This window comes from Leptosomus discolor, chromosome 9 (assembly GCF_034619465.1).
Source record: "Leptosomus discolor isolate bLepDis1 chromosome 9, bLepDis1.hap2, whole genome shotgun sequence".
NCBI classification, from domain to species: Eukaryota; Metazoa; Chordata; class Aves; order Leptosomiformes; family Leptosomidae; genus Leptosomus; species Leptosomus discolor.
In genome coordinates this window covers 35,721,480-35,992,444 of record NC_141399.1, presented here as the reverse complement: position 1 = coordinate 35,992,444, position 270,965 = coordinate 35,721,480, and the positions used below count along the sequence as shown (strand labels likewise).

General features: G+C 36.9%; 2 protein-coding genes across 3 annotated transcripts; both read left to right on the top strand.

The window, feature by feature from the left end:
• The first annotated feature begins 78,984 nt into the window (after positions 1–78,984).
• Positions 78,985–229,666, top strand: LOC147414909 (connector enhancer of kinase suppressor of ras 2-like). The gene is made up of 18 exons (XM_086470675.1): positions 78,985–79,105; positions 97,003–97,166; positions 119,308–119,510; positions 120,831–120,918; positions 132,424–132,543; positions 161,963–162,109; positions 170,487–170,620; positions 171,209–171,414; positions 176,103–176,189; positions 204,496–204,544; positions 205,901–206,108; positions 207,597–207,670; positions 214,606–214,677; positions 225,685–225,755; positions 226,508–226,608; positions 228,016–228,523; positions 228,866–229,065; positions 229,451–229,666. The coding sequence occupies exons 1-18, from the start codon at positions 78,985–78,987 to the stop codon at positions 229,664–229,666; spliced, it is 2,769 nt and encodes a 922-aa protein (XP_086326801.1).
• A 9,747-nt stretch (positions 229,667–239,413) lies between these two features.
• Positions 239,414–255,815, top strand: APOOL (apolipoprotein O like). Of its 2 annotated transcripts, none has more exons than XM_086470264.1 (9): positions 239,414–239,437; positions 245,655–245,759; positions 246,375–246,494; positions 248,013–248,067; positions 248,973–249,071; positions 250,181–250,272; positions 251,959–252,045; positions 253,652–253,808; positions 255,571–255,815. In XM_086470264.1, the coding sequence occupies exons 1-9, from the start codon at positions 239,426–239,428 to the stop codon at positions 255,666–255,668; spliced, it is 825 nt and encodes a 274-aa protein (XP_086326390.1). In that variant the 5' UTR covers positions 239,414–239,425; the 3' UTR covers positions 255,669–255,815. The 2 variants fall into 2 exon arrangements, with proteins under 2 accessions (XP_086326390.1, XP_086326391.1); XM_086470265.1 differs by lacking the exon at positions 239,414–239,437 and adding an exon at positions 241,502–241,531.
• Positions 255,816–270,965: the final 15,150 nt, after the last annotated feature.

Below are 270,965 nucleotides of genomic sequence, written 5' to 3'. Positions count from 1 at the left end.
CTGCGCGCTCGAGGTGGGTCTGCGAGCGCCCGCCCGCCCGGCCGCCCTCCCCCACCGCCAGGCCGCCGGCCCAGGGGCATCCTCCTCCTCCTCCTCCTCCTCCTCCTCTTCTTCCTCCTCCTCCTCCTGCTGCCGGTGCCGCCGCCCGCCCGCCGCGCCCCTCCCGGGCGGGGGCCGGCTGCCCCCCCGGGACTCACTCGCTCCCGCCCACCGCCCCTGCGCAGCGCGCCGGGCTTACCGTGCTGCGCGGGGCTGGTCCGGGGGGCTCGGGGCTCCGGATTCAGCCGGTTTCGGCTGGGTCGGTCCCGGCGTCACACAATGAAATCAGCGCCTCCGATCATTAATTCTCATCATGATCGTGACGTCAGCGCAGACAGCGGCCAATGGGAGCGTAAGATCAGCGCCGGCCGGGACAGTGCTCGCCCCCGCCCCTCGCCCGGGGGGGCGCGCGGTGCAGCCTCCGCCGGGCCCGGGGGCCGCTGCGGGGAGCGGCGGCCGCAGCGCCCCGGGCCGCGCCGGGAGGCCCCGCCGCGCTGCGGAGGGCGCCGCGCCCGCCGCTCCCTCGGCGCACAGCCCCGTCGTTCCTCACGGCACCCGGCCTGTCCCGCGGCGCCGGGCACGGCCGCGCCGCGCCCTTGGCCCGAGGCAGCTCTGCCCCTCCGGAGGTGCCCTCCCGCCCACCTGCCCGGAGGCCTGGGGCGCCGCCGAGGTCGGTCGGCCCGGCCAGCAGCCCCGCCTGCGGGCAGGTAGCAGTGGGCGCCATGGAAAGGCCGACGGCGCGCGTGTAAAGCGGTGCCGGCACTTTCAGAGAGAAATAAATAGTGAATTTATTTTAATATAAAGAAATATAAAGAAATAATATAAAGAAAATATACTGTGTTCTACAGCCTTCCTGTTCTGCTGCTCTGGCCAGGCGAGTAGATGTGGCTGGTAAAACCTGAAAAGCTCCATGAAGGAGCAGGATTTCAATTACATGAACCTGACGGCAGTCAAGAAACAAACTTTTTATTGCTTGGGGTGAATAACGTTTGGCCTGGGAAAAAACAAAAGGTCACTGCCTTCAGGTGGGCAGCACAGGGCCAGTACCCTCATAGAGGCTGGAGGCTTGCCTGTGTCCAGTTCAGGGTTGTTGGTGGTGCGAGCGCCATGGCACAAACCACATGCTCATACCTCTGTGTTATTGTGAGAGTCCACAGCACAACCAGGTGCACCGATGCCAGCCCTCCTTTGGGCTCGGCTTCCCATCCGAAAGGAAACCTACTCAACAAACAAGTGGGAATTCCAACACTGCTCATCCATACTGCCTGATTATGTGATAGAAGTCACGTAAAGTCATTATTTATTGGCTCAGCTGCAGGAGCACTAAGAAGTCTGAATTAGATTTGAGGCCTTATTGTGTTAATTACAAAGCCTCTAGACAGGCCGTGTCCCATCCTGAATAGTTTACCCTGCAAGTCACAATGCTAAAAATACTAGAACAGGCAATTAATTTTGTGCGCTACCTTTAATGAGAACTATTCATAGACATTTCTGAAGGATTGAGATAAAAGAATTGTTACTGGCTATTTGTAGACAGGGGGAAGAAAAGCGGTCAATGTGTATGTTTATTTTAAAATTACAGTAAGTTATTGTTTAAAAATTTTAACACTGACTCCTGACATAAAGTTTGCCTGTGGTTTTCCGTGCAGCAGCAAGATGTGCTGACTGTTTGGTCATCCACAAATAAAATACGTCCTTCTAGAGCACCCTGTAGTAGTTGAATAGGAGTTCATGTTGTGTCCACATTGCAAGTACAATTCCTTCACCACTCTGGAAAGTCAATCAATGAGTTAATAAAGCTTAATCTCAGCTAAAGATCTCAGATTACTTGGGTTGTTTCGGTCAAGTGCCAGTCTTTAGCTTCCCTGCTTTATCAAGCAGAAGACGGACCAAGCCAGCTTTCCTTGGTAACGCACATCTCTCCTGGTGTAGCTGATGGTGAGAGCTACACACATCCAACACATCAGGACAATATACCAGGTATATTGATACGATATTTCCTTTGCGTCACACCCGGTGATTGCGTGGTGCAGGGGGAATTGGATGAATGAGGTGGCCGACGGAAAAGATGGTGTTTTTCTGGGTGGGATCGGTTACCTACTGGCTCAGCTGGTCAATATGACTCGCCTGCTGCAGTGCAGTTGCTCAATCCACCACAGAAATCCAGCATGAGGAAGCAGCTGAGGGGAGGAGAAGGGGGACGGTATCCATTTGGATAGCAGCCCCCAGTTGAATTGGATTAGACACAGTAGTAAACACCCTGAATTTAATAACAGGATCTTGTGGATAGTTCATGTATTTAAAAAACTCAGTCTTGTATTATGCTGCTTCTTACCCTGGATACATTCCCTTCCTCTGTGTGCCATCAACACTCACCTTGTGAAAATTAAATAGAACAACCATAAAAACCCTACACCACTATTACAGAAAATATTGGTTTGGAATTTGCTATGAAATGATTCCAGAGAAATTTGTTATGTTTTCTTCTCACATTATCTGGGGCTTGGGAAACAAAACGGTGAGACAGTCTCTCTAAAATCCTGTGAAAGAGATATGGTGGTGTTTGATAAAATACGGCTTATTGAACTCTTTTAAAATGTCGAATAATAGAAAGTAATATTTCAAGGGCTCTTATCTGACTAACAAAGGGCTCACCGGTGCTTTTGCTATAGTTTATATCAAAAAGACATAGAATCATTCCTAAAGGAGACATCAGCTGTGTATTGAAGTTATCAAAGAAACTAATATGCAGACTTGTTACCGCATTAAAGATTTATGGATCACAGTAACAGAAATTTGTCTCGGTATAAAAGGTAAGACTAAAAGCTTGAGCAGAAAAGTCTATATCCAGCAAGCAAAATATGAAAAGAAAAAAGAGGTGAAGAAAATGTGAAAAAATGTATTTGTGCTAGTGGAAGGAGCGGGGTAGAAGAGGCGCACTCAACGATACATACTTTACAATATAGAAGAGTAAACTGAGCGTGTAGGTTGGAAACGCTGCTGCTGCTGTTTGCAGCAGCGGAGCGACAAGCTCCAGAAAGAACATCATACTCTTTACTTCCTTCCCTGGTATTGCCTCTCACTGAGACAAACCTTGAGGGGAAAACTATGGCAGGATGAAATAAAAGAAATATTCTTCTGCTGCAACCAGATCCACATGCTTTCTCATTCATTAATAACAGATTTAAATTAACAGGGGCTGGCAAATTGGTCCGGTGGTTTAAACAGTAGCCCGGGACATGAAAGGACTTCTTACATGAGGGAATTAGCATCAAAGCGAGACTTTCTGGTGTAGCTACTTTGTATTAGCTCATTAAAGTAATTAGCTCAGCTTACTATTCGTTACTTAGCTCAGTATGGGTTACTGCTTCTACGTGTCAGAGAAGGCATTTCTCAGGAATACGTGTGCTGGTTTCTGAGCGCTGTATGTAGGTATTCCCTGTGTTAGTGGCAGCCGTGGGATGCGGCTGTCCCATTGCTCCCACAGGGGATGTAGAATAGGTCAAAAGCCCTGTTTCATATTCCACAGTCAGGAACCCAACTGTAAAATCACACAGTTCTTCTCTTGCCCTGTCCCAAGACCTTCTGCCTTTTCCAGCAGTTGATGCCATTTTCAGACTTTCAGCAGATCGAGCAGGTAAGAGAAGTCTCTGTAACGATGCCCCAGGAGCATCTCAGAGAGAGGAGCTGGTGTGGGACCCCTGGGCGATGAACCTGAACAATTTGGGCCATACAGTTTAGAGCAACGGCTGCTACTTCCATGTCTTGGCATTCTGTTGAATCTGGAAAACACTAAGGAAGCCAAGGAGGCAAAACCGTCCCACTTAGCAGAAGCTTTTCTTAGGACAGCTTCACTCAATTCATTATGCCACTATTCTGGTGATAACTTAAGGGACATATTCTCTAAGCCAGAGCTGAGGGTGACCTGATAGAATCAGCGGCCTCTCAGGAAGGGGTGAAAGCAAGGTGGGAAGGAGCACAAGAATGTTTCACCAGCAATTCATGTTGCAATTTGGTGTGGTGCTTTGTGATCTCGAATGCATAATTTGCCTGCTACATTCCTGTAAGGCATTAAGTCATGTAGTTATGCAGCATCAGCCAAAAAGGGACCTCATCTTGTTGTTGAATCTGTCCCCTTGGCCCCAAAAAGAACAGTGTTGAACTTGTGCTTGGGGAAATGTATAGGAGAATCCAATATTGAAAAGCCTGCATAGTTAGTCTAGTGCTCGACCATCCTCCCACTAGGAAATTCCTGCTAACATTCATCCTGAATCTTCGATAAGTTAAACCCTCAGAAGAGATTTATTAAACCACAGGCTCAAGACTGACCACAGCAAAACCCTACTTCCTCATTTGATTTTGTCAGAAAACTAGTAACAACAGTTTTCTCAGCAGTTCCTCAACCAGTTCTGAGGCGTTGTTTCCCCAGCTTTGCTACAAGAATGCTGCATCTGACCGTGCCAAAAGCCTTGCTGAACTCAAGATACATAGCATTTACTGCTTCATGTCTCCACAAGACTCATTATTCTGTCACAGAGGAAAGTTAGATTGGTTTGACATGATTTATTCTTGCAAAATCCAAGTTACTTGTTATTCATTTACATTTTTCGATCTAAATGTGTATGCCTTCTTTCCATACCATGCTATTGGCTTTGCACAGGAGTAAGTTGCTCCGAAAAGCAAACCCTTTGGTTTAGTTGCCTGCTCTTTCACAGGTTTCCTGCTTGATGAACACTTGAAATAGCAGCACTGGTGTTTGTCTGCTTTACAGAAAGATTGAAAAGACACGCTGAAGATGGGGAGGCACAAGGGTTTAATTAAAGATCTGCTAAATCGGAAGGTTCCTTGTGAAATAGTGATGGAAAAAGGCTTAACAGTGTGTAACCCTTAGTAAAAATGTTAATATGGAAAATTCTGTGCAGCACCTTTTCTGCATCTGAGAACACAGCCTTTACAAATTAATCCCATATTCTTCTGGATTGTGATGCCTGTTGTACAGAATCCACTAGTCTGCTTTTTCAGGCTTCATTATTACAGACTTCCTGAAAGGAGGGGCATTTATTTTCTAAAGTAGTAAAAGCTTATACCCCACAACCAGCAAATCTTTCTGAAGCCATTTGATTTCGTTTGGATGCCTCTATTTCTTGGCTATACAGGCCAGGATGCCTCTGTATGCTTTTAGTTTGAGTGAACTTTTCAGTTTTACTGCTTTTCAGAACGTTACAGAAACTTGCTCCATTCCAGTTTTCCTACATTATCATTCTCACAATTTTCCTTCTACTACTGGAAGTATCGTAAGTCCAATCTAGAGATGCATGGAACAAAATGAGATGGGTACGGCTCTCATCTTGCTCATGCAGAGGTTTATTTGTGATAGCCCCTCTCTTGGTAATTTAACATCTCACTACAAGCCCCAATTCAATTGCTAAGGTCGTTCACCCAAAGGTGATGCACAAGCAATTCTTATTTCCTATGAATTTTTGGAAAAGTGACTGAGAAAATCTTGAGTTAGAATCTTCAAAGCACTTGTTAGGTTAGGCAGAACTTTCTTTTTATTTGACTTATATTTCTCCAGATTTTAAGAAGGTTTTCCCATTTGCTCAGGTTTCCACACCTTCCTCTGCTCCTTCTTTTCTAACTGTGGGTCCAGACTTTTATGGTGTGTCCACTGAAGCACTGGCCTGTCTGTCTGAACACTGAAAAGTGGGTTTTTTCCCTCTAAAAATAGAATAAGCACAATGGTTGTCCTGAGTCCTTAGGAATAAAGGAAATAGCCATCATCCGCCAGTTTCTTCAAGTGTTTCTCCCTGGTTCTGTTATCTTGTTCGATTCACTCAAGCTAACTTTTCTCCCCAGTCACAGCATGCCAAAGGGAAAGTAATGAAATGATAGCATTGAGTGTAGATTTAATTCTAAAAGATACACTACGATAAAAACAAAGATGAAGACAAAATCTGTGAAACCAAGTATACAAATAACATAGCAGTACAAAGCATCTCACACTCCTCAATAGCTTCACATTCATGTTGAAGAAGAAGGGTGAAATCTGAAGGATTCAGAAGGAATTCTTCTAAGTGGGAGAGCAAATGGTGCACCTGTTTACCATAAGCAGTTCCTGAAAGGAACTAAAACATTATAAACCAAATTATGAGCCCTTTATAAATCCATAGCCTTCACATGACCTTCATCACTTTCCAAAACTACAAGATCAGATAAAAGTGCCGGTTCTGGCACTACCAGATCTAAGAAGTTAAGGAAATGCATGGGACAGTTTCCATCCATGCTCGACTGAGCTGTCTGTCAGTTTGCAGGTGAGAGTTCAAGAAAAGGCAAAGAGTTGCAGCCTTTACTGCATGATCCTGTAATTTGTAATGCAGTTGCACCACAACTGTCCTACAAAGAACACATTCCACACTACGAAAGAGAGCTACTGTCTTCAGACTTTTAGGCTGCAAAATCAAAGTGTTTAAATTCTTCCTCACCTTTTATTCAGTATCACAATTAACTCCACCATCTGCCGTCTTCAGAAGGCTGGCTGGATGTCACACTGATGTGCCTCTTGACATTTTTGGAAGTGGAAAATCAGCTGCATTCCTGAACTGTCAGTTCCTCAGTTTACTATTATATTTTTAATGTGAGAGTAGCAAGAGTTTGGGGTTTGGTTTTTTTTTCTTGTCCACAGTAAAACACATTTTCATCCTTAACTATTTCACAAAAATTATTTTCTTGTGAATATTTCTAAAAGCATAGCATGATTCCTGAGGTTTGGTCAGACCAAGTATATCAGGTGAAGTGTTCTCCTTGGGAAACAGACATTGTCTTTTGTAGATAAAGTATCCTACTTTGTTCGATCCCATAGCATCACGTATATTTTGCAAAAAGACTGTATAAGATTAAATCTTATCACAAATTGCTATCGCTCATTAGAAAATTATCCTATTAAGAAATATGTTTACAGAGTAATCTTCCATCTCTGTCTTTGAGATAACAATAAAATTGAATATTGATGGTTTGATGCCAAGTAATTTTCCTTCTATACTAACCCTGTCATTTTATTTTATCTACATACGGAGGAATTTGTTTAAATGCAAATTACTTGTTTCATGAAAGAAGAGGGTAGTTTCAAAGCTTTGCAGGCACTTTTGTGCTAATCACTATTTGTTTAAACAATTTCTTTAAATGAAGGCCTACTTGTGGTAGGACTACGTTATTGTTTCCAACCTGTTTTACTTCCTCTATGCATACAATCTTGTTTAATCTCAATCCAGATAAAGGTGAATGATGTAACGTTAAAGAGAAGATTTTCTAAGAGGAGGGAAAGGTTATATACTTCTTCCAATCGCTGCATCTATCTACTGGCAATATGGTTTCTGCTGTTGGGCTCCTAATAGATGCTTCTTCTTGAACAACCATATCTAGAAAAAGCCCTTTTATCTCCTTTGAGACAGGATGCCAAATCTTTTTTAGATACAGGCCTAGCCGCTGTCACCCATGCTTGTTATCATAAGGCAGTGCTGCTGTGGTGATGCGCTTGGAAAGCAGCATTCGGTGCAGAAATAGTTGTCTCTTTTTTAAAACAAGATAAGAATACAGGAACACAGGACAAATGTGATGGATTGTATCAGAAGCCTTTTTAGCCTAATATCATGCCCCAACAATGGCTGGCGATAGAAGTTTTGTTTTAAATTACCAATAGAGTAATTTGTAATTCAAGCAATCAGTACTTTAGATAATGGAAATACTGTGTTTATCATGTTTTAATGCACCAGAGATGACCTGTGTGAATTTGAGTTTCCTGACAGTGTCAGTGTGTTGCTGATCAGGGATATTCCAGCTATGAAACCTTAATTAATGTTAATCGTCAGGGTTCATCAGTATTAATAACTAATTTTGATCTCTGTATTTTCCAATGAAAAAATCTGTGTTTCATTATGTATTTGATACATTTAATTATAAAATAATAATATATTTTACACTCATCTGGACATTTTGATTCATTTTGTCCCCAAAGTCTTCTGTGTTAGGAGTCCTGTTGCTTCATCCAATACAGTTCATCACTCATTCTCATTCCGGATTGTTTTTTTTCCATATAGTAAATAGAATTAAAGATCAGCACCGGTAAACTTTAAAACAAGTCCCTATTTAAGGCTTCGTGTTTCAATAATTTCATTAATATGTCTTTTTTATTATCAGATATATTTAGGAGAATATTTTATACTATTTGAAATTACTATAATTAAAAGCAAGCAGTATTACTTTAGTGGATATGTCAGTGTCAGCAACAGTGTGAGTTGTGCTTTTATTCTGCAGTGGATAAACCCAGGGCAACTCTACATTGCAATAAAGAGACTGTTATTTACTATCTTTGTTCAGAAACCTGACTTTTCCTGAATAAATCCAAAACAGCAGAAAACGCTCTAGCACATACAGATGGTAATATATGGAGAATGATGTGTAAACTGCTTCCTCTCCAGTGACATACACAGTGACACGTCTCTCTTACATGCAACTGAGACCTGTAGTTTGGAGTATGTTGCCCTTCCAGGATGTGTTCAAACACAACAGCTTTGAGTCAGAGCAAGGTCTGCACCACTGACATATATGATCTCCTGCTGTCACCTGATTTCCTCTAAAAGTACCAACAGAAAACTCAAACAACTGCGTATTTGTAATTAAGCACCCAACAACTTGGGTTATTTGAGTACATACAGGGATAGATGGATAGCACTGGTTTATAAGAGTGCCTTAGCTCACCTGGAATGACTCAAAAAATCATTTAAATTGACAATTCAAATCAGAAAAGGTGCAGCAGCATCTGAAAAGAGCAGATGGACTTACATACTGCCATCTTGTCTTTCTGATGTCTTTCTTCTCCCAACCCCATTGCCCAGGACCTCCTGCCAGCCCCCCTGGGGCACCTCGGTCCTTGCTGCTAGACCGTGCCCTGTGGGGAGCACCCAATACTCCTGGCCCCCAGGGAGCAGCTGCCTCCTCTGTGCCCTAACACATCATATTGGGAATAAAACAAGCGTTTTAATATAATATGGGGGAAAAAAATAGTAGCTGTTAGATCCAAAAGCAAAAGCAGCAGCAACCTGTCATGCTACGTAGCTGATGGGTTTGCTTAACGGACCTAAATCACTGTGTTTATCTTGGATTCACAGCTAATGAAAGGGTGCTGCGTGCTGCAGGCCGTGGAGCTTAAGCTCCATTAACTAATCAATTTCTAAGTCTGGGGATTAAAAAAATGGAGAGTGAAGCAGCAGTCAACACAATATCATACTTGAACAATTTCAGAGGGAGCAATACTTCAAAGCACAGGTTTTTAACAGCAACGTGAAAACCGGACTACAAAGGAGATGCCAAATATCACTTTGTTAGCTAAGAGAAAACAGGGCAATGAAACTGGGCAATGAATGTCTTGAAGAACTAACATGGTTTGGAAGAATAAAGCATGGAAATAAATTAGTAATTGTTGTCATAAATCGGATGTTGTAGATACAGCCCAGCAAACAGCATGTCTGATGCTTTGCAGCAGGAGAGATATCCTTTATGTGTCTTAAAAAAGGGGAGAGAAAGGTGGCTTTGTGCTGTACCACATATTTTTCCCTGAGCTGCTTGATATATCTACAGTTCAATACTGTGCAGGTATGTCATTGTGGTTGGCAAAAGCAATAGTGTAGCACCGTTCCCAGGTTAATTAGCTATGCCCTTCAGTGGGGATTAGAAAAGATTTGAAAGCATCTAAAGCCAGGGAGAATTCAAGAAAAGCAAATAGCCCAACTTCTGTGGCAGACTTTATTGCCAGGGATTCTACTTAATGTGTCAGCTGCATTGATAGGCCTTTGTGTAAGTCGTTTTATTTTAGGTAAACGTTTGCAAATGAACTTTTTGTGTTTGTAGCGTCACTTGGGAAAGGGAAAAAAAAAGGAATACCTTACCAGCAATATTGTTATCTGAACTCTACAGAAACATTTAGACCTTTCAAACTAAATGTCAAGTTCTTCCTATTGAGTCAAATTCTTACAAATTTAAGCTAATTAGCGTAACCACTTTCCAAGTCAAACCAGGCCCTTATGCTTTACTTAAGTGGTATTAATACGTGAATATGTTCTGATTGACACAGCCCATCATTTTTATGCCTGTAGGAAGAAAAGGGGAAGTTACGATCCCAAAGGATTTTTTACTCCAGGCAACAAAATTCTACATGGACATAAATTTAACTTTATTGTGATAGTTTTTAATACAGAATTACATTATTTTCCTTAGCCAACTATGAAACGTGTTCCAGCTGAGATGCTATAAGAGAAGGGAAGCGACTTACTAGGAAGGAACACTCAAATAGTAGTTATTGGTTTTTAACTACAAGACTGGCATAACAGGCCCATAAAAGGTGAAGACCTGAGTTCTAGAAAATAGCAGTTTAATTCTATATAGTTTTCTAATGTCAATCTCCACCTGTCATATCTTTATGGTGCAGAGAATGCCCCCTTAAATGTTGAGCCTTGTGCTCTGGTTAAAACCCTTTTCTCTCGGTTACTGAAGTGGCAGACTTACTAAACTCAGGTACTGGGTAAGTTCGTGTGAGACCATGAAAGCTTGCCCTGTTTTTGGATCACTTTCTAGGTGCTACACTGGCAAAGCGGTGCAAGGAAATTGAGATTAAAATCAGGTCATATTTTAGATCTATTAACTTGATACAGCTAAAATTGTACAACGGGGAATGCTTATTTTCAGCATGAAAAATTTATTTGCCTGGGGAACATTTTACTGTCAAAGACATACATTTGTGATAAGTGTAAGAATTTGAAAATGCTGTCTCAACAAACAGGGTCACAGCCTGTGCAAGCTATGACCCATCCAAATCTAATCAGCAACACAAATCTGGATTTGGTATAAAAAGGCAAAATTCTTCTCTCAGTTAACAATATGATGGGATCACTGCTGGTTGTCAGCAGACTCCTTCAGTTTAGGGAAGATATCACACGACTGTTCTTCTGAGCCACACTACTTGTGCATACAAGTACTTACAATCTCATTTTGTACTTACAAAATGTATTCATGTTGAAATATATGCATTGAAAAGTTTCAAATTAATCTTAAATGAAGGAGGTGAACAAATGCCTTACTCATTTAAATAACAGGAGAATGTCGCTTAATCGTGCTGGCATAGTAAGAGCGGAGATGAGCAAGTCTTTGGAAAATAAGCTTGGTTTGATATTTTTAGAAAATGTCATTTAACCAGGATACGGTACTCTATTTTTGAAGTCTTTTCTGTGACATATCTTGGCAAAACACTAGATTAAAGTCAGATCATATGCCTGGAAAACTAGGCACCAGCTGGGTGGCCAGCCAGTGGCCTTTTTAGATTCTTCAAGGAAGACACTGTGTCCCACAGCACTGTGCCAGCTGGATAGATGTCCTAAGCCAAAGTATTCAAACATCTTCATGTAGCTGTCCTTGTTGAAAATGTCCTCAGTATCCAGTCACACTTGTATCCATGGCTTACAACAAAAGTTTAACAAATTTAAATAAGAAACCATCCTCCCAGCTCCCAAATTATCTATTTAAAATACTTGGACAGCATTTAGATAAAATACATAGATAATATACAGTGCAGTTACAAAAATATTTGCACTGACAAAATTAATTGCCATGTAAAGTTTTCCTTTTCATTAGGCAACTCCAACTACTTGCTCTCAAAGACTTTTTTTTTTTTCTCTTTTTATGACAGGATGACTTCAGCTATTGAGACCATGGAGTGAAATATTGCCAAGGAGCCTCTCAGAAAAACACCTAACTTCTGCATGTCCAGTGATTTGAAATTAAATTTTTAGTCTGAAGTGTTCTTTTTGGACATTTTAATTGTGTTTTATTTGGAGATTTGGAGTTGAAACAAAGGATTTATATTATATTTCAAAAAGCTGTCCCTGATAACTCTGTCCACAAATTTACTTGAGGATTTGAATGAATGTGAAAGAAGCCCAGGACAAATGTCCTCCAGTTAACTCGAGTAAAGCACTTGAGTAAAGCAAGGTTTTCAAAGAAATTCTGAGCCTATGGAGACAAAAGTGTAGCAAATAGGAAACTAGGAAGCTGTAAAATCACCAAAGGAGCCCCTTTTTCTTGAGGTCCAAACTGGAAATACAGATAAACGTGAATCACAATTCCTAAAAAGTTTTGTTGCCAGTGGTATTTGAACAGCAAAAGAATTAACTTTCACATTCTAGTATGTATATTAGATTTCTAACCAGGACAATGTCCTGCCAGAACAGTTCATCAAAGATGCACTAGCAACCAGTTTACATGGCTATATGCAATAAGTTAATATATTTCAAAATTAATCTTTTTTTCTGTTACTTTTTCACAGCTCAGTATGATACATATTTTTAAGTGTGAAATCATGTAATTTAGAATTTTAGGGGGAAAAGCTTTCAACAAAGTTTTCAGACAAAACTATTTTTAATCCTAGCATTTTCTCTGAATAAATAGAAACATGAAAATGAATTGTACTGTGAAAAACCCCTAAAACAGCTTTTCCCCTAGGAGATTATAAATATCTGTGTATATATAGGCAGAACATTCAATTAACATGAAAAATGTTCTGCTAAATTTCATGATGATGTAGTGTGAGAAAGCAGCGATACAACAAAATTGGTGAGCTATACAAAAGATGTATGAATTTTCTTAGAAAGATACATAATTGTAGAAGCGTAGACATTTATTAAAAAGATATAACGCAGAAATGCAGCAAATGTGGCACTTCATCAGTGAAATGTGCAGGCAGCATTAAATATAAGTAACAGTGTGTGTTTTAGTTTGGAATGTAAAATCAATTTAGAAATAATAGATGGAGCTAGTATTAATAGTTTACAGATAGATGAATGAAATAAATATTTTTTCTAACTCTTTCAAATTAATTTAAGACAGCTGCACAGTTACTCCTCTTCACCAAAGAGTTAAGAAAATGCTACATCGGTAGCTTATATGATGAAAAGTTATTATCCTGAGATTAGCCTTGAAGGAACTATGATGAAGAGGGAAATAACATTGGAATATAGGGCTTAGACTTTTATTTAAAGTTGAGCTTGGTTCTGTAGGTGTGAGTGATGATGCCTTCAGCCAGCACCTCTTACTCCTCTCTGCTGCTGCGGCTGCTCGCACAGTGCAGCTCCGTCCCCGGATTCACATCACCAAATAAAAGACGAAATTGGCACCGAGTTCAAAGTAGGCGAGGAGGTGGCATATGACTTGAGTCAAGCAGCGGGAGCCCTGGTCTCGGCTAAACCTAGGGAGAAGGTTTTGAGCTACATTTATGATGTTTTATTTTAATCTCCCTAATAATAAATAGCAGACCCAGGAAGGCATGAGGGCTGGAAGCTCTGAAAATAGAGTGAAATAGTTGCTAAAATCATCGAGCTTTTCCAGACTGAAGGCACAGGGCCTTGTCTACAGGGACCGTGATATAAAGGTCAAGTTCTTAACAGGTTTCCTGTCTGTCTCACCTTTTCACAGCACTGGCTCACAGTGCTAACCACCTACCGAGATGTTTTGTAGCCAAAAATTGCTGCTGCTGCTACTGCACTGAACTTAAAAAATAAAAACACAACAACTCAAACTACAGGAGACGTTTTTCTTCAGAGAAAGCCTTTGTCCTGCAGCTGGTGCACTGAATTCGACTGGGAAACTGACAGAAGCTTGAGGAACAAAAATAGTAAAACTCAGTGACATGGGGAAATGCTGATGGATGTGCAGCGAGACTCCAAGGGCAAAGCTTGGTCATGGTCATATCTTTGTTAGAAGAGCCTTGGCTCCATTTTTAGGATCAGGTATTTTGATACCTGCAACCGTTAGGAACCATTTCTAATCATTCTCATTGGCAAAACAAGCCCCACTAAGAGAAGAGCTAAAAATGCAGGTTTCTCTTACTCTGAAGAGCCTGCAAAAGAGAAGACAGGCTCCCCGTGGAGACCTGAAAAGAAAATTGCTGTTATAAGGACTTGGAGGACACAAGTCCTAAGGAAACGCTCAGTAGTTTCGCTATCATCAGAAATTAGAGAGCATTTAAAGAATTGCTGTGACTGTTTGTGGTGGGTTGACCCTGGCTAAAATGCCAGGTTCCCACCAAAGCCACTCTATCACTCCCCCTCCTTAACTGAACAGGAGAGAGGAGAGAAAAAAAACCAAGAGGCTTGTGGGGTTGAGATAAGGACAGGGAGATCACTCAGCATTCACCGTCACGGGCAAAACAGACTCAATTAAAGGAAAAATGTAATTTATTGCCAATTAACTCAGAGACGAGTAATGAGAAATAAAACCAAATCTTAAAACACCTCCCCCCGCCCCCCCCCTTTCCCGGGCTTAACTTTGATCCCGATTTTCCTCCCTCCTCCCCGCCAGCGGCACAGGGGGAAAACAGGGAATGGGGGTTGGGGTCAGTTCATCACACTGTTGTTTTCTGCCACTTCTTCCTCCTCAGGGGGAGGACTCCTCACACGTTTCCCCTGCTCCAATGTGGGGTCCCCCTCACAGGAGAAGGTCCTCCATGACTTCTCCAGCGTGAGTCTTCCCACAGGTTCAGTTCTTCATGAATTGCTCCAGCGTGGGTCTCCTTCATGGGGTGCAGTCCTTCAGGAACCGAGTGCTCCAGCGTGAGCCGCCCTCACGGGGTCACCAGCAGCAAACCTGCTCCAGCGTGGGCTTCTCTCTCTCCACGGGCCACAGGTCCTGCCAGGAGCCTGCTCCGGTGCAGGCTTCCCACGGGGTCACAGCTTCCTTCAGGTATCCACCTACTCCGGCGTGGGGGCCCTCCACGGGGTGTAGGCAGTCATCTGCTCCACCGCCCATGGGCTGCAGGGGCACAGCCTGCCTCACCATGGTCTTCACCATGGGCTGCAGGGGAATCGCTGCTCCGGCGCCTGGAGCATCTCCTCCCCCTCCTTCTTCACTGACCTCGGTGTCTGCGGGATGTTTCTCTCACACATTCTCACCCCTCTCACTCGCTGCAATTACTGCTGCACAACAACTTTTTCACTCTCTTAAATACGTTATCACAGAGGCAAAAAACGCTGTCGCTGCTTGGCTCGGCCTTGGCCAGCGGCGGGTCCGTCTTAAAGCTGGCTGGCATTGGCTATATCCGACATAGGGGAAACTTAGCAACTTCATACAGAAGCCACCCCTGTAACCCCCCTGCTACCAAAACCTTGCCACACAGACCCATTACACTGTTGAAGACCCCTGAAAAAGGAAAGATGAAAAGATTATTCCCTGATTTCAATGGCAGGGCACGAACGTACCATTGAGACTGTTCTCTCACAGGGAACAAAAGGTCTCCGCCTGGCTGCAGAGCTGGCGAGACATCCGGCAGAAGAGAGGAGGAAGGCAAGGAGGAGCTGCAGATGGCAAGGGGTTTCTGATAGCTGTTGCTAGAAACAAGGTTTCTGGACAGCAGGTCTTTATCTTGGAGCTGAGCTCATGCAATTTGTGACTACAGGAGAATGAGAGAGAAATGAAAGCTGACCCTGAAACAGCTACAGAGCTTTCCAGTTCTTGGTAATTAGTTTATACTTACCTCTGCTTGATCAGAGTGTGTATTGTCACCACCTAAGGTGGCTTCAGGTTGTCCAAGTGCATTTTTAAGAGAAAAAGGAAAACATGATGTTGTTTGCTTCCCAAGCTGTTTAAAAATAAAGCTACCATTGCATGTAAGAGAGAGCAGAGCTGTGTGGAATAGAAAAAAGAAAGGAAGAGTCCTGACAAGTGAATTACAGGAGGAAAACTGGTTGCTAATGCAAAGGCTCCTGGTTAAGAGCAAAGAGCATGCTGCTGGGATGTAGTGGAAAACACGACAGGACGTATCACCATCATCTTCTTGGTGTCTTTAAATGTCAAAGCAAGTTAATTTGGGGAGAAAGGCTGAAGGGAAGAGACCTTTTTATTCTGCATCCTTCTTTTGTATTACTGTTTTACTTGTGTCAGAGTATTACTACAGAGAGGATGAAACACTTCCAGCTCTGCATTTAAACCCGATGTTTCATCTACCAGTCCTTCACAGTCTTATCAAGGGCAGTATAGGAAGCTTCATGTATTAAATTCTCTGAAGTAAACATGGTGAAGGCTGCAGTGAATGTTTTGATGTTAGGTTAGTCTGGCAGGTATTAGCAGCCTACATGAATTTTCTTTTTCTAGCTTTCAGATTATTATATCTCTTTTACTGTTCACAATATTAAGGCAACAAAAAATTTGGCTCTAGTCACGCGCTGGGAATATCTCTGTAGTCACTGCACAGCCAGTCCTCCAAGCAAATATTTAGTCTAACTAAACATCATGAATGAAGAGGCTATTGGAGTATAAAGTAGAAGCATAATCTCTGAGGTTTTATCCAAGGCATTAGAAAGACCTAATAATAGCAGGGCTTTGCAGAGATGCTAAGATAAAGAAAAAGCCATCTTGAGAATGCCTTCAAGAAAAGCTTTGCCTGTCACCAGTCACTTGGCAACATGAAAGGCAAGCTTGGACTGAAAATCACACAGGAAAAATGAAGATGGCATAATAATAATTGTTATATTTTTATGAATCTGACATTCTCCTTGCCAGCATATCGTGAGTGACCCCATCAGACATCTCTGCAAGGCAAAATGACTCTTTTAATATTTAAGTCCGTGTTCAAATATTTCTCTAAGGTAAATTTTACCATGGGATGATGGAGAAGATGATGATGATGAAGCACAAAAGAATAAAAAGTCTTTCCTTAGTGGAATACTTCTCCCCATCGTTGCCTAGCTTGTACCCCAGTACTCTCCTGTACACTAGAACTTGAGCTTGTCTCTACCACCAGGGTGAGTGTCCCTCAATGGCAAAACAAGTCCATTTGCAACGTTGCTGGACTGTTTTCTTCAACCAATAAATGTTACACAGAATATACAGACCAAATTCCATGATTACATTAGGAAAATCAACAGGCAATTTTTTTTCAAAGCCTACTTTCCAACTAGCAAATAATGAATAACAAGGGAATCTGGTATCAATAGTTTGGAAATTTTATTACTGTTGTCAAGTTTCCCATTATTACTGTTTTTTTTCCAAAGTAATCTGGTTCACCTAATGTAGTGAGAAGCAGATGGTTTATTGCTTATAAACGGTTATATGATTCTTGCAGAGGAAGCATATTGAACACTTTTTTATCAAAGAAATGTTTTTCATTTACTTACTAGAAGAAGGGGAAAGACAACTGTAAATTATATTGTATAAAAATGAATATGGATATGTTGACAGGAAATGAAACATATCGTAGTAATAAATAGTCTAATATTTTGGGGTTTTAAAAGAAAAGAAGCTAGAGTTAACAGCCGTTCAAATTTTAAAATGCATAAATGCATAGATGTTAGAGCCAAAAAGAAGAGTTGTGAAAATATAGTCTGAGCCACATAATACCTACTTAATCCAGGCCATTGATCTGCATGTAATAATTTTGGCATCACACTGTCAATTACTGTTAAGCTGGAACGTATTTTGGAAAAAGATTGTCCAGTTTTGCCTTCAGAAATTCTCACGTTGACCCTGTGGCTGTTGATACTATAAACCCTATGTTTTGGAAAACTGAATTAAGAGAGTGAATCCATTCTGAGCACAGAATTGTCTGCCCAACGCAACAGGATCCTCTCTAAAGGTTACAAGTTGCATGTGAGACTCAAGTAGACTTGGGGCAAGATGTTTTCCCATTTCTCCTTAATTTAGTTACACTATCCAGTCCATTCTGAATTTAGCAGAACTTTATAGTTATTTCCAGAGGAATTCTGTGCAGAAAAATTATAACAACGGATCTTTTTGCACTTTTTTCCTGTTTACCAAGCTGATGACGGCAAACTGAAAAGGTAAATTGTGCAGACGAGGCACCTGTATGACCGACCAATCCTCTCTGTTTTCCAGCAGCTAACAGTTAAGCCTTATCGAAACTAGCTGTGACTAGTTCTGGTGGCACTAGTTTCTGTATGAAAGCACCCTTTTCCCTGGCTAGGTAGGAGTGTAGTTGACAGGCACTTCTTCAAGGTACTTTCTTCTTGTATCTGTGCTTTGAAGATTGTCAGAGTGATTCACAGGTTTGAGTGTGCCCTCGTATTTGGAGCTGTTTGGAAGACTGCAAACATGTTGGCGATATTAGCAAGCAGACTAAACCCAGATGATCCTGTTTCCATTAATATGAAAACATTTCAGTATTCTCTGCTTGGAAAAAAACTTGCAGTCCCAGTCAAAGCAACACATAGTTCATCTTCTTTGGGAAAATTTTATTCCTGTTGTAACTTCACAGTGTCCTCACTGAAGTCAATGCATGCATATTAGAGAAGAACTGTATTCTTTGTGTTAATTTTTTTGTATGTTTTTAGACACCTTTGATGTTAACACACATAGGGTACATTTAAATCTCTGAGCATGGCTTCAGAAAGTGATCATTTTTTCCTAGAGGTATGTAATCTAGAGGATCCATCTTATATAAACCACTATTGATGTTGAGGAATTGTAACATACCTAAAGGGCAATTTGTGAAAAAAATAGATGATATTGTGATAAAAGTGATGACAAGACAGGATGAAATTTGCACTGCCTCTATCCACACTACACGTTTTGTGGCTAAATAGAGGACTTCAATCTCAAGAGGTGTCAGAACAGCAGCTTTTGTGAACACTAAAATACACGAAGAAAAAAGCACTACACAAAAACGTCTCAGCAGTGGCAAATCGTATTTTTTAGCAAGCGTTTATGAAATAATTTCTCTGTTGTCCTGAAAAACTGAATATTTCTTGCATTTTTGCAGTGTTAGCACTGATTTCTGAACCATATGTTAAGGGTGTAATTAATGTAAGGTATCATACATTATCACTAGCACACATTAATAAAACAGTTGTATCACCTAATGGAGCATGAATAATCTGAATTTCTAATGAAGCTCCATGTAAAAGCTGGAATATTAATACAATACCTCTGACTGAATAGCAGAGACTACAGGGGGTTCCTATGAAAAAAATACTGTAAAATGTTGTAACAATAAGCATCAGCAGTAAAAATTAACTGCTTGCTTCCTGTTCTGTAAGGAAAAAAATTCTTGCCTTCGAAGTTCAAAATTGTCATGAACTTCACCGTGCTGAGAGTCGCCGCAGGGGAATTCCCACAGGGATGCTTCCACCCGTCGTTACAGCTTAACCAAGGGAGGAACAGCAGCGGGTGCCTCCGAAGGGGGCGGTGGTGCCGGTCCCGCGGAAGCCCGGCTCCCCCGCGGCGCGCCCGGCTCCCCGGCCGCGGCGGAGCGCGGTGCCGGCAGATGGCACTCCAGAACGGGCGACATCTCGCCGGGGCTCTGCGGGCGGCTGGGGGCTGGAAGTGTTCCCCGCGGGCTGCCCCGGGCCGCCGGGTCCGAGCCGGGGTACCCGGAGAAAGGAAAATAAGGGCTGGTGCCTGAAAACAGCCCGCCGCCCCAGCTGGTGCGGGCGTTGGGGAAGGTCTTTTGTATACTAGGCCTATTTCAGAAGTTAATTCCAGAGCCGTGGGACGGATCTATCACATAGCACTTGTTGCCACTTGCTGGGAGTTGGGAGTGGGCTTACCCTTTCCTTATAGTCCTTGTGTGGGCTGCTCAAAGCACGGAGATCCTCCTCCGGCTCTTCTGAACTTAGGCAAGGACAGCCAAAATCCAGTCCCTCAGCTTGTAACCTCAGGGTTAGGTAAGGCAAAGGTTTATAATTAAATAGGAGTATCTGTCGACCTCTATCACAAATGTAAGCTGGGGGTTTTGTTCCTCATAGCATAAGCTTTATTGATATCATACAAATTCACCAGAGGCAGTTTTCTTGACCCCCATCTTTGAAACCCAAGAGTCTTGAGAATTACTATGCAAAGAAGAGATTGCGTGAAAGCAGCATCAGGCATAACCTGGCTTAGAACAACACTGAACAAAACTAGCAATTCAGCTACATTCCATTTTTTGAAAAAGTTCTTTTCCACAAAAAGCAGCTGTATAATACTTGAATATTACATGATAAAAGACTTTAATGATAACCAAGAGTTCAAGAGTCATTTCCTTAGAGATTTTGCTTATAGTTCCATTAATAATATAAATTATAAATGTCTTAAGTTAAAACATTACATGCCACTTTTTCAGGGGATTCATTACTTATTTAACCTGAAACTGCATGCTTGTGGTTTCCATAATGGGTATCAAATGCAATGTCAAGGTTTTCTTAAACTAACTTGCTTGTAAAGAACTTAGTACACAACATACAGTTATTTCTTCATCAAAGAATATTAGAATAGTTGTTGCCAAATGAAAACTGCAAGAAATGTACGGTTGCCCTATGTGTTATACTAACTTTGTTACCAGGTTTGAGCATAATCATTAATTGGAAAGTTATCACTAGCTATGGAATACACAAGAACATTTAACTGCCTCCAACAGTGGCTGTGAAAATACAGAGAATGATGGTTTAATTAGTAATCCCAGGCATACCAGGCAATGCTCAAAAGCTGAAGAACTACCAGCATTTTTGCTGTGAAGAAGGAGGGACTTGAAACCTTTCAACCAGTCTGTGCAGCCTTAGGCCTTTGCTGTCAAAGATGATAGCAGTGATCATGGCCTGAAATTACCGGATTATTTTATATAGGCCTTTGACAGCAACGCTGCATCGTATAGTGAAAGGTCTGTTTCCTTTCTGTTGCAAATGCCTTACTTTGCTCCAATGCCTATGCAGACTTCAGTCAGAAAGTATTTCTCATTTACATGACCTAGATAGAATAATAGCGAGAAAGATGTTCCTTGATCTTTTTTTCTGTTGGGTTGCTATATTCAGCCTGGAAGAAAAACATAATCATGGGAATGCATTGTTTCTTTTATGTCGGTATTAGGAAGCAATGCAAGGTAGATTGTGGGTTAGATCTAGGCAGAAGCCTTGCAATAAATGCACAGAAAAACACATGGAATAGCTTTAGGGATTACGCAGTTTTGCTTATTTTTTAAAAAAGTTCCTTGTTTAGTGACTTTTCAAACTTGATTTTATTATAGTGACCTATAGGTGAAAATAACTGGAAGCCAGGTGATTTAACTCTAGCACAGCTATGTTTAGAACCATGTCAGTGGTAAGGACAATAGCTCAGTGCAATGGGTGGCTTACTCCATGATTACTCATTTCAGAGTCATTACCTCAGCTGGCATACAGGACAGCCTATATTAAAAAGTGCTGTGAACTGACTTGAACTGTGGTTACGGAAGTAGTCTGAACGCATCTTGGCTCCCTATTGCTCGGTTGTATCCATTATGGAGATCTGCAGTCGGTTGCAGCCTCCTTTTCTGATCTGGACAAAGCTTCCCATGTTTCTGTGACATTCTCATATGACAGGGTGTAAGAAGTAAATCTTTCTTGAAATAACAAAGCAAGAATCAGAGGAAATTCCCAGGTATGATCTTCCATGGAACGCTATGGTGAACCTATCCGTGAGATAAGTTAAAGGAGTATTTGTCTGGGTTTAGAATGATTCGTGACAAACTAGGGCTATGCACACCGATCTGTGCAATGGACAATGAAGCTGAGTAAATCATCTGCTCAGGAAGGAGAGAAACAGTGTTGCTCTTTTTAACAACTTTAAATATTTCATTCCAAGAAGTATTACAAAAAGTAGACAGTTGTCCAGAAGGTTGGAGAAACCCAAAATACAGACAAACTATGACTAGTATTAACAAAGAAAATTAGGAGATTATCTAACAGTCAAGATCTTTCAGACAAATTGTAGCCACTGCCTGAAATAGCACCACAGTGGTGAATAACAGTATGAGTAAATGAAGATGCAAACCATCTTTGTGGTGAGGAGCCTCAGTAACAGGATGTGAAAAAGTTTTTAAAAGTTTGTGTTCTGAAAATGGAAGTACTGATTCCAAAATAGTAGTTTTAGGCTTCTATCATCCAAGGACAATTCAAATGAATGGAAGTATGCCCACTGACATTGACAGGCTTTGAACTCAGGCTCCATCCCCTTTCAAAAATATGTCAAAATATACAAAAAAAGTATGCCCAGTCAAGCACAGGTAGGAAATGTGAGTCAAAAGGACATTGACAGAATGTCTGTCAAATTACAGGAATTAGGGTAATAATCCAAACAATCATGAATGAAGATTATTTCATGTAGTCGTGACCAAATGCTAAATTCATACACAACATAGCTTATCTCAAATTCTTCCATGCTTGTACTGAACTTAAAAGAATTTAAGAGGTGATCATTTTGTGAAAATAATTTTAAGAAAGCATAGCCCCAAAACAAACAGCTTGTGGAGTTTCCCATAGCTACAGAAATATTTATTCTCCATTCTCAATTCTAGTCTACTGTTGCCTAAAAAGAGAAGTATTGTGTATTTGAAATCTTTGTCATGATTATGTCCATTGTAAACAGCTATTTGGACATTATTAAGGCTGCTGAAAGTGGTCTCCCAAAGCTCAGAGAGGAAGCTGACATGCTGTTCAGCTGGAAAGAGCCTTCTTGAAGGAGAATTGATGTGAATCCTTTTGTAAAGGAGATCTGTGCTCTGAGCACTCAAAATACATCATAGAATACCAATCACACCGCTTCCCAAAGCAAAAGGAAAAAAAAAAAAAGATAGAGTGCATCACTGAACTGAGAATGGTACATCTCTTTGGAGACATTTGGGGCAGGGAAAGGATACCTGTCTGCATCCTTATCTGTATAGCCTTAAAGAAGAACCCTGAAACAGTATAGCGTAAATATTCCAGATGTATTTTATGTTCCCACATATAAGAAAGAGAGGAAAGATCTCAGCCTGGGTAAATGAACACAGCTCTGGTAGAGTGAGGCAGACATGGTAACAATATCATCTTCTTTACCTGAATGTGCTGGTGGAACTTGCAGCAGTGCAGGAAGAGAAGGCACAGGTGAAATATTACTGAAAAGAAAGGTGGAACTGCTTTGTTCTGTCTTTTTTTCTGGTATTTGAATTTCTCCCCCTAAGATAAAATAGTGAGGCTGCATATCCCAGACAATGGATCAAAGAGAAAGCATGCACCTCTTCAACCATGTGATGCAGAACTTGTGCTGCATGAGGTGCAGAGTCACAAGTGGGTCCAAAAAGCGCTGTCTGGCACATTTCATTAAAATGTTTCACCTTTGTCTTATGGAAGGGTAGTAAGCTTCATTATTAGGAATGTTTAAAACCTTTTTTTTTTCTCCCTAACAAAAAGGACAGATTGACTAATGATCCCAGTGCCTTGAATCAAAATACTTGCTATGCTTGCCTGTATTAAAGTGCTGTAGTAGTAAAAATTCTCTTTGATGCTGTCATTCTTTCACTATAAAATGAGCAGCTCATAGGAGGAAATATATTGGCTCTGAATGTGGCCAGAAAAAAGAGTTTTCTTCCAATAGTTTTTTTCTTGGGTAAGACTTTTTATACTGTGTTTGACATTCTGAATTACATGATTATATAGTATAAGACTCCAGCAACATTTTGTATTGTAAAGATGGAGAGGCTCAGCATTTTGCCAGATGCCAAGTGATATTCTGATATTTCTATCTTCTCTTTAAACTGAGTGACAGTCAGCATATTCACAATGAAGGCAAGACAATCTGCTATCAAGTTACAGTAGTGATATTTTCCCTGATGAAGATCCCAGAGCTTGTTGGAATAAAGCTTCTTAAAACTCAGTGTCTGGAATAGCTCCAGCTTGAATTGCTCTCTGTGTAATATAATTTTATATTTGTGCCAGTCTAATAAGTAGATCACTGGGTAGAGGCTTTTGTAAGTAAGTCTATACGTACTGCACCATTTCCTGGCTCTGTGCTCCAGCGTGTTGCAGGCTGTGTGCAGTGGGGGAGGTGCCAGAGCTGATCAAGCAGTGTAATTTTATACATTACTGAATCAGTGCAGGAGAAACCTGGAGGGACAAAGCATCATCTTCTCTTTGGACTGCACTGTAAAATCCTACAGCTCTCTTAGCCCAGCCATGCTCTGATACATATTTTTTCTCTTCTTTTTCTGATTTTGGTGTGAATGATAAAGTGATCTGATGATGGCTCTCGTTATGGAACCTATTAGCAAGTGGACGCCCAAGCAAGTAGTGGATTGGATGAAAGGTATGATCATTTATTACCATGTATTTTCTGTACTTTGGATCCTTGCAATTTACATATCTGCTCTTGTGTTCTTTGTTTTGGGAAGACTTTATTCAGTTTTCATATTCTGTATGCTCCTTTGCACAGTAGTTTTTAAAGACACGACTGAGGAGAGAGGCTGTTTAAGCTGTGCAGCATGTTGTTGGGATTTCTGCCTAGACCTGAGTAGGGATCAAATGCGTTTGTTGGTAAATGCAGACATAAAGTGTTTGTGTCTCATGGCTCCATTATGCATTGCACAGTGTAACGTTATTATGTTTGGTTGCTTTAAATTTGCCCTGATTAGATCTGTTTTGCTCATATCAGGTGATCTGATGCAGTAGCTGTGCAGCACTTGTGTGTAGTTTAGGGTACCACAAGGAGCATGAGGTGCCGGTGGCTGGACTGAGGAATTGTGCTCCTTTAGTGACACGTCCTGATGTGCTCAGGCTTCCCAGCTGCTCTTGCTCGTGCTACTGTTGTGTATCACGCACCCGCGTCCCCGTCCGTGCGGGTACCGTGGACAGGGCAGCCGGAGCCGTGCGTGGGGGCAACGCGTGGGGGGAACGCATGGGGCTGAGCACAGCTTCACTGGGGGAACTCTGCCTGATAACTTGACAGGAATGATGATTTCCCTGCACATTCGCAGTTTCACAACACAGCCATAAGCTGTGACATGTTTTGCCTTATAATGCTCAGCTGTGCTGCAAACAGGCTGTGCTGGATGGGAGAGTGAAGGATTGTTCGTGATGATAAGTGTTTTACATGTGGGGAAAAATGTATTTCCACAGTAGGATGCATTAGTGTTGTTATACATTGCTTCTGATGAGCTGCCTGTCTTAGAGACACATAATTTCTGCTACAAGGGATCTCCATTATATAAGGACAAGAGGTGCAAATTTTGTTTGTACATTACTCATGGAAATAATTTCTGTAATGTGATTCCTGAACTTATTGGAGGGTTGAATTGGATGCTCACTATAATAACCTTAAAGCTGTCAAAGTATTATCAATAATAAGGCAATGGCTTTGATTTCATTTTGCTGAGATGCGTCTCCATATTTAACTGAAATTGTGCTTTATAGATGCTCATCAAACACATTACAGTTATGATCAAACTATTCTTTTACAAGCTCACAGTACCATGAAGCTAATGGTATCTAAGGGAATGGATGTAGTTTGTTTCTCAGGTGTTTGTGAACTCAGGTTAATTGGGAGGTCTTAAGCAGGTCATTGGGAGGGATCCTGAAACCATTAGGTACAGGATTGATTCCCATACTCCAATGTCATTACTTGAAATCAATTCCTAATGTGCGTGCAGAGGAGACTTTTCTGATCCACACCTTTATTTTCAGGATGTAAAAGATTTTAAAAGTGATTGTTATGCTATTTTAACTCATTACTTGAATTATAATGTAAATTAAATGTCAAAGTGTGTATAATACTTGTTGCTAAATTTAAGAATACTTCCTGCTACTTTTTTACCCTTTTTAATGTAAACTAGTTACCTCTTGGGTAAAATCTATAACGTGTATAGCGCATACCATGGGAAGTAAGAAGGTCATACAAACAAAAGGTTTTTAAATGTATGGAGTTGCCTGACAATTAAATTTCTATACGAAGTCTGCATACTGCATCCATAGGGACGTCTGGAGTAGACAATATTGTCAGTTGTGTGCCCCTGGGCTTAAGCATAAATAAGTATAAAGCAATGAACATTGAATTATTCGCAAGATAGGCATTTTCCTTGATAACATGAGTGCTACAGATCCACAAACAGTAAAGCTGCATTTTTGTCCATTTTTACCATGCTAATATTACAAGCCCCTTTTTTTTTATCCCGGTGTTTACGCTTCTAAATGCAGCCTTCAATTGTAGCCAAAGAAAAGACCTGACACACATAAATGGAAGCATACCAGAATTAGTTTAAAACTACTTGTAAATCCTTCACTTTACAAAAATTACCCTACTGTGGCCACTGTTTACCTGTAATTTACATATTTTTTGTATGTCAGCTCCTTTAGCTGTAGTCACTCTGCTAAATAGCTATTAGTGCATTACAGAGGTCGAAGGTCTGCACGGGTATAATATTCAAGTGATAAGGTAGCTTTTACACAGCTTTCTTCTGTACTGAAAGGTACACTTTGACAGCATTAAAAGATGTAGTAAAGACATTTTAGAAAAATTACCACACTATGAATGTGGAATATTATCTTTGCTATAGAAAGCAAGATGTTAATAAACAACGTAACAAATATTGCGAGTTTCATGTACATTTTTTTTGGCTTAAAAGTATGTAGTTAATAAGCTCAGGGTTGTAATTCAGAACATATTACATAGGGAAAGGATAGTAATATGTCTTTTTAACTTGAACTTATCATAATTATTTAAGCTATTGTAACTTACTTTTAAAAACTGTTAGCGAAGTACATGTTTTGAAATTAACTAGCGATAAGTACCAGCAACATTAAATAATTGAAGAGAAAATGGAAGAAAGCCACAAAAGTGATGTTAATAGTTTGAGACCTGGCTACCCAGAATGTGTCCTGGTTACAGTGTGCTATTATCAGAAGCAGCTGTAGCCTAAGCCCCAACCAAGAGGAGACACCCTTCTGTTCTTTTCCTTAAGGAAATGTTACTTGCCAAAAAAGTAAAAATTGGTAGGCTTTAAGGAACATTATTATGACAAGTTGGCATCTTGTATTTATCCACAGTTCCTTTCTTGGGAACGCATTCAACCGGAATTCAACTTGGGAACTGCATCTGATGGCGTGGACAACCTGAAAAGGCCGTGCGAGTCTAGAAATTGATACTTGAGGCTTATAGAGGATCTAGAAGTTAAGACTCTAGATACCTTTGTGTTAAAGAAATTGTCTTTATACAAAAATATTTTGTGAAGTTTAGCAAATACACAGCAGAAGGCACTGTGGTTAAAAAGAAAGTTTTAAAAGGAGCAGAAAACGTTAATTGTGGAGGTATTTTTAAGAACAGTTTTCAATCATTGCTTTTTTTTTTTTCAAATTTTCCAAAATTTTATATTTCTCTAAATGGTTTTCTCTTCAGAATATGAGCCAGGATTTCTCCTGGTATGTACGAATTTCTTACATAATTTAAACATTTTCCTGAGGGTATGTACTATGGATCCAAATGGTACTTTACGTGAAAGAACTTTGCCTTGCTTAAATTCCATTTTGGCACTGTTGGGAAAACAAATATTGCCCATAAAGCTTGCAAGTACTTTAAGAATCAGAGTAGTTTTCTAACTTGGTCGGTTTTTCCTTTGGTTAAGTTTAACATATTAACGAGAGTAAATGACAAACTTCAATATTTACTTCTGTAATGCTTCTGTCTGGAGGCTTTGATTGCTTTTTGGCCTATGAACTTACTGTGAAACTCAATGATGCTTTGCAGTTACAAACAGGTTATCGGAGTGAGCGCTTCTGAACCAGAGGCCATCAATTTTAATATGCATGCATGCACTGTGGAAGGTAATCCTGTACAGAATTTCGTGGGTTTGGACCGCAAAGGGGACATATGATGTCTAACTGCTGGCTCTTATTTGCACTTAGAACTAATAAAAACGTGATAGTTTGTGTTCTCGTTGTAAGTAGAATTTGAAAGGTATCCTCTGTACTTTTACAAATAACAGCATTTAAGATTTTGTACTTCCAAAGTGAAGCAGTTTACAAGTAGGTCATTTGAAATGTAAACTCATTTACAGTGAAGTGACACCTCTGTCCGAATAAATACTAACCTTTCAAAACAATCCAGTGAAATGAAATTAAATACATTGCGAAGAAATCCAGCTGTGACTTTCAGAGAATGGAATGTTATTAAACAGCTGAAAAATAAAATAGGAAACCAGTTATTTCTTAAGTACCTGTAAGTCATAACTCCACATGGAGTCACTTATTCAGCATCTTGGGGACTGACAGTAAGTTTTGTCTGCGAAAACAGCCTGCAGTGGAGGTTTCTTTCCTAATGAATGCTCAGCTTTAGATACTCATTTCACGACTGCAAGCCATTTTTTCCCCTTTAAACCTAGAATTTCTCCACTGTCAACAGGAGATGCAGACATGAAAAAATAAAAATTAATTCAGTTGGTAAACTGATTAACTGTGCTGCACTGATCCTGTGCAGAATAATTATATGTTTAGCTGAAGGGTTTTCCTTAGCATGTAATTCCCTGATTTCAAGCTGGCTCATAAAAGAGAAAGGAAGGGAGGGGGGAGCTGAGAGCAGGGAAGCTGATGACGTGAGTGGACTTGTTAGCATTCATATCACGCAGGGCTCCGGCAAACCCCTTCTTGGTCCTCGTTTGCTTTTCAATAGATCACTACCTGTTCTGTAGCAATATGTCATAACCAGGGAGTCTCCTCTATTTACAGAATGCAATATATAAAATGTTAGATCATGCTGGAGACATAGCTAAATATTATGATCTACTGCAAAAGCAGCCTTATAGGTACTGAGCTGGATGATACTTAGCTTTCTTGATCCCCCTTCATGACCTTAGAATCCCATAATGCAAGAACTTGACTTCACAAGATACAATTTGAAACTTGAGTAGATAACCCAGGTCATATCTTATTTAGGAAAATGTAGGTTTTATAGCATCTTTTCAGTTCTTTCTGAAGACAAATAGGTTTCGAAGAGACCTGAGAGCCACAAATAGAGACACCCTCAGAATCAGCATTGAATTTTCAAGCAGTTCTAAAGCAAAGGTTTCACTATTTTCCTTCTACTCTCACCATTTTCAAGACTGAAACAAACAATTGTTGTGGCTCCCCCATGGATGACTGTGTTCCACTAGTACCACATTTCCCGTTGTCGCTATAAAGTCACTGAATCAGAATTGTCTGCAATTCCTCTCCGATTCCTCTTAAACGTTTCAGACCATAACACTTTTTTAGTGATAAACTTTGGCAACAACTACTCTGTTGAATGTTGTAAACTATTGGTTTTAAAAGGGTCAGCAGAGCACACCTCAAAATTGATTAAGCAATATAAGTGGCTAAAGTCAGATTTCAAAGAACATGTTCGAAATATTAGGTACGGTTAAGTGTTGGAATAAGCTGTCTAGGCAGGTTTGGCCATTTCCTTTGTAGGAGCTTTTGAGCACAACTAAGAAGAGCTCAGACAAACGTCCCTCTGGCAGCATTTATGTACCCAGCCTGGCTGCAGCAGAATGGCCTAACGTCTTCTCAAGGCTTCTGCCAGTTCAGACAAGATCTTGGGATGGTTTCTTGCATATGACCCTCATCTTTGAAACGTGTGAAATGGTCCCAAAGAGATTGTAGCTCTAGTTTCCTTCCGGGTATTTCATGGTTTATAATTTCCAGAATACCTGCACGAGAAGATTATCCTAGCTGCAGACATAGGTGCATGCCTGGGATGAATCTGCATTTCAAATATTCTGAGAATAGGAAAATTGGATTAGGGGGGTGACTACAACTTATTTAGGAGAGAATATGAAAAAATCATACACAAGCTGTAATCTAAAAGTTCAGGATCTCAGCTCACTCTCTCTTGGAAAGGAAGTCTAGCACAGGTGAGTTGCTCTCATGATGAGTAAATATGATATGCGGATACACTGGATTTTTGTTTATTGTCTTTCATTTTTTACTTTCCCTTTAATTTTTTTATTTATCTTCCATTGTCTTGATTTTCCTTAAATTATTTTTAATTCTCATTTTCTTCTAAAATATTTCTATATCACTAAGAATTAGTATCTATAAAAGTCACTGGCCAAGAGACCTGGCAAGCATATCATGTTTTTGTTATCACTGTACACATGGAAAATGAAAGGAGATTTAGTCAATATTGACAATAAATTGTAAGTACTAAAGGTATATGTAAAATGTTTAGACATAGCAGGAAAAATATTTAACTCTAGTGAAAGCCTGGCAAAACCAAGTTGGAGACAAAGTATTCAAGATCAAATCAATACTCTGTTCCAAATGTCTAAAGTTCAAAAATCTTAACATTGTATTTCATAAGAAGCTAACAGTATAGCCTCCTGAGAGCAGAAGACATGGTACTCATCAGAGTTTCAGCACTAGAAGCAAGTATATACCCATCTCACTTCTACTAACACTTTACAAAAACCGCATTCCTTTCAACCTAAGAGGTTAAAATATCATACAGAGCTCAGAAGACTGGCAAGCTAACTAAGACCCAGTATTCTCAAGGCTTTATCTGTCACCATTTTTAATTCAACCTGTGTACCACTGTCAGCCTGGATGGACAATGAAATACTTTGCTGAGTCCATTAATCCATTTCCTGCCTTCCCAGTAACCATGAAGCCATATTTAGTGTCATGGCAAGCTGATCTACAAGTGGAGTAGAGTATTGTACAAAGACCTCCATATAGCAAGTCTAGCTGTAATATTCTGTGGAAGTTATTTGGCCCAGGTATTTCTGCATCCCTATCACTATTACCCCATTTTTACTAGCACCTTTTTGAGGACCAGTTAGAAACTAGTCTCTATATCTTCCAAGAACCAACTGGATTAGCACTATCTCCATAAAATATTTCAGTAACATTTGGCAATTGAATGGTCTATATTTATTAACTGGAGTTTTAGGAATATATTCTAAAATTTCCTTATCTCTAAAGCAGATACATTCAGACTTTTTAAAGAAATGTAATTCTGCTTGCCGAGAAAAGTCTGAGCTGAATGAATGTCTCTCAAGTCATATTTATCAAGTGTAACTAATCTTCCAGGTCTTCATGTAAAGAATTTTACTTTATTGTCTTGAACCTTAATCTAGGCAGGCAGACACAACTGTCATGCATTGCTGTGTCTTGTAACCTTACTATAAGTTCTTAAGACACGTGCAAAATCCCCGCCTTCAAATTCTGACCACTATGGGGAGAACAGACTGCTAATACAGATTCAGAGGAGATCAACCTTCTCCAGTTCTCCGTTACTTCACGATATATCATATTAGGAAGCAAACTTCAGAATAAATTGGATCCTGTGGATGACACTTTCAGATCACATTAAATGAGGCACCGTATGTCAAGAAACTGCAGCTATACTGGATCCTGCTAAGCAATAATATACTTTCATGGTTTCTTCCCAGACATAATCCTGACACTTTCTTGCCCTCCTAATTCCTGATTCTAAATTTTTCCTTACTTTGGCAGGAATGACACGAACACATGTACCATAACATTGAGAACTCTGTGCGTAACACCTCAGAGTTACATTTACAAGTTTATAAAATGTGTATTTCTTACAAAAATAGCAGAGCATCTTAGTGTTGCGTTTTTTCTGGCTACCTCAGTTGGAAAGCAGTTTTAGAAACATTTCAGTTTTTGCAAAAAAAATTTAATGTATTCCAGAAAAACACTGCTTAGAGGGTGGAGTGTCAGGCGAAGTTCCATTCCAATTCCTGTGTCTCAAAACCAGTGAGAAGACAGTTGCCTGCTTTCTGAGTCTGTCCTCAAGGAAGTCTCCTAAATGTACACTATGGGCCAAATGGACAGTTCACATGCTTGAGTAAAGAAATATTCCTACCTAATGAAATTTCCATACATCTGTTTCTGACAGGTTTAATGTCTTGCATTTCCGTACGTAATGAAGCAAAAAACATATGAGGCACAATAAATATTAGAATGCTTGCATATGCCAGGAAAGTAAAAAGTATGTTACAATTTTCCCTGCGGTGATTTGCACGATTGTTTTAACAACTACAAAGGTTTAAAAGCTAAAAAGGAAAGAACTTAATCCTTTTAATGCCATTTTTTTCTGAGAACAGCTGTCCTGCCATGCTGATAGAAATGGAGGTTGTAGCTCTGCTGGAGAAATTAGTGACACTGTTGATATTAAATGAACTTAATAACCTACAACAGTATAGAATATTGCTGAGCAATAATATAAATTTATTCTCTCCCCTAGAATGCTACTTTTGTAGTTTAGTTTTTCTACTAAACATGAAACTTTCCCCTGTTTTCTGATGCTGTTGCAGTGATGACAAGAGTTGGAAAGAACAGGCTTCTTGAGTTACTATTTTAGCACTCAGAGAGACAAAAAAATTATAAGGTTGTATTTGTGAAGAGCTCTAGCAACAAATCAAAATGAAATTATTTCTGATTAACTAATACTCAAACAGCTCCCAACAAGTATCCTTGTTGACCTATAGTGATGCACTCAGAAGAATTCAAGGCCAATGTAATGTTTATTTTTTCCCACACAAATTCTCCACCAACTGTTTTCCAGTAAAATGAATTATAAAAAGACTGTGGTGCATTTTAGTTATAACATAGGTGATATGTTTAAAATAAAAATGTAACACTGATTTTACAAAATACATTCAGCTTTATTCCCTACAAACATGTCCACCTTTTTCATTCTAGATATCATATAAAGCCTAGAAAAACTATGGATTTCAGGGGGTCTTGAGGCAGAAACTGTGTCTTCTATAACTGTACTGAAACTACTACAACTATAGAAAGGATTAATTTGACACATCTGCTTTTTAGTTTACATGGAATACTACCTCTGTTTGAGTTAAGACAGACAGTAATGTCATCAGCCTGACAACTCAGACATAGCAATTATCACTTGAATGAAAAGCATGTTATAGCTTGCTCACTCTCTCCATCAGCTTCCCCTGTTCTCTTTTCGTCTCTCTCCTCTTGTTTCTTCATATTATTCTCTAGCAGTATATTTCTTGACTTTTTTGTAATCACATGGAGAGTAAGGATCAGCTTATGAAGTAATTCATTCATTTAATGTTAAAAGTTGTGGCTCTGGCCTTATATATCTCAGAGAGGGTTGCAGTGATTTGGAAGTGAACTGCATTCAAAATCCAAGAGAAGGTAACAAAGGGAGAGCAATGGGAGAAAAGAGTGGAAGGAACAATGTGGGGCTGATAAATTCCTTTTTCCGCCTCTCCTCAGTATTCTCTGATCGGTGTCTGGTCCTGCGTGGGAGTTTTTCCTGTCCTGCAGAACAGAGTTCAGTGGTATGCTAAACAACAGAGAGCTCAGCTGCTGTGCCATGCTGCCTGTCCTGAAATGCAAATATGTCTACTTTTTCAAAATAACAAAGACGTGGCCATACTAAGCATTACAGAAAACTGAAACCGTGGCATATATCTGCAAATTTTGATCTCAAGCTTGGCAAACCAGAATTGCTTCTGTATGTTGCAAATGTGCGCAATTCCATCAAAATATTCTTTTACAAATGAAGGGTTACCATTTTGAAAGCCTCAGACTAGTTTGAGCAAGTTGAAAACCACCTGCCTAAAGAACCCTAGAACAGCTTCTGGCAGCTTTAAGATGCAGCTGGAAGAGGGCATATATTGATGTTTCATTGATTCTGCATTAAAATTGACTGTGAATATCAAGGATGCTTCCAACTTCTCTTTGAGACTGAAATGTTGCTTCCATGGAAGACATGGGGGAGGTAGTTCTACAACGGTATCTGTTTATGAAATTCTGTGCAATGGATAAGAACGTATCTTATACTAGATGGGAATGTGCTGCAGTGGGCACATTCCTAAAACCAGCAAAGACATATGTAGGCATCTGTTATTGATCACTCAGCATGAACAATGAGCTTGTAATGAAAATGTCCTAAATTACAGAACACTAAGGAGAGATTTTAATTTCCCATTGTCAAGAGATTTTAATTGTTCATTGCCAAGCCACGCTGAGATTTTTCCTTAGTTATACAGAAAACAATTTATGGTTTACAGAGGAAAAAGTCATTCAAAGCAGAGAAAAAACACTTTGAAACTTGCATTTGAATCATGTAGTTGGGGGGGAACAGGTAGAGTAATGTAAGAGAAGTCCAGAACTAATAGAGAAGTTGAGAATATTCACTACTTGAATGTCATATAAAAAGAAATGGATCCACTTAGTGCAGTAGCTCAGAGATGCTGTTTTTCCAGAAATAAATTTTGGAGAATGAAGAGAGCTAGTGAATAATCCATCAAAACCACAACAAATAATTATCTAAAATAAAGAAATTATAACAATAAATAGAGAGACAGGAAATTTTCACATAGGAGATAAAAGGGCAGATAAAGTTAAATAATTACAATTCCCTTAGGAAAATGGAGGAAAACACTTCTCAAGACTTTCAACAGTGGACTTAAAAAAACTAGGATATGTGCTAAGGAAACCATCACACACTGAAAGAAAGATACACTGGGGAATCTTACTAACTTTTTCTTGTTTCTCTGATAATTCTCAGGACAAATTATAAATGGCTGTTGTGGTAGCAGCAGAAATTATTACTTGCATATCAGCAATGAGGAAATACTTTGACTGGAAACCAAATTGCTCAAATGATCATTCAATGAAAGTGTTTTAATTCAATCTCTGTATCATTCCAAAAGCCATCAATATCACTTAGAATGTGAAAAAAAAAGCTTTCTTATTCCCCGCTTATCGTGGGCTGCTCTTTGCATACTGTCTCCACTGTTAAATTCCATAAATTTAACGTATCTAAAGATAATTCTGAAGTTATTTCATTAATAAGGTCTCCTTTATGAGGTCCTCTAGTGTCAAAATAGCATGCTTTATTCTTAAAATATTTTCTATATTTCCATTTTCTTTTCTGAACAACTTTTTCAATAAAAGGATGTTGATATATGAGGAATCCTGACATTTGGGATGAATTAATTCCACATAACCTTTGGCATTTTTTCAAAGGCACTGGTTTTTGAAGATATTTAGGTAGCCCATTAAAGTCTTTGATAGGCCTTCAGCTTCCATGTCGTATGTCCAGGCAGAAATTCCACGCGAACCAAAGCTGTCTAGTTCTTCTGTGTAATGTCAGACTGGCCTGCTCATTGCAGGGCATATAAAATGATTCACCCCAGTGCTTTTTTTTTTTTTTATTTTACCATCTAATGTCATACTTGATTTGAATTGCTGAAATTCTCATAAAATTTATTCTTTCAAGTCTCATTAATATCCCATCTTTTGAGGGGAAATGATAGACAGTATTTCAATTTTTGCTTGCAAACTGGTAAGCTGTCACATAAAAGGACAATGTCAGCAGCAAAATTAAACCTTATAGCATGCTGTTAAGCTATGTTAAAGCCATCCTGGAACAGTCTGTATTTGTTCTCATAATGAAGCAAACAGCAATGGTGAAAGACCAGATGCAAATAAATTGCATCAATGCTTAACCATAGTAGGCATTCATACAAGCTTGAGTTAATGTTACCTGTGCAAGCCACACCTTGCACTACTGTCTTCATGCTGTTAAGAAAGTTTAATGAAGATGATTAAGAGAAGGCCACAATTATATAGAAAGCATATGGTCTTCCTTAAGGTACATCCCACAATCTCTTTATCTATAATACTCTTAGGAAAGGGGCATTGTCTGAGATTTTTACTGAAAAATTAGAATTTCAATAGTATTTATACACTATGGATGCATTATCGTCTGTGTTGCTTTCAATCCAAATGGCTGTCAATACCACTTGTACAGTAAAGCAGAACAAGAGCATGTTTTGTTATTAAGTTTTCTGCAATAGGTACCCTAAATCTGACTGAAGTTGAGCTTATATTAGTGAGTCTCACAAAAATCTGGTCCACAGGTCAGTCTAGTAAATGAGAGACAACTATGTAAAAGTAAATCCATTTTTACAGTGTAGCATTCTTTATACAGAAGTGTCAGTGTATCTTGCAGACTGGCTGTTCTGGGTAAGGTAATAAAACTGATCAAGCAGTATAATTAGGAAATATACTTGAGGGACATTTTAGATCATAGTACAGTCATGCTCTGGTATATTCTTGGTTTTTTATTTAAAATTTATAGTCATCTACCAAGAGTTCTCTTGATACAACCAACTAGCAAAGAAGCACTGTTTATTAAAGCCATGCTTATTTTCAATGGTCATTATCTTCCATTTTGTCTCTCTACAATTTCTGTTTCCCACTCCCGTGCTTTAACTCATTGGTTTGACTCTAAAAATCAATAAATGCTTACAGACAAGGAGGATATGAACAGAAGTCAAAAAAACCCTACCTAGAAATCCATTGAAAGAAGACATAATAGTCCAGTGCAGTTATGGGCAAATGCAGGTATGACTTCTATAAAAAATGCATAGGCCATTACACAGCTGAAAATGAAATGAAAGTGAAAAGTACTGCTTGTATACAGATGCACTGGCACTATACACTGGCAGTGGTTTGCAGATACATCAGATTGGAAATGCATACACTAATATGAAGGTAAATGTGATATTTATGATTCAGAAAATGATTATTTTTCTTAATCCATATTAAACCAAGTCATCATGGTAGCATTTCCCTTTTTATCCCGATGAAAATACATGCAATTGTGATCTAAACAAGATTCCAACAGACTGAGGTGATAGAAAGCAGTCAAAAGGCTTTGAAAAACAGTGTTAATACTGGTACCCTCATCCACTCCAGTTGAAAGTGGAAGGTAGATTGCTCTGGCTGGGCTTCTGTTTTACACAACAATCACATTTCAGTCCACAGCTGACATTTCAGTTAAGGATAACATTGTCCTTGTGCAGCTTTTACAACAGAGTTTAAAACTCAGATGAGAGGCACTATGATAACGCAAGATCATTATCAGCACCCTGCTGATAGTTAGGTTCTTTGCTTTTTCTCATCAGGTAACCCAGGACAAAGCATTATTTACTATCAAAGAGTAATGGCAACCTTATATATAAAGTAGCCTATTAACTTTTGGTTTAGGCTCTGGTGTCTGACCTATAGCAGTATACCAACAGAAAACTGCTGTTGCATTGTTTGGGGAATTTTCGGATTGCTAAAGAGATTGCCCACAGTGACAGGCAGAGTTGGTAGGGACTGAAAGAGCTATGAGAAGTTCAAACCAAGTATGATGCAGATAAAAGTTCTGAGCTTACAGGTAATAAGTATTTCAAAAGCAACAACTCCTAATAGTGTCAGGCAGACACAGTGTAATGCAGAGAAATGGCAGTTATTACCGTTAGCATCTGTAGCACATGAAAGTTTCATTTTGGGTGCTTGCACTTTAGAATCACAATCATTGTTCCACAGTGCAGAGAAATGCTCCAGGAAAGAAGATCTGGCTAGCAATGGCTTCACTGGGGAAATCACATCTTCAAGATTGAAGCATTTTTCTGCACACATATAGCCCATTAATCAAGGGAAAAATTTGAAGCATATTATTCATCATATTTGCTGTGTTTGCATTTGAAGTGATGAGAATTGAAATAATTATCTGGACTATTATTATTAAGTAATATGAAATGGTTCATCTGAAGGAATAAAGACAATTTGGCCTGTGAAGGTTCAGACATCTGGTACAAGCATATGGGTTGGGAATCATTAGCTAATTGTTACAAAAATACAACAAAAATGTCTTTTTAATGATAGGTTTGAAGTCTTCAGGAGGACTGCTCCGTGTGCTCTCTTGAATGAGAGCTCCTTACTGTCCTTGCTATGCCTCGCAGCTCTCCGAAAGCATATGCAATGCTTGTCAAGTTACTGAGTCTACTTATTTTGAAACATGTTCAAAGTAGAAAATAACTTACATGTCTATTGTCAAAACTGATTTTCAGAAAATGTTTTATGTTGCACTGATTTTTGTGTGGTAAATTGTCCTCTCTTCTAGATGTGTGTATGTTGCGGATTCATACTGCACTGCAATGTCAAGACTCAGTACTACAGATTTACTTAGTACGAGTGTACTGATGTAAGATTCGGTGCAAATGCTCACATGTGTGCTTAGAAGATGCTAATGGGTATGTGACATAATGTGAGCTGGGGGAAGAACAACAGCTGTATTTCATATGGTCCAGCAAGAAGTCCAGTGGACTGGGAAAAAGACAAATGAGCTGATAATTCTGGTGAGGTCAATGAGCTTCCCTGCTAAGTTGAAAGTCACCCCTGTGGCCATCCTTCCCACTCCTTGGGCACTTGGAGAGGAACCTGCTTTGCCAAAGGGACTACCTCTTATTCCGAGTATGTGCAACATGAACATAATGAATCTTGATTCAGGAATATGATGATTTTTCACCTAATGATACCATGTTGAGTTGTCCCCAAGCCATGATGGAGAATGTTTTTCTTATCTAAAGAAACAAACAACCCTTACAGATGTCTTTGATGGGTCACATACTAATTCCTGCCCAAGTATTAACCGGGACTGATTTACGGAAACAAAATCACGTAGTCTGGTCATTGTAAGCCAAGCTTTATGAACCAGAGCCTACAGGAAAATATAATATTAATTCTCTTTTTCTTTTTTTTGTGTATTTTGATTTCATCTTTGATTCTGTTAAGCTAAAACATCTTCACAATTTATTCAACAAATATGACTTGCTGCAATCTTCTTTATGCTAGTAATTTAAGAAAAAAAGCCTTGGGCTGCATAACATTATTAACATTGAGAATGCCTGCTGTTTCTCAGGTAGCTGTCAGTTCAGCATAAGGAAAAAGCTAATTATTTTAAGCAGGTCAGTCAGGAAGAAATCTGAAATTCTACACAGCAGTTAGAAATCAGTGTCCATTCCAGGGGATGGACGGCCTTTCAGTACCTAAAGGGGGCCTACAAGGAAGCTGGAGAGGGTCATTTTACAAGGGCATGTAGTGATAGGATGGGGTAATGGCTTTAAACTGAAAGAGGGTAGATTTAGATTAGATATTGGGAAGAAACTCTTTAATGTGAGGATGGTAAGACCCTGCAACAGGTTTCCCAGAGAAGTTGTGGCTGCCCCCTCCCTGGCAGTGTTCAAGACCACGTTGGATGGGGCTTCGAGCAATCTGGTCTAGTGGAACGTGCCCCTGCCGTGGCAGGGGGGTTGAAACTAGATGATCTTTAAGGTCCCTTCCAACCCAAACCATTCTATGATTGACTTTAGCTGAAATTTGCCATTGCAGAAATATGTGGCTGAAAAAGAATCTACTGGTAAAAATACATACTGCCAATATTTAACAATGTAATTTTACCAGGCTTGAAATTGAAGTACTGCATGCAACGTAGTTCCTTGATTTGCTGGATGAGGCTGAGAAGGATGGTGAGGAAAACAAGAAGATGTGAATAAGAGAAAATAAATCAGAAGTATGTGGGTAGATATCCTCTTTCTTGACATAACAAAGTTTTTCTATGACAAAAGTGGATAAGATTATAGAAAACTTCTCACTCGGAAGACATCCTAATTAATTATACTATGATATGTTCTGTATTTTTATAAAATATTTATTAATTTTAAAAGGCTTAAATTACACTTGGGAGTGTCAAATCCCTTGGAATTCAAAGCCATTTAAATACTACAGTCTATTTACTTATGTTAAATAACCACTGCTAGACTAAAAACTCAGAAAATTCTATAAAAGCATTAATTTCCTATACCATGTGGTGTCAAAACAGATTTTAATAAAGTGAAATATTTTACTATCCAGTCTCTTTTTACGATGTTAAATGCTTAGCTGTGATATTTCATTTATTTTGAAGGATGCAACAGGTTAGACAACTTTACTTTGCAGCAGTTATAATGGACTTTTTAGCAATGACAGTACATACATAGGGAAAAACCCCACTTATAGGGGTATGATGGCAAAAGCACTTGTTATCTTTTTGAAAAAGAATTAAGGTAAAATTTGCAGACTTGCTGAGCCAAAACCCGTGTTGGCTCTGTGAACCTAAAAAGCTCTTGTGGTGATCGTTGTCTGTTCCTGTGTACCTCCAGACACCTATAGCCTTAACTTGGCTGTAATCCCATAACTGATCCAAGCAGAAATCCCTTGACTCCAGAAAACTGTCATTTAACAGGGATTTTACAGTTTTAGTAATTTTTTTTTTCAGCTGCATTATTTCACATTTTCACTGCTTTAAGAGTCAGATCCTCAGAGCTAAACTTACATGTTAAACTATGCATTAGACAGATCCTTTTGCTATATAAATATATACTACTTGAACATTCCTCTTAGAAAGAATAACATTGTTTTTTCTTTTGAGTGTATAAATGGAGTTTCCAAAAAGTAACTACATTCTAAATGTCTTACAAGATCCAGCCTCAAAAGAGATGCATATACAGCAAAAAAAAAAAAAAGCTAATTCAGTTAATAAAAATGATTAACTATGCTGCATTGAGTGTGGCTAGACTGATTACACATTTAGTTTAAGGTTTTCCTTAGCACGCAGTACCTTGTATTCAAGCTGGCTTGAAAAAGGAGGGAGAATAGAAAGTACAGCAGGGAAGCTGGTGACGTGAATGGGCTTCTTAACATTCACATCACACAGGGCTCCGGCAAACCCCTTTCAATCTTTGTGCTTTTCATTAAATCACTACCTGCTTTGTAGCAGCTTTTCTCAAACAGCGATTCTCTTACATTTACATAACATAAACGCTGGCAATGTGCTGAGTATCACTGTGGGATTGACATGCATACAGGCTTCTTTGATATTATCCTTAAAAACAATTTTACATCAGAATGAAATTCAAAAGGAGGAGGAGCAGGCTGAGGAAGACATCAAATAAGACAGAAGGACGATTCTGGACCATTGTTTTTGAACAGCCAACTCTTTTGGAAAGGTATAGCTGGATCTTTGCAATATACTTTGTTACCCTGTAGACAGCATTGGCCTAGGATGTTGATCCTTTTCCAAAATAGAAGATGCAAAGATCAAACAAACCAAAAAATCTTTCTTCAACCAGCATGGTTGAAGATAGGCACCAGAAAGAAGTACAGCAAAATGAAGAATGTTCTGCCATATAACGCCCTGGACCATACAAAAGCTCTAACTGTCATCACCTGTGTCAAAACTCTTTAGTCTTCCTTTTTAATAAATACGCCTTTTATACAAGGGAATACTGAAATTTTAGGCAGAAAATTATTCTAAGAAGACAGCATATCTCAGCCAAACTTGTAGTATTGCTTTCTACATTGAGAATCTAACACTTTGTCACAAATTCCAACCTTGAATTCTGAAACCTACCTAGGTATTTAATTATGGACTTTCATACATTTTGCCTGGGGTGCCACCCTTGAGATGACAGCAGTAGCTGAAGCCCCCAGGCTACATGGGTGTGGGAGAGGAGGCACATGCAGGATCTGCACACTTTTTCTGAAGTGACACAGTGACCTGGTGGTAAAACAGAACCAGGAAATTTTGTTCTCAGGGCAAGGATATCAGACTATTTTTATATTTTTATCACCATTGAGAAGGTGAGAATAATGGTTTCTTTGTGCATTAATTAAAGGTGTGGAAATTCCAGAACTAAAGCCATGAGTAATGTCCAAAACCGTGATGATTTTAGGGGTACGTTGCTTAATATTGCTAAGAAATTTGCCACTTCTCTCATTCTTTTATTTCCCATCTTATAACATGGAAGTGTCTCTTCATAACCAGTCCTACAATCAAAAATATATTTAAACAATTTAATAGAGGAAAAATCCTATGCTTAATTTCTTTTCAGTTCTGCACTCCATAGACCTTTAAGACAAAAAAAAAATACACTCAATGTTAGGCATTAACCGAATATGTAAAGTTTGCTCATTTCTCTCTTGGTACTCTGCATTATTGATTTTAATTAGTTCATGAATCTAGAGAAGGCACAAGTTTTTTGTGTTTCTGTTCAAAACAGGCTACCCAGGCTCTCTCTTAACTGAAGAAAGGCATATAATATTTTTTTCCTTTTGCTGTAATAAATGTATTGGAAAACACTGCTGTTTCACAAAGGCTACAGCTGTCTGCCCTGCCATGTGATGACGCCTCTGAGTCATAAAAAAACTCCAGGCAATCCCCTGTGTTCCTTCATACGCTTTATGATACCTCTAATCACAGAATAGCTTTTATAGGAATTTCCATCACATCTCTCCCTCTTGATTCTATTTTTTCATGGCTGATGTAAGCTCACATGCTTCCTTGCTCTGTTCAGGTAGCAGGGGAAAAGAAAAAGAAGAGCAAGAAAGTATTCTGTCACTTTTTTCCAGGTTTCTGCCATTTGTCAGCCCTTCCATTAATGGTTGTTACAAAATTAAAAGGCATGGTTAGAATGTCGAACACTAACAGATTACATCTGAGTTACACAATCTTCACTTCAGCTTTGAATTTCTAACCAAATGCTCTATTTTAAGTGTTCCATCAGGAGAAAATGAAAGTAAGTAATTAAGATGCAGAAAAAAGGAATAAAGCTATAGCAAATTTGATTCCATAAGATGTTCTTTTTGTTTATTTTACACAGAGATGCAAGGGCTTGCTCTTCAGGACGTTTTGTCTCAGAAGACAGACTGCTTCAAATACAGGAAACTGCGTCCCAGAATACTGTCTAAATGCAGACTGATATTCATGTTCTCTTCCTAAAATGTCTGATCTTGCTCATCCTGAATTCAGTAGCTGAATTCAGTCTTCTTTGGAGTTCAGCTGAAGCAACTCTTGTAATCACCAGATCATAAAGGTCTTCAGAAATGCACAAAAGTTCAAAGTCACACAATCTTTCCATTTTCTTGGACCAAGGCAAGAATGTCATCAAAGCAAAGTTTGAAGGAGAACAGATATAATATATATACAATATTCAGAACTAATAAAAACATGTGGTTGCTCTAATAGGTAAATACATAAATTATAAATGGGATCTCCACTTTGCAAAAGAGGATTGCTATTAGAAGTGTCATAAAAGTGGTAACACAAAGCTCTAGGGAGCAACTACAGCAGAAATCAATACATGCAGCAAGTGGGCTTTTATGAGCAAAGCTGCTAAAAGAAATGACAGAAGGTTCATGAGGGGAGGCACAGATAAACAACCGATATGCAAGTTATCTGTGCTGAGAATCAGAAAAAAGTGGATTTCAAATATCAGAGAAGAACACCTCTTAGAAATCTACAGTATCTGGCATATCAGAGTTGGACTTCTCTGGTGGTTCTTTCGGACACTTGTGGTTGTCCCTTTTGATAGATGTCAACCACATGGAAGGTCGGTTCAGAAAAAATGATAGAATGCACTTTTCTGTATAGGTTTTACAGATGCACCTTTTCCTAAATCTTAAAGGCTCCCAACTGACCATATCATTTATCAGTTCCAGAAGAATTCCAAAAGATTTAAAGATAACCTTCAGTACAATCACAATCCAGTTGTGTGCTTTTCTGTGAAACGCTGGCTGGAAAACCAGTATTGTTTACTTCAGATACATCTGGTGCACTGTTCCTGTCAGTAGCTCTTACTGTGTATCTAAAGCATCTTCACTGTGCTGCTAATTCTTGAATTAATTTGGCTAGATTAGGAACATTTACAATTCAGAAGTACTCGCGTGGCACAGAAGACCTGTGGTACCACAGCCCAGTAGCTCAGTCCCCACTGCACTACAAATGTGACTGTCAGCCACACTGGAGTGTCAAACCTACACAGACTGGCTTGCTAGCTTGGGTTTGGAGCATCTGGTTAGCACCATACTTTCAGTAGTTGTGGAATGAGCATGGTTATTATTTAGCAATACATTTACTACAGAATATGAATGGTGACATCCTCAAAAGAGGACTATCTAAGAGAAGTACACTCCAGAAGCTTTTATGACTGTGGTCTTAATGTAAACTCTATCTTTAATTGTGTCATGTTTTGATACAGTCAATGTTACGCAATGTATGTGGTCAAGAATGATACCAGAATTTGCATAAGTATCTCTGTCAAATCGCCCCGTAACTAACAATAATCACCAAAACCTTTTCTCCCTAACGGCTAACTTCAGCATTTTACAGCCCCCCAACATTTCGTATTCACATTTAATTTCACAAGTATGATTTAGTCAATTTTCGGAATATAGACTATATCTTTTTCTGTGAGAAATTACCTTTCTCACCAAAAGGACTTCACACTAAACAAATACTGGTGATTTAATACTCTCTTGTGGCATTTGGCTCATCTGCCTGGAGAATTAAGATTAGTTTTCCTTACAAATTAAATTCCCAGTCATCACGTTACCAGTTTGGCAGTTATGATAACTTTTACTGAATTAATTTCCATCTCAAAAAAAGTCTTTTTTCCTGACTTTTTAAGCTCATTCTGGCTGCTGGCAAGAATTCAGTAATGCTTCAGACAGTACTGTTTATTTTTTAAATAAGTTTGTCCTTTGGGAAACAAATTTGAAGGTACAACTCATTCCTTAAACACCGTAGGTCCAAATGTTAAGTACGTCAGCTGAGAGACCTCTTTTTTTAGTTTTACACTATTTAAAGTTGAACTTGCTTAGATGGCTCTTGACCAGTTAATTTGTCTTGACAGCTCTCAGGGTCACATTTAGGTTATCCCCATAGGTGCCTTGTTCTCTAGGAGAATAAACTGTGTTTTTCTCATACACTTGCCTTTGATTTTCATATTTGTGTGAATAACTTCACAAAAATCATAAGAAATAGATTAAATAAAACGTCTGCACTTCCCTAAATTGTTGCCTGAAAGACCCCTTGATGGACAAAATGACCATTGAGTATACCAAATGCTGAAAACTGATGTTACTGCACCCTTAAAGAAGGAACATATCTTCCTTTACTTTATAACTTGCCTCAAATATTTGCATAGGAATGCTTACACTATGGTTATTGAAACATCTATATGGGAGGGAGGGGGTTCAATTTGCCTAAAATTATTATATCCCAGCATTGGAGGACATCAAGTTACTGCAAAGGAAAAAAATCAGAAACCACATGGAATAATAGCAGTTCAATTTAAATTTGTGTAAGCAGAATGTGTTACGCTTGCTTTCTTAAAAAAACATTGAAACTAAACTAAGCTATAAGGTCATAGAAGATCGTTGCAAAAGAGGTGCATGAAGATAGCATCTTCTAATATCAAAGCTGTTTGTAAAATAAAAGCAAATAATAAGTAATGTTAATTGAGCGCATGTAGCTTGTGACAACAGAAAAAGGGTGGCTAGAATGGACTGAGTCCACACAGTAACTTTGTAAAAATATATCCATATATTGATTAAAACCAAAACAAACTGAAGTTGATTTACCATTCAAAATGGCAGGGGATTTTTCATACCATGTATATGGAAGTTGTTCAGCCGCTGTGTGCTGCACCCTTGGCTATTGCTTTCAGCTGTGTTCTTCCATGTACGAAGAAGTATCATTCCCTGTGACAGGAAACTGCACATCAGCACATGCTATGTAAATAGCATCCACTTGAAAACTTCTCTCTACGTATAGGAATATTTAGCACATCATCTCTCTAACAACAGGTGTCTACAGCTGCCAAAGAGGTCTATTATCGTACAACACTTAAAAGACTTTATAGTGTCTGCAAGGAAGGACCCCACGAGTTTGCACATGAGTGTCAGTGACATTGGGAAATACAGTCAGGGTAGAACATAAATTTGAATTGCAAGGCAAAAAAGGCTTTAGCTCATAGCCCTTCCAACAGGTTTTTTTTTAAAACTATTCTACTCCAAGAACGCAGACAGCTAGACAGTGTTCCCATCTGTAGATAAGAAAAGCTGTAAATAGGTTTAAGATGTAAGTCCCCTGAAACTTAGTGGAGTTAAGGATCTTGCTTACACAGAAAACATGAACTTCAACTCAGGTTCCCACCAGCCTGAAATACACAGAAAGTGAACACCTTTCACTTTGAAGCTGGAAGCAAGAGTGAGTGTACTTAATGAAGGACAATCAGTTCATATCAAGATCACCACAGCAAGCAAACTGTCCAGACTGAATGCCTGCATGTTTTAAGGGGGAAAAAAAAAAAGAGACACTACAGAGGACAGATGTATCTGGCATTTTTCCAGAATAAAGAAGTTTGTAAAAACAGTAACATTTGCCAAAAAAAGAGAGAACATTAGGTAAGCATTAAGAATATTAAAAGCAAGAGAAGCAGATGCATAATGCATGTCTGTAAAAGTGGCAGACTTAAACAGTGGAACAGTAATCAATAAGATACTGAAAGAGTTGGCTGTAAAGGACAAAAAAGGCAAGATTACATCATGAGGGCAAGATCTCAGCAGTGCACTTAGGGGATTCTAACAGGATCATATCTGCAACTGGAAAAGAACCAACGTAAGGTTATGCAGTTAATGCCTAAAATTATACCGCTGCATTATCAGCCTCTGAATTGAGAAAAGAATGATATGCATAATACTGAAGGCAGTCAAAGAGAAAACTATATTTAATAGCGCAATAATAATAGCTGACAATATCTGCCTACATAGATTGTTAACTTTTATCAAGACAGAATTTAAGTAAATAACTTTCCAGCATTTCAGTCCACTGTTTCTCAGAGTCACGAGGAAAAGCTGTCCTAACTCAGAAACAGTTAACACTCAGGAATTAACTGAAGAATTAAAGTTAACTCACTAAGGAAAAACGTTCTTGATATATTTTATTTCCAGCAGGCACAGTGGTTAACATAAACACTTTAAAATGAGAGGCAGCATGCTAAAAACCACATTAATACTTCAGGGATTTACATGCCACCAACTGTAAATACATGCTGATTTACACCAGCTAAAGAGGACTACCATTTTCACAAGCAGCCACATATCTTCAGGATCAGTTCCTTATGGAAAGTCAATTCTGAAAATTATCTGGATTAGTTTAAACACTCTTAATGTTAGGGGGTTTAATCTGGAGTATTTTGACACTCTAGTTAGGAAAAAAACACGCATATGCTTCTACCTGAGATCTGATGGGGGAAAGGGTGAATAACCTCTGAAAAAGGGCAAAGAAACATGATGAAAACATGATGACCCACCTCCTAATATGCCGTTGAAACACCCACAATTACACATCTAACTGGACTCAGATCATAGCTTATTTAGATGGGTTTGGAATTTTACTTTGTTCTAGTAAATCTCCAGGCTTGAAGGCTGTTTACAAGTGTTCTGCTATTGATACTAACACTGAGGGTGCCTGATATTGTTGATGGAAGCTTGAAATCTAGCAAGGATAGTTCCTAGGAAATAACACGATCTTTTGGTTTGTTCGTCTAGTACGTTAGTGGAGATGGGGAATTTTTGCAAGCACTGACACAAAAGTGAGAGCTATTACAGGCGACTGTAATATTTACATAAAATATCAAAGGGAGGAGTGGAAACCCACAAAAGGAGGAAGAGAGGAGGTGGAGCTGATGGATTCTACGCTGATTGTTTTGTCAGCTTTCCAGGTAGAGTGAATGAATGAATTCTGAACGGTCTCCGGCCCAGCAGAGAAATGACTCATTATGCTGTCTTCCCTTGAGATTACAGAAAGAAAAGCATTCAGGCTGGCTTTTCAAACATATTTCCCTGAGAGATGCTATGCACGAATTACATGAAGACGTACTTACTAAACTTCATTTGGATCCTTCAGCCTGACTTGATAAAGCGCATCTGTTTAGATAGCTTTCACAGGTTATTTAAATTCAGTCCAATGGGTTACACATGAAAATTTCTTGCAACAGCCCTGTCACATCATAGTGGCTCAGCAGCCAGTCTCAAAATGAGGCAGTGGCTAGCCATCAGTAACTTGATCAGGGCTAAGTGCCTCAAATAGGTTATACTAACATTATTATTCATTTATACCAAAAGATCTTCATGACTTATCAAATTACCAGGTTATTAAAATTAAGTCTACTGGAAATAAATGGGTCAATTATTTTCTTTCATACTTTGTTGGCTTTGACCATGTTTCTCTCAGTTTTTAAGGCAAGGAATGAAGAGAGTAGTGTAGGTGCTACGAAATGCAAATTCACATGCATATGTGGGCAATTTTACACAGACTGTTTTTGCAAAGCTGAGGTGAAAGCTAATGAAAGAACAATTTGGTTTCATAAAGATGTCGTCACAAAAGTAAGGGACAGCTAGTTACTTGTTTCATAATTTCAAAAGCCATTGTCTTCTACACCTATGAAACCCAGAAATATTCTACAATATAGCCAAATAACTTGTAAAATAAATACTGTTTGACAAAACACAGTTTTCAAAAGAAATATTTTTTTTTCCTTTTGTAGCAATAAAATGACCCGCAGGCTTTAACAGTAAATTTTTACATGTTTACATTAACCTAGGGCCTAAATCCCCAATACTGCCTTTGAACGAGTCTTTTTTAGTTGACAGAGTTTAAGGTGGCATAACTTGCAAGGTCTTAGTTATTACAGGTAATAAGGACAGTATTATCTTCCATACCCTAATGGATAACAACATAAAAAGTTAGGAATAAATGATGATCAGCATGTGCAACAGAGACAGAGGACTTGATGAAAACAGAGAACTAGAGCTGAGAAGAGTAAAGCAAAATAAAATACTGAATTAATGGAAAAATTTTTATAATTGTTTTGTAAACAATTTAATACTTAATCTCATAAAAAAAAAATGCTGCAACATGATTATAAGATCATTGTCCTTTAGTCAATAATTGCTTAAATTTACAATTACATATCAACAACTCCCTTGAATAATGCCAAAGTTAGAAAGACCTTCTCTGGGATAAATAATCTTTATGGAACAGGGTAGAGAAAACAATGAAAATTATGACTATAATTCATCATTCTGAGTCAAACAATGTTTGCATCTGCTAAATGCAGAAAAAAAGTTTGGTGAAAAAGTAGTGCTTTTGCTTTGATATACATGCAAATAGCTAGATCACATTGATAAAAAAAGAAGTTAAAGATTTGTGGTTTTAACATCAGACTAACACTACACAGCAGCAATGAAAGCACAAACTATTAGAGGTTGGTTTACAGACAGTGGACATACTTTCTTCAGTTGCAAATAACTGAAGGAATAAAATTATACATATAATTATATTTGACCACAAAAAATGAGACTAAGTTAGGGGCAGCACGAAACTCTGGCCCACTGATAATTCTATAATTTGCAGTTCTGGTATATGGATAAATGAAACTTGATAAGGGAAATTAGTCCTAAAGAGTTATATTAAATTTAAACATAATAACATAGTTGATAGTTCTCTAACATGACATTCCAGTTTATTATTTCTTTACAACTAGCTCTTTATTCCTACAGTGCACTCATTTGGGTGCCCAAGGTAGAAATGTAAAGCAAAGCAAGAACATCATTCAAATAATGTGTCTGTATTTAAAACCATGTATATAAAATCCAGTCCTGAGCATCTTTTTCTGATAAACCAAACTTATATAAAATATTTCATTTAGTTGTATATATACTTATGTCTCTACCCCATAAGCAGTTTATATTTCCGTCAGAGTTCATAAAACTTGTTTCTTCAAGAAGTATGACATTTTCTACCAGAAAGTTGTTTTCAAATTTAAGTAGGGAAACACAAATTCCATTGTAGACATACTGTTAATGAAATAATTTAATATTTGGTACTTAAAAGCTAAAGATCAAACCAGTTATTTACATTTTACACATGTACTGTATACAACAATATGTCATTCATTGTTCTCTGCAATAAAAAAGTCAGAGATGAGCATCACTTCTGTGGATGGTCATTTAAACACTGCATTCAGTCAAGACAAGTATAGTATTGATAGTGTAGTTTAAAATCAGACAGGCTTTTTAAAATTAAATTTTCTTCTTCAAACTTAATTTTTTTTATATATATAATAGTCTAATTTAGAGTAACACATTTTGGTAAACAGGCGGAGTCATTTTCAGTGGCAAATCAGCACAAAATGTATTCGAAAAACAATGTCATTACTGTTTAGTAGAAAGATTGTTTCTATTTTACCAGGCTCCAAACATGTGCACTTCAAATTTTAGGTCATCAGTTATGACCTCAGGAGTGTGCCAGTAAGAACACATATGGATGATATGGCAGTGACTATGTGGAGTGCTTCACAGAAAAACAAATCAGTAATTGTGAAATTGTCTTGCTCATTCAAAGATACTGTTATCCTGAACTTCAACTCTTTCTGCAAAGTCCTTGTCCATGGAAAAACTATCAAAATTGTTTAGCAGATGATGTCTTTTTTCATAAAACTAGTGGAGAAGTAAGATTAAATATGTCTTTACTGGTTTTGCTAATGTCAGTTACTATTCCATCTTATTACTCCTGACAGCATAGAAATGTTTAATAGCACTCAAAAGGCAAGTTGTCTGGAAAGAAGGACCAACAGAAATAGATAAGAGAGAGTTGAGTACTAAGCTACCCAGTCTTTGGAAAAAGTCTTACAATAAACGTAATTCAGTCTGATAATGCAGTCATGCCTTATTGATACCTTGCATAGACATATCAATATTGGAAACTGAATTATTATCCTTACATTTGCACAACAAAAGAACATATTTCTTAGATTCCTATGAAGATACATATATATGTGTGTGTGTGTTCTTATATCTCAATAGTGCCATACATATTTGTGTTGACAGAGATTAATAAAAATATTCCTGTGATTTGATAATGTCAAATGTTCTATCTTCTTGCTTTTAAATTAGGCAGATTCGATTATAGACATGCTAGCACAATCTGAACTGATCCAAAGGCAAACATGTTTGTATTTGTCTAAGTTTCCCACCATCACCTTTAGCGTGCAGCAGCAACGAAGATTCGCAGTTTTTACCTCTCTCTTTCCAGTACGATTCTTCCACAGAGGAGAGATGGGATGCTTCTGTCTTTTCCTTTTCTATTTGATAAATGCCTTTCTCCTGAACTTACTTCTCCCAAAATAATCTGAAATGAAATTAAAGCCAGTGAAACATGAAAACAGTGTGTAGGTCTCTATCTTATTTGCCTAGCACCATTTTCTATCTGTCTTGTAAATTTTTAAGTTTTTAAGCATTATTTAAAAAATCCAAGGAAAAGAAAGTCCATGTCAAGAGTCTGATAGTGTTTCTGCATCACGCTGAAGTAGGTTGCTGAATGGTACTCACATATCAGCCACTACATTTCCATAAACCTATCCATAATATCTACCCAGCATGTGGCAAATGTTAACATTGGACAAATTCTAATTTAAAAGATGCTTATTTATTTGCTGTTTATTTTCTTTTCAAAAATAGATTTTGTTTTGATACTCTCAGGCTTTTGAAAAGGATACATCTATGTGCAAATAGTACTATTTTAGATATACAATCAAAATTGCTTTTCTCCAAGAAACCATATTTTAATTATTATGTTGCACAATAGGTCCCAGACTAACACTGAGCTGCACTCAGGAAATATGAGCAATCTGCTGTTGAGGTATATTGCCTTGAAGATCCAGTATCCTGAACATACAGAAACATTTCAGGGCAGAAGAGAGCCTAAAGGTTACGAACCAGTTCTCCCTGCAGCCTCCAGAAAGCTTGTCTGAAAAAGACACCAAAGTCTCTTTGATCTCCAATACAAGAAGCAACCTGTGAGGAGACGGTTCTGTAAAACTGTTTCTTCACTACCACCTCCAGTTCTTTTTGCAAAAGCAGCAGCACTCATCACTGATTGAATAACACACTTGGACATTTAGTCAATTGTCTAGGTCTCCAAGATAAACAAAATCTTTTGAGTAAAATTTGCTCATGATTTTTATATGGATGTCAGGTATATGATAGTAATTTTTTTTTATGTATATAAAACATAATTTTCACTAAGTAATTGGATTTTTTAAAAGAAACTATAGTATTGCACGCTAAATAATGCAATTTATGCTTATAGCAACAAGATGATGGCAAGAAAAGACACTTTAATTATATAAATCTAATATGAATCCCTATGGCCTCAACATGCGTTTCCATATGATTTCTGTTCCTAAATATCCTAGTAATGTGAACGACCTCTTACTCATTTTACTGGGCTAAAATATATTGTATAGGATATGGAAAATACGACAGAGTGTATACATAAGAAAACATAATGCTGTTTAGAAACATTAGGGATGTACTTAGTAGAGTAGGGTTGATGGTTGGACTTGATGATCTCAAAGGTCTTTTCCAACCTGAATGATTCTATGATTCTATGATTCTATAAAGCAAATCCTGCCTTCTACAGTTAATTTCGTGTTCCTACTTGGAGAGAAGAGATGAATGAAGCAATTCTCCGAGGCCAAACGCATGCCTGCCTTTGAAATGCAGCAGTATTTCTCTGCCATGTCCCTCCTGGGACGTGGGAAGATGGAGGCCTGCAATTTTACTAGCCGGACTGCTCGCAGACAGAGACAGAGGTGAAATTTGGGGCTCCCTTACCTCTCGGCCTGCTTCAAAGATGCGATATAGATGGGCCCAGTCACTGAGGCACTACAGGGACTTGGAGAGGAGCGTCGCAGCCGCGCTTCCCTGCCTCAAGGGGCGTGTTTTGGACAGGAGCTCTGCCCTCTGTGAGGAAGAAGGTGGGTGAGGAGGGGATTCCCCTCAGGGTGGCCTGTGGGACCCCCACACTGGGGACCACCACCCATTCCTCAGAAAATGGCTGCTCCGTTGAAGGAGCAAACCTGCTACCAAAGGTAGGCCCAGGAGGGCATGGGGCTGCCCTGGAGGCCAAGGCGGGGCGATGAGAGGACAGGGGGATGGGGAAGCGCAGCTGTGCCTTGGGAGGGGAGGGCTGGTGTGGGACAGGGAAGGTGAAAGGCTCTGAATGGCGGAGTGGAAACACAGGACCGATGGTCTGGGAGGAGTGCATGTTTCTGGCGATGGCATAGGCCCCCTGGGCCATGCAGCTTGGACAGAGGGAGGCGGAGAACAGAAACATGGGCAAAAACAGGCTGGCAGGGCCCAGGGGCAAGTGAGCTGCTCTTCCTGAGCTTCCCTGAGGCTTCCTCCCTGTGTTCTGGGGTTGGGGTTTGAGGGAGGAAATTCAGGTTTGTGTCTGAGGAGGAGGATGTACATATATACATTAGCAGAAAGAACACCAACAAAGTGTAAGAGCCCAAACTGTGCACAAAATGAGTGGAGAGAGCAGTGTAATGAACGGCTGTGTCGAGAAGGCTTGGGTGTGGAACAGGAGGACAAGCCACTGCTGCGAGTCATGTATACATATGTGCTTATCTGTTCGCATACTGTGCTAAATAGAGCTATGACGGAGCCTGCTTAGGATGAAATAATTCCAGAAAGAGTTTACATGGGATGAATGCTGGCTGACGTGAGTGGGTGTCAGTAGGACAAACAGATTCAATGTGGTGAGACTGAACCCGTATTTGTGCAAATATGTGTGAATGAGATACTGCTGTTGTTTTCCAAATATTGATGAGGAGCTGCTAAAATCATAGTAGTCAGTCGCATCGTTTTGTCTGTTTAGTTTCTTAAATTGAGCACAGATTGAGTAAGTACCGGCTGTTAAACAAAAACAAAACCCACACTCACTTCTAACCTCATCTGCACCTTGATTTCCTACTATAAGCTTCTTCCCAATGGTTTTATATGCTTTCTGCCAAAAGGAGCAGCTCACTGAAATACTTGCAGTTTCTCCCTCGGATATTATTGACTTAAAAAATACCTATATTCAGCCCTGGTATATTTGGCATGTGTCTGTCAGTTCACATATCAAGTATGAATAACTCTACTTAATGTCCTAAGAGAATGTAATGCAATAAAATTCCAAATCAAGTCTTAAATTCCACATTTGTTGTAACTTTTTGTGTATATAATTTTCTAGAAAATGATGAGGTATTTTCAAGTTAAAATCATATTATTTTTAGCTGTTGAGGGAAGCACTAGTCCATTATTTTCCATTCCTTTTCTAGTTCCTTACAATCTATATGCACTGCAGTTAGGCTTTTGTGATAAATAGCTCTGCAGAGGCTAAAAGCTTGCTCATTTTCTTTGATTTCATCTGCAATCACCTCACAGTTATTCAGGCTGCAGGTGCAGAAACATGGAGCTGGTTCCCCTTGAGCTGCGTGGGCGTGAAAGTGGAGTAGCTGTACTTGATGCAATGCTGTGATACATGGCTTTCCTGACTTAGGTCAGTGCTTACTGTGGGATCTTTGCCTTCACAGTCCGCGGCGTTCCTGATTCTTCAATGCTCTCTGCAGTTTAATATACACCTGTTTGCGTAACTACAGATTTTTTGCTTCATTTGTGTTACCAGAACTCTCAATTACTTTGGGTAATTGAAAGGTGATTGTGTTTGGTGTTCTGGCAACTTGGTATGATTTTGGAACAGATTTTACAGTCATATTCCCCTGGAAAACTAATGACAGTTCTTGCAAATATAGGAGCTCTTATAGAAGATTTGAGGGAATTGGGCTAGAACCTGTGTCAGAAACAGGTTGGCAGCTCCGTTTCAACCTGTATTTCAATTTCACTGTTTAGCTCACATAAATTTGAATCAAGTTCAGTCAATGCACACTACCATTTTTCCTTCATAAATAGGTTCTTGCTTCCAAGACAGTATTTTCTTCTTAAGAAGAAATTAAATACACTTTAAACATCAGAATTTAGGAAACAGTCATGTAGAAAAACAAATATTTTAAAAAGTGATTTGGGTATTAATAGTGAGACCTAAATCTCTTTTTAGCTGTAACAAGTAGCATAAATGTTCCAGGACTGACTCATACTTTGTATGCTTGCCAAGAATGACGTGAGTAAATATATCCCAAAGCCAGCTCTTTTTCAGTAGGCTATTGTTAACTGGCATTTGATATATTATAACAGCATTCATCACAACTCTTCAGTTAAGGTTTGGTCAGGAGTCCAGTTATATCTGTTATTTTTCTTTTTTTTCCTCCATTTTTTTTCAGACTGCTTCGTTTAGCTTTGTTTATAAATTGACCACTTGACATGAAATAAAATAATGACACAAAATTTCAGGAAAATATTGTTGTTATAGACAACCCCCTAAAGTGTATATGTTGTAGCATTTTTTCAGTCTCTATACCTCAGTAGTAGTGAGGTTTTAAAGCTGTGAATGCTATAGATTGAAAATAAGTTTACTTCATATTTTGGATCCAGAAGAAAATTCAGGAGCACTTATATGACTATTCTTAGATGTAATAGGTTTCCAGGAGTTAATCTCGGGTGGGATTTAGAACAAGGTCTGGGTAAGAACCTAGGCTACTACCTCACAGAGGCTTTTGGGGCAAAGTAAATGAAGTTGCATGTTTTAAATTCTGTTCATTGTGTGGAAGTAAAACCAAAGCCACACACTTGAAAGCTTCTATTGTTACGGAATTTCTAAAAGATTTTCTAAATTCAGAATTTCTAAAAGACTTCAGTTACAGCTTTAGTATTCCTAGGATATTGCAAGCAATACTACGCTCTAGTAATTTTTTAGGTGAATTATTAGTACAATATCACTAAAAAGTATTTGTTAACAAAATGAAAGCAAGGCCTTTGTAATTTTGGTTTGGGATTATAATATACATATTTTGTGTAATTGGAAAACAAGTGGCATTCTTATTTTATAATTTCATTAAGCAGTTATTAAACGTAACAAAATTGGCAACAGAGTGCCAGCATGTGAAAAGAAAGTGTTTGAATCTTACATGTACTTCTTCTAAAATTCTGTTGTTATTTAATAAGATAATGAGATGGTAAATCCTACAGAACGCTGCAAACCATGATGTCAGTTTCTGACTCCCACAGTTACTACAGCAGGTCTTCAGATCTCTGGGCACCAGACGAGGAGCTCTTCTTTGAATCTCAAAAGAGATAGCTTTACAGCAGAGATGTGCCTTGAAGCTGGAACATTTATTCATGGATCAATGGGTGGCATTGCTTGAGAGAAGCTAGCAGCCTTGCAGTCTTATTCCTGTCAGTATGTTTTGATGTTAGACTGGAGGAGATTTGTCTAACACTTGAAAGGAGTCTTGGGATGAGAAAAAAAGGGAAATGAGATCAAACAAAGGCCTGATTATATAGAGTTTAAATAGGAGCTTCCGGGGCATATATGTAGTGGGTTTTAAATATTAATCTTATACCCATTATTTTTCCATGTAAGTAAAAAGATTATACGTCTATAAGTAAACAAACAAGTAATGGTCAAAATGTGCAAGGTGGGGACCTGATAGGCAAGCTATTATTTTGATATTCATGTGGGGGGAAAAAAGGGTTATTTTACTGTAAGCCTTGGAATTTCACAGGAACACAGCACTTTGTCCCAGTTTACATCCTTGTTAGAGCTATAAGGCATTCCTTTTTATAGGGACAACATTATCTGGAAGTAATCTTTTTGTTATTCTGCTACAGAAAGAGGAATATGGAACTCAAGTGTGAGCACTTCTATAAGAAAATAACCTACACAAGGGCTTACACCAGCAGAAGTGCTTCCAGTATAAAATCATGCTCTTTGCTGAATTTGGTACATTAGGGCAAAAGCTGTGTCTGTCTCGGAGTACATGCCAGCAGTCCTGCCAAGAATTTATATTGGGATATTTTTTATTGGAGAAAGTGTAAGAAATAGCTGGTAAGATTTTGTCTGTGGATATTCAGTGATAATAGGTCTGAATGGGGGTTATATAGGATTTAAATGTTGCTCAAAAAGTACTTCCAGATTTTGCTGTGGTGAAAATCTTCCAAATGCAACATAAGACAGTACTTTTACTGAATCTCTAACTATGCTGCTCAGAGAAAGAGCTCTTACAAATCAATCTTAAATGGCACACAAACTGTAAAGCTAAAATAAACAAATTTAATTTAAAATGCTATAGAGAGTGTCGTTGACTATATCTACTTCTGATAATTTCAGCTTGAACTGTTTTTCTAAGACTGGTCTTGGCATTAGGGATTGCTTTCGTCTTTTTTTAGTTATTTTTAAAAATGTTCTTGTTTTGGTTTTCAAAGTCTCAAAGTGTAATGTAAATAAATGAAATGTCTGTACGGAAAACTGCAGCATAGTACATACAAATCCAAAATAACTTCAGATAAATTGGCAGCCAGCAAAGTTAACTGACCCACACCAATTAAGTTGGTTCTGTTGCTCTAGACAGTTTTGAAGCTCATGCATTTTATTTCTGGGCTACATTGCAGACATCAATGCAACAATTTCCAGAAATACATTAATTATGAAGATGAGGATGTAGGGAATTAAAACGGCAGCCTTGATTTCTTTAGTCCTGAAGTACAGTTCTCTACCACTTGAAACAAGGAAAGTTTTATTAGCTCACGGTGGTAGTGATTTTACGTCTTCCTTATGGATTGATCTCTTGGGAATAATTTTACTTTTTATAATCAGAAAGTCACTGCGTTCCTCCATGGCCACTTTTTGCCTCATCCCCAAAGAATGACTACCAGATCATAGAGGCCTAGCAATAATGTTGTTCCAGTCTTGCCAGTGTGAGAAAAGAAGGTATATGGTCTGTCACATGGAATGAACAATTAGTTTGAACAGCATGATGGTAATAACTTTCTCTTCCTTATTTGCTTGGCATCTTATTCTTACATTTTTGCATCCATATATAAGAGTACAAAAACCATTTTAATTATTCAAGGAGTTAAGTGAATGCTTCAAGACTCAACCAATTCTAGGTTTGGAAGCCTAACCCTTTATTTTTTTTTTTAATATTAAGATCCAAATGCATCCAATGATTAGCACTCAGTGATCAGAGCTTTGTAAAACTTCCTAGTTTTATAGCATAAGCAGTTTCATCCAATTTATTCCTTCACAGTAAATAAGGATCACCATTTTGGCTCAGAAATTAAATACATAAAGCTGAGCAAAACTCATTCCCAAACAGCAAACAAACTGTATTCCTGCTGATTTTTTTTTTTTTTTTTTTTTTGTAGGGGATTTTTGGGGGAAGAAGGGGAATACTCTGCAATGTACTCAGTGGAGGATGATTTAGCTGAATGTAAATGTATACTTTGTGCTGCTTGATACATACAGCAACAGTCCCACATGACAAACCTGTTTTAAAACACTAACTGATAGAAGCTTTGTCACGTAGGACTCTGAATGACAGATGCTGACCTATATATTTTCTGAAAGATCTCTAAAACTTGCTTCCAGTTAGTAGATGGTGGTGATGCCTTAATGGCTTTGTGATTCTAGGAGTTATTCATGCTCCAGTTTTTTCCTCTGTGTTCATGCCAGCAGTGTAGCACTAGTATTCTCTGAAGGGGTTTTGAATAACAAAATTTGTATAAACGTAGGTGTATTTGAAGCAAAGCTCTATTACAAGACCTTAAACAGGATGAAATATGTAAGCTTTATATAGTTTTTTTAGTTTCTCAATAGCTATAAACACAGTGAACACAAAATTTTACTTCTGTTTTCATGGATCATTGTATTTTCTGTATATATTAAAGTAACAAGGGAAAGGGTTGAGTTTTGAGTAGTTATGCAATTGTTCCAGTTGGTCTTTTTATAGAGATAATTCCAGAGAAATTCTAAATTAAATGTAAATTTCCCTAATCTCTTTTTTACTTTTAGCTTCTTGTTTGAGCAAGTTTTCAGGCTGTTAAAGTAGCTTGAAACCAAACCAAAAATTGTAAATGTTAAAGCACACAGCAAACCATTTCAGATATGTGTTAGCTTGAATCTAAAAGGCTAGAAAGCAGAATGAGCACAAATATGCTCATTTTAATGCATTTTCTGTAAGTGGACTTATCCAGAACATAAAGGATTAATTAAAAAATTTACTAAGATATGCAGAATATAAAGTAGAATAGTTCTACTTCTCCATGTTTTTTTTAATTCAAGCTATTTCTGGCAAAGCTGTAGAAAACTGCTGAGTTTTGTTAAGGAAAGCAAATTACTTGGGCAGTCGTTGAAGGAAAAACAAATACTCTTTAAAAGCATTTTTGATTGTTTTAAAACTAAAAAATCAGTTTTGCTGAAAGAATTGTTGGCTGAATAAGACTCTTGTATTTTCATTATGGTCCAAGTTCTCAAATAATATGTGGAATGAGAATAAAGAAAAATAAACCTAGCACCATTATATGGTTTTGCCCCCAAAGGAGAAAATATTTCCGAACCACATTTATTTGCTACATTTTTTCTATACACCTGTAACATATTTTAACCAATATGAACTAGTATTTGTGCTACACATTGTTTGTTTCTCCTGCCTGCTGATACGGCACTTAATTTTTTCAGATAGTTTGTCTGTAAAACATGTAGTGTGGGTCATGTTTGTCAGGCTGAATGTAGGATTATGTATTTATTCCTGCTGGAAACAACCATATATTTCTTTTGTTGATAACGCTTTTAATTGTAGCCATCGGGCAGTCTGTTCCCCATTTGGAAGTGTTGCTAGTTAAAAATGCATGTTTAAAGATGCCTTGACTGCTTCTACTTTAGAAGCTGGCATAGAAACCTCTCTCTGAAACCACAGCTGCCTTTGAGTTGCATGTAAACTCATTTACAATAAAATTTTAGGATATTAAATTTATCTTTGCACATTTTTTATTGTTGGACTGATAAACGTAAATTATGAAGTACCCCGTGGAAAAAGAAAAATTAAGTGTTTTAATTTTGTTGTTGTGAATTATCTGCTTTGACTTAAAAGCAGAATAAAATGGTTGGTAAATAATGAATTACCATAAGGAAAATTTCTTCTAGCTTCTTGTAGTGTGTAAGTGATACAATGCTATATTTTCACACAACAAAATAGTTGAATGAATTAATTATGAATTAATACATATCAGTGCATGGCATTTATAGTCCATACATTCCCTTGTTTCTGGTCAAGAAGTTAGAACTGGAAAGGTGAATAATCTTGAAAGAAATATCATTCCTAACATATAAGAGGTGGTGCATGCATTTATATTTAATTTTTCATAAATGCAGCAAATTGTAATCACTAATGTTCGTAGTTGGCCCCCTTGTGTATAGGAAGGCACTCCAACTGTGTTCAGGTCCCTTTTTGAAGAAAAACAAGCCTGTCATCAATATGCTTAAGTTTACCATGCAGCTTTGGAATTTTTTTAGAATGTAGATAGGAAATTGAGATCACTGCGATAGTGTGAAGACCCTGGGCAATTTGATAATTTCAGAAGGTCTGTGGGATCTACACAAAGAATTAGATGAAGGTAGAAGTGGGGTATTGGAGTCAGAAATAATGGAAGAATTTAGGAAGAAATAGCATTTATGAGGCTAAAGGGAAGTTATGAGTGAAAATAATAAAACAGCATAAGGAACTTTGGCATCTTTCCAATAACAGAGAAAGACAGGGGTCCTGTGTAATTGATTTTTCATGGCTGCATTAAATGCCATTTTGGTTCTGACTTGCTGCCTGATTGCATGGCCAGCAGACATCTGCAGACAATTTTTGGCAAATTCTACTGACATTTGTGTCCCATATCTGAGGAATTCTGCTGGACATTAGTTTTAATGCACAAGCTGCAAAGCATTATACTTTGGAGAATTCTATGTTTATGTTTATGCAACATTTCCCTCCAAAAGAAGGAGCAGTATGTATAATTTACCGAGTGCCTCATTAGATATTATATTACTCTTTTCTGTGCTTATTCAGACATGGAACTGAGCCTTGATTTGTTTTGAATACAGTAAACTCTCATTTTCCTGCTGAGCTATTGACTACTTATTTTTCGTTTGTTTGTTTGCTTTTTTCAGAAAAGCTGGCATGAAGTTAGCTTTAGGGATGTGGCTATGAGTATTTCAGATGAATGCAATAAGCCAGTTTTAGATCTCTCTGTTAATAAGAAAATTTATTCAGGAAGTATAAATAATGAGCTTGCTAATAATATAACGGGAAGCTGACTCTCAGGTTGATGTACCCACCTCTATTAAAAGTTTGAATATAATTTTTGAAATCATGTGTAATTATCAAAGATGACATGCTGATGATAAAATGCTCCTATGAGACTGGCTGGAGAAATCTCAGCTGTAATAGAAATGAAGGACTGACCTTTCTCAGGTGCAAACTTTTGTCTCCATTATGTGATTCTGCCTGATTTCCCTTTTTGAAAGAATAAATTCAGGCAGCCCTTCTCCAGAGGTGTGAGAAGTGTGGTCATTCTTTGCTCATTGTTGGGGTTGCTTGGGTGTTATGGCCCTGACTGCTAAGTGGCTGCTTTGCTAGGCTTAGACTGCAGTATTTAGGGGTTTGGAATACCAAGTTTGAAGCCTTTGCATTATAGAAATTTTTTCTTTTTAGTCTGCTTTGAGTACAAAGCTATATTTGGTGCTAAAATGAATACTTTGTAAAGCAATTCCAGTTTTTTTTTTTAGTGCGTTTTATTTCTGGTAGAGCACTACATTTATGTGACCATAAAGGTTGCACTGGTTAGCTTGAGACCGCTGAGGAATGCATTTTGTTTTCAGTGAATGCTCAGATGAGTTTGTAACCAGCAGCCCTGTGCTACATGTTCTCATAGGAGAATTGCATATAGTTTTTGTGATGCTTAAAGAAGAAAACAGGTATGTCATGTTAAGTCTTATATGTGATATTCACTAGAATTTTCCATCTCAAATGCTTTCAGTTATGTTTGATAATCCCAGCTGATGAATAGGGTAAAGTAATTCTAAGAAATTTTAGAAAAACCATGAAAATGCCTGTTTATTTTTGATTAATCACAACATTGGAGTTGAGGACTTCTACAGAGTCTGGATGGATTTTGATCATCTTAATGCTTACAAATAATATGTAATTTATTTTTTACAATTATTTTGTATTTCTTCAGTTTTAAAAGTGCTTTTTCTCCAATGTACATAATTTCATAGATTTGTGCCATAATAAATGCTATTATAGAAAAATCTGTTCTGTAATTTTTGAGGTGTGAAATGGATCAATGTTCCTGATCACTCTGTTCTAGACATGCCTATGTTAGTTGTATATGCATTATCTAGTGGTATCTCTAAGTAAGAAACTAACCTTAATAATTCATAAAATCATCTTCCATTGCAACTCAAAAAAATCTCCTAAACTTTCAGTTCTCTGTCTAAATAAAGTTCTCTGCTGCTTTGTGCTTCAGTGACAGTATGGCACATTAATTAACTTCTACTCATCACTGTGAAGTGTGGGTTTCTGAGATCTGTTCGTTTGATCATATGTGGGAACTCTTTGATATTACTGAAACTTCAGTGTTTGTAGAGAAGATACTTTAAATAACAACTTAGAAACATGTTTCATTGAAAATGCCAGTTTTCAAACCAGTGATTTAATTAGAAATAGAGACTTCATTTTACCCTGGGCTATATATCACTTGCATCAGAATGCCCTTGCTAGCCCTTACTAGCTCAATAACCTGTTCAGCATCCAATTCTGTGTAGGAACATTTTACTTGGGGGTTTTTTGGGACTTTGTTTTTCCTTTAAGAACATGACTGTTCCTTACAGTTAATCACTTACTGTGGAAGTTTTCTGGTCCGTGTTACAGGTAGTAGCAAGAAAGGGGTTAGTAAAATTCAGTTAAAATATGAAATATTTCAGCTACTGCCCTTCTTGGATATGTGCTGTTACTGTTTTAGATTGCATGATATAATTTTTATTGTAACTTTGTTTTAAAATTTTGGATTAAGCTTGGGGGTTTTGTGTGTGGATGAAAGGGGATTAAAGCTCTGATTCATTACTGTGCTGCTCGGTGCTTATGAAAGGTCAATTCTAAATATCTCAGTAATCTATTGCAGTCTTCTAGCTATATATGGTCTCTCTAGAACATCATAGTTTTTTAACGCATTTCATTATTTGGGGAAATTCCTTCTGAAGATCTGGAACTCAATACACTGTAACATGTGCTGAATATCCTTGTCCATGTACACATTTTGCTGGAGCCTTAGGCATCTGACTGTGATATTGTGTGCAACTGGTCTTATTGGTTCTGTTGCTATTTCATAAAGCCTTAGTCTTTACCTACTATTAGCCTCCTGAGAAAAATACCTGAAAGTCTCAGCTACTTTACAGCAGAAAAACTGTCATTCATTATTCACTGGTTGGTTTTGGGTGGGATTTTTTTGGTAACCAGTTCATTACCTCAGAACGTAATTGTTAATTATATCAAAGGCAAAACAGGATGGTAAACAGAATATAAACCCGAGGAGGAATAATCAGTGTGTGATAATAGAAAGTACAAATACAAAAAATCCTTTTTTATGGACAGTATGCCTACATTTTGGAATTTCATAGCTATGTATGATTTCTGAAATGTCACATGGCTTCCTTTTGGGTAGTTTTAGGACTTGATGTTATGCTTCTTTTAGCTGGTGGCAGTTTTTCCTTCTAACCTCAGTGGGGCCAAATACAGCATATAGAAATATTAGACACTGTATTTGATCCCAAACAAAACTGCCTGCAAATGTGTACTTTGGTTCTTTTGTATAGGGTTTTCCCATTTATGATTGCATTTTAATCTTGTTGGCAAATATGAACAATTCATGTTTTTAGCACCAAGGCTATGCAGTTGAAACTAAGTGGGTGAACAAAGAAGGTATAGCAATGAGACTTTGAGGAGATTCGGCTTATAACTGGGGACAGTGAGAGAATTCAGGTAAAGGGAATGAGCAAGCACTCTTTCCAGCTTTTTGTCTTTTGTTTAGAGAGTTTGGATTTATTTTAAGTAATATCTACCAATGAAGTTTGGTTTTGTATTTTTTTGGTATTACAGCCTAAAAAATGCTAGCGCTGCTTGTTTTTTATATACTTTTCTGCATCTCAGTTATGACATAATGGTGACTTTTACAGATGATGATATATCAGGTGGAGATTATGATTATTAATGTTTTAATTAAGGAGCTTGGATAGTAAATTATATTCTCACGTACAAAGATTTAGTCACTTTTTCACACAATATTAAACTTAATAGGTAATATTTAATTAAATAGAATGATTAGTTCCATAATTCAAAACTCAAAATTTAGCTGTTTAACAAAAATCATCATCCTTTTTAGCAACAGAAGTGTAGCTATATTCCATTTTTGTCGTATTTAGTACTTATTGTAACACATAGCTTTTCAGCATATGTATGAACAAATATCTGCTGAAAAGCAAAGATCGTCATTTTACCACTCAATGAACACACAACATAGTTTCATATATGTTTAGATAAATCTAATTTAAGTGAGACTAATTAAATTCAGATTAATCCAATTCAATAGGTCTCCATCTCCCTAATTGTGCTAGTAACAACCGTATGTAGGGTTTGTTGTGAAAGGAATCGCTGTGCTAAAAATACCTCTCTCATCCTTTTCATTCCAGGGTCAATTTTAAGCTAGATCGTGTCATTAACCCTGTTTACAACATGGTTCTATGCATACTCTTACTGGCTTGAAAGATGGGTCACGAGTCCTGCAAAGAGGTCAGGGATCTTTTTGAGTGGTTTTGCTGATGGAAGGGAAAAAGTTGCATAGAATTTCTTGGAGGAAATATCTCTCAGGGCATTTAAATTCGTGGTATGACAATACCAGTGGGGAAAAAAAAAAAAGTTTTTTATTCTGTATGTGAATTGTGAGACTACAGATAGCTGTGTTCAACTCGGGCTTTGTAAATCACCAACTGTTGGGGCAAGTGGTTGGTACAACGTAAACCTGTAAGAAAGGCAAGAGAACTGACTCAAGTAATAAAATATTTAACAGCTTTTTTTAATATTAAATTTCTTGTCTGGACAGATTGGTATGGTCTGTATATCTGCCTGAATTTTTTTAAAGTACAGCAGACTTTGCTTTGATCTCATACCACTGTAATGTTTGCTGCTTTTTGCCGATGCTGTGAATTGCCTTGCATAGTTCTGCTTGTCAGCTTGATTTCTGCAGAATACCTGCAGCCTTAATTAGAGCAAAGTCAACATGTTTTTAAGAACTCTGAATTCTGTAAAATTTTGTGCTTTGTCAGCAAATGAAAATTCAAGTCACAGTCTGTTTTTTAAAAGTGAAGCTCCAGTCCTAACCTGATAGAAAAACTCTTTCAAAGTGCCCTAACCTGCATCACTCTAAGCAAATACTGAATTTACAGTGATGTCTACTTGATTAAAAAAAAAAAACAAAACCTAAACCAAAACCAACTCACTCTCCCTAAAAAAAAAAAAAAAAAACAAAAACAACCAAACAAAAAAACCCCACAACAACAAAAAACCCAAAACAAAAAAAAAGTTTTCCCCATTCTGGATTCTTGAAAAAGTTGTTCATCATTTCAGTCTCAAGGGAGTCTTTGTTAAATGGGAGAAAAAAACATTTCAAAGATCTTAGAATAAATCCAGATTATGGTGGAAAGCAATGAAGCGATTTTTATTATTGTAATACAAAGAGAATCTTGACTCCACATATATGCTTTAACAATATGATGATTTATAAAACCTCATTCTCTTATTGTTATTTTTCCTTTCCTCTCCCCTTTCATTTGTTTCTTCAGAAATAAATCACAGAGTATATCGACCAGAAGACACATTTTTCAGATTCTTTATCCATATAACCTTATAAAATACACTAAATGGGAACACATCTACATGGATGCTAAAAACCCGTTAGTCGTATGTAAACAGCATAAGCACATGGCTTGGGGTCCAAATACTTGCACTGTCCCTTTAAAATTATCTCAACTGGTAGTGATAAATATGGTGCAGTAATACTGTCCCTCTAATGTTCCCCTTTTCAAGCCAGAAAGCTGCTTTTTGACGTTTAAGACTCCTGCGGGATTTAACTACCTTAGTGTGCTGTGTGTTTTGCACAGTTCAGAGCCTACTACCCAAGGCAAGGTTTTATTTACATGGAATAATATTGCTGAAAGTGTAGATTAGGATCAACAAAAAGATTGAGTCTTAATTCAGGGAAGAAAAGTGAAGATTCTTGATTGAGCAAGGTAACGTTCATAAAGATAAAATCGGAACCCCACAGCACCTATAGCGCACAGCAATTGCAGTTTGGCTCCTTTCTTATATGTGTGATATATTCTCCATCACCTTTTGTTGTTTCCCACTCTTGGCTTTCTAAATTTTCTTTCCTAAGGCTTGCACCAGTGGCTTTTATCTTCTTGCAGGTGTGCAGTGAGGAAAAACTAAAACTGGTGCCTACATGTGGTATTTAAAAACAGTAATAGTGGTAGTAAAATAATTGTGATCAATAAATTATAAAAAGTACAACTTGTGGAATAACAACTCTGGTACCCATCTTCTGAGATGACCGGTAAGGGTCATATACTACATAAAACCTGGTACCTACTTGCAAAGTACTGCGCCTAGTAGCTTGTTTTACTAAAGCAGAATTTTCCAGAGAAAACTTCTTAATATTTGAAAATATTAAGAAACAAAATATCCATCACTTCTCCAGGGTGCTCTGTTTAATAAGATTCACTGATGGGGTTTCAGTGTTCTGTTGTTTGTTTTTTAAAGCAGCTAATTTCCATCTTTTTGTCTGGCTCTAACTTTCAACAAGTCTTTCACTGCTAAAATTAAAATGCTTCAGTTCCTGATATATTTTTTTGAACTTGTACTAATAAATTGTAGCTGTATCACTTAAGTCTTATTTTTGATTAGTTAAATGAACTGAGGAGATTACCTCATGATGTTCCTCTAAATCCCATATTACTTTTATGCATTTGCTCTGATTTTTTTTTTTCATTTTAATATCCAAAATTTGTAGGCATCAAAATTGGGTGCTGTAATTAAGTACTACTTCATCCATAGTACATCTGGAGGTAAAATCACTCCCCTATTTCTGTCAGTACATTCTTACACATTTATCTAAGGATCAAGTTATCTCCTTCACCATAGCATTATATCCTGGGGCTCACATTAAGTTACTGGACCATCTCAAGTCTTTTTCAGAGTATCTGATTTCCCTGATGTGTGCCCCCATTCTGAAAGTATGCCCTGCAGTCTTCATTCCTGAATGTGTAAAATGTATTTGGCCAGTTAAAAAAATGCACTTCTTTGAATAGGTAAAACTTATTAAATGATCCATATTGCGCTGTACAATTGACCACGTCATCATTATTTACATTTTTACTGATCTTTCTGTAATCTTTCCATTTCATTTGCAGTGATCTTATATTTAATACCAGCAGAAATTTTTAATGAAGGACAGAAATAAATTGTGGTAATTGCATATCAAAAATTGATCACCTGCCAATGAATGTGAATAATGAAGACATACAAAAACTTGGTTCAAAGGAAAACCAGAAGATTGATAAGATTATAATAATACGAGAAAGGAATTAAATTGTGTTCAAGAATGGCTTGCAATGTGAAAATGAGTTTTTTACTCTTATAGAAGCGGGCAAGGTGTCGATACAGGATGTTGGAACTGGATAGAAAAGGGGAAAGGGAAAAGGGACTGTATGTAGTTAAGAAAGAAAAAAAAATAAGACTACTAACTGAAATTAGACTTCCTTTGTCCTGCTTTTATTTTTAAAGATTAATTTCCATGTCGCATTAGTATATTTTCTTAATAAATTTAAAATACATTGAAAAAAAGACAAAACACTCTTCAGGGATCATAGTTTGGGGACCTTTAGGTTGTTTTTTTCAGTCATACTATTTCCATGATGTTGTGTAAGTTATGTAAGATTTCTTCCCGCGCGCCCCCCACTCTCTCAGTGGAAGAAGGCTGTTGGTGATGGCAGCCTCAGCAAGGATAGGTATTAGAAGCTTGGAGTGTGAACTCCCTAGCTTCCTATTTTGATACCATATAATGTATGGCATAGGTTCAAAGCATATAATACAGTATCCAGTTTTACCTATGGTATTTTCTGAATAGTAATTTTTCTGGATATGCTTTCATTTTAAAAGGAAAAAAAATCTTCCCTCACTTTTGCTAACAGATTATATTCTCTTCACGATCAGATTAGAAAGCTTTCTGCATTGTTGTTGAGATGCAATCACGGTTAGACAAGATAGTTTCCTAGAGGTGAAGTTTTGCATAATGTCTCAATAGCATTATTACTCGAACAGGAATCCCCTGGCTTTCCTTTGGAAGTTAATTAGAGTCTGTTCAGGGAATGAGTCAGACTGAATTGTGTGGCTGAGAGTGTGTGTTGATTACAGAAATGAAATCATACTAATGGCTTCTCTTGGTAAAAGCAATTACTGACTGATATTTTTACAATAAATTTAAAACTGTGAAATGTCATTTTAAGAAACACTTTGCTTAAAATAACATTATGAAAATAATATACACAAAGAAGTGGTGGCCTTTACACTCTTCCATATTTTTGGCTGCACATTTTTTGGAGACAATGAGTTTGGGACCTGTGCTTAAGAGAATTTTTGTGAAGGTTTAAAAATTTCTTCACTGAATTGAACGGGCTGTGGAGTCGTAAATGCTTTCTAATGTTATAGAGCACAGAAATTGGTTCAAGATATTTGTAAAAGAGGAGGACATACCTTTTAAAGGTATGCACATGAAGTTTTTTTGCCCTCACTTGCTGAGGCAAGCATTGCATGTTGACTTATGTATTTTGACTCTCATAAAAATGAGCATGTTCAGGATTAAAGTGAACAAGGAATGAAAAGAAAGACTTCTGCTATTTCCTTTCTTTCCATCTGAGAAAGCCCAAGTGAGAGTCTTTTTAACAACCTGGGTGACTCTGACTTGCAGAAATTATCAATAGGAGATTGTGATGAAAAGGTGAACATAGAAGAGTTTGGAGCCTTGTATTTTACAGGAAGATGAGGATAATCTTCCTACGAAGATTTCAGTCACATTAATAATACTTTGAATAATGGTGTGATGGCTGCAGGGCTTTTGCAGATGGTATCAGAGGATTTATTATCCTACTGATACCTGTATATTTTACTTTCCACTATGTGGTGATTCTCTTCCAATTTATCAGTTCCTGCCTTTTATATATCAGCTATCAGTTGGAGTTCAACAAAGTGATATTTATATCTATTAGTATATTATCAGAAATTCTTTTTATATATGCATGTATTTTCAAAGGAGGAGAGCATTTCTCATTATGATAGCATGAATTTGCACATTACTAGTTTGTTTTTATACTTTGCTAGTTGCCTGGCAAATTAAAAGTTTCTGTTCCCAGCTCAGACACTGTGCTGCTTTCAGTGCTAAATTTACTCTATACTGCAGACAGATAGTGTTCCTTCTTTCCCAGACAACATGTAACTTTGGGTTAATTAATTAAATTAGTATTAGATGAGAACTCTGATTTAGCCTTCCCGTTTTAAAGAAGCCATACCCAACACAACCAAACACAACCAGCAGTGTCAGCCTTGACCATTTCCTCCTAATGTCAGGGCCCAGAGGGTGCTGATAAGCTTTAATTGCTCTGACCAGCCTCGCCTAGGGCTTCCACCCGCCCACTGCCCAGGAGCCTGGTGGAAGGCCAGTCTTGGGCATTTGATCCCTGCTATGCTGTAGGTGTGCTGGTCTCCAGCCCTGCTCTCTGGACGGGCCTTGGACCTCTGCTGTAGGTAGCTTGTTTCCTGGCTGGACCCCTTGGATGATGTACATCATAATGTTGTCTCTCATCCTGTCTACTTTTGCTCTCAACTGGCCTCCCAGGACCCATTTCATGACTTGCCTTGTCTGTGACTGTTGATGGATCCTGTTACCAACACCTGGTTCTGCCCATTGTGTTCAGGGCCTGGCCCCTGCACCCTGTTGGTGCTGGGGTCACCCTTGGCTTTAGCTCAACTTCCCTTAGGGAGCAGTCAGCTCTCACTGCTCCCTGACACCGGGAAAAAATAAAAATCACACTGAAGTACAGATCTGAGTCAGGAAGAAGCTACAGTTTTGTAGCACTTATGTAGTTACAGTTTAAATACTTGAAGATGACAGAATGACTGATACTTCAGATGAGCCATTTAAAGTCATCACAGCATAGCAGAAAAATAATGAATATAACTGACAAACTCATGTTGTCTTCACAGTGCTGTGATTCATATAAATGCCAGTCAAGAAGTTAAAGGGCATTTTAGGTGCTGTCTCCTTTTTAGAAAAGCATAGTTTTTTTTAAACCAACATTTTAAGGATTATCCCAGGTTCATATCAACAGCAGACTGTTCTCTCTGACATTTCACTTTGCTGTATTGCTCCCTGCACTGTATGAAGTTGCTTCTGTCTGATCTTCCTATTTGCTTTACAGAAGAAAGGATTCTGGGGTGGGGATTCCTCTTACCCTCTTCCCAAGCACCAGACACTACTACAATGTCTTAGCATCTGCTGTAGTTCTTCTATCACACAATATCTCATGCAAGGTTATATAGTCAGCATACAACCCACTACCTATGCCACCCATTCCTGTTTTGCTTGCTGTGTCATGCAGATATGGAATCCATCTCAGAAAAGCTGAATATCCTGTATAGGAAATCATAGTAGGAAATCATATAAAATCTCTATAGGAGACTTAATTTTAAATTTTATTTGTGATTCTGCGATGATTGCATCTTCATACATATGCAGAGCTTTGAAGTGTTTCCTCATCTGCACAGACTGTTACTTCTCATGTGTTAAGTGGGCAAAGAGCAAAGTAAAGTCACAAACCTCTGAAGCCTGTATGCTATGAATGTGTCCCATGTTTTACCCTTCGACTCAGTTTCCACATTCTGTTACATTTCATATTACTTCAGAATGTCCACTGTAAAACCTCTGAGAGCTAGTGAGCAAAAAAAAAGCTCAATACTTTGGTTTGCAAAACTTCTGTTTAAACATAGGATTCTCTCCTTGCTTGCTGGAAAACTCAAATTTCAAGTCCCTCTGTCTCCTTCCCCTTTCTTAGTTCTGTCATTAGAACAAAGAATTACAAAATAAGCTCAGCATAGAGGTGGAAATGACTTGACTGAATTTTAGGCTTGCCTTCTTTCCTTGTCTTTTCATGTTCAAACCTTGAAAGTACCCATCATGATTTTCCAAGAAAGTTCCCAGCTTCCCTCTTCCCCCTTTCTTTTTCTTCAGCCTATTGCTCTGATAACACATTCACTAAAACAACTAGTGCAGGAATTAAGTTGCATAGCTGAACCCTGAAATTGCTTTAGAGATATAAAAGTACAAGCAGGTACAAAATAATTGGTGAGTATATGTTACTACGAATTAAGTGCTTTGGCAGGAGATGGCAGGTCACAGATGAGCTGTTATTAGATTTTCCTGCTGCAGTCATTTGATCCACTCATTTTTCATCTGTTAACAATAGAGTTGCATTTTGATAACAAGTTTAATTTGTCTGCTAATGATTCATTTCAGTACTTGAATATCTACATCCATTTAGGAAGCTGTGGCCTGTACATAGTACAGGAAAAATATTGAAAAAGAGCGTGATTGAGTTTAAGTGCAGTATTCATCACAACTGTTTTGCAAGTAATTGCCTAATTTGAGCATTATATGCTCCTGTGTTGAACTGTATTATACATAACATCATTTGTCTTTTGTCTGTTGAGTTGAAAATATAATGTAAAAGAACTCCTTACTAGAGAATATCAGGAAGATATTCTTTACAGAAACATGCCTGGAGCACTGAAATGGAAGTGTTAGCAGACAATTTATGTAATAAATTGATGGACGACAAGAAACTTTTACAAGCTGTGTTATTAAAATAATTCTGAAAGTCCTAAAACCAAAACCAACAAAACACCCACAGATCATACCAAAACATCAAAAGTGAGAACTGATATATAAACTTTTATTCAAATAAATCCTAGTGCCAGAGGGATAGAAGATTGCAAATGAGGCGATAATTCCTTTTAAATATAAATATGTAGCAGAAATAAATCTGATTTCCCTGCTAGACAAATTTGGTAGAAACTAGTGTTAAGAATTAAAAGTTACATGAATAAATACAATACCTTGGGAAGAAATAATATGGCTTTTATAAATGGACTCATGCCTCCTAAATTTATCAGGATTCTTTGTGGGAGTTGGTGAGCATGCAGACAAAGGCATCTTTGATCTAATTGAAAGTATTGCACATATATTTTCAGAATGCTTCTATCAAGACTTCAGAAGATATCAAAGTGTTGGTGGGGAGGGGGGGAAGAAATCTTTTTGTGGATGAGTACTCACTAAAAATAGGAAATAAAAGCTAGAAATAAGTGATGAGGCTTCAGATTTCGGGACTACAATCAGCATGATTATCTGAGTTCTGTGCTATGATGTCTGACATCTGCTGCTGGCTACCAGGAGAGGGAGACTACCAGCCTAAGATGCTAAATCTGATGTAATAGGTAGTTCTGCCCTTCTTAGGTCAGTAAGATTATAGTCTGAGTTTAACTGCAGCTGAATGTTGTTAGAATTCACTAAGTAAGGACATAAATTTGTTGCCCTGCCTCATTAAGGAGGAATGCAAAAGGAGAGACTATCCTTTGCAAATGGAATCTGAAATTTTAATTTTGTTCTTCCCATCTTTTACTATTTTCAGGTGGAGGAGTTGTAAACCTTACATAAAACCTTATATTCAAACTTCACTTTTTGTATGTTTGAAATTTTTAATGTGTAACTTGTCATGATTTAGATGGGTGAAAAATGTCTGTGTTGATGGAAATTGTTTAGACTGTATTGGTAGATTTACACAATAATGCCAATGCTAGATTTGATAACATTGGTGACTCCTGCAGTTGCAGAGGTCATGCTGTGGAGCAGTTTCTGGGAGTCAACTGGGCTTTAAAAATACTTAAAATGAAAATATCTTTGCTGCTTTTACACCTTCTAAAATCTCCAATTTGTTTTGTTGTTATTTGATTTTTTTTTTTTTTTCCTGCTGCCTATGAATGGCTTTGGTAGGTTTTAGAAGAAAATGAAAGAATTCAGGATGTGTATAATAAAAGAACATTTCAGCTGCTTTGACACATCTGATAGGAGATTGCTATGAAGACAGTATTGCAGATGAAATTAATCTGACATGACTGCCACAACAACAGATGAGTGTTAACGAACACTCTCTCTTTGTAACAGTGGAATGTCTTTGATGCATAATGCTTGGGTGTCTGCAAACAGTGCTTCGTAATCTTCTCCACAATATAGTCCTTTGATTCACTCTTTTCAAAACTCCTCTAGGCATTCTGTCTTAATGTTACAGTTACAAATATCAATATGACTTTAATTCATCATGTATAGGGGGCAAAAAACCCACAAGCAACCAGAGTTAATTAAATAATCCAGCAGTAAAATCTACAAGTGGTGTTTGTAATATAACTTTTTTGGTGTGTAAGACCTGAGGATCAACAAGGTTTTGAAAAAAAAAAACAAAAAACAAAACTATTTATACTAAATTTTGGAATCACTTTTGCATAGCCCCTAACTTTTTTAAACAGCAGGAAAACCCAAACAAACCACCTTCTAATTATTGGTTGCTTCCTCCAATTCTTGTTCTTCACCCTCTGAAACCTTGCTGTGTTTTTCCTTCCATGACAAAACTGTGCACTTGAGCAATCAGTTTTGCACTTTAGGGTCTACTTTTGTTAATGCATTTGTGATATTTATAGTCTTATAGTATTTATTATTATTTATAGTCTTATACTATAATAGCTGTGCACAAAGTTTCACTGGCCTGAAAAAAAATAAAATTAAACTTAAATAAAATCTGAGGTAATAGCAGATAGTTTTCTTATATAACAAGCACTGCAAACTTGCTAGGAAAATGTGATAACTTGGTAATCTGACAAATGTGACAATAGGCAACTTTACATTGTGTTAATATAATGTGATTTGAAAAGTGCCTGGTTAACCCAGAAATTATGCTAGCAACTTACACTGGTAGTTGCATATATGCTAAATTCAGTGGCAGTGAATTAAATCTCTCCTAAGGCACTCGAAACTTGACAAGGCAAGGGATAATTCTTATGAAAGCTTGTATGAGCAGATGTAGCCAGAAAAGAGAACTGTCCCTACGGGACACCTTGCTTGTTATATACAACTCCACTTTATTGTTTTCTTGTGTGTAGGTCTGTCGTAAAGAAAAAAACCTGTTGATCAGTAACACTTGAGATTCTGTCGTCACGTCCTCAGTGCTGCTATTCCTCCTCTTCAATGTTTTTCCAAAGAAGTTTCTCGGATGTAAACCCAGCAATTTCTGATAAATCTTGAACTGAAACCAGAATTGCAGTGAATTGAGCAGAAAATGGGAGCACCCTCAATGTGATCATCTAAATCTTTTTTTATTTTTTATTTTTTTGAAAATGAGAGTGAAAAATCCCAATGGAGCAGGATGTACTGCATAAAACACCTAGAAGCAGTGACTAATTTTTCTGAGTGCTGCTGTGATAAAGTAGTTCTACTGGTTTGATTTTGAACTTTAAGATCTTATTTGTCAAAGAATTAAATTTTTCATTCTTTTAGGAAAATTAATTAAACAATATGTTTCTGCAGTTAACTGTTCCATCAGTGGATGGGAGAGTAAGATGCATCTCTGTCTTGGCCACTCAAGATGCTAGTATTGTTTAAGGAAAAAGGTAAAGAATGTGCAAACAAAATGTGGATAGGTGACACATCTTGTAGGCTCTGGATTTAAAGAGAATCCAATATGGCATTTCAGGTTTTTAAAATTAAGAAGAAAAAAAGGCAAATATAAAATAACTAAGACAATCAGCTTACGGAGTGCACTTCAAGTCATTTAGATTTGTGTGCAAAATCTAACCAACATGGCTTTGCTTAGCAGTAATAAAGTTGATTCATAAGTAAACTTTGACAAATTTGTGATTGAAAAGGAGGAAATCATCACAGATCTTTGACTAGCTTTAATGTAAGTCAAAACACTGAAATTCTATTTCCCAGTTCACTTGAGATTTGTATTTCCCTTCCTCACAGCCTCATCCTATGACTGTCAGGAAGTCATCTCTCGGTCCCTAGAGTATTTGGGTTCTGCCCTTTTCCACTTCTCTCTTCTTTTTATTTCTTTTTTTTTTTTTTTTTTTATCTAACTGATGACTCTCTACACAGTAGCAGTAATCTGTTAATAGTTCCCAGATGGCATGACCTGTTGTATTACTGTATTTCATTCAATTTCCAGTGGTCTAGTTCTCAGTCACACAGTTCTGTTCAGACAGTATTTCAGTCTTTTTATTGACAGAGCCTTTTAAGTTTATTGTTAATGTCTCTGCCTGCTACGACTATGAAAATGAAAGGGAGCAGTTTTGATGGAATGTGAAAGAAGCCAATTTTAAAAAGCCAGCAGAAAGGAAATGTGTGCAGGAGGAAGAGAAAATATGCCACAAGACTTGGAAGATAGAGTGGTGGAGCAGCTATAAAGAGTTTGGAGGTGGATTCCCAGAGAGACTTGATGTTTTACAAGAGAGAGGGAAGCAAAGAGTGCACAAGATCAAAAAGGACAGAGTAGTTAGAGGTTAATGAGAGTAAGAATGAAAGAGAAAAGGTATTTGTGTGTGTGTGAGATAACTAGACTTCACAAATTGGAACTGAAACTGGGAGATAAGGGTAACTTTGAGGGAACTTTTAATCAGTTTCTACCTTTAAGGTCAAGTTTAGCAGCAAATCCAGCAGCATACAAATAAAATTAGTTTTAGAAGTTCTGAGCAGCCCTTGCTAACGTTTTTGCCATTCTGTGCCTGTGAGGTAAGCAGAGTGAAATCCTGCAAATTTTTCTGGAAGATGAACGTGGAATGAAGAGACTTTCAGCTGAGGTCTGACGCTCTTAACACATTACAGTAATATTTCACATCAGCAGTCATATTCTTGCTTATACTTCTGAAAAGACAGAAGTTGCACTAGACGTTGGTGTAGGAATTTCAAAATGAGCTGTCTCTCATCAAGGTGCATGGTTAAGAAGCACAGTAAGTGAAGAAGCAGTTAATATCTGTTCTGCTTACTGAAATGAGACAAACTAGAGCTTGCCCACATTGTAGTCCATGATGGTTTTCAGTTATGGAAACAATGGTGAAATGCTTCATATATTTTTGAGAGGTCATAGTTGTACTTCCTCCTGAAATTTCTCAAAGATTTTTTCCTGCAGTTGGAAGTTGACTCTTCTGTTGACCTGTCTAGTGATCAGAGATTGAAACTATGCAGAAATAAGGAGTCCTGCAGGTTTACTGCAGTAAGAGAACTGGTTGTAGGAGAATTATAATGCTTTGCATTAAAACAATTGAAAACCAAAGCCTGAGAAAGTTCTGCCCTAGCATAAAAACCAAATTTAGGAGGATTATAGAATAGAACTTATTGTTTTCATTTTGTTAACTTGTTAATAAAACTTTCGAAAGGGATGAATTTTGACGTAGCATTGGTGTGCTCTTTTGGGGGAGAAAAATGTGAATGCCATACTTGCACAGTGGAATCAATTGTTTAGAAGGGAGTAGAGTGGACTGAAAAAAAGGGATGGACTACAAATTTTAACGTCTGCATCATTATTGTGTACTCAGCTGCACATTAGAAATGGTAACAGAAATTGCAGGTTAAAAAATGGGAGTTACGATCTAAATGGAATAAACAGAAGGATAGTCAGAGTACTGGGATTAAGAAATGGGAGTACAGAAGACTAAACCAAAAAAGACAAGGATGTTAAGATAGTGTTTGCAAAATGAACAAGAAATGTGTGGGAAAACAAGTAGAGTTAAAGAGCAAGCAACAGAATGTGTGAATACATAATACATAGTAATTTGAATTTTTTTGGCATGAAGAATATGATAAAGATGTGGTAGACCAAGTGGATGTAACTTTCAATGCCTCATTTACAATACTTGGTGGAATTTATTATTGTGAACGGAAATGCATTAGAGGAAAATGTGGCTTGAACAGCACTTATCACAAATATTTAAAAAATATTTAAAAAATAAAAAGGCAAAGTGTGTAATAAATTTTGCTTTATTCTCTGAGACGACAAATATTTTGGTACAAAATTAAGTAGTGTGTGTGCTCCCTTTCACTTCTGCTCGGAGAAGATTCTAATTTTTCCCAGTTAATTAAGCCCATGCATGAAAACTGTGAACAGACACGGGGCCTATTTCTAGTTCTCCCATTGCTCTTCAGTGTGATTTCATGAAAATTGCTTTACATCTCTTTGGTTCAGCTTTCCTACCTGTGAAACAGGGAGTTATAATGAGCTCTGAGCTTTGCTAACAAAAAGAGTGCTACATAAAGGATAAGATATTAATAATAATACATATAATAATATGTAGAGTAGTAATATATATGTTAAGTTTATATATCTGTGTTCCTTGAGGATTTGTATGCTAAGAAGCCAGAGCTAACCTAGGAGTATCTCTGGAAAGTAGATTACAAACTTAGCAGCTTTGCGTCAGGCACCCAGTGGTGCAAGTTCCCCATCAGTTTAAGCTGATCTAACACGGTGCTGTCACGGATAGCAGTGGTTCTGTCATCATCACGGCAATATGCTGCACTATAACAGGGTTAAAAAACTTATTCTCACTTGTGCCAGTGTGATCTTACAACTCACTGCACAGCTTAGCAATTGTGAATGTTGATGCAAGAGAGGGGATCAGAACGTGCAGGCAAGAGCTGGAGGATCAGCACAACCACCCTTTTCAGCAGGAAGGTGATTGTAAGTGTGGAAGTGCTTTCCAGTTTAGAAAGTTTTGCTTTCTTTTTTTTTTCTTTAGGCTCTCCTATTACATTTTGTCTGTTGGACAGGCTTCAAAGAAGAGAGTTGTCATTTCTGCTAGGTTTAAAAAGATTAACAAAAGAGCTATCCATTCAGAGTGCTTCTGTCTGTCACTGACTTACCAGAAGAGTTTTGTCAGAACTGTCTTGAAATGATGAAGTGTTGGGAATATTTTGATCAATATTCAACTTTGAACAGAAAGAGTTTTTGGAGAAGATTGTGGAGGTACATATTTAGTTGGTCGGAAGTTCATGTCACGTACGTATTCATTGTGAGGGGTGAGATCCTTAACAAGGGGTGAGCTTTGAATTCTGACCATGCTCCTACCTAGCTTGGTTCATCTTCATAAATTTTTAACTAAAATTCTAAGATTCTCTCTAAAATAAATTTCTGTATTCTCAAAGGGAATTTACTTCAGTCTGAAAACACTCCTCAAACTGGCATGCTTAGATTTCGCCGTGCAGCAGTAACTGATGGTTTGCAGTAGATTTGAAACATGTGCATAACCACAGGTGCCAATCTCCCTGCTCAGGAAAACGCAGGGGAAAGACAGAGAGAATGGGAGGTATCACCTTCCTGCTGTCACCTCTGTTTCTAGTCCTTGGAAATGGAATGACTGTTCTCCAGTTGATATAGCTATACAGTGCAGTTTCACACAGATCTTTAGCTGACATTGAGACAAATTCAGCTGTTTTATGTACAAGAGCAGTTTCACTGTCTTCTTTTTTTCTTCATAAGCAATTCTTAAATTCAGTTCTTTGGGTTAAAAATGAATGCGAGAACATGGCATATGGCTGTTTGCCTAAGAAACTGTGGCTTGTGTTTACTGAAAGAAATTGTAATGTGTTGGCATTCATTGTAATTCAGCTTAACTGGGAGCCTGCCAGAATCAAATAAAAATGTGTTCACAGTATATCCAAAATACAGCACAACTGCCAACTTTGTAGTAGCGAGATGTAACAACCTGTTTCAGAATGAAACATGAAAATTCCCCAACATGTGAAATAAACTCATTACATATTGTTTTCGGCCTAGTATCACACGCTTTTAAAAATATTTTTAATAGAACTTAAGTGGTATAGAGATAGTCCTTACAAGACCATTTCAACAAAATTTATGGTTTGGTTAGGCATTTATATCTGGAAAGAGTGTGGGGAAAGATATGCCTTAACTTACCCTCTGATAAGCTATACCACTGAATTGCTTGTTCAAACGTGTGGTTGATGACTTCAACGGGTCTAGCAGATTGAAAGGAGCTACTGAAAATGTATCAGTATTGTGGGACACCTTTTCTGCCGGCACAGTGAACAGATACTATGTTTTTCTGTCATTGAGTGAGTATCATGAGCAAGAGTTCATGTCTGTTATGATTTGGATACCTATGTGTCACAGAAAACCAGAAATGGGTCATCTTCTTGCCCTGACAATATCAATACAGCATGTTCAATCCCTATCTAAAACATCAGTACATAGCTCAATGTTCTCTGTATCTCAGCTTATACACAAAACACTGGTGACCTTGAGGTCATGACATTTACTGATGCTCTAAGACTGAAGTTAGAAGATTGCTTTTGTGCACTGTGTGTACATTTCTGTCAGTTTTGTGTTAGAACTTCATGTTCTAAACTCCTATAGTGCTACTTATACAGCTGTTTGGTGGCAATGACCACCAGCACTTATAGTGTCCTTCCGGCTCTAAAAGGAGAGGTGGATGTAGCTGAGTACCTGCTTTTTGAAGGACTGAATGTGCTTAATAAAACTGATGAAGAGAACATTCACTTAAGTACCATCAGTTATCACTTTTGTCTCCAAGGATTTTTCCTTCAGTCCTTGAAAAAGCAGCTTTGTTTTGACCTTTTGTCTTTCAGTATGTAGAGCAAAATCTCATTGGTTTCGATACAGACTCAGTGTACATACCAAACTGACCTTGCAAAAAGAGACTTGTCTAGGGAAAACGGAAATAGTAATTTCTTTCAGCTCTGTATCTCATGCTCATGTCCTTTTGTAAAGCACTGAAAAGTGCAAAACAACCCCCTCCACTTCTCGGCTCCTCACTGGCTGTAGTTCTTCAGAACTGACCCAACCCATCAGTTGTGGTCTGGGGGAATTTTTTCTCCTCATCTTCTCATGATCAGTAGCTTTACTTTGAATGTGAGCCATATCTTCATATTTCCTGTCCTGATTTTTTTCTAAGTCAACTGAAAAGCCATGATTTCAAGTCTCTAAAAGATTATATCGTATTTTCTTGATTAATATTTACATATAATTTTAAAGGGTTTTATAATAAATTTCTCAAAGTGTTATTAAAAGGTTATGACAGAGGAAGACAACATATAGATGAAAGAGAATGAGAAAATTTTTGTAGCAGTTATATATTTTTCTGGAACAAACAACCCACTACTATTGAAAGGAATATAATCCCTTTGCAAATAGGTGTTAAGTCATGTCACTGTTTATCCTAGAAGAGACATCAAGAGTGGTGCAATTGTAAATACTGGAAAATGTAAATGTGCTGCCAAAATGCACCTCTACTTAGGAAATTAGCACACATGTATACCAGTAAGTATCACAGGAGATATTAATTCTTATAGAGGATTTTTCAAAATGGAGGAAGCTTTAAGTGAGGTATAAATTTTCTGTGTGATGTCCTTCCACAGAGGTGTGAATTTCGATCTGTGAAATTGAATGGGACCATCTCCAAACCTGTGGCTGTCGTGGGCTCAGTCATGCAATGTTCAGTGCACTCTGGCTCTGCTCCAGCAATGCACTTAAGTTTGATTTGAACCATGTGAATATTCCTTGCAAATCAATTGGAGGATTAGCAATACACAGGGAAGTGAGGCAGGCACTTAATTTCTTTGTTGGATCAAGGCCACGCTCACATAAATCATCACTGTAGTGCTTGCTATATTAAATAATGACTGGTACCAAGAATAGGACCCTCCAGCATCAGACCAGAATTTTTCAAATAGCTGTGTGCCCAGTAACCTTTTTTTTGGAAGGGGGAATCTTCTAGTGGGAACTTCAGTACTACGACTTCCACAGACTGCGATTATCTGACAAACATCAAACTGGAGATAAGTCTAATCAGATTTCTACTTTATGAGCAAATGCCCTTGATTTGGCCAGTTATACAGTCTGGCTGCTGTTTCAGTTACAAAATCAAACGTAAGATACATCTTAAGAAGATCTCCTGTAATTGTCTAGGATTTAACTGATGATTTCTTAATTCCTAGTGCAACATACTAAAATTAACTTTCTACCATCTTACAGTTTCATTGACATAGTCTTTGGTTTCTTTCTCCTTTCCTTCACCACATTCATACAAAAAAGGACCACCAGTCCCACCAGAGAGACTTGGGACTAAAACAATTTGTGCCTGTTGGAAAATAACTCATTTGTTGCCCTCCGTATTTTTGCTGTAGTAAGTTGTAGCAGTCTTGTACATATGTACAGGATCATCTTTCCTTTCCAAGCTTTTTTATCTGGATGTAGTCAATCAAACGGCTCTCTTTATGGCAGTCCTGGTTTAAATGGTTGTTGCTCCATCCACTTGCTTCCACCTCCACGCTTCTTGTGGCACTGCCACTCCTCCTTACCCTTTCTCCAGGGAAGGATAGCTATGGTTTCTATGCCTGTATTGCAAACAGGATTGGAGAATATTCACCTGCCAAGCAATAACCTTTTTTCTTTTATTGTTTTCTGGGCTATTGTTCAGATGGATCAGTTCCCCAGTTCAGCTCAGCATGCAGTCACAAAGGCATTTGGAGATAGCAGCAAGTGGCAAGAGGCAGAGAAGAGCAGAAAATGACTGCTTTAGCTGATGAATTCAAACCAAAGCTGTTTCACAAGCTGTTGACAAAAAAGGTTGAGCTTCCCTTCATCTTCTGCATGCTTCACCTTCAGTTTGCTGAAATGGGCTGATCCAATTCACTGTGCTGCCATAAAATTACTAATGCCAGTATAAGAGGAGGGAGGAAGAAACGTTGTTGCCTCTTTTGGCAGCAGCATGGTCTGAAATTGGCTTAAGCCCATTATGGAACTGCGCCTTTAATGACCTTTTTTATATCTGAAAAGAAATGCATCATCTTTAGAAGTACAGTTGGCATGTCAGATACTTGAAAAGTAAGAGCTGCTGAGAGGCAGTGAATAACATAGCGGCTCAGTAGTGAGGTAGACATATAAAGTACAGTTCTGCAAAAGAATAGAGGAAGAAACAAAGAATATTGCGCAAAACTATCTTGGATGGTCAGGCCTAGGGTTTCTGGTGGCAGACATGGAAACATTGAGACAGTAAGGTGATTAACTTTGAAGTCCCAAACTTTAGTTAGATTTTCACTAGTGTGTAGGTTTTTTGAAAAAGGAACTAGGTTAGCGAGATTATCACAATACAGACTTAAAGAAAAATTAAAATAATAGTTTATTTAGTATTTGAGTTTTATATATGCATCACTTTAGAGTGTCTTGTTAAATACTAAATTAATGTTGTTGTCGTATTAAAATAAACTTTAAAGAAAGGACTAGTTCTACATAGGGAGGAATATTCCAAGAAAACATGAAGTGAAAATTGATTAACTTCAGCATTTGTAGTAAAAATAATCATGTAACCAGTCTCCATCTCATTTTTTGCTTTCTTATAGTTGTATTGGAAAGTGAGACACTAGCCAAGGTAGGATCATCAGAATGTTATCTCTATATCTCTACACTTAACCAATAGTGATTTTATTTTTTTTCCAAAATAGGAGCAATCAGAATAGCAATGAGCCTTTCTGACCCTTAGTAGTGTAGTTACTTAGTGCAATATAACTCAGATGACTTGTGAAATAATATAGACCCTGAAGCCCTCTAGAGGAAATATTAATTTTTAATCCTGTCACTGAAAATGGCTACATTAAAGACATTCAATTTTTGTAAATAATTTTTAGCATGCTTGCAGGTACCTGATTTGTTTTTTAAGTTAGGATTTGAAAATTGATCACAGTGACCAAATAGCATCATTAGATGTGTATTAAAGGTTGTCATAAATTGATTTTTTTTTCCTGACCATTTATACATTTTTAGGGAGAGGAAACACTGTGAATAATACTGTCAATTAATTTACATTTTCAAGTTACTTAAAGTACGCATCAGAACGTAGTTTATCTGACAAAAGGATGGTAAAGGAAAAATCCAAATTCCATCTTAAACAGCTACTGAGTTTGAGATCAGAATAACACCTTTTTGTTTCTGGAGCTCTTTAAATTCTTAATTACAGAGATTGTGAACTAGGGAGGGGTATGATGATAAAGACGTCTTGTCTAAAAAGTAGATAACTTTAAAGCATTTAAAAGAAAGAATCATAATATGCCTTATATGTAAAATACATAAAACAATTACATGCATTTTCAAATTGAAAATTATCAATAGTTTATACTTGTCTCATGGAAATAATACACTTAATTTTTATCTTTTAAAAATGAAATGCTAAGATTGTAGGCTTTTTCTGAAGGTAGTGCACTGTGAATAATGCAACCTGAAATGATGTCACACAACTGAATCCATTTCCATAATTGTTTTCATGTACTTGTTTTGCTTTTTGGACTGAAGTTCAAAAAGCCTGGACTTAAGGTTCAGCTGGTGAGAATGGTTTCTGCTGGTATCAGGGTTTTTGGGGAGGGGGGCTGTCTGTGTGTATATGTGGGTGGTTTGGTTTTTTTGTGATCCACACTGAGCCGAAGTTGTGCATCATCTGGACAAGCACACGATTACAGCACAACAGTAACTAAAACTACTAATGAAATCCTCTTATGCCATAAAAATGCACCTATGCTTCCGGCTAAAGTGAAGATGCAAGTTGCCACCCTTTACCTGTACAATCCTCTTAACGCAGGTGTACTTGGCTTCCATTTCCAGATAGTGAAGAAGTAAACTGTAGCTCACTGTTTGCTAAATCCTCTTAGTGATGAAGCAGCCTGAAATTTTGCTGTGGTCTGTAGAATTAGGAACCAAGTTACACTTGCTCTTTGCCTGCTCTTTTGATTGAATATGCCACGGGCCAGTTGTGTAACAAATTCCTCCAAGAAGCCCTGCTCATCCAGCACTTTTCTGAGTCTGAAACCCCTCTGCTATAGCTTATTTGAAAGCACTTAATCATTAGTTGTGGGCTGAAACACTTTGTTATATATGGGAACAGTTCCTTTATAAATTAGGTATGATAACACTCACGTAAAAGCTCTTCAAGTTTTATTTTTGCCTTTATTAATAAATGAAAGTTGGAAAGAGAAAATCTCTTGGATACAGGATGCAATGAGCTTTTTCTATATTTGCTGAGAGAGATTGGAGAAGCCAGATTTACCTATTAATTTACCAAATGATATCACAAGAACAAAACAACTTCAATGATAGGTGACACAATGGATTTTCACTGAGGATTAGTAATGTCCTAAGAAATGAAGTTGTCTGTTTCATGTCATACTTCTAGAAATTCAGAAAAATGTAAATTTAGAAAAAGCTACGCACATAATGATTTAAAGACAAAATATTTCATAAACATGAAAGTCACATCTTGTTCACTCTTCTGGTCTTTTTGGATTGTCTCAGTCTTACTTCCCTGCTCTTTTCTTATCAAAACTACTTTATTTTATACAGAAACCTGAAATTCCTTATAATCACTTTTCCTAGTAACTTACTGTTTCTGTGTTGCTCTTTGCCTAACTTGGCCCTGCCTGAGGTTCCCAGCCATGCTATCCAGGTTATGCTCAAGGACCAGAAGAGGACATCTAAAGCCTGTCTGTCTGCTGCAGCCTCCTGCCCGTAACTGTGGTATCAGGTGTAGTAAGAAAGTGTGGCGACAGGAGCAAACTACTTCCTAAGCGTGACTTAAGGAGCTGACTAACCTCTAATGTCTTTCCATATTTAGTTTTCTGGTATATATGAAAAATAAAACAAAGTAAACTAGAAGAGACTTTTCTTTTTTGAGACTTTACTGGGAGTGACCGCTAGAATACGCAGCCATGTGCTCCCTGAGAAGCCGTGGGGAACGTCCCCAAAACATTTCATTTGTGCTACTTTTGCTGACATAGAATTAATTTGTCCTGCTCAGTTAAATCAGTGCATTGCTCTGGGTTGTTTGGTCTCTACTGTTAGTGAGTTAATACACTTACTTTTTCACCAGCAGCTCTATGTAGAGGTTTTATGGACAGCTCTTATTACTGGCACATTACTATGACGTGTCTCTTACTCCTTGTCTGATGTCTTGAGAAAAAAGCTTCAACTGTTCACTCATGAACAGAAAAATAACTAGGAATGGGCTAAGAAATATGTTATAGTTCTCCCATGTGATACTTTGGCAGTAGTGGGCTCTATAGCTGCAACAGTGTTTAGGTCTAGATGGGAACTCTGTAGTACTTCCAGTCTGATGCTTCCTTGTTGAAGAGATTTAAATTTCAGGTGCTATCCCTGACCTGCATGCTGCCATGCAAAAGATTTAATCACCCTAAGCATATTAAAAAGTAATATTTCAAACAGAAGTGAGGGATATCCTATGGCTTTGAAATGTTTTGTAATCACTTGACTTTGCTTTTTTCTACTGGATTACCAATAACTTTATAGCTTTGGGCTGATTAAAATTTTCTTATACATTGGGCTGTAATAATATTTTATTCATGGACTTTTGGCTATATATTTCTTTAGATATGACAAAATTCTTTCTTGTTTCATGTTACCTCATAGAATTATTTAATCTTGGATAAGCTATGCCCAGATCAAATAAAACATTTAGAATTCAGAATTAAAATACAAAATAATATTTTTCATCATGTAGTTGAAGCCAGAGACTTAATCTATCTTAATCTTATACTGAATGAAAAGTTATCGGTGATAGCCTGACTGAGGAAGATTAAATTGGCCTCGACAGCATCCCAGTATACCAGTAAGAAGATGAAAGAAGTGGATGAAGAATGTTGTAAACAGGCTTGAGGAAATGATAAGAGACTGAGCAAGAAGAGACTAAACAAGTGAATACCACAGAGCAGAAATCTGGCAAGAGAACAGTAGATGAAGTGGGAAATACAGTTGGAGCTCCAGCCAATCAGTATGTGGATAGAGGTGAATGGACAGAGGTCCTGAGCGAATCGTTTTAGCAGCCTTAGTGCATGAACCGGTCGACAGATAAGAAAGGTCATAAAAGGGTATGTTTTTTCTGCTGCGCTCTCAGCCATCTTGGCTTTTGTAACTTAATAAAGACTGCCTTCTTACATATAGTCTTGTCGTGTCCCGTCCCAACCGTGACAAAAAGTGGTAGTGAATAAAAAATTCTAGCTCTCATTTTGTTCAATAACAACCATAATAAATTCATCAGACATCATCACGTAACATAAATACATAGAAAAAAAAAATGGGTAAATGTAAGGAAAGAGAAAAGCTTTTTTTCTGCAGTAGGATTTACAGTTTGATTTTCTTTTGTGATTTCTTCCTATTTGCCTACTTTTGCTACTTTCACATAGTTTGTATCAATAAAAATATAAATTCCTAGTTCAGGAATTCCCTGACAGTTAATTGACAATTCCTGACAACTACCTGACTTAACTGAGCTAACCACTGGTTGCTAGAGCTAATTCCTCCAAACTGCTTAAATAAAGAACGTAATTTAAGATCGTCCAGATTTATAGAGTCAACAGGACAACGTAAACAAGAGCTGCAGTGCTGTGCCTGTCCTCAGTGTTTCCTTGAAATAAGAGGAATGAAAGAGGTGTGCATGTGAAACAGCAGATCAACTGAGCCACAGCTTTTGAAGTAGTTGACCAACAGATGCTATCAAAAAAGCTTCTGAACGTTCCTGGAAAGAATTAAATCCTAGTTTTTCCTTTACTTCTTGCAGCAATCTGAAAGCAGCTTCCCAGTGATTTTTGGCAGCTGTGTGAAGACCTGTGTGAGGAATAGCCATGTTCTACTTCTAAAATTTGTGTCTTGAAGGTGTTTAAACTATTACTTGTGAATTAGGTCATAGACTGGTTGTCAAAGAATTTGGGTTATGCAGATATCTTATTCATTTGGGCTTTTTGCTATAAGTGCCAACACTGGATTTGGCTGTTCTTTTGATAGCTAGGATTTTTATTAAAACATGTCAGTGTAGTCAAACAAGAATTAATATATCTTGGCACAGAAACATCTGTAGCACTTTTTGTTTGATTCTTCCATGTCAGCTCTCTTATGACCACTCAGCTTTGCAAGTGTTAGCACTTCCTAACAGAGAACATGATCGGGGGGTTCTGGCTGCCCTGGCGTTTATGTTGTTGACAATATTTTGCAGCTGTAAATATGCCTCGGAAATTTTCAGTTTCTTTATATGTGTTTTGGCCGGGAAGCCACTGTTCTGAAGCATCTGTGACACTATGCCTGGATATTTTTGAATATGATTATGAACTGAATTTAATGTAGAGCCCTATTACAAGCGCATCAGAGATACTTTTAGGGCAGGATTCATTTCATATAACTTTAAATGTCTGCCTTATGGTTATATGAACTTGTCCAACAAGTTACTTTTTCTCTCTATTGATTAGCTCACAGTTGTTATCGCTCTCTTCAGCATATCTTTTCTTGACATTTAAAATGGGGACAAGGAGCGGGCATCTCTGTGTTGTACAAAAGCTCGTTTGGCATAACAGTTTTGTTTGGTTTTGTATTATATCAAACTAGTTTTTTGAAGGTCAGTCTGTGATTAAGACTTCCCATGGGGAGTGCAAGCTGTATAAATCCTTGGAAGCTGGAGAAAGGAGATTTCAGTTGTATTTATTTGTTCTAGTACTCCTTTTAAGATCAATCCTTGTACATGAGAGCATGGTTAATGCTGTTCCTTCCTTATTAGAATTGCTGACTTTTCTAAAATGGAGACAACAGGCATCTGAAATTCTCACCTGAATGTGCTTAGGATGTAGTGAAGGAAACAGTACTGAATTTCCTAATGTTTTTTTTCCACCTAAGAATAGTTCCTTTTTGGTGACAGATTTTGTTTTGTTTGTCTCTTTTTGGTTTTAAGTTGTGGGGTTTTTTCCTGTCATCTTTGGCAGCAGATTAACAGTTGCTGCAGAAACAGCATCTTGGAAACAGCACTAGAACAGACTCTGAATCACTTAGGTCACTAACACCCAATCTGGGGAGACAAGGAGACAACCTTTGGCACTTACTGCAAAAAGGAGGAATACGTAACCTGATCACGTCAATTCTCTACTTTTAAGCAACACTACCCTTCACGCTCACAGGGTAGATGTTATTTCTAACTGTTCATTCTGATCCTAGACGTGCTCAGTCATCACCAGAATTGTTATGATTGCTCTTTTGTAACTGGGTAAATTTGAGGATTTAATCATGCTGGTTCTGTGTTTTGGTCTGAGTATAACTCAAGAGTAGCTGAAAATTCTTCTAAATATGAATCTGTTTTTTGCCTTTTGAATTTATTTTATATTGTCTTTTTAGCTAATCCTAGAAGCTTTTTTAAAATGTTATATATGTTTCAGGATGGTGATCATAAGTTTACCATCTCAGCAAACGAAAGAGAAAATGAAGTAAAGAATTATTAAATGTGGCTTTCTTATGGTGTAGCTTGAAAAGCATGTACGTTGGCAGTGGTGCCAGCTTAAGCATCTGCTCTTTCATCCACTGGTGTATTCCACCTCGTTTGTGCCAGTTAAAAATAGCTGGTAACAAGGAGTGAAGTTAACATAGAGCAGTTTCTGACCCAATTCACTACATAGCCGCACACAGTCGTATGAAACACGAGGACCAGGATGTACAAGGGTACCGCTCTAGGTTGGAACCAGCACTTCTGCCAGAAGAGATTCTCGTCAAACTCCATCTTAAAAATGTAAAGCAATGTGTTGCATGAGTCCAGTGCAAGGACTAGACAGAAATACTTGCCTTGCATTTGGCCAAAACATTTCTCTTAAAATAAATGTGACAAGGCAGATTCAGCATACAAATATTCTCAGCTTAGTCACACTGGAATGTGGAAGTGTATAATCAAATAAATGGGATGTATGAATGTCCTGGCTTTTAGAGGCTTGCTAGCACTTCCAGGTCATTCTTCAGCCATGCTGCTTCAAAAGTGACTGGAGGTTGTTGTTATATCTTTATCAAGGAGAAAATTAATGAGGCTAAGGAAACACTTAAATTTCAATTAGCATGGAGATCTAACAAAGACACTTCCATTTTCTTTCACTTCTACGGGAAATTCATCAGTAGTATCATCAGTGATGTAGCTCAAGGTTAAAATTGTTGTGAAATGTGACAGCAAGGAGCATGCTCTTATGTCTAAAAATGTGATAAATTTGCAAGGCGTGACAGTTTTCTTCTAGAAACACCTTTAAGGTCAGGTCTAGTTCCAGCAAGCTTCTTCAAAATGCTGTTTATTACTTCTGTCATAATACCACAGCTCAACTACACCTGTCAATTTTTGAGTAAAAAGTTAGAATGTCTTCACTTCCTATTATTCAGTCATAGGTAATAAAGACAGAACTATATTAAGTCATTTACTTCATATATATGAATGTCAATTTAAGCATGATGGCATATCATTAAATCAAATTTAAGTGCAGAAGTTGTTCATTTGTTATTAATATTGCTTGACACATCCCCTTACAAAGCCTTCTCAGATGCTCTGAACTCTTAAAATATTAATAATTTCAGCATAGCTTTTGTCTTGATAATAGTTATCTTGGAAAATTGCTGCTAAAAAGAGCTGTAATTATAGACCCTGAAATTATGGGAAAGCCCATTGCTGTGGCCACGATAAAAAAATAAATGATATTAAGTAAAGTTACAGTGATGATATAGTATTTCCATTGGTTTTGCATATGGAATAGAATTTGGGAGGATGGTTTGTGTCTGACATACACTCTTGGTGAAGTGGCTGTGATGTTTGCCGTTATTCACAGAGAAGGACACAGAGTGGGGGAAAAAGAAAAAGGGGGGGGTATTCATATGCTTAGGAACTTGAAGCAGGTTTTTACATTTTTTTTAGTATTATGACTCTTTTACAAAAGGCACTTGTGGCTGAGGAGATCTGTTGTTGCAGATCTGTTCTGGAGAGAGAAGAGGAACTGAGGTTGGAAGCCTCCATCTCCCTTCAGCTTGTGCTCTCACAACACTGCTTCCCTGCTGGCACAGAGGAGACGGAGCTGCCTAATTCATGCATAGAAAATACAAGAATAGGGACAGAGTGGAAGGAGAAAAAATGTGGCATCTGGAAATGGAAGCTGGCAGTAAATGGAGAGAGGTGAAGATATACAGGATTTTGCTAGGGGAAAAAACTAAGAATTTTGGGGTAAGAATCACAGAGTCATTCATTGTAAACAACCTCTAACATCATAGAGTCCAATTAGGAGGAATTAAAAGGGCAAGAGGATACTTGTAACTGGGACTATAGAGCCAGTGATGTTTGCTGGCATGTGAGATGTAGCCACAGGATGCAGATGGGAGAGGCTGAAGAAAAGGGAGCCCTCCGTGAAAAGAGTGGGAGAACTAGTCTGGCTGGACAAAAGCCCATCAGTGCTGGCTGGATGCTGGTGCTTGAGTGTGTCTGTAGAGGGCTCTGATGGTCAGATGTGGAATCTGGAGCTCTCAGGAGAGAACAGGAGCAAAAGAAGTAGCTTGTGGATCTGCACAGTCTTAGCCAGTGGTCTGAGACAAGTGGAAGAGTTTGTCCGGTAAAGTTCAGTCCATTTTGAAGCCTGGAATGGAAGTCAACCTTTCTGGTGTTAGTTGGTGTCTGGGAAACATTCATTCAAAGCTCTTATCCCACTCTAGTTCCTGTTCATACAGATGATGGATCTGTAAATTCAAGTAGCAGAAGTCGGCCTGTATTTACATCTGAAACATCCATCTGTATCTGTGAATATTATAGTGACACAAAGGAAACTCATCCACGAAGCAACATTTAAACACGTTATACTTGCACGGTCAAGCATTTAAAGGTCAGATAATGCCAGAATTGAGGGATTTTTTTTTTTTAGAATAATCTTAATTCTTTCCTTTTCCTGTGTTTGTGCATTCATGCTATGACTTGCAATTCTTAATGTAGTTTTTGTATGAAATTTTGTAATCTAGCTACTATATTGCTACAAATGAGATTAGTAACAAATAGTCTTAAAGATGCAAAATACTGTATGAAACTCTAGTTTTTAGATAGACTCTAAAGTTTAGGAAAGTTTAGGTCTGAAATGCTCCATGCTTGGTGCTTTAGTGTTTCAAACACATTCCTTTTGTCTCTTTCTGAATTTTGGGGTATGAAATCCTTTTCTCCAGGCACTCTAAACAGTTTTTTTTTTTTTCTTCCTGAAAGGGCTTAAGAACAAATAGCTGATATTTGAGAGTCAGCTTAGAGTGAACATGGTCCTGAAGATTATGCCTTTTCTTTATTTGGACTGGATAATTCTTAAAAAGCTTTTAACATCATTGACAAAAAATACCCACCTGATGATTTTCATTATTCTGAGTTATATAAGAATTGGAAAAGATCCACTGTATCTAAGCCCAGTATAATAAATCAAAGGGGTTTTTGATCAAGAACACCCATGAATTGTGTATTCAACAAAATTACATTTCGGAAAAGACATACATTCTCCACCTACTTCTCTCTGTTAGCCAACCAGTCAATTTCTTCCACATCTTTCTAGATAGCTTTATATAGAAAATATCTTTAAAAAAAAAACAAAACCAAAACCAAAAACAAAACAAAACAAGAAACTAACCAAAAACCAAAACCTAACTCTTTTGCTTTCTGTAACAACTACTAGTTGGTCTGAGCCTGTAGGTGCTGTTAAACACTGGATATATTTAAGCAGATCTGTATATGTAAACTGAATGTTTTGACAGGAGCAGAAGTTTGTGCTGCCTTCCCCAATTAATTAGATAATTTCCATCACAGAAAAGAGTTTCCTTTTTTTTTTCTTTTCCAGTAGCAAATAGCTAATTTTCTGGACTTGCAATGTAAGTTTCTTTGCCGAGGAGGAGATCCATTGGTGGAATTAGGCAATCCTGTCTCTGGTGCAATCCTGTTTGTTTGGAAGGTCATGTGTGAGGTCACTTGCAAAAGCCAACAGGAATCAACATGTTTCTTTTCTTATGGTTCCAAACCTACTTCAGCAGCAGTCTTCTCCCTACCTTTTCTCAAAGCATACACAGTTTCTCGCTGTCTTCTACCTTTTCCGTTCCCTTCTTTGCAGTGTTTCTGTCCTTTTTTTTATCCTTATCACCCAGAGGTAGTTTCAGTATAATCAGTTTTCTTTCGAATTATTAGATGACCGTGGTGACTCACAACTTGGCTCACACTCCTGAGATGCATGTGCTGGTGTGGGCATGTTCCTGTTGTGCACTGGTGTCTTGGTTTGAAAGACAGGTGTCTGTGGAGGAAGACAGGAGCCTCCCTTGAAATGGAAAGTGCAACCCCCTTCCCTCCAAATTATTATAATTTTGAAATTAATGGGCCTTCAGGCAAAGATATGGGGAATAGAAAGAACAGTTCTTTACTAATATATATATATATAACACAAGGCAGGGAAAAAACAAACAACCCACTGGTTTACACTGACAGAGTCAGAAATACAACCTGCCACCCTGTTAGGGTGGCAGTAGCAGTCCGATAAGATGGTGGCTGCAGTCCTCCTGAAGTGATGGGTGTAGTTCTGTTGAAGCAGTGATCAGGTAAAAGGGTCTGGTCTTCCTCCGAAGGTCCAGTGGTAGGTAGGTAGCTCTTGTCCTCTGGAACTCCAGTGGGGGGAAAAGCTCCTCTGGGAATCCAGTGGAAGAAGGCTGCTAGGGTGTTCGAGATCTCAGGTTTTATTTGGCATGGACTGCTTGGCTCCTTCCCCCCACCCCCCCACCCCCCCCCCCCCCTCCTCGGGCGGAGCATCTCACAATGGGATGGGGAGTCGTGAGGCAGTTCCTTGATGGGCCATTAACAGGAGATAGTCCAGGAGGGAGTTACCGATGGGTCAGGCGATAAGGCATTGTTGTGCCCATTGACAGGAGATAGTCCAGAGGGGGGAGGCAGGGAGCACCGCCCCACCTGGTCTCAACAGCTCCTGAAGATGGTAATAGAATATTTTTTTTTCCTTTTGGCACACTTTACACTGTAACCCAGGACAACTAGGGGCACAGCATGCAAGGTATCTGCCTTTTCAAACATGCGCAGTCACCATTTGTTTATCGTCACTGAAGGGCACAGCAGTCTTAGTGGATTTACTCCAAGAGCTAACACAACATTTAAAAATTGAGCTTGTCCCCATTTTACTTTGATTTATTGATTCTTCACAAGTCACCATTCTGCAACACCTAAGATATGATAGTTGTATAACTTTTATTAGTCAAATGAGATACATTAATAGGAATATTAATATTAATTTGTTTTGACAGAACAAAGTGTAATCCTTCTGATCAAACTGAGATCATTCCATTGACTTTCAGGTTCCATCCTTTAGGCCCGAATTCCACACCTCAAATTTGCTGTTGTATTTGCCTTTGTGCAATTGTGATTTTAGTATTCTGCTGTGTGCTTTTCATTTTTAAAATTATTAGGAAAAATGTTAAATACTTTCTCAGACATTTAATCAAAGTGGTTTTCACTTCTTTGCCAAACTGGCTATAAGTGGCCACTAGCACTTCCTTGCATTAGTGCTAAACTGCAGGTGTCAGGAGTGGTAAATGTATTTCCACTGAGCTGTTTACCTTCTCTTTCATCCTAGAGCCTAAAAGCAGAATGAGCAACGTTGCATTTTTATGACAGAGCGTATCATTTTGTATGCCCTCTTTTACCAGGCAGATCACCTTGTGAGAGCAGTCATGTTTGTGACAAGCCAAACTAGCAAGGACCTTTCCTGTCTGCCCTCCCCATAACCTCTCCATTTCTCAGCCAGTGTTCTCTTGTTCTAGCCAGCTGCCATGTATTTTCTTCTGGGAATAATGATGTAGTATGAACAAAACCATCATTTGGTCAGGAATTTTTGGGGTAGGTTACAAATCCAGTGTAGTTTACAATAAGTAACAAAAACGCATTAAAATATATGAAAAATGAGAAGAGAATAAATGTAATTTGTTGAGACATTTATGAAAAATTGGAAATGAGAGACTTTTTAACTTAGAAATTTCTTTTCTTTTATGATGGATCGCTCTTGACAAAGTTATCGTCACATTTCTCCCCTGTGTGCCCATTTCTCCCCTGTGTGATCTTAGTATTCCTCTGTGTTACAAACTGAAAAAGTGAGAATGTGCAGAAACAGAACTGCAAGCCTCTGTGTTTCTTGCCTAACTCTGACTCTGTGTAACTAGTGTTAGTGGTCTGATTTTATTTACTTCTATATAAAACAGAGTTAATGCCCCTTACCTCTTTGTAGTTATGAATCTTAACTAATTTAAGTCTTATCTGTAAACAGAAAATGTATCAACAAAATTGCATAAAGAGCATCAATGAGGCCTAAGTGGCTTGAGGAAATAAGTATTCCATTTGGCTTTGAGTCAAAATGACCTCATTCTATACTCCTAATTGCATCTTTTATATTTTCACATGAAAATCAATTATGGCATGATAAGAAAGAGTGAAACTACTGATAGCTAAATTCTTGCTTTGTAACACCTCACACTTACCAAACACAACATTTTTCATCGCAAGAAGAGGAATGATGGCATACAGTACCCAGCTTCTAGATAGACAGAAAAGCAGAGAGCAATGACCAAAAGTTTCTTTTTGTGTATTTATTTGATGCTCTCATACTATGAGACAGCCTGGTCCTTTAATGACATATTTCTGTATTCTGTTGTCCACTGCCATACCGTTTGCACCATTAAGTAAACGCTTTCTAAAGATGCCCTGGGGAGCTATTACAGAGCAGTATGAATAATACAAATTTCATATTTTGCTCTTCTATCATACATTTTCTCTGGTACAAAGACACATTTAATCGTCTGGCTACACTGTTTTCATAGGATGTCACATTCATTTGGTACTTTCTAAATCTTTCTGAATACTACAAATGCTTATTTGTGGACACTGATACTAAATTTTTGGATTAATTTACTTCAATTTAATTTCTGACCCAAGTTTTGGTGACTTTCTGGTGAGTTTTAGGCAAACATTCACCAAAAGCAAGTCTGCAACCCATGGAATTGGCCCCGAAATTGTTTCTAAGAATTGTTTTTGTGCAAGCAGGGAATAGAAATGTGTAATGACTCTGAATTTAAAATGTTAAAAAATAATTGCAGAACTTGCAGTGACCAGTTTTCGACCAATCCAAGCTGAAATATACTTACATGAAATCGTTCATTAAATCATTTAAAACCTTCATTAAATCATTTAAAACCGTGAACAGATGCAGAGAAATAGCCTTCTGTTTACAGACCATTCTGGAACAGGAGAAGACTTGGGTATTATATATAAACAGAGTGCTCATGTGAGTTTTTTTAAAAAAAAGCCAAACAAAACCGAAAAAAAAACACCCTGAGCTACCTCCTACTTATCAATAACAATATAAAAAATGACATTTTATATCTCTAATCTAGTTTTATATAGGCTATATGTATAAGTGACTATAAAGCTGTGCATGTTACTTGGTAAATGATAAATAAACACTATGACATAACTTAGGACTATTAGTTTACAGAGTGAATATTTAATTCTAAAATATAAATTAGTTGAAGGAAACTGCAATATATCCCCTTATATTTATGGAACAGACAAATATAAGGAGTCAGATCTCTCTTTCTGAGATACTCTGTTCAAAAACCTGAGAATAGAAAAACAGGGACAGTATCAAATATTTTTTTCTACAGGATAGTTGTGATTTAGTCCTGTTCTCTGACTTCAACTTCCACAAGCTTTCACTGCCCCAGCAGGTCGCTTGGTTATTCTGATCAAGCTCTCCTACAACTTTTAGAAATTTATCTCTGCACACAAATCCTGGCATTCAGTCACACTGGGATGTTGCATGTTAGTAATGTGTATAGCTGGTATTTTCTGTTGCAATGAAATAGACAAATTTTATTAGAATGAATTAAATCACTTAATGTTATCTAAGAAGGAACGCTTATTAAGGGAGTAACAGCTAGTAACGCAGTTTTCTAATGCTTTTTCAGTGAGCTATCTTCGTCCTCTTGTTTAACTCATTTAGTGCCTCTGTACTAATTTATAGAAATATATTTCTGTTCATCATTGCCAAACTGCATCATCTTGTTACTTAAAATGACCTTTGTGGTTTAAAAAATGTTAAAATAACTTCAAATTTATCTTTAAAATGATACTATGATACATGGGACATGTACTTAGAGACATGGCTTAGTGATGTTGATAGAGCTAGGATTGGACTTGATGATCTTGAAGGTCTCTTCCCACTGAAACTGTTCTATGATAGAATTATCTGTTTCCTTACATTAACAATCCAGAAAATGAAGACAACAGAAACTATTTCTTTATTTCTCTTTATATTGCATATGTGAGAACTTATAAACAGACAAATGAGAATGCTTATTGCTTTCCTTTTCTTTATATACATTGTGTTTTCTGAGTACTTGCATACACATTTTCTCCTTAGTTTAGCCACACTTGTAATTTCATGTGTGTTTAATAGAAGACTGCATGCAGAAATTGTGATTTTCCAAAGCTGTATCTTTCTTAAACGCCCAAGCTTGTTCTTTCTGTAGTTTCTGGATATTTGTCCTCTTTATAGATCTCAGATTTACTTGCTTCACTGTAGGACAAATAATTGAGAATCAAAGCATTCTACTTACTCTTCTTAGCAGATGAAATTATTGAAGCTGAATTTTTGTAGGTCTCTAGAAAATCATACGTGTATCAGGTTTGCATTGAATCTAGTATGATTCTAGAGAGAGTCCTTGAGGAAACTGCATAACCTCATGGAGCTTTCAATGGTGTAGTGTCTTGTGTTCAAGTAATTATTCTAGCTGGAAACTTAAAGCACATGTGGTTCTGAAACAGATTTGGAGGAATGAAAAATACTTCAACTTATGTTAATCAGTCCCTTCACTGGTCTGAGAAATAGAATAATGTGGAGCTACCAAATCTGTTGTTCTTAACATATCAAGTTTAAGGGCGAAATAGAATAATTCTTTGTGCATGGGCAAAATTGTATTATTAATCAAAGATTTTGTAACAAAACCATTTGTATGTTAGTGAGTTTCAAAAAGTTGGATAGTTTGACTTTGAAAAATAAAATTGGCACTAGGTGTAGCAGAGTTAGTGTAGGTTGTTACTGAACCTGAAAAACACTCTTCCTAATCAGTGATAGCCACACTGTACGACTTTGGAGTCCTACAAGAGGAATACGAGGAAGAATATGCTCCTAATCATAAGCTAAACTTATATTTAGGCCTTCATGACGTTGTAAGAAAAAGATTTTCTCTAATGTCACTCTCTGTGCTTTGTTCTTCCCCTTCCCCATCTCCCTAGTAAATACCATGAAGGTGTAAAATTAGTATAAAATGTTTAAGGATGTTGAAAATAATGTCAGTAATATAAACTTTTCTTATCGTATGTGCTATACAATGTAAGTTAAATTATAATTTTGTTCCGCATTGTCCGTAATATATCAAACAAGGAATTATACTGATATTCTCAAGAAGCTTCTATATTTAAGAATTGCAGAACTATGATTGTTTGTCTCTGTTTTCTGAACACGTGTTGTTGGCTTTTTTCAATAGGCCTTGATGATTGCCTCCAACAATACATAAAAAATTTTGAAAGAGAGAAGATCAATGGTGAACAGCTGCTACACATCACTCATCAGGAGCTTGAGGAACTGGGAGTCACTCGCATTGGCCACCAGGAGCTGATACTGGAAGCAGTTGATCTGCTATGTGCATTGGTAAGTGATTTCTTGCATCACCCATCTTAATCCGAGTTTATAAATTTCCAAACCAAAACTGAAATAATGTAGACCGCACTCTACAGCTATATGCTTGTACAGACACAGTGGCTTGGCTTCATTAAAGGGCAGACTTGTACAGGCTTCTTTCAGCTGTAAAGAAACAATATATATCCATTTTAAGATTACGTATAATGGTCTTTTATTGCTCTTCCTCTAACTTTCTTGGTCTTGCATTCAAATAATATTGACTATCACTACTGGCATCCATATGGTTCTTAATTATATGCCATATGCCCTCGTATTTCACTGGCGTTTGCCACACTATACTAAACCAAGTAGACCTGAGTGCTTTAACCATGCCAGCATTCAAAAGGATGGTACTAAGGAGCCAGAAGGCAATGCTAATTAGAATGGAAGGTTCTTTAAAATTAGCTTTAAGACAAGATTGGCATGATAAAATTGACTTTATCTGAAGTACAGACACGTGCATCAATTTGAATGGGATTTTTTGGGTTTGTGGGGGTTTTTGGCAACCTGAAAGCATCCAAATTTGGAAGAACACTTTTCTTCATATAACAGGTTATTAATTCAGTTAGCTTCTTAACAAAGAATTTGATATCAGAAAATTCTTTTTTCCTCTGATATTTAATTCCTACCAGCTAATAAAATGCAATGTATCTACTTAATCCTGAAGAAAAAATAACTTTGTGTAGGTGAACAGGTGAAAGGATATTGAAAATACAGAAAAGTAAAATAGTAAAATTAGGTAGATAAATTATATACGACAGTCTTATTATTTTACTTCTTTATCAGGAGTTTTTCTTTTGCACAAACTAGATTGTCCTGTGTGATTTTGATAAGATAAATTGTCTCCAGCAAGGAAACTGGCACTTAGCAGTAAAATAGAAAACAAACAGGGAAAAATGCACTTGATCTAAGAAAAAAGCAATATGAAGTAATTTTTATTACGCACGTGCTTGTTGCAAGTACCTTTAATTACAAAATACACTTAATGTAGCTTGATATCTACTCTTACTAACTAAACAACATGTATGTCCTGTCAGGGAAATGTTTTTGGCCTTGATGCAACCATACCTGTACACCAGTGCATCCTGCATAACTCAACAAACTTCTGTGTTTTGGAAACATTTAAAATCAAGCTCATGAGTTTTTCCTCTGGAACATCGTTTGCCATGTGAAAGGAACCTAAGTACCCCATGAGGTTACATTATGGTATCTAAAGAACAATGCAGTGCTATGCCCTGACAGAAATAGCAAACCCAAGAAGTTTCCCCTGGAAAAAGAATACCCAATACCCTTCAGCCAAGTGTGACCATTAGGAGGACCCTTGCTGGTTTTTTTTAGGTGTTTTTTTTTTTTTAAACAAAGAAACCATACTTTTCAAATATTGGCCATGCTGCTGGTCAATAGTGCAGCTCTTCTCTTGCTGTGCCATCTCATGACCTTATTTTTTCTTTTAAAGCAGGATGGGGATTTTCCAGCTCCTGGTATCATTTATTTAGCCTCCTGCCTTTAAGCCCTTACCCTTCCTTTCTCACTCTGTCTCTAAAGGACTTGCTTTTTTTTTTCCTGCTTCTAAATTTTTATCTTACTGCCCATGCCATGTGCTTTCTGCTGAGTGAGTCTGCTGCCTGCAGCTCCGCTCTTGGGGGTATTCTCTTTATTCTCTTGCTGCTGACAGCTCTGCCTTGCTGCTACGCGCAACACGTTCTTCAATTCTTGCAGCTTCTTACTGAGCCAGTATCATAAGTAAAAGTTTCACAAGATTAAGTATAATATCTATTTTTAATCTGTAATAATTCATAAGAATTTTAATCTATGTAACCAAAAAGCATCATTAAGAATCTTAATTCTTTCAAGTAATGACAGTAATTAAACGGTAGGAGAACTGATGCTGCCTTTATTAAGAATTGAAATGTACTTCTAAGGTATTACAATTGTATTCTTGTTCTGTACTAAATCTTGAAACATTAATAGATTATTGCACTAAGATCTGACTGCTGGGTAAGTGGTCAGTGAAAATTGTGAGTTGGAGTTCATCACTGTAATGAATTTTTAGACTAGCTAGCCTACAAAAAAAAAAAAACAGAGGAAAGAACTTATTTAAATAGTAATTTTTAAAAAAAAGGGGAGGGGATATATAGTGGTATCTGTGTTTCGCTTGTGGCACTAAACAGGAACTAACATATAAGAAATTATTTGAATTGGAATGTCTTAAGGATCATGTCATTTTATCTCTGATTTCCTGAGTTACATTACAAGCAAATTTAATACAGTTTATGAGCAGCTAAAATACAGCCCCAGGCAGTAAGATGTCAATACATCAATGCATTGTCTGTATGTTTGTACATATGGACAGCGTGCCTGGAGTTCAAAGAAAGTGTATTTGTAGATTCACATATACATATTCTCAAAAAAATTTTTTTTTTAATCTTGTGAAAAAATTGAGAAGAAACATCAATTCAAACAATCTGGTCTAAAATCCCACATGTAGAGGGGTGGTAACAGCAGGAGCGATAGTTTGTTCTCTCCCTCTGTCCCTCCATTCGCTCCATTCAGCATTGTGGCAGAGCAGCCACAAAGCTATGCACACTGTGTTTTCCTCCTATCTGGATCACAGATAGCTGCATTCCTGTTTATATCAATATATGTCAGTACTACTTTGTACTCTGCACATCATCCACTCACTGGGCCATGTCAATGAGCATTGATTTTTATTTTTTTCCTGTACATGGATTTCTTAATTGATTTCTGTTTGGCAATTGGCAGCGTCCAAGTTACGTGACCTATTTCTTCCAGGCAGTATTAGCAGGATGTTCCGCTCCATCTTAGCTGGATGGTTTGTGTAATGCTTCAAACAGAAGCAGCTCCAATGTACTGTAGAAATCTCTCAGGTAAGCTTAGGCTCAGTGATGCATCAGGAATTCAGCTGCACATGGGTCATGAGTTTAGCTGCAGAACAGCTATGTTGCTTCAGGAAACCAAGAGACGTTTGACTCGCTTAGCTCAAGCTCTTGGAACACCCTGAAACTGCACGTTTTGAAGCAGTCTTTCCCATATGCACTCCCTAAGGGCCTGGCCATCAGCCCATGGGCTTTTAGGGGGGTGAGGAGTAGTTGTTTGGGGTTTCACATCAAAGAGCAATGCCTCTGCTTCTACCATAGTGATGCAAACCTTTGCATAGCATGTACATAACAAATGCTGATCCATAATTAGGATTAACCATAAGGGCAAAAGAAAACAAAAAATAATGGAGACATCTCCTGTGTTTTTTCTTCCCTGTCCTAAACCACCTATTAGCTGAACTCTCAAATGCAGATTATTAAAGGCAGGGAAGGTTTTCTATTATGCATTTGTCCTCAATACAATTTTAAATCCACTTTTTACAAAAAAAAAAAAAAAAAAGAAAGAAAGAAAAAAACCCACCTAATATTGTGTTTTTGTTAATTGATTCAAACCATGATATTATTTCTGAATAAAATCAGAAGAGATATTACTAATATGTACAATCACAGATCATAATTTTTGTTTTGAAAAATAGCTGAATTCAGAGCTTTCTTTAACTAGGCATCACATGTGAGAATCCTATGTAGATGCGATTCTACACTGGAAGAAGATGACTTGCAGTAGAAAAGAAGGACGTGTAAGAAATGTGAACAGGGAAAAATAGAAGTATGCGATACATCCATGCATAACAGAAGTGGCAATATGCTGTTATAGAAGTATATGTACTTTACCTTAAAAATTAAATAACTTGAGATGTTAGTTTAATCAGTTTTTGAACAGTAAAGTTGAAGTGCAAAATGTGAGAGTATCTCTCACTGTAGGAGAGAAAGTACTGTCACTACCTTGGGACTGCTCAGGGTTGATTTTATATGCTATGAAAGGAAAAGTCATAGGTGAGCCATACTTTCAGCTTCGATTCTTTGATTCTAGAAAGACATTTTTGAGTAGTGTTTTAATTATGAAGAAAATTGGGAATGATGGCTGTGGGGAAAAAAAATCTTTAAGATAATATCATCAAAGTCATTACTAGTGTGGTCACAAGCTGCTTTACAATTATTTATTTAAAGTAACCTCAAAAACATATATGAACCAAAGAGTGCAGGCCATTTAGAATTTGGACTGTAAATTTATTAAAGCTGAAAAGCTAATCTGCATATGTATTGGAGGACTAGTTGCACAAAGGCTGACTCTGAAGAAGTAGTGCAGCCTGGGGAAAATAATTCTTTGATAGACAGTAAAATATATTGGAAAGAAGAAAAAGGAGTACTTTTGAGGTCAACATGGGTTGGTGTTCAAATCTATGCAAGTAAATTTAATTTAATTAGGACAGTAGTTGAGTCAGTATATTGTTAATTCCTGCACAAATTAAAATATAAACAGTCTAGTGGGAAGAAAGACTGATAATGAATGGAAGAAAAATTAATGTAAAATGAAAAGCATGCTCAAATACAGATTGTATCTAAAGTAATTAAAAGTACTGTTAATTCACAGACATTCAGCTAGTGAAATCAGGCACTGTGCTGTGATAGCATTCAAGGAGAAATAAAGATTAGAAAATTACTCTCTCACAGTTACTGCAAAATCTAGCAACCCAAGCATGATACTTTTTCTGCTAGAAAGCGAAATAAAGTCAACTGTGGATCAACATGTTTATAACAACTGGTGTGAGTTTAATTTCCTTGCCTATTTACCACTTTTTTTAAACAACGAATCATAACTATCAAAGAAGTATACCTTTTTTTTTCCCCTAACATATTTCTTTATTAGGCATATCTTTAACAGGATTAGCACAGTAATAGTATTTTGTCGGTCAGATGGAAAGTTTGTAATAATTCATTCTGAGGTATGCCATGCTGAAGAGGAAGCAGCCAGGCTTCCATAGCAGTCTCTGTATCTACTGATAAGGCTGTTTCTTCTGAACTAAAATTATTCAAGATTTACTTAAATTAATACTACTTATTAATGACCATACCTACAATGATCTCTCTCTTGAGATCCTTTTCATCTTTCATTCTGCTGATACACTTCTTGGTTTGTCAATGCTGTGAGTATTTTCTGAAGTATTTTTTCCTTACTTTGTCTGACATGTAATTAAGTTTCATTTTTAACAAGTCATTTGATATGTCAGACACTTATTCCCCCCATATTTCAAAGGTTATTCAGAGGTAGTTGTTCAGGGCTGAAATCTTCACTTTATATATATATATTGATGCTTAAATAGATGGAAATAAATCTTCTTTCTTTGAAATGGGATGCCGTCTCTCAGTGAGAGATGTAGACATTCCATCTCCTCCGTATAATGAGGAACCTGGCACATACATTATTTTTGTCTATGCAAACATATATGCATCCAGAGAACTTTACTAATCTAAATTGGAAAAGTAGTTCAACTCCTGGCAGTCCAGCACTATCTCTTATGCTATGTCAAACCATTCAGTTAATACTATTGAATGGGTTAGTTAATTATTCCATATATTAGATAGGACGTGTCATCCTTTCCTTGGTCTAATTAGTTGTTTCATTCTTTTTTAGCCTTTCAAATCATGTAATTTGGAAAAATAAACTACTATTAGAATGGTCTGTTGTTTTTTCTCATTTTTAAGTCTGTTGTCAATTTCTGCATTTTAAAAAATATTTTAGGATCAGGACGTTGAAGGAAGATAATGAAGTTTGTACAAACAGTTCACAGTAGTCTAAAAGTATTTTTGTTCACAGGTATTTTACACATGTGCATGCATAATGATTTTGTCTTACTGGTAAGAAGTAAGGAATTCAAGGTCTTGCTAACCTGGTATGCTGAGAAAGGAGATCCCTGGATGCAATTACATACAATTTGTGTTGACTACCTAGCACAAACTGAACTCTCCAACTGTGCAATCAGCCAGTGTTCCTTTACCAGGTGTAAAGGCAGCTACGTGAGTTGATGTAAGTGATTACAAAGTAGGGGGTAAATTTCCTTGATGTCTTCTCAGTTTTCTTTTCAAGGACCACTACCTCTACACCAATTGTTCCATGGTAGGACACGGGTTCCAAGACTATTGTTTGCACAGTAAGAATATTTTGGAATACCGTAGCGGCACAACCAATAGTAATATAAAATCTTAATGTGTAAAATTTTCGGAGGTAACCAAGAACAGGATTGTTTTAAAGGTAATGTAGAACCTAAAGTGACTTACTAATTTGTGTTTCCTGTGTTAAGTTGCACTAGAAACTTAGGCTTGGGCTCTTCTGAAAACTTTATCCTATATGACTTAGTCGTTCTTCTACAGCAACCATGCCTTTAGCAGTCAAGGCCACACAACCTCTGATGAAGGCACAGAACCCTCTGTAGGATGTCTGCACATCATGTAGCCAAACACAGATTAGAAATTGTCCTATTCAGGTATTCCAATATGTATGTGGTCTATTGCCATAAGATGATATGCATATAGTAGAAATAGAAGAAGAGAGGTTGGCTGCATTTTACTCAAATATCAGCTACCTGCGTACAGTCCAAAAAGGGAAGAGAAAGCGGTGAGTGCACTGCAGGTCAGCTGAATTCCAGTAGACCACATCTAAATCTTTTCTACAAGTAATACATCCAATCTTTGTGGTATCAAGCTATCAAACTTCAGATAAATTACTTCAGGCTATAACTATTTCTGTATTCTTTCTACTTAAAGCTGGGTTTATGTTAAAAAAAAAAAATCAGGAAACATACAAATTTACTGTATTGACTCCTATTTTTATTCCTTGAACTTATGTACATCGGTTGTTTGTAGAGCTAGACAATCTTAACAGACTAATGAGAAAGACTGTTTTTCCTGCCTTTTGACATAGTTGAAAGATTTCCTCTTGTCACGCAATAATTATTTTTCACAAAATAAGGAGAAACATGTTCTATTCAAAGTGTTAAATCTATTCCAAAGCTTGTAATTTTCTTCTGAAAATGCATCTGTTTAAGTACCAATGAGAATGAAGATCCTAATCCATTGCAGGCTAGGCTGGTGAATAGGCTACTGCAGGAACTACTGCATGTTCTGAAAAATAAATGTACTTATTTCCATTTATAAATTTATAAAACAATCCATTATAATAATCCATTACAGTATTTTGTGTCTAGTTACATGTCAGCGGTATTCTGTCAATGAATGTGGTTTTTTTTCATATTACGAGTTACTGTCACTCACTGGTAGAGAACATTGTACACCACAGTATGTACAAAGAAATAGTACTGCTGCTTATGAGGCCAATGCAGTAGCAGAAATTTATGCAAATGAGTAGGTAGGCTAATGATACGGTGCTGAAGAACCACACGTGTCTGATGCTGTAGACCAGGAGGGAAAATACTGACCGAAATTCAGTCCAAATAGTGTTGGTATACATTACAATGTGTATATAGTCTTAAAGCCCTCGTTTAGGGGATGTTAAATGTACATTCATTTCTGACATCGTTTAGATTTCTTTTGAGATTTAGATCTGGAAGACAATGTTTTTGTTTGTAGTTTCAGCCCTTCTGGATGTTTGGTTTCTTCCAGGCTGATGATAGTGATAACAATTACTACCAGGGATGAAGGAATGGACATTTTCCCTGCACAGTGATAAAAGAAAAGCCTGTATAGTAACGCTGTTTCACTTCATGGTTGTTTCCATTGAAACCAGCTGCCGTAACATTGCATGTTACAGCGTTCAGTGAATGTTTATTGCTTCTTTTACTCTGATTTCTTTGCGTTGCAGAAGGCATCCTTTATTGCATAGTAATCTAGTTGGCCAAAACCAGTGGACAGCAAAAAGGAGGAAGGCCAGCTTTTGGTTTTTAACCTCATTCCCCTGCTGCCTTGCTCCAATATTCTGAATTGCTCTGTGTAAGCTCTCTTGTGTCCCAAGCCACAGACTAGCCAAGATTTGGATACTTGATTTGTCTGCAGCAACGTGGAGATACTCTGTGGTCTCCTAAGGACACTTACCTAGCCTTTGTGGACTAAGTAGAATTGACGTATCCAATCAATATATGTGAATTATTGCTTTCTCTAGAATTTCAATGTTGAAGTGTATGGAATAACCTGCTAGCGACACAGGAATAAATTGTGCAGCAGAGGACTCACATTTTCTTTTCTAGCTTTTTCTTTCTACACTAAAGGATTTAGAAAGATGTATGTTTGTATGTATCTGTGTCCTATGTCACCTCTTACCTCATGATAGAAATGTGTATCTACATTTCTACATTGCTTTTGATAACATTAGGGTGTATTTGAGTAAAGCTTTCCACAAAAAGAAATCTTGTGAGAGATTCTCATCAATGCTACCACAAACATTGATATCTAATAACAGTGCTTTTCACCTTTCTTTTTCCATTTATGGATGATATCTGGGGGGGTCTTTGAGCTAAGGATGCATTTATGTTATCACACAGCCTCGAGGAAAGTGGGCATTTAATATTTTGCAAAGCTGTAAATACAGGATTAAGAGCCAGGGGTTGACCACCTTGAAGGGATGAAGCTCTAAGTTGCAGTGTGGGAACTGGTGCAAATCAGGTTAAACTTTTTAGACCACTCTGGTTTTGTAATGACACTTATTTTATAACACCAGTAGCAATGCTGTTGTACAAAAACACACGTACAAAATTGTCAGCTGCCATAGCCTCTTATTTTAAGAGTCCCTGCTTTTATACAGAGTGCCATAGGCTACAGAATATAATGCCTCTAGCAAACGTGCTTTCCAGGTAACATTATTATATTATGTGGTACTTAACACTGAGCAACTGTGTCTGCCTTTTGCACAAAAGGGGCATTAATTTGGCATTTTTTAGAACTGTATAGCCAAAACGTCTGGATTCACATAAATACGTACAGCAAAATTAGATACAGTGAAACTTGTGAAAAGTGGCTTAGATAACTGAACCTTGGCCAAGAGTGTTTGGGTGAGTGCCCTAGCTTTTGAGAGCTATGGAAATAGCACTGATTTCAGACAGTGCAGAAACACTGTCAAAACTTATAAATCTAGCCAGGTGTGTTGTTTCGAGATTTGGCTGTGGACTACATTTAAGGTTGGGGTTTTTTCAGGTTTTGGTAGATGCATTACATTTTGGGACTGGTAAAACTTTTCTCTGGTTGAATATAGTGCAGCTCTGACAGTGGGAATTCATCGTTCTTCTTTTCATTGTCTGACATAATTACTGGTTGTTGATGCAAACCCACGTTAGTTTCCCATGCTCAGATGTCCATGTGTGCACTGACTTGTAAAAACAAGTCTCATGTCAGTGACTTAGATAGTATTTTTTGTTGTTTGAATTCTTCGTGCACAAGAAGGGGAAAATCAGCAGTGGCAAAAAAGTGCTGTTTCAATACTGGTAGCTTTTCAGTTCTATCTGCTGTTGTCTTGTGTGTTATACATACTTATTAGACCATTACAGATATATGCTTCATATTATATAATTCTTACTGCTGGCTTCAAATCATTGTCACAATAAACATGGCTGGAAATTGTTGGCCTGTCCTCATCCTGAGATTTTGAAAAGTTAGTGTTCGGTTCATAAAGCATAAATAAACACATCTTGCAAAGTATGCTGTGATTTCACCAAAAAAAAATCTGTAAAAAAGTTAAATTCAGTAATTTTAAGTTCTACAATCTGTAGTACTCAGTGGCATCTCTTCTGTTGTGATCTTTTATTGCAAATAGAAATAGTACTCCAAGCAGGTTATACAGAAGGAAAACATACTAGGTTTTATTCAAATCATGACTTGCAGCACAGAGGGGTTTTATGCTTTCTGTCAGAAACTAGCATATATTTTTGGTGTATTGCTACATAACAACACTCAATTGTATTCTATTGCATTTTAATATATAATTTGAATCCATTAGCCAGCTGAAATTGGTAACTTGGACTTCTCATGCTTTATTAAAAGTCTTTATGAAGGCTTTGTTTGAATTCTTGTTCATGTTTAGGTGTGAGAAACATCCAAGTGAGAATAATTATCAAAGCAGATGAGGTTTCCATGATCGCATTTCCTGTGTCTGCACTAGTTCATCCCTCTATCAACTTTGTTTTGAACATTTTAGCCAATCTCGGCCAAACTCGACAGAAGAGTAAGTCCTCAAGGATTCCTGCAAGTGCGGTGGTAGTCAGTAGGTCTCTAGAGGGTTGTATCCTAAACCAGTAACTTTCTGGGAGAAAAATGCACTTGATTCTTGGGGAGAGGCATCAGCCTTACGGCCAAGGACAGGTCTGTGCCCCTCGCCTCTGCAGCCAGCTCAGATGTGGCTCTTCCTGACTCCCAGAGCCTGTGCCACCAGCCTCTCTGGATGCAGGTTGTCATGGGAGCCACGTGAAGAAGGGGACGTGGGAATGAACAGGACACAGACCCTTGACAATCAGGCCTTGTCAGTACCACTGCTCACTGAACAATTTGGTATTCCTTACACTGCACCTTTGAAGCAGCCTGTATAAATGCCTGTGCATGACCACTAGTTCCCAGTATTGCAATAAGTTACACTCGCGGTGTGCCAGCACTGAAAACCCTAGGACTAGAGTGGTGCAGGCAGTGAAAGACAGTTCGTTGACTGAATCCAGCTAATGGAATATTGATTCGGACCTAGGTAATTACATTAAATAGTAGGGGAAAGGCATATTAGATTAAAGAGGGGGATTCTATTTTTAGAATAAAAAGGAAGAATAACACACACTGTTGCAGGAAGAGATTAACTTTTCCCCATGAAATGAAAAAAGTATTATTCCATTAACATGGAATTTAAATTTCTTTAAAATAACCCGAAAGCTCAGTGATATACAGAAATTTTCTTGGTTTGTTTATGTGTTCAAAGTCTTAAACACCAATGAAATTGTTGTCTCTATAATGGTCCAAGTGAAATATATCAGTAATTCTGTCTTTCAATGAAAAATAATTGCACAATGACTTACATGGTATTTTAAATAATTAAGTATAAACAATTTTGTGAACATTTAAAGTTTACTTTTAATTTTTTTCCTAAGGCTGTAGATTTTTTTTTGTTATTGCTGGAAGTGATTACATTTTATTTATTGCTATGTGTTTCATTTGCAAAATCTTTCCCTTGCAGAAAGCAATTGTTCATTTTTTCTTTAGGATCTTGATTTGAAACTGTACTGAACAGTGCAATGCGTGTTATATTGCAGTGGTAGCAAGCACTATGCCATACGGATTCTCCGTGCAAAGGAAATACAGGAAGTATGTCAGTGTTAGTGAAGAATGATGACATTTTCCCTATGATGGAAAAAACTGAAAAATTGCTTTTCTCATTTGCAAGGGGGCAATTTTTTTCATAAATTCCCAGGAAGTTGTTTTTCATAGCACTCTGTTTTACAATACCAATTGCTCTAAGCCTCATGAATTCCTAAGTAATTACCTGTGATGAGTTATAGTTATAGATAAATTCATATGCATGCAAATACATATCTGTATGCCCATGCATATTCATGTAATTATTGACTCTGAGTTGCTTGAGCAGCCTTCAGCAAATTCATAACAAAAATAGATAAATTAACTTTTTCCATATTCTCATTAATGCCCATTCAAAAGAATCTTGTTACTAATTTAATTTTCTTATGCTTCTCTCTGAGTTGTTATGAATATATGTGGCATATCTTTCCTGAATTGATACAATTTTTACATGGAGCTACCAATTTTGCAAGAAACTAAGCTAAATGTCTGACCTAAGTGAAATGGTCAGTGTTCACATTGTATGTCCAAAAGACAAGCTTATAATTTATTTTCTGAACTTTGAATAATTCACCACTGTTTAAAATTCTAATTTTGTGTTATGTACTGAATCTCTTATCCTCCGTAATCTTGCATTTCTGCCTTATAATTCCTTTCAAGAGGTACTTCAAAAAATTGAAAAAATGAGACTTCCTGTGATTGGACAGTTGGTTCTTACACAAAACTATATTTATTATTAAATAAATAGCAAAGTTTAATTGACGACAAGGTTTTAATAACAAATAAAAAAGATTTGTGGTTATTGACCAGTGTGCTGTAAATGTATGGCTTCATTAGGTATTGCTGAGAAGGATGCAGCACGTGAGATTAAAGATCAGAGAGCACTGGAAAGGTATAGCAAAGGCTTGAGATGTTTTGTCCTCGAAATGAAGCCAGTGGAGTTCCCTGGATTGGCAACATGAAATTTAAAGAAGAATTTAGGTGTAATTTAGGTCTTTCTGAGAGACACATAATGTATCGGCAGTAGCATGCAGCATGGCGCACACTGGGAAACAATTGCAGGCACGGTAAGCACTAATGGAGGGAATATTCAGTAATCATTGTTAAAAGTTAGCAGATCATGGTCTAATATGTCTTTGGAGGTAATCAAAGGTCATCCTTTGGTCTTGTTTGATCAGCATGGTATCCCCACTCAGCATGTTCTGCATAGCTTGTTTTCATACACATATGGAAGAGGTCAAGCCATCAGAGATGTCTGGCTTACGTGTGCTTTTAATTGAAGCCATATGCATATCAGTCCTTAATTCTGAAGTAAAGTAATTGGAAACAATTTATCTTGTGGCATGAAAAGAAGCCACAAAATAGACTAACTTCCTTAATCCTCTCTGGTCTTGCTTCTGTGAGTATCAGAAAAGAAATGCTACCACAGCTTTGTTTTCCTACTGGTGTATTTTCTGAGAGTCGACGTTGGGGCTATTAGATACGCACAGATGTCAGCTTGACAGAGGACAAATGATGTGTGGATGGTGCAATACATTCACCATTTTATATTAGTGTTTATGAGAAGGTCTCATTATTTCATGCTGCTGTAATATTAAGGTTTTGCTCCCAAAATAGGAGAAAACATTAAATGCATATTGAAATGGAGAAATTTTTAAAATGCAAATTCACTTCCAAGGAGTCTAGATCTAAACTCTGTGAAGATAGTGTTGAGCAGAAAATGTGAATTAGATGGAGAACAGTTATGAACAGCTCAGAGGGATGCTGCTGATGTTCAAAGGGAAAGTCGTAAAAGCATTCTTTTTCAGATAAACCAAAGCATTGTTTTAAGCACAGGTTAGGATCAGTCTCTCCTGTTTACGAAACTGATGGTTCTTTGCCTGAATAGAAAAAACTGGTAATGGTTCAGACGTGTAAGTGACCATGCTCCACTTTGCTCTGACATGAGCTCTCCTTTCAGAGGGAATAACTTCTCTTAAAATTTTCCTTTCTTAAAGCTTTCATGAGAATGGGCATTCCACAGACAAATAGCTGTTTCAGTATTCTAGATGATTCCGAGCAAAGAGTAGAATACATAAAACAGCTGGTCCCCCATGTATCTTTGGTCCTACTCCAGTTGTAATGTCAGATGATTTCGATATAACAAGTATCTGTTACATCTAGAACATATATTTTGATCTAGAAAATACAAAAGTTTTTTTTTGACTGCATATTGTTTAATAAAACCTTAAAACACCATTCTTTCCTGCTATTGTTCCATAGTTCTTGCTACGCACCTACAGTCTAGGTTACAGTTTAAATAGTTATTTATTGAACAGAAAAAAAGATATATGATATATATCAAGGTACAGGTATTTAGACTATTTAAAAACAGAAAAAATTTGAGTGCTTGCTGAATGAGTAATCTAAAACTGTGAAGAATATACGAAGGTTTTAGAAGTTAAAAAATAAACAAAATCTCTTCAAGAGGTGGAGAAAATAAGAGGGAGAAAACAAAAAAAAATATAGGAAAAAAAGAAATTAAGGTATTCCATGAACATGGCCAGCAGACTGAGTGTCATGATCCTTAAAAATATATTTGGGTGCATTACAGAGTGAACCTTCTATATGTTGAAAGACTCTCAGACCAGTGGCCCAAGTCATCCAGGATCAGATGTTGTGATCGAGGCATTTTTATTTGCATAAAACTACTCGTCATTATTATGGCAATAAGCAGTCTACACAATTGAACAGCATATTTCATGTTTTTACATATCTTAACCAAAATTACATTAATGGATGTGTCATGATGTGCTGGATCATACCGTGTGACCACGTAGTATGGTGAGATATAATTTTAAAGTGCATTTTAAATGTAACAATTTATTGAAATACCATATTCTGAAAAAAAACTGTTTCAGAGGTTGGTCTTATGGTCTTTTTGAGTCTGATTTTTAAAGGAAAGACTATCATGTTTTAATTCTTATCTGAAATCAGAAACACGTGGCTTTTTCAATAAAATATTTTTCAGGGCACCGTAATTATGCTTGATGACATTTTTATATATCAATTACAGTGGAAATGCTAAAGCTTCTTCTGAAAGTAAAAAAATATAATGCAAATGTTAAGTTTTTAAATAAGGTTAAAATATTTAATCTTAGCACGTTATCTACCTAATCTATTTACAAGATAATAGGAAGGCATATGAAGTGCTTAGAAGCACTGTGACAAGTTCCAAATTATAGACTTGGGAGACAAGAAAGAATTGTGACAAAATTTGCTTCTGGAAGGTAAGATAATTATAATGGAAGAGAGCACAAGGGGGAGGAAAACTACACAAAGAAAAGAATCGAGGTGTTTCAGATAATATACTCTAATTTGTATTGTGATGATGCGTATTTGCATAGTATTACCATAGTTATTAATAAATTGCATACTTTTATTTTTATGAAATATCATTGTGTTCTGTACACATAAACTAGGTTATGATGCAGCAGTTTAACTGTCATAATGAACTGGTAAGCAAACGTTATTAAAGATAGCGAGAAGGATTGTTTTTATTACATAGTGTTGTTAATTTACCGATTTAGAACAAGAAAAGCTTTTAAAGAAAAAGCTAGAACAAATTTGGGCAATGTTTTACTTGAACTGCAGTCCCCAGCCGCAAAGATGGAATATATTTTCTTTAACACATTTATAGTTTGCAAAACAAGAGTGGCTAGGATTTTCTATATTTTATAATATATAAATTATTAAATATTTTAGTTTCAGTAGCACATATCCAGTTGTGCCCTCTATTTTTACCTTTCCCTAATGAAGAGTAAAGCAAATTTATTTAGTAAGCTAAGCTGCTCTTGTGATTTGGGAAATTGATCCTGGTTAATATCAAAATAGGTATAATTTTGTGTGTTAATATATGTTGGTGTGCAGTACAGCATCTCCTTGTTATAAAGTAACTGGAACAATCATTGTAATAGTAATTCCACTAGACATTTACTACAGACAGATAAGTTAAACTGTGCACAAGCGGGGGTTTGTGATAAGACATTCTGAGAATTAGGTCATGTTGGGTTCAATCGCCTGTAATTCAGATGCCTCATTCCTTTGCCCATAGAATATGTGATTATGATCATTACCCAATTAAAATGCTACTGTGCAGTGACAAGTCTGAATGAACTAAATCTGACACAGAGTTTCCTTAATAAAACTTGCACTCTTTCATTTATTTTGTTTAACTTCTCATTAAGTGTTGTCAAAACATGCATTTTATTATAATCATTGTCGCATTTTTACCATTCAGGAGATATGTTAAGTTTTAGGTTCCAGCTTCTAGACCTGAACATGTACTGATTCATATGATCCCTAATGGATTTTGTTAGTTGTTTTTAGATGGAGGTCACTTTTAGGCATCATATAAGACTGCTCTTAAGTTAAGGTTGGAGAGAGATAGATTTGATAGATCAACTATTAGATGGTTATGGAATTTGTTGGATAGCCACATCCAAAAAGTTACACTCAATGGTTCAATGTCCAAATAGAAGTAACAAGCGGTGTCCTTCAAGGGTCTGTTACTGGGACCAATACTGTTTAATGATGACATAGACAGTGGAATTGAGTGCACCCTCAGCAGGTTTGCAGATGACCCCAAGCTGAACGGTGTGGCTGATATGCTAGAGGGAAGGGATGCCATCCAGAGGGACCTTGACAGGCTGGAGAGGTGGGCCCATGTGAACCTCATGAAGTTCAGCTAGGCTAAGTGCAAGGTGCTGCACTTGCCCTGGGACAATCTCCAATATCAACACAGACTGAGAGCAGCTCTGCAAAGAAAGACTCAGGGTGCTGATGGACAAAAACCAGGACATGACCCAGCAATGTGCACTTGCAGCCCACAAAGCCAATGGCATCCTGGGCTGCATCAAGAGCAGCATGGCCAGCAGGTCGAGGGAGGTGATTCCGCCCCACTCTGGTGAGATCCCACCTGGAGTGCTGAGTCCATCTCTGGGGGCCCCCAGCTTAAGATAGACATGGACCTGCTCAAGTGGGTCCAGAGAAGGGTCACGAAGGTGCTCAGGAGGCTGGAGCACCTCCCCTGTGAGGACAGGCTGAGAGAGTTGGGGTGGTTCAGCTTGGAGAAAAGAAGGCTCCAGGGAGACCTTATAGTGGCCTTCCAGTACTTCAAGGAGGCCTACAGGAAAGGTGAACACATGTTTACAGAGACAAGTGGTTTAGAATACGATTTCTACTGTGTTTTCTGTTAGTTCCTTAACCTTTAAAAACATACCTCCAGAAAGGAAATTAAAAAAGTAAAGTGTGTTTTGATGGTTTTCATTCTACATAAGTGTCAGAACTACTTATGATAAAATCATAGTGCATGATTATTTTGGATTTTTGCTGTTATTAAACGGGCTGTGTTTGCCTGGTTTTAGTCATTAAGTGCTAAATTACTATGCTATCACAAACACTGTCATTTTTGTTGCAAAGATATGGCCTTTGCAGGAGCTGTACAGACAGTGCTGTAGCCAGCAGGGAGCTGCGGGATCCCATCTGGCACATTGTGTTTTCCCAGTGGAGATTCCAAAAGCCCAGAGCTGCTTTGGGGAATTTTCTTTCTTGGTCATCTCAGAGCCCTGCGCTGCAACCATGCCCCAGGGAGAGCAGTGGGGAGAGGTCCTGTGCTGTTGTGTGGAGGGTCCACAATAACTTTAAGTCAATTTATGTGTAATCTGAGAATGGGTCAAAAACCAGTCTGTAGTAGGGAAGATGTGCCTGAAGATTGAGCTTTTAAATTAATTTCCTAATCCTGCTCACTATACAATGGCACTGGGGCTTGGGAAGAAGGCATGGCAGCACCTTGCTGTGGCAGTCCACAAATGTGTCAGCTTAAAGCAACAAGGAAACTAGCCCTGAGGAGCAGTGGAGCATGCTATGGGTCCAGATGTGCTGCTCCCAGGGCGGGTTGGGAGGGGGAGCGGGAGACCAGCCTTTGTTAGGGGCACGGTGGCACTCACAGGGCAAAGGCATGTGTTCTGCGTGGGTGTGTTAATGGTCCTGAGCTGTTGCCTGGAACTGGGACCTGCAGCTATGGCTGCCACAGTTGGGCTGGACTGATAAGTTGTGAGGATTCTTTAAGTTTATGCACGAAACATAAAAATGGGAGTGTAGCAACATTCAGATTGTGGTATTTTAAATGCATTAACATGGCAAATTTTCATGCAAGATGCTTGAATTTCAGCCAGGGTTGTATCCTTTAATCTCTCAGTCAGATCTGCTGCTCTGTGCTTTTATTTCTCTGAACCTTACAGTTCAGTGAAAATTGTAACATTCTCAAAATACCACCTACAGAAAAAGCTGCATATGCATCCATGTGTTTATACATATTTATGCAAGTATTTATACATATATTACACTGACTACTTACATGAATGACATCATCAAGAAAAACTACTATAATTAAGAATAAATCTGTTTTTAAGGTAAGTTAAAGACATTACTTATACAATATGAACTATTTAGCTAAAATTATATCCTGTGTTAAGTAAATTTCAATGTGCGTACATTTTTTTACATCTTTTTTTTTTATGTCACATTATAGCAAAACATTTTCAATAGATTAGTACCTTAAAGTATATAATGCTAGGGGGGTATTCCACAGAAGAAATAAACTCTTCTTATACTGCAGGTATTTCTTGCTCTGCTTCTGATCCTCAGGTGTTAGTGTTTACAAAAAATTTATTAGCACTTTTTTCCATTGTACTTGTTATTTTTTATCTTAGTTTGCTACAATAATTTGGCCTATTTTATCTTAGTAGCTAAAATTTTCAGACAGTTTTATTAGCATAAAATACTACTTTGTGATGTTATTACGTACCTGCAGTAAGATATGAAAACACCCTAAGCCATAGCTGATGACTTTTTTCTGTTCCACTTCTCTGAATATGTAAAAAACACCGGTGTTATATTGTCAGACAGATAAAAAAATTACTCCATTTTCCCACTGACTTTTAAAAATGGAACTTCAAACCAGAATGTATGTACAAAACAAGCAGAGTTTTTAGCTGGAATTGTGATACAGACACAGAGCGGGAGAGTTCACTGTCACAGTGTATTTAGCAATTTCTGCATTTTGGAGTATGACATAAAAAGGAAGAAATACCTGTTTGGAGGCAGATTTCCCATTTTTCAATTTCCAGTGTGCATTTTCAGCTATACAGAATAGTCAAAAACTTCTCTCTTACATCATAACTTCCACTCTGCACTAGTAAATCCAATAGTCTATTTTTCAGGTTGTTCGAAAAAACTGCTATTCTTCCCTGTCTTCTGAATTCTGACAACAACCACCTGTTTCTTCTGTACTTCAAAAAAAACAATCAACTGTGAAAGCCCTGGAGGTGGTCTGCCCTGTCTCTTCCCTCTCGCCACCCTGCAATAACCCTAATCACCAGGAACACTGAAACAGGCATCTCAAACTGAGCAGGAGAGGGGACCGAGGGCCATTGCAGGAATCCTCACTGACAGTTTGAAAATCAGAGAATTAGAGGATGAAATAGCTAAAATTGAAAACTGCTTTTTACAAAGAGCAAGCAGACTAATCCTTAAACCTAACTCAGTTGTACATCTCCCTAACAAGTGTCATATTAAGCACAGCTGCTTCTTGGCATTATTGCTAATGATATTCTTCTATAACAAGCTTATCTGGCTCTGATCTCACGTTTGCATTTAATTTCTACCTCTTGAAATCCTTCTTTCCAACTCCTGTCATCGAACAGGGCGTCAGGAATTGCTGAGCTCCAACCTGATATAATACTACTGAATCAGTCTGTCACTGAACAAATCAGATAATCTGTATGCAACTCTCTTGTGTGAAGACAATAATGCTATGATATATTACATTCAGTGGATATATGGAATTTCTTACTGTTTGAACAGTGCTTTTATGTGAATTAAATGTTTACTTAAGCTTCAACATTTAATAGATTTACCAGTCACATCTTTCTGTGTTCCAGATGTGCTGTTACTTTGGCTTTTTCTTGCAGTAGTTACCCTCTCTGCAATATATCTGTCAGGCCCATTTTACTGAAATGGAGTTTACTTGGCTTTAGTTTTCTTTCTGTTCTCGCTAAGCAGTTTCATGATCCACATTTTGTAATAATTTGACAAACTGTACAATTGTGTAGTTTTAAACAATGTTTGGGGTTGCTTTAATAGTCAGTGTTCATTCTCTAAACATGTATGTCCATTTCCACTGATAGAGTAATTTGGTAAAAATAACTATGCAACAACCTGAAACATCATGAAACATGGAGCTTGCTTTTTTTCCCCCTACTCTTGATATGAAAAATATTCCTGACTATGGCAATGACACCCTCTTGTCCCTTTTGGAGGTTTTTTCTTTTTTTATTTCTTCTTTCTTTTTACATCAGAAATTTTATCTAGGATTTAGTGTGCAAGAAAGAAATCACCTGCCAGGAGACAGAACTTTACAGGCTCAGGAGCATCGTTTCTATGCTGTGTCTGACAGTAACAGCACATATTTAACACAGTGAGAGCAGAATATATGGCTGTGAAAATGAGACTCTGATATGGTAGCTATGATAATGATTTAGTCTGGCAGGTCTGAGACTATCTCAGTTAGCATCATGCAGATGAGGTGCCTACAGGAATTAGAAGAGATCTGGATACTTGCAGTGTCAGTATACAGAACAAGGCTGCCCACCTACTCACTCAGTATCACAAGCTGCAACTCTTCCATCCCTGTTTTCAAACACATTCACTGAATCATAATTGATGAGGTTCAAATTTGTCCGTGTATTCCACTTGCTTGCTCTTTTCTCCTCTGCAACAATCTCTTTTATACCCCATCGCTTTGGCTGCTGATGAGGCGATAGCTTCCTTCAATAGGTTTCTAATGTGCTGCCACACTGGGGCTTGTGAGGCTTTGTGGCACCAGAGCTTCAGCCTGGCAAACAGATTGTGTGTGGGGTGGCAGTGGAGAGAGAAACATGAGCAGCTGATACAAGTTGAGCTGTGGTGCAGTAAGTTAGGATGAGGTGCACAGAGCTGATGCTTTCAAGGATTATTTTTAACCACTGTTTTTCCCATTTTATAGTTGGTTTAAAAACAAAGATCTTGGATTTGAGGCAAGCTTAAATTTAGAGCAATACAATGTTTCTGTCGTCTATGGAGATATCGGTTCACTGTCATTTTGATGATATTTTTATCTTTTCCCCCTTGTTGTGTCTTGCTAAGTCTCAGCTAAACCACTAACTTGCATCAGCACTTCTATTGTGCTGAAAAATTTCCTTTCATCTACTGATTATCTCTATGGACATATTTTATCTATACTTTTCTATATTTTAAATTTTATATTGATATTAATTGACATTGCCATCATAAGATAAAACAAAGGACGTGTTCACTAGGTAGATTTCCTGAAACACATTTTCTGTTCAATTCTCTGTTTTCCAATTACTTGAGATCGCTCCAGTTGATTACACATGCTCGTATCTACCATATTTTCTGGCTTTTATAGATTTGCTTGTCAAACTGTTTCCTTTCCTGCTTAGTTTTTCTTGAAAGTAAACTGGCAGGTTTCCAGAGCTTTTGTGCAACAATGAATTATTGGGAGAAACCTTTTCTGCTTGTTTCCACAGCAATAAGCAAGGTTGGACTTGGAAATAAAAATGGGAGGATCTGGTTTATCTCCCTTGCAGTGCTTTGTTGAGTGTGCAAAATCAAACTCTTTCTCAGGGGAAACTGAGCACTGCCTAGCTGGTTGCTAACTGGGAAAGGCATCCCAATACATCCACTTACTCATCATCTTGGCACGAGTAGAAGCTGAGAGAAAAATGGAGGAGAGGGATTTCCTTCAGTGCTTTAATAAAAGAAAGATTAGCCACAAATATTAAACTGATGGTGTACTAATATCAAATACAACTTGCTATTTAACTTTTTGAAAATAAAATTACTTACTTTAGTGATGCTATTGTTAACTGTACAGTATTTGTTCTGGAAAAATGATGAAGAGAATTGTTATTTAATGTATATGAGCCAAGATATCTTTGTGCTTGTTACCTGGGTCTATGGGAAACTGGCTTCATGGTGAAAGGACAGAGACGTGGATGAAGGAATGTGGATAGAGGGAAAAGGGACTTGTGTGTGGAAAAGTTCACTTAGATTGAAAAGAAGCCCCACCCCATCAGAATTAGAACAGTGGAAAAAAATCCATTAAGAACTGTTAAATATGAAGACACTGTCACTGCCTGAAGTCTCTGAACCACTAACAGCTGTTCCTACATGCCTGCTCCATTCTCAGATTCTTCCCTGGGCAGTCATTGGAAACAGGAGTACCAGTCTGGTTTGACTGTTCCCATATTGCATTACATACAGGACAGCTGCTCACCAACAATAGCAGGGTTCAGGAAGGAATTTTCCTGTCAAAGCCTGTCACCAAGGCCATGTAAGATTTGATAACTTATTCAAAGCACAAGTAAAAGGGACGTTCTGCTAAGGCTAAATCATTACAAGTTAGTAGAGGGACTAACCCAAATCTGAGTGAGATCCAGTGCAGAGGGACTGCTGAAGACCTGTTCTCAGAAGTAACACACCCCCCGAATGGTTGGTTAACACTGAGCCATAGCAGGTAGGGGGTAGTGAACTGCCTCATTTTCACTGTTTGAAAATGGGAAAGACCTTGAGACCCAGCATATGGAGATTCTTTCTGCCTTCTCCTCAGTGACTTGGTTGGACCAATGAGTCTGGGGACTCTGGCACCGTGAGTGTCGGTGACAGCCGAGGTTGTCATGCTAGCAGGATAGATGATAACAAAGTAGTCTGTTGCTTAGTCTAACACCAGGCATCTGTTAGCCAATCCCATTCAGACTGTCTAACCTCACAGTTTTGTTCACGTAGCTGACAGCACGCTGTTTCACTTAATTATGAATCTTCTTCTTTCTCCTTAGAATTATGGTTTGGAGACTGAAAACCTGAGAACTCTGTCTCACAAGCTGAATGCCTCAGCCAAAAATCTTCAGAACTTTATAACGGGTAGAAGGAGGAGTGGCCATTATGATGGCAGGGCCTCCAGACGACTGCCAAATGACTTTCTTACCTCTGTAGTTGACTTGATTGGTGCTGCAAAGAACTTACTAGCCTGGCTGGACAGGTAATTTGCCATTCCTCAATCCTTTATGCATGAGAATAATTCTTTAGATTGTTTTGTATTTGTTCTTTCTTTTTCTCTTGTATGCTTTTGTTTTCATATTAAAATGAGTGTTCTGGAATTCTAGCTCTCAATTTTATTTTGCAAATTTGTCTAATATTGGAGTCAAAATGTTGTACCCTTTTCTGTCAGGACGGTGTTCTAAATTTTCTGTAGTGACTTTTTCAGATTTTTTCAGTCTGATAGCATTTTGTGTGAAATGAATACTTTTGTGCTGTTCCAAGTTGACATCTCACTGGCGCAAGTGGTAACGTCCCCAGCAACTTCAGAAAGAAGGGTGAGGAAGAAAACATTGTGGAATTGGAGCTGTCCTTCAGCCATCAAAAAGGCCTAAAAAAGCTGAAGTTGACAAAATCAATTAAGAATATTGAAAATAAATTATAGTACTTAGAAAATTAATTTTTCTTATTAAAGCCTCTATTGAGTAGGATTGATGTGTTAGGTATAGTTGTGGTGTTGGTTAATGCCCATCAACAACTGGGTTTTTTTCATCTACGAATTGAGAATTTGACTAAAGTATCTCTCTGAATAAATGTAGTTAAAATTTTGACTGTGGAAAGACAGAAACCAAAACACAAAATAGCATCAAAGCATCTATGGGTTTTTTTTCTCTTTCTTTGGAGTTACAGCAACAGAGAGCTTTATCTTGAATCTGAATGCTCTCGAATGTATAAATGGCACTTTAGAACTCACAGTGTGAGTGAATCACCCTCCTTTACAGGATTTCTATAATCCCGGTGACATCTTCCTAACCTAATGCCAGCAGTCATATTCTCTTGGGCTGTGACCTTGTCAGTTCTTATAAATTCAGATAGGGTCAGATTCAGCTAGAATTTGGAAACCCTGGAGAAAATCCAAGTGTGCAGGAAGCTGTTAGCGACTAAATAAGCATTACTTTGCTCTCTGAATTAAGGTGCTAACTGCTGCTGAAGAGTGAGGTCATACTATAAATGCCATCTTTTTAATGATCTGTACAAAGGAAATCTGGAGTACTTAGAATTATTTGGGAGCTGCTGTTTCCACTTCCCACAAGAATGATAACTTACGATGTTCTGGCCAAAATCCAGTTTACATCCTTCCTGCCTTCGTGGTTTCTTGTTTCAAAGGCATATATTACAAAGGTTGTGTAACTTGCTGCTGGAGATTGTCGTGATTGGGTGTTTCACATTTCTGTGGTGTAGAGCTGATCTCTACATTACATATATCTGCTTATACTGTAAATAGGAGTTATAATCCCTAATGCTGTACCTTCCTTTGTCACAGGTCTCCATTTGTCAGTGTGACGGAATACTCACTGCTGAAAAACAACATTGTTCAACTGTGCCTGGAACTAACAACCATTGTGCAACAGGTAGGAGTGGTTATCTGCCCCTCTGAGTCCTCTTCATACTGTTGCTTAAAAATTGCAACAGTAAAAACATTACTAAGATTTTACTTTACTAGAAAAAGTGATGGGAAAATTTCTGGACTTTGATTATCCTCATATGCCTGGATAGATTGAAGGACAGTGTGAAGTTAAAAATAATTCACTTTTTGCTTTTGAGTAGACAATTCATGTCAGGTTATCTACCACCATGCAAGTGTTAAACAAAAAAAAACAAAGCCACAGTGGGAAAAAGCTTAACTACTACTAACAGTTTATTACAGATCAAAATATAAATCAAAAATCTTTCAGCAACAAGTTCTTACAATACATACGAATATGTCCAGAAACTGTACTGTGGCTTCTTCACTTAGAAAGACAGTTACATGAAAGATGTTTAGTGATTAACATGAAATAGTCATAACATTAAACAAACAAAATATGGAACAAATAAGGGTAGTAGTATTATCATCACTGACGTTCATTAATTAATTGTAATACAATACAGTCTACAGTTACATAAAATTAGTTTATCTGGTCTGTAGTGATACCTAATATACAAATAATGATAGTGTCTGACAGTGTCTGCCCTGAAGTAAGACAAGAGGTGACACACAGGTATGGCAAGACTGAGTGGAAATTAGTTCTACAAATATTTATGGTGAGCTGCTTCTCCTGTGAGAGGATAAAAGTATTAATGAGACAAAATAGTGTTATTGGAATATGTGAAGAGGTTAGAGAACAGGTGCAGGGCTGTCTTGGAATGAAGCAAAAAAGAAAGATGAAAGTATTGTAGGAGGGAAAGCAAGAAGAAAGCTTAGCTAAAGCTGCAGTTTTGTAAGCACCTTAAACTGGCCCTACCTCCAATATACAGGGCTCCACTGCCTTCCCCTGCCTCTGGCCTGTGCTGGCACAGTTTTCCATGTAACCTCATGGTAGACCAGCCATAGAACTCATTTGATTTAAAAGGCTTCCTGGAGTAGTAGCATTCTGCAAACTCTTTTTTTTTTTTTTTTCCCCTGCCTGCCGCCCTCCCTTCAATTTCATTTTAGTCCTTGGAAAAAAAAAAAAAGAACTAAGGGTGATAAATATCAGTCTTTGTATTTTACAGTATTATCCTTAATTTACAGTATTCAGCTTTATTCCTTTTAGAAATTTTGTCCTTTATGCATTTTTTCAGTACAAAACAAAGATCTTTTTTCTCTTTTCTTGGTTTAAAAATTCCTGTGTAGGCATTTAATTATTTATGTACCTTTATTAAGATTTCTCTTACAAGGTGTTTAGAGCACTAGGCTATTTTTGATTTACAGACTAAGCAAAATTAACTTCTCTACAGTAAAAAAAGTGGATTCTGATCCCACCCTTCAGCAGATATTGCACTTTGTTTGTGTGAGCTTGATTTTTTTTTTTTCCGTGTGGTCTAGGTGAAAAGAGTATAATTTTGAGTTGCTGTCTCCATTACTGTTGTTCATTTCACTGCTTTTGGCAGATGAAATTCAGTTCTCTTCTGCCAGCAATAGTTTGCTTCTTTTTGTTCAATTCTTTAACTCCACTCCCAAAGCTGGCCTCCTTTTGACAGCTTAAAAACAATGTATCTTTTAGCATAAATTCCAAGACATTCCAAGATGAAAAGTGTTTAGTTAGTTCTTCAGGTCAGTTACAAATCAATTTTTGTCTTTTCCTTATGTTATTGTCAGATCTGGTTTGTTTGATAGTCATCTATTAAGATCTTTTTACAGTATATTAAACAGCACCAGAAAGAGTAGATAAAACAAAATCATTCATAGGAAGACAATTTTGCCATTACTAAATCTGAGGAAAATGGAGCATAATGTGTGAAAGCAGAAATGTCTCACCTAAAGCAGAATTGCAGCCTTTACTGTAGGCTAAAGTATTAATTGAAAGGCATAACTAATAGAAACCTAGATCTCGGATCCTTTCAGAGACTCCTTGTTTTATGAATGATATAAATTTTAGATATCTAATTTGGTCAGTGTGAAAGTAGCAGTCAAGGCTATGCATTTGGCACACTGAGTGAGGAATGTCTTCAACATCAAGATTTCTTTTGTGCACAATTGTTAACATGCTTTGTGTGCATAACTTACAGCTGCCACTTAAGGTGAACTTCCTTCTAAATAGGGAGCATTACTATGTAACCTTAGTTTAATATAGACACTGCTTATGAACCTTCTTGCTAGGATATACTGTACGTACCTGATTGACACACTCCTAGAAGCAGATTTTTTAGGTTTAGGTCATATACTTTCTCTGTGTAAGTGTGAAGATGAGATCTTCATTCAAAACTTAAACAAAACAGATGAACTGCAATGTTGGGTATTATTATTTATATACCGTGTAAATGTTACGATGACTAAGCAGTCACTTGTTTACCTGTTAACAGTATTTTCACATACTGGTTATAAGAGCACTTATCTTTATTCTCTAGTTTTAGAGGAGTTTTACACCTGTCCGTTTATGCTTAGGAATGTACTTTATTCTACTCAATTTTCTTATCCCTCACCATCTCACCTTCACTAAAATAATTAGGGAAACTACAAGAATAGTATTATGCAGAAAGCTGCAGAAACATCCTGATTTTGAGCTACAATGTCTCATCAAAAGGTGTTGATGATAATGTGCAAAAAAAAGCATGTTAGAAGAGAGTATATAAATGCCTGAGCTCCCTGTTAGCTTCATGTTGAAGTATAGCTCTAGCTTTGAGGTAGACTAGCTCTTCTTTGCTCTGAAAATGAATCCACCAGACTAACTTAACTGAATTTGGATTTGGTGGTGCTCTAGTGCCAAGGCTACCCTGACGAAAAATCAACTAGAATGAGTGAGGAGGAACAGGTTTGGAATTTTGTTCATAAAATGTAGCCTTTGGTTAATCCTTCACTGAGTAGACAGAGTTCACTAGGTCTAGCAGAAGCTGGTTTTCTGATTTTTTTCTTTCCTGAGTATGTCAAAAATGTTTGAAACTGTGATAGATGCTTTTGATATATGCATTAAACTGCATGAACAAACATTCTTTAAACAAAAAGTTTGTCTGTGTCTTACCAAAATATGTCAGCACAACTCGGGCTAATTTTTTTCCAACAAAACCCAAACAAAATTTTGCTTGTTCTCCCCTTTATTAATGTTTATTTAACCTCACTGAGATAAATTCTGAGACCATATCACAGATTTTTACCCTATTTTTAGTCAAATACTTAGTGTTTAGGATGAAGCATATGGTTTTGAAAAGCTATCTAGTTCGTACTGAAATTTATAGAAATTGTTGCTCCTTAGTAGTTTCTTGTGCCTAGTCTAACTTCTAAATTCACCCTCCTCTGAGCAGGTGGTTGGACTAGGTAATGTCCAGAGGTCTCTTCCACCTGAAATATTCTGTAATTCAGCAACTGCCATTAAAAACGTGGGTGTTATTTTCAGTTTGAACTTCACAGACTTCAGCTTTCAGCCCCTGAATCTTATTTTGCTTGCATTTGCTACAGAACATTTTGTTATCAAACATCTGTTCACTGTCTTCTAAATACAGATTATGATCAAGTCTTTACCTTAAATAAACCAAGTAAAATAAGTTACTTCAGTGTATTTACCGTTGTATATTTGCCTAATTTCAGAGCAACCTTATTCTTTCTAATGTGTGAATTCCAGAAGAGTGTTTGATTTTTATGTATGCAATATATTTTTAGATATCATTTTGTCATATCCGCCATTCGAAGACTGCAGGAGATCTTTACTGCAGTGTCATACTTGGAAATGGCATTCAGCTGGCAAACGTCACAAAGTTTTAAGTTCTCTTCCAAGCTGCTCCTTTATAAGTTCTCTGTTTCTTTTCTGTAGTTGACTTAACTCATGGTGGTTTATTGTACTAAGTCAATGAACTAAATATTTTACATGTATTTTTTACATATACTTTTTTACTTGTTAGTTAACTGTCCTCAGGACTTGTCATACAACATTCTTTATGGTATCCACAAATTTTAGTACTACTTGCATTTTTTTCTTTTGGAATTAGAAACTGAAATTATGAATATAGTGTGGATGAGCACAAGTCCACTGACTTCTCTTTATGAATATTCAAGATAATGATTTTTTACTTTATCAGAGTCGTGGTGGTGTACTATATCTTTGAAAGGTAGGATGTTCTGAATATTGCAGAAGCTGACTTGGGTGTAATACTGCTGCCATGACTGGTTTTGTCATTCCTGTATTTTACCATTTTACAGAGGGGCAATAGAACGCAGCTACTGATTTTTTTTTTTAAGATTATTTTAAACTCTAAGAAAAAACATTTTTAACATATCATCTTGCTTATGAAGGATGTATAGAAAGAATACTACTATAACTATTATTTATTTTCTAAGAAAAATAGTTCAAAATTTTCTAAATGTTAGTCCTGGAAGATTTTTTTTTTTAATGGGATCCCTAGTGCATTGTTATGCATCAGAGAAAAATGTATCAGAAGAATATTCTGACCTACGTATTTTAGTATAATATTGCAAGTGCTTTTAACCTCTCAGTTGAACTAGTCTGATGTATTTTTTAAAAAAGTCAATATGCATCTGTTTTGGAAAGAATCCCAAAGCCATTAAAAATTTTAATGCTAATGTAATCTTGAATGTGCAACATAAGTATAGCTAACATTAATTCTGCTCTACAAAACAGTAAAATTCCAGTTTACTATACATAAGTCTTCTATTCTTTGACCTGAAGTAATTAAGTTTGTTCAAAATGAAGCTCATATTGTATTTCTAGCACAGAAATTAAAGGAATAATTTAGATTGGTACATTAGCTCTGAAGGAAAGCTGTAAACCCTGCTGTGATTATTTTGTTCTCTTGGCATTTGGAGGGTTAAAAGGAGATGGTGGATGTGCTGTCTAAAATGTGTAAAACTTGTAGGAAAAACTGCCTTGGGCATTGCCAACCAAACGGACTAATTGAATTCTTTTTTTGTGCTGTAGAAAATAACAGTGTGAATACAGAAGAAACATCAAAGGAATACTTGACCATGAAATGCTAATATAAATTCTTCTCTCTGTTCCTTGGCACTCACAATCTTCTGATTTTAACTTTCCTATTCTGTGACAATATTCTTTAAACTGTATTCACTTAGAAATTAATTTCTGTACACAAGTACCAATCCTCCAAAATAAACATGAGCCTTAGAGCTGAGGGTGCAACAGGTACCTGTCCCCAGGGCTGAGTGGCTCGGACAGGCTAAAGCTGCACTGCAGCAGCCTCAGATGGGCTGAGGAACAAAGTCCTCAAAGCAGCACCTGAGGAAGAAGGTTCAAGCGCTGGAGATGGCCTCAGTGGGTGGGACATAGCTGAGGATTTGAGCTGCTGGACAAGAGGCACAGAGATCTGACAGTTAGCTGCTATTTCTTTTGCAAAGAATACCACAGCCTAAGCTGATCATAGAGCTAAGCTGCTTCTACAGTAAATGCAGTGAGGACGTTAGAATTCTTTCATGTTATTGTTAACATATTAAGACACAGGAATGAGGAAATCTTGAGAACTATAGGGAATCCTAAATGACTTGAGGGGATCTTTTAGGTATATCAGTAAGGTAAATTTTACTTTAAAACTTATTCAAGGAAAAAAAGACAAATAAACAAGACAGTCTTTTTTTTACTTGTCAAATCCTCATCCTTAAAAATATGTCCTGAAATCCTTTATAGAAAGCTTTTTTCCAATGGGACATAGCATTTGGAGAAGTACGTAACAATTTCCCAACACAATTTTTCTGTTATTAACTATTAATTCACTGAAATGTAGATAATCTGACAGTATGACACCATAAACAAAATCACTGCGATAAACAAGGCCCCTGGCCAGACGAGGATCCCACCATGCCTGGCCTCAGTGGGCTTTGTGGCAGCCTCTCCATTTCCTCCCTCACAGGGCTGCGGGGCTCCCACCAGCCACAGGCCTGGGGTACCATCCTCCCTGGACACAGGGAGATGCCGGGATACACCAGAAATATTTTCTCCTCAGATTTTGTTAGAAAAAGCACCCTTGTGATGCCAGGTAGGTGTCACAGGCCAGTGCTCAGCAGGTAGGAGTGTGGTGGGCTGCCTGCCTCCAGTGGCAAACTTTGGTTTTCTGTAGTTTCCTTTTAATTTTGTGGTTTAGTAAAATGTATGTAGCTTGAGGGCCTGTGTGGTGACTTGCAGAGCAGACCAGCAGGAGAAGAGTGGGGCAGAGCTGCCTCGGTGTAGCTGGGCCCTCTCCTGCAGGGAAGGGTTAAATACTCTCTTGCCATGACTGTGCCCTTCTTTATTGAGGACTACTGAGGAAGTCTTCAAAACATTAAAAAGCTGTAGAGGCAGTAGATCTCTTTCAGGAATTTGTATGCTTTTTTTCATGAAGAAAAAGTAATATTCTAGCCACTGTAATATCACTAAATCAAATGCAAGTTAAGGGAGTAATGACTCTTAAATTAGGGAGTGATAAGATTTATTACTCTTAAAATTATAGCTAACAGGAAAATAACTGTTCTAGAAGATACAAGTCCTAAGAAAATAAAGAGGTTGATCAGGAATATTGTTTTTTCAGGCCTATTTTAAATTGGTTAGTAGCAATGTTTTGTAATGGAAAGCTGGGATGGAGCTGTTCTTTTGGAGGCCTTAAGGCAATGAAACCCCCGGATATCCCTGGATCCATGCTCAGCATGGGCAAGCCCATGTCCTTCCCCATCCCTTCTTGGTGTGGCTTGTGCCTTCTGAAGTCCAAAGCCAGAGAAGTTACTTGACATCTCCCAAGAGATGAGACCACTGCTGTTCCTAGTCCCTCGGGGATGGTGTAGACAATCAGGGCCTTGAAGCAAAAGATGGAACAAATCAAACTGACAGTGTGGACACACGACATATAACATCTTTATCATTGTACTTGTTGTCAAAATATTCTCTGTTTACTCTTCCTTCCTGTGCTTTATAGTAACACAATCTACCTAGTGGTAGGTCTGACACAACTGTCTGCGTCCCACACAACTTGTAGAATAGGTAACAAACATTCTGCCTAGTTTAAGGCTAGGCAATGTATCTCTTGCTGTGCACATCATTGAAATTCTGACATGCCAGTTTAATTATATTTTATTACTTTTTTCTCACTATCATGAATCTGTCCCCCCTACTTTACATTTTTGTTGTTGCTAGTATGAGCATGAGTTTCAGGACTGTCAAGGAAAGAATAAATCCCTGAGGTTAACCAGCCACAAGAGAAGACAAGTTTCCTAAGACTGTAAAGTAGCCTTCTGGTCATGACAAACCTCAGGAGATCATCGGTCTTTACAAGTACCTCTGTGAAAGACTGTTATCAGCATAAAGCCTTCATTTGTTTCTTAACAGGAAATTTAAATAACATGCATTAATTGGTTTGGTTTTGTTTTATTTTACCACAGGATTGTACAGTGTATGAAACAGAAAACAAAATTCTTCATGTGGTAAGTAATCTAAGTATTCTGCTTTGGTATTCTGTAATCCTACCCCATCCACTCGGATGATTTAAAAAAAAAGTTACAGCTACTATAGGAAAATAAAGTGCCTTACTATTTGTCACAACTTCCTATGAACTGTATCAGTTGCTAAAAGTTAAAGTTTTCATAAATAAGATCAAATAATTAAAAAGTTAAAAATTATTTACAAGATCAGCAAGAGAGATATCAGTTTACATGTTTTGTGACCCCTAAAACTGACTTAGCACAAGTTAGTTGTGCTTCCTACTGCCCCAGTACTTTAGATTTAAAACTTTAAATGTCTTTTTGTTTTGCATCAACATAAAGAAATGGAGAGGGAGAGGTGCTACCCGAACAATATTAACAAATTATTTTTTTGCCCAAGACATTGTTTCCAGTTTCTCTGAAGTTTGGAGGCTTGTGGAAGATGGCATCATTCACTTAAGAACTGTACCTAACTTTTTACTCTTTCCTAAATTGGAAGTCTTTCAAATTTAAGGCTTAAGAATCACCTTTCTTCTGGTGTTCCCTAACTTACTCCTGTTTATTTTAGCAGGCAAGTTCAGATACTCCATCTCACTCTCCTCATACAGTTTCCTGCAGCAATGCTCTCTGTTATACCTACAGTTAATTACAAATACATAATTATTGTTCTTAGATTGTTTTAGAAGCTTCACAGTACTCTTACTAGGATTGCTGGCGTGGAATTCCAGCCTTGGATCCAGCAGACCTGGTGCATTAGCAGTTTATCAGCCTCACTGGTTGTCAGACTGAGCACTTTGTGCCTTCAGCACTCAAAGAACCTAATAATGAAGGGCGATGGAAGAATCTTATACAAAGTTATTGATTAGATACTGGCCCTTAAGTTCAAATACTTTATATTTTCCTGGTAATGGCACTAAAAACTTGTACTGACACTGAGATAGGGTTAAAGTCTATGGTGAAAGGGGAATCCCGAAGGATTTACAAGTTCAGATAAGCCTTTGACAAGCTCTAAGCAAGTGCCTGACTTTTTTTTTTTTTTTTTTTAAACCTTTTACACACACTCTGCTTCCAGCAGGGATTAAAATTTGTCGTAAAACATTGATGTGCTGTTAAATTCAGAAAGCATGCAAGGACTTTTAGAAAAAAGCTTACTATTGCAAACCTGATTCTGAGAAGTACTTCTAAAAGCACCTGAAATCTTCCGGGATTTAGGCTGTAGATATATATATATATATACATACCCACACATACATATATACAAATCTTTTAACCCACAATTCTGACTGCATATGACTTTTAGGAATACATCTTTAGCTGGAATGTTACTTTCGACTTTTCTACCTCTCTTGAATGGAAGCCTAAAAAGATTGAAGAGAAAAGAGAAAAGTTTCCATTTTTAAGTATTCCATAGGCTCAGCAGTGAAAGTGTGATGAACCTTAAGGAGCCTGGATCCTAAGGCAGTAGAACTCATCTTAGCCTCAGCAAAATCATCTGACACTACCTGATCCAGAGCATCCAGGCTCTGAGAAACAACCTATGTAACACCATAAGTCTGGATGAAGTGAGAAGAATCCATCTTTCTCACAGTATCTTAAAAAAACCCACCAAACTTTAGCTCTAAAAATAAAATTAAAGAAAATACTCAAGAAAATAATTGTTCTGCTCTAAACTAAAATTTTACATTTGTAAGAGATAGAATCTATAGCTCTTAAAAGCCACGTGGTATTTTGTTTTATTTCTAAAAAGTATTAAGAAAGATATAAGTAGAAGATGGATTTATAAAATTATGATCCATGACTGACTTTCTGCATTGGTTACTGGAGAGATTCACCGAAGTGTAGATTTGTTTAGAAGAGCTTCATACTAGGGCAGCATGTGCTCAGATGATGTGATTGCAGGTGCAGTCACCATTCCCTCACTAGACATATGACTAGACTGTGTCTACTCTGCAACTCTGGTATTATGGGAAAAGATAAATTATGAAGGAACGATCTTCAGGATCACTTAAACTGCATGTCTGAGAGTCAGATTATTTTTTGGATATCTGTTCAGCAAAATGTGGTTATCAGGACTGTGTTAGTTCTTTAGACTAATATAGTATACCTATGATAGTTAAAAATTACAACCTGCTAGTTGTTCTTTCTCTCAGCAGTGAACACCGGTTATTAACTTACATTTGTTGTACTGACCCAGCAGTGGCTGCCATACTAAAAAGACTTTTTGTGACTTATAAGTTTGTATGGCTTGTTCAAGATTTAGTGGTTTCCCTGAGATTCTGTTCTTGTCGTGGCCCATTGAGAGAAACGGAATAAATGGTTTTAGGCATCGGGTGGCCTGCCAAACTGTGTGTAAAGTTCCTCTGCAACAGGTACTGGACTTCTCGAAGAACCCATTTTGGGTTGAGATTTTCTGAAGTGCAGTAGTAGTGCGCCACCTGGAGAGTATGTACTTTGCTTCTCTGTGGTGTTGGAATTAGCGCACGAGTCTTTGGTCCTTTCTATTTTTTCATGCCAAAAATACTTTAGCCTTGTTAATGTATCATCTCATGTCAACAGTGCTACATCAAACATTGCTTCCTGACCCTGTGCTATTATTCATAAATTCTGCTCAGTTGCTCCCATTTATACTCTCAGCCTTTGCATTATTTACAACTGGTGTCAGGACTCTGGTATCTGCTGAACTACTTTTTACATAAACTGACATTTTTAATTATTCTAATTTTCTTGAATATTTTCCTTGTGCTAAAATCCTACACAAATTTTAGTTAACTTTCTGAATCATGGGGAGATCTTAAAGATTTATTAAGTTGATTGAAAATTTCTTTATTGTTTATTTGGGTCCAAGGTTTATTTACTGACAAAGTATTTGTGTGTGACAAATGTAAAGTTAAAATATTATATCAGAAAGTAGAAAGTGTTGTCTCTGGGATTTAGTCTGCATCTAATCTGTACATATGATCTCAAATGTTAAGGCGTAAGACAGCGCCTCGGTCCAAAATCATAGTAATATTTTTATATGATAGTAACTCAAAAGCTGGATGAAAGCATACACTCACAAACAGGATCAACTATCAGTTCATCTGTAGAACAGCAGTACAGTACATTTTTTGAGCAAGCCGGTTTCTGTATCTCTGGTGGGAGAAGACAGGACCGAAAGTTTTGTTTAGGCGTTGGGGCCCAAAGCTGAAACTGCTAGAAATATTTCTGCTAATGGTGACCTTTAGACGCAGTCATGCATACCCGAATGGCATGATTTGCGTCTTGCAGCTGATACAAAATACAAATGCCACATCCAGTACTCCGGAACTTCAGCTGGATTTCCAGATGAGTAACTATACAGTGAATGGAAATAAAATCTATAAATTCAGTCAGTTAATTTATTCATTGTGACAACAGTATTTGTTTCTTATATATAACGTCGAATGAGATATTAGAAATCATCATGCTTTTGCAAATGCCTGAAATAAAACTTCCCTTAAGGGATTTCACTAGAATTTGCTATAATTAGGGAAAAAGAGAGCATAGTCCCTAAAGGAAAACAGATACATACAGCGCAACTTCGACCAGAAGACCATTCTGAAATTCATCTGAATAAATGCTTTGAGATTAGGTTCAAATATTTTTATGCATAGTCTTTTTGAAGGAATGCTTTAAGCAGCATATGCAGACTTGGGAATAAATCTTTACACATGAGCATTCTCTGAGAGTACATTATAGTGACAGATAAGAATAAGTTCATCAGATTGTGTTGGGTTTTTTTTAAAAAAAGTGCATTTAGTTGGAGTGGAGAAGATAGTTTAGATATACAGATGTTCTCAGTGCACAGTAAAACCTTTTGATCAGAAGAACTGTACATGCATGTACATTTTCTTGACATTTATGGATATTTTCTGTTCCCTTAACCTCTTGTTCTTGGCTTTCATATACCCGTAGCTTTTACAATGCTAAGTAAAATTATCTGTTTATTCTCAATTCTCAGAACAAGAGTTTCTTCACTAGTAGTTTCAGTTTAATATGAGGAATTACATTGACTTGTTTTTCTTTGTAGTGTAAAACCTTGTCTGGGATTTGTGACCACATCATTTCGCTCTCATCTGATTCCCTGGTGTCACAGTCAGCACATCTTGAGGTAGTTCATCTCACCAGCATTATGCCCAGTGAGGGTTTGGTAAGTAGCAAAGCAGTTTAAAGATTAACTGTTAGAATACAGAATACAAGCCTCAGTTCTTTAGGGCGATTTCTTTTTTTAGTTTATCAAGAATTCAAAATTTATTTTCATGCAGTGTCCTACTTATTTGGTAAGCTGAATCAGATTTCTGAAAGTGGTTTAATTAACATGTACCTAAATAAAGTGATTGCAATTTTTTTTTTTAGATTAAAACCTATTTTACCTATGGCTTCATGTACAACTCATAACGGTATGAGCAACTAAAGAAAAGTTATAATCCTTTGACAGCCATATTGCAGCCCAAATAGTTACATATACAAATAAAATTAACTAAATATCATTAATGTGCTTTGAAAATGATTAGTGGAAGGTATGTTTCTGGGGTTTGCATAGAAATGGATATATGCCTCCCTAATGATCCAGTTTGAATAAAGCTTTCAAAAGCATCATCCCAGAAAAAAATCCCATATATTTGTAAACTGTTGTTCACTGAGCAGACTAGTTGGGTGTCTTCTGAACATCCCAGCTGCTCTGCATTAGTAATGGGTCACACCATTAAAATTATCCACAGAGGTGATTTAGAGTTTAATAACTATTTGGCTACCACTTTTAAATATTAATATACTGTTACGTTATTTGGACAAGGGATTTTTGTGAAGTTTTAGGGGTCAGTGGGTAAAGATTTCTGTCTCCCCTCAATAGCCCTTTGCTTCACCACCATTCTGTTACTGGTAGGCTACAGGAGGATAGGGATCGTTAGGAACCTAAGACGCTAATAAAAGCTAGAGTGTAAGGCAGCACTACAGGCACTGGGACGTTCTTGCACATTCTCCGCAAAAGACCGACTACATTTCCCAGTACAATCTCTTATACTGTCTTCAGCTGCCTTCTCAGAATTTTTTTTTTTTTTTCCCCTGCAAGAGAAGGAATCCAGGAATGTTGTTCCTGGGTTGGAGGAAGCAGTTGAAGGAGGAAAAAGGGGGGAAGTGGGTAGAGAAATTGGTAGTCATGAGGCTTATCTGCGGAAAATTCTAGAACTGACAAATTAAAATACATTTGAGTGTCACTATATATGTTGCAGCATGTTTCTTGTTTGCAAATCAGCATGATTTATAGATTTATTTTAAATTTCTGTTAGTTGAGATGTTTTGTATTATTTCAATATCTTACTCTTTGTTCTGACACTGAATAGCAATGAACATCACATCCTGTCACAGTTACAAGGTCATAATTGTTTTGAGGTATGCATATTAATTTGAGGATGATGTATTTTAATAACATGAGCGGGGGTTGTATGACTACATAGGTTTACTTTATTCTTAAACTGATTTAGTCAACAAAGAACATTGCAACAGCATAAAACACAATTTATTTCAATTCTGTGGCATCACAGATGCTCAGCCTAGTATCTAATCCTGAAGACAGATGCAATTTACTTGCTGTGTTGCTGCATCCCAACAGACAGTTTCCCCTCTTGGTCTGATCTCTGAGTTAGTGCAGGGATATTCAGGAAATACCAGGTCAGTATCATTTACAGCTTGTGTCGTATATGTGCTGTAAATCTGTCCATGCTCTCAACTTGCATTAAGGCTGCTACATCCTGCATGCTAGCAGTCAGGATCTCTGTGTAGTTTTCCTTCCTGTCCAGAAATGTGATGTATTTCTGCTGGTCTGCTTAGAGGAAAGTTCACTATCAGAGCTGAAGAGAACATAAGCACAGATAGGATGTATTTTCCTCAGAGATGATGGAGCATAACAAGCAGGGCTTGGCGTTGCTAGTGTTTCCCATTCAGTGATAGCTCTAGGTCTAGGGCAGAGGTGTAGACTGGTGGAGGACAGAAAGGGTGTAGCCTGCTTCAAAAATGGCATGTCCTGTGAGCTGAGAGTTTAATGGTGTGCAATATTAGGCAGGCTTATTTCAGGAGTTCCTGGGTGTGAATGGTATACTTTCTAGGTAGCTTATCATAAAGGGTCAGAGTACAATTTGAACCTTTAAGGTGTGAGTGACCGATATAAGAGTTGCTAGCTGTATTGTTGTGGCCTGTCATGTGGTCCACACTTTCCTCCAGACCGCCCTCTTTTCTAACAGAACATCAGGCAGAGAGGGCCTGTGCTGTAGCAGTGCTGCAGACTGGACTCTGTCACTGGGTGGGAGAACCATGGTGCAGGTCTCCATCCACAGTGTACCCAAAAGTTTATAGCCAACAAAACTGCAGTAAGTGGGCACTGCTGACAGAGGACATGAGACAAATACTGCAATCCAAATTGCCCATCAATTTTTTCTTTTTTTTTTTTGATGAAGTGAAATTACAGTGAATGACTGAATTCTCCGTGCCTAATGGTGAAAGCGTATGACATGTTAGGTTGCAACATTCTTTACAATCAATTTTGCTGACACTGTGTTCTGTTTAGAAGAAAATATGAAAAAGGACTATAAATGGGAATAAAAGAAAAATCATGTGAAAAGGAAAAGAAAACATTAATCAGAATCAAATATAGAACAGAGTAATGAATTACAAATGGCTTTCTCATGATTGTATAGCAGGTTTTTTTCCACAGGATCTCTGCTCCATTCAAGAGAAAAATGAGCGCTATTCACTGAATGGAAAGTATTCAGAGTTCCATTTTTATCCTTATCATTCAATGTAGGGGTTGAGGTCTTATTTACCACACTCCAGCTAAGCTCTGCATTCCCTTGAGTTACTAATTTCATTGTGAGTTGGGGTTTTTTATATGGCCTTACTGAGTGCGTCACAAACACTAATTAATTCATCCTCACAACACACTTGTGAAATTGATATTGTATTTTTTTTATAGATATGAATTTAATGCACAGAGCAATTTGTGTCAAAATCACCAAAAATCTAATTTTCAGGAGAAGCTTAGTATAAAATTTTTCAGAACACTTGATACTTTTATAACATAAGTTTAAAACACAATCTCTCTTGGTTTTAAGTGTAGCTAAGGTTTTCAGAGCTACTGAGAACTCTAGCTTCAGCTGCATACAGAGTTAGCATCTAGGAAATGAACAAAATTATTTGCTATTAGTGAAAAATATTTTGCAAATTATTCAGATTTATGCAACAATTCAGTTATCTGGAATGACATTGTTGACTTATGAGTCCTTCTCTATTTTCAAAACTGTATTTACAAAACTGCTTTTATTATATGTCTTCTAATTTCTTCAACAAATGAACCTGCAATCCTATAGACATTGCATAATCTTACATACAAACTGAAAAAGTTCCCAGGGCCAAGTCCATACAGTTACTACCTGGAGTCAGGACTCCTGCAGGGCACTGGCTGTGTGTTTAATTGTTTAAATAAATTCTGGATCATAAAGTATTTTCACAAAGGGACTGTATGTCATTGGAATGTGTATCTTCAATTCTAACATTTTCTTTCTGTGCATGCTTTTACTAGCTTAATAGTTGCCTTTTTCTTATTTTTCCTCTCTAAAGTATCATCTTTTTCAGTCTGCTTTATTAAAAATTAGTCTTACCTCATACGCTCCCCGGAACACACTCTCTGCTGGTAGTTTCATGTCTGTTGAACAAAAGAGTTTGCATTGGCAAGAACGCATTTTAGGTTCCATTCCAAGTTCTGATGATTGTGTTTCCATCCTGATCTCTGCAGGCATTTGCTGGCCTCCAGAAACATACTGGGTTTTTTCCTCTCTTTCTATTCCTTCCCAAGCTGTACCAGTCACGCACAGCAGCCAAATTGCTTCCTACTTTTCCCTATGAAGCCCCTGATTTTTCAGCAGCAAATACTAAAACACCCTCCGTATATCTTCTATTTAATTTTAAATTAACTTTAAAGATTGTAAAACACTTTTTCTCCTGAATTGTAGTACGGACTATGGTAATACCATTTACATCTGAAGTGTACTGCATGATCATCCTGAATAAGATGTCTGGAAGGTAAAACTTTGTTTCAAACTACCAATTTAAAAAACTTCAAATAAACTTCTCTACTAAAAAAGTATTAGACTGTGAGAACCACTGTCAGGTCTGACAGAAAGAGAACATGCATATGTAAGTTTTTATGAAATAGAATAGAATAAAACAACTTTAACTTCATGATTTAAGAAAGTCCCTTCCTTGGCTTTTAAATTCTTGGAGTTGTTTATAGTGTCCACTGTAGCATAACAAAGGAAATTGGGTCGGTTTTATACTTAGAAATGCTTATTTACAAATTACTTTTCTTTCTGCTTAGAGAAAGATAGCTCTGCATTCCATTGTGTTGCATGGTAAACTTCCTTGTGAAGTTACAATAACTTGCGCTAAATGAAACTACAGCATGATTTTAATTTTTAGATATGGTATATAAACTGCTCAGTACAAGACATGATTTTCCTCAAAAATGTGATATTTGAAAAAATCTGCTGCCCTGGAATTTAAGTTTCAAAAGTCCATAGACCAAGTTCTACATTTAGGAGTCCCAGAGTTTCTGTTTAGTGGTTAGACAAAGCTGGGGCAGCAGCACCACTTTACATTTCTTGGGTTGATGGACCTGGCATAAGCAATAGGCCCTTGAGACCAGAGTTTGTGTTACTGTTTGCAGAGGAAGAGGTGCAGCTCCTAAGCTTGCTACTAAATCCTTGAGGGTGAAGGTAGGCAAAAGGCTATGCTATGCCTACTGTTAATTACCTCAGACTAAGTCCTGAGCCAGCTTCGGAGCAGTTTTGCTGTCAGATAAACAGAAACAGGCTAAGGGAACCAGTGTTTTATCTGAGGCTGTCTGTAAGATGGGAGTGTGGAGGGGTTTTCTAAGGTTTGGGGGTTTTTTTCATCTTACTTCTCTTGGATGATCAGGGATTGTCAGTAGTGGAAGATTATTTTTTTTAATTATTAGAGCCAGTATTATTTCTGACTAAACTTTTTTTAATCTTCTGAACTTGATGTGCTGTAGGTATATTTAAAGTTACTTCTGTGTAACATGCAACTTTAACCTTCTTTGATGAGATTAATGATTACTCTTAAGCAGGAGATTCTAAACAGGCAGGCTGTTGGGTTTTTATTGTTTGGGTTTTCTGTCCCCTGATGTCTCAGGAATGTTTTGCTTCTGGAATGCAGTAACACTTTTATTACTCTTTCTTTCATTTTTTTCTTTTTGGTTGTTCTCTCTAGTGTCTGAGCTTCCTACTGCTGATAGAAACAGTGTAATCTATCACACTGTAATTAAGATAGACACTGCTTATATCCACAGCTTTGTTAATTTTTCTGCAGAGAGAACTTTTCCTGATTCATTTAAGAATTTAAGGGAAGCAAAGATTGTGGGAATAAACATTTTTATAAGCTGTGTATCATTGGAGAAAAGAAAATGAAACAGAGAAGCTGTCAGATGCAAAGACCCTTCTTTATTAAGGCTTATTCATCTATCTAATGTAAACTACCCTTTCGAATAGTATTTCTTTTTATATGGAATTTGTAATTTAAGGCGATGAAGCCAATCTTTTCCATTTTTACATGAAAGGAATTGCAAGATAATGCAAGAAGAAAAAGGCAGCTTTTTGTGGAAATACACATGACTGTCCAAAAACTCTGGGGGAGTTAATCTGATTATTTCAGATTACTTTTAAAGGCTTACAGAAACTTAACAAAGTTCCATCATGCTTGACTTATAAAGGTTCTTATAACCCACCTTTTTTGTTGTTTATGGGCTTCTCTTTAGGTAGGATTTAGTAAAAAGGAACATGAGAAAAATTAATAAATTCTCTTTTGAGTAAGGTGGTTCAGATAAACACATAGAGCTGTTATTATGCTATGTAGTGGCTAAGAAAATAAACGCCAACAGAGAATCAGTTTAGGATTCTCATTAAAAAAAAAAAAAAAGCTAGCAAAAAGGAAATGAGAGCAATAAATATGGCAAAAATACTAGGAATTATTTTAAAGACTTTTAAAAAAAAGTTACACTTTTAGAATAAAGGGAGGGTGGGGGGTGGCTCAAATAGGACCAAAGAGCCAAAATAAACCAAACTCTTCTTATACAGAAAAACAATAGAAGACACTAGAAATAAATCTTTTGAAAAGCGGAAGTTGTATTGTGGGAAAGAAAGTAGAGGTGTTTAGTATAAATTTGGACAAAGGACTGCAACTTATAAGGCAGATCAAAAAAGATTTCAAGAAGGACTTTTGAAGGGCATGAAATTTAAACAAAGAACTCTTTCAGCCACCTTCTTAAAGCACTATCTTGTCAATCGTTTATACACCTCAGTCCAAATTTGGTAGTTAAGGCAAGGTTAAAGAACCATTTTACATTTGGGACAAAAGATCAATGGGTGTGACAGTTCCCTGGTAGTCAGTAGTATTGCAAACCTGCATCTTTGCTATCAAGGCTTCATTGTGTTGCAAAAGGAAAGCCTTCTACCTCTGAAAGTGCTGTTGAGACACATAAACCATTTTATTGTACTTTTAAATACCTGAATTTTTCATGCAGAAGTATTTTGTCATATTCCAGCAAAGGAGTGGTATGAAAACATGAATCTTCTGATAACAGGTTATTGTTACCCAAAAAGGAATAATGGCCTAAAGTTGGAGTTGTTGGAACTATGAGCCAGAAATGCTTATATTAAGAGAGTTTAGTCTCATTGTGAAATTCAGAGCTCTTCAAGTATTGCCTGAAATATCCATGAATTAAGGTGGGAATAGTTGCTGACACTTAAAAATACACTGCTGTCATCATATCCTGGTTAATTAACCAGATGACTCTGCAAGAAATTCTTCAAGGAAATTCCACTTACACCTGGAAGCACTGTTTTCTGGGGAACAGTCTCTTCAAAATGGGCTTTTAATGGCCGATTCCTTCCCATATGTTTTCAAAGGTCAGATTTTAATTAAAAACCTTTAATTCACTCTCTCAGAGGACAGTGAGAGTTACTCAGGAACAGTCAGGTTCTTGATATAACAGCCTGTGAAACATTTCCTTGTTCTGTAGCACCTCTCATATATCAGTATAATTCTTCAGAGTTCCATATTTGACATGTCACAGTTTTGTTAAAGAGCAACTATTTATCTCTAACGCACTAACTGTTGAGTAGTCTGAGCCATCTTCACAGAGTGAATGAGCATACTCAACTCCTGCCCAGAGATAAGGGGTATACTTTGTCATTCTTCTGTGCTCTGAGATCGTTGGTGGGATTCAAGAAACTAGAGAGAATAAAAACCCATTCTTGGAAAAATGGAAAGAAATCATTTTGAAAGAGGACACCAGTGAAATTCTGCTTGTAAGGGTAGAAAATAGACCAGTAATAGGACAGAAATTTGGCAACTGAGTTACTTGGGTAGAAAGAACAGAATAGGTTGTGATAGTGAAGGTTGTGGTAGGAAAGCCCTGGAACTGGTTTGATAAGGAGAACGAGCATTCATGAGCCTGAAGAATAGGAAGAAAGGACTGGATGTGTGGAAGAAAAAGCTTGTGGGAAGGTTAGTTATTGGGCACTGAACACAGAAGGAGAGACTAGAGCTGATGGGTGGGGGGAAGGAAGCTTGTGTTATGGAGAGTGAATAGGCAAGAAAATTTACTTGAGAGGGATAGCCATTCGTGTAGAAGAGGAAGGACCCGAAGACAGAGGGAGGTGGGAAACAGCAGGAAAAAAGGCCGTTTCCCACTGAGTCTCCCATCCAGAGCCTAGGATGGATTCCAGGATTCAGAAGTTCCCTTGTTATGTGCTTTTTGTTTGTGAAACCCACTGACAAAACATTCTTCTTCTTTAGTCATAGCCTGACTGTTTTGCTATTTTACTTTGACAGCTCATATGGCTGAAGTCTATGAAACAGTTTGCAAGCAGTTTGTGTAAAGAGTTATACAAGAATAATTAGCTTACAAGAGTTTATCTTCATTTCCATCAGGTTTTATAACAGAAGTTAATAGAATCAAAATAGCAGATATGTGGATCCTCTTTTAATAAATTATGTGTTAAGTAAAAATTATGTCTATGTAAAAATATATTACTACACAAGAATATGACACTCTTGAATATGCAGAATCAATATGCTTTAAGCCACAGGCAAAACAGAAAATAATTGTGAATAAAATAACTATTTCAAACAGTTCCAGAAGTGTTAGCAGTTGTCACAACAGGATCTACTTAGCGATTCATATCTGGGCTTGGGAAAAAGAGGCCTACTGCTTTAATTCTTCAACTGCAGTATTAAATCAGTATTTGCCTGGAACTTATGTTATTCGACAAAAATTTTTTTAGAATGTATTTCTATTTTTTTTAGGCTTATTAACCATAAAAAATGCTTGTATTAGTGGAAATGGAATGAAACAATGCTGAACAAAAAGATAGCCAATAGTCCATTAAATTGAAAGCGAGGTCCATCTCTTTTGCCTAATTCAGATTGTTAATACTTGCATGCTTTTTCTGGATTCACAGAATGAACAGCTCTCTAAATGATGAAGTTTTGTAATTTTGGACATTTCTTATAAGCCAGAGTAGATGATTTTCGTTTTCCACTGGAAGTTTGATGAAAGTGATCGCCTTAGTTTTTCGTTTATATCAATAAACTACTTTGTATGTATGTGTGTGTGTACATATATATATATATATATATATATATATATAAGCAATTTAGATTTTTGAGAGGTTCTGCTAACCTGTGCAAATATTGCTTAAAATATGCCTGGAGAGACAAGTCTTTCTCTTTACAAACGCTGATTTTAAAAAGAAAAATGAGAATGGAAGTGGGGATGAAGCACCCAGTCACTAAAGTAGGGTTGACACAGGTTGTCCTTTAGAAACAATATTTTTGTAAGTGTCAGTGTCTTTTCATCTTGAAGGATAAATTGTCCTTTAAAAATCTTCCTACCACGGAAAGCAATTGAGAGCTGGATTGAGCTGTAAACGCTGTGTTACACACTGCATTACCTATTGTAACAGGACAGGCCAATGCTGCCAGTCACCATATCAAGGACAGATTTTTTTAGGGAAAAATATTTACAGGGTTGGAAAGAGTGATTTGAAGCAGGGAACATATCTGGCCTCTAGAATAGACGATATAGACTAAATAAAGCTGTTTCCAGAATTGGTGTCTGTTTTTCAGGGGGTTCTTTCTAAGAATACTTTCAATCTTCTTTTGAGTATTACACTCAAAACTTTCTCCCAAGTGGAAAAATATTTTTGGAGCTATTATTTTCGATATTATAAATATGTATATATATATATGCGCGCATATATATATGTGTAATGTATTTTTTTATACAAAACGCCTTGTATTCTGAACTATATAAAACAAAAAAATTAATATAACAATTTTTATATTTTTTAGGTAGGACGTAATCTTTCAAAATTTTCAGGTAACATAGGTACGCCAAGGAGATACACTGCTATTGTAATAGTCAAAATAAAACAAACTCGCTCATTATTTTCCAAAAACAAGGGTGAAAGCTCTATCTAGGATAATTTGAAGTCATTATGAGTCATTCACTAAAATTGTTTATTTTCATACATTTTGTTCTTAAAGTTTAACAGCTAAGATGAAAGAGCAGATAGCAAAATGTAAGGTAACTCATTTTTTGTGTCTCTCAGATGGCATATGTTAACAGATAAAATTATCATTTAATTTTTTCCCAAAAAAACACATAGCTTAACAAGAGGACAAGAACTTTTTGAACAAACATGTGATAAAATTTAGTGAAAAGTTTAACACCATGTTCTGTTTTGGCCTTAAAAATCTTAGTCTGTTGGTTTATTAAGTGGGGAATGAATCTTGTCGAAACAAGTATGGTGTTAGAACTGTGATATTACATTTGATGTTAAAAGTGCAGCTGGAAACGTGTTACTGAAGTCTGCTGTGTGTTAAAGTAACAGATTTCTGTGATGGATGCACCAATGTTGTGTAACATTCGGGCTGAAAGGTCCCTGTGGAAGTCCAGTGTAACACAAACTGGATGGATTTAAGTATCTATTTAAGATTTTTCATGGAGACTCAATGTCCCGTTCTCAGTGAGAATCTTCAGGGGTTTTCATGATCTAGTGCTCCTGTTTATGGCTTTCAGTTGGCAAAAAGAATGACAATTGGATGTTTGTCAGTAGCAGTTGAAGGTACTACAGAAACAATAGAAGAGTGAACGTGGATAAAATTAAGCCAACTGTATAGAAGGAAATACTGGAAGACTCCACAGAAACTTCCTTCTTCCAACTAATCACATTTTATGAAAGTGATTTCAAGACTTCCAAGATTTAATTTGGACACCTTTGTTATTTACAAATGATATAGCTTGTAAAGCAGTCTCATTTAAGAGAACAAGAGTCATGGTGAGTAAAATCTAAAATGGAGTTTCCTATGTAGCAGAGTTAAGCATCCTTAGCAGTTTTAGCCAGTCTTTACTTTTAAGATGTAAACAAAGTTAAAACTTGCTGAAATCTAATTAGTTCACATTAAGGTAGAAGACACATTTTCTCAGGCTGAAAAATCAAAGCAGATCCAGCTAAAGCAGGTTACTTAGGGCCTCATCCCGTCAAGTTCTCATCATCTCCAAGTCAGAGATTCCACAGCTTTGCCAACCTCTTTCAGTGTTTTATCATCTTAATGATAGAATAGGAAAAAAAAATTTCAAAAATATTCTCTTTTTTTCTTAATTGAGTTCCAATTTGTGTTCCTTACTTCTCATCTGCTCACTGTGCACTTTCAAAAAGTTTGGCACCATCTTCTCTTTACCATTCCAACGTAGACAGTTGCAGAGAGCGATACGAACTTTGTAGTATTTTTACCTTTTCTTTTTTATGTGTGCCTGTGTGTTTTTGTGCAAACACCTAGCCTGAAGATCTTTCTTAGTGTTCTGAAATCGGTTTCTGTGAACAAAATGTTCTTTCTTATTGCTGGGGGCTCTAAACTTCCCTTTTGACAGTGCAAGGTGATGCAGAATTATTGAAAGGATAATGAATCAGCAGTACAATGTACCAATTAGATTAATTAGATTTCAAAATTTGATGGATAACCATACTATATGGAGAGATGTGAAGCTATGACCTTACTCCTGAGAGGCGAGAATACGAGTAATTGAGTCTCACTGACATTTAAGGTGGTGTGTGTGTGTACAGATAGGTAGATACCTGCTCAGGCTGTATCTCTGTTTCGTGTCCATGCCTCCATGAAGCAGAATTCTTGCTGGACTAATTACAAAGCTCCTGTTAGTTCACCAAGCTCATTTTTCTCCATAAACTGGCAATATGAGCACTGGCTCATGTATTTGCTGAGTTAGGCTATGGTTTCATTTTTATTGAATAAGTAACTCTCTGAAGATGGGGCATTTGAGTTTAAACACTGTTCGGAGTTTCAGTTTTGATACGTCTTTTATTTCACTAGTAATAAAAAGAGGTCATGTTAAATATTCCACATGCTGAATAGGAATGAGCTTTTATGCTGATGTTCAGTGTTGAATTTGGTCCAAAATCTTTGGAATAAAAAAAAACATTAAGTGAGAAAACTATGCTGTTTATAATGGGTCTTGATACATAATTGTTTAACTTGGATTTGCAAATGTTAATTGACCGTGGTTCCTGCCAGTCTGTTCAAATGTTACAGTCCTTAAACAGAAATAAGCATACTATTTTAATTATGATGCAAACATCCTTTGTTTGTTTCCTACAAGTATTAATTACCTTTCTTGCTTTTTTCAGGGAATGTATATCAAATCAACATATGATGGACTACATGTAATCACAGGAACAACTGAGAATGTAAGCTTCTTTATAGAAGTCTTTTATCACGCATACAAGTATTTTCTGTATATCTGCAGTACTTTTTACACTGTGATAACTTGCTTTAAATCAAGCCACTTCTTTATCTTTTCTGTACATATATCATATTATCTTTGTAAAAATTTAGAACCCTTGAAAACAGACACAGAAAATATCTGTGATGAAGTGACTGAAAACTAACATAACAAAATGAACATCTTGAACTTCTGTCCTCAGTGGTTCTTCCAATACACGTTGCTAATAGTATTCAAGTATGTGCTCTCTCTGGCACAGAATTGTTTTCCTTTATATCAAGTAAATTTTTCTCAGCTAAGAGCATATCAATATTCAAAAATAATATCTGTTGTATTAAATTTTTGTGTCCTACTTTATCTCAGTCTCTCAGAACGTGGGACAATTCAGGTTCCTATAAAAAAAATATTTTTTGTCAACAGAACAGTAGAAATAATATAGCGGGGGGGGGGGGGGGGTTGGTGGGGAGGGTAATATCTGTCTCAGGTGTCTATATTGACCAAAGTAGACACAAAATTGCAGTAGCTGGTAAGCATAGTTGTCATCTGAACAGCCCTTAATATGTACAGTCAGCTTACTTTACGCAGTGAGTAAATATTGTCACACAATGATGAATAATTTTTTGTTAAGAGTTCTTTCTTTTCCTCTCAGAATGGACAGTAATTTTTCATTATTTTTTTGGTTCTAATTACGAAATCAATTTTCAAATAAAAATTAGAATTAGAAACATCAGAATTAGAAAAACTAGAATTTTGGAGGTGTATTGCCTCATAGAAAATTATTACCTTCTCTATGTCTATGTCTAAGCAATTCAGTAAAATAGACTGTGAAATAATAAATTTTGAAATAGTTACAATGTCAGCAGTATGGGTGGATGTAAAAACCATGGGTAATGGAGAAACATAACTTATAGTATTATAGTTGATATCAGACATGTTATACAATGGTCTTTGATAAACCAGAAAGTTTTCAAAGCTGGCAGTAGTTACTGAGAGGACTAACACTGAGAAGGAAAGGAGTAAACAGATTTTAGTACATGAATGGAAGGGGACAAATGATCTGACAATATTAAAAAAACCAAGTTAGTTAACAATCCAAAAGACAACTGTGTGAGGATGTATGAAATGTTCTTTTATGAAAATAACTATTACTGAAAGAATTGTATTAAAGGAGTTAAGCACCATAGTGTTTTCATATTTTCCACCATCTGTAGTAAAAATTAAAAAAAAGACCAAGAAAATGTATTAATTGTCATTTTTGTTGTAGTTCCAGAAATGCTAGGCAAATCTGAACCCAAAGTGCACCGAAATCCTGCAGCACATATGTCAGTGTGACTCATCATAGAAAAACTAAACAGCGTGACAAGATTAACAAACTAGCTTCTAAATATCCTTGTTATTTAACTTGCAATTCATAATTATAAAATTGAAAAAAACAAATTCAAATGCTGCAATCTAATTACTATGACAGACTTCATAATAAGTCCCATCCCTTCTGTTTCTCATACAGTGTTTTAGTCACACTGTTTCTATTCAGCCTTGGATCTCTTCAACAGTGTCTAGCTGGATAAATTACAAGTTTAGATTTTATAAAGCTAATATTGAAATTATGTAATGCTAACACCCAAGGAACATAAAATTAGCACTGTGCAGCTAGCCAAAGATGTAAATACTTGCTGGCATGCATCAGTAGTATGCTTGCCCATATAGGTAAGCTTCATATGCAATATTTTTTTCCACTTGATTTAGATATATTGAGTAGTATTGCGCCGTACAGTTTTTGTCACTCAGCTTTTAGATAGTGCAAACCCATGGAAAGCCTGATGATTTGTGTGTCGCAATTTGCGAAGACAAGTCCAATGCAAATTAAACTTAAAATTTGTTTGCTTATTTATATTAATGCCATTGGCAGCATTCAGATGTCTTAAAATAACTATATGTGTATCTTGGGTCCTGAAACTTAGGAATGATCCATCCTGATTATGTTGCAACAGATTTTGTTCATAGATTGAATTACTTATGCTATAATTAATCTACCTTTTTACTGTAATTCTAATTAACTTTAGAAATATAATGCAGTTTGCAGGGAAAATATTTATATATTTATAATTGAAATTCACAGGAGGAGTTACTAAATTGCTAGCTACTAAAATTTTTATTTTTGTTTTGACTAAACTTTAGATGTCAAAACTTTTTGACAAGACACCACTACAAGAAATTGCCTTTTTTTTTTTCTGAAAGTGTAATCACAGGTGCAGATAAACAAGCTTCAAAGACCTTTAATTTCTGGCATTTCAGCAAATTGATTTTTCATTCCTTTTGAAGGCATAATTGACCTCAGAGCCAGTGTTTAATTTTAAAAGATAATAATTAGCTCAGCTTCATCAAAGTCAGAAAGAAGCTAAAAAGAGAAAGAAGCAGGCCTTTGCTTTCCCAACTAACTTCAGCTGAAGCATTACGGTATTTCCTTCCACTTCCTGTTTACCTTTTTTTCACTGTTTAAAGTGATCAAGTTTGTATTCATACTGAATTCTAGAAATATCTTTCGGTTATGTGTTTAGTCCTGTGCAAAAGAGCAGTCTGACAAAATTCTGGGAGCTTCCACTAAAAGGAAAAATTAACACTGGAGCCGGGTAGTTCTTCACAGCGTCCTACAAAGTACAGGTAAAACCCTGTTTATTTTAGTAGAGAAGAACTCAGCTGACAGGAGTTGAGATCTGGCTGTAATGACCAGGTACTTTAGCTCAAGGACCCCCCACTACAGGAGACACAGAAGCCCCTATGAAAGAACAAGCAGAGATCAAGCAGGTGAGGAGCTGGAACGTGGCTTATGTTGGGAAGGCTGGGCAGACCAACGTTAGGAGTGATGAGCAAGTAGTAGGCTGAAGATAAAAGCTGTGCTTGGAATTGCACCTACCACATGCTTGAAACCACTGTGCCGAACACGGGCTATTTGCCCTATTGGCTTGGTTTTTTCTTACTGATTAAATAGTGAATGATGTCTCCTACTACTCTCCAGCAGCTGTGTGGACTGCAGGGTCTGTCGATTAGCCAGCAGGTGCTGACTATTGGAGAGTAATTTGACCTCATAGATGAGTCTTTTTGGAGTTTTATTCAGAAGTAATTGCAGACATTTTCTTCCCAGTGGCGATTTGGGGTTTTGTTGTCTTTGTTCCTTTTATTTGTTTATGGTATGTTTTTAATTTTCATCCACAAAAGGGATGGAAATGATGGGTGGGACTTTTGATTGCTGAAGACCACTCAGCTGAAGAGCTAGTTTCCTGGAAGTCTTGACTGATACACAATGAGGTCATGAATATAAGCTTCTACAAGTCACTTTAGTTCAGATAAATCTTTTTGTCCTTTGCATTTGACACCTGGCTCTTGTGCTATGGGCAATTTATGTTATAGGCTGGCTCCAAAAGACATCCAAGAACCGAACTAAGTTTTGATAACATAACTCCTTTTCTGTGAAGAACTTCTTCAACAGTATTAGGGCTAGACCACTCTCTGTAGCTGCAAGTGGTTCTTTTTCTGCCTTTCTTAGGAGTCTGCTTACTTGAACAGTTACTCGAAGAGTATTTTGCTTTAGATGTTTCTGCATTGTTTGAGATGGGACAATCTGTCCTCTCATCTCTCTGACTCTATATCTAACAAGTAGAGTAAACATTCAACCTTGTCCAAATCTCCTCGCTGGTCTACTTCCTTAATAGCTAACTTCCACGGTCGTTTATTTCTCAATGTGTTGTCTCAGCTCTTTAATTCTTTTCTGGTTATTTTCTTTTGAATTTCAAGTTGGTGTACTCTGTGCCAGTAGAACACACTTGTAAGCTAGTGCGCAATGCCAGTAAATTGCCTTGAATTCTCAGTTGTCTACTCACAAGTATGACTGCTGATCTCCCTGCATGCCTTACAGATTTAAGGTCTGGTTTCACTAAAGTATTCAAAAAATGATTTGCTAAACAGCAGTTAATTATGTTCAAGTGGCTTTTCAATGGGTTTTAATCCATTGTAATATGATCAGAAGAAGCTATATTTAGGATAAGGGATGTTTTCAGCTCAGCAATCCCAAAACTATGTGAATGGTATGAATGAAATAGTGTGTGTATTTGTGTATATACATATATATATAAAATCTCCTGAAGAGCTAGTCTGTCACCATGTTATCCACTTGTAAATTACCACTTTCTGTGTTCAAATGGTTAATCTAGTACTGTCTTGGAAGTGCTGGAGCTGTAGAGTATTCGCAGAGTATCTTCAGTGCACTTAAGCAGTAAAACTGCTATACAAAGGACTGCGAGACCTGCTTTTCTATTACACAAGTGGTTGGTCCAGCCCTCTCCCTGACCATGCAGTAAGCTCAGTGTTCGTTGACTTAAGAGTTTTACTTTTATGTGATGTAAATTCACTCAGTGTATTCCAAGCAAGATTGTGACTGCTCGTACACCCCACAGAGTGATAAAGCAGCTAGAATAGTTCAACCAGCCCAAAATGCTGTTTTTCACCAATGGAAGTGGGATTCTAGTTTACTTCATCAAATTGCCATCTGTAACCAGAAAAAGCATAATTCTTTATAAATACAGTTTTTATAAATATGACCAATTTTTGTTATTTGACAGCAATAATACTCCTTTAAGCACAGCTTTCTTGCCTCCTTCAACATTCATTGAATTCCTGCTCTTCCCTTCTCCCTCCACACCCCTCATGTAAAGCTAATTATCATCTCTTGTCCTTAGTCTCCAGCTGACCAGTGTAAGAAAATCCATGCCGGTGATGAGGTGATCCAGGTCAACCATCAAACTGTGGTAAGTATTTTGGAAATTCTCATCTGCAGGCTTTGCCTATTTCCACTGCTAAAAAGGTAATAATTCTTCTTAGAAGGTAACTTTGCCAAACTAAATTATTATTTATGTCTTTTAAAATATCGTAATCACTGTTTATGCTTATAAGAAAAGGCACAAGTTCAGTCAGGAAGTCGGCCCAGAAAGATTAAGCCAAATTTACATTTTGCACAGCTGCTGTTCAACATTATACTCTTTATATAAGTAGATCCCAGAATATTTCATTGAAGTTCTTAGAATTCTCGTTATGGATATGCCAGCTAGTTTAACTTTTTCTCTTAAACAGAATTTTTCATTCTGTTTAATAAGGGATTCAGATTAAAAGTGCAGGAGTGCTGTAACAGCCATGTATGCTGAATCTGTTGGGGGGAAAAACCCCATAAAAACGATTAAAGTGTTGATGGAAATCTGTCAGATTTTGCATTTGTGTGTTCTTGCACACAGTTTTATTTTAAGCAGGTGAGCAGTTTTATGAAGTTACTGAAACTATTAATCTGTTTAAAAGCATCTGTATGCAGAAGTGTATGCTGAGCCTAAGGTATTACGGTACATGATTTGCATACATTTAAACATGCCTAACATTGCGTTTCTTTCACAGCTGTATAGTGTACTGTGTACTGTACATATACAAAACTACAATTCATTTTATGTAGAAATGCAGAAAAAATGTTTCTGCAGCATTCATAGAATTGTATCCTGACTTAAAACGCACATGACATCACTGAAGAATTAATAATTTATTTATTTTTAAGGTTAAATTAATTGTAATTGAGCTCTAAATGCCTATCAAAGTGCCTATCTAAAAGCCCATCAGAGCCTCATCCAAGGCTGCATGATTATGCTTTTCTTCCTATTTTGTGGTGACACAAGATGCTGCCCTATAACTGATGTCAGTTCCAATGTTGATGAGTACTGAAAAAAATGCAGTCAAATTTTGTTACAATACTATCTTAAATCGTAGAGATTGTCCCTTTAAAAACAATAAATTTATATGTTGCAGAAGGGAAGCAGTGTTGCTGGAACTACAGGTGAAAGGAACATTTGTATTTATTACTTATTAGGCATGAGTGGCATTGTAACAATGATGATGATAACTTCCTAAAGTGCTTCTAATTTAGCCATTTAACTTTGTCTTTTGAACCCCATCTCCAAACACAACAGCAGCAAAATTAAGAAATCTCTTTCTGTCTGCCATTTGTGTGAGGTGGAAATATGAAAGTCTGACTATTAAAATCTTATGATTAGAGAGCAAATATTTTCTCTTGAAAAGTATAACTTATTCACTTATACTTTAAATGTTAATGCAACATGCAGCTCATCTGTATTAGAGAGGTTCTATGGGTTGTCATAGTTACAAGTTGAAATATGCATTAGACTGGCTTTCTCCATCAAACATACTCTTCAAGTGACAGACCTCATTTAATCTCTACTCCCATAGGTGAAATCCCCTCATTCAACTACTCAAGAATTGGCTTTCTAGGCAGCAACTCTTTCTATGTGTGTTATTACGACAGGCCCAAGGTGTTTGATACTTGTAATCCCTTTCCAGCTAAAAGAACAGTACCAACAGCTGAGTCAAGTGGCATAAATTACCTTTTTCTAAAGAAACCCCAACTATTAATTATTCGTTCCGAAGTTTATAACAAGCTAAGAAGAGAGATAAATGGGAAGCTGTTTCTTTCAGAAATTTATTCTTCCTTTGAAATGGTTGGGAAAGTCTCCTGTCTTCACTGTGACTTTGGAAAGTCAGACAGTAATATTGAGTGTTTTCATCCTTCGGAGCTATATGTCCAACCTGCTTCCTCTCATGGATTGGAGTTTTTAATGTTTCAAGTACCCCTTTGATTTTCAAGTGTGCCTTTTAAGTCGGTTCTGGTATGTCTTGCTGCAAACTACACTTAGCTGTGTGCTTTCTTCACCCAAGTTACCACAAGTTATGAGGATCAATATCATAATTACCATTATTTCCATTAGTGGACTAGAATAATTCAAAGGCAACAGCTCATTAGATTTCCATGTAATCAATATTTTAATACTAGTAAGCCCAGCTCATAAATGTAACCCATTCGAAATTAATGGCAGGGGGCAGTTGAGTAATCTTACAAAAGAAAGGCTTGTGTGTCTGTGATGGACTTACAGCTATTCCAGACATATAAACTCTTACTCACCAAGTACAGGAACATGGATTTGTGCCTGCACAGAGTCCTCACTAGAACCCAACACTTCCTCAATACCAGCCTTTGACTCCACAGCCTGGCAAAAGCAAGTATTAGTAGAAGTAAACTTGTAAAAGAGAAAAACACAAAGTTTGAAATTGTACCTAGCCAAAGGGTGCTCGTTCAACTGCTTTGTACTTCTTACTTCTCTCACAATGTTTTCCAGCTGTTTTTCTTGCCTGGTGGTTGGTAGTGCCATTTCTACCATTAGTTTGATTTCTAGACTGGAGATTAAATGCTTGCTTCTCTCTCCTTCTGCCCCTCCCTCTCTCCCCTCCCTTCTTTCCCTCCCCCTCCTCTTCCCCTCCCCCTCCTCTTTCCCTCCCCTCTCTCCCTCTTTTTCCGTTTCTCCCTCTCTCCTTTTCCCTCTCTCCCCCTCCTTCTTTCTCTTCCTCTCTCTCTCTTTCCCTTCCCCTCTCTTTCTCTCCCTTCCTCTCTCTCTGTTTCCCTTACTATCTCTCCCTCCCCCTCTTTCCCTTTTTCTCTAACTTAGAGTCAATATTTTACCCACTTCTAATGTCACATCTTCATTGCCCCTTAAATAAATTACAAATAAAATTTTGCATTGGTTTATAAACCAGTTATGATGGCTTGCGTTTTCCCTTTACCTTGTTCTGGAGCTGAAAGAAGTGGAGTGGTTTTTTATTTCTGTAGTGTGCCATTCTGTTCAATTTATTTTGTATGAAGCATTTAGCACTGCTCTGTGAAAATGCAAATTATTACATTTAGTATCCTAAATACTTCCTGGGTTGTTACAGAATTTTCAAGACAGATAGTTAAAATATTGTTTACAATATATGCATTCAGTGAAATCCATTATCTCCAGTCTCATGTCAGCTTTCCATAGAGACTCAAAGCATTAAAAGCCTAGGTGATAAAAATACAGGTGTTAGTGTTATTTCTTATTGCTGCTTTTACCTCACTGATAAAGGAGGTTCATTGGTAAGGGAGGCTCCATGCTTTCATAAAATGTATACACAGGGTAAGTTATACAATGAAAAGATGCAGAAATATACTTTCTTCAGATATTTGTATGCTTCAGAGATTCTGCATCCAATAGATTTTACCATTGTTGTCCTAACAAAGACATTTTCTTAAGACTGAAGATTCTGTAGAATATTATATCAAATATAAATATTATTCAACACTGTTTCTTGAAAGAATCTGTTCTGAAGATGATTAGATATAGTCATTTTGTATTGCCACTAGTGAAAATACTTTCCTGATTAGGGAAAGTATGGCTCTTCTTTAATAGATTCAAATCCTATAACTGACTATTGGCATAATTTAATCTGATTTTGACTGAACTAGGCCAATGTATTTTATAGATAAATTCGTATTCACTCATTTAATAAGATCATTTGAGTTTTAAAACTTTCACTGATGTTCCTGCAACCTGCAATAAATTGTTCCGGCAGTCAATTATTCTCATTGCTGGGGCGGGGGGGGGGGTGGGTGGGTGTAATTTCATTTCTAGTCTACATTTGTCTGGCACAAGCTTCCAGTCCTTTGATCTTGATATATTTTTATCTATTAGATTGGAGAGCAAGTTTATCACTTAGGTATTTTCAGGATGAAGTCAAATTACCTCTTCACTTTTTTTTGGTGAGCTAGAACTTGAGCACTTCCAGTTTGTCATCCTAAAGCACGACCCTCCTCAGCTACCTCTTTAAAGTCCTGACTGGAATACTTTGCATATTTAACATTCAGTTACAGAGCTGTCCAGTGAAAACATTCATTCATGGGTAGGGCAGTACTCCTGTGTTAAAACAGTACAAAGGAGACTACATTAACGTAGCTATTACCAACTAGACGTTTAGTCTTTTTTTTAAAAAGGTCTGCATTCATTTTTCATCCATACATATGCAAAATGAAACTAAGGACACTTTTATTTGATTTTTTTTTTTTCCTTTAGAAACAAAAGCTGATTTCAATCTGTTTGACTTTCCATCAGGAAGTCCATCTACAGAGAAGCATTATTATCTGTTTTGAAACTGTGAAAAGAGTAAGCTTTTAAAGAGGTTTAAGAGAGGTCGACTTGGAAATAGTTGTATTGTCCCTGCATTCCAGTGTAGTCAGCCAGATAACAGCGTTTCTAATCCTGGAGGCACTTCTCTGGGGTTGTTCATCTATAGCAGAGGACTGAGTATGCTGACAATGTCTGTGCCATTGAATTCCTGGATGTGCGAGTTAAGCATTTTGGGATTGATGTGACTAGAATATTTTGGCTGCATGTTTTAAAAATTATTTGTATTACCTACAGTTAGCATACTCATTTTACATAAAGCATTATCTGTGTTAAGTAAGAAATATCAGACAGCTTGGAGGTAACTATATTCATACTCCTATTTTTTTTCCCTACAACCAGTTATATTAACAGGTATGTTAAAAATATTAACAAAATAAGACCACATGTTCTACTTCAGTTTTCAAATAACTTTTCAATGTAGTTGAGAGTTTTAAAAAAAAGAAGTTCAGAAAGTATCAAAGAAAAGCAGCTTAGAGATTACATAATGCAACAATTGAAAGAGTTTGAAATAAAAGACTACGTAGAATCTGGTCTAACCGAGGAACACTCTGTAATACAATTATAAAGATCAAAGAAAAAATAATAGTACTTTAAGCAAGAAATTAATTAAATCAGGCAATTCACCACTGGCTGTTAAGATCATTTAATCATTATCCAATTTCCTTATTTGCTTTTCTGCTTGTCCTTCTTGCTTATTAGATTTTAATAAAACAGCATAAGAAACTTTAAAAATAAGTTATGCATTCTAAATTACTGTCTCACTAACTCTTTGTTTTTCCCTACAGTAATAACAGGCACTAGTTCTGACAGTGTCTTGCAGTTTCGTACTTCCTCTCTTATAAAATTTTATAGAAGAGCTGAATACTTACTTGTTTGCAAAATTAGTAATTACACCTTATGTTCTGTGGATAGTATATTTTTCTGCTGCTTAGTTGAAATAATAAATTTCATACTGTCATTTTTTTTAAGTTGTTTTATGTTTGGGACATGATTCTTTAGTCAGAGAATTGGGACTGTCATACAGTGAAAACACAGTAAAATTCTCAATTTTCCATAACAAAGTTAGTATCGAACATAGATCAAAGAGAAGAAAACCAGTCAACAAGTTTATCTACGTATCCGAGATGGAATCAAAGTTGGATAACTTAATGACAAATCATCTATGTCTCAGTTTACTAAAGAGACTGAAACTTTCAATTGCAAGTCCCTAAGCAAGGATTTTCAATGAATTGTCTGCTTTAGGGTAACATTGTATGCTGGAGAAATGTGAGAAGGCAAAACTTACCAGTCAATACTTTGCATGATTTTGTAGGCGATTTACAGAGGAAAGGATGACTAAAGACATGAAGGAAAACGACATGTTAGGTGAAATGCAGCATAAATTTATGAAAATTAAATTGTGTTAATGTTCTACCTTTGATAACATTTCGGTCAACAGAAATATTGCAGATCCAAACAACTATTGATATAGTTGCCTGACCTAAAATGATTAGGTGCCTGACCATGTGTAAAATATTTGATCTGCTTCTGTGTAGAAAAGTGTTTTATAAACTCGGGAAACCTGACTTTCCAGAAAATGTAAAACTTCTTTTTTTGAGGATTACAATTTGAAGGTCATTTAATAGGACAGAGTGCAATATAATGCATTTAGTAATTCCTGTTGAAAGGTAGATGTAATTCAGGGGCAACTGGCAAGACTTCAGAAGTCAGAATGTAGTAATTAATCCCAAATCAACTGAGCACCGTAGAGGTGATGTGACTGAAAATGGCAAAGATGAACTTGGAATTAATCAGAAATATGTTTCCAGGAGAAATTCAGTTTTAATGCCATTGTCTTGACATTGGTAATATCTTGTATGAAATACTGTGTGATGTTCAGGTCGTTTAAAAGTCATCGAAGGTGTGAAGTTGCATATGAACATTAAAAAAATGTAATGGATAAAAAAGAAAATGTATCATCTATCTCATATGAAAAGGTGTTTTAAGGATTTCAATTTGTTTAACCCAGACAGCTAGGTCTGAGACAGAATTCCTCTTTCTTAACAGACAGAGACTATAAAGACCAGAAAGAGAAAGAAATCTTTAAGGTAAAAACAATGTTGTGCAAGAGCAAGCATTCATACAAACATCTGTAAGTAAATCTGTGGTAAAATTTAAGAGGCCTGTCTAGGATGGTGTTTGAAGAAGTGATGAAAATGAGTTGCCTGCAGCTATGTAAAAGAGTAAACAAAGGGATGTAGTCGCCTAGCAGGGCTCTTTCAGTTCTAACACCTTTGCTTTGTTGTGTAACGCATTCGTTAAGTTATCTCTAAATAGCTGTTGTTCTTAACTAATGTAGTTGCATTTTCATACTTCATAAGGTTATTCTTTGGAATGATGGGTGCTATGTTTTCGATACTTAAAGGGTGCTTATACAGAAGATGGGGACAGGTTTTTTAGCAGGGCCTGTTGCGATAGGACAAGGAGCAATGGTTTAAAACTGAGAGTGTAGATTTAGACTAGATACAAGGAAGATTTTTTTTTTTTTTTTTTTTTACAATGACGGTGGTGAAACGCTGGCACAGCCTGCCCAGAGGGGTGGTAGAAGCCCCATCCCTAGAAACATTCAATAAAATAATTTCAGCACTAATTCATTGGTGTTAAGATTTTTATGAATTAATATCCTAGGTGTATGTTTGTTGAATTCTAAATTTGAGTCTTAATAAGAGCTCATTTTAGATGGAGGTAAATCTGCAAATGTAGTGCCAGGCCACACTACCTGTGTTTCAGCAAACTGTGTGTTGCGACATACAAGCAGGAAAAGGAAAGACAAAAGATGTCATGAGAATTACAACTTCTTTCCCCAAAAGATGTCATTCTGTTTCCAAACAAATTGCTACACTTTACTTACTCTCAGGATTCTGCATTTCAAAAACGCTTAGTAATGCATGTCTTCCAGTAGTAGATCTTGCACCTTCTTGGGATCTTGCTGTATTTCTCCATTAGTTAATGAAAATAACTGTGAAAGATAATGGCAGAACATTTGGTTTTCTATCATCAAGTATTGTTAGTATCAGTTAGGATATCACTAAAAAGAGTGAATCAACTACAGATGTTAATGATGAGCTTCCCATTCAGTGACAGAAAGTAGTCTTACAATCATATTTTTGTCTAATAATAATTTCTGATTTCCATGTTAATCAAACCAACTCCCTTGATTAATTCCCTAATGAGGCAAAGTGAATTATAGACTTAAAATACAAAAGGATGATAGTCTGTTTCCTTAACAAAAAGTTGAGTCTACACAAGACTTTTTTTTTTAAATGCAAATAGGATGAGAGGTCATACTCTTGAGGTTCAAATAAGTATCCAGATGGCTTTGCTTATGTTTTTGAAGAGCCTTGAGGGGAAACATCTGTCCTGGTTCATGTAAGGGTTACTGCAGTCAAAGCAGAATTACTTTTTTTCAGGTGGTGTGTAATATAGTATGTTCTAAATATTTAGAAAGTATTCTGTACAATTGATACTCAGATCCAATGCTTAACAAGGTGGTACTTAAATTCCTGTTCTTTCTCCATCCTAGGTAACATTAAAGCTGGCATACGGTACAGGGAGTAGAATATGCACAACTCTTGCAAACAAATTAAGGTGTAACCTACCTTCCTTCTATGATGTCCATTCTGTATTTTTTTGTTTCTTGGAACTTTTTCATTCTTCAGAGTCCTGATAGATGTTCAGGGTTTGATAAGGCAGAGAAGGAACTGAGGAACCACACTTCTGCTTTATCTCCAGAATTTTCAGGAAAAGCAGAGAAGGGAATATAGCTATTCTATCCACTGTAGCCTCCTAGTTCCATTACGTGAGCTGTGTCTTCTAAATATGTACCATAACAAATATGTATAATGTCCTCTGAAGAAATTGGCATGGAGGTGAATAACTGTTGTGGTGGTTTTGACTACTGGAGTCTTTTGATAAGCACTATCATGTTCAACAGTCCAGCTGGTTTTTTTCAGTTTCTTTTAATAGACGAATCTATCATGCACTTAATGCCTGCACAGTCTCCCACAAATGTGGATGCTTTCTTTCATCTTTTTTTGTGCACATCTATAACATCAAGAATTTCTTGTATTAATTTGTTTTCCATACAGGTCATCAGTGAGTCATCATTGGCCAGGGTAGCCTTTATTTTAAAAAAGGAGAAAAGGTGCTTGTCCAGCTTGAACAGAGTTTGGGTTTATAAAAATGCCAAAATCCCTATTGCTGGTAGTATGCATTCCAAATCCCATTCATATAAATCTAGATCTTCAAAATGAGAAGGAACAAAGTCAATATAGGGAGACTCTAAAGAAGATGTTGGAGAACTAGGAAACAAGTATTTACTGTCGGTTAATGGAAAGTGAGTTCTGTTTTTCTGAACATATAAGATATGCAGTCCCAGCTACATAATTATCGGGTTTAGGTGTACAGAATTACTACAGCATTGTGGATATTTAAAGCATTACACTTTTATGGTAAATAAATTCATTATTGTAGTGATGTATATTTTTGGAACTACTATTTTTAAAGTTACTGTGTTTTTCAGTTTCCACTAATTATCTGACTTGTACTTTCTATGAGAAAACTAACAAATCCCTTAACATAGACAGTAGTACACAATTTTTTCCTGGAGCCCTTCTTTCCACCCTGAGGATGTACAAATCAATAATAATTATTGATTAGAGCAATCCTACCAAAATCTTAAACATCTGCCTGCCTCTTGCCATTTTCAGTGAGTTGGTTTGCATTCTTCTAGTTTTCTTCTACATTTAGCATCCAAATTTAAAAAAAAAAATAAAAAAAAAAAGAAGGCTGAAATTAAGAAGTCAAACATTTTAAGCCAGTAAATATCAAAGTTTCTATGATTCTAATCTTTTTACAAGCTCTTTGTGTATCACTGAGTTAGCTATTCTCATTGCTGGCATCTGACTGAATTTTGTATGTTTGAGTTATGAAGTAAGACTGCAGCAGGCATGTGGCTTTCCACGTTGCAGGTTTTGTAGGCCCAGTTTATAAAGTAAAAAAAAAAAATAAATAGTGCACTGTATCTCAATATGGAAATATGTTTAGTAGAGATGAGTGCACCATGCTAGAGCTTTACTATGCTGTGCAAAGACAACGATAATGTCCTTCGGAATTTGTTGATTTGAATGTAATGGGTATCCTAATTTCTCCAATTTCATTTATTCGGGAAAATAAAAGAAGTATCTCATTCATGGGTTTTTTTCCTTCATTAGCCTAATTTTAATGTTAACTTTCATTACTGAGTGAAATATCTTAACCCATATTGTAGAATCTGATTAACTGAATGTACATGCTAAAAATCTTAAAGGAGCAAAACACCCTTTTGCTGAATACATCTTACCATAGCTAGAAGATAGTAATTGCTGTTTTTGAATTGCCAGACTGATTCCTTAGGAATAAATGCCAAAATCTGTCTCAAGGACTGGTTTTCAACTAAGATTTTTAATCCACTCTAATGACTTCTATTTTTTCAAAGATATTTTTAGTAATACAATTTATAATAAGATGTCCAAATTCCTAAGAACATTTTATCATTGCCTAGTAGTAATGACTGCAGACTGTTCTCTAATAGATCTTGGTATTTAATGGTTTTGTCATTAAGGTTCTCATTGGAATAATTTATCATTAACTTAATTATTTATCATTCTTTTCTAAAAGGAGCTCATGGAACTCTAAAGATTTTAGCACTCTGAAAATTACATCAGTCTGTAACAATCAAAAATAGTTCATTTTTAATTCCATTATTATGTAAAAAAATATATATAGCCTCTGTCATTTTATAAAGAAAGCACAAGCTAGAAGAGTTCATCTGGAATGCAAGTTGACATATTTGCATTCATTTGGCTGTGGCCTGTTTATAATTACTACCATTTTCTGGTTTCCTGTGGCCAGTGCGTGTTTAGAAAGTTTTCAATAGAACAGCAACATTAAAAATAGAATCAAACTTTTAAAAGCTATTAAAATCCTTTTTTAGAACTACGACACATACTGCAGTTCTTTCCAAGCCAAATGTTCTCTCTCGGGACCCTGGCTTTGGCCTGCTGTGGAGACAGGCTAGAACCTTATGGTTTATATCTTAACTTCTCTTGAGCCTTTATAAGGGGATTTTAACTGAGATCTCTTCAAGGTTGCCTTTATTATTTTCCCTCCACCTTCATGTGTCATCAGATATTATCTTCCTCTAAGAGCAAGTAATTATAAACTATACCTGATATAATACGCTGGTATATATAGACTGCTCTGATTCTGAGCACCTAGTTTATTTTTTCTTGTTTTTTTAATAGCAGCAGGAATACGCACTTTGGTCGGAAGGGCATTTATGTTTAAATGTTACAGTGAACTCTGACAGGTCCAACATAGTCAAAAAGCGTAGAAATATAACAGCACTTAATGCTTGCATATACTTTTTCAGTCACTGCTCTTCTATTCCCTGAGCTTTTCACTTTTAAATGTTCACTTTGAGGCTGCTGCAATTTGATCTCAGTAAGGTTGCACCTGCAGAACCACTGGGTGAACACAGCATTCTAATTCCTGTTCAGTACTGATCTGCTTGACACTGGGGCTTAAGACTTGTGGTAGTTATAACATTTATGACAAGTCTTTACTATGGTAGTTTATTACTACTGTAAAAATCTGCCACTTTTAGAATAGAAAATGGAGGGAAGAGTTTGACCCAGGCACTTTTAGAGGTGCTGGGGGCTCAGCTTTTCTGTGAAAGAAATTGACTTCTGCAAAAAAATATTCTGTGCAGGAGTGGATCCATACTGCTTTGGTTAGCAGAACTGTGGGTAGGACGTAACCATCAGTGTTCAAACTAAAACCTGACTCACTCAAGTAATGTTTTAAAAAGGGTGAAATATGTAAAAGGGTAAGTGGAGAGTCTATCCTGCGCCTATTCACTTTCCTTGAGTGGCAAATCAAAAAAATCATGTGTGAATAGAAGATGCAAATAAGTAAGGCTAGGAAAATCCTCCAAAGTCCTCCTCATAAATACTGATGCATACCTTGCTGTTTCCCAGAGCTGAATGTGAACCAGTAACCTAACTATAACTTGCAAGTGATTACTCTTTCCAGTAATTCTTTTCTAGGTAGGCTTGTTCTTGTAATTTGGGTTCAGCAAGATCCTGGGTCTACTTCCTGAACATAATGAAGTGAGACTAAATGGAGGCAATAGTTTAGCCCTTGGGACGCAAGGCTAAAGTTAGGTGTGAGTAACAAAGAGTCTGCTTTAGTCATATCGTTTTTCTGATACCAATGCAAGAGAAACAAATTTCAACATTTGTGGTGTAAGTCGAGTTATCAAGATCAGGTCACAAGTATATTGGCAAAAAATAGAAGCTTTAGAAGCTCGTGTTAGCAAATCCTATAAGCATTGCAATGTATTTCTGTCTATCAGTATGAATTTGAGCATTACATAGGATACCTTCTTTGAGACTGTAATATTAAAGAAACTTCTTCAATAATAATATTTTTCAGGAAATAGTGCAAACCAACTTCAGCGATAATTTGCTGTGAAGTGCTAAGTGGTAGGAATTTCTTATTTTATTCATAGTGAACAAGCTAATAAATCACTTTAATATAGGAAAGGCAAATGGAGCCAAATTTATTGTCTTATTTAAACCAGTACAATTCCACTGATTTCGGTGGTATAACTTGGAAGAAATACCGGTTGAGGTTTAGAAAAATGTGAATTTTTATGAATTTCACTTTCAGTTCTGAATTTACATATCTGACTGTTTTGATACCCTTTTTGTTGTTTTTTTCTGATGTGTCTGTGAATATGGACAGAAATTTAGCAGCACTTACATGCATAAAAACCTACTTTTGTCGTAATCATCTTTATATACTGTTATTTATATTATTATTCAGTTTTAAAGTCTTTTCAACCATTCAAGAGAATAGGATAGTGTAAACATTCATTTTAAAAAAATGTACGTTTTCTATTTTCATGTATAAACAGTTCATGGTAAAATCAAATTGAAATAATCAAGAAGATTAATAAATGTCTCTAAGTAGCTTTTTGTGAGCTGCACACATAAAATCCTTTTGGTACTAATGATGTTCTTTTTTTTTTTTAGGGCTATATTTACAGTTTATAGTAACCTGAATTACTCAGCTTTCTCCAGAGGCTGTATAGATAAATTAAGTAAAAGATCATTTATCAGTTAGGATCTTAAAGCTGTTACATACATCTTACGTATGTTGCCATAGCATAGTCCGTCTTCCTCCTCAGCAGTGACTGTTTCAACTCAGGATCCAGTTTGCAATTCGTTCATGACTTCTAGTCTTCATCGTTTGATTTACAATGTACAGTGATCTCACAAATTATTAAAAGGGAGACAGTGTTCACTTATGCCTTATTTTTTTGAGAATTGTAGCTAAAAAAAAATTTAAAAATCCAGCTTCAGCAACATTGTTTCAGTTCAACAGAAGTAATCAGACACAGACTATAAAAAGTGCTTATGTTTGCAAAGAGTAGGCTGTAATAGACCTTTTCCGTTAATAGAAGACTTCCTTCACATTTAAAGTTAAACAGAAAGCTTTCAAAATTCAATTATGGAATTTTTCCTTAGGTTGGCTGGCAGTTAAAGAACCTAGTAAATGCATTACGGGAAGACCCAAATGGAGTGATTTTAACCTTGAAAAAACGTCCTCAGAATACCTTGGTTTCTGCTCCTGCCCTTCTGAAGAATGTGAGGTGGAAGCCTCTTGCACTTCAGGTAAGAAGGCTGTTGCAGTGCTGGTGTCATAAATTCCTTACTCTATTTGAGAGAAAACACTAGAATTTTTCCTTCCAGTGAAAGGAACATGAGCCCCTAAAAAGTCCCAAATTCCTGTGAAATAGGGTGCTGAGATAAGTATATGTGGCAATATCATATGTGTCAATAAGACTGTTTTCCTCCATTTTTTTGTGAAGTTGGGAACCGCAGGAATTCTTAGAAGGAAAGAACATTTACAGATAGTGTTACTGAAGAACAAGGCAGCCTAAGGTTCAGTAACTTGCTTTGCCTGGCAGAGGCAACATTGCCTCCCTGTTGCCATTATTTCACAGTCTGTCAAAACTGCTTGTTTGTAATCAACCGTGTCAGACTAAATTTCAGGAAGACTGCTTCTGTATCACATCTCTCATTGAGTTTTGAGGTTTTGGTAGCAACGCTAATAGAATCTCCCATATTTTCTGCGTACTTATTCCTTGAAAACCTGTTGACATGAAAAAAATCAATTGTGAGCATCACAGCTGGATCTTCCTACAGCATCAACATATATAAGGAAAGTTTTTTGAGTAAATTAGTAACTACGCATGTTTATCTTTAATACCATATAACATCCTGTAATAAGTTTATGCCCGTTCATAATGTGGAAGCTTCACAGAGTTGTTTTATTTGGATCATATGATACTTGAATGTGTTTCTGAACAATTTTAAAATTAACGAAACAAAGCAAACCCTTCAAGCCTATCCAGGCAAATTTCCTTCCTGCCTGGCACTTCCTGAATCTTTCATTCCTCATAGTCCCTAAATCCTACACAGCTGGCTCACTTAGGGAGTTTGTGTAATCCTTGCAGCTCAGGAGTGCTGATACTTGGGTTTAGGGTCATCTTTCCCTTCTGTGTGACTATTTCTGGGGGAGAGGAAGGGGCATTGTGACACCCAGAGGAGATTCGGAACTATTCAGATTTTTCTGTCATAAAGGTGCAGGAATAACATTCTTTGCTCCAGCAAGCTGATTATGTATCTACTTGTAAACTTCATATGAAGTCTCCAGGTGCAGCAAAATGGAAATTGCATTTCCAACAGGGCTTCCATAGAGATCCTCTCTTTATATTAGTACATTACAGTACCATAATTCACAAGCAGCACAAGTTCTCAAAGTTTTGTCAGTGTGAAAACGATACATACTGTATACATGGCACAGTATTTTCCACAGAACATGCCAACTTTTGTCATGGTAGCCAGATAAGTGAAACTGCACCAAGCTATTTTTGTGTAATGATTCACTTTCTACAAGGTTATGTAGTGATAGGACAAGGGGCTTTAAACTGAAAGAGAGTAAATTTAGATTAGATGTAAGGAAGAACTTTTCGGTGAGGGTGGTAAGACACTGGAACAGGATGCCCAGAGAAGATGTGGCTGGCCCCTCCCTGGAAGTGTTCAAGGTCTTTTCCAACCTGAACAATTCTAAGATTCTAAGGCCAGGCTGGATGGGGCTTCGAGCAACCCGGTCTGGTGGAAGGTGTCCCTGCCCATCGCAGGGGTGTTGGAACTAGATGATCTTTAAGGTCCCTTCCAACCCAAACCATTCTGTGATTCTATGATCAGTGGTTTCCATTTTTCTAATGTGTCCTCTCCTGATGACCCAGAACACATGAACCCTGAGGATCAAAGAGCATTTTAAGTGTCATCCTCACTAGATGTGACGGGAGATATGCTGCTTTTTTATTGGAGAATAGTGCGGTGAGGGATTTAATTTAAAATATAAATCACTCTGAAAAATAAAAATAGCATTCTCAGTGTTACTTCTTAACAGTAGATTTTGTAACAAGGTGTTGAAAACGAATGTTAGGACTTCTTTAGTCTTCATGTCACAGTCGCAAGCCCAAGTATTTGGACCTGGATACATTTCAGGATGCAGCTTTTGGTTTTGCCTGTTTCCTACAGTTCTCACCTGGATCTAGTATTATTTATTATTGTCATTAATGACTTGGAACTAGCATGATTAAATTTCAAGATGATACTAAAGCCTGTGTTTCCTGGACAGCTGACATAACAGCTTGATGCTGCTGGAAAGCAGTGATCTCACTTCCCTCTCCCTGTTCTTGGCTGCAGAATGTCCTTGCCTTTATTTGACTTTGACATTTTTTAGACTCTCTAGACCAGTTTAAGCCATTGAACTAGTAGCAAGGCTTCTGGTTTTATTTATTTGTTTTTCTGGAGTTTTCTGCCACTAATTGATTAAATTGGCTCTTACAGAACAGAGGCTGTCAGAAGCTATTGAGGGACTTTCAGAAATAAGCAGAATACATTCAGCATAGACAGAAGGCTTGTACTCAGACAAAAGTAACCAGCTGCATGAATGGAGGATATGGAATGACCAGATAAGCAGCAATTTGTAGAAAAAGATCAGTTAAAGTAGATCAAAACTGAAAAAAATTCAGCAAAAGTCAGACTGTCACAGTGTTACATTTCATGTTGTCTTACGTATACGGATCCATATGTATCACCCTGCACGTGTTATTTGTCATGGTGTATTACATACAGGGATACAGATACAGATATATGTACCACACCATGACAAATAACACATGCAGAGCAATTCTTCCATTCCAATTTAGTGTTGATAAAAAACCAAAACAAAAGTAGTACATAATTAGGGAAGGAACAAACGAAAAATTATTTAAGAACTTGAAATTCAGAGGCCAGAAATAATATTTGTTAACTCAGAGCAGTGTGCAGTAGGAATTTTTTTAACAAAAGTTGTCATGTTTTCTGTTATTGCTTAAGGCACTTATAGGTGGTGGTAATAATTTTTCCACAATAATTATGTTTAAAATTATACCACATAGTTAATTTATGAATTATTAATGATACAGAATCTGTGAATCCTTATACAATTTTTTTTTTGGTCTCATTGTAGTATCCTTTGCTGTATATAGTTTCCCTTGATGCTTAATTAACAGCAGAATGTTAACATATGCTGAAGTTCTATGCTGAAATTCTCTTTCAGTGAGACAACATGTCAGTCATACCATCTTCTCATTTTGTCTCTAGTTGGCATTATGCGATATTAGAAGACTATTTTCATTTTTTAACTCTGTGATTATCTTCCCACTCAGTATAAAATGGTTCTTTCATATGTAATGGCAAATAGTGCTCTGGTTTTTATAAAAGTGAGCACACTGGCAACTTCATTCAAATAAAATACAAGATTTATTGTATTTTTTCTTATTTGCAGAAATCTTCTAATTGGAATAATCCATCCTGTTACAACTACTTGATCTAGAACATTAAATGTTTTATTATTTATCTTGAGATATAGAATCTGTCAGGTGATATGAGTAGTAAAACTTACATCAACAGTGACAATTTTACATAATTCTTATGTATTAGAAAATATATGTTATGCTCTGGAACTTTACAGATATCTTCAGAATAATTCTAGCTAAGTAGCTCATTACAGATTTTTGAAAACCATATGGATTTCTTTGTACAACAGAGAAATTCTATAGCATTATGAGAACAGATGCTTGTAGAGTGAATAAAGGAAAATAACACCACTTCTTGTACACCAATCAAGTTAGTTTGCAGTTCACAGTTGGGTGCTCTACCCTGATAGAATTGCTCAGATGAACTCTGAAATTATGTGCTGCCCATTTACTTTTCTATCTCAGTGAGAAATATCTTGGACAGGAAAGACTCGAACACCTCAGACAAAGAAAATGCAGCAAGTAAGAAAGTTGTGTTCTGTTCTCTTAATTGTCTTGTCAAAGGAGACGGCAAACTATCATTTCCTTTTAATCTTAATGCCACTCATGCTTTTATTGACTTCTGTTATATCCATATGTAATTCATTGTGTTCCCTGCTCTGAGGACAAAAATTATTATTTACACATCAAAAAAGATACATATTTCAAGCTTCAAAAAAAGTAAAAATCCACAAGATTTGAAAACACTTCTAACGTACCTGCTGTTTTACAGCACAGATATACCAGCTTACCAGTGTGTGAGAAATACTCAGCAATTTTGAGTTCTGTTTCTTACTGTGAGTATTATTTGTATTGTTGAACATGTAATTTTTCTGAATAGCAGCTTGTCCAATTAGTCATCTGTACCACTGGCATGAATTAATCCATTCTGACAAACATTACACACTATAGGAATGTAGAGGGTGAGACGCAGTTACAAAGCCCCATTTTCCCTTACCGCAGGCAATCCATATAGAAGAGTGACGCCTGTGTGTTTTCTGTGAATTCACCCATCAGGGCAATTCTGGGGATTGAGTTTATTCCTTCAAGGGAGGAAGCAGAGACTCAGTACCCCATCCTTAATCTTCATACCCCCTCAAAAGGTAAGGGATGTCCATGTTCAAGCCTCTTGTTGCTGTACCACTGGGCTTTACCATCTTCCTGCATCTTGTCCTGCTGCTTTTTGCAGGATGCACTGGGGTCACGTTTGTTGTTTTGAACAGCACTTTTAAAATAGATACAACATTTAACTATCCCAAATATTTGCAAAACTCACTCAGAATCACAGCAACATGTTTTACTTCTAAAATAATTTGAATTTTTCCATTTGGCAAACAATCATTTGTTTCTGGTGAGTGTTGAATTTACCATTTGTCTTTCATTTTTATTCTGGTATTTCAGCATTGCTTAATCATTTTACCGGTAATCAGCTATTCTCATTAAAAACTTTGACAACAGCAAGGTACCTAAAGTGTCACTTTTCAGAAGTCCTCTATAAGCAAATGTGTTTTTCTTGTGATTTTTTTCACCTCTGCATGTATTTGCACAGACTTTGTCAAACATTCATTTGTACACACACAGAGTCAGCATAATCACTTCAAGTAATTTTGTTGAAACTGAAATATAAGACTTAAAGACGTGACTATGTTTAATTTATAGTTCTGGTTGAGGTGATACTCACTATTAAAATTAGCTTTTTAATTTGGTATAATAGTAAAATATTATATTAAATACTCTTATTAAACCAGTGTTTTAATAATATTAAAAGAACCCTGTGTTATTTTGCAAATACCTAAATCCACTGAAATTCCATGTCTGATATTACAGATGTATCTGGAGCTCAGAGTGAAGGTATACATCTTTGCTACCTTCACTCTGAGCTCCAGATCATGGAAGAATTGTATTTGCTGGAATTCTCTGAGTGATGATTGAGGAGGAGAAAGATGGTGCTCTCTTCATTAAAGACTCCCAGACCAGATGAGCGAAGAAGGTTTCTTGTGAACAACTAGCAGAATCACCCCATATGGTTTATTTGGATTGGGTGCATCCTTAGAGAAAGGGATAGAAACAGGCATTGTTCGAAAGATATCATGGCTGACAAACTCTTGGAAAGCACTGAATATGGGTATTTTTCATAGTGAAGGTGGAGAACATAAACAAGCTGAGAGGGAGAAGGCAGGAGACGGCTTATCTGAGAGCAGCCATGAAGCAGTTATTCTCTTAAAAACTTACAACTCATATAGGGAAATTGAAGTGAAAGAGCACGCACTTCTGTAAACTCAGTGGATGAGCTCTTACACTATGCCAATCGAAAAAGCAAGAAGAGGGGCTGGTATTTCAGGGGGCAGCACTCTTTGACCATTATTTTTCAAATGTATTTATCATGAAATTGTGAGAGATGGATTAATTACAGTAAGATTAGAAAATCAGGGAGCATAATCATTGTCTTCAGAAAGGGGAAATGCAAGAGACAGGGAATTTTGTCGGTCAGTTCATATGCACAGTTTGCGGGCACTTGGAAGATAATAGCTGAGTAAAACCAACATGAATTTATTATGAAGAAATCATTACACACATTTAATGCTCTTATGTGAGCAGTTAACTGGCCTAGTAGACAGGAGAGAAGCTGTATGTCTTACTCTGATATTAATACATTTTCTCATTACATTCTTATAAATATGGCAATAGAGAATTAAGGACTAGGAGAAACTGAGATTGAATGGGTGGAGAATTACTGGATGATGTTGCCTAACACATAGTTGTTAATCGTTCACTATCGAACAAAGGATGTATCAGTTAGTATTCTACAGATAGGTGGTTTTGTTCCATGTTTTCCTGACAACCTGAAGGACGTGCTAACTAAATTTGCGTACAGTGCTAAACCAGGACGGCTTGTAAATGCAATAGAGTCTTGGCTGGTAATTAAAAATGAGATTGGAAAACTAGAAAAAAGGTCTAAAAATGTGATGAAACGAAAGGGGGGCAAGTGTAGATTATTCTACTTGGAAATAATCAACGACAGCTTTAAAGAATGTAGCAATTGAATAATATAGCAATAATTCCAAACAATGTGAAAATTACAATGCAGAAAAAGCTGAATGTCATGATGGAAGGAACTCAAATACCTGACTGAGAGACATAAATATGAATATGAAACACAAGTGAAATAATTGCTGTGCTTTATTCAGTACAATCTTAGCTGGGTACCGAATACACCTGGTGTACACCGAGTATAGACAGTCTAATCAGTTGGAGAAAGTACAGAGCACTCTACAATTCACTAGTGTTTTTGAAAACAAGCCCTATAACAGAAGAATCAGGGTTTTTTTTTTTTCTTGTTTTCTAGCCAAAATAAGGGGAAACAGATAGTATTCAGAATGTAAAAAATAAATTAAAAAGTAAAAAAAGTGCAAAGGAGCGTTCTCACTTTCTGGGGTAGGTAGGACAAGATTTGAATTGAAGCAAAAAATACTACATTGCTGTGAGTTTAGATTTTAAAAAATCTGTCAATAACATGGCTATCACCCTCTTTGGGGGTAAACAGAACAGTCATATTATTTCTCCCCACCCTTTTGTTCTATTGTCAACTGCCTTGACTAACCTGTAACCTTGACAGCTGCTGAATATACAGCCATTGGAAAGAAATTATTCACAAGAGAGTTGGTATATGTAATTTCTTTTCTGATTCTGAAATGGAGTTTCTGCTTGTCTTTCTGTGATGGTGCTAATTTATGACCCATGTGGAACTGTATCCAGCTGCAGGTAAATTGGGGGATTACTAGAATATTTTATATTTAGTCTCTCTACTAACACTGCCACACCAAACCTGCAGAAATAATGGTAGTATTCTAAGTGTAGTGGATGATACTGTGTATAAGATAGTAGGCCCTAATTTCCAAAAATATGAGAAAGTAGTGAATGATTCTTGTCTTTGGCAGTCACTTCTTATGTATTTATGTTGGTAATACGAAAGACACCAAAAACATTTGATCAGGTACAAGAGGTTTAACAATAAGCATAGAAGAGTAGTATAATTTGGACCCCTATGCAGACTGATATTCCCACGAAAAAGCGTCATTTAGGTATTTAGGATTGCTTTTACTTCTTGAATAACATAATTTCAATGTTTATCTCTAGAAGACAAAGCCTTGTATTTAGAAAAAGTTTATAACTGATCTTTGTAGCTTTCATCCAATTTTTGGGTTTCTGCGTTTTCCTTCCACCTGTAGAAAACTAGTTGAATCTATTTAAGCACAATTTTGTATTTTCATGGGAATTTTTCATATTAAAAAATCTAAACCATAATACTAAATAAAAATATTTTCCATTTCTTGAATATAAACACAGACTGCACCTTCATCAATATATATTCTTTGTGTATATATTTTTGCATCCTGCACAGAATATTTTGTTGTAGTCCTTATAGCCATTGACTTGAGCTTCTCTATGGCATTTGAGTAAAAAGAATGTTTAATTACACTTAAAAATTTAAAAAAGAAAAATTCTCTTTATTAAAAATCTTCTTTATTAATACTTCTGATATTTATGATGCTCTCATTTATTGCTTTGGTTAATTTACGTTTCATTGCTAGTCACCATAGAACCTGTATTTGTAACACCATGGCAGAATCATCATGGCTATGGATTCCGTAAAAAAAATAAGAAACAACAGATTACTATGAATTCTGTTTTCTTAAAAAATCTGGGTGTTCTGTCCATGTTAACAATAAATCTTCTACTGAAACCCACATTATGGTTATGAATACTTTCATGGAATGGAAGTATTCCAGAGTTCTGTAATAATTTTTTGTATTAATGGCATTTAACAGTGTAAGTCCTTCTTCCCCATGTAATTGATTTTCTGCATTCCTTGAAAATCGTATTTTGATTCAGAGTCTCAGATTTTCCAATGAGATTACTTTTAATTAGTTTAGCTGGTCTTTTATCAGTTTCTTTCATAACAAGTCTTGAACTCTTCGGAGACATCTTTCTGTAAGAAACGTCAGTAATTCCAAAAAATGGCTAATCCAAAAAAAATCAAGAGTCCTAAAATTGTGCACTTGACTTCATTGGTACTTGTAGCACATAAAACATTCATTTATTCTTCTTGTGCTTCTTTTTATTTTTCTTCCCAGCCTGTAATTCCAACCAGTCCAACAAGCAGTTCTACAACACCAACAAGTACAATGGGCATGTCTGCAAAAATGGAGAACTCTGCACTCCAGGATGTTTTCATTCTGTCTCCTATGTCAGGACTTTATGGCCCCAGGTATTTACATCCTAATGAATTTGAGGTTTTGAAAAATAAAGTTTTACACTTTACTTTTACTAGATGAATAAAATAGAACCAAACAAAATGCTCTGTAATCCTAAATATTTAGTAAAATTAAGAGCTAGAAATACATTGAGCAGCATGTCATTATTTTGAGAGACTTAATTTCACTTAGCTAGATGCAAGTTAGGCAAAACCTAATTTTAGTCCTAAATCAAGGAAGTATTTAAAGAAGTCTTTAATAATTTGCTTTTATTTACTTTTATGTGACCCCTTGCATCTTATTCTAGAGTATGCATTTCTGTAAGGGAAATCCTTGCCTTCTCATGTTATACCGATTCCTTAGGCTTCCTTTCAGATACTAGAAGACTCTTGAAAAACTGTTTATCTTACAGTTAAAATGGAACCTAATGATGATTTCATTAATTTACATTTGTTGAATTGAATCACTTTTATCGAAAGTTCTCACATACAGCATTTCAATTAGAAGACTTTATTTGTAGTGTTTGGGAGGGACAGTTGTACACTTTAGCTGTATCATAAAATGTTTAATTTCTCTATAATTTTCTGGCTTACCTTTTTTAGGGATGAAATTGGAATAATGTCTTGTGATGACATCAGCAAATTTGGGAAGTCTGGAATTAAAGGCTCTGAGTCTCCAAGCTATTTTCTGGAGCATGAAAGTGGGAAATACTATACCTTAATTGAAGGTGAAGGCCACCCTGTGGGCTCTGAGTATGAAAGGAGCAGAGCTACAGGAGTGCGGAGAAGAGAAAAAACACCCACTCACGGTAGGCTTGATTTCTTTCACGTTTTTAAATTGAAAAAAAATTACAAATTGTGCTATTAACACTGCAACACCCTCAAATATCTGCCATTCTTTGTTAGACCATGACCTGTTGGCTCTGAATACTAGACGAAAATTTATGTGAAGGAATAGTTAGTATAATTACAAGCTAACATTCATGATAAGGAGTACGTAAGTTATTTATACATTTATTCTGCAGTGCATACTTAAAATTTTGAATGATACTTAAGTTCATATTATTTGGCTCACTAGCATCTTGATTTACGCAATGTCATTCACAAGCTCTTGGAGATTATTCTAGTTGCAATGTTCTGGGCTGTTAAACATCAGTGGAGGGCCTGAAAAGACTTACTTGTGGTATGAAAGTACTTGTAAGATGTAAGGCACTCCAAAGTTCAGTGCTGTGTTATACAGATATAATTACATGAGTAGTATCCTATAATGCATTTGTTAATAATATAAATATATTACAAAATCTTAGCATGCAGACTGCTTAAATACATAGGATGCTATTACAACAATAATTAACTCTGGTTTTATATAGAAATTTCATGAGTATGTAAATCCATATGAGCATACAGGTATACAAACACCTGTGATTGTATATGAATATATGTATCTATATAAAAGGTATTGCTGAAAATGAATTGACAGAATTTTTTTTTTGTATCTGTTAAAACTGATTTGCTTGGTGTTTGGTGAACTACAGCAGTGTACGCTCCTTTTTTATTGTGGTTTTATTTTCAAGGCAGTAAGTTATTTTTGTAAAGTTTACAGACTTAAGATAAAAGATTTAAGAACTGTAATTTTATCTGATTTTGCAAACAGCATTATTTCTGTGCCTCAGAGAAAGCAATGGTTTCTCCTTCCAATCATACATCCCGTATGGGCAGGTGATGTCTTCTGAGATTACATGTATGTGATGACATCAGCAAGTACTTCATTCACCTACTCTGAGACTAAGGGTTTCTTCCTTTCTCTCATTTTGTTAAAAAAAGTTCCTAAATTTTTTGGTCTTTGATATCTAGGAAAGGGAAAACCTCTCGCAAGCTCAGAGTAGTAAAGAAAAATGTGTCTGTGAAGAACACAGGTAATAAAAACATGCTGCAGTTCAATGGAGATAATACCAAAGGCAGTTATAGTGGAAGATCCAACAATAGCTGAAATGGAACACAGTTCGGGGAAAAAGAAAAATCTTTAAGCCCTCCAGGCACTGATTCTGTTGGTCTGCCATAGAACTGGTTGGTCTGATGCCATGGATGTTACTAAATGCTGTTTCTCACGCTGCTTTCAGATGTCAGTACAATGCGGCTTTCTCTTCCCTGTTCTCAGACTGAGGTGTTCTTACCACCATAAATGTTAGAAGAGAGGGCAACTGATGGCCCCAGATACTGGGATGGATTTTGATAGTTAAGATGTACAAGTATTTTCCTCTGTCAATAAATGTTTGCTGAGGTTTTCTTATTATATGTGAGATATCTATGGCGCAGTTTACACAACTCACCTGGGTTAAGGTTTCAACTGCATTGCCTTTTGGCTAAGATCAGCCAATGAGTAACAGTTAAGTAATTTCACCTGCTGTTTCATGAGCTGAGAGAGTAGAACTCAAGTCTGAAAACATGACAGCTGCAAGGGTACTTCAAATTATGTCAAGATTTTCCTAACAAAGGACACACAACTTTCCAAGTGTTGTTCTGGTTTTGTCATTCTAATAGTTTGAAAGCAATCTTGTCTTATATTTCTCAGTTAAACAGAGCTTTCATCCTGTTTTTGTATTTTGCTAACTACAATAGGATTTATGGTAGAAAAATGGCCAAATAATCAATTCTAAAATGGACAGGATCATGTATATATACACACTACCTTTTCAGAATAGGTAAATTTTAATAGAGCTTTATTACATGTAGGATATTTTTAGTAGCTTGTACAGTCATATACTTGATGCTTGAAAGAGCTGTAACACTGAAGAGTAGGATTCCATCTTAAGACTAGTAATATTCAGTCTTTAGATCCCTGATAAGTGCCATCATTTTATAATAAAATTAAAATGAAAGATAAATCTTAACTGTGATTAAAATTTGAGCCAGACAGATGTATTTGTCTTGCTTTCATAAATTCATGCTGCATGATGACTTAAAATTTTGGGCTCTGTGCCTGATCCTAGTAATATGCAAGATTTTTCTTGTGTTTGTGATGGACAGTTCTGATTTTCTGCACCTTTGAAAATCTAGAAGAAATTTGATTTTAAAGTCTGAGGAATATGCCTTTGTTTCAAAAACAATTGTTAAACCAAATTTTTTTAAACTACAAATTAAATTAACCTGTCAATTAACAGACTTACAAATCCTAATTTTGTTCTACTGTAGTAGAGTATTTTGTACTTTTTGACTTAAAGATGTACATTTGAACCATCAGTGAAGATATGTCTTTTTAGTGGAAAGACAGGATTCTCGGTAGATCAAATAAACACGTATCTGATGCTGGAACAAGATAGCCATGGGCAAAGTAAGGAAAATAAAACTTATCAAGTCTTTCATAGTTTAGCAGATGACTTCATTGTTGCTAGGACACACAAACCACAGCTCAGAAATTACTACCATGTACTTACCAGAATTAAAGTGATTATTAGAAACCAGTCTCTGCTGCAGCTGGAAGGTGGAAGGATTCTCAGGCAGATGAGACCCTCAGTATTGTTAATGTGTGCAAAATCCAAGACGGCAAAGAAGTCTATTTCCTCAAACCATTCGTGAAAATTAAATTTGCATTTATCATTACTGCAGTGCATTTTTTTTTCACCAAGACTTACACTCTAATATTAGTCCAATTCTAACATGCTATGTTATTTAGAGTTCTTGTGGCAATGCATATCGAATGTCTTTTGTTTAGGTGTTAAAAAGATAAAAACACCATAAATGAGCATTATTTCTTTTCTTTCAATTTATACTAGTATGTTTACACACAATAATTTTCTACTCCTCAGAAAATACCCAAGCTGCAATGTTAAAACAGTTTATAGGTTACCTTTGTGAAAGAACTTTGAAGTAAATAACCAGTACGCAAAATCACTAGTTCTTTTGTTTGGCTTGCATGTTTCCCATCCTAAATTTCTATTTTTGATGTTGATCGTGCTGTGGCATCTGGCATTTGTGCTACAAATCTCTTCAGACCTTCAGACCTTTCTTGTCCTTACAGAAGTATTGCGACGTTTTATTATGTTGAATTTCAATTGTTCTGTGCATTCTTATTTTCATATTTTTTGGGGTTTGATTTTTTTTTTAATCTTCACTTGTTACTCGTTCTTTTCCAAATTACTGATTTTTCCTTTTGTTTGATTTATTGGGATTTTTGTCTTAATTAATATTGTTCTTCTAAGGCCAAATTTGAGAATGGGAGTTGAATAATACATTTGTAGTTAAAGGTAGTTTCAACTGGTAGGCAGACAGGGAATCTACATATAATTCCTATACAATTAGTTATACACTAACTTTTTTGAGATGAGTGAAAGTACACTATAGGAAAATCCCAGTACTCTAGGTGTATGTTACCCCTTCAATTTTCAGAAAATCATGTTATCCAGGGGCATACTTGTCTTATATACCTCCTTGTTCTTAAGTCCTCCTAACATTTTAGTAGCTAAAAAGCTGTACTTTGGAAGAATGGTGAATAAAAAAATCTATTAGCATACAAATAATCCACAGAAAATACTTTGTCACTCTAATCAACCTGGGGAAATTGATAATGAAAAATAAACTCTTGTTCACATTTAAATTCTATAATTATCCTAGAAACAGAACAGTAGCAAACTACTTTAAAAAAAATTTGCTCGAGTACTAAAGAAACACACTAAATTTAGTCAGCTGGCACATAGAAAAAAAAAGAATCTTTGGCTTTATGGGTCAGATAGAATTTAACCCATAATCTAGAGGGTGTGTTTCTGTGTTTTGTGATAATAACGCATGCTGACAAGGCCAAAGTGCTAATGCTTTATAGTTAGTTTTGTAGTATTCCTCATTTAATGGCCTGCTATCAATGTTCTACTGATACTGTAGAATAATGTGCATCACATTAATATCTTACTGCTACAGTGCCATAAAATCATATTATTTAAGACCCTAATGTCTGAAGCTTCTTCATTGTTGTTGTTACCAAACTGCACTCCACGTTTTCTTTTTGAGGCATTTGAAATTAATGTTCCTTGAAATGAGATCCCCTCATTACTTGCCATGTCATTTTCCAGGTCAGATAGGTTTTACCGTTGAACTGATAAATATGTAATGTTGTATTTGTATTAATAGTCTTTCTACTTTTGCTAAAGCACATTAGTCCATTTAAAAACTGCTTCTCTCTTCATTCCAAAACACCTATTTAATGAACGAACAAGTTTTTACAGAACAGAGTTTAAAAATAAACTTGTAATCTGCTTTACATTTACAAGTAATTACACCAAAGTCATGTTACTTTCCTTCAGATCAGTATAATGAAGAGGAGAACCCAGCACAGATGATGTTTAATTTGTCCTGAATATTACAGCTTTAACAATCTATAGGTGCTGACAAAAAGGATTGCTATGAAGGGTCATGTCATGCCTGTAATTTATAGGCAGTACTTACTCTACAGCCTTCTATTTTTAGTCTTCAAAAATTATATTCATTTGTCTTGAATTGTTTCCAGGAGACTTAAGGCCTGTTTCTATGCCTACTGAGTACAGTTGGATAGGGGAGTCAAAAGAACAAAACATGTACAAGAGGGGAAGCAGAGGTGAGTTTTGTTTTTTTTTCCTCTGCTGTTCTCCAAGACTTTGTTACTTAAGAAGCATGAAGATATCATCACAGGAACAAAATCTATTTTTCTTGAGTGCCATGGAGAATATAAAAAAGCCTATCTGAGTTTTTGTGTTTCTATTTCTGAAAACTAAAAAGTTTGTATTAGTAGGAGGGATTTACTCTATCTAATGGTAGTATAAAGAAAGATAAACATCAAGGGGAAAAAAACTTATAAAATTCAGATACATGTTAATAGCAATCTGTTCTTAATCTTCACTGTTCTAGAAAACAGGCAGTGATGTTATACATGTAAGGTAATGTCCTTTGTGGCACATTTTGATTAGTATGAATGAATACTTGAAACCAGAATCAGTAATTGTACCATCAGTGTTCAGACTAGCAGTCTTCATCATATAGATTTCTACTGATTCCAGAGGGAATTACGAACTTTGGAAGAAGCAAAGTCTTCTGCTAAAAGCAATTACACCATTCAAAAGAATATTCTTCAAATATGCAAATACATTTATTTTTATGCCAATTCTTAAAGATTCTTAAATGAATACTGTTTTTTTCAGAATCTTTTAGACACACTTTGAGTAGCTGAGAGGAGTTCAACCTGACTACCTATACTGTGACAAAATTGAATGATACTCTTGAAAATTAATACAGGATTTTAAACTGCCTTTTTCAGCAATCTTCCATTCCAAGAGAAAATGAGTTTCATTTAAGGCACAAGCCTCTTCTGATTTATTCCAAATCTGTTGATTTAGGTTTAGTTTGTATTTCACTGTAACAGATAGATGCCTTTCCTCAGACTTGCTGCCTGGCCAGTTTCCATTTTGAAATTGTGCCCAGGTATACTGCACATCTCCTTAAGACCATTTTTCAGGTTCCTTGAAATTACAATCCTTGCCTCTGAAATTGTGCCAGAGTTGCTCCCCGCTTGATACAATTTACAAATATTTTATGTGTATGCTCACTTTCACCTCAAATGGCAGGGAGTGTCGGTAAATGTGGTACTGAGTCCGGTGCAAGCCCTCACAATACACTTGACATTCATATGACTCTTTCCAGGTTAATAGTACCAAGTGATCATTTTGGACATTTCACTGAAACCTTTTGGCTCTATTTATATTTTCTTTGTTATATAAGCCATATGGTGTGAACTAGCTTCATACTACCTGTCATGCAAGGACCTGGTTATGCACCACCATCTTTTCTGTGTCTTAGTTTTGAGCTAACTACTTAGTTTGCTCTTGACTGGAACCTTGGTACTAATATGTTTGCAGAGGAAAGAGCCTCAGATGAAGTGGGGAATTAACCAAACTGACAATACAGATGCAGCCAAAATGGTTCTCTGTTTCCTCTTTCTAATGTTTCTTTTTTCTGTTTTTTCCTCCAACAACTGACTCTGAGAATTCACTCCTGCGGTATCTGAGTGATGACAAGATACTGGTTATCCAAGAAGAGCCTTTGACACAAAAAGACAACAAAAGGGACACAGGTCGTAGGTCAAGAAAAAAGGGCAAAACCACAAGCAGCCCAAACTACCCTATTAGTCCATCTGTGTTGACATCTACTATTAACGTAAGGCTTGAACCTGGACAGCAAGATGTCTTGAATTTCTCGCTAGCAGAAAGCAATACAGTTCCACTTTATCACGTAAGTACACAACAAAAAACCTTACTATATACAGTACATGGAAAAACACTAAAATGTTTTCCTTTTAGGATTGATACAGGTATAAAGGCATATTCTTCTACTTTATGTTTTAATATTGTATTTCATCGTCCAAGAAAATTGCTTAAAAGCTTTCACATAAGAACAGTCTAGACAAAATGGAAAATGTGAGGCAAGGACCATTTGATATCAGATACTTTAAGTAAAATAGTGCTCTCAATCACTCGGTCTCACTGCGTTTAGTTTAATTTGACCGTTTTTTCAAAGATTCCTAAGGATCCATACTCAATGTCTGATGATTATTGGTTGTAGACTAATTTACATCCTTTTATATTGCCACTTCAATCACTACATCTTGTGACAAGCTTAATGGAGGTACTGTTTATTTAAATTGCACTATCATGGCTACAGTCTAGTAATGTGAATTTGTTCATACTGATAATAAAGGAAATAATTTGGACTCAAAACTATGGAGACGATACAATTTATTGGACCAATGACCAGCTTGTTCTTGTAGCCACCATGAAAAAGCACTAGGTTCTCATGACTGTTGACTAGTGCAGAATTTCGCTGTACTGTTTTGAATGTCCTGAAATAATCAGTAGCCTTCCAGAGATCAATCCTCACTGTTCATGCTTTGCAGGTGTATATTGTCTTTTATAGAGGCATCCTTAAATTTTACTCATGGTCCTACCATTTGGGAGCGAACCGCTCCATTCGCATGACACGGAGTAGTAGCTTCAAAGTATTCTGTATTCAAATCTTAATAGTTTCATGGCAGTTTTTTACTGAAAAAAGCCTGTTTCCTCCCCACATTTTGGAAACTTTTCAGTGTGTATTTATTTTCTAATCATGGTGAATTTCCTCCAAGAAAGACATAAGTGAAAAAGGAGAACTTGTAGCAAGTTTCTTTAGACATTTTTGCATTTGGGGCTTCTACTTGGTGTTTCTGAGCAAAATCTTGGGAGACGGCTGTATTTGCATCAAGTCTGAGAGCTGAGTAAGATTCACCTAAGGGGATACATTTGAAATACAGCTAGCAATTCATCTCTGCTGCAAGCTCTCAGCATTTGATAGTCTGAAGATCAGATAATTTTCTTCTCCCTTCAGGAAATTTAAGTTTCCCTTTTGTATGCCACTTGAAGTTACTATTTTTGGAAAAAGTGGAAGGTCTTTTTTTCCCAACTTCAGATAAAGCCAAGTAGTTCATAAATCAAATCATGTGATTGTTTAGCAAGAGATGTTTGTTTTGTCCATAAACTCTTACAGAGATTATCAGGATCACGAAGTCAAAGAAAAACTTCAAAACCAGGGTGAAAAGCAGTAGTTAGTTTACTAGGATGAATGAGAAAATTATTATGCAAGTCTGCAAAAAAACAAACAATATTTCATAACTTGGTAGATGGGTCAACTAGTTTTAGTTAATTTATGGAAAGGTGATGATTGTCTGTTGACTCACCTGACTTCTGAAGAAAGGGGAAACAGGTCATATGGGCTAAGATGCTGGTTGCACCCTTTAAATACTGGTAGTTGTTGATTAATTCCCAGAGCCAGGCCTGTTGTCACACATTTTTCATCATCAAAGCAACTTCTGTTCCAAGGCAAAACAAATCTCCTGGCAAAGTCGAGATAGAAGTTGCTGTTTAATTAAGTTAAACCAGAATTTAATGCTTGGGGTTTGTTAAGAAATCACCAAATTGAATCAGATCTATTGCCCTTCTAGCCTAGCAATGACTAAACCCATACCTTCATAGGAAAGTACAAGGAGGCAGGTGTTGGGCAATATACAAATCTCACCAAAGTAGTCAGAAGTCGATAGTCCTGAAGTGGATACTCGGTTAAAAATAAAAATCACGTTTCTCTTGAAGATTAATGTGCCACATATGCACCATGATTTCAGAACCAAAGATATATTATCTTGCATGATTTCCATACCACCATATGAGGTTTGTGTTCTGTAGAGCAGTTTGCAAATCACTCTCTACAGAAAAACAAACAGTTGCACATGATAGAAGTATTTTGTCTTAAAGGTCTACAATATTATAATATGCAGTTTTAAATCATTTTGGCAACTGTTTTCTGTTTGTATGTCACAGTGAGTAGGAGCAGTTCTCCATTCTGTGGCTTTCATGATGTATTAAAAGAAACGCAACTATTTGAAACAAACATGATAAATTAATAATATGATATTGTATGATTAATAATAAATATGAAAAAAACTAATGACATAGTATGTCAACTGTAAAAATCTGAAAGTAATGCAGGAAACTGGAAAAAAAGGCAGTATCATGGGAGGAGATAACATTCAGCAGTGGTTGGTCTAACCAAAAAAGTCAGTGCAGTACCTGTTTCATAAACTCTACTATAATGTGCAGTAATTACAGAGAAGGACACGTAAAATGATTATTCATGGGCTGACAGAGTGATATAAACTATTTTATCACCATAAATTTTCTGAACAACATTAGAGACAGACCTTTGCTGTCCTTCAGGAGATAGTCACAGGAATCAGAATATCTCAGGCACTCAGTCAACTGCCTTATAAATTTACAAGAGGAACTGAGTCGACAAATATACAAGAGTTGCTGACACAGTTTTTGTGGGTTCTTGCCAGTACAGAATCATTCGTATTAACAACATCTTTCCTCTTTGACTACTGAAAGAAATATGAAAAGCAAAGCAAAAAATTGTCTGGCATATTTATCCTGAAAGATAGCTACCCAGAATGAAAATTTTAAATATCAAAGCACATTTAGTGGCATTTTGGTACCAAAGGGGAAAGAAAAATAACAGATAGTTGTGTTCCTAGATAGAAATTTAAGTTTGAAGTAGATCATCTCATTTCCTTAATATCGAAAGTTGCCATCATAAGCACCATAACCATAAAGGATTTTCATAAGCTTTTCAATATATTTACTTATTTGGATAATGAGATTTTATCCATCAATAATTCATTCTACAACAAGACTAAGTTTAATTAAAAGAAGATACTTCAAAACTTTACTTAACCAGATTACCATAAAACAGCTTTTGCTACTTTTGGGTTAAAAACAAACAAACAAAAAAAAAAAAAAAAAACCAACCTGTCTGAGTTCATCTTACCTTTTTCTTGCTCTTCTAGTCTGTGGTTTGGTTTTTTTCTCAGCTGTCTGGAGGCACCACTATCAGATGACAAAACTGGTTTGTTTGGTTGGTTTGATAGTTTTATGGAAGTCAAAATTGCAGAACTGTTACAATCAAATTTCCATTAATTCCTCTACACGTAACACATACCCAGAACAACTTTTGGATGCAGATGAAAATTTCAATCCGGATAAATGCTTTGGAAAATGGAGATGATAATGTTAAATAGGATCTTAATCATCTTTAGTAAAGGGAAGGAGATAGCATCTTGTAAACAAACAATTATGGCATGACGGAAGGAGAAATTGAGATACCCACTGTCACTTAGCTGTTGTGTTATTTTCTAAGCACTTATATAAATACGTACCAAAAAAAAAGGCATTTACTTAACAGTAGGTTAAATTACCAGACATAGATGTAAGAAGTTTTACAAAATTGGTAATTGCATAGATTCACCACTAGATTAATGCTTTGGAAGGAATGTTGATTTGGAACCTAAAATTAAACAATTAGACTGATTTCATAAGTTGCTGTGAGGATGCAGAGTTGCTATATAAAATGGATATTTAGGTAATGCAATATTGGCAGTATGCCCAGGATATAAAATGATGCATAAAGCTATGTTGCGGTAAAGTATTACTTTCAAGAAACACTGCCCCTTTCAGGATATATTTGTAACACTAATTTAATTGATATGCAATTCTGTGATGCACGTCACAGAATCTGAGCAAGAGACAATTATAATTAACAAGGCTGTTATAATTAATCATTAATCAATGGAGTATTTCTTAGAACATGACTTCCTATGTTTACGAACGCTTCACTTATGAAGTGACATTGTTTACTAGGTTAAGCCTAAATAGTGAGGCATACATAAATATCACAAAAGTATACCCCTTATAGCATTGCTGGAATGCACTATTGGAGTAGACTCTGGGCTTACAAGAATGGAGTTAAAATCTGGATATCTTTTTATTTTGTATTACCGGAGTTCATTCCAAAGAAAATTAACTTTTCAAGTAGGACTCCTGCACAGTAGACCAGATGTACATGAGAAAGTTTTTATTTTGCATTTTTCCCCCCATAGAACAAAACACAGAAAGTCTTGAATAGAAAACACTCCCCATCTATAAAATGACGTTCGTGATTTTCAAAAACTCTAGCAAACTACATTTTCTGCTGCTCTGTTACATTTTGCACTATGGGGACCAGCTTCTGACTAAAAGGAATATTCCATTCTAAAAGTTCATATTCCAGACCCAGTCTGAAAATCCACATGGTGTTCACCTTTGTCATTTTACTGCTTCAGATTTGCACTAATTTAATTTGCTGCTTACTACATTAAATTCTCAAATAAGATCATGATCTCTCATCTGGTTTTACTTGGTGATAAACGTCCTCAGCCTATTATCTACAAAGTAATTGGGTATTTGGTTTTGAGTCTCATATATTAAGAAATTGGATTATAAAGTATCGAATCTTGTAAATTTTTGGTGAATTAGAATTCAGTGTGTAGAAGAGACTCCATTTTTAACAAATTTCAAGATAGATTCTTTCATTTCAATATTCCCTACATAGTAAAACAGAAATAATAGCTGCTTTAGGGTAGTCATTGAAAATCTTATGGCAGTAGTCACTTCTTATTTTAAAGATAATTTGAAGCATTATAGTAGTTTAGGGTTGGTCATTTTTTCACAGAACTTGCTTAACCTGCTTTTTATTTTCTCCCTGCTGATCACAGGAACTTTGTAATGCATGCCTTTTAGCACAGAATGATGTAAATGCTATTTAACAGCTCTTGGAGCTGCAGAAGGCAGCTTGACAAACGACATAAAGTTTAATGGTACACGCTGAGAACTAAAATGTGTGCAAAACCAATGCAGATCTGCTTTTCTGTAATGCATGCATGCCGGGATGTGCCAGATGTTTCAGATACTTTTTTTGGATGATAGGCAATCTGAGTGCCACTATGATAAGTTTAATAATTAAGAAAGTCTGGGAAAATCATATGTATTCAGCTCTGTATGACTGAAGGAGGAGTCTTGTATTCCTAATTTTTTAGAGAAAGTGTTCATATTTTATTTCTTCCTTCCTGGTTTTGCAGGAAGAAAGAAAACTGTCTGAACTGTCAAGAATAAGAATTACTTCAGAGTTTTAGTTCCTTTCTGAACTGTTGAATAAATTCTATCTTTGGTTTTTATTTAAGTATCTGTGATATGGAAAACCTTCTTTCCCTACCTTGCAGGTATGTTGAGAAATCACTGTGAGGATGATTATGTGGAATCTAGCTGTCAGAGAAGCTAATATAAGTCTTCCTAGCTTCTGTAGCTTCAAACTGATTCTGTCCAGTTGTATTGATGGCCAGATAAGATAATTTTGTATTTGTACTGTACCATAGCTGTGCACATGAAAGCTTGAGATGCTTGCAATAAGGAGAAGCAAAAATGCAGATGGATTTGTGTTGGGTTTTAGTCCCGAGCAACTTACTCCATAAATTAAGTTCTGTCATATGCTGAAAAGTTTTGTCTATGACTTCCACTGCACTAAGAAAGTGAAATTACACTGGAATCTGATCTTCTGGTACCCATATACTCTGTCTATAATGCAAAGTGAAAACTATGTACAGATTCTCTAAGTTAGACCGCATTTATCTCATGTAGCTGCACAGCGCAAACCAACGCAGCGTAAACCAACGTTTGTTTCAGGTATACCTTTTCAGATCCAGAAGTAACTTAGAAAGATGGTTGAACTTACTCCTGAAATAGCAGACTGCATCTCGACTCAAGCGTAATATGTCCATCCATCTCTAGAGAGCAGTTGTAAAGCTCAGATGAGGTATCAGCATCTCCATTATCTGTCATAGACCTCTCTTGGGCTCTTGGCCTGTGATACTGCCATGATTCAGCAATTCAGCCATGAGACAGGCTATGTATCACTGCTTGCTTCCAAGTATTTAGGCTACCTTGTTTGTTTTGCATTCTTTAAATTGGTAGTTATATTAGGACGCTTTACAGCAAAGCGAGTATAATGCTCTCTTTATCCATACATACACAACGTTTTCATAAGTAGTTTTGTTGTATTAAAGCATAGTTAAATTACGTTATTCTGCAGTCTTCAAATGGACCACTACAAACTACCGATGAAAGTTAGCAAATGAAGCATTCATTAACCTACTGTATCTTCATGTGTAAATTGTAATTTTTTAACACACAGTTAAAGTCACACTAGAACTAAGTTTTACTGTATTGTATCATTTTAGCAAATGAATTTATGGCTTGTTTTTATTATTTCTCCAGGCTAACAAAAAAAAAAGTATTTGATTTCTGATTTTTTTATACATAGTCTAAAGACAAATTCAGAAGTCATTTGGATTGATATGATTCAGCATTTGTTAATAAATATTAGCTACAATTCATATTATTGCTACCATAATTGCAGTATTTATCATCCAGAAGAATGCACCAAGTACAAATATGCAAACTCATCTTCCTTATAATACAAATACCATCTCTACTGTTGCTGACAAGAGGATCGGTATGCAGGAAGCCACTGTAGTGCTCTGAAGACTGTCTTCCGAGTCTTCCTCTCTACTCACTGACTCAGGCCTTGGTCCCTCTCCTTTCCCTCTTCACCTTCTCAACAGGCTTCCTATCTTCCCCAGCAATGAGGATGAGAGAAAGGGTTGCATGACAGAAAAGGTCAGTCCTGTACAGAGCGGGGTCATGGGTGACCTGTACCTAGAGGAATGGGGAAAGTGAGAAAAAGGAAAGGGAAGGAATTGACTGTCTTTTGTCCTCAACCTGTGTATCTTCTTGAGCTACATTCTTTCAGCTTCAGCCACTCTCCTTCTTCCACTTCCCCTATGTTTCCCACGGAATCCTGTGCAGCAAAATCAGTGCTGAATATTGGGCAGCATGTCAGTACTTCTTCTCAGCAGGAAAACATTTGTGCTTTGTGGAAAGTTGCAGTTAGAAATACATTCCATCTCTAACAGCATCATTTCATGTGATTGGTTTTCCAACTGTATTAGGGTTTCCTCAGGAAGAACTGCATTTTGTTTTTCATGTGACTCCATAAAACTTCACCGTACCTTTTATTAAATGACATGAAATACTACCTTATAATTTTCCTGTGATGAAATGCTATTCTTAAACTTTAGTGGCTACTTCAAGTGAATGTCCACTTTAGTTGTTAAATATCTTGTCTAAAATTAAGATTGCTGTTACGCTACAAGGAATAATTCCTCATTCCATAAAACTCAGTAGTTCTAGTTAGTTTATTGGAACAAAATTGTATCTGGTATCTGTTTCGGAAAAATATGAGGTTTGATGAACATAAAAATAATAGTTAATATGCCGCTTTTCTTTGACAAAAAAAACCACCAAAAACCCACTGCTATTTTTGGAATGCAGTATTTATTCTTAGTTTTTGAAGAAAAGAACTTTTTTATTGGGTTTTTTTGGTGTGTATGTGTATATTTTGGAGGTGGGTTTGTTTTTTTTTTTACATCTTTGATGTTCAGATTAAACCTCCCTAGAGTCTCTCTAATTTCTCTTAAATTAAAAGAGTGGATTGATGAGGAGAAAGGTAAGCTTTGATCAGCATAAAATGCAGTTTATCCATTGTTGTGATCTGTCTTTTTGGACTATTTTTTGCTTTACTACATAAGATAAATTTTGTTAGCCACAAGGCAGTTTTCCTTTAGAATTCTTTTAGCTGTGCATAGTAATTTTGCAATTGCGTTCAATGGGTTAAGCATCAGCTCACTGAGCTAGAGAGAGAAGTAAAGCCCCTGGCAACAAGGCTACTGTTTCACTTTTGAACAAACATAATGTAAAGAAATGCTTAGGATAATGAATATGTGAGTTGAGAGAGCAGAAGAAGAAATCATTTTTGTAGGGAATTCAATTTCTGAGTATAGAAGAATAGAAGAGTAGTATTTATAATAAAGGTAAAAGAAACTTTTTTGCATCTGAATAAGTGACATATCTAGATGGAATGACTATATTGCATTTGACTGTTGAGATTAGTAACACTCATCATCAAACTAGTCTCATTACTAACAATTCTTGTCTCTTCCACTAGTAAACAACAAGTAAACAATGACTTTTGAATGATTTCACTCTATCTCTGCAGTTCAGTGTTCTTTTTTTTTTTGTTGTTTTTTTTTCTGTGATTTTATGTACTCTCTTTACTTCTTAGGAGGAAATATTTCTTTTCATTATGAAATGCTTATTCAAGGAAACAATTGTTTTGTTATCAGTCATTTATAGAAATTTCAGGTAAATAGGAGTTTCTACAGGATTTGCTTTGGGAGAGGCTCATCAGATATGCTTGTTAGACCATGTAGGCCTCATTGTCCTTTCATTTCTACTTCTGCAAGTCAGAAGTAGATCCACTGAAATCCCTAGAGCTCCATAAATGTTAGGCTGACTAAAGAAGGCTGATAGGTGCCAGTGACCTGAATTTCACAGAATTTGTGCTTTATAGTCTGTGACAGTATGACAAGACTTGTGCCTCCTGAGCCTCCCACATGTCTACTAGTCATGAAAGTGGCCTTTTAGTTAGATGAAGTTTTAGTTTGGAAACTAGGATAAGGCAATTTCTTTTCAAATATCAGGAACTGTTAAGAACCAACTGCTCAAAAAAATTGTATATAAGGTTGCTGAAATTGCAGACAGGAGTCTACCACATATAAGTCACTGTCAGTTTTGTATCTATGCATGTAATTACAATTACACAAGGAAATTAATTATAGCTATATGTACACATTTATAGAAATGCCAGTGTGTGGTTGTTTCCATATATGTTATCAGAAATACTTCTATAAGGTTGGCGTTTCAAGTTAGCAACTAGACTGTACTCTTTGACGATATGGTAGCTTCTTTGGGGATAAAAGTTCAGTCAAAGAAAAGTTCATACATATGCATGTCTGTAGTAATCCCTAGTGTCTATGCTTGAATGCTGGTACAATGTATATTTTATTAATGAGTTGGTCAGGAGTAGAGATTTTTTCCTAATAAATTATTGATAAAAACTTAAAAGGTCATAAATAAGTTTTCTACCTTTCGAGTACTCATATGAAGTATTTTCTCCCTCTCTGTATTTATACAAATATTCTTCTTTGCCCTTTTCTAAATTGCAGTGAACCAATTATCAGTTACAATTTGCATACTCTATGAGGAGTTAAACGGTTAACTAATTTTTTTTCTTTTTCCCACTATTACTATTTACAATTTCTCTATTGTAAAATTTCCCTACTACAGACTATGCTTTAGTTAATTAGGTTAGATTTTCAATATCTTTGAAATTTATTGCTCATAACACAAAAAATTAGTCGTGTTGAAAGTAGTGTTCTATTAACAGAAGCATACTTCACTCAAGTATGTCTTTTTCAGTCTAATATACACCAGTTCACAACATCCTAACAATTGTTTACAGCTGTACTAATGGAATATATCTGATCAAAAGGAATCTTGGAACCATAATCCAAGGTGATCATCCGTGATATAGGTGTTCTTTGTGCTTTTTTTTTTTTTTTTTTTTTGAAGGAAATAAGTAACTAGGCTAGTCCTGTACTGGTAGTGAAAATTTGTAATACAGGTGACAAAAAGATGGCCAGCACAATGTGAACAAGGAGAATTATTTTAGCTTTGTCGGGGAAGGAGTCTGGGATGAGTCCCATTTTGGAGAGAAAGTAAATAAAACCTGACTTGGAAATGCTTTGCTTTTACTTTGGGAGCAGTTTTGGAAAAGGAAGGCCTCTACTAATTAAGAAATAGAATGGGAAATGCTTAAACTGCCTAAATTATTATTCCCCCTTTTAGTTGCTAAAATTAGTAACGCTAGAAGGCAGAGGGGTATGCGAAGAAAGTCCTTGAGGCTTCTAGTATGAATAAATTCTATTTTCACAGCAGTAGTATGGGTGGTGCTGCTGTCAAAGTTCTTTTACTGAGTTGACCACACAATATTTTACTAGGCTGTCCACAGTGTTTTCAGGGATGGATCAGGTTGGTTCATTCGTATTTAATAGTGCATTAGCAGAGCAGAAATCTGACATTTATTATGTGGCATTTTACCAAAGCTCTTCAAACTGATATTTTGCTTTAGATGTATACTGTTATCTCTTACAGTCTGCTTCAAGCATACATTAATATTTCTAGATGGTATATTTTCACTTTTGTAGGTTCCTTAGGCTAGATTTCAGTGTATTCTAAGGAGAATTAAGTTGTTTACAGCACTCAGGAAAGCCGGTTACAGTTTTGTGTACTCAATTACTCAATGGGGAGCCTTGTTTCAAAAACGTATGTAGGAGAACTCTCTGCTTTTGAGTGTAAGGGCACCATTTCATTGCTTTTCACCAGCTAAGTTCTCTTATTTGAATGGTAACCACCTTTGATAGTCACATTTGCTACAATATTTATCTGAATCAATCACCAGAACAAGTAGAAGGCTAGCATCTAATGTAGCAACAAGAGAAAATTGGAAGTTACTTGCAAAATCTATAGCATGCTAATTACCGTGGAAGGTAAGAGGCAGGAAAGACTGTGTAAGTGAAAACTTTGAAGTGTGTGCCATTTATGTTGTAGACAGTTTTGCCATGACATAGTCTCCGACTTCAGTGTGGGTTGAGTGTGAGTTAACTGTGGCCATGTTTTATTCAAAACACGAACACGTCACAGAATGTACCAGCTGCAAAATCAGGAAGAGTGCTTACCATTCCTTATATTTCAGCCCTATGATCATTACAGTGATCATTATGAAACTTCATGTACTGATTTGGTGATCCGCTTTATATAGGCTGTCAGTATCTTGATATGCTTGATAGTTTGGAAATAAATCTTTGCCATTAATAATCCTACCGTATGTTCACCATGTTCCTGTGGCAGGCTGATTCTCCTTTGGATATAAGGAATGCTGTAGATTACAGGAATGCTTAAGTGAGAAGAAAAAGTAGTCGTGTAGATCTACATGGTCCTGCTGTGGGGAAAATGTCTTTCTGATTATGGGTTAGATAAATTAGTCCTATTAGATGTGAGCAGGTGACGAACAAGACTCCTGAGATATTTTAATATTGCTGTGGTATCATCAATCCCCTTCAAATTTACTAGTTATTACCAGGGTAATCTGATCACTTAAGGGTTTTTTGCCTGCTTTGAGTGGCAGGTCATCTATTACCTATAGTAGAAACAGCATGGTAAAAGACAATAAATGATTCTGTGTATCAGTACACCAGGGGCATATGTGAAGCAGAGAGGTGGCGAAATGTGTGCTTGTCCCCTGAACATTTTAAAGTTTTCTTAGAAGCGCACGCCGTTAGAATATACATGTGGTTAAAGAGACCCAGCAGACTTCCTGTCTTTCACATGTGCAACATGCATTTCAGTTTTGTAGCTGTTCTCCAAAGTTATGTGTAATTGCATATCTTACTGTATGCCTAAAGTAGTGATAGTAAAACACAAACATTATAATGACAAAAAATAGTCTGTTTCTTATTTGGTTATTCAGAAAGCATATAATCAAAAATTTTTTCAAGCACAGATTTCTGCGTTTATAAACAAACACACATTAATTTAAAAACACACATTTTTGCAATTTCAAGATGAGAAACTGATTTTTGGCTGGGGGAAAACTTCTCCGTCATAAAGCTTTGTTTAAAGTAACAAAAACAGTCTGGGGATTTTATTTCTAATCCTGAATCACTTACTACTAGAAGACATGTTCATTTCCAAACCTCAGAGGAATAACCAGTGTAGTAAATTAAGTTATGTAAAGGTATGTAAGAATGGTATTAAAGAAAGTTTTGTCAACAGTTCATTCTTCTGATATTCTGTATTCTATATTGTAATATTTGTCCTTTACACTTAAACTCCCTTTCAAATATTAACATTTTTGCTAACATTGACATTCTCACAGATTTTTAGCTCCCTTCTTATTTTAAAGAGCTTTGATCACAATTATATAGCAGCTGAAAGTATTTTGAAAGTGCGGATGCAAGTTGCTTTAAACATGATCTTCATTGTGAAATAACATTTAGTTAGAAATTGAAATACATTTTCCATTTCCTTTTCCTTAGAGTTACAGAATGACTACTGTGGTTTACTTCTGTGACTTCTTTCGCTGCAACTCACTATCTTGAGTGCACCAAGGAAGTCTAGTCTTTAGTTGTGCTTAATACTATCTGTTTTTCTTCCACAGAGAGCAGGGGACACAGTCAGTGGAGATACTGAAAGGTAATTAATTCTGTTATTCTGTATTTTAATGCATATATAATCTGTCTGTGAATTATATTCACTTTTAGAAATTTAGTTGCAATATTTGAGGTATGAATTTTCGGGGTTTAGTGTTATTAGCATTAACATCATTTAGTAAATGTAAATTGCATTTGATAACATCAAATATAAATACAGATTACAAAGGTTGAAAAAATTACTTCAGATGTAAGTTTCTGAAAGATTACTAGGGAAAAAGAATTATACTAATACAAAGCAGTAGATGTTTTCCCCCATACTTTTTATGTTTTTAAGTTTTGAAATTCAGTATTTCAGAATCACTCTGAAGATGAAAAGCTAACGCATGTCTAGCACAATTTTTGGAAATAACAGGCAGAATTTTTCAATGAACATCTACATGCTAATTCAAGCTGTACAAAAATTACTGTTAATATTCGTGGCTCATATTTGATAAGTACTAAGAACGGGGACTTTGGTTTGTCCCTTAGGTTTGAATTTAATCAATGAATTCTAATGAATAAAATAGTGATTTTGTCTTTCTTTCCTTTGCAGTTTAGTCTGATGAAGTATGTTCATATTTTAGTTGCATCCAATAAATCATATTAAGAGAATGAGTTTGAAATAACAGATACTTGAGTATCACAGTACGTCATAATTAAGCTTAATTGGAATCTGCTCATACGGATAATTATTCTTTTTTACATTTTTTTGTCCTGTATATGGCCTAAATCTATTTAAGAATCTACTTAATGAACCACATGAAGTTTAACAGGGGCAAATGTAGGGTCCTGCACCTGGGGAGGAATAACCCCATACCAATACAGGTTGTTAGTCGACCTGCTTGAGAGTAGCTCTGCAGAGAGATGGATAACAGGATGACCATGAGCCAGCAATCTGCCCTTGTGGCCAAGAAGGCCAACAGCATCCTGGGGTGCATTAAAAAGAGTGTGGCCAGCAGGTCAAGGGAGGTTCTCCTCCCCGTCTACTCTGCCCTGGTGAGGCCACACGTGGAGTACTGTGTCCATTTCTGGGCCCCCCAGTCCAAGAGAGACAGGAAACTACTGGAGAGAGTCCAGCAGAGGGCTATGAAGATGACTAGGGGATGGAGACTCTCTCATATGAAAAAGGCTGAGAGACCTGGGCCTCTTTAGGCTGGAGAAGAGAAGACTGAGAGGGTTCCTTATCAACACTTATAAATATCTAAAGGGTGGGTGTCAAGAGAACGGGGCCAGGCTCTCCTCAGTGGTGCCCAGCAACAGGACAAAGGGCAACAGGCACAAGCTGGAGCACAGGAAGTTCCACTTGAACATGAGGAGGAACTTCTTCACTCTGAGGGTGACAGAGCACTGGAACAGGCTGCCCAGGGAGGTTGTAGAGTCTTCTTCCCTGGAGATACTCAAAACCCGTCTGTCTGCAGTCCTGTGCAACCTGCTTTAGGTGAACCTGCTTTGGTGGGGGAGATGGACTAGATGATCTCCAGAGGTCCCTTCCAACTCCTACCATTCTGTGATTCTGTGAAGAAGTTAAATCATGCACTGAATATAAAATAATGAATTGCATCCAGAGTGCTTTCACCAATCTAAAGGATTTACAGTTGATGATGATTTTCTTCAGTGGTATAAATACCACTACATGACAGCCCAAAGTCTGAGGTACAACAATTTTAGTTGTTGATTACCAAACACAAGTCAACTCGTGCCTGTTTTTTTGGGATTGTCAGCATTTTTACACCTTTACATGTGTATTAAACATTATGGTTCATTTTGAAGGCAGTTGTAATGGTAAGAATTTATGGACGTTTTCCCAGCTGTAGGGTGCTGTACACACATTCCCATAAATTGAGTAGCACTGTTATCACAGATGAAAGTGCAGTAAGGATGGAGTTGGAAAGACTTTTTCTGGGCTAAAATTCTACTTCATTTTATAAAAGACAGTCTTGTCTTTCTATTGCTGCCATGGCAGTAGTCCATTACCTCATCATCCATTACCTCAGCTAAACGTTGATTCTTATTTTTACGATAAATTGAACATAGCCCTGCTGAGTATTTCATTCCAATTCAGAGCTAAAGCAGCATCCATCTTGTATGAGTATATATACTCTTTTTAAGTAACAACTGGATTTAACCTTTTGCCCTTACCTCTTATATTGGAGTTTCCTGAGTAAGAAAACATAAACTTTTATGTAAATCTCAGTTATTTATTTTATGTAAATCTCAAGTTTTCACTTAGTCTCCCAATTCATTAACGCCAGGTGCTGTTGTCCTGTTCTTCCCTCACACTTGTTTCTCCTTACTTTTTGTCACTCCCTTTTCTCACCCCTCTTCACTCCAGCATGGCTGCTCCCTCCCTCAGGTCCTTCCCACCTGACTTTCTGCAAGAGAAAGAAATTGCAGACCCCTCCCCCAAAAAAAAGTCATACTTCCCACCCCTTTTTTGTCTTCCTTCTCCACACCCATAGTTTCTTGCGGCCACAAGGAAGAGTTGCAAAGGAATTTTTTTCTTCATAGACCAAAGCATGCCTGATTATTTGGAGCGGATTGCACATGCCCAGTTTGGCAAGGACTTTACAATCCAGATGGAACATCCTTGATGGATGGGACACAAGTCTCTACTGGACATCTGCCAAGAGATATTTTCCAGGGACATCTGACTTGATGAAATTTTGGCGAGTGTTCATAGCAAAAGGCTATCCGTTTATATTCTTTTATAGAATGACTCTCCCTTTCCTAATCCTTCTCCTATACATTTGAAATTTCAATTCCAAAACATGACCATATTATACCTTTTCAATATGTTGAAAAATATTTTAAAAGAGGAAGAATTATATGTTCTTGCTCCTAATGACCTACTTTTAAGTGGTTTAAATAGCTTAAACCAAAATAAAAACATTTCAGGTATTTATCCCATCTAGTTAGGTTTTGGGGAGTGGGAGAGAAACTGTGTGGATAGATTCACATATTTTGATGAAATGGCATTCTCTTCACTAACTGTACAGCTGCCTATCGAGTTTCCATGACATGATTGCATCGTTTGTTTAAAAAGAGAAAAAAAGCCAAAAAAAAAAAAAGATGTTTTTTGCATGTAGTAGAACGTACTTCAGGGAACATATACCAAAAGCACTAGCAGCTGTGTGAGAAATACAAGACTATGGAATTTTGCTATGAATATCTAGCTTTTCAAACCCATTAAATGAGTAGAATGCAAAGCAAGTCTAGCAGCTTTTTTATAGCCTTGAGCAGAATAAAAGCCAAATATTTCTGCATTACAACTCTGGTTTCTTCCAAACTCTTTTGGACCATCTACATCATATATTTGGCCCAGCACTATGCACTGAGTTGGACTTTGACCATCCATGCAGAGCACCACACTCCTCATTACAATGTCCTACCATTCCCACATTAAACTCTGCCCTGTCTGACCAATGCAGAAAACCTGAGCTCTACTTTTAAGCAGTCTCCCGGCTAGAAAAGTAGGGCAGCCACGGGCAAATTGTGGCTCTTCGCTTCTGAGCAGGTGTCACGATTTAGGAAATTACACTCTGCAATTGGGGGTGGAATCACTAAATGTATGAGTGTTCTGAGGTTTAAGGAAGGCAAGCTAAATTACACGCTTCCTGAAGAAACAGCCAATTTGTGTTCCTTTTTACCGGAAGAAGTTTACCCTGTTTGTTATTTTTTCACAAATGAGAAATGGGTAATGGGCATCTAACATGTAGTCGCTGCTGAAGCTTTTTTGCAAATAAACATCTGACTATATTCTTAGCAGGGTTCACTCTGTTCTTTGATTTTCATTTTACTTCCGGATAATTTTTTTCTAGTAGTAGAAAACCTTACATCTTTGGATTCTAGACATGTGTCCATAATGTAAGTGTGACACCGTTACAGAGACCTTGGGTCTGCAGATCTTACTCTGTTAACCACACAGGCCTGGAAGGGAAAGAGAAGGCAGAAAATAATTGTATCATTCATGCATTGCACAACTGCTAGTTGAATAAACAGGTTTTATGACTATTTGCATGCAGTTTCCATGTGAAAATGCTGCTCAGTCTTTTTCATAACATGTTTTGTCTTTGTAAATATTGATGCTTAAAAAAAATTTTAATCATGTCCACAACAACGTGCTAAGGAAATTTTTTTTTTTTTTAGTTGTGGTTAACACTAGAGACATAAGACGAGTTAAATATTTTGAAAATAGTGCTTAGTCTTAACATTGTTTTGTCAACTTTGCACCTACAGATACACCTGTATTGCAGTGACTGCAGGACAATACAGATGCATCTGAGCTAGCTGGATGATACTTGAAGTACCAAGTAATAGCCTGCAGCACAGTTCTGAGCCAGTAGCTGAGCCAGCATGCAACTGAGAAGGGATTTCAAATCTCACTACCAAATACTCAATAATTAATTTGCAGTGAGAATTTACTTGTTGTAACAGGAATATGTCACATAAGCTATGGAGGTTCTAATAACCTAAACATAATTCATGAATCCAGGCAAGGTGGTTAAAGATGCATTCCTGTGACCAGGTAGATGAATCCAAATTGCTACATATGTGTTCTTCTGAACCAGACATAAGGAAATTTCACATTGTACTGACAATAGTTTTCTGCACAAATGTATTTTCTAATATGCTGATTTTTTTTTCTCAAGTTAATTATGGTGTCTTGTCCCTGAGCGGCAACCAGATTGCACTTGAAGTAATTCAGAATGTGAGGCATGAAGGTTGAAGAGAGCTTTTTTTTTTTCTTTAGTTATGTCCCTTGCATCTAGAAATTCACATCTGCCAAGTATTTGCCAAATAAAAGGGAGCAGGATGATAGGTGCCATTTTCTAGTTGTTCATAGCTGCTGTGGATCAATAGAGTTGTTACTCAAGCTCTCTGTGTTTTGAATCACTGTATGCTTCTAAGTATCCGGGTGGTAGCAGGAGCTAACAGTGTATTTTCAAATGCAGGCTCTGCTGTTGTCCATAATATTTAACCACAGCTTTAAAAGTATCTCTTGATCATCGCTGCTGTGTACTCGAGATCCTACATTTACCTAATCTTATGAAACAGGAGCTATCCTACAGAGGACTAGCAAGAAAAGCTCTCATAATAGTCCATTTCTGGACTGTGCATCAACTTGGACAGTCAGAATGCTCAGAGCATGTTGTACCATGACAGAGCATAAAATACACTACCAAGTAATTTTTACCCAGTTATCTTTGTTCCAGGAGTAAATTCTGGCAAACAGTCTTCTTTTTTTTTTTACCTATTGTAAACTTTTATAGATTGAAAAATTATTGGAAATTGTAACAGTCAAAAGATAAGTTTGGATTGCTCTATTTGGTCAAATAAATAACTACAAATCAAAGAACTGATTAGTGTCTGAAATTATGACTTAATCAATGGTAAATATATTTCAGCAGGTTGTTATAACTACAATCATTTTATATTACTTCTAGTTTATAATCCAATCCATTACTGCCAGAGTAGGAGATTAAAAAAAAGTCAACAATATAGATTGTAACTATTACAGACACCAAAGATGAGGTGGAGGGTAAGTAACACTCAAAGTAATCATTCTTGTTTCTAGACTATGTTCATGCATTGGGATTTATTATCTGTATCCTGGCACATGGAGAAGTCAAAATGATAGCAATCTAATAAGATATGTCTGTTTGTTCTAATAGAGTTATAACTTTCATTCAGTGATGGATTTAATGACCCTGAACATAACAGAAAGAGAATTGGGATGTTATAGTTAAGAGTACTGATAATATGTAAGAGCCATTTTATTTGATCTTCTTTCTGAGCATTGCCTATGTGACCAAGGGATGCTTGATTTGTATGCAGCTGGTTTCTTGTTTCCAGTAGGTATTCTATAAATTTTACAAGCTAAATCACAATTCTTTAGTAGAGTTTATGGGACAATTAAATATGTGTTATCTTTCTGTGGCAGAAAATCAAAACATGTTCCTCAAAAGGAAGAGAGGAATAAATGTCAATATGGAGGTAGTATCCACAGTTGCACTTGCTTAGCGATACTCATTTCATGAAGAAATAGCAAGTCGCTTCTGTTCACTATAAAAGGGACTTTTGTATGAACAAAAAATGCAGGATACTCAAAATCCTGGTGATGCTGTTAAATGGATTTAACTGCTCTGATAGGAAAAGTGCAGAGATGTATTCAGCTACAGTTGGTTTCACATATTCAATGTTTGGTAGGTGACAATTCTCAGCATTCATTAGAAATCTTTTACCAGGTACATCTTTACATTCTGATTCTTGCAACTTTTATCAAATACATTAAACTGGAATATAGTGCTTCTGCTATCACCCATATTGTTAGGTTTTTCCATTCTAATTTGTTTCCTAGAGATACATTATTGCTATTTTCTAATCATGCAACCCAGTTCCTCATTTGAAATCCTGATTACGAATCTTGTCACTAGACTTGCACTTCATTTGCATGTCCTTTAAGGTGGGAGTTGGAAGTTACCGCACCTACTCGAGTCCTTTAAATTCCCAGTGTTTTGCTTCCACCTAGGTCAAAGTCATTGCCATCTTTTTTTAGTTCATTCTTGTTAACCTTTCTACTTTAGCGCTATGTTCAGCATCATCATTCTGATTGAATACTGAGTCAATATGCCTCTTGTACTGAGACCAGGGAGAGATTGTATTTAACCTCCACCTGTGCTTGCTGCTTAGTACCTGTGTTTCTCTAGTTCTTCTTCCCTTTTTGTATTTGTTTCAGTTTGCTTATAAAATATAATTTAGACAAAGTTCTGAAGAACGGATAAGGAGGATAAACTTTTTATCCACAGAAATTCCAATATATGACACACAGCTAGGCAGGGCATATCAAAACTCAGAACAGACATTGCTAAAGTCCTTTACACTTCTGTCAAACAGGAATACCTCAAATATATTTGAGGAAAATTGTGTGATAGAATAAGTACTTTAGAATGAACTTTATTACAGAACTAAATTTTGTTTAAAGTTTTGCAGTTATTTGCTTGGTATTTTGCCTTTTTATGTCATATTACGCAATGAATAATAGTTTGATTTGTTATTGTTTTTTTAAATTGGCACAAGTTACTCATAAGTGATTGGTCCCCCTTTTTCTGGATTCTGCAGTTTGTTTCAAAAATATTATTATACATGAACAAGAAAACAAGTGCTTAGTAGAAGATCAATTGTTTTAACTGATTTGAGAAACTTGAGAAACTGATCAGTCCAGGCCATTATGACCACATCACTGCACATGCCTTCCCCTCGCCCCATTCTTTTCCCTTTCACTTCTGTAACAATTGTTTTCCTGAAAAGAAAGGTGAGGAATAACTTAACCAAATATGATACAGAGTGTTTCAACCAGAACAGACAACATACTAGGTTTCCTTTAGTCTAAATTATTTGGTTCTGTCACTTTCGCACACATAACTTACTTGTCTAAAGAGAAGAAAAGATCAGTATTTCTTCTTATGTGATCTGTAGATCTGAATATTTGAGGAAAAATTAGATTCAGGGAGGAGTATTTGATAGACATTTTAAAAAAAAAAAACCCAACCTCCTGCAGACTATTGAAAACTGTTCCCAAATTAAAATGTTAAGCTCATTGTACATTAGAATGCCTATTCCTGACTTTTCATAAGATGCCACCTTTTAAAGAGCTTTCAAAAGCTTCATGGCAGACTGCTTCTATAACTTTACAACATTTTTGCTGGTAAGAGTCTGTGATTACTGAAAGGAGATGCATTATTGTGTTTGCATGGAAGCAAATATAACTTGACTGTGAACTTTTTAGATAAAAAACACAGATGTATTATTCATTTTGTATATTGGCTGAGAGAAAGAATGGAAGCATTGAAACAGACACCTTCCAGATGGGTCAAAGCCGTGATTAAAGAAACAGACCAGAAATCAGGGGGGAAATGCCCAGCAGGATTGAAGTACATTTCTGGCATTCTCATGGGCAGACAGAAATGGAGCATTAATGACAAAATCTGCCTTGCAGCAGTTTGGGCGTCTGTCCATTCCTTTACCAAATGTTGTAAGTGGAACTTTTTGGGTTTTCAGTTGTTTCTTTCAATCCTTATAATCTACAGACAGCTCAGAACTTCGAAGTCTTGCCTATTAACTTTTATGATTTTGATTTTAATGTTATGTAACCCATCTTTTCACTGCAGCCTGGAAATTTCCTTTGACTCAGGGCTGACAGCTGCTCTTAACTGGCAATACAGTAGTTGTTTCTACTGTTATATTTGATTTCCTGTAACAATGGAAATCACAAAATGAGAAAATGCCACTTCCTGTCTTGCTGACTTAAAGACAGATATTATTATGACCAACAGAATTTGGGAATATGTTAAAAATGGCCACAATCCTTTTATTTCTTTTTAATTTTTCCCCTCAATTTCTTTCCCATTCTTGCACTCCTTTTCTATTTATATGACATATGCAAAAACATTTACATTTTTAAGGTTTTCCTACTTCTCCTTTTTCTTATTTTTGAAAACCTGAGGGGAAACTGTGTGTCTAAGAATTTCTGTGCTGGATCACACAAAGCTGACCCTGATTCAGTGTCCTGTTTCCAGCAATGGCCAATACTGTTTGTAATTTTATACGCCAAGACCTCTGGTGATGCTTCCCTGCTTTGTTCTCCAGCCTTTACAGAACTCCAGGAGAAAGCTTAGATACACCATAAGAGAGTATTTTTGCATTTTAAAGTCTGAGAAAATTTTTGGTATGCATGGCATTCTGTATCAAAATCTTCTGGAACTCTTTGCTGCAGGGTGCTGTGAATACCAAAAATTTTAATTGTGTGTTAATGAATGAAGGTTCAAAATAAAAGAAGCTAACTGCTAACTTTATGTATCATATATAGCCCCTTTATTCAAGGAGACCTTGAATACTTATTCTTTCTTTACTCTTTTCAGAACACTCCTGAGTTCATAAACCTCTACAGCATTGCCCTCAGGTGCCTTGAAAGACAGTTAGATGAGTTTCTTTTCAGTTTCTGTCTTCCTCTCTGATGCTAAGGAATCAGAACTGTACACTATCAAAAGGTTTGGAGGACCACTGCTATGTCTGTACCTACCTAACAGCCTTCACTATTGCAGTGTTTCAAAAGGATTTAGGAATACAATTGCTACTAACTACGTAGAGACAAATTACTGTATGCATATGAGAAACGTACGCCAAAGATGTCCCCTTAGTAAGTGAAAAAGTCACAAATAGGCCTACTGAAGAGGGACTGTCTCAGGTTTTTTCTTTTCTAACCTAAAATATTCTGCAGTACCATTGTGTCAGGACACTAATTGTACATCTTCAGAAAAGTGAAACTTTGCCTGGACTTTCTCCAGGGAATTAGAACTTCAGCAGCACCCTGCAATAGCCTTTCCAAGAGCTGAGCTGTACCAGCTTCCCTAGTACAGGGTTATTGATGTTAAAAAGCATAACGCTAAACTGTAGCAGCAGTTGGAGCCTACATCGAAGTTACATCGGGAAATTTTTCTTGGTGGTCATTTTGTTCCCAAGAGTTTCCATTCCTGACATCAGGATTGTTTCTGGATCTATGGAAAATGGTCACCACTCTTTCTTTCAACAGCAGATGTAACCATTGCTTTCCTTGTTTGCCAGCCAAGAAGATACTGTTAGGATATCAGTACCTCAAAAATATTACTGTTTTTCTGATGATCTACACTTTCCAGTTAAATGTTAAACAGTTGTGGTCTTTATGAATTTCCTGTTTTTAAGTGCTTCCAGAATATGAAAGAGGAGGTGGTGGGGAAAGACCAGAACAAAAGAAGATATTAGACTTTTTCTGTACCTGGCAAACATATCTGGCAGTCATGTCAAATTTGGCCTGATCGTTATGTACTTATTAATGTCTGTGCGTTTATACACGTGCCCACATATTGCTAAAGTTAAGATACTGAAAAAGTAACTCAAAGGAAGACACACACTAAGCAAATTGGGTTGTCCTGGATTTGATTCTCTAATGACATGGGAAGGAACAAACTTTGTAAAATGTGGGATGCGTATTTTTCCTAAAGGTGAGATCATCAGTTCAAATACATATCTGTAAGTTGTTACATTTTAAAATGCAAACTGGTCTTAGAACAAAACGGCTAAATTCTTTACCTGCATTTCTCCCTTTTTCCTGTTTAAAAATACTTATTCTTTCCTATTTTAGTCTGGACACTAGAAATCTGCTATACCTGTGTTAAATGTTGTTGGTGCTGAAAGAAATGCACAAATAAGAGTTAGCCCTGCAACAAAGAGCCAATGATTTCTATGTCCTAAGACTGCAGTCCCTAGGAGGGAGGAATTGTTCGTTGCTTTTGAATCTTAGCTGATCAGTGTTGAGTATTTTTAGGCCAGTGATTGAATCAGAACTAGATATTCTCAGATGATTTGTGTGTTCTCAAGTCAGAATATTAAGAACAGGCTTGTGTTCCTTAGTAACTTTAGCACTGTTCATTGAAAACAACGGTTAAATTTCCAAAGGGCCTCCTGTTTTAAGAGCTGTATTTTAAATAACTTTGATACATGATTGCATCTGTAAGCATACTTTTGGACACGCATAGAGTGTGTGCGTATATGCACTACTTGTTCAGATTTTTTTTTCTGTAGTTATTTGACATCATTCTTCCTCTCTGTCCTAGATATGCAAGTTCTGCCATCGACCACCAAGGAAGTACATCCATGAGGAAGGTAATGATTTATAAATGTACTTTAAAAAACAAAAAAATCCCCGGCAGTTCAATTCATTGTCATATTTTTAAAAGATACATAAGATACCACAAACCGTGAAATTTGTCTATATTGTGAAACATCTGAAAACAAAAAGCTATCAATAATTTCCATGTTCAGAAAACTGGTTCCTGCAACCAGGTCAGTGTGCAGTACTGCAGTACTTTTGTTAAGTTTGATAGGAACATTAGCATGTGTTCTAAAGTGTGTACTAGTTTTGGGAGGAGAATCATAGAAAACGTCTAGGTCAGACAGAACCTCTGGAGGAAAGGTAAATAAAAATTTTACAACTCTTCAAATATTTAAAGAGTACTGTGATAGGGAGATATGGGATTAAGGTTTTCAAAGATTTTTCTGGTACCAATTTTGAAGGTGTTCGGTGGAAAATATATAGACATTTTTTATTATTTAGAATTTTGCAATTATTTCATACAAAGCACATGCAACAGAACCTTCATTTGCAGAATGCTTACTTCTTCATACTGACTTAGCACTCTTTTCACTAAGTAGGTGCCAAATAACTTTTGAAACTTGCCAGATGTCATTCTGCCTCCCAAATATTTACAAAGTGAGGCTAAACACCACTGACAATATTGGAAGAGATATGACTAAATTTCCTGCAGTTTGTGAAAACCTGCAGTTGGGATTGTCAATCTGCTGCCTCTCTGCCAATCCCTACCCTGCTTGCTGCTTCTGCTGGAGAACACTCAGATCTGTGCTCTTCCCCGGGGTCCTGAGACTGCCAACAATCAAATACACACAGCCTGAGGAAATCGGCACTATGTGCTGTATGATTTGTGTACTTTGCTAATGGTGCACTGATGGCTGTGTTTGGAATTTGTTTGTGTTTTTTCCTTAAAAACTTCCGAGGTTCAAAACAGCAGAGGTATATGCAACCAGTTTTGCATTAACAGGCTTGGTTCCTTTCATCCTGACAGGTAACGGAATCTCTAGTCTCCAGGGCATTTTTTAAACATAGCATAACTTCATTTGGTGACTCTGTGACAGCACTCCTACTACTACACTGTGATTATGTTGAGGTCTCACTAATTTTGCTTCATGTAGCACAGATTCCATTCTATCACTTTGGGGTTTTTTTTTCATGGTGTGCTTCTTTTTGCATTGGGGTGGAGGGCATGCATTTTGTTTAACATTCTACTTTGTGTTGTGGTTTTAAGATGAGAACTTAAATGCTGACAACCACAGTATGTTCTCACATCATCTGTCTGTTTCCCATAGCAACTCCGAGTCACTTTGAAGTTGCAAGTTCTGTTTTCTTACAGTGTTTACCACAAAGTTAATTATATAGTAGTTCCTTTATAGCTCCGAATACAAAGCTTGAATTTTGTAAGTTAGCAGTGCTAATTAAGAACTGATTCCCCAGGTATTGCAAACCTTTCACTTTCTCTAGTTTTCTTGCTTTGAATACACTATATGTATGCATAAACAAAACGTATTAAGGTTAATTAAGTTTTTAGAAAAGCTAATATTTTCAGCTCTCCATGATTTGTTGTCCTTGTATTTTCATTATTTTAAAAACTTTTATATTGAATGATACATACCAGTTTCTGGTGAGTATCCTCATGTGTATATCCTCCAGTTTCCATTTCTCTTGCAGTTCTTCAAATTTAATCACATATGAAAACTGTAACTTAATTATAGGATTTTATTCCATCAGTATTTTTTTCAGCCTAAATTGTGGACCAATTTGGTGATCTCTTTCTCAGAAAGATACCTGCTCTGTCCTGATGCATTTTTATGCAGAAAGAGGAGCATTGAACAGATTGTTTCAGTCACAGTCACCACAGAACTACAGTTGGCACAATATGACTGCCCAATACTGCTCCTGTGGCTTGCAATACATCAATAAAACACCCAATGTTCCTGGTCATCTTTAGCGCTTTCTCAGAGACTTGCTTTTGTTTTTTCATTTTCTGACTGGTTTTACTGCATTTCCTATAGCACAGGAGCAACCACTAACCCCTGTCTTCTCTAGTGCTCAAAACAAAGAGATAAATTTGCAGGTATCAAATTATATCACCTGTCAGAATCACAGTATTTTTGTGAAGCATTTGTATACCGTGACTGACTGGGAGAACAGTGAGATAAACAGAACACAGAAAGCTGGTGGCCTCTGAGCGAGCGCTTGCTGGAGTCAAGAACTGCTGATTTCCACAAGTCACTAGAAAATGTTCATGCTGTTCAACACTAAACTGGCTAAGTTGCAGAAGGGTAACAAACAAACAGGTCTGTGCGTGTGCAAAATACCCACACACACACTCTTATTTAAAATAAAACTTTGCCTCTGCAATAGTTGGAGCCCTGTTTTCAGTGTTGTTTTTCTGCAGTGCTTAAGCTGTAATCCTTTGTTATCCTAAATATTAATTTAAATAACTTTTTAGTTTAATTATAATCCTCAGTTATTTTAAATTTTAATATTGTGACATTTAAACACTTAATACGTTATGCCACAGTTGTTAATAAGACTTTTGTGGTATGTATTTCCTTTTTGATCTCACGGTGAGGAGCTGCCATGAGGCAGGGTAAGCAGATCTTGGGAGAAGGTAGTTCTCTGTAGTCATATCACTAGTTAAGGTAACATGGAGATATCCCCATCAGTGACAGAGGTGCCCTTCTTCTGGGCCCTCTGCTGAGCTCAGTGGTACCTGTCACAAAGGAAAAACCAAGAAAATGACAAAGATGGCCCTTTCCACGCTACCATTTGCCTGGATCTGCTGGTTTATCATGCTGTGAATGTCTGCTGGTTTTTCTACTGGTAATGGCAGTATCAGTTACCCATCAGGCAGCTACTTTGTCATGTTGACCTGTAATTTTTCCCCTAGCACTTACATGTTTGAAGGAAATCCTTACCATCTTTTGAGTAGTATCCCTGTTTTTATAAGATTTAAATAATGAGATGCTTTTAGGTTTTTCTTAAGAACCTGTAATGATTTTACAATGCAGCCACAAAAGAAAGAATTTATCTTTTTCTTCTCAGAGTTATTCTGTCAACCTACCAATCTAACAAACTTGATTGCTTCCTATGGTTGGAAATAGTTAAAGAATGTGACTTCACCATGTCATTGAATATATGACTTTACACACTAACTATATAATGTTTATGGTGAATATTTCTTTTTTAATTAATATTAGTATAACTATTTCATGTATACTTACAACAAACTTCAGGTATCATTCATTGTATTAAGCCATTCATATGTGTTTATGTCCTTGGTTTTCAAACTACTGCATAACCTTTCATGCAAAGAATCCTTAATGATTTGATTGCACTTGTAATTAATAACTAAAAAAAATGGGATTTTAATGTGCAGATTTAGCACTGTGTTATTTTCTTTATGATGTTTATAACAGTAGTAAGAGAAAAATGACAAAAATTATGTCCTTTTATAACTGATCCTATAACTAACCCGAAGATAACCATGGAGAAAGTAGTGAATGCCAGGTGTTTCATGTTATTGCTATTACCTGCATTGATTTTTCATAATACTTTTTTTTTCTTTTCTTACAGTCATTCCATTACGCTTCGCTCAGGGTAAAAAGCAGAAAATGGTCAAAAGGTAACTTTTTTGCGTTAACATTTTGACTATAAAAATGAAACTTCGCTGATAATGAGTGATTTGGATCAAACACAAAGTTCAGCTCAATTCAAATATTTCTAAATTTGATAGCAAACACCAAAGTAAAATACAAAATTAAAATACCAAATAAATGTGTTATAAAGTATAATATTGCTATATTATAGACTCGGTGGTAAAATTTCCTCTGACTTAAGTAGAAGAAAGATAGTCTCTGTATATTTTGCCATTTCCTTCTGCTCTCTTTATCTAATCATGGCCTATTTGAGGCTTTTAAAACAATGATCATATGAAATAATAGTTACAGCATAATAAATTCATATCATAGAATCATACAAAAGTATATAGCCAGTAAGCTCTTTTTACTCTATTTGTTGGTTTACTCCCATTTCTGTGAAAACTTTCCTTTTATTGTACTATACATTTTTAATACTTCTAAACCTGACCAGGACATAGCACAGCATCTTAGAATAAGAAGAGCAAAATATTAAGAACTTGATTGTAGAATGTTGCTGAACAAAGGATGGCATTTTGATGTTATCTACATGTCTTCACTGTTTCACAACTGTAGGACAAACATAAATCTTGTAGCAATACAGACTTGATTATTCACAGAAAAATGTCTTACATTTTGAGGAAATTTCCTACCAGGAAAAATGATACAATAATTAAGAAAAAAACTGTTATTGATATTTACAAGACTCAGTAAAATTTTAACCCTTTCAATTAGGTTGTATTGAAATAACCACGACAAAAAGAAACCAAACAAAAAATCTTTTCTTGGTGCTGTGTCTTTAAATAGGATGCAGAAAAGTTACAATATTGTTGTTCAGTTAAATTCAGGGTAGAAGAAATGCAAGCATGCGCATTTTTATGGAAGTGAATGATCTTTTTTACTGACTATAAAGATTGAGTTAAAAAATTCCCAGACTTTGACAGGTCTTCTGTTGCTAAAAGTAGTAACAGAAGATACACAGAAGAAGTAGCGTTTACATCTGATGCAGATTATGTCATATTCTGAGTTTCAGAATGAGGGCTAAATTAATACAGTTTTACTTTGGAATGATGATGCCTATCTTAATCAGAAAAAAATGCAGCTCGAAGAGGAATGAACCCTCTAGAGATTAAATAAACCATTACATAAGACAGGCTCTTTTTCTTTTGTGTTCATGCTGAAACCAAAATTGCAGAGCATTGTCAAATTCTGAAATTGTTTCTTCAATCTCCTCACCCTGAAACTGGACAGGATTTGTCTTGAAGGATTTTGAATTGAATCATCATGAAAAATTAGTAGTGCATTTATATTGAGAAGAATAGTTCTTTCACTCCTCTGTTCAGTGAGATCTCTCACACTATCGTCGCATTCTCAGGGAGCTCTCTAACGAGTGGGAGCAGAAGACGGATTTCCTGCAAAGACTTGGGACATGGAGATTGTGAAGGCTGGCTATGGAAGAAAAAGGATGCCAAAGGTTATTTCACACAGAAATGGAAAAAGTACTGGTTTATTCTGAAAGATTCGTCCTTGTACTGGTACACAAACCAGAATGTAAGTATACTTTACTTTTGGAGAATGACAAAATTAAACCTTAAGCTTTATAACTCTTTTGAATAAAGTTTATTTTTACTACATGGGTGGATATGTTAGTGAACTGCCACTTCAATTGCCAGGTCTGAGTTGCTCTAGCTGGAAATATTTCAGTTGAAATTATTTTTTAAAGTCTCCAAGTCCATGTCCAAGCTCAATAAAATAGCAGATGTTCATGGCACTCTTAAAGAAATTAAGTCACGTTTCCACAGATAGTATTTATTTGGACTAACATAGTGTACATGCTCAGCTTTCCTAGTTTCAGTTGTGTGGGGAGATGTATACAGGGTAACCCTTCGTGTGAGTTAACCATTAACATGAAGCAGATGTGAAAATCTGAGTTTGTAGATCCCTTTATCTGAAAGTTATTCCTATATAGATGTTCCTCTTGCTTTTTGCTGAATTAGTCTGGAGTTTGCAGTTTCTCATGTGCAAAACGCTGTTCTTGGCGAAACGTTATTGAAAATCACTGGGCCTACACTTGTGCGATTTGCATATGTGTAGGAAAATAAAATGGAGAGGAGAAGCCAAAAATCGTTAGACTGCTGTGTTTCCATTTGTATGCATTGAGCCTCGGTGCCTGATCTAAACTGTCTGCGTTACAGCCTGCTGTTATTACTGGCATTTTAGTACATATTTTTCATTTTCTTCAAGAGGACAATTGTACTAGCATAATTATCCTCAGTTTTAGTACTTTCTTGTCAGCCCAAAACAGTATTGTTTCAGGCTGTGGGTGATAAAGGCCTTCAGGTTTTGTGTTGTACACTTTCTTTATTTGACATTGTTACATACAAGATAGTAGTCATCGTATGTCCCACTGGTTTTCAGTCTGTTGTTTACAGCCAAGCCATAATTCATAGTACAATTACTAATACACTCCAAAAATTTGACTAGTGTTAATATATCTCCTTGCTTTTCCTGGTAAATTACTTCAAAAGAAGCAAAAAGTGACAAGAGATACTTTCTAGTTATTACTTTTCCACTTAATCACTGGTGAACTCGCTGTAGGAACCCCCTCGGTTATTATTAGCAGGGCAGATGGTCTGCACAATCACGACTTTAAAAGGAGGCATCCACAGAACAGCTTGAAAATGTAGACTCTATGATAAAGAAATTGAGAATTCTTCTCCGTAGTTGTTGAGGTACTGAATGATGTTTTAGGTGCTGTAGATGGTGCTGAAAGGTTTTCTATAATCTTCAGCAAAGGGGACTTAGGATGACTATGCCTCCGTTAAGAAACTGTCAGTTTAGTTACTTCATAAAAGTTATTGACATTGTGTGATAAAGTAAATATATAGTTTAAGTAAAAACATTATGGGGGAAATATGTTCAGTACTTCAGTTGATTAGGTGGGTGTCATTAGTAGAAGACCCAAATGGCTACAGCTCATTTCTGTCGTCTTTAACTCTGTGTTCTTCTTCACCATCACTTTTTCTTCTCTTTTGATAGGATGAAAAAGCAGAAGGATTCATTAGTTTACCTGAGTTCAGGATAGACAGAGCAATTGAATGCAGACGAAAACAGTAAGTAATGCATCAATTACATTTATACATTATAGGATTGCTCTTGGAAGGATACTATATATAGTACTGAAAGTCTGTAAAGTCCAGAGAAGGAAGTTACACAGAAAACCTTGAAATCTGTAAATAATACATTCTAGATCCACTTAAGCATTAGTGTTTCTCTTTATAATAAAGATACAACCTAAAGTAAATTCCATAAACTGTCTTACAAGGAATTGGATGACTCTTTAGTCAGCTTTCCAGATAGACCAGTGACAACAATTAAATAAGTAAAGCAAAAAACAATGAATACGTTAGTCAAGAGGCAAAACTTTCTTAGGTTCATCATGGTCCTCTTGATAAGAATGACATGTGCAGGAAACAATTCCCATAGGAAATACCATAAGAAATATCATAGCAAGGGATGGTGAATATAATCTCCATTTTCTCCTTTACAGAGGAAGTTTGCTTACCCAATATTGTGTTATTCTCAACTGCTAAAATATTTAGGTTCCATATGCAAAATGAACATTGTGTTATTGCTTATATGCATATTGCTACTAGTCGATTATGCTCCCACCAAAAAAGCATATGCTAAGCTTTGTCACCCTTAAGGCATACTTAATAGAAGACACTCATTGGAAATTGTTTGCAAGCAGTGTTGGGATTGGAATGCGTAGCTGTCAAACAGCGAGTTTAACAAAACAAGTCTAACGCTTTGAGACCAGCCCTTTGCCAGTATCTGCTGAATTATTTGCATGTCTTCTGTATGCTGCATCTGGATTTTTAAAACTTGCTGCCATGAGGAGTTACATAAAATAGCATTAAAGATACTTTCTTACTAAAGCTTTCCTAATTGTAACTAAGCATCCTGAATTTTTGTTGTGCTTTCCAATGATTAAATGCAGTTTTTGTCTGAGGGATACTAGTCCTATGACTATGAAGAAGTGTACAATAGAAATACTAAAGATATGAATTACAATAGAGACTACTCAACAGAAAATCAAACCTCTTCAATTGCTTGTTTTTATCTGGAGGTATTATTTCTGTCTGAGAATTACAAGATGGTGCATTTATACTTCTATTACTGCTTTCAACTGAGGGTATCACTATAGAATTTAAGCATGAACTGAGCACTATAAATTCCTCTGAGGAACGAGTAGATATTAATAATGATATTGAACAAAATTCCAGGAAAAATAATACCCTTTTGTTAGAATATAAAACACTTAACACATTTCAGTGAATTAACCAAGATCAAACAGAAGGTCATTCTGCACAGCTAGGAATAGCTTCCAGAGCTTTGCTCTGAGCATTAGAACATATTTCCTCAGAACACTTCTTCGAGAACAATTTCTGTAGGGTATATGCACAGGGAAAAGTCCTTTTAACTAAAATTTTGCACACTACTGAAAACTGAGTACCTTCAGGCTTTGAATCCTCTCATAAAGAGGTAGGTCCAGGGGTAAAAGTGTAATGATGATATTAATAGTATTCCCTTTGCTGAGCTGAATTTCCCTTTGATTTCTTCCTTCACGGGCTATCATTTAGATATTTCCCCCATCATAAAAACTACACCTTAAACTTGCCACTATTTTACCTGCTCCTCTGAGAACTGCAGAGAAAGTAAATCCAGTGTTACACTCACGTTTCAGTATAGCCAGCATGTGTGAATGGAGGGCTCTGCTTGTCTTACAGCCAGCTCTAATCCACAGCCTCTGTAAGCACACGTGTAAAGCACTTACCTACCCTCCTCTGGGCTGCCCTACTGAGGACAGGACAGCCTGATTGCCTCCACTGAAAAGCTAATGGTTCTGGTGAGCCCAGGGACAGCTTCCAGTGGTTGGACTCTTCTGCACTGCTTTTACAAATAAAATTATTAAGGTGATGGTGACCCGTTTTGACCCAGCATATTCTGGGAAAGTTCTAACTCCATTATTGTCTCTGCTAGACTAGAGGGAAATGTTTCAGTTAGGGCTTTCTTGCCTCCTCTTCAGAGAGCTAGTGAAAGAGATTTTACAGGATCAGTTGTCGGTTCTTTCCACTTTAGGATATCTTCTTCATTTAATAGTGGGGGTGTAGTAGGTGCTGGAATGTAACCTAAAATCCATTGCAATCTTGAAATCTGAAAATATAAACCTGGTTGTGTTCTTACTCACTTCTGTATGATTGAGTTCATTTTACCATTAATGCAAAAGCTAGTAAAGCAATTACCTTGACGGGTAATAAGGACAGGGGAAAGAAACCTAGTTCCTTCCTTTTTTTTTTTCTTTTTCAGTAGATTCATTTGTTTTTAAATTAGAATTGCCTGAAAAGTATACTTAGTATTTTAGTGCATAAAGAAGTCCAGATAAAATCACAGTGTCAGTTTTCTTTCAGCTCTCTCAAAAGCAAAACTGAGAACATTTTTGGACTTAGCTTGGGTTTCCCCTCAAATTTCTGTTATCTTCAGAGCCATCGATGTGAAATGTTCAAATCTTATTGAACAAAAAGATTTGAAATCTTACTAGAATAATTAATAGATTGGTCTTTTCCACTGTTTAGTCAGATGGAGAATGCTGTTTTATAGAATTACTGTTACTGATGTCCACAGTATACACTGAATGAAATAGCCTTAAGAAAGCTTTCACAAGAATATATAGTAATTGGATGCATTATTCTGTATGGTTTGATGATTTGCCTCACTAATGCATTTAATGAAGGTACCCTGATTATTATACAAATCATGGCATTATCTCAGACTGGTTTAGCTCTCCAGGCTATATTTGGATGTAGAATGACCTTGTCCCTGTGAGAGGAGACTTCTCACGTTGACACTGAAAAACTTTCCATTGCTTTTAGGCAACACAGTTGTTACAGTTTCAGTAATTTTTATTACTTCTTCTGAATGAACTTGACAGTCTTGGTAGACAGCAAACCAAACTTGAGCCACCAGCAGGCCCACACAGGAAAGGAGGCTAACATCTTCCTGGGCTGTGTTCACTGGAGTGCAGCCAATAGATGAAGGAAGTGATTATTCCCTTATACTCCATACTCATTACTCCACACCTAGATTACTGTATCCAGTTTTGGGCCCTTTAAAACAAGCCAAAGGTAAAAAATACAGATATCATTTTTCTGCATTATTTGTATTTCTCTATACATCTAGAATTATCTCCCTGGAGACATTTCTGCAGTTCTTAATGTTAGCGTATCTAAATGCTTCCCTAATAACAATCTTTGTGATACTTCTGGGAGATAAAGATGGATTTATTGTCACATTTGCAGCCCAGAAACAGGCCTGCAAAATATTTCAATCGAAAGTTTCCACAGAATTGGGATCTCCATTTCATAACAATAAAGACCTGTTTTCTTCAGAGTATGTAAATACGGAACAGTACCATACATTATTACAGCTATAAGTGCTCATCATTTCAGTAAATTATCAGAATATCGGGTAAAAATATATTAAGAAACATTTATGTAGTAACCAATGATTAAGTCTATTTGCTGTGACTTTGCACACAAGAACTCCTTTGCATAAGCAGGAAGACCTGAGCATTTAGGTGATTTACCTTTGCTCTTTCTTCATTTTATGACACATGCACAAATTCCATTAACAACTGAGACAGGAGTCCTACAGAGAATAGCCTGATCTGTTGCATAATCCTGATTCGCCTCTCCAGCAAGGCCACTCTCTGTACCTTAATTGAGGTTGGGTTCCTGTAAGAATGTAATATTCAAATTACATACTCATAGATTGTACCATGTTACAAGAGCATAGTGGAGCCAAATTTAAGTTCTGTTTACCACACTAACTCTGTCATATTCCAGCTTTTAAAAGGTTGCCTTTGAAACCCCAATATTGGCATTTTAATACTTTTATGTATGTAAATTTCCTGTCTAGGAAAATAATCCTATTTACAAGCAGAAATTCCATCATGTGATATTCTAACAGGATTAATCAAGAGGATTAGTATCTTTAGATCCATCACATAATCCTCTCGAATTCAAGCCAATACTTAAATCTCAGAACGGGAAGATGGTTGGGCAAATGGCACACTAGAAGGTGGAGATGTTGCACAGAGTTCAGAGCAACTGAAACCAGCATGCTGACATCACAACAAAAAATACATCTGTCAAAATAGCATATCATGCTTAAATAATATAACAATGCAGGAGTATTTGCTTAGTAATGACTTTCTATTTTGAGTATTAAAAATTAAGTGCTGTAAGGAGGTATGTGTAACGTACACTCTAATATACGTGTGTGTGTGTATAAAGCCATATACAAAACTATTTCACATTTCTTATTCACAGACAGATATCTGTTTTGCTAGAGCAGTTGGAGTTGCTGGTAGTCAGCTGGCATAAAGGGAGTAAAAAGTTCTACATCAAGTAAGAGAGTAGTAATGATAATAATATTTGATACTAAAATCATATTATACCAATCGGGTAAAAAAAAAAAAATCACAAATTTGATCAGAGTAGCCTTAAAAAAAAAAAAATAAAAAAATATATATAAAATGATCAAAACCTCTTGCATTAAACCCTTAACATTCAGTAGATATAATTAACAAGCATATGCCATCTAGTGGGCATCAGAAAAGTTTCCTCCCCATTGGGGATTTCCTTGTACTCACTATTTTCATCTGCAAAATCCAAGTAGCTAGGGAGATGAGGATGTGCAGGTGAAATTATCAACGTCCAGATGGCAAAACAATACTTAAATATCTCCCAAGTCTTCTTTTATGGTATTTAGGTGTTTTATGATGACCCTCTGTGCAAAGGCAAACTCACCCTTAATATACCTCTAATCTCATGAAAAAGGAAACTGCATATAAATGCAAGTCTACTGTTAGAATTTTTGTTAAGAAAGCCTGTTACTGAATGCATTAATATATTAATAATATATACAAGAAAATCAGTGTGCCCAAGTGAAGCTTCTTCAGCTTTCATTTTTGTCTCTGAAAACTGCAATAAATCATAGTAATTAATAAACCACTCATTTGCATTTAAGCTATAAATAGTGGAAATGTTGCATCACAGGTTCTTCATAATGCCACATGTAATGATTCCTAATCTATTTCTTACATCTGGTAATTACCATATAAATGTCAGTATTTTAAAATAAATGTCATTAATTATAGTGTGGTGGTTTTTTAACATTTGCCAACTAATCAAAATAATTCTTGAATGCTCTGAGTTTGTGGTTTCTTTGACAGCAATACTCCTTTTAATTATTTTCACACAAAAAATTTGTGAAAAATATTATTGTTCTTAGCAGTTTTCAAATAACTGCTCAACTGAGAGCTTAGAGATCATATCATATAAAAGCATTAATAAAAAGCATTTTTATGTGAAATATAATCACCCATGCTGTCAGATTTTGAGTTTCATTGTTATCTCATGTATGCAGTCTGAATAGAATACAATGCAATGTAATGACGTCTGTATGTAGCCAGCCTGCAATGAGAATCAGACCCTGTCTCATGAAATCAGAGAGAGTTGAATTACACTGGCCAAGCGGCTGGTGAAGGAATTGGCGTTTCAGGAAGGAGAAGGAATATTAGCAACGCACAGAGCAATGTCATTCTTACAGCTACCTTTTGTCACGCTACTGTTCAGTTCCTTGGGTCAGTGTAGCCAAGAATATAGTATATTATACTGCTAATACTGCACTAGTTACACAAGCCAAACAGTATAGCCTTTTAAAATTAAGTTAAATATGTCGTGATATGCTTTTGGAACTATTCCAGTGATTTCTAACTTAACTTTTGAAAGAACTTCACCCTATAAATTAACCTTTGCATAAATTTAAAATCACCAAAGGGGGGTTGACCCCAGAGAACTAAGGCTTCTTGAATCAAAAGCTATCTGTGATAACAGACTGTGCAATAAAATAGTGAGATACATAGAATTGATCACAAGTTATAATGTAAAAATAAACATAAGGTTTTAATTTAAGCATTGGCAACTCTATCATTTGCTAGGTGAAAGACGAAGAACACTAACTATTAATGATTCATGTTGATTGCAGGAAAACACAGCAAAGATTAGTAGATTAAGATGAAAAGTATTTGGGATACGGTTGGTTTTAGAGTAACTTGACAAAGTAATTGCTGGAATTAGAAGTGACTACAGAGTTAACACTGTCTAAGGAACTTTTTATTATTATCTACTTCCAAACAAAGCAAACCTGCCACTTATATTCCCTAGAACTTTCCCTATTCGTATTGTTAAACTCAAATTCAATGAAGATTATAATTAGAGATTAAAACTATGTTGTACAAAATTTAGGAAACATTCCTTTATTTAAGTTTATTCTAGAAATCTTAGTCTTATGACTACATAAAGAGAATTCAAGTGTGCTGTATTTTAAATGTCATCTCCAGTTGAATGTAATTAGTGGCTAGTTATTCACCTTTATACTCATTCCCTTCGTATTTATTAACATCAAATAAAATTTGGATGAATTCACGTATATCTTCAGAATCAAATTTACAATAAAGATGTAAGACAGTTATAACACGTAAGTTGGCAGTGCTTTATATTTCAAGTAGGACACAAACCACCATCATCTAAATATATTAGAAGAGGTGATGGGATCAAACTCATTCCTTTAGCTGATCTTTGGAATACAACTAAGATGTACTCAAATCTACTCAACAAGATTTTCAAACCCACCCAAGAATTTTTTAGATGCATAACATCTAAATGAAAGGATTTATACGTCTAAGTCATTCAAGGGCTTTTGGAATTTTTACGACGTACTGGTTAGTTTCACAAATGTAGATGTACTCAGACCAGTAGGAATCCATCTGTAAGTTTACCCGTCAAGATTCAGAATGAAGATTCAAAATGTCTATGAAACCTGTAACATGCTGAAGAACCATAGGGCAGGTCAGTCTTGCGTATTTGTAGACAAACTGTTTGAAAGAAAAGATATTATTTTATTCTTTATGCTTATTTTATAGTGCCTTCAAAGCATGCCACCCCAAAATAAAGAGCTTCTACTTTGCAACAGACTGCCTTGAAGAAATGAATAGGTAAGTTATGCTTCAACTTTATCATGGTATATTCTTTATCATGGTACTCTAATAGTTGAAAACAATATTTCATCTCACATAGACACATACTCTTGGAGCAGGATGTAATGCTGATTGACAGAGTTCTCAGTACTTAGTCCCCCATTAATTTTAGTATATACATTACATTGCGCGACTCACTGCTGACATTTTCTGTCATGCCACATGTCACAATTCTGCAAAGTGTGTTAGAAAAGTTAGTCATGTTGGTCTCATCTATGTTCAGAATTTTTGTTAACGGGCATAAAGTTTATTACACCTCTAAATTTTTGTTGATCGAGGCTAGAAATATTAATGTGGGATAAATGTTTCTGGTGTATAAAAACAATATGTATATACCAAAACTCATACCTAAGAGTATATGCACGTGACGGGATATTTTAAAGTTAGCTCTACTGAAAATCCATAGTAGTGACATGACCTAAAACCAGAGAAAAGGAATTTGAAGTAATTTTTTGAACAGGAATGGGATTGAACTAATGAGATACATTTATTTTTCATGGCAGAATTTGAAGAAAAATATTAAATATAAATCAACTCTCTCCTCCCCCCAAGAAAAAAACCCAACAACAATTAAAAAAACCCAGTAATAATTAATTTTATTCATTGCATCACTGTCCCAACAAGGAACAGAAGCTAGCAAAGTTCAATTCTTGGCACTGCTGTGCGTTTCTAGATGTCCTTGGATGTGCTGTGAGGGCATTCAAAACTTGACTGGACAAGGCCCCGAACAACCTGATCCAACATTAAAGCTGGCCCTGCTATGGGTGGGGTGTGGGAACAGGCAACCTCCTGAGGTGTCTTCTAACCTAAATTACCCTGTGCTTCTATTTGTGATTCAGTGATGAGGGCAGAGGTTAGATAGAGGTGGGACAGTACCTTTGATCCTCAAAAGCAGAGTCAAATGTTCTACCTCCTCCTGTTACTTCGGTAATTTGTTTATTCCCAGTTGAGGTAAAAAGCAAGGGCACATGGGACAATGTTACCATACTTTGAAGTCTTTCCTGGCATAGACTGCTAAAACTTTGAGATTTAGTTATTTGTCTCTTTTTACAAACTTAGAAAGACAGAACTACCTCAGGATACAGCTGGATTTTTTCCTTTGGAATACTAATGTCTAAAAATTATTTTTAAATTGAACATTTATATTCTGTGTCTCACATGGCCCTTCAAGAAATACTGTATTGATGGATCAGACTAGCTGTTTTAAAACGGTTCAGGCTACTTCATCATCCACTGATGATGAGTTCAGTTCTCAGGAGTATCTCACCGTGGCTAGCTGTCATTTTTAGGACATAAATTTTCTGAAAAATATTTTTTCCGGTGTTAGTAATGTTTCATTGCTCAGTTATGTAACGTGGCTGAGATTTGTTTCATCCAAAACTGAAGTGAGGATCTTCTGCTATTTTTAACTATGTGTGGTTTCTCCCTTGATTTTAGCTACTTTGATAGCTATGATTTGTTGAAGTGCCATTGATCATATCTTTCTATTATACCATAAAATATTCTGACTTGAGAAAAACCAGGAAGTCAATAAACTACTCTTACAATATTCATTGATTTTTCTACACTGGGAAGCCAACGAAGCTGTCTTCACTGCAGTTTACAGCCTTCATGGAGAGAAACAGTTGGAAAGGTGTCAGGATGTATTTTCATATCATACCGCCATGTTAGTTTGGAATTTACAAAAGACTTTTTCCTGACTTTTTGAGTCCACTTCCCATGAGAAAAGACAAAGGGTGAACTTCCTCTTGAAGTACTTTTTGCAGTATTTTTCCTTCAGAAATGCTGTTCCTGTAGAGTAATTGTAATTCACTCCCCAGCCCAAATGATGGATTACTATGCTGTCTCTCTAAAATCCCTGGGCATCCCCTGCAGCACTTTACATGCTTCCTGGAATTCCTTCTCCCAGATATCCTGTGTGAAATTTGAAATGAGTAAGCAAGATTCATAGATGAAAAATGCATTTAAAATACTAATTTCACAAATCTCTGACTTCCCAGCAAATGACTAACCGTCTAATCTGAGCAAATAGGGCAAATACTCTGCATGGTATCTCACACTCCTGCTGTCACCACAAAACTTAACCGGATTTTCTATGCTGACAGAAAGATAGATCTTCCACGCCAAAAAGTAGAGGAGCTTTAATATGGAGAGGAACATGGCATATCTTTATTTGCTATGCGGGGAACATATACCCTTTCTTCAACTGCAGTTATCACCGGCGTTTGTTTTAAAAGCTGTTTTTACAGTTTCTTTCTTCAGATTCACCGTTTAATGTTTTTTTCCTCTCCAGAATATTTAATTCACCTTTAATACTGTATTGCCGTTGAAAGATTTGTACACCAGTGGGTAGTAACTGATTTGTATGTAGCAGATAGAGTTACTCATTGCAGATGAATTTTGCCTGCTGTGTTGCATGGTGCAAACAGATTTTGGTTTGCAAAATTAATGCTCATGCTGTTTTGTCAGGTCTTACATGAGCATAGTTGTGTTCTTAGAAATGAATTAATAATGAAATTGATGAGCTCATCTTTTGCTTGCCATGGTCACGGTGTATTCCAAGCTTGTTAAAGTCTTTATTTCCCAGAAATGCTTCACCTATCACCATACCATGCATAGCCTGTTTATGGCCTTAACACTCCTAAGGAAATTAGCACTGAATTTAATATTCTGTTGTTTTACAATATCTACTTTAGTTAAAACTTTCATGTGATTGAAGTATGCACTGCAGTGCCTTTACAATCTCTTCATGGACTCCAAACATTAAATTTTAAAAAGTTCCTATTTTAGGCTGAATAATTTGATCACATTTGGTTTGAATAACTGGGTTAACTTTGCAATTTTAATAACTCCCATTAATCTTTTGCGTTCATTCAAAAGATGTAACAAATATCTGCTACCCACTGAAACAGAATGATGATTGATTTTGTAGGGGTCACTCCCAGTATTTTCCAAGTAAAGACCTGAAAGATTGTAACGTATTTCCCTTAAAAATAAACTCTCTGAAAACTGAAGTATTCTGAATTAAACCTCTATTGATTAGAAGCAAATTTCAGGGTGCATAACCTCTACATTTTTATGTATGGAATATAACCAAGCGAGTTATTCAAGGCTTTCCCTAAATCATCCTCTTTATTACTAAAGTTCATTCAGCTGTCTTCCTTCTGTTTTGGGCATGTTAGTCTCCTTGACAGATCTTGTCCAAATCAGATGGTGGGCCAGTATTAATGCATATTTTACAGTTTAAATTTACTTCCAGTCTTCACTTACAAATAAGCTAACACCTAAGAAAAGATCTTGGCAACTAAAAATTTCAGACATGCGCCCCGATTAGACACTGCCTCTTTTGAACAAGAGTTCCTGGGGAAGGCAGCAGGAGAGTAATCATGTCAGATCTGTTCTTTAACAAATAGACCTAAGTTATTAAAGAGCTCTTACTCCTCAGTCCCTTACTCTATGAAAAGCAAGGAGATATCTTGCAGAACATGAAAGGTACTTTTCAAATGGAAATCCCTGAAATGGAGATTCTCAATGGTATTGTAAGTAAACATAAAGAGCAGGTTTTCCCTTTCTTCCTTTATGTTCTTATAAACTTGTTTCAAACCTGGGAAAAACAGTCTATGCTCAAGGCCACTTCAGTCTTCTAATTTATTGTTCTCACATAAAAGCTCATAAATCGCAGCACAAATAAAACCATTTTCTGATCAGAATTAGCTGCAGGCCCCAGAGACTGGATGAAACCACAATGTATATGGGTGTGAACAGTGCAATAGTAGAGCTACAGTGCTCTGTCTGGGGAAAATACTACACCAGTAAGTACTAATACGAAATGTAAGTCTTCAAAATTTCCTTTTTCTTGGCTAGCCACCTAATTCCTCCTTCCTACAATTTCTGGACTACCTGCCACAGACTTGTGAACTGCCATATCCCCCTCAACACAGTTGAAGAACCACTAACTTATAGCATTACACTAAAGGGCCTCAAAGGAGTTTACAATACACAATAGCAATTATCCAATACACAATCCAAATTAACATTCAGGTGTGAATTTATCCCTAATGCATAGGTGTTAGGATTTGCATTGTCTTTCTGTACTAGTTTAAATTACAAAATTAACTTAATCAGATTCTGCTGTAAATAATACCATTGTGAGTTGATGCAGTTCTTCTGGGAGTCAATCAGTTCAACTGCATTTAATACAGCAGATTTTGTGATTACAAAGCTGTACCCCTCTGTGATGAATGAACATGCTGTCACATACTGTGACTTTATACTGGAGACACTAAGTGAACACTGCAAAATTGGAGGGTTTTAGTAATAGAAATAAATAATATACACAATTAAATAGGTCAGGCATTTAACAGTATTGTTTGGCCTATTTGATTTGATGTCTTTAAGAGTATGTGGAACTAGAATTATATAATTTCACAATAAATCATCCCATGTCTTAAAAAAAAAAAAATCCCCTTTAACACCCAAAAAACCCCACTTGTACCTTTTCAAGCCATACTAAATGCAGTTCTCTTACTCATACAGAATGGTTCATTTCTCCAAAGCTTACTTTTGGACCAATGATTGGGTGAAAGCTAGGGTAAAAGCTTGAATAACTGAGTAAAATTACAGCATTATTATAGAAAGACTATCTGGAGAGTGACTCTGTGGTTGCACATGCTGGAGTGTATTATGTCACAGTTGGTGTAGGAAGCGGTAGGTGCACACAGCAGCTAGTACTTGCCTTTAAGTGGATGCCCAGAAAGTTTGGTGAATTATCAAGAGTAATGAGGTAAATCCAGTAGGACAAGGTTACAGCAGAGTGAAAGCTGGTGCCATGTTTGACTTCTGAAGAAAATATCTTATTGTCATCTTAATAGATTCCTTTAAGTATCAGCTTGAAACTCCAAGCTTGACATAACTACTCCTTTTTGATTTGCCTAAGTGGTGTTAGTGCTGTAACAAATGTGTTTACAAATGTGCTTGAAAATTGGCAAAAGAGGTTCCAGTTGAGTGAGATTTTTTCACTGTTTTGATAGGTTTCCTTTGGGTTTATTATTGGTTTTATCTGAAATTACAGTCTATCATAAAGTTACTGTGTGTGTATTCTCTTTGATACACAATTATATCTATACAGGAAGATGTTATTTCATTTGTTACCAGAAGGGTAATTTCTTTGCTACAGAAGTAGTGAACTTTTTTTCCTATTATGCACTGTGGAAAAAAAACAAAACAGCCAAAACCCACCAAACGAGACTTCTGAGTACAAAGGCATAGTTGTGCATTTGGTCCACAGGGTGAAGTTTTAAAAAAAAAAAAAATTCCTATTAAGTGCATGAAGTAGATGCACATGCAAGGAGGGAGGGCATAAACTGCCATGGTTCACTTGTCAGCTTTTAAGCTGTCTGGGTCTTTTTTCATATTTTTCCAGCCTGACAAATCTGAGAAGACTATGCATGAAACAAGATCAACAGAGTCATGTCAAATTATCAGATCAGAGAGTATTTACAGTTTATCCCAAGAATGATTTTACTTAACAAACTGCAGCAACTGTGACAAACAAAATAGTAGAAATACAGGCTGCTGAGAGCTGATATATTTGGAGAGATGGGCTCATTGAGAAGACTGCTCAGTGTTACATTTCGCTCTGAGACATCAGTTACATTTTTGGGCTTCTTTTGTGTTGAGGAAAATCAAGGCATTATTTTAGCCATACCTATTACAGGAACCTTTATTCTGTTAAATGAATTTATTACCTCTATAACCTTAAAATAGTGAAAATAATGTTCCTTAGGAACCAAAACAGGAAAACTATTGATCTTTTAGGTGTCCAGTAAGAAAGACTGTTTAGGAAGAAGGCAGTATACCAGGTACAAAATCAATTTTAAAATACAATTCTGTATTGAAAGGAATTTTACAGTGAATTCTGGAATTCGATTATCCCACTGATGTAAAAAAAATAATAATATAAAGCTTCTAATCAGAAATTAAATATAAATTGTACTGAATATATTTTACATATGACATAAATGGTTCAAGGGAATCTATATTTTAATAGACTTAAAGATAACTTGATTAAGTCAAGTTTAACTTCCATTTTAGTTATGGTTTTTCCTTTTAACCAAATAATCTCAATATGGATGCAATCTCAAAAGCAAAGACATATTCCTGCACCAAAACATTTATAATACAAACCTGAGATGACATTCAAGTGCAAATATTAATTGATGAAAAGATGCAAGAAAGAACTATTTATTTATTCTATCCTTTAATGACTTGGTATTTCATTGGTTTAATTTTTAAGGAAATATTTACCAGAAAAAAATAGCAAAAGTGGACCATCTCTTGAATTTACACCTTTTCAGGGTATATCTTTTATTTACCTTTTCACTTGAATTAAACAGTTTCTTCTATATACCAGCCATCTTGTATATACAAAGATTATATTCAGCATTGAGGATATTAGCAAATAAAACTTACTTAAAACTCACTACTTCCTGACCTGCTCTCCATGGATTTATGGAACGGTTTTAACTATAAACCTAAAAATAACAGCCTTGCACCCTGTTTTAAAAAAAAACTGGTTACCCTCTTGCTTTTGGTTTTTATACTCCTACACTAAATGTAATAGTTCTCACAAATTTATTATAACTGAGATTGTCCATGTTGTTTTGGTTTTGATACTTGTGCTGTTTTACTCTGGACTGTAGAAAGGAATAGCCAAGTGAGTGAAGTGTGATGCCACTACAAAAACTATTGTTGCCTTCAGTCCCAGAACCTTGGACTGGATCATCAGAAGTAAATTTAAAAAGTCAGTAAACAGAAACTTACTGCATTTGTACAGTGAGTAATGGTGTGTTCTTGTTTTTAATACAGTGTGTTAGGACACTGAAGCTGCACAGAATTGTTTCCCTGGTTATTTGGTCCGCTTTAACATTTTCCAGTGTTTTTATCAAATGATCAGTAAGAGAACGTGCTCCTGACATTTCAGGGTGTTTCAAGCATGACTCACTCTTCAGTATCAAGTTTTGATTATTGTCACAGCTACTTAGTTCATCACTGCCCTCAGTGCCTTTGTAATCACCACTTTCCAGGCCTGGGGGTAGAATCAGGCTCTCAGAAGAGGCCCTGGGCTCTAGTCCCCTGGTACTAACCAGAATTATCTCAGTAAATTTAACTTCCTACAATGCAGCTCTATTTTATCTCAAAGCAATGACAACAATGACTGTTTGTAACCAACAGAATTAATTAAAGCCAAGTCTGATTTATTGAGAATTTAAACCATTGAGACAAAGTACAAAACTTACTTATGTATTTAGTAGACTTTACTTGAGGCTTACTTTTCCCTGCATTGGTTCACTAAGGTACAGGCAATAAAAAAAAATTAATACACTTCTTGGACCCTTGTAAGTTGTTACAATGTACCTCAGTAAGATAGGTAGTGTATTGTATGGAGATGTTGTACAATACCAAACACAAAATGTTGTAGCAAAGTATCCTTGGGATATTTAGTATAGCTCGATGTTGTCACTACTGATTTCTATCTAGAATGCAAACCCTGTGGTTCATTGAGTGGCCTAAACTCAAAATTAGTGAAACGTGCTGTTTAAGAAAAAGGTAGGGCTTTTGAGGGGGGAGAGGAGTCCAACTGTCTGCCTCAGGGGGCCAAGATATATAGAGATGTACATGTAAGATTGCTATATGTGTACCTGCCAGAATATCACATGGCTTTTTGTGATCACATGAAATTCAAAGAGCTATTAGGGGTACAACTATATAAACCGAATTAGACAAATGATCTCCTGGGGTTTTTTCACTGTAGCTGCTTGTCAGGTGCATATAGTCTTGCACTACGCGACCTTCAATGGAACGTGCAGTCACCTATCCTGCAGAGAATCCAATCCTGACATGTACAACCATTGCCTTCCTGAAACCTGACATTTGCCTACAAGGCATTCAGTGCAGAGTTCAGACCCAAATGGCTGAGTTTTCAAGCTTTCCACAGAGAACTTTTTATAACCTTGTCTGCCTGTTTTCTTAAAAATGAAAGTGGTTTGCTCATCAAGTAAATTCATCAAGTTTACACAGCGTTCCTTTTGAACTGAGTCTGCATTTGCTTGGAAAAAAAAATGTTAACTGTAAGAAAAGGATCTGTAATCTCAGCACTTCTATAACTCCTGATTAACCTCAGAAACATTCACCCATGCTCTTTTGAAAAACACAAAACCTAAAATTGAGATTCTTTTTCTTTTATCAGAAAAGATTTTATCATTATAAACTCCTGAATGTCATCAGATAACCCTTTTTGTTGTCTTGACAAAGAGCTAACTCTGAATTGTGGTAAATGGGGTAAGAAAGTACTCATAACTGTAGCTGGGGATCTTCTTGCCCTTTGGAAGAGAAAAATCTGAGCAGTCTTAGAGAAGGAAGATTACCTTCTGCTAATTCCTGATTTGGACACTGAGGCCGTATGAGTAATGCTGATACTCTGTGTATGCTAAGAATATCATGTTCTCCGGAAGGTTAATATTAACACTGATGGTTACCTATATGTGCTTGCAAGATTTGAAACCCTCAAATTAACAATAAGCAACAAGATAAATTTGGTATAAATCTACATTTCTATGCACTGACCACCGAAATGGCTGAGTTTGGTTTAAATTTGAAAATGGTGACGAACCCTAATTTATCACTGGTGCTTATGCAGAACCTTAGCTGAAGTCGCTGAGGCATTCTGCTTGCTTGCCAAAGGCATATGGTAAAGTATGACTAAAACTATTTTGCTCCAATGCTAATGAGTTTAGAAATTCAGGAACAACTGTTGAAAAAATAGTGAATACAAATGCTTAATAACGAGCAAGGATATGATGTCATTTCAACTACTGCAATAAAGAATATGCCTTTCAAGAGAAGCAAATGTCAAATGATCAGCATGCTGTTTGTTGAATGACATTATGCTGGTGAGCACTGTAGAAAAGCTTTTCTGTAAAGCTGTTAATCCATTTGAAATTTACTTCTTTCAAGATAAAGATGAGTTATCGACATGCTGATACAAGCAATGTCTCTGTAAGCAGTCCTAACCCTGCAGTTGGTATTTGTGAAAACTAATAATAATTTCCATTTTTATTTCAGATTTGCTTACTTTTGTTTCAACGCTGAAAGGCAAAGCGATAGTATTGTACAGTTCTTTATATTTTCATATTTTTAAAACTAAATTAAAGCCTATAACTAGTTCCCTGTGAGAAGTAAATGTTGTTGTCCGCCTTGGATACTTATGAAAGTCATAAGATATGTAGAACGATTTGCTGAAGGCCACACAAGGAGTCAGTGTTCTATCCGATATTACAGATTAAGATCATTGCTCTGAGGAATTGCAGAGCATTGCTTAGACCAGGAGATCAATACATGCTGAACTGAGTGCTATTTTTAGTGGAGACTTCACTCTTCTTTCATTTTCTGCCTCCTTGCTGTGTATACCGTCCCCCACATCCTATGCTATTAGACCAATTACACATTCACACATGTCCTTAGAAGGCTTTTTTCCTGTTCTAGTACAAGTGGGAAAGAATTACACTGAATTAGTTTTCTTGTTTTAATATGCAAAAAACTTGTCCTTATGATATAGTATGTGTTGTTTACTAATGTCTTTCTATAAGTCGTTGAAAAATGTTTTTGTCATTATATGATTCATTAACCAAGAACACAATTAACAAATTTTATGTTGCAACATTAAAAAAGAAAAAAAGCTGCTTTTAAAAAACACTTACATGCAATATACTAGGAAATTAATGACATAGTAAATAATGTAGTCACTGAGTAAGGAAATACTTAAGAATGCATCCCAACCATTACAGATGTCTATTAATAGGGTTTTTTTCTTTGGTTATATTGTCTTGTTGATGAAAATAAGCTGATTCGTGATTTTCCATCTGCTGAACATTAAGAAGTGACTTTCCTCTCTGTGTTAATTTCCTTTTTCCTGTCTTTCAATTATACATTGTATAAACATCCAGTAATCTTATGTAAAGAAAACTCTAAAGGTTTTTTCCCCCAAAATGAACTAGAATATTTTCCTAATAAAACAAAAACTCTTATTTTTGATCAAACTAATTAATTCTGGAACAAAGAAACCAGAACATCCAATGTGCAAAGCAAATATTGAAGTACCTTCAATTCACCAAGTCCTGTTTTAGAAACCTAAGATTCTGTATCAAAAAAAATCAAAGAAAAAAATGTTGATATTGCAGCCCAACAAGCCTAGACATTTGTATCACCGGCATCATGAATCTAGACTGGCAAATAACCAGTGGAATGCTGTCATAGTCTGTTGTAGCTTTTTGAGCACCCAAATTTAATACAACTTAGTTCTTAATGTAGGTCTTCATAAAATCTTTTTTTTTTTTTTTTTTTTAATAGTATTTTGGCAAATCAGGCAAGTCCTAGAAACTGATAGAAGTAGCAATCAGAATAAATGCAATATGCCTCTTTACACAATGTCTCTGGAAACATTCCACACAAATAGTTTCCAGATGTAGCTTAAAGAGGATTTGATTCTGCTTAAGGTGGAGACAGAGCTGGACAGTCTCTTTCCTAAACAGACTATTCTAAAAATTTCATTTAGTCAGTGCTAAAGTTATTAGTATGATGTCTTCATGATGTATGATTCTTCACTTTTCTAGACAGCAGAATAAAATGCCATGAGTCTGGTATGCCACTAGGCAAACAGCCTCCAGCAGATGTGAACAGAAGTCCAGGAGTACATCTGCGTTGTACATGAACTGGAACATCCTTCACTTAAAATTACTAACCACTGAACACATCTGAATCATGATTTTAACAGCCTGAACAGTGTTCAGTTCTTGGACTAAGCATTGTCTCTGGCTTTTCCAAATGTTAAGAATGTGTGTGCCCTCAGATTTAGACTAGATGTTCCTTTAAAGTATCTCTCTTCCTCATTTTTTATTGTCCAATTAGATGGATGAATCGTTTGGGTCTTGCAGCAATTGGTTACACACCTGATGACAAGGATATTCATCCAGATGAAGGTAATGCTTCAGAGATTATCATTGGAAGACAGCAGAGAGTACATATCTGTCCACTATTTGAACAGTTGGAGATGTCATAACTGACTTCTTTATTAGCATATGTGCCATATCTTTTGAAGTGTCAATTTTCATAAGAATCCATATCCTTGAAGAACTATATTTATTGATGCTACCAGCAAAGAAAATAAAATCCTGAGTAATAATTTTAAGAAATATTTAAAACAAGTGATAAAAGGAATGCAAGGTTCAGGGTGAGGTCCCAGATCACGGCCATCGAGTGTGCTCATTGCCCTAGAGCAAGTGAAGACATCCCAAACACAGGTCAATACATGCTTTAGATCTGTTTCTGCATTTCCTGAGCTCAGGGGCCAGCTTTGCCTTTTTCACCATCACCCATGGTGGAACTTCTTATGCTGACATCATTAAATTAAGTGTTGAGGCTCAGCTCTGCTTTGGTATGTAGAATGAAGTTTCTTTTTGAAAGTCTGTGACCAGAAGCTCTTTTTTACATACAGTGGGAGTCAGGTGCCTAACCCGCTTTCTGTAACGCTATCCTAAAACATTTGAAGGTTCTTCTACATATCTGTGTATCTTAGGCGACAGACATTTTCACAAGTCTGTTCCTTCATGACTGACAAGCCACCTAGGTGACAGCAAAATGTTTACCTTTGCATGCAAATGATATTTTTAAAATGTGGAACCTGCTTTCTTGTGGAAAAGCACAAGTGAAACCCCCAATGCTTTGTTAGCAGATTACTGGAGTGAAAGTGACCAGGATGACATCGATGGCTCTCTAACCTTGAAGCAGGAAGGCTCTTCAACACTGTGTGACACCTATCATCGAACACCTTCAGTGAGTTATAAATATTGTACTTGACAGTAAGTCACCAAAAAATATCTGTGTGCCTTGATTTGCATTTTCCTTGTTTCAGAATATTTAATTACCATAAAGAGAACAAAGCCTGATCTCATTGTAAGAATGAAATTACTGCTGTTCCTCATGACCGGAATGTTTCCCTAACAAGTCAATTACAAAGGAAGGAGAGATAAATGTCTCTTTACACAGATAGGTCACCAGACTGTAAATATGACATTTTTTGGTAGGAGTTGGGAGACTACACCTAATAATACAAGCAGGATATTCAAATGTTGACTTTACTGCAGAATATAAAAAGAATGAGGTGGATGGGATAGTTTGTATTGCCCGAGACTGTTTTTCAGGTATGAATATTGGATACTGTTTGCTACAGATTAAGATCAGATCACATTCATGCCTCAGCACAAACACTTTTTTTAAGAACATATCTTCAGAGGCAAGGGGTTTTTTTACAATATGAAGCATTGTGTACAATACCATAGTAGTGACAGTATTTTCTCTTAGTGTCATAAGAAGTTAAGCAGCTGATAAAAGTGCTTCTAACATATTGTGTACAGACAGGTTTTGATAACTGAGGGGGAAAAAAAACCCATTTTGTATATGAATAGGCTCTAGTAGCAAATAAGAACATTTCTATTATACATAACATAGGCTGTGATAATTACTCTATGTTTCTAAGCACAGATAGGACTGTTCTCTATTTTTCTTTCAGATTTTTCTTCAGCGTGAATGACACGATCCTCACGCAGCCAGAACCAAAGAAAGAGTGACTGAGACAACAGCATCACATGGGTGAAGTTCAGACTGATTTTCACCCATGTGATGCTGTTTTATCAACTGGGACACAGGTTAAGCCCCTCCCTTTCTGTTTTTCCACTTTTTTGCCTTTCTCTTTGTTTTTGAATTAAAATTATACACAGACCCAGCAGAATTAATTAAAATAATTTGAGAAGTTCCACAGTGCCCCAAAATTTGGTTTTTTTTTTCCTGTTTGGCTGGACACTTATCCCCTCAAAAAAAGAAAAGAAATCCAATTATGGTTTCTTTTGGGGACTTTCATGTGTTCACAGTACACTGCTGGACTGAGTGTAAACTGGACAGGTCTTCAGGAAACCTGTATCAGTATTATACCGTTCTTTCCAGCAGGAGTCGCTCATGGGCAGAGAATGTGCAAAACAAGAATAGGGAGTGGTTAAAACATAGTACTTGCATAAAAGTTCTCACTGCTAATTACGTTCTGTTTACAGAGGTTCATGTTATGAGATCAAAATACACACATCAGTCCATTTTATTAGTATATATCATATAATGTTCTACACTGTAGTCATTTTCTTGGGTCTGTTCAAAACGTTGTCTTAGTCAGATGCTTTTGTATCTTTTCAGGTGAATTCTTCAAGTCCATTCCCTGAAGCCAAACACGGTCGACACTTTTCAAGTGAATCAACATATTCTCATTCTTCTGCTGAAGACTCTCGACAAGATGTAGCAGGAAGCACACACTCATCCGGATGCAGACCTCCCTACCGAGAAAGACGCTCGTGGCAGGATCTGATAGAGACTCCGTTAACCAGTTCAGGGCTCCATTTTCTTCAGACTGTTCCTCCTGACACAGAGTACATGAGTGGCAGGCCTGGAATGTCACCGGACAAACGAAGACAAGCAACGCTACCAGTACAAAGACGTCATAATTACGAGCAGGATGGGCCTTTCCCTTTGGTGGAATGTCAAAGGGGACATAGCTCTCATAGTAGGCCACAGAAGCAACGTAGTCAAAGCCTTCCCCGAAACAGAGATGTCAGGGGTAAGGGACGTGTAAAGTCCATAGAAGGAACAGATGACAAGCTAGACGAGAAAGTTCCTATTAGAAGGCATAATAGTTTCTGTGCAGAAGGTAAGCCTTTGGAGGTGTTCTGATCATCTTTGCTGCCATTGAAAGCCAGAGCAATACTGCCATTATTCTCAGCAAGGTTTTTGTGGTTGAACTGTTAACGCTGGCAAATTCATCAGTCACTACGCAGGATTTTGTACTCAAAATCCTTGGATGCAGTGCTAGTGTATATAAGAATATAGCTTTGGGGCTGATCAAAATGTTCTTGTTTTATCAAAACAAAAGTTGAAAGACTGTGTTATAGGGTTCTTTTATACATGAATTTGCAGTATTGCTTGCTGGTTTTAGAGACTTCATCTGAATTATTAGATTTGTCGTTAGATTTCTTTTTTTATTTTCTTTCAGAAAGCATAAAAGAAATTGGAGAAAATACAGATGGTCTGCAAGAGCTATACAAATCTCTGGAACAAGCTAGTTTGTCAGCTTTTGGAGAGCAGCGTCCTTCCACCAAGCAGGAGTTCCGCAAATCTTTTGTAAAGCGATGTAATGATCCAGTTATCAATGAAAAGCTTCACCACATCAGAGTTCTCAAGAGTACTTTAAAAGTAAGGCTTTATCACTAATTTTGTGTATAAGCAATATAAACTAGTAGAAGTATAACCTCTTAATGTTTTCCATGGATGAGGCTTTCTTTGTAGCTTTAGAACTAAGTTCCAAAGAAACTAAAAATAGTTGAAAGCAAACATGTTCCAGCTTAAGGGAAAAAAAAAATATTTGGCACTTTATAGGCATGTTTTTGACAGTGCCAAGGACTGAGTTGTCAAACAGTTTAAGCTATAATGGCTCCTGAATATAGGTAAAAGATTCAAGTGTCCATAGTAGTTTCTCTAGCCCTTTGCATTAAAATGAAAGAAATAATCAAGTGCCGAGATACAAAACGTGGCATAAATTTCATTTTGACATGTCCTGTGTCTTTCTGGAATTTGATAGGCAAAGGAAGGGGACCTCACAGTTATCAACAGCCTTCTGGATGACCCCAACTTAACATCAAAGAAATTTAAAGATTGGAAACTAAAGAACTATGAGTTTTTCCTGGACATTTGTGAGTACAGTGCTGCCGTGAAATCTCAAAATGGAGCCTCTGAACATGCAACCTCAGCACCAATGCTGACACATACACACTCATTCATTGAAACACACGTGTGACAGAACTCATATCGTGAATAATTGCTGGGTGCCATGAAAAATCAAATAAGACAAACACTGTAATATTTATTGATAATGTACTCAGCAGTACTGTAAATAAGTTGGGTAAGAGAATAGTGCCACAGGATGCCTACTACATTGCATGATAAGACAATAATATTCTTTATGAATTTTTTTTGTTTGCTATTATCAACCGATGTCCGTATCAAGCTCTGCATTAGAGAGAAGTGGTGCAGAAGTGTAACTGGAAATAAATACCAGTATATTTAAAGTACTGTACTAAAACTAAGCTTGTGATATGAGCTCCTACAATCATTTTATATATTTAGATATATATAAAGACATATCTATGTATATAAAATGTAACATGGTAGTTGACTTTTACTTTTAAAATGCCCTGAAGTTCACATTTTCACACATTTTTTCTTGAGAAAAATGTAAAATCAGAACATAAATACATTGGCCACTCTTAGAGATGAACGTTTATTTTTGCAACATTTCAAGATAGTGACCATCTTTGCAAATAAAAGGACAGAGTTATCAAAATATAAACTCAATCCCTATAGTGTGCCTTAAAATGTACACTGTACATCTAGCGAATAGATCCCAATCTGGCCCTATGGGCATACTGTACATGCCATTTAGATACTGTGTTTGTAACATACTGTGCCTGCCTTTAAAATGAATGAATATAAGCAAGCAGGTACGGCACAGACGTTAAGATATGAGTACAACAATGTTGGTTGTTCACTAATGCTGCAACTTAAACTGATTTTAATATAATTTGAAGTATTTCATGGTGAAAGAAAAACATCTGCGCTGAATATGGTACATACTGCAGGTTTTCATAGTTTCTTCACTGTGAATTTAAGTGACACATGACTGGGTCACAAAACTCAAAAAAGCTCTGATGCTTCAAGGATGAGGATTAAGTTGAAAAAAATCCTTAAATAATCAATTAAATTCTGTAGTAGACTGACATCTAGAGCTGAGTAAATTATTCAAAATTATGTAATGTCTGGCAATAATTTTTAGCTGTTAGTAGTACACTAACAAGTGGGTGAAGTTATTCAATACATCATTTGAAAACCAATCTGTATTGATTGGTTTGGGAAGACACACAAGTCACATAGTGTATTTCACTTCCTTGCCTGGATGAGAATTCTAAGAATCAGATTTTGGAGAAAATACTTGTATTCTTGGGGACCAAAAAAAAAAGGGGGGTGAGGGGGGGGAAGATTGCTCTGAATGCTACTGAATATAACTTTCAAACACCCATTTACAATTTTCTTTGACCAGGCTTGCTAGAATATTTCTAGAAAGCAGAAAAAAGGGGGTGTGAATACAGTTGACATCCAAACACAGATATTCACTGATAATTTTTTCACAAGATAAACCTAGTCATCTCTCATACATCAAGAGCTGTAACATTCATACAGTTCAATATAATATAGAAAAAAATGTTATCTCAGTGAGGTGCTAGCATCCAGGAAGAGATTTAATTATTCACAAAACCAAAACTGGGTGAAGGTGTCCTGTTTGTTTAGTTCAGTCTCCACACAGCAGCTGTGGTGGGCTGACCTTGGCTGGCCACCAGATGCTCACCAAGACGCACTCACTCCCCCGCCTCAGGACAGGGGAGAAAATGTGATAGAAAAGCTTGTGGGTTGAGATAAAGACAGGGAGATCACCTATCAATGACCGTCATGGGCAAACCAACTTGACTTGAGGAAACTTAATTTAATTTATTGCCAATTAAAAATACAATTGTATGGTGAGAAACAAAGCCAAAACTCAAAGCCAAAACACACCCTTCCCCCGCCTCCCTCCTCCTTCCCAGGCTCAAATTCATTCCTTCGTTCCCAGCTTTTCTACCTTCTTCCCCACTCAGCGGTGCAGGGAGATGGGGAAGGGGGGTTGCAATCAGATCATACCGCTGTGTCTCTGCTGTTCCTTCCTCACAGTCTTCCCCTGCTGCTGCATGGGGTCTCTCCTACAGGCTGCAGTTCTTCAGGAACTGCTCCAGCATGGGTCCCCCATGGGCTACAGGAGAGCAACCTGCTTCACCATGATCTTCTCCATAGGCTGCAGGGGAATATCTGCTCCAGCGCCTGGAGCACCTCCACTCCTTCCTTCTTTACTGATGTTGACATATACAAAGTTGTTTCTCTTACATTTTCCTTGCTCCTCTCTCTCACAGCTGCTCTGGAGAATTTTTACCTTTTCTTAAATAAGTTATTACAGAGGCACCACCAGCCTCCCTGATGGGCTCAGCTTTGGCCAGCAGTGAGTCTGTTTCAGAGCCAGCTGGAACTGGCCGTGGCCAACACGGGAGCAGCCACTGGTCTTTTCTCAGAGAGGCCACCCCTCCAGCCCCGCCTACCCCCCCGCTACCAAAACCTTGCCATGTAAACCAAATATAGCAGCTGAAGAAACACAACTCAGATTAGGTTTTTACTCTCATTTGCACTGGCATTTATTTGAACCACAGTAGATGCAGTGATTAAACAAATAATAGTCTATAACAAGATGTTATTAGTAGAGAAGTATTACTGACAGCTGGTTTGAGTTCTTTGCATCACACAGGCAACTGAGTCACAGCATCATTGCAATAATTGCATAACAACATTTGGGTAGAACATACTACATGAAGGCATATTTGGCCTGCTTCAACAAAGTAATAAACTCCGTACTTAAGAATCACTGAAGACAATGGCCTCTTCAATCCATGCATCAGAGCTTAATCATGTTCCCACTGACGTAAACAGCAAAACTCCAGTGACTTTGGAGAAGCAGGATCACGTTGTATGTGTTTTGCTGGAATATTAAACATGCACTTCACCTGCTGGCTAAGCACCTGAGGTAATAAAAAAGATACGGGAGATAGAGAATAACAATTTACCACCACAGGTTTCACCAATATTGGAGTTGCAGTATTCATGCAAAACATAGAACTAAAGTGAACTGTATTTACTATGTGAACAGTGTAGTTACTTGACAACTGAACAGCAGAATCACAGAGTTGTCTAAAAGTCATATATTTCACTATTTTTTAATACTAGCCCTCATATAATGTGGGAGAAATATTATGCAGTGAAGCAAGCAGTGGGGTAAATTACAGAATCGATTAGAAACCAATTCATACTGTATGTGCAAGCAGTGACAGATGGTCACAGAATCAGTTAAATGGATTGAACTTTCTATATTCATAAAGAAAATTAAACATGCATCTTGTTTCAAACCCAAAAGATGGTTTGTGCTTTCATAATAAAAAGATCTATGTGATTTTAAAATAGCTTCCAAAAAGGATTTCAAATGCCACTGTTTTGTAACTCAAGACAGAAACAACAATTGTCCACTGAGCATATTCAACAAAGTCCCTAGTAAAAAAAATGAAACAAGCTATGTCTCTTCTAAAATGCTACTTATAGATACAGCTGAAAATGACAAACATAATTAGGAAGATATATTTCTCAAAAATAACACAGAGTAAGGAAAAGACAATCATTTTTTGTTCCTGAAAGTTAAAAACTTTATTTCTGAAATATGAGATGAGATTAAAAGTTGAGAGATCACATTTTTGCTCAGCTCATCTTTAAAATCTTTCACTGTCATGAGTTCATCTTTTCTGAAATTCTCGGAGTTGAGAGTCTGTATTCTGCTCTTGGAGAGCGGTTCTCATTAAATATGATTTGCACTGAATAGTCAAGATAAATTATCCAAGAGATTCATAAGGTGAATTCAGATACACTGGAGAAATTTCCTATAATGGGGTTAAGATTAACTGGGAGAAAAGTCTGAAAGATTTGTCTAGCATCACTTATGCCTTAGAGCAAGCAAAATCTGATTGTTAAATTAAGCATCACAAAGACTTTATTCTTTCACAAATGCCAGCTGACATTTGAAAGTCATTTCACGGGAATTTTGTCATAGTTTTTGCATGTGTACTCTATACTACAGCCCTTCCCCCCCCCCCCCCCACGTTTCTTCTTTCTGGATCTAGGCACTAATTTAGCTATACTATAGAAAGTAATGACAAAGTCACCATAGCACAATTATTCAGAATTTCATGATCTTTGAAATAACTGGAATGCAAAGTGCAATACAGATACTGTATTTAAAAATCCATGCACCAAATCCTGCTTACATATGTCAAATTCTCCTGAACCAAAAGGTACTTAAACACACTGTACAACGCAGCTTAAATTATTATAGCAGTTTTGATCCCGTGTTTTTAAGTAAAAAAATTCTTTGCTGTTGAGTTCATCAATGGAAATAAACAGCACCAGTACAAGGCATTTATTAACTTACTAGATTTCCTGCCTAAATGCTTAGATAAACTTGGTTAACATATTCAACTACATGAAGAGATTGTTTGCATGTGTTTTACTTACCTGGATCTTATTAAAGTTAGTGTCTTTATTCAGAATTGCTGCGGGTAAAATGTCCCTCAGCCAGCAGACTTTCTCTTTGACTCCACAAGCTTAGTCCTTTTGTTACTGGCTATTTTTTATTATAACTGATATAATGCTACCCCTAAGCTACTGATTCCCCATCTTTTTTAATGCTATTCAGTATTCAGGGAAATCTAAGATCTCTGAAAGCTATCTTAACCGCTTCCTCAGCAGCACTTCCTGAGAAAACTGAGACCTTTTTCTTGGTTTCATTAATTTACATGAAAACTTTCCTAAGCTTACACTATCTGATATGAACAGGAATCACAGGATGAGGTTCTCATCAGTCTGTATGTCCACATTCTTTAACACAAATAATGCAGGAATACTGAGTCCACTCTCTGTGACAGCATGGGCAGGGTGACACTTGCCCTCCCAGCAATCAGCCTGCCTTGGACTGCACAGGGCGTCTCCACCCTCTGTAACACAAGGGGTTGCTTCACTTCATCGGCATCAGCTTCTGTTACAGTTCTACTTGCTCAAACGCATCATGAGCACTTCTGGAACTGCTTTAGCACCATAAAGAAAGACTGATCAAGTGCTACTAAAACCTTCTGGAGGATGACCATTTCCATCTTTTCCAAGCAAGGAATTCTGAAAGTCAGTCAGTTAGTATTCAGATCTAGACTGCTGTCTTTTAAGCTAAAAATGTGGTGCACCACTTGCTTTTTCCAAGGAAAAACACGAGTGTTGCAGAGAATTGCTAGATGTAAGTGGCCACTTAAGTTTACTCTTACTATCTTCAGCACTTATAGCCTTCCAGGCCAAAATACTCACTCTCTGATCCAAGGTTTTGTGAAGGATAGTAAAGGTAGCTTTGAAGGGGTTACTTTACAGAGGCATTGGGAAGCGCTCAGCCTCATCAAAAATTGTAGAATTCTACTGCTGACCTTTAGAAGATTTCATTTCGAATTAAAAGGACTTCTGGTAAGAAAATTAAGAATCTGGTAGAAATTGTTTAACTTAACACAAATCTGAGGAGAACAAAGAAAATTCTTGTAGCTCTTATCTTTGTCTCAAGCAACACAAATCCAGTCTAAGACTATCACATACCTTATTTGCCATATTTTTTTAGCATGTAGTCTTACTTGTCTTCCAAAGAAATACAAGCACTTTTTTCCGCAAAAATCTAGTAGCACTTATGACCAAGCTGATATATCTGGGGGCTGTTTGCAGATATATCTGTGGCTGTTGGCCCCTTGCGGTGGGACAGCTCTGCCAGGCAGAGCTATTTCATGGTATTTCAACAATGGTTTGGACAAACTCTTCATGCAATTGAGACCAAAGTTCTTCAAAGGTGGGTTGTTTAAAACAGTCCTTGGCTAAGGCAAGATGCAGCACAACCTATCAACGAAACTTCAGCCCCATCTGCAATGCCTGACTGCTACCCCCAGAACTGTAATACACAGGATGCCTACCATACAATTTTATTTACAGTTTAAACACTTTATCTGTTTGCGTAAGTAAATCTTGTATCTCTGCAGAGACCCTGACTACTGGCTTTGGACCTGGTCCTGAGAGATTCCTTAAGAAAGCGAGCACAGGTCTGTCTGTATTACTGGGCCTCAGCCCTGAAAATACCATTTATGGTACACCCAAGTTCCTGTAGTGTAATGTTGGAAAAATAAGTGGTAACTTGGTGTCATAAAGGATTTTTAATTTCTCCTTAGTTTTCATGATAGCGGAATTGTGCATTTCTAGGGAAGACTGGAGGGCGCAGGCAATAGCAATGCCTTTTTGCTTGCAGTGTAGGTTTGCAGATATTTCACACACCACATGCCTTAGGCCACTGAGCTTAAAATCTCGTTAGAGACAATACATCGTCTTCCCTGTTGCCAAATGATGTTTATTTACCACTAGTACAAAAAATGGGTAATAACAGGAAAGACTGAAGAAGCAATACTAGCGAATTAATTTAAGTAATAAAAAGTTGTTTTTCTTCTAGAATGTTTCCCTCACTAAAGATAAGGTTCAGAGTAGCTTTTTCAGGCAAGCTGCTGTGGGGGCAGGTTCCTCCTCTCCTCTTATCCCCGACGAATTCACACTGTGGGGCTGAAGCTCTCGGTGGGTGTTAAGTGTGCGTGCATTTGCAAGTCGAACCTGAGCCACATCAGTCAATGAATGGAAAATACTTTGTTATTTAAGCAGAAGCTAGTAAATAATATCTTTTTAGTTGATTTTTAAAATTTTCGTTACTCCCATTACATGTAGGCACAATGCTGTACTTCTGATCAGTTCCATTCACAAATGTGTGGGCAGGCAACTGACTCTCCTTTAAAAAAGGAGAAGAAACATTATTTTAAGCTTAGTTTCTGCATTTTACAGTTCATGCCATACTTCCACATTCAGAAGGAGGATTATGAATAAGAGCCTTTAAGCTTTTATCAGTTTTTGAGATAGTTGATGTACCACTGGGACCCACTCTTAATAAAAGTATTAACAAAATTCAGACAGATACTGCCTGTCATTATCTTCAGGAAAAGAACCACATTCGTTCTTAATGCAGGCCAGACAGTTTACTTTTATCAGACATGTACAAGTGTTAAAAGTGACAATTAGAGACTTTGCTGTATGCATTAATGCTGCTATATGAGCAGTGTTTGAAAGAAAGCAACGTTGTAAAAATGATAAAATACATCGACAAACTGTTGTTTGACCAGCTAGGCCCTCCAGCTTCTGTCCTCAACACTTCTAGAACATTGTTCATTCTCAGGCACTGGGGAGGATATCAATACAGATCTTTTTACCGACTGTAAATGCATCTGTCTGAATGCTGCAGATTAAATAAGGACGCCACATTGTACATATAAACTCTATTGCATTTTTTTCACTATCAACCACAAAACAAGTATGTCTTAACAAATCGTGTTCACTGGCCAAAATACCAGTAAGACCCTGTTACCAGTTAAGACTTCTGTTTTACTGAGAAACAAGGATTTCGGCTTAAAAATCTGAAAAGAAAACAGGTTAGGATATAAGAGAAATGCACTAGTATCAATTAACTTTTTACATTTGACACATACTGTATTACAAAGAAAAATATCCTTGTAAGACCATTAATTGCTGGGCCATAGGTGACTTCTGTCTAGTTTACTAAAGTAGCTAATAAAACTTGTATAGAGAGCCTTTTCTAGATAACGCTTACATGTATGAAAATGTATGACACCCTTGTACTATGGCTTGCACTTTACTTGCATTAAACTGTGAAGTAGGCTGTAGTAATGTCTTTGTATATTCAGGGGTTGAAATGCCAAAGCACTAGAGTATCATACTGCTGGTGTTCAACCTGTACTGTTACTTAAATCTGAACGTGCTGACAACGTGTAGTTTGAAAACCCCACTAACTTACAATCTTTAGCAAATAATGCTATGGGGTCTCCATGGTCTTTGTTTCTTTGTAAATATAAACATTCTTACTGTTCCTGTAGCAATAGGAGGTTATAAACCAAACTTTCACTAGGACTGTTTTCAATAACAAAAAAGTCTATAGCGCCTTGTTTAAAAATCATGGAGACTCCATGACCTGTGGGCATTTTTTGTTTACAAGCAGTATGTATATATGTATTAGAGGCAGAACTGTTATTTATCACAGAGTTATGTTGTGGTTGATTCTTTCTAAAATAAATACATGTTTTCTGTCATTACGAAAAATAAGTATTTTGGAGCCATCTTGAAAAGTTTGAAGTGTCAAAGCTTCAAGTACCTTCAGTAATCTTCCATGTTTCAGCCTTGTTTTTCTAATCAGCTGTGAGATGAACTGAGAGGTAATGGTAAATCACCTGCCTAAGCCAGGGAAAATGCTCAAGTTATCTCACAGTTTTTGAGCATTCTGCAACTTTTCTATAATCATCATCTCGATCTAGCGCTTTTACAAGCAGATGCTCTCCTGATACCGCAGTAAAGTCCCTCAGCTTGCTGATGCTAGAGAGAGAAGCTAACTGCTCTAGACTAAGGCAGGTAAAACTAGGTTTCAGCCCCTGGATAATACAGTATTTCTTCAGTTTCACAACAGTATTTTTAATTTTATACTTGTCTATGTTGAGAGATGATCAAATAGTTTATATAGGCAATGAACATTAGGTTTCTTTTTTCCCTCTTTTCAGATGAGTTCTGTGTGAATTACTGTAACCGGCTGCATTTTTTCTATCACGGATTAACTTGTTAACTTTTTGTGTGTCTACGATGAAAATTTATGAATGGAAAACTTCACTGTGTGTTGCTCACTGGGCATATACCTCATGGTACATTGCACAGACGTGTAAGTTGTAAGTTGCACTGCAACATTAAAAAAGGAACATATTGCTCTTTTTTCAAAGATATTAACTTATTTAAGAGATATAGTCTGTACATTATTAAAAAGAACATTTATTCTTCCTAAATTCAAACAAAGCTTTTGTTTTGGGGAAAAAAAAAAAAAAAAAAGAAAAGAGTTGTAAACTTCAGTTGTAAATTTGGACTTCAATAAACGAATTATCTGCACTTAAATTTCCTGCTTGGGTCTTGTGTGGGTGCGTTCTCCGCCACCCGTAAGCGAGAGGAGCAACCGCAGGCCAGCGCCGGTGCCGGTGCCGGGCGGGGCGGGCACGGGCCTGCAGCAGCCGTGAGCCCCCCTGGGCCGCCCCGCGCCGCCCCGGCTGTCCCCGGGAACCCGGTCCGGCCCCGTCCTCGCTCAAAGCGCGCGCGGCTGCCACGGGGTTTTCTCTCCATGTTTTTAAATGGCGACAGTCGGGACTTGCACGTTTCTGACCGGAACAGCGCCAGCAGCCTCGTATTCTGGAGTAGATGTTGGGGGCGAACATTGGGTGGGCGCTAAACGGGAAAAACAATAAACAAGTATCAGACGCGAGGTCACCGCGGGACGGAGGGCGCTGCTGCAGCAGCTCCGTGCGCGCTGTCCCCGCTGACGCCACCGGCACCTCCACAGCCAGCGCCGACCAGGCCCCGGCGGCGCAGGGCTGCACGGAGGTGCCGGCGCACAGCGCCCTGCACAGCCACCGCCACACGCCCGCCGCTGCCCTCGTTTACCCAGCGGCCCGCCTTCTCGCAAGGCCACGGGCGGCCCCCCTTGCCCGCTGAGGGAACGGGCGATCCCGCCGCAGTAAGGAGCTCCCCACCGAGGCGCCCGCCGGGCGGGGCCAGGGCTGCTCGGCGAAGCCACCTCCCCCGGCCCGCGCTGCCCCCGCCGCGCCGCGGCCGCTCAGCCCCGCGGGGCTCCAGGGCCCGGCCCGCCCCGAGCGCTCGGAGCCCCGCCCCGCGCCCGGCCCTTCCCGCTCGCCGTCCGCGGCCGCGCGGGGCTGTCGCTAACATGGCGGCCAAGGTGAGTGCCGCCTTGCGCGAGGGAGGGCGGTGCTGCGGCGGCTCCCTCGGCCGGGGCTCCCCCTCCCGCGCAAAGACACCCGCGGCTCGGGGGGAGCTGCAGGACACCTCGCGGGGCCTCTGGCGGCTCCTCCGCCCTTCGGGAACTCCCAGAGCGGCGCTTGTCGCCGGTCCCCCGCGGCCTGCGCGCACCCTCCCCGCACCCTCGCCTCCTGCCAGAGCCGGCCCGGGCGCTCCGCGCCTCGCCGGGCTGAGGAAAGGGAAGGAGCCGCTTCTGCTGGCGGGGCTGCGCGGCGCAGGGGCAGCCTCAGCCGGCGGGTCGCACACGGAACTGGTCGGGCCGGTGTGCGCGGCCCAGGCTCGGCGACTGCTCCGGTCGGGGCGTCGCCGAGCTCGGGAGGAGCCCAGGGAGTGCGCGGGGGCCCGCCGGTCTGAACAGCTCGTCGGGGTGGTGCTACCCAGCCCTCGCTGTCGCCCTGCGCAGCTCGTCGTGTGGGCGGCCCAACTGCTCTGCTCCAGCATGGGGGTTAGAAGGTCGCAGTTTCTCGGAGGGGACGTCCCGTCAGCCTGTATCGGGGCGTTCAGATGAAGGAGGAGCAGGAAAGTAAGAGGTCTCACTGATGTTTTCTGCGTTGCAGAACTTGAGGTAGAAAGAGCCCGTTCAAGGGAGCGGTTAAATTGTACAGCAGGGAATAAAATAAGTATTTATCTTCTGGTTGTTCTCCATCTACTTACAGCTTCTGAAGTGCCTTCCATTCCTTACACAAGAGCGAACATACCAAGATACTAGTTTGTAAAGTGTAGTGGTGTTACACGTCACGAAAGCAAGGATGTTAAAATCACACTGTTACAAACTAACAGGCTCACAAGTAGCTGAAATATCTTTAATTGTAGAGAAAATATTGTGTCTTTAAACAGGGAAAAATGTGCCTGTAAAGAGCTAGGTTTTCAGATATTTATTTAGATAGGTTTTCTGGTTTTCACAGTCATTGATGAATAGGTTGCTCTCACATGAATTTTCATATTTACTTTTAAAAAGCATTTAAAATGTGTATATATCTGCAAAGAAAAAGATGCAAATGAGGGCAGCCAAAGCAAGGAAAATGAAGCATTTTGCATTAGTTTGTTATGAGACAAGCACATGAAAAAAGAGGCTCCGTTTGGCTTTGCTGTCTGCCAAGGTGATCTTGAAGTAGCGTATATAGTTCAGTGTGTAAATTTGAGTGATTCAGTACCTTTAGTGAAGTGGCATAAGTTTACGTATGTTCTTTAATTCTATGAAAAGTAATAGAGTTTTATTCTTTGTAAATTTTCAACCTCCGTGGGTTACCGTCTGGCAGACGAAGATTAAAAACAAATTGTGGAGTGTCAGGAAGCTGAGTTGAAGTGGAAGGATGCTCTGTCCCATTCGTGTGCAGTTTTTTTGTAGTTGTCATTAGAGATTTATAAATAAATACATATCCAAATTAAAATACTGGATTTGACCTAGAAACGTCTGACAATTGTCATGTCTTAGGTAACTTTTGGGAAAAATAAAAGAATTTGAGACAGTTTTCTGTTCTACCTCAAGACATCTAAGCGGTAACAGAAAACCATAAACCCATACCTTGTACTCCTTCGGTAACAGCTCTCCGCTGAAAATGTGACATGCGGTAGCTGCTAAAATTTTAATTTAATCTGGCTAGTGGATTCTGATTTTGTGATAGAGAAGGCATATATATTTATATATACATACAGACATCAGCTTTTTGCCTATAGCCTCCTCCTTTGATTACTTATTTTCTTTTTGCGCTTGTTCCTACCTTCAGGGCAAGTTTGGTTATTTGTGTTCCAATTCTTTAAGCAAGTGTGCAGGATTTGCAGTTTCAGTGAGAAGCAATACTTAATGGCTTGGAGAGTAGCATGAATTAAATGTATGGTTTTATTATGCTTTAGTTTGTGTTCTGCGTCTTTTGAGTTGAAGATAGTGAATTCTTTGTAGTGATGCAGCCTTTTAATTTTTTTTCTAGAATCTGTATTTTTGATCTTTGATAAGGTTCTAGCGCTTTGAAGTAGATTGTTTGAAATGCAAAGACTTAAAGCCAAAATTATCCAGGTACATTTGACAGTTTTATTATTATATTTTGATTAGTTTTGCTCTAGCTCTACTATTAAGAGGCACAGCTGTAACAATTTTCTGCTAGAGAGCATATAATAAATTTCTTCAGCAAAGCATTGCTATTCAGTCTTATCATAAAAATAATGCTGTGTCTGTTAGTCTGCACTGTTTAGTGCTTTGAAATAACTGATACGGGTTTTATACCTGTGAAAAAAACAACCTACTCGTGTACCTTTTTCAGCATGATGGCAGCGTCAGTAGCATGGCACTGGTATTACTGGAAATCTGCTGACTCCTACCATTGACCTTCCCCCTACTCCCATCCAAAGCATTAAGGCTGGTAATTTCTAGTAGCTGTAATTCTGGTGGTGTTCAGATCTACGTTCATACTGAATTTATCTCCAGAAGATGTCACCTGGGCTCCTGGCTTTTGAAACTGCTGGTATTTAGGTCTGTTGCCATTAGGGACTGAGTGATTTTCTTTTGCTGGTGTCGTGGGGCTTAGGTCAGAGCATTAATTCAGATAAAAGCAGAACTAGTGGTAAAACGCAGAGCAGATGTTGAACTATTTCCATTTAAAAAAAAAAGTAGTAAATTAAAATATTTCCTGAATTCATTAAAGAGAACTTTTGTGGTTTGAACGAGTTATTGACTGACATTCTAGAGTCATTCTGCTGGTTGATCATGTAATTCTGGCATTTTTTACAGCTTGAGCTTGCTGCAGATGTTTTTCTCTACTTCTTTCCTAGTCTTATATCTACATGATTTTGCTGTTTCTTAGTTCTCAATAACTTCTTTTAGAGAAGATTTCATAGGTAAAATACCTTTTAATTTCTTTAGCTAAACAATAGATGATTTTGCTTGCCTAATACATAATATCCTTTGAAGTAATTTTAATAAAATAATTTTAATAATAAGAAACAACTTAACTAATTGAGGTATTTTTAATATACCTAGTCATTAGATAAAGGAAGAGGATAGACAGCTGAGTGTAGTGAAGCCTCCTTTATGTAGTCAAGGTGACGTTTCTTTTCTTTCACCTCAGTTCTTTGTGGTTTCAATAGAAAAGAGGGAAACCGTGTAATAATTGTGCCAGCATAAATGTTAGATAGTACAGCTGTTCACTTGGATTTTTAAACATTTATGCATTTGTCTTCAGGCGCCCAAAAGTAAAGCAATTACTGTCAGTCAGGAATTGGATTGCTTTCATTGTTCCCAGTATAGCTTTCTCTTTTACCTTTAGCACAGTAAACTCTGTTGTGAATTTCTGGAACAAATTAATCAAATCTGTTAAGTGAACAATATAACTTTTTCACAGTTTGTCACTTCTAAATTTTATTTTCCTTCTAGTATCTACTGAATATTGATGTGTTGTGTTGTCTCGGTAGCATCATGTGCTAAAACAGGCTGTCTGAATTACGGTACATTTTAAACAGTTGCATTTAATAATGCTTTAAAACTACACGCTTTTCTTTAAGGATGGCTGTTCCTTTATAGATGGTCTTCTGTAGCTTGGGCTGTGGCATTTTGCTCTGAGCAACATTAGCAGAAAGACAGTTATTGTGTTAATTGGCTCATATTTTGATTATTGCCATCTGCTCTCACCTATTTTCTATACCCTGGGGCTGCTCAGAGCTAGGAGAGCTGCTCTCCTGGGCTGGGCACAGCTGAGCCAATGGAGCCTCCCACTGACTTTTCCTGCTGAGGTGGTCATGTTAGGCATGAAAAGAAAAATGGGAAGTGCCCCTTGGCATAGCAGTCGTAACCTAAGTGTGTTAGATCGTTGATGTTTAATGTTAATTAAAGGTGTATGTTAAACCTTTTGTCAACGTGTGACTGAGTTTTTTCACAGTGCTGGTCAACATAAATGATATCAGCATGGCTGTATTTTCATGTATGTGGGACTTTTCACTCCAGATTTCCAGAAGGGTGTCACCTCATTCTTCCTTCTGACCATGTCCAAGCTTGCAGCACAGCTGGGTCACCATGGGAGAACCATGGTTCTTTTGCAACGTGATTTTTGGCATCTCCCGCTCTGCGCTGCTCCAAATCCGGATGTATTGTTGGCTTAACTTGCAAAGTCTGCTCCCGCACCGCTGTGCAGGTAGAGCCTCCCTCCCCAGGTGAGGGAAGGCGCAGCAGCTATCCCAGGGTCCTGCCCTGCCTGCGAGCCGCTGTGGAGGAGGAGCTCGCTCAGTCGCTGCTGTCCCGCTCTCCCCATCTCCCCAGCGTTCGGCTAGTGGCCATGTCTAGCAGTTCTGGATCAGTGCGCCCCAGACCTGTTACACTTCATTGGCAAAGGGAAAGTATTTTGGGGTGTCACTCGTCTAAATTAAGAGAATAGCACACACTGATCCACATGGTTGTGTTTACAGTGGTGGGTTTGCCAGCCTGGCTGTGCTGGAGTTGTGGGGGTTTGGGTGCTTCCAGATGGCATAGCTGTGTTACAAAAATGTCATAACATCAGCCTGGCCTGAAGAGAAAAAGTGGTGGGGTTCTGCCTCTCGAAGCAAGATGAGCTCAGCCCTACACATTTCCCTGCTGTTTCTGTATCAAAGAAAAGCATGAAATAAAATAAATTCTAGCCAACTGAAAACTTTTAGGGTGGTGCGGGAACTATGCTGAGAAGAAGGATTATGCTCTAAGGAGAGGGAAGGGGCACGTTGGCGGTATGTTAAGAGCAGGGATAGTGTATAGCAATGAAGACCGCAAGTGTAGAGAAGCCCTAAGGAGCCCTTCCTCCCTCCCACCCCCCATGCGGAAAAATGCAACTGAAGAGAAATTTTTAGCTTATCCTAAAGCTTTCAGCTCTGGCATTGTCTGCTTGCCCCTTCTTTCATAAGAGTCCTCTCGTCATTGCAGTGTCCTCCTTTGTTCTCCTGCAGCTTTGTGTTCCACTGCGATTGTACGATCTGAAAGTTCTGCTGTGGTGATCACACGGTTTACTTCAGAAGTGATGGTGTTTTGCTGTCTTGAGTAGTTTAATCTGCCTGTGATTGATATCTGATGAACTTGAGCTGATTCAGGGTCGTGCTTTTGTGTTTCTTTGTGTTCATTATGTTTTCATTATTATAACTAAATGCAATTGAGTAAATCCCACTCCTTTGACAGGACACTTCCAATTGAAAGCTGAGATAACAATGAGGATATAGTAGAGTTTTATACTAGGGATATAAGGTATTTCCCAAAATCAAGTTGTTTTTTCCCTGCTTTTCTGTTTGACTGGCACTAGCACCATCATCTCTATGCAGATCCTGGGAACATTTTTCATCCTTATTTTTAAAGTTTCAAAAGTGCTTCAGGTGAAGAACAGAACAGGAAAGTCTTTGCTGATATAAAAGAAACAAAAACCTACCAAAGTTGTGAGTGCTTTAACATGTTGTGGCAAGTTTTTTGATACATTGCATGCCAGCATGCTTAATGCCAGCTCTGATTGGAACCTTAAGGCAGGCAGTTAAAAAATGTTCCCGTATTTGAGTTTAAACTTTGTGTCATATACGGTATTTTTTCCAAACCTATTCTAAGCAGACATCAAGCTATCATGACTAAACCTGTATTTTCGTAGTTCACCTTGTAGCATATGTGATTCGTATGTTAAGGAGATGATTCTTAATTCCAGTAATTGCTACATATTTTCATTTATTGTTAACATGCAGTTATTTCAAACAGGCAGTTTGAAGCGCTCTCTGAGTTGGAACGTTTTGTCTGATGTCATGGAGAATTCCTGTGAATAAATTTGAGGTGCTTTTTGCTGAAACAAGAGAGCCATTTATTGACTTGGAGTACCTGTATGTTGAATAGATTAGAACTGAATTTACCTTAAGAGGTGGTGAAACCATTAACTTGGCTTTGGGCACAAAATTCTTCCTGATATTTTAGACCTAACTGTTGTGGTCAGTGATCTCTAGGTTTTTCTGTACCATTGTAATTTGAGGAAATCTTTGTCTAAACCAGAAGAGGTTTCTAAAAAGTGTACTATTTTTAAAAGATTTTAGAAGTGACTTGTTTAATCCCATATTTGATCAAGCACAACGCAATAGTAAAAGCCAGACTTTACTGGAGTGAATTTTTTATGTCTTGCATTAAAACTGCCTTTTTTCATCTGTCTTGCTTGTCCCAGGTGGCAAAGCTGGCAGCTGTTTCTTCTGGTCTGCCGTTTGCTTGTATTACTGTATATGCAGCAGCAGAAAAGGAATCAAAAGGTCAGCTGGTGAAGCCAAATCAGGTAAGAAAATTACTGTTTGTCAGTCTTTAAAATAATACTAGAAGAATCTGCAGAATGTCATCTCTTTCCATTGAATTACATTACCTAGTAAATAGAATACATAGCTAAGTAATATGCGATAATAAAAATTACCTCCTAAATAACTGACCACTATTGCACAAATCAAACATGAAGTGTTACAATACTAAGTTAGTAAAGTTTTATCTCATGTTTATTATTACATTATTTCCAGACTGAATCCAGAAAAGGTAAAAGAGCGTAATACTTATTGATAATAAGTCTTTTTCTGTTGTGCAATTTCTAGTAATACATGTATAAATCTTCCAACTACTCTTGCTCATGCTTTTTCTGAGTAAAAGATTTTTATCATACTCAGTAATTCTGTTTCTTAGAATCTATACAATACTTTCAGTTTTCATTTCTGAAGAATTAGCCTGTAGTCAGACTTGTGTAAAGTGAGTGTGTAAATACAAAGGAGCATAATTCCATGTAGAGGTTTTGTTTGCTGTAATGGGAATGCTCAGGATTTGCAGTCTCGAAAAACACTATTTGGTGTAAATGCCTATCAGTGTACAAAACTATCTCCCTGCAGTACAGTTATGCTTTTCTTGCCAGCTTCCAATTTACTGTCCACCACCTCTGAAATCCAAATATGTTGAAGAACAGCCTGGTCACTTGCAGAAGCAGTTTTCTTCAGTGAGACAGACAACTGGCCGCTATATTGGATGGTGCAAGGTAAGAAATACCTCCATCTGGTTTCCTGCAGTTCCTGACAGCACTAGACTAAAACATTGACAACTTCACCCTGGAGGGGTTTTAGCGGTTCCTTGTATTAGCATGCCCCTGTAATTTAAGATAGAAAAATGAACCCTTCTCTCATTTTTCTCTGCTGTGCTTATAACAGGAACATGTGCATTCTCCCCATTTTCCAAACCAAAAGGCCGTGAGAAGTAGGTCCCCTTCAGACAATGCTAAACTGCATCTAGGCCAAGCCACAGTGGCAGGTTCAGAGGTATCTCTTGGTTGACTTCTACAGCGAGAGTTACATAGGTAAATTCCTGCTGGCAGAACTTGATAGCATGTGGGAGTCTGACTGAGGACAGTCCATGGAGAGAGAGAGCGAGCTGCTTCCGAAGGGTGTGTTAAAAGGGCTGTCCTAGGTACTTAAGGAAAGACGAGCTGAGTGCATCCAATGTAACTGTTACAGCAGGCTGTTAGTAACTAGTCATCAAAAATACCTCGCAACTCTGTTGTTGACTGTTCTAGGCATAGAAGAAAATGCAGTGCCTGTCACCATTCTCTTCACTGCTGGTAAATGACAACTTTACCCTGGCTCTTGTTAGTATGAAATTTTATGCATGTATTTTTCTCTTACAAAGTAGACCCTATTATTTGAAAAAGGCAAAGAAATCAAAATGTCTTTCTATAATTTCTGTAAATTTTTATTCCATTGGTCTGAAAATTCAGTCAGTGACTGCATAACTGAGATAATTTAGTTATAAATCTGTATCAAACTTTTCCATACCCTTAATCATCAGAGTGCTTCTGAGACTGACTAGCAGTGACCTCTGGTGGTACAAATGCTTTGTTGCTGCAAATGTTTTTGGTGAAATAACTCAAGATGACATTCTTTTTCATTATCTCCTAAAGAATGCGTATTTACTCAATTTGTTCAGCAATCTGAGGATAATGATACTAATAATAGGCTAGTAGCAGGTTTTTTCCAGATAAAGAACAACTCGTAATTAAATAAATTGACCAATTGGAAGGGAGTAATGCAAACTAGTTGAGTACACGTCTTGAACCAAATCGACATTGATTATCTTCAGCGAAACTGAGCACTATTTTTACAAACTAAAAGACAGAATCATTTTTACTGGGTAAGTCTCTCCAGGGAAAAGACGATTGCATTTTATAATTGAATGTTCTTACGTTACACAGTTGACATCCAGATGTTTTGCTGTCCTACAGTTTTGTTCCTGAGATGTCAGTTGATCTTACTATATTAAAGAGCATTTTTTTAATTAAATATGGATGGGAGCTTTAAAAATATAAATATGTTAATCAAAAAGCGGCTAGATCTCAGCAGAGCCTCTCTAGAATGGCACGGCTCTGGTTTTATCGTTTTAAAATTACGTAATATTTCTTTGTCTTACTGTGCTGAGCCGTATGTATCAACCAAGTAGTTTTGTACTGAAAACACCTACTTTTGCAAAGGCTTTACTTTTTTTTTCCCCTTGTTTTTTTTGGTAGGATGCTTTTATCTTTATTAAAAATGGAGTAATGGATTCAATTCAATTTGGAAAAGGTAGGCAAGTCAGATATTTTGGAATTGAGCATCTTCTGTTGTTTCTCCTTGCAACTTAGAAAGGTAGTTGAAACTGGTTACAGGGGCGAGGAGGGGGAGAGGGTGGAAGGGGAATGCACTGGAATACTTAACGCAACGTGACGGCGGAAACCTGAGACCACTGTCAATTCGCTGTGGAGTTTTTCTGTTCTCACATGAGAGAAATGACCGATACTAATTAGTATTTCTCGTTCTTTTGATTTTAGCTTTGTTCTTAAAATCATGGTATCACAGAATCATTGCAGTTGGACTGTGTATAGATCTCTACTGCAGAGGCACCTCTAGAGATCATCTAGTCCAATCGCCTGCTTAAAGCAGGGCCAAAGCAGGTTGCGGACATCTCTGTCCCGTCAGGTCTTGAACCATCTGCTGGGATGGAAATTCCACAAGATATCTTAATTATAGAAACAGCTTCTTAATTCTAGCACAAGTTGCAAGCAATATTTGTGTTCAAGTTCAGTATCAGAAACTATAGATAAGTTTTTTTCCTTAAAACTAGTATATTGGGAGATTCAAAAATATGTGTTGTCTCATTTAATCTATACTAACAGTAAAATCAAAACTGGTAACTATACTTTCGTTTTTCCTTATTAAGGACTAACGTTTTACAAAAAAAATATCTAAGGAGAGAAATTGTTAATTTTGCTGCTGTGTTTTGAGGATTGTGGTTCTGGTTCTGTCTAACACAGACTGCAAAGTGTGCATCTGGAAAATAAGGCATCCTCATTCATTAACAAAAAATCCAGTCTTGGACTGTTTCCCGTTTTAGATTTTCATAATTTTACTTCCGTCTTTATTTCTTAAGTGGGAAATAAAAGGATTAATATTGAATTGCTATGCTTCTTTTTTTTCTTTTTAATTCTAAGATGCCTATGTGTACCTGAAGAATCCACCACCAGAATTTCTTCCCAAAGTTGGTGTAATTACAATATCAGGCTTAGCTGGCGTAGTGCTGGCAAGAAGAGGTAGGGGGTTTTGCTTATTTTCATTGTTGGTGTGTTGAATATGTAGCATGTAATGCTTTAATGGTCAGAAGACTTTTCTGAAACATAGGCAAAGACCTATGTAACCAATGTTAAAAAAAAAATCCTTCCTGATAAATTGAAGGGACATTATTAAATACTTTTAGAAGCTGGCTAAGACCTAATAGGCAGAGCAGGATTATATAGTCATTTTTAATGGTGGAATCAGCAGAAATTCAAAGTGGGCACTTGTTTTGAGTTTGTTTGTTACTGGTTATCAGAAACAATGTGTGTATGGGAGGAAATTTGAGACAAATTAACAGGCAAAGTTATTGAGTATAGTGAAAATGGGAGTTTAAGATGCTGAAGAATGTTGGCATTTGGCTAACAGGTACAAGAGAATACACATCAGAAGACATAGTTTTCGCACCTTTGAAGCCAAAAGAGTAATTTAATAGATACAGCCACCTCTCCTTTCAAGATAAGTGTTAGAGGAATACTACTTAACCTGCCAGAAAATATTGTTAAGAAAATGTTCATCTGTAATAGCTGAGTGTGTGTGTCTGAGTATTTCACAAAGAAAATGGGTTAATCAAAATATTGGCAGATTAGTGAAAGCATTCTTCTTGTATCCCTGTGACTTTTGGGGGGACAAATTTAAAAAAAAAAAAGACTTGGACTTGAGAATCTGTCGTCAGGGCTTCTTGTCCACGAACAGGAGCCTGAGCCTGGCCCAGCTGTTCTCATATTTGAACAGAAAGGCCCAGTTCCCAGGCTCCTGGCTGTTCCAGATGGTGCAATCTGTGTCCTCGAGAGAGAGTGCGTGGAGCTAGTGAGGAACCACATCAGCTCCTAGACGGCACAGACATTCTTCTCATTTTTCATAATATTGGAAAATCTGGTTTGTGATTATTTCTCATTCAAGAAACCAATGTTCAGAATGTCAGCATCTCCTGCAAACGTGACTGCACTAAACTATAATCACACCTGTATTCTCTCCTCCAGCCGTTATGGTGCTAAGTTTGATGTAAAGAATTGCATTTAATTGATACAACTACTTAGCTTTACATTACATTAGTGTCTAATTGTTTGAAATATTTGGCTTTATACAGGTTCTAGATTTAAGAAAATTGCTTATCCATTGGGACTTACTACTTTAGGAATTTCTGTTTGTTACCCTACTCAGTCAGTCATAGTTGCTAAGGTAAGTTTACTTGTATTTTAATGTTGAATTGACAGGGAATTAAGTCATAGCATTCCCATTTCACTTAAGTGTCATGAAACTAGGAGTCAGAATTCACATGCATCTTCATTAAAACATGTAATGCATCACAGGTGTTAATTGCATAACTATAAAAATATAATAAAATAACTGAATTTAAAAACACAGCCTCTCAATTTTTAATCCTTATTTTTCAAATAAATTAGTATTATTTTATCATGCTGAAATAAATGTAAATAAAAAATAAAGCCTTGCTGAACTTGATAAATATGCAATTTGAGATACTGTACAATTGCATCTCTTGTTAGAATTCCTTGTTTTCCAGTTACTGGTGTCTTGCAGTTGTCTGCCTGATTAGAACATGTCTTAGCTGTTCATGTAGAAAACCAGAACTATACTTAACATTTTGCATGTAAGAATTGTTTGCACACAGTACTTTTCTATGTAAAAAGTAAATTGAAAAGCAGGATATAAAGTCTATATACCTCTTCTTCCTCTATAGTTTCCCAGTGTTTCACTATTTAGAAAAGCACATGCTGGTTCATAAGAATTCTTTGTAGTTCCTTGATGGACTTTGTAGTTTCTTTATAGTATTTATAGCTTCAAAACTGCACTTTGGTGTTAAATTGATGAGATAGGAATATTTGGTTTAGTTAGTCATGTTTGGTTCTAGGAGTTAACAATCTTTTAGTTAAGTGATCAGATTTAGGTTTTGACAGAAAGATTTGTAGAATATTATTCTGAAATCTGCTTTAAAAGAACTGCTGTTGAATCTCCTAACTTTCCATCATGATGAATCAGTTGTTGCTGTTATTAATTTTAGTGGGGTGGTTTTGTTTTTTATGCTTCCTGAGTGGTTAGGAAGATATTGCAAAGACTTATACTGCTGTTAAAATCTTTGGGCAATCTCACTTTGCTAAACTGGTCTGGTTTAGGTTTTTTTCTTACATGCAAATCAATGAGGATTATGGTTTCTCAAGAGGCAGTGGGATTTCTTGGCTCATTGTCATAAGGCTTAAATGTCAGGGTTGGAAGATGGAGAAATGAACAGGAATGCTACACTGTACACTATGACCTATCTCAGGAAGCTAACCCCTTGTTTCCTGCCTGCTTACACTGTGTGTCACCTTTTGCACAGTTTTGTAGTTGCAGCTGTGAAGTACTGTGTTTGTACAGAGCATTTGTAAAGGTACTCTGTAGTTACTGCAGTATTACATAATACTTTTTGAAAATGAGCTGAAGGATTTGGCCATTTGTAAAGCAAAGTGCTGCTCACTAACATGGGCGAGGTCATTTTTTGGGGCTCTTTTGTGTCTTTGACTGTTTCCAACATAGTGAGACAAGTTTGGATCCTTTAAAACTGCTGCTCCGATCTACTGTGCTAACATTGCCAAAACACTGTTTGCTGGTCAGGTTTTGGTTTCATGTTGAGTAGGTGGATGTAGCGTAGGAATGCTACCTGTGGATTTCTAATAACAATGTAAACGTTATTTAGGATTTGCTTGATGTAAGAGAAATAAGCACTAGATCTTGAAAAGTAGATGATTAAAATGTCTTAGTATGGGGTTAAGCATGTTCTCATGCAAATACGATGCATTACATTTGAGTGGTCTGTGCATCTTAGTAATTTTAAAGTTGTTGCTAAAAGACGTTTTTCTAAAAAAATAGGTAACGGGGAAAAAGTTATTTTCTGCAAGCCATCAAAGCTACGAAGCTGTGCGGTCACTGTGGGCAAAAAAGGAAGATGTCACCAAGGTAGGCTTTCTGAAGCATTGACTGTAATTCATAAATTCGAAGGAAGAAAAATGTAAACTAGAAGGTCAAGTACTATACTGCAGGTTCTGTTTAAGATTACCGATGGCGTTAAGTGATGCACAAACCTCCCTCTGATATTTTTGTAACTTAATTGATGTCGTATTTGTCACACCTTTCAGACCAATGGATGTTGAGATCCCCTAAATAGCCCCACAATACGTGCAAGATGCACAAGAGAAGAGTGAGTTTCTCTTACAGCTCGTTTTTGATCTTGACAGAAGTAATCCATTCTGATCCAAGCTTTGGTCCTAAGCAGACCACTGAGTTTAAGATAAAGACTTATAAAGAATTATAAGAGGTATGGCGTATCAGTGAAGGAAATTACACAACTCTTCCAGGTAGTCTCTTTTAATTACCCTGTGATATAAATTGTCCATGTCTGATTTTTTTTTTTTTTTCCCCTTGTCCTGTCCTCACTGCAGCCGTAGTGAATAAATGGTCAGTAACCTCTTTATATTGACCTATTGCATACAAAAAATTTATGATGGTTTTTGACATTATCTTCTCCCTATTATAACCGTTCCTTGTGGAGCAGGTTTTCAACTCCTGTTCTCCTCTGAGCTTTCTCTAGTTTCTCTCTCTCGTTTTTTTATTTTTAGGGATTTTGTTTGTGGTTTGTATTGTTTGTTTTTTTTAAGTGAAGTGGTCAAAACAGGACATAGTAAACCGTCTGAGGCCTTGCCAGCACTAAGTAGAGGGGAATATTAACCTCCTGTAAGTTATATGGAATTTAGGTTAGTACATCCCGGAATTAAACATGGTTTTAAATTTATAAACCCTTTACAAAAGAAGTACTTCCCTGAGTAAAAATTCAGCTTTGCACAGTGATCTTTTTGCTCTTTTTAAAGAAAATGAATATTTCTCAGTAATATTAACATTTAGAAGTATTTTACTTTTAAATTTATGGTGTTTATTTGTATGCGATCCTCATCTTTTATTTCCACTGGGAGACACGAATGGAATTCTGATTTTTGAAAATGAAATTCAGATAAATGTCATTGAACTGATAGCCAAACAAGAATTGATGGGGTAAAGACAAGTTCTGTTAACTTTATTTTTTTTCCCTATGTGAGGCCTGTTCCCAAAGCAATGTACTATTTTTCATTGGTAGGGTGTTACCATGGTTTATCTTGCCATCTTCTGTTAACTAAGGGTGGGAAGTGTTCTGTAAAAACTCAATGCTATTTCAGCTGTGTGTAAGACTAGAGGTTCCTCAGCTGTGAATGAGCAGTGACTTCCTTGTGAAGCACTTTGAGGGTCTCAGGTAAAAGCACAGGATCAGACGTGAGTATGTTCTCGTGACAAGGTGAATTTCTGTATGTGTGAATTTGAAGTTACTGTACTTGAACTGTGGGGTTATTTTTTCCGGCTGCATCGCTTGCATGCAGCCAACTTTAACATTACTAGTTGAATATCTTTGTATGATGTCATATCTGAAAATAATTTCATAAAAGATAAGCTTTCAGACTTGAAAGCTTTATTTTGCAATAATGTGTTAAGCATATACCCATGTGCATTTTTTTTTTAATTAATGTTTGGTTCACAGCTACGGCAAGAGTCAAAATCAGTTACACAAGAAGATAAGAAAAAGAAAGACATTTCTAGTACAAAACCTGAGTCTGCTATTGAGTCAAGATCATTTAACAGAACAGAATCTTCTCCAATGGAGTCTTGGAGTAATAAAGATCCAGTGCCTTCACCAGGTGAATTAAACATTTCAAGTGTAATCTCAGGGCAACTTGCAAATCCAATTACTTGACTTAAGTTTATGGTTACCTTTGCTTTAAGATGGAGCAGACTGTCACAGCATGTCATTCTGGAGAATATATTGTGCACACTGTCATACTTCAGGGCCTCAGGGAGGTGATCATTTTCTCACTGTGGACCTTGTCCCAGTATCAGAATTCTTACATATTTGTTGTTCGCTCTCAGTAATGTTTTCTTTCGTTCCATATGGTGTGGACCATATCCCATATTGTTAGCAATGAGATTATATCATCAAGTACTGCTGTTAAATACCTCGTTTAAATTATCTTTCTGTTGTCAGAGTACCATAAGTGTCATTTAAAGGATTACCACTGGATTTTTGTGAAAACAGCTGATATGAATTACTGTTCATTTCTCTGTAGGGGTTCTGTGTCTTCAGGTACTGGTAAGAGAGGAACACGAAATTGGCACATGAAGCATTGGACTTTATCTTGATATGGTTTTTTTGCAGTGGTGTTCTTTGTGTGTCTTCAGTGGTTGAGATAATAAGACTAGATCATGTAACAGCATATTTAACATGCAGATGTTTTGATAGGCCAACTGCTAAGAGAAAGAGAGGAATTACCTATTAAAGGAGAACTAAATTTGTTTTAAAATTTTTAACTTTTGTAGGACCAATTTCTGAATTTTACTCATCACTTGAACTTGCTTACTTCTTTTTATTGTGTTCTTTACCAGAACTTTTTTTTTTTCTGGAAAGCTAGTACAACATATTTGTATGGAGTTTTAAATTTTTTTTCCTTTATTTTCACTGTAATATACATTCACATCTTTCTTTGCTTTGCACCTGTATTTTTTCTGATTTAGTTTGTGGAATGCTTTGATCTGATTTTACATTCACGTCAGGCAAGACTGTCTTTAATGGTTTTATGAATATAGATACCTTCTGTCTTTGCTTTCATGGGTGGAATTAGTTCATGTCCCTAATACAGCCAAAAATGTCCATGCCCTAAATTAATCTGTATTGTCAGAGATGTTTATTTTCACTAGTCCAAAAGGAGCAAAACTTTCAGGAGAACACAGCACCCTTTGTTAAACCAACTGATACAGCTGGAAAAGAAGCTGACCAGTAGCAGGGGAGGCACAGTCCTGGAAAACCTGCCTTTATATTCTCTTAGGTCTTCTGCAATTTCAGTACTATTAAGTATGTCAGTCTTTGTGCGTTGTCATTTGGGATGAGTGTGAGGGCTCAATGTTCATTGTTTTTGGAAGTCACAAAGTGAAACTAGGTAAAAGTGTTTGTCTTAATTTGGAGTTCTTACCATCTGGCAGCAGCCTCAGGGAAGATACTGATTCAGTTGGTTTGGGGAGACAGCTATGCTCCTGGAAGCAGTGGGGGAAGAAAGACTGGAGATTTTTTTTTCCCGTGTTCCAAACTTTCCCTTCCTTTCTATGCTTAGGGCAAAACATCGCTGTTTCTTCTCTCACCCTGCTGTGTTCAGGACATAGCATTAAAGTATAGAGAGTAGATGGAAGACCTGCTCTCCGTCCACTGCTGTATGCTAATAATTACAACATGCCTTCATCGTCCTTTATCACACAGTTTTTAACTAGAATATATGTATTTTGATCTTTTATAAGTGTTTGGTAATACAGTAATTCTCAAAATGTGTCAATAAGCTTTTTTTTCTACAGCTCAAATATATATATATTTATTTTTTTTTAATTTAAATTAAAATTTTTTAATATCTCTAACAGGAGCAGTGAAGACACCAAAATTTAAGCCTGATCCAAAACTTATGGACCATGGTCAGTCCAGCCCAGAAGATGTGGATATGTACAGTACTAGAAGCTAAGACAAATCTGCTTACAAATCTTCACAAAGTATTACAGATAAGGGGGAGGGAAGAAGGGAAGGAATAATTCTTACAATACATACTCTGCGAGGTATAATTTAATCAGATATTTTCTTATATCCAATTTGTATTATTGACTTACATGATTCTGTTCAGTGAATATTTTGTTTCTCAATACTTACAAGCAATGAGAATTCACTCATTGTCAGTGTCATTAGTGAGACACTGAGAACATGAGATTTGTCAGTGTCTTCTCGCAAAGAGGTTTCTCTGTGCCAAGCTGTTAATAAATGTCACTTCACAAAGTATATTTGAAAATGTAAACATACCTCTATACTTCGGCTCAGATATTCATTGATCTGAAAGAAGAATGTGATGGATGGGGTTTGCAGAGGCTTCTTTGTCTTTTTTCTTTCAGCTCTGGAATGAAGTGCAACTTCTTACTGGTCTGAGTACCCTTAAAATGTGGGTTGTTATATCATACAAATAGCATTATCTTTAATGCTTGTGTAAACAAGTCACTTTTTTTTCATTGCAAAGTCTGTTGTTGTTTGCCTCTTTTCACAAAGGTGAATGGAAACAACTTCCCGTCCTGCATGCTTCTTGTGTGTTTGAATGTCACTTAAGTTGGGAAGAAACATACCACTAATCCCTAAAACATGATTTATAGACTATGCATTAGTTTTCACCTAATTTGAAGAACTGTATTCAAATTCCTTCGTCCATGAAACTGATACAGTTTGAATTTATGTAGAATGTATTAGCAATGTTTAGGAAGTTGGAAACCTGTAGTTTCAAGGTTTAAAGCGCTGACAAGTAATAGGCAGCCAGCTTTTTCTTCCCAAAACTTTATATGCAATATCCGTCGATCTTGGCAGGATTTCTGTGAAATTCTGTCTTTTTTCCATAAGAATGAAATTGGAAATTGGTTACGTTTCCTAAGATGAAACTTTCGAACACTGCTTTTATCATTGCATATATCACTCCTGTTCATCCTCCATTTCTCTTCAAAATACTCTTATAAGGGCTGAACTAGATCTGGTGGTCTTCCTTGAACAAAGTGCAACTCAGTATCGGTACACAATGATAATCGGCCTGCTGCCTAGAGGTAATCTCACCTGTATCTACTGTGGCACTTCCCTAATATATAAACTGCATAAAGACACTTTGCTGGTAGTTTGTCCTTCCATCTGTTGAATTCTGTTATCTTTCCGTTAATGAAAATATGTGCTTTGTTGGAAAGTTGAGAGTGTGAAGCAAGAGCAAGCTGTACAAACAGATAGTTTGGTTAGACGACTTGAACCTGAAAAGAAATGCTGCTTCATATGCACGTATTCTCAGCGCTGGGGTATGAAGGGATATTTGCTCCTTTTCTCCATAAAAGAGATTTTACAACCTGATTCCTTCTTCTAAGGCTGCTAATGCAAAGGCAAATGCCTAGGGAAATATAGGCAAAGAGTATTCCTAGTGTCGCTGTGAGACTAGCAGAAATTGTGAGGAGATACTGCACAATGGAATGTGTACAAGGCACAAATGATGAATGAGCAAAGGAATAAGTATGGCTTTTATGAACACTCAGGGACAGATAAGTATTGATATTTTGGAATCCAAATTTCAGGCAAAGTCTTGGGCTTTTTTATAGAGAGTCCAACGGAGGGTGAAGTCGGTAAATGTGAAGTTTAAAGAAGAAAAATTCTATTAGCTAGACTTGCTTGGGACAACTGACTTAGAATTTAATGTGTTTTGTTTCTTCAATCATCTTTTAAGGCCCAGGAAATTGTCAGAATTCAGGCAGCACTCAGACGATATTAAATCAATCTTCACAGACATCCTGGACAAGACACGTTTAGTGTTCCATCACAGAGAGAGCAGTAGAAAAATTAGATGGCTGGGCTTTATATACCATTTCCAGCGAAACAGATGAAGACATAAGGTAGGAAGTGAAAATGGTGAAGAAATGATCGTTTTCAAGTGCAAGACTGGATGGCAGAAATTGTATTATCTGTCTCCCTTTGATCAGATTCTGGATACAAAAAGTAAAGGAAAAACCATCTGCTGTACTCCTAGATTCTATTTAAATTCTATCTTATGTCCTTTGAATGATACGCTACCACAAGTCAACAAGAAAGGTAAGATGATGCAGGTTTGCATGGATTTTGTAGGCGTTTACTGGGGTGACTTTTTTGAGTACATAGTGGAAAGCTATGCAGAGGAATTAGTCTTCTGGGAGCAGGGAGAGGAGCTACCTTGGATGACTGTTAAGGAACAAGCATGTCTGACCTTTCCAGGCAAGGGTAGACCTTAAAAGATTGCCCTCCACCTGCAGTGCCAAAAGCTGGTCTGGCCCTTTCTGTACTTTAAGGGCATTACTGCTCAAATCTCATGATACAAATGAAAGTGCCCAGTCTGCAGAAGTTACGTTGGACTCCTTGGTGGTAGATAGTCAAGAATTCAGTGTTTGATGCAAGCGGTTTGCATTACAACCTCTGATTTTACAAGTTCTGCTGTAAACGGACATGACACACAAAGCTGTCCTTAGGTGGTATTTCAGTCTCAAATTACTCCTTAGGGCAAAACTGTAATAGAACTATACCTCAGAGTTAAATTGTCATTCAGAAGTCTTAGATACATTTTCTGGGACATAACTTAAAATTATTGCTCCTGTCCACTTTGATGAATGAACAGGATGAGGAATACAGTTCTAGAGCTCATAAAATGGTATCCTTGAGCTGTGTTATTTCTTCTTGGTGGACAAGAGGAGCGAGCCTGCACAGGTTTATTCCACTACAGGGTTTGCCTACTGCTGTCAACTTTTTAGCTTAGTTTTTTCATCAGTTGAGATTTCTCTTTCTCATTCTTCTCTACAAGACAGGGTAATTTTTTTGGTATGTTTTCTGTCAGCAGGTTTTGTTTAATAGCTCCACACAGTTGAAAAGCTAGGACTAAAATCAGAGGCTTGGGTTTTGGCACTGAAACAGATATATCTAAAGACGACTGTTTCCCTATCTGCAGCCAAAGAAAGTGGGCCAAAAGAGAAGTACGTACAGTTTTATATCATGTCTGGATGTGTTCTCTGCTTTCAGAAATACCATTATCAATCTCTCAGTTGGTATTTCTCTGCCCTGGAGCATAGATTTCTTAGTAGTGGGAAGGAATTTTTTAGTAAAACCTGGAATGTGACATAATAGTTCTTCGCTAACATAAACTATTACAGTCAGTCATCATCTTGTCCACCCATGTGGGACACATGATGGGAGGAATTTCTAGAGGTACCAAAAAAGATGCAGGCTGTTATAGAAAAGTTTGGAGTGTATTTGCTGAAATGAAGGCAGCCCAAATCAGATTACTGATTGCTCTTGTACAAATAGTGGAATGGTGACTGTGAGTCTTTATTAGTCAGCTGCCATTTTGTGAAGTGTTTCTTTGCCAAGTCTAAAAAGGTGCCTGCCCTCTTCAGTTCAGACATGTGAACCTCCACGTTTTAGATAATGGTCTACAGATCGCTTGTCCCAGACAGCTGCAAGGAACTGTAGCCACATCTCTGTATTAACAATTTATAGTAAAGGTGCTATGCAATGGCTTTGAAAAACCAAATTCTAATCTACATTATGCCATGCTTTTGAGTTCTTGTTTTAAATATATGTGCCTGACTTGACCTCTTTGAGATTTCAGACCCAATGTGCGAACCTGTTAAACAATGAAAAATTAACATAAGTACCCAGAAAAAGTTACATTGCAAGACATGGTTTTATTAATTTATAGTGAAACACTTCGAAATGCCTCTCAAATGTACCATTAATAGTCTCTTAAAGTTTCTTTCATAATGCACTAATACAATAACATAATAACGGTAAGAATGTATGCTGTTATTTTTATACGATGTTATATGTTTGTGAAAAATCCAATGTCTTAAAGAACTGGGTCACATCATGATATTTTATAATATAGAAATAGTTTTAATGCATGTTTTTTATTTATGATTGATTGTATTAGATATATAGATATTTGAAACTTATATTAATGTTTTGTTTACATAAAACTGATTGTGATACTTTATTTTGTCATATCATTGTGAAGCACCTGAAAATAAAGGGTGATAAGATACTTTTTAAAAATTAAATTTAACTTTTGTATGTTGTATCTGTAGGGCAAATTGTCAATTCCTTTTCTCTAAAGTACATTTTAAATGTTAATTGGTAAACGTGACTAAATCACACCTGTTTCACTAACGCTGGGGAGAAAACTTCACTGCTGAAGTACTGAAACGTGTATTCCTGGAAGAAATCACTGAAGTAACATTCAGGATGTGTTAATGCTCAGCATTCGGTTTATGAGTCTTGTATTTCCAGAAGTGTTTCCATTTTCTTTTCTTGGTAATTTCTTCTAAAGAATGCTGTAGGTCAGAACTTGGAAAAAAGAAGGCTTTTACCCGTACTGGGGGAATAACACATATTGTTAAAAGAACAAGGCAGATAGCAAATATATCTACCTCAGTATGGCTGCATGACAATCTTCCAGGTAACATAATTTGCCAATTCAGTGGTCCAAAATAATGTAGTACATGGTGTAACCTGCAGTATAACTACTTAAAATAAGAAAATTTGCATGGCTAAGTAATGTGGCTGTCTTAATGGCAGATTGTCATTATGATTTTTGAATAACTCCAGAAATTTAAAGATTTTTTTAATGCATCAGTATAGTTATCTTGTAGTGAAAGCTTGGAGTATTTCTGAATTACATTCAAATACAGAACGTGTATTTTAGATCTAAAAAGAAAGTGGGGTCCTACAAAGCCTATACTTTTTTTTAAAGGAGCATTAGTATGCACTACATTTTGTGTAGTTTTTACTTTAAATTGCAAGGATTCTGAGAAGCAAAGCTCAGATATGTGCTAATGATAAGCTACAGTCGGGAAAGACTGTAATTGAAACCATTCTAGAAGTTATCATATTATTTATATTACCACAGTATTGATGTGCTCTTCTTGTAGACCAGAACAAGTGTACAAATCAAACTGAAATGCTAAGGAGAAGGAAATCTAAAAGTTGGAAAATCTTGTTGTTACGCTAATGTTTTTTTTTATTTGAAGAAACTTCTTTACCTTTTAAAGCCTAATGGCCAGATCTCTTTTGTGTTGCAAAAAAATGGGTGTATCAGTACATACTAACAAGTTGTAGAAGGAAGAGAGAAAGGAGGGGGAAATGGAAGTTCCATCAGTGACTCATAAGTGGTGAAAGGGACGTGCGTTTGGGAGTTCTGAGTTTACTGCAGGGCAGAGTCAGAACACCATTGCTCAAGGTGCGATTAGTTCTTTGCACTTCCGTGTACAGGCTGTAGGAGACTGCTTTTACTGAAAAAGTGAAAGAAGTTCCGTGTGTTTCCCTTGCCGTGATCAGGTAATAGGTCTAAACTGAGGCTGTCGTGGGTTTAAGTGATGGTAACTTCTTTTGTGCTTTATTTGTAGCAGTCCTGATACCAATATTTGAGAAATACGTAGCTTGCTTTCTGTTTGCGCCTCCCTTGGAACCTCTTCAACACAACAGTAGTAGAAAGTGTTCTCCAAAGCTGTCTTGAAGCAGATCTGAAATGAATTAAGAATAAAGTTAATGAGCAGCTGACCAGCTTCTTCCATTAATTTTGGTCAGTACCTTTGCTTTAGTTGTCACTCTCTATTTGAGGAAGTGAAATTAGTCTAGGTGTAGTCTAGACTGTAGTTGTAGAATGCATAATTTTGCACTTGATATTGCTGTCTTCCAGAGATTAAGACAATAAGAGAAAGAAATAGGTATGCTGTGAAATATAAAGCTAACAGCTGTTTAGGCCTCTTGGCGCTGGTTTTGTTTGTTGTTACCTGAGTGGGCACTTACTGATGGCCTCTGCAGCCCTTCTGTGAGGCCTTGTCCAAACCTATTGTATTCAATAAAATGCCAACAATGTAACAGAAAGTCAGTAGTTCTAGTTGTCTAATCTGCTTCATTAGAACATCTCACCCGAGTAAGAACTGCAAATTACATTTCTGCATCTTTGTCTCAATCAAATTTAAAAGCCCTAGGTAAACGCGTTCTGTATATCACGCAACCTGAAGTACCGGCACTCAGCAGCTGTGAGCTGGAACCAGAGGGGAAATTCCCTGTCAACTAGAAGAACAAAGGATGTGTATGAACTGGTACTTCACACTTCTGCATTGCATCTGAAGAAGGATCACACAAAATTTTTTGCTGAGGTATATGTTAATTTCTCTGTTCTTGTGAGTGTGATTCTGGGATCTGTTTGTAAACCAATCTTCTGGCAGCACTGAGAATCGGTCTTATACCCTGATGTAAAAGTGCTGTTGGGATTTCAGTCAAAGCAGTATTCTTTCAAGAATTTGGTAGGCATTGATTTTTACAGATCATTACCCTTTGAAAAGTGAAGTTAAACTTTTTTTTAAAGTTAAAGTTTACCTTTTGCTGTTCATCTAACTGCGTTGGCACGTTTTCATAAGCAGCTAGCTCCTGTCAAATGAAGAAATCCATGTTGGAATTTTATCAGTTATGGAGAAATTTCAAGGGCACCATCCTAAAAAACAATGCTTGTGCAAACTTAAACGCAGCTAAGTTTCACAAACTTTCGATGTGTCTCCGTTTCTTCCTGTGTAGTTCTTCAGGATGACAAATCATTCACGTAGAGACCATCACATGTTCAGGATCTTGTTGTGCAGTGAACATTGAGAATTTTTAAAAGGCTTTTTAAATAATACAAAGGCAAGGTGAGATTTTGGGGGTGTGCTAAGGTGTCAGTTTTTGTTGCCATTGATCCTTGCCAGAGGGGTATTTTCTGTTAGTTTCTCAGAGAGGAAACACGATTACAAAAGGGAAAAGTTAACCAACAAAAGTTATGGTAGATGCATATGATTAAGGGATTCCTTCTTAGCTCCTTCTTAGTCTCATCCCTGTTAGCTTCAGGGCCAGTGTGAGTTGCACACCTTTCCGAGGCTACATTCAGTCTCAAACAAGGGGGTGGAGAAATCCGTCTTTCCCTTTCTCTTGTTGGTAATTTGGTTTGTAACTTGACTCGGGCTGATGGTCAGAGTGCATGTAGGAGTTGAGGCTACTTCCCCAACCCAGACAAAGTCTTCCGAGTTCATATTCCTCCTGTGTCCTGCCACATTCCTCCCGGGTTTAAAGGGTTCCTGCTCATCTGAATAGATCTAAGACTGTTAAAACACTTTAAAAACTAAGTGTTCATTTCACAGTGTGTCTTACCAAACTCTTGATGTCTAGTTTATTCATAGCTTTATAGAAATTGCCCAGGAAATAAATAACATAAAATATTTTAATAATGAAAGAGATTAAATAATAGAGGTTTGGTGTCCAGCACCTTGTTCAGATCTCCATTTCTCCCTCCTACTCTCTTCTCCCTTAGTCCCACAGTTGCTGAAGTCATTGGCATGGAGCAATAAGCTTGTCTCAACTCTTATAAAAATAACGATTGTGTAAGGAGTAGAAGAGTAGCAGGAGTTTCCTTTGTGGGAGTTAGATAAACAGAGAAATACTGTGATGCCAGTCATCCGTAGGTAAACTTATATAGATGCTTTTGTATTGGAAAAACAATTCAGCAGTGTGAGTCTATACACTTGCGTACAATGTGGGAGGTCTTGAAGGCAAATCAGCTCTGAAACTGAATAAACAAACATTTTAGGGAAAAAAAAGCCCTAGCAAATACATCCTTTCCAGCCCAGAGAAGATTAAGAACAGCAAAGAAATGCTGCTGTCATGGCACTTGCTGTTCTGTGTTTCCTGTCTGTTGATCTAAGACTGTAACATTGGTGTGCACGTTTCCTTCGTGTGGATTTTCCTTATATTTGGTGCTACTTTAGAGCTATTGCAGATGAATACAGGATATAGAGTAATTGGAGAACTAAATTCCTCTCTAGCTGTATTTGTAAAACTCCTCCTTGCCTGGAGGGGTTTTGCACTCTAGGTAGGTGTATTTCATTGCAAAATGAAGTAGTTATTGTATGCATCTACTGTTACTTATTGTGCATTCATCAAAATGAGTTACAAAGAGTTCATCTACATAGTTGTAATGAAATTAGGGTGGTTTCTCAATTTTTCTCCTTTTTTTTTTTTTTCATTGACAAATAATAACTAGTGCTTCAAAGGGGTTAACTTTGAATGAGACAATCAGTGGGCTGTTGATATAGTCCTCTGACACCAACGGTGTGCATTTGGAATCTTTCCTGCACAATGAGGTTTGTAGTGTGAACTACTGTAAGTAACTTAACTAGCTATCACTATTGTGTACTGTAGTTGATAACGCTTGCTACGATGAGCTTGTGTAAAGGAGGTTTTAAGTCAATCATTCTTGACTGAACCAAGATCAAAATAACAGCTCAGTGCAATTTGGTGAGTTTAAATTACGAAACCCTTTACTGTGGACTTAGATGTCTGCATGTAGTATATTGATGGAAAGAACTTCCGAGGAGAGGGATAGGACAATCCCTTTATAATTTTGTCTTTCTCAAGTCCCAGGGAAACAGAATAGCCAGTAAGTGTTGACACAGAAAACAGCTGTTGGTACAAAGCAGGACAGTTTCCCTACTATTATGCAAGGTTACTCACAAATACTGTATGCACAGTCTACTACATAGTCAGTGATTTAGAACTGACATATAGACATATAGTGTTGTCAACTGAAAAACAAAATAGTGTAGAAGTATTCTTAACTACTTTTAAGTATACAGTTCAGTTCTAACCCCAAATATTTTGGTCACTGGATTGTGTGTCTGTATCTTGACTTAAATTTTACCATATGCAAGCACTAGAAACCACAGCTTAAAAATGTGGTGTAGGTCAGCAAAACAGTCATTATCCTGCCAGCTGAGTACAATTTTCTGTGTTACATATTCTCTTATTTTTTTCCATTCAAAATGTTCAGATTAATAGAGCTTTCATTACCTTTTTAGAAGATTATTGCAAGTTATAAGTCAGAAAAGCGTGGATTTCAGAGGTAAGAAGAGTTTAATTTCTGTGGACATTAGGAGATTTCCTTTTTATGATTTAGCCATCATAGTTCATTCCAGTATTTACACATTGAAAACAGTATTTTATGGGTTGAGATAAGTTTTTAAGAGTTTGCCAGGACACAGCTTTCTAATATAGATAGAGGAAGGCTGCGTTGAAGGGTAGTCTGAGAGAGTTTAGGATGACATTTAAATCATATGTTTACATTTTGATAGCTCTCTACTACTTATTTGCTTGTTTTGCCCTGATACTGTTACTTGCACTTGGATTCTTGCTGCTTCTGGAAGAAAAAAAAAAAGAGAAGATTAAAAGTATTGCAGACCACAGAGAGGAGGACAATCAAGGAGGAAAGGTGGGAAACAACAGTGTGAGGGAATTGTGGAGGAAACGGATACCAAGTTTTACTGGGGTAGGTGAAAAGGGGAAATAAATTTGCAGTGTGAAAGAAGCCTTGAATTGCTGTGTGGGAGCTGTGAGCACACCTTACATTGCTGACTAACGTTGTGGGTTGTTTTAACAATGTAAGTGATAACAAAATACTTCAGCAGTAGCTGGGGTAAATGCTCACTCTGGTAATGGTGAACAGGGAAGATCCTAGTAAGCCTTTAAAAAGTATCTAGGGAAGACATTATCGTGGGAAAAGATGTCACATTTCCTGTCTACAGTGTCTTCCTCCCTGTCACTCTTTGAGATGTAGAATTTCAAGACAGTCCTGAGGTGTTGCTGGGCAAATTTGAAAACCACTTGTGGTGCAAACTTCAAAGTCAGGCATGGAAGAAACTACTGACAGCAGAGAATCAGAAACTTCCAAGTAGAAAGATATACCTCTGGGATATTACTTGGGAATTGGCTTTCTCATTCCCTTCTCATTCTCATCTCATGATGTAGGGAAGAAAACGGCCAGCAAGCACAGTTTAGTCTCTTTTCTGAACTGTAGTCTAATAAAGCAATCCTTCCTTCTTAGTCTTCAAAATAGGTTTGTGCTTGTTTTTCTGTCTGCCTGTTTTTACTGAAAATTCATCTCCCTGTTTTATGTAGTCAGATTTTTACCTTCTATCCCTTCTCTTTCCAGATGGATACATGTATATATGGAAGGTATACTCTTAAAATGAAACTTGGAGGGTTTTTTTTTGCCTTTCAAAGCTTCTCCATCTAGTTCTGATCATTCCTTCCCTACTTGCTTGGGGAATTTTTTATTTTAAAAAAATATATATCTGAAAGAGATCTGCAACTTGTATTTCTGCTACATTTAGATATCACAGATGAAATGGCGCTGAGTTGAGTCACTAGCAAAATCCTAATAAGGGTTACGTTGCAAGTAGCAGTCTTAGTGTAGTCAACACTATGATTTGAAATATTTATTTCTCCTAGTAATGAACAAATGTTCTGGCTTGGTGCTAGAATATACTGAACTCTTTGTCCTCCTTGATACAAGCCTCCACTTAGCTTTAGCTTACAAATTCCCCTCTCCAAAATAGAATAATATATATTGATTAAAGTGATTATTTAGATATTTTGCCTTTACATTCCTTTTTAATCTAGGGGAAAGAAGCATGCTACGAAGTAAATATTTAAGTTCCTGATGTAGTAAATTGAGCTGTTGTGATTGGGACTAGAATCTGGTGCAGTTATTTGTGGGGAACAGGCATCTTTTTACCTGTATAGATGAAGATAAAAATATCTAAATAAAGCTGCAGTTTGGACTGAAATAAATCTGTGTGAAATTCCACATTTTTTGAGATTAACAGGGAGAACATAATCAGTAATTAAGAGCATGACAACAGAATAAACTGGAAAAAGAATGTTATTTAAAATGAGAAGTTAAGTTATATGGAATTGTCTCTGATTCTGTTAGAGTATGGAGTTTAGTCAGGAGTTTTTTTAATGGGAAGATTTCTTACAGATGGATTTTATATATTTTTATTATCATTGTTCTTTTCCTGGTAGCTACCAGTTACTGGTAATTAGTTACCATTAACCTGATTGTGATGTAAACCAGCTCCAATTACTATTTTTGTAATAGAGTTTTGGTTTGTGATTTGAGGAAAATATTTTGGTGCTACTTTAGCCTTTAAATTGCCAAAAAAAGTTACCGCTTTAAGGATAATTGTGCATTTATATAGACTACAGTACTATGAAGGACTCAGCAGCGAGTTTGTTAATGACATGGAATATTTTGCAGCATTAATATCCCTATCTCTCCAACAGAATCACAGCTGGTTATTTTCTACTCCCTTTGTGGTTTTTGTAGCATTGCTAAAAGAATTGTAATTCTGCTACTGATCATACCGGCAGCTAAAAGACATTACTGCTGCTTATCTCCTGGATAATACGATGCCAAATACTACTAGAGATTTTTCATTGTTCTGTACTTCGTAGTCATAACATAGGATCTATATTTAGGTTGTCTTGGAAAATGCTTCAATGCTGATGCCCTCTTGAGAGGGAGTGCAATATATATAAATAGATTTGTACAAATGCAAGCCTTGATCATTGTGTAATCATGTAGATTTATCTCTCATTAACAGTAAATGTTGGATTAGTTTGTCTTGGATAGTGGGGAGGAAGGAGGCCTCCATCTTTTCTTGAAATAAAGACTGCTCATAGCATAGTTTCTCTAGCTAATATTGCATTAGTCCTGTGTTTGCTAATCTGCCTGTTCATGCTCTAAAATCCCTTTTACAATGGCAAAATGGTAAAATTAACAATGCTTCGAGACTGCTTTTTTCCTGACAGTTGCCAGATATGCTCAGAAGGATCTGCTCAGAGATCTCTTCCTGTTCTGACTTTCTGGCTTGCGCATCTTCTAATTGTGAAAAGTTTTATGCTAATTGTACTCAGCTCTATTGCCTGGTTTGGGCTTTTTTGAGTATCATAATGGTGCTTGGCCTTGCAAGATGCAGTCCTGGTTTTAATTTTCTCCCTCAACAACTCCAGCAGTGTCTTGCAATTGCTTGCTTCGTTACACATTACAGGTCAAGATTTCAGGTACATCTCGGTAAATCATAGACTTCAGTGGCTTGGCACCAGCACCTCTGGGTCAGCGGGTAGCTTGCTGGTATGAATGATGAGTTTCAGCATTCAGTCAGAGTCCTACATAGGAAAGAAACAGGTAGGAACAAATGTAGAGTCTGAGTGCCAAACATGGTGACTTTTGATGTCTAATGAAGGTTGCTGATGAGGAAGTTATTTTTAGACAACCATATGCCTGTGAAGTACTATAAGCACTAAACTTCTGGAACATAATTTACAGCCCACAGTGTTTGCACCGTAAAAGAGATGGAGGAGAACTGACATTGATGCAAAATAAATCCTTTTGTAGACCAAAATAAGGAATAATCCTAATGCAAAACACACAAAACCGTTTTTATTTGGATCATAATTAGACGATTTGAGTCTCATGACTTTTAGCCTTTGCGAGCAATCCAGGGATAATGATCCATAGTGGAGTTCAGATACAATCACACTTAAATAATGTGATAAAAATCATATTAATATAAGCCATACAATTTACTGGCTAACTGGAAGACAGGTACAAATTCAGAGTAAAGTAATTTAAACAGAAAAACCTTCATTTTTCAAATAATTTAAAAATTTTGAAAGGGCAAGTCGCTAGAAGGTACAATTTAGTATCGTCTACAGAGTACGTCACACGAAGCTTAAATTTAGATGATATAATTGGAAATACAGCCCACTAACAGTATACTATATATACTATATATAACATTACTGTATAATTGCATTAAATATTTGTTTCATTTTAATTTGCAGCCAACTACACTGGAGTTGAGGACTTTAAGGCCTGCCTGGGTGATATAGGCAACTTCTGTCCTACCCCACTATTTCTTGTCAATGTAAAAATGAAAAAATGTTGTGTAGGTATGGTGTGGGACTGGTTGGTTGGTTTGTTTAAACATAGGCTATGTAAATGCAGCGTGTCAAATATATTCTTAAAGAGGAACTAAATTTAGACCTTGCAATGTGAGCCATGAAAGTAGATGTTGATCTTCGTTCACAGTCTGCATAAGCTCATAACTCCACTATGAAGCATCAAATCTGGGATCTGAGTGCAGCATTTTCCTTTTTAGAATATGTGTAGCCCTGTAATTCGTAATGTAGGTAATCACTATAATCCTCAATTTTCACATGCGTGCTGTTATCTCAGATACTTCACTTTAGAACTGAATCATGCTGTGTAATGGCAAGTTAATTTTTTTCCCCAGGTTAATCAAACTTTCTGTAGAGTTAAAAAAACAAAACAGATATCTGAATATCCTATTCTCTATTATGTAGTTAGGTTTTTTCATTTTTTTAAAAAAAAATGTAATCATCTGAGTAGAAAATCTTGTTTCCCCTATCTAGCGTATTTGGTTTTACATATAGCTTGACCCTTAGACTTGACAGGAAATTAGCAAGAAAATACCAGGGCAGTATTACAAAGCTCATCTGATAACCTAGTGGATTCAAGACAAGAATTTCTCTGTAACCCAGTCTGTTGGTGAACATGCAGCTAACCTCCAGTTGTAGCCAATATACCAGAGTAGATAACTGGGTATGGCATGAGCAACTCCAAAGAAAAAGACTGATACATTCTTGAATCTATAAATGTGTATTCTAAATAATATCCAGGTCAATATAAATATTGCATATAAATTGCAGTAAGAAAAGAATTTTCAGTAGTGGAGGTCAAGGTCAAACTTTCAGAAAAGGTAATCCCTGGAGGGATTTGAAAGACGTGTAGCTGTGGCGCTTAGGGACATGGTTTAGTGGTGGGCTTGGCAGTGCTGGGTTAACGGTTGGTCTGGATGATCTTAAAGGTTTTTTCCAACCTAAATGATTGTATGATTCTGTGATTTTGTGATTCAACAGAATAGTATATGAATAGCAAAAAAAGGCCACCTGGTGAAATTAAAGGTAATCTGAGTTTAAAATCGGCCTTTTATTTGCCTAGTATTTGATCATCTAAATGCATGTGAGAAAGTGAAACTCTTCATCAAGGATGACGTGAATCTAATTTGCATAGGAGAAAACAAAGAACTAGGCATTATTTTAAAAGGATGTTCAAATAAATATTTCCTGTTAGACCAGTTAGAAGACCAGCATTAAAAAGAATGCTAATTTGGGTAAGAGCTCAGGCCGCGTGCTACAGCATCTTCCCTTGTATCGTCACTGTGCTGCTCCAGCTGCTGGGTGAGCTAGTTTCAGCCTGATCAGCTCGTGAACTAGGTCACTGAATGCTGTTAGTGGTACGAGTGCCCGTACATTGCCCGAGGGGAAGAGTTTGGTATACTGTAGAGACTTCAACCAGTTTAAGCTGCTGAAGAGCCATGCCTGCAGTTTCATTCACTAGTTATACTTCACCAGAGGAAAGAGTGGCTATTTGTCTTGAAGGCTGTTCGCTTGTGTGAGGGTTATCAGCAAAGTTCTGTGAGGATTTGTGTAGTCTTCATGTAAGAACAGGTAAAAGGCTGTGCTAGTAAGGTGACACATTTTGCTGGTGATACCATAGTACTCAGAGTAGTCAAAAATAAGCCTTACTATGAAGAATACAGAAGGAGCATATAATTAATGATTGACTGGACAAGAAAATGACAAACGAAATTTGTTGTTTATAATTATGAACTAATGCATGTAGAAAAGCAGTTTTAACTTTGTGTACGTGGCAATCATCTCTAAAAGAGAAATTAGAACGCAGAAGGGATGTTTAGAGTAATTTTCCTGAAAAAGTTTGTTTTGCTAGGCATTTTAGGAAGAAACTGAAAACAATACAAGGAGCATCGTAATACCACTGTGCAAATCTGAATTATGCCTACATTTTGACTACTGACTGTAATTTTGAGCCTCCCATCTCAGCAAGCAATGTAGTACATCTAGAATTTCAGGGTCATCAGTATTGATTTCCGTATGAGAAATTACTATTCCCTGCTTTTAATGGGAGAACTAGGCAAAGTCAAAAGAAATCAGGCAGATTTAAACAAAACGTGCTTTTTGATAAAATGCATAATCCAGCAGCATGTGCTCATAGTGTAAATTAGGTTTTAAAAAATCAGACATCTATTCAGGGAGGCAGAGGTGTTCAGATTGGATGTGTGCTTTTGGGTAGGTAACGTCCTGGTTCCTCCACTTCCTGTGCTGCAGGGTACATCTCGGAGCAGCCTGGGAGCACACAAACTGATTCTCCTTCAGATTAAACTAACCAGAATATATGCTTCAATCTCTGATGAACATTCAGTGCTCAGGCCAAAATAAACATATTCTGAAAAGCAAACCCTTCTGAAGTGCATGAAGTGTC

Excerpts from the sequence above, each read along its gene's own strand:
- APOOL (XM_086470265.1), top strand. The coding sequence starts at position 241,502 with ATGCAAAGACTTAAAGCCAAAATTATCCAG. Across the intron at positions 250,273-251,958 it reads AGTCAGTCATAGTTGCTAAG|GTAACGGGGAAAAAGTTATT; the intron begins GTAAGTTTACTT and ends CTAAAAAAATAG. Across the intron at positions 252,046-253,651 it reads AAAAGGAAGATGTCACCAAG|CTACGGCAAGAGTCAAAATC; the intron begins GTAGGCTTTCTG and ends TTTGGTTCACAG.
- LOC147414909 (XM_086470675.1), top strand. The coding sequence starts at position 78,985 with ATGACCACCAGCACTTATAGTGTCCTTCCGGCTCTAAAAGGAGAGGTG. Across the intron at positions 97,167-119,307 it reads TTGATCTGCTATGTGCATTG|AATTATGGTTTGGAGACTGA; the intron begins GTAAGTGATTTC and ends CTTTCTCCTTAG. Across the intron at positions 170,621-171,208 it reads TCAGGACTTTATGGCCCCAG|GGATGAAATTGGAATAATGT; the intron begins GTATTTACATCC and ends TACCTTTTTTAG.